The sequence below is a fragment of the Anolis sagrei genome, chromosome 4 (genome assembly GCF_037176765.1).
Source record: "Anolis sagrei isolate rAnoSag1 chromosome 4, rAnoSag1.mat, whole genome shotgun sequence".
Taxonomy (NCBI): domain Eukaryota; kingdom Metazoa; phylum Chordata; class Lepidosauria; order Squamata; family Dactyloidae; genus Anolis; species Anolis sagrei.
The window spans coordinates 89,746,698-90,035,055 of record NC_090024.1 but is presented as its reverse complement, the minus strand read 5'-3'; the positions used below and the strand labels follow the sequence as shown (position 1 = coordinate 90,035,055).

At 41.1% G+C, this 288,358-nt stretch overlaps 2 protein-coding genes across 3 annotated transcripts; one reads left to right on the top strand and one right to left on the bottom strand.

Annotated features, from left to right (window-relative positions):
• The first annotated feature begins 47,997 nt into the window (after positions 1-47,997).
• PHLPP1 (PH domain and leucine rich repeat protein phosphatase 1) lies at positions 47,998-258,256 on the top strand. The gene is made up of 17 exons (XM_060774717.2): positions 47,998-49,373; positions 147,966-148,162; positions 149,896-150,021; positions 175,442-175,608; positions 194,186-194,332; positions 197,738-197,968; positions 201,458-201,660; positions 203,309-203,369; positions 208,657-208,752; positions 214,224-214,379; positions 227,232-227,432; positions 230,404-230,566; positions 232,834-232,964; positions 240,880-240,984; positions 247,142-247,336; positions 252,399-252,627; positions 255,858-258,256. The coding sequence occupies exons 1-17, from the start codon at positions 48,191-48,193 to the stop codon at positions 257,019-257,021; spliced, it is 4,755 nt and encodes a 1,584-aa protein (XP_060630700.2). The 5' UTR covers positions 47,998-48,190; the 3' UTR covers positions 257,022-258,256.
• A 3,924-nt stretch (positions 258,257-262,180) lies between these two features.
• LOC132774527 (MARVEL domain-containing protein 3-like) lies at positions 262,181-286,697 on the bottom strand. Of its 2 annotated transcripts, none has more exons than XM_067467526.1 (4): positions 286,620-286,697; positions 282,275-282,408; positions 278,259-278,413; positions 262,181-264,670 (listed from the first exon to the last, which is right to left on the bottom strand). In XM_067467526.1, exons 2-4 carry the CDS (start codon positions 282,385-282,387, stop codon positions 263,979-263,981), a joined length of 960 nt encoding a protein of 319 aa, XP_067323627.1. In that variant the 5' UTR covers positions 282,388-282,408; positions 286,620-286,697; the 3' UTR covers positions 262,181-263,978. The 2 variants fall into 2 exon arrangements, with proteins under 2 accessions (XP_067323627.1, XP_060630699.2); XM_060774716.2 differs by having other exon boundaries at positions 282,275-282,404; positions 286,620-286,684.
• Positions 286,698-288,358: the final 1,661 nt, after the last annotated feature.

The following is a 288,358-nucleotide window of genomic DNA, read 5'->3' as shown; positions in this document are numbered from 1 at the left end:
GGTTAAGATAAGCTTTTGATGGTATGTGCTTTAAACTTCTTAACTGGTGGGGGTTTCACCTATAGCTGTCTCACCTGGCATACCCAAGAACTCCATGTGACTTTGACAGTGTTCTCTGAGTAATGAAAAGCTATTTCAGCCAGCACATAGATTATAGAGAGCCATATATTCTATTACTAGCACGAACCACACACTGTAATTTACTTGGAGCCCTTAACATTTTCAGCATCTAATGAGAGGCACTGCATAAAGTGTTTCCAACACGAACAAACCATCCTGGGGTTATTCTGTAATGGAGGACTCTTTGTCAATATAACAGTGACAGGCTTGTTATTTCCTGGTTGAGTATTTGCAAAGTAAAGAAAATGTGCCCTATATACTGTGTCTCATTTTATTTTCCAAAAATGATTCATATTCCCAATCTTCCATATCATTTCTTACATTTGGGAACCTAAAAGTATTGTGGCCAGTTAATCCAGGAGATATGTATGACCCATTGTAGTTGTCTTTGGACCTTAAGTAGTGGGATGTAGGAGAATGTTGTTCTTGTACTAAGAGAAATTTGCTGTCCTACTGAATCTGGAGATAGGAGATTGGTCTATCACTATATTTCCCCAAGTAGGTATTTGTACTTTAATCAATATAAATAGAATAGTTAGTTTGTGGGATTAGCATAACTCAAAAACCATTGGACGAATTGACACGAAATTTGGACACAATACAGCTATCAGGCCAACGAGTGACCATCACTCATAAAAACACTGAAAAACACAATGGAAGGGACTTTAAAAGCCAAAAAAAGCAAAAAGATGCTACAGCACATGCACACAAACAACTCCACCAGCAAACAAAACACGCAATACCATATCCATGCTCTCTTCCAGACTACAGCTCCCAGCATCCCCTAGACCAGGCCCTTTAGGAGAGGAGGATGATCCAAGTGCACTGCTTTCAAGATGCAAGCTTTCTTCTCCTTGGATTTTTTTGAGATCATCCCAATCCCTGCATGTTTCCAATTTCCTATTCCCAGACTTTAGATTGCTTAAAGGTTCAACAATGTTCTTTATTAATGAAAACAAACAGGTACTTTCAAGCTTTCTTAACAGTCTATTGGCTCTTGCAATCTTGTTCACTGGGAACAGGCACTATCTTCTTAACTGTAATTAACTAATGGGGAAATCCTTAACTTCTAATCTGGGCAGTCTGTACTTGCCTCTGTTGGCGTGGGGCCCCTGCACCCGGTACCAACTGCGTCTGGCTTCCGCGAGCGACCCTTACCAAGCAGAGCTTTGTAGACTTCCAGGGGAAAAGAAGGAGTTCAGGTTTCAGTGATGGCTGGTTGAAGTCCTTCCGCAAAGGAGCTGTAAGGCTGTATGATCCTCAGCCAAGCTGTGGGGCCTTTTCTCCCCGGCCAAGCTGTAGGCTGTATATCTCCCCGGCCAAGCTGTAGAAGACGAAGCTTTCTACAGAAGCTCTTGGTATTATGTCCTGCATGGAAAGCTTCTCTGTGTGGACTGAACTAAAAAAGGATCCTATTCCCTCCAAAAAACCAAAAAGGAGGCAGGACCAGGAAACCTAACTATAATTGACAGGTGGCTTGCCCTATGATTGCAGCCAAAAGAAGCCACCTATCTGCAGAGTCCCTGAAACTTAGGACTACAACAAACATTCAGTGCAAGGCAAACAAAATTGGAGCTCCTGGTACAGCTGTACCTGCACAGGTAGGTTGGTAGGTAGATTGATCAGAAGGACTGCTGGGAGTTGCAGTCCAAGAATAGGTATAGAAGAAAGAAAGGGGAGAAGGAGGAAGGCAAGGAAAAGGGGGGAAGGAAGGGAAGAGGAAGAGAAGGAAGGAAGGAAGGAAGGAAGGAAGGAAGGAAGGAAGGAAGGAAGGAAGGAAGGAAGGAAGGAGAGAAGGAAAGAAAATAGGGAAGGAAGGCAGGAAAGCAGGAAGGAAGAGGGAAAGGAGGAGAGAAATAGAGAGGGAAGGGTGGCCACAGCAACGCGTGATGGTTACAGCTAGTGAAACTATAGGATAGGGTTACTGGAATTTTAGTAGGTCTAACCTGAATTAGGATTCTATTCCTCATTAGAGACTTTGAAAATTAAGAACTCTGTGTATTGTTATTAATAAGTGTTCAGAACTAACAGCAGCAGAAACAACAAAATGTACCTTCTCTTCTGCAGATTTCACTAGAGCAAAACGCCATGGCAAAACATTCTGGAATTTGCCCAGACAAGGAGAGGTTGCTATTCTTTCTTTTCTAAAGTACACAGGGGAGTAAGGAAGAAGGTACAGTTTGCTCTTTCCCGATAGCTGCCAAGACATTGTGCCATTACAGCAAAAGCTCAAAATCACAGTCGATAGTACTTAACTTAGCCAAGTTGTGTGGATAGCTGAAGCATCAAATTCCTCACATGTACCTCCATATCACAGACAATAAAATACACAGTATTTGGGATACAGATTAAGACTTGAATCTGGACTAAGACAAAGGACCTCATCACATGTATGAGGTCCCCCGCATTGATTCACTAGACTCCATGGCAAATTGACGGAGTGGTGGGGCAACCCAGGTGCCCGGTACCCCACCTCACCAACAGCAACAATTCCCTATTACACGTGGGGAAGCGTTGCCTTGAAGATTTCCCTTGCGCTGGCTGAACGGTTTCAAATGGAACACTGGAAGCCTCCTGTGTTCTCTGTGCAGCATCGTAGGAAGCTTGTGCCCCAGTTGAGCTACAGAGCCCCACAGAAGTGAGCCTACGCCATCTGATAGGCTCCGTGGGGCTCCATGGCTCAACTGGGGCAGAAGCGTCCTAAAATACTGAAAATCAGTTGTGTGATGAAGTCGAAAGATCAAGAGGTGTCATTAAAATTAGATTTGCTAGTTTTTCCAGGCTCTTGTGTTTCTGGGCCTTAACCTCTCCCTGGTTATGTCACTAAGCATTATGTATTACTAACCGTAATTGCCCACAACTAGTCATTTAAACACATACACCCCATACTTTCGTTTTTGGAAATTAAGACATAAATATTAGCTGAAGGGGCTGTTTCTATATAAAGATGAAATTAGGGGTTTATTCTTTCTCAACTATTTAGGAAAATAGGATCAGGATTACTTACTATCTCATCACATGGGGCAATTTGACCGTCATACTCCGCTTGCTGTCACTTTCAGCACGGAGCCCATTACACATGGACTTCTGGCCAGGCTCCATGCTGAAAGAGGAAAGGAAGCAGTGTACGCTGCCATAGCAGCAACATGGGAGCCTTCCTGTGTTGCCTTACTAGCACATAAGGGGAAGCTGGGCAGCGACGCTTTCCCTCATGAGATGAGAGGTAAGACAAGTCGTGCAATGCAGGGTGTGGGTCAATGGCGTCTCCATGCCCCTCCTGCCAGGAACCCATGGATCCACCACGATGCGTGGCGAATCCATAGGCCTTTGTGATAAGGTCCTAAATCTAGCCTACTTGTTTCTAGCCAGAAAGTGGATATAGAACTGAGTGGGGGGGGGGGGGGTGATCAACTGTTCTATACTAACTGGGCTGAAAATATGTATACTGCCTTTTCTTCTTGTCTAGTGCTGAGTCCACCAAAACTGGAAAATTTCAACCCCATCTCCTGTGTGGAGATGACTCGTGAAAGTTGGAGACCCTGCCCTGATATTTGGTAACCTTACTTGATCTTGCTGCTTCCATGAGAACAAACAGTCCTATCTCCAGAAGCCCCACCTACTCACCCTCCCACCCACCCACCCAAAATCCTGTTTTGGAGATCCTAAATGCCCTCTTGTATGGGGACTTCAAAAGGAAGTAGTAGACCAAAATGGCCCAGTGTCACCAATGTTGTATACTCAAATATACCACAGGGTCTGGGTCATCGCTGACAATTCAATACATACTCTCCTAGATTTAAGTAACACTGAACTCAATAGGATTGCATTTTTAGTATATATTCATAGGGCTGGATTATAGGTTATTGATACCCAGTGGGCACTATGTATAAGTAACTTAAGCTGCAAATATGTGCCCATTTACTTGGGAGAAAGCCAATTGAACCTACTAAGTTTACATGTGTGTTAGAATTCATAGGATTGTCCAGCCCACTATTAAATTAAACATAATTGGCAAGCATAAGCCTTCTCTTCTGAGAATTTCACTAGAGCAAAACACCATGGCGGAACATTCTGGAATTTGCCCAGACAAGGAGGGATGGCTATTCTTCCTTTTCTAAAGTACACAGGGGAGTAAGGAAGAAGGTACAGTTTGCTCTTTTCCCATAGCTGCCAAGGCATTATGCCATTACAGCACTCGAAATCACAGTCCATAGTACTTAACCCAGCCAAGTTGTGTGGATAGCTGAAGCATCAAATTCCTCACATGTACCTCCATATCACTGAGAATAAAATACAACAAGTTACTAACTCGCCATTTGTTGCCTTTTTCAAAATAACAAAATATATTCTCTGAGATGACTATCTGATTCTTAATGGTAAGGCCAACTCTTCCAACCACCTCCAAGCACAGGAGCATCAATGGTCAACCAAGAACTGAACCAGGGTGAATTCCCTGAATTTTACTTCTGTTCCCTACAGTTACTGAATTATATGAGAAAGAACTGAGTGGCTTTGCGGGGAAAGGAATTTGGATCTCCACCAAATTCTTTTGTGATTACTCAAGAGTTTAACTCCAGATTGCTACTATCTGGGAGAAATTAAGCCTACATTCCTAGGTGACTCAACAGATCCATCAATCATTCTTACAGTTCTATATGGCTTTTCCATAGTTAACTATTGCATAGTTAAAGCAATGGTACTCCCCGTAGTAACCTATGGGTGCAAGAGCTGGACCATAAGGAGGCTGAGAGAAGGAAGACAGACACTTTTGAACTGTGGTGTTGGAAGAAAATCCCACAATAATTGTTTTGAACTGGGTTATCTGAGTCCACACTGCCATATAATCCAGTTCAAAGCATATGTGGGATTTTATTCAGCTTTGTGGAAAGGGTTTGCATTACTACTGGAATTATGCTGCTAGATATGACTCTTCATTAGTATTTTCATAAGATGGGGCAAGAAATGAGAAATGAACTAAGTTTTTTTGGCAAATTCACAAGGAATTCTTCACGCAGGAAATGGACATGTTAGGATCTGCATTTTAGCCTGTGCTAGTTTCACAGCTATGAATTGTATTGTTCTGTGCTTAAAAAAAAACACAGCCACAAACCATTTACAACCTCATGAAAGGCAACTGCAGCATAGTCTAGAAGAAATGGCTTGCTTCTAATGTGAGGAGAGCCTTATAATTCCCATCCAGCTGCAATGATGAAAGATCCTGGGAAGGATAGTTTAAACATCTGTAGACTCGTATTTGAACTGTTTGAAGTATTCTAACTTTGTAAATATTTGAAGTGATTTCAACCAATTTGTATGTTAATCCTATTTGAATATTTATATACTGGAGATTTTAAATTGTATTATTAATTGTTGTGAGCTGCTTTGTATTTCAGCTACAGAGATAAAAGTGGGATACACAGATAAAAGTGGGATACACAGATAAAACTGGAATACAAATATACAGCATCATCATGATTATCGTCATCATCACGGAAACACTATTGGCCATAAAAAGGAGGAAGCAAGGGTGAGAAAAAGCAAAATGTGGCTGCACTTTTAAGATAAGCTTTTTTTTTAAAATTTTAGCTCATTGCAGCTTCTGCAAAAAAAAAAAAAAGAACTAAAGTGGGCATGAGTATACATCCATGAAAGCTTATCTATACACATAACAAAAATGAAAATATGTATGTGTGTGTGGCTGGGGTGTCCGCTTACACAGGCAAGCTCCTGCCTCCACAAACAGCTATAGCTTCCACTGCTCAGGAGACACCAATGACCCTCCCTCCAATGACATTGCAGGTTATAGTGAGTGCCATGTACAAGAGCCCTTCCAATGTCCTTCACAACAACAACAACAACAACAACAACAACAACAACAACAACAGCAACAACAACAAACTTTTTGAACACAATACGCCAGACATCACGATTGTGGAAAAGAAAAAAGTCTGGATTATTGATGTCACCATACCAGATGACAGTCCCATTGAGGAAAAACAACAGGAAAAACTCAGCCGCTATCAAGACCTCAAAATCGAATTGCAAAGGCTCTGGCATAAACCAGTACAGGTGGTCCCAATGGTCATTGGCGCACTGGGTGCCATGCCAAAAGATCTCAGCCAGCATTTGGAAACAATAAACATCAACAAAATCGCGATCTGTCAACTGCAAAAGGCCACCTTATTTGGATCTGCGCGCATCATTTGAAAATATATCACACAGTCCTAGACCCTTGGGAAGTGCTTGACTTGTGATTTTGTGAGCATATAGATCTCGTTTGCTGTGACATAGTGTGCTTTTTGTTTCAGTAAAATAACAACAGCAACAACAACAACAACAACATCACACAGTCCTAGACCCTTGGGAAGTGCTTGACTTGTGATTTTGTGAGCATATAGATCTCGTTTGCTGTGACATAGTGTGCTTTTTGTTTCAGTAAAATAACAACAGCAACAACAACAACAACAACAACTTTATTTTTATACCCCGCCTCCATCTCTCCTAAAGGACTCAGGACGGCTCACAGATTGACAAGCCCAAGGATTACACATAAAACAGACATGGTAAAAATAATCAATAACAACAAATAATAAAAACATTTAAATCAACTAACATCATAATAACAAAACACCATGCTCCCACCACCCAAGTGAAGGTTTTCATACAGGGACCATTTTATCCTAGATTTTAAGTGTTTCCTCCACTACAGACAGCCCAGTGTTTCTTTCTCTCTCCATTGGCGTGGAATTTGCATGACCCCACCCACTGCCTCTCCCATAACCCTTTCCTGTTCTTTTCGATGGCACACACCAAACAGAGGAATTGATCAGCAACTGAACATACTAGAGAGGTTTGGGGAGAATTCATCATGATTTATAGGAGTTATAAATCATCTGCAATCTAAGAAGACTCAACTCCACCATCGATGGACCTGGAACTAACTTGGCACACAGAACCCCCATGACCAACATAAAACACTAGAGGTCTTTGGAGGGATTTATAGGAGTTGTCGTTCACCTACATCCAGAGTGCACTATAAACTCAAACAATGATGGATCAAGACCAAACTTGGCATGCATATCCGATATGCCCACATGTGAATGATGGTGGCTTTTGAGGGGAATTGACCTAGACATTTTGGAGTGGTAGGTACTGGGATTTATAGTTCACCTGAAATCAATGAGCACTCTGAACTCCACCAACTATAGAATTGGACCAAACTTGGCACACAGAGCCTGCACAACCAGCAAAAAGTACTGGAGAAAATTTCACCTTGAGAAAATTTCACCTTGAGAAAATTTCACCTTGATTTGGAGGAGTTGTAGTTCACCTACATCCAGAGAACTGATGGGATTTTTTGGGGTTAACCTGGCATGATGTAAGTTCACCCATAACCTTATGCATTTTGTACAATTAAAAAACTGACTTTTTCAAATAATCCAGACAACACCAGCTATCCAAACTAGTGGTAAAATAATAGTAAATTAGTCTTGCTGCTACATTCCTTTATTCCCGCCCACCCTCCTTGCATGACAACCAATGGTGTAACTCGAGAAGATGGTTCCAATCTCTGCTCAAACATGAAAACCCACTGGTGATATTGTGCAGGTCATACTCTTTCGGCCTCAGACGAAGGCAAAGGCAAGCCTCTCTAAACAATTTTTGCCAAGAAACCCCAATATAAAGTTGCCTTGGGGGCCACTATAAGTCAGAAGCAACTTGAAGGCATACAATAACAACAACATCAAAACGATTTAATCTTAAAAGGGGACTCGGTGTAGTACAGTGGTTTGAGTGTTGGATTGTAACTCTGGAGATGAGGGTTTAAATTCCTGTTCAGATGTGGAAACCCACTGAATGACCCTGTTGAAAAGTGGCCATAAAAAGTCACTGACCATACTGAGGATTCTGGGAGTCACAGTCCAAATCATAAACGGTTCTGGCCCAACTTACCTGTCTGAATGCATCTTCTCTTATGAACCTGCTAGGACCTTCAGATCGTCCGGGGAGGCCCTGCTCTCAATCCTGAATGCGTCACAAACACGTTTGGTGGAGACGAGAGACAGGGCCTTCTCAGTAGTGGCCCCTCAGCTATGGAACGCCCTTCCTGGGGACATTAGATCGGCCCCCTCCCTCTTAACATTTTGGAAAAAAGTCAAGACTTGGTTGTTTGAACAAGGGTTTGAAAATGCGAGGTAAAAGACATATGAATTGGAACAACTGGATGACAAGATGGGACAATGTTTTTTTATTAAGAGATGCAAATGATCTATGTTTTAATATTCTTGTTATGGTATTATATTATGTGTTAATGTTTTTAAAAGTTTCATGATGATTTGGGGCATCAAATCGCTGCCATTGTAAACCGTCCTGAGTCACCTGAGGGCTGAGAAGGGCGATATACAAATACAATAAATACATAAATAAATAAGTTTTCCAAGTTCTCCTAGAGAACCAACTAAAGATATCTTACAGCTAAAGATAAAGGAGAAGGTGGCAATTTCTTCAGTTCTGTTTACAAAGGCCAACTTGAATAAAACTTGAAACTTCAATTCTATAGTATTATAGTATTCTGTGTGCTCCAAGCTAGCTTAGGGGGCACAGGATGGGAAGGACAACCTGCTGGCTGAAGCACCTGCTTCATCCTACCTCCTGGTAGCACTGGCCCTGACTGAGTGTATTTACATCCATTTTCTCTGACTCAGAGAAAGCTCTGGCATCAGCTGCCTTGCTCTGTTCACCTTACAATGAATAAATAGTTTTCAATGATGCAAATGAGCCAACTCCAAGACACAGAAAGAAATCACAGGAAAATAATAATGGTGACATCCCCTGCTGTTTGGAGGCATCTCTCCTTCTCTAAAGTCGGCTGCATAAATATTGATCTTGCCTCATTTGTGCCCTAGATTCATTTGCTGAGGCATTAATAAATATGCTTGAGAATGAAATCAATCTGGTTTCCCCTCAAGCAAATATATTCAGTTCTGAATGCACAACAAACGCTTGATGGTCTTGGCACTCGATTGTGCAACAAAAATGTGTTATTTGTAGCTACCCAATATTTAACCAAACATTTGCATTATTTCCGCTGCAAACAGTGCAAACCATATTCAGATCATGTTTCAACCAATTCTTTTCTGACCAGAGAACGGTGGAAAGATCAATATATTTTTAAGTTACTTGACATGCTCATTCATCCAGTTTTCTAGGTGGAGGTATAGCTAATAAGTAGAATGATTCATGTGCCTCAAGAAATAAATACTAGGTGTTTGTGTGTGTGTGTGTGTGTGGGGGGGGGGGGTTATAAGAAGATCTGTTGAGATGTTAAAGTACAGAGCTGTTTCCACTACACAGTGGACGCTGAACCTCATTTGCCTTCTGATGTGATGGGACAAAATTACAGCTGCATTGTTGCTGTTGTTGGTTGCCTTCAAGTTGACTTCAACTTATGGTGACCAAATAAATGAGAGACCTCCACATAAATTGCCCTGCTCAGGTCCATTGCTTCCCTGATTGAGGGCACTTTCACAAATAATCCTGAATATCAAGTCAGATAATCCACAATATCTGCTTTTGATGGCTAGAGGTTGGGCACAGCCGTGGATAGTGAGACCCAGAAGGCTGCCATTGGTGGAAATTTGAAGATTGCCAGCTCCCAAGCCAATCAAGCCAGCATCAGCAACAAGCTGCCCTTGAGGATCTTTGCTGCTTGGCGAGCTGGATGAAAGCCTGATCTAGAATAAAATGCTCACTAAGTTGGAAGAATAAGCCACCAAAATACTCATTAATCAATTGATTAAGATATCAGCTTGCGATCAGTCATCAAAGTAAGCTGAGATACATGTACAGCAAGAAACAGGCATTTTATACATTTTACGGCATTCAAGTTTCCCATGCTGCTCAGCTGTACCAACTTTGCCGTGATTGGCTCAACCTGTTTTGCAAGGGAGGGGGCTATCTTGAAAGGTGAGACAGTGCACTTCATCGACCAATCAGAGAGCATTCCCGCTTCAGGGAACTCTCCAATCACTGATGGAGGCTGTTGCACACCAGACCAGGAAAAACCCTCTGATTTTAAACACCACACAGTTGAATAGGAAAACAATCCCTTTATTGAATATAATTAAAAAGCAGTAAAGTAAAAAAGCACTTTAAAGAAATAGGTAAATCCAATTAGATAGGAAGATAAGCCGGAACAAAGTAGTCCAGGGTAATAGTCCATCAAAGTCCATGAAAAACAAAGGCAAAAAACTTCTCTAATAAAATCGAAGAAACCAGAAAACATGAATCCAAGGCATGAATATAAAAACATAGAATCCAAGAACCAAAACCATGAAACAAAGACACTTAAGCAAAGCTTCCAAGAACGAAGGACGAGAACTTGACTTGATTCCAAACAATGCTTAATCGGACAAATATCTGGTACTTGGGACTTTTATCTCCTCGTTAAGGTATGTCTCAAGCACTCAAAAATTGGTTTTGCTTTAGCTTCAAGTCTCTTATCTTTCTCTCTCTGAGCCTGACAGAATGCCAAAGCCACTGCTCTTCTGTTTTGACTGATTTCCTCCTGTCTATCTATTTGCTCATTAATTTCTGCAGCTGGACCAACTGCCGAGTTGTTTTCTAGCTCCAAATCATGGGAATTTTCTGGTAGCAATTCAGGGAGCACACCATCATCTCCACACCCTTCAGGGACATTCTCATGAGAAACTACACTTTGAACAGGGATCTCCTGGTCATTCTCTGCATCAATATCATTGACCAGACCATTGCCATCTTGAAACTCATTGTCATCACTCCCCACATCTAAAGCACCCTGATCCTTAAACAAAATCACAGGCTGAGCTCCAACAGAGGGGGCATGTTGGTCCAGGACAATAGTGCTGAAGTGAATATATGAGACAACATGAGTCCCTTACTTAAGCAAAATAAAAAACATGATGCAGCCATCATGTTTTGATTGACATGATGTTGTTGTTGTAGTAACTGCAATATGTTTTTATTTGATTGATTTTAATGCTGTTATTTTATCTGTGATTTTGGCCTTGTACCCATGTAAGCCGCCCCGAGTCCCCTTGGGGAGCTGGTGGCGGGGTATTAAAAGTTTATTATTATTATTATTATTATTATTATTATTATTATTATTATTGATATATGAAGTCCCTGTCTCAGAGAGTCCAATGTCTCCAGGAAACAGTTGATGGCTTTTTGAATCCAAACAAATACTGTTCTCCGTGAGTGGATTAGTATGCAAATTGCTGGGAAGGGCATGTCATTGTCTGAGAGCTTTGCTCGGTCCCCGGGCATACTAGATGGCCAAAGTCTTTATGATTGAATCATTTGTCCAGGTGCTCAGACAAAGGACATATTGAAGTTCTTCCTGATCTTTGCCTGACCCAAAATTTATGCGTTCCTTGAGACACTCAAATGGATCCTTCTAATGTAAATCAGGCACAAGATTCCCACAGCTGAAGATTCCCACAGCATGGAAAACGGGTGAAAGTTCACTCCAGTGGCAAACATCTTTCTAATGGATTTTTAAAAATGATACATAAAGCATAACATGGAGCCCCCGGTGGTGCAGAGGGTTAAAGCACTGAGCTGCTGAACTTGCTAACTGAAAGACTGCAGGTTCGAATCTGGGGAGTGGCGTGAGCTCCCGGTGTTAGGCCCAGCTCCTGCCAACCTAGCAGTTCAAAAACATGCAAATGTGAGTAGATCAAAAGGTAGTGCACTGGCAGGAAGGTAACAGCACTCCATGCAATCATGCTGACCACTTGACCTTGGAGGTGTCTATGGACGACGCTGACTCTTCGGCTTAGAAATGGAGATGAGCACCAACCCCCAAACATACACATAGGAGATCAGGGATAACCAGGGACCCAGTTTGGGGCCCCTTTGGGTATTCACAAAGAAGGGAGACATGTATACAATGAACAAAGGGATTTCATTTTTTAAAAGGGGTAGGCATGCAGATTGGGGGGGGGGGGGTCAGGGGACTCTGGGGACAAAAGCAGGATGGTCACAGGGTTCAGGGAAGGGAGCAATAAAAGTGGTCACCTCAGAAATTAATATTTAAATTTGCGGATATGGAGGGATGGAGAGTTCTCTGTATCCGCGACCTGGAGAAATGTAGTTTTTCAAGGTCCCTGGGTCAAGTTGGTTCAAGAAGAGGCCAGAGAGTGTACCCTGAGTGGAGAAAGTGGTGGGAAAGAGATGTAGCGAGCATAGGGGACTGAAATGGTCAGGGCTACCCTATAATGGGGGGAACCAACCGTCTCCTCTCCTCCATTTTCCCATGTTCACATATCGATATGGTAACAGGACGCTCCCAGAATACACATGCCCATCTGGAAATGTATGTCACTTTGAAAGACCATGCAGATCAAGAATAGGTCTCTATGGTCACATACGGACTCGCCATCAAGACTCTATCCTTGAAAAACAACAAAACCCGGTCATGAGCAATAGCCTATGCTGATTTCATGTATAAATATGGTAACAGGACACAAGTTTTTCACCTTCCCAGGCATCAAAGTATCCAATCAAGTGCCAGTTGGTTTATTGTTCATGTTCCTTAACTATAGCACCACAAGAATAATGCTTTGCATCTTCACAGTGTTGAGCATCTTATGTATATCAGCAGTAAATAATAAATAATAAAATTTATTATTTTTTAATAAATTTATTAAGACACAAGACTCTATTTATTAGGTTATTAAAAAATAACCAATGATGAAGAAGTCAAAGAATGTATGTGCAAGGTATTGGATAAGAATGCACTTAATTTAGCAAACCTGGCTGCAAGAACTTATAAAAAACAGTCCCAACCGGACAAGGAGCCTTTGACTCCAGGGGAAGGAACAATATCTTCCGAGCCAATCTTTCCATATATCAGATTTTGCAAATCTTCCAGCAAAAAGAGGGGAATGGGCCATAAACGCTTTTGGAATTCTTCCAGTGAGTTGTGTATGGTCAGGGCTGCCTGAACTCTACAGGAATGCATACCTGTAGGGAAGAGAGGGAGCTTTTCAGATTCAACTGTGGGATGTATTATGTGCGTGTGTGAAGAGTCTCAAAGGCATAAGGATCTTACTCATAGGGCAGATGATTGTAAATAGCCCTGGGTGGGGGACAAAGACTGGGAAGGAGACAGGCACAAAGGCTGGGAAAAGCCTGGGAAAGTTATCTTTTTGGATACAGCTCCTCAAATTCCCAAGGGCTCTTCCACACTGCCATATCACCCAGAAGATCAAGGCAGAAAATCCCACAATATCTACTTTGAACTGGGTACCAAGTACCATGCATATCTCCCTCGGGATGGCATCATTCACTGACCTTCATCAATTATCCTCACTACCTCTGAGGATGCTTGCCATAGATGCAGGCGAAACACCAGGAGAAAATGCCTCTAGAACAGTGGTTCTCAACCTGGGGGTCGGGACCCCTGCGGGGGTCGCCAGGGAGTGTCAGAGGGGTTGCCAAAGAGAGTATTTTCTGTTGGTCATGGGGGTTCTGTGTGGGAAGTTTGGTACAATTCAATTGTTGGTGGGGTTCAGAATGCTCTTTGAGTGTAGGTGAACTATAAATCCCAGCAACTACAACTCCCAAATGTCAAGGTCTATTTCCCCCAAACTCCATCTGTGTTCGTATTTGGGCATATTGAGTATTCATGTCAAGTTTGGTCCAGATCCATCATTGTTTGAGTCCACAGTGCTCTCTGGATGTAGGTGAACTACAACTCCAAACTCAAGGTCAATGCCCACCAAACCCTTCCCGTGTTTTCTGTTGGCCATGGTAGTTTTGCGTGCCAAGTTTGGTTTAATTCCGTTGTTGCTGGAGTTCAAAATGCTCTTTGATTGCAGCAACTACAACTCCCAACTCTAAAGGTCTATTTTCCCCAAACTCCACCAGTGTTCACATTTGGACATATTGAGTATAAGTGTCAAGTTTGGTCCATAGCCATCATTATTTGAGTCCACAATACTCTTTGGATGTAGGTGAACTATGACTCCCAAACTCAAGGTCAATGCCCACCAAACCCTTCCCATGTTTTCTGTTGGCCATGGTAGTTTTGTGTGCCAAGTTTGGTTCAATTCTGTCGTTGCTGGAGTTCAGAATGCTCTTTGATTGCAGGTGAACTATAAATCCCAGCAACTACAACTCCTAAATGACAAAATCAATCAATCTCTCCCCCAACCCCCCCACTATTCAAATTTGGGCATATCGGGTATTTGTACCAAATTTAGTCCAGTGAATGGAAATACAACCTGCTTATCAGATAATTGCAATACAATTAATAACAGGAGCAAAATTACAGTTATGAAGTAGCAAAATAATGTGATGGTTGGGGGTCACCACAACATGAGGAAATGTATTAAGGGGATGCGGCATTAGGAAGGTTGAGAAAGACTGCTCTAGAACATGACCATATAGCCCGAAAAAACCTACAACAATCCAGTGATTCTGGCCATGAAAGCCTTCGACAATACATTTATGTGGGATTTATTCAGCTGTGTGGGGGCTAAACCAGGATGGTTAGTTGGTGATTCTGCAGGTTACAGCATGTATCCTGCATTGGTTGTTTGAGCCCCCCTGGCACGAGGCTAAGAGAGGTTGAGTCCCCCTGAAATGATCAAGCACACCTAGACCACCAAGACTTCTATATCAGAATTTTCCATCAGAATTGTATCAAATGAGTAAACAACACCTCCCCCCCCCCCCCAAGATAAACAAATGATAGACAGATATGGCAGCTATTTTAGCTGAGCCTTCTTGGGCATAATAAAGGTTGTGTGCAATCTATCCTGTATTTGGGAGTAAGCTCCATGGCAGCTTGTATGAGTCTTTTACATAAGGATGGCAGAATGCTGATAGATAGGAGAATCTGTCCTCTCTCTGGTGTGTCCTGGAGTCTGAAGATAAGTTGTCTTGCTAAGTGGCCATAAGAAACATCCATGCTCTTTAATTGTTTCAATCAACCAAGGATGAGGTTATTTCTTGGAGCAGGAGAATGAGGAAGGGAGCATGCAGTAACCATGCGTATTTTATGTGCTAGTAAAGAATTTGGAGAAGAAAGGCCTATGTCAGCAGTGTGACTCAGATTTATCCCTGAGTGAATATAATCCATAAAATATGTCTTTGTTGTCATTTTTGTTTGTACTCTGTATATGCTTTGTAGCCAACTTCTCTCAATAATTTAGGGCTTTGGGACATTGATGGCTCAAATCTGAATTAGAAGGAATGCCAAGAGTCATTTGGTCCAGTTCCCTCCCAGTGCAGACTCCAACTTGTATTTAAAAATCTCCAAGAAAGAAGACTCTACTTCTCTCCTTGACAGTTGTCTGATTGACCTTGTTATGCATAATTTAGGCAGAATAGCTTTGTTATCTTAATATGACATGGCTATAAGTTTAATCCATCTAAAATTGAAATTTATTTTCCGTTCTGTAGTCATAATGAAAACCTGATCAATCAACATGGAAGCGGTTTTTAGCTGAGACAAATTCTGAACCGTCCCTGTATGAGAGAACAAAAAAAAATGTTTGAAAAAGTTTGCATGGTGCAGAAATCCCAATATTGTGATATTTTTTATTCCATTGCTGAGTAGATTGCAGTTGTTCTTTTGTTTTTGATTATGGTATTGCGATGAAGATTAATATGTGTAGTCACAAACAGCTGCAGAAGCTTTCCCCCTCAGATCAAGAAGCAAACTCACACCTTTGTCTTTGCACAGACTTTGTCCAATGTGTACACACACACACACACACAGAATTGAAACTAGACCGGCCACGTTGTCCGGATGCCCGACCATCAACTCCCAAAGCAGTTGCTCTACTCCGAACACAAGAACAGAAAACGGAAGTTTGGTGGACAGGAAAAGAGTTTTAAAGATGGGCTCAAAGCCAACTGTGGCATAGCCACTGAGAACTGGGAAGCCCTGGCCCTTGAGTGCTCCAGCTGGAGGTCAGCTGTGACCAGCATTGCTGTAGAATTTGAAAAGGCACAAATGGAGGTCAAAATAGAGAAACGTGCCAAGAGGAAGGCACGTCAAGCCATCTCTGACTGGGACTGCCTTCCACCTGGAAACTAATGTCCTCACTGAGGGAGAACATGCAGATTGAGAATTGGGCTCCACAATCACCGACATACCCACCGCCAGTACACCGATCTTGGAGGACAATCCTACCCGGATGACGAGGGATCTCCTAAGTAAGTAAGTAATATACAGAGCCAATTTACAGTGGCTGAAGACTGGAATACTTCTCCAGCCTTCTTTTTCTGATACTTACAAATAACTGGAGACTTCTTACTTGCAGCAGACTGGTTTTGTAGTCCAATTCTTTATACTCTAACCTTCAGTCTTCTCAAGACACAGGCCTCTCAGAACTCCAACCTTCCAACACCTCAGCATGGAGTAGCTCGTTTTGCTTCTTTATTACCCCAGCAGTTACTTCACCCAGGCTGTAATTACACAATGCTAGCCAGGTGGTTTTATTTTTACTGCTTGCTTCCCTGATCCTTACACTGGACTCCCCTGTCCTTTCTGGAATAAGTTCAGAACACGATAGGCTTCCTTCTCCTTTCTGGAATAAATACCAAACATCCTATTTAATTGCATTTTTAAGGGTTATCATACATTGGAAATGACTTGAAGGCATGCAACAACAACAACAACAACAACAACAACAACAACAAGGAAACCTTTACACAGTCACCATAAGTTGACAGTCAACTTGAAGGTGCACACACACACACACAACAACAAACCAGGGACGAGCTTGCAGCACTGCCTAGTTTGGAAGAAGTCAGCAATGCCATCAGCCAACAGAAGAATAACAAAGCCAGTGGACCAGATAGGATCCCTGCTGAAATCTTTAAAGAGGGAGGACCTGAGCTGACACACCAACTCCACCAGCTCATAGAAAAAGTGTGGGTGACCGAGAAAATCCCAGCAGATTTCAAGGACGCCACCATCATCACCCTCTTCAAAAAAGGGGAAAGAACAGACTGCGGAAACTATCGAGGTATCTCCCTTCTAACCTCCGCTGGGAAAATCCTCGCAAGAATCCTTGCAAACCGCCTTCTGCCCCTCTCAGAAGACACCCTCCCAGAATCCCAGAACGGCTTCCGCCCCTCCAGAGAAACCTTGGACATGATCTTCACTGCAAGACAGCTCCAAGAAAAATGCAGGGAACAAAACCAACCTCTGTATATGGCATTCATCGACCTTGCAAAGGCATTCGACACAGTGAATCGCAGCGCTCTCTGGACCATTCTCCACAAAATCGGGTGCCCAAACAAATTTGTGAACATCCTGCGGCTCCTCCACGATGACATGATGGCAACAGTCTTGGACAGCAGTGGCTCCCAAAGTGACCCATTTAAGGTGGAATCAGGTGTCAAACAGGGATGTGTTATTGCCCCAACTCTATTCTCCATCTTCATCGCAATGATACTTCACCTTGTTGATGGGAAGCTTCCCACCGGAGTGGAAATAATCTATCGGACAGATGGCAAGCTATTCAACCTCAGCAGACTGAAAGCCAAAACCAAGGTTACAACAACAGCTGTTATAGAACTCCAGTATGCTGATGACAATGTCGTCTGTGCGCATTCAGAAGAAGATCTACAAGCCACTCTAAACACCTTCGCAGAAGCATATGAGAAGCTCGGCCTGTCACTGAACATTGAGAAAACCAAGGTGCTGTTCCAGCAGTCGCCAGCCAATCCCTCTCCAATGCCAGTAATACAGCTTAATGGTGTCACATTAGAAAATGTTGACCATTTCCGCTACCTTGGCAGCCAGCTCTCCACCAAAGTCAACATCGACGCCGAAATACAACACCGCCTGAGCTCTGCAAGTGCAGCATTTTCCAGAATGAAGCAGAGAGTGTTTGAGGACCGGGACATCCGTAGGGATACCAAGGTGCTTGTTTATAAAGCTACTGTCCTCCCAACCCTGCTATATGCCTGTGAGACGTGGACTGTCTACAGACGTCACATGCAGCTCCTGGAACGTTTCCATCAGCGCTGCCTCCGGAAAATCCTGCAAATCTCCTGGGAAGACAAGCGGACAAACGTCAGTGTGCTGGAAGAAGCAAAGACCACCAGCATTGAAGCGATGGTCCTCCAACATCAACTCCGCTGGGCTGGCCACGTTGTCCGGATGCCTGACCACCGTCTCCCAAAGCAGTTGCTCTACTCCGAACTTAAGAACGGAAAACGGAACGTTGGTGGACAGGAAAAGAGATTTAAAGATGGGCTCAAAGCCAACCTTAAAAACTCTGGCATAGACACTGAGAACTGGGAAGCCCTGGCCCTTGAGCGCTCCAGCTGGAGGACAGCTGTGACCAGCAGTGCTGCAGAATTTGAGGAGGCACGAGTGGAGGGTGAAAGAGAGAAACGTGCCAGGAGGAAGGCGCGTCAAGCCAACCCCGACCGGGACCGCCTTCCACCTGGAAACCAATGCCCTCACTGCGGAAGAAGATGCAGAGCAAGAATAGGGCTCCACAGCCACATACGGACCCACAAGGAAATCCATAATGGAAGACCATCTTACTCGTCCAACGAGGGATTGCCTAAGTAAGTAAGCACACACACACACACACACAAGGCCTGTTTAATGCCAGGACACTTACATCTGAGAAGATATGCCAAGACTACAAATGTGATTGTAAGTATGAATATTGTTTTGAAAAAATAAAGATTTCAGGCATATCCGCTTTTGGTGAAAAGCCAACACAAGGATGGAGAGAGATTGCTTGGGAATAGCCTGAAACATGAGCGTGAGAGAGAAGAGAGAGAGAAAGAACACTACCCTTTCATTTATCTCTATTAAGTACACTTTCGTGCTGATGAAGTCATAAAGGATGATTTTCTCCTCCAGAATAACATAAGCCTCGGCCTGATTAAAATTATAGTTATCTTGAAAAATCCATCCACTCAGTCAGACATTTCCATGCATCAACTAAAGGTCACTGTAATTCCCTCTGGGGACAGGCATTTACATTCAGAAGAAAAATGTATTTTAAAGAACTAGAATATTTTCCAGGGACTTTCATAACAGGAAACATTGACTAACACCATTGGGTCCTAACTTCATTCAACCTAATAACTTTTTCCATAAAATCCACATATTATTTAGAGTAAAGTGTTCAGTCCTCAATATTCCGACCCAGAAATAAGTTCCATACTTATGTGTGTTGCACTGGGCACCCTAAGCTTCCCAGTCCATATGACAAACAAAGACTATCCTGTTATCTGTATTCTCTGTGCCCCAAGGCCGTAAGGGTGTTGTCCACAATTTGGAAAAATTACTGCACTTCCCAACATTGATTTTGTTAGAACATCTAGAGTCTTAAGTACAATCCTTTTGGAATAATATTTTCTGTAACCAGCTTTTTATTTCACTGGATTAGCAAGTTCCTGTATAGCAACCTAGGGAAGGGGGGGGGGGGATATTCACATTGTGCAATTATAATTTTATTATTGTATTTTAATTGCCATGGTTCCATGGTTCCTATGGGAATGGCAATATAGGGAGGGATATTTAGAATCTTCAGCCAGAGCTTCATCAAACTACGAATACCAGAATTATTATTGTTTTATATAAAGCCATTATCCAAACCATTTATGGCAGCGTTTCTCAACCTGGGGGTTGGGACTCCTGGAGGGGTCATGAGGGGGTGTCAGAGGGGTAGCCAGACCATAAAAACACAGTATTTTCTTAGTCATGGGGCCTCTCTATGGGAAGTTTGGCCAAATTCTATCGTTGGTGGGGTTCAAAATGCTCTTTGATTGTAGGTGAACTATAAATCCCAGCAACCACAATTCCCAAATATCAAGGTCTATTTTCCCCAAGCTCCACCAGTGTTTTTATTTGGCCATATTGAGTATTCAGGCCAAGTTTGGTCCAGATACATCTTTATTTGAGTATACAGTGCTCTCTGGATGTAAGTGAACTACAACTCCAAAACTCAAGGCCAATGCCCAACAAACCCTACTAGTATTTTCTGTTGGTCATGGGAGTTCTGTGTGCCAAGTTTGGTTCAATGCTATCATTGGTGGAGTTCAGAATGCTCTTTGATTGTAGGTGAACAATAAATCCCAGCAACTACCACTCCCAAATTACAAAATCAATCCCTTCCCAACTCCACCACTGTTCAAATGTGGGCGTATCGGGTATTTGTGCCAAAGTTGGTCAAGTGAATGAAAATACATCTTGCACATCAGATATTTGCATTATGATTCACAACAGTAGCAAAATTACAGCTATGAAGTAGCAACGAAAATAATGTTATGGTTGAGGGTCACCACAACATGAGGAACTGTATTAAGGGGTTGCGGCATTAGGAAGGTTGAGAACCACTGATTTATGGTTTCATAGATTCAAACTAGCTTTTTGAATGATCCACATGATAGGTTCATGAAAGACTATTTCTCCTTCGATTAGGTTGCCTCAGTTTTAAGATCTTCAGAGAAGGACTTTCTTTTTGGTTCCATCACCATCCCATTTGGTGAGGACTTGAGACAAATACTTCTGAAGACTCATTAATGATGCACTGTAAACATCACAAACACAATAATAAATTAGACTTGCATATTCAACCATTTAACCTAAAGCAGCAGCCAAGCAAAGCCAAACATTTGAAAGACTGACTGACAACCAGTTTAATTCACACAAATTAGTTTTGATGTTTTATTTCCTTCTGTGATATTTTCCAATTTCTTTGCCACTTTACAAAGGAGACACATTTGCCAAGGGTTGAAATGTTAAGTCTTCACTTCCTCAGGCAAACTGTCATTGACTTTAAAAGAGAAAAAAATGTCTGTCTCTTGTCCAACGTGTTTATTAGCTGAGCAATGGGTACGGTGCAATCCCAACTCTCATTAGACCGCAAATGAAAATGGAGCAAACAAAGCGATCTCCAGGGAAGGTTTGTCCTTTTGATTAAGTAGTCCAATAATTCAACATATCTCTTGTAATGGATAGCAATCATTGCTGTGTCGTGAGTATCATGAGTTTTGTAAGTACCAATAAAGATTTCTGCAAGTGGAAGAACACAGAGATCTTTAATTTTTCCTATGTTTTGAAGACCAACATTTGTGTGGTTTGTTTTTTAAATCCATTTAGCTTATGCACATAGAATGTACAAGAAAATATTGCAGTGCTTCTGTTCAAAATTCCAGACACAAAATGCACATAGATCACCTTTATCTAAGAAACCAACCTGGACATGCCACAGATATATAAACCTCACTTGCCTAGTTTCCAACAGACCTCACAACCCCTGAGGATGCCTGCCATAGATGTGGGCAAAACGTCAGAAGAGAATGTTTCTGGAACATGGCCATACAGCCCTGAAAACTCACAGCAATCCAAAACTAATAAAGCCACCCTATGGATTCCATATGTTTACGTATTATAGAGATCAATAGATGAACAGACAGACAGACAGATAGACACAAACATACACATTTGAACCTGAGAACCAGTTTGGAGTAGTGGTTTGAGCATTGGACTACCACTCTTAACTAAGAGGCACACTAATTTCAGCACCATTAACAGAAAAAAGCATTATGTATTTATATAAATGTTTAAAATCACCTGTAATTCTAAGTTGCACCCTATTTTTAGAAATGTTTCTATTGGGAAAAAGTGTTTCTTAGAATCAAAGAAATGCAGCTTTTCTTTCATCCATTAAGGTAAAGTAAAGGCTTCCCCTGACATTAAGTCTAGTCGTATCCGACTCTGGGGGTTGGTGCTCATCTCCATTTCTAAGCCGAAGAGCCAGCATTGTCCATAGGCACCTCCAAGGTCATGTGGCCAGCATGACTGCATGGAGTGGAGCACCAGTACCATCCCGCAGAAGCAGTACCTATTGATTTACTCACATTTGCATGTTTGCAAACTGCTAGGTTGGCAGAAGCTGGGCCTAACAGTGGGAGCTCACCCTGCTTCCCAGATTCAAACCGCCGACCTTTCGGTCAGCAAGTTCAGCAGCTCAGCAGTTTAACCTGCTGTACCACCAAGGGGCTTCATCCATTAAGCATCCTTAAATATGAAGATTCTTACAAGCATAATGTTTACTTGAAAGTGTGCTTCATGTGCAGTTTACAGTGCGTTGGATCGATTGTTGTCTGCCTCCTAGGAAGGCTCAGCGACAATTGCTGTTGTGATATTTCTTAATGTTTGATCACTGAATACACTTGAGGAAGTTCAACTCTATAAAAGTCTTGAAAGTCCATTTTGGCCAGATAGTTTTGCAGGGGGCTCAGTCTACTCCCAGCCTAGTTGTAGGGAGATGCCAGCTTTCAGCCTGCCATTCGTGTGTCCATTGCTGTCTCATCATGGCATGGAGGTAATCCTGAGCTGTCAAAGTTAATACTGGCTGAGCCCAGCAGATTCTGCCAAACTGGAAAGATCTTGAGTACAACCTGAGCAGGAGATTGCTCTCTAAGCATCAGCCAAGGTCGGCTCAGCACCAGAAGGTCATTCAAAAGGCAATGTACAGGCAGTTCCCGAGTTACAAACATCTGAATTACAAACAACTCCTTGTTAAGAACAGGGGTGAGACAACAGGAAGTGAAAGAAATCTACCCCTAGAAAGGGAAAACTACTCCTGAAAGAGTTGTCATAGGGACAAAGTGTCTCCACTGAAGCTTTCCCACCAATCCTTGTTTCCAAAACAAGCCACATTTTTCAAAATCCAATTATTACTGTGACATAAAGTGCAGTGAAATTTTCTAAACAGGGGCTCAGACAGCTAACCAAATATCACAAGGGTGTTAACCCTTCTCTATGCTCTCTATATGGAGCCCCCGATGGCCCAATGGGTTAAATCACTGAGCTGCTGAACTTGCTGACTGAAAGGTCGGCTGTTTGAATCCCGGAAGCGGGGTGACCTCCTACAGTTATCCCCAGCCTCTGCCAACCTAGCAGTTCGAAAACATGCAGATTTGAGTCGATCAATAGGTACCTCTCCGGCCCATAGGCAATGGCACTCTATGGAGCCATGCCGGCCACATGACCTTGGAGGCATCTACGGAAAATGCTGACTCTTTGGCTTAGTACTAGAAATGAGCACCAGCTCCAAGAGTCGGACACAACTAGACTTAATGTCAGGGGAAAACCTTTAACTTTACCAATGCTCTCCAAAACTAAAAGGTAAAGATAGGGAGATAGATAGATAGATAGATAGATAGATAGATAGATAGATAGATAGATAGCTTTCCCACCAATCCTTAAATATATATATATATATATATATATATATATATATGGTAGGTAAGGTAGTCCCCTGACATTAAGTCCAGTCATGTCTGACTCTGGGGATTGGTGCTCATCTCCATTTCTAAGCCGAAGAGCCAGCGTTGTCCGTAGACACCTCCAAGGTCATGTGGCCGGCATGACTGCATGGAGCGCTGTTACCTTCCCACCGGAGCGGTACCTATTTATCTACTCACATTTGCATGTTTTCGAACTGCTAGGTTGGCAGAAGCTAGGGCTGACATCGGAAGCTCACGCCGCTCCCCGGAATCGAACCTGCGACCTTTCGATCAACAAGCTCAGCAGCTCAGTGCTTTAACCCACTGCGCCACCGGGGGCTCCTTATATATATATATATATATATATGGCTGGAGTTACACTTTTAAAATGTACCTGTACCTACTTACATAGAAATTTAATTTAAGAACAAACCTACAAAACCTATCTTTGGTTGTTGTAAGTTTTTCGGGCTGTATGGCTATACAGCCTGAAAAACTTACAACAACCCAGTGATTCTGGCCATGAAAGTCTTCGACAATACATAGAACCTATCTTGTTTGTAACTTGGGGATTGCCTGTACTTAAATGCACGCTGTATTGGTGGAGGGTCTACCTTCACTATGAAATCACGGACATTCAAGTATAGGTTATGTGTGTGTGGCTGCAGGGGATGAAACAGTGATAAGAGAGACAGCAAGAAAACACAGTTGTACACCTGGAAATACAACAATAAAAACAGTGGTTTTGGTACAAAATCCATCATTATTACACCCATATTACAAGAGAGAAAGAGTAATAGCCCCTATTATTCAATATCCAAGTATGGCAGGTTTTTGCAGGTATATGGATAGAGAAATTAATCTCATTTTGTATTGGTGTAGTTTATTAGAGAGAATGGGGCAAAAATAATTAATGCTATCATCTGAAAAGTAGAAAGAGTGACATATTCCAGACACCAGACTTATTTAGTGGGAACGACGGAGAAGTAAAGCTAGTTATAGCATTCTGGGAGAACAGGTCTACTTATCTTGGTGGACCTGCTTTGCCAGGCTGTCACATCCACCAGAAACAGTACATCCTGTTCTTTTAAACTATCAGTGCCTTTTTTCCATGCAGAAAATGTGCAGATTATTGTCGTTATCTATATATCTATACATACTGTATATAGTGCCGTCACCATACATACTGCTTTACAAGAAAAAGAACATGGAAAAAGTTCCATGCTCTCAAGCTTACACCTTACAGATCCACTCTAGTAATTCAAACATTTATCTAAGATACCTGATATAGCTACGTAACAATGTAAAATAAACAATTAAGGCTCTTCTAGGAACCCAAATTCTGATTAAATGTGCCCATTTATCTCCCCTTATCCCGTAGTCAGGTATATTTACCACCAGGTAGAGAGAAAGGTTTGTGGAGGGATCTTCTGTTTCACTTACTGTTTGCTGATTTAATAAGAATTAACGATAATCAATAATCAATAATAATTAATAGGGATGAACAAGGGAAGGGGTGCTGCTTGCTGCTCTTCTCACTTTTATGAGAATCTACTGGTGCACTTACATGCAATAATACCAATTCCAAAATGTAGTAGCCCATTACACAAGTAGTAATACTTTTTCTAAAATCACACCAGGATGGCAAAAGAATCCCAGAACTAGACAGATAGATAGGTCTGTTTATTGATTAGTCCACTGACCATATCAATAATAGAAGACAAAAAACAAGAATACACAGATTAGATTCTAATCAGGTCATGTGTGCATTCATCTGTTTCATGTCCTGGCTTTCGGTGGGGGCCCCATCTATTTCGACTGAGCCTCCCAAAATCGGGAAGTCAGATATTTGCTTTCCATTTTTGGCGCCCTTTATTGCGGGGGGGGGGGGGGGACTTTAACCGTCGGCCCAAAGTGCAGTAATTGGGCCTATGTGCCCGGACCTGGCAGGGTCTGCAGCCAAGCGCCGAGTTAGAAGCACTCCTTACTCGGTGCTGGCCTGCAGGTCCTGAAAGGCCTGGGTGCATAGGCCCAAAGCCTTCACCCGTAGACCCAAAGTGCTGGGGTACATGCAGCCAAGCACTGAGTAAGGAGCACTCCTTACTCAGCGCTTGGTGTCATATGTTCTGCAGTTGATGGTGGTTGGTGATGGAAGGGTTGATGTGAGTATTAGTTTTAGAAGGTTTGGTAATCTGTAAGTAGGAGTTCATGAGTGAAAGCAATTAGGGGTGGAGGTGTGCAGGAGATGGTTTGCAGCGGGGTGTTACTGGATTTAAGGAGCTAACCTTGAGACTGATCTTTTGGAGAAAAGTATCTATTGTATTTTGGTGGTGGATGCTGCTGGTTGTTCCCCCAGGTCTGTTGGATTTTTCGGTATCCTGACCTGTCTCCTGTAATCTTGGAACCCTGGAACCTTGAACCTTTGGACTGGCTTTTAACTACGGTATAGACTCTTGATCCCTGGACTTTGTTTATTGAACTCTTGGCATTTGACCACTGGACTGGGCCCTTTTGACTATGGAGTTGTTTTTGCTATCAGTTTTTGTTTATTTCTGTGGCTGGGTGCTATCTTTATGTTTAATGTTTTGGTCTATTAAAACAGCCAGCAAGTAAGTGCTGTTTTAATTAAACTGTTTGATAAAACTGGGAGTTTGGTTCATCTCTACCTAAATAAGGTAGAGCCCTGGCAACATGACACTTTGCTGCAGGCCCTGGTGCTTTGGGCGTACACACGCAGCAATCGATTCGAAAAGCAGGCTTGGAGCTGGTACCCGCTCCCGCCTGCCTTTCAGATTAAGTTGATTTTTGTTTGAGGAAGGCCTTCCCGTTTTGTGCCATCCAAATAGACAAAGCAAAATGGAAACACGAATCAAATTGATGAGACCAATTTTGGGCCCATGACTATTAATCACTATCTTAAAACTCCCCTAATTGTTAAATAAAATAAAATAAAACACAATAAAACAATATGAAACAAAAATATGTTTGATAAAATGGGATTAAATTACAAGGTGAAAACTGGGAGAGTAGAGTGATGAGTGTGAAATAATCAGTTGGAGAATCTAGATAGAACTATTTTTAATGAAGGCGGATCATCATTGGTAATGCATGCCATTATATTTCTGCCATGCAAGTACTTAAAACAAAAACACAGAAAATAGAATGCATTGCATTAAAATAAAAGTGATGAAAAACAACTGAAGCGGGAAGCAATGTATATTTTAATTCTAAATAAAGTGTATATTAAGTAAATGAAAAAATACAGTTACAATATCAAGCAGAGGAGAAAATTGTTTACGACCTTATGAAGTGAATGCAAAGGTGCCTATACTGTTTCCTACTGCATCCATTCCTTGTCTACACTAGCTTCAAAGCAAATCTGTGGAGATGCATTAGAACAGGGGTTCTCAAACTTTAGTCCTGCAAAGGTTTGGATGACTGTTCCCACGGTTCCTGACCACCGGCCAAATGCACTGAGGCTTTGGGGAGATGAAATCCAAAACAATTTGAGAGTCAGCTTTTGAGAACTTGGAAGAGACAGGGTCAACAAATAATGCTCTGCAAAGAACATGTGAAAACGTATATCTCCCATGCTTGAGGTGAAGAGAAGCAGGTGCAGGATACAGTCAGGAGGAGGACAAATTATTTTTCTTATCCATTGTCATTCCATTACCTTGAAATGTGAAGACTCTCATAAGCACAATACACACTTAGAAGTGCCCTTCAGTGTAGCTTATTCCCAGATAAGTGTGCGTGGGCTAGATTACATGTCTCCTTTGTTACTCATGGGAGGCCTCGACTACAATAGGTATTTTAATGTGTGTATGTGTGTGCATGCTTGTGCATCTAGTACACTTCTGATTAATCATTCCTGAGGTAAAGGTAAGGTAAAGGTTTTCCCCTGACATTAAGTTAGTCATGTCCGACTCTGGGGGTAGTGCTCATCTCCATTTCTAAGCCGAAGAGCTGGTGTTGTCCGTAGACACCTCCAAGGTCATGTGGCCAGCATGACTGCATGGAGCGCCGTTACCTTCTTGCCAGAGCGGTACCTATTGATCTACTCACATTTGCATGTTTTTGAACTGTTTGGTTGACATTCCAGATTCGAACCTGCAACCTTTCGGTCAGCAAGTTTAGCAGCTCAGCGGTTTAACCCACTGTGCCACCGGTGGCTCCCAAAAATAATTCCTGAAGAGCTCAACTAAATTGGAGTGATGGTCATCCAATTTGCCTGATTTGAGGGGAGGAGACTCAACCCACCCTTAGTATAGTGTTGGAGGGCTCAAAACTCCATCTCCTTGTTCATGGGTCAACACAAAAGAGATATCTTCTATGTATGGCTGTTATACCTATAGCCTTTTTCTAACTGCCATTAGTATTGCATTTGCAGCCTCTGGCGTAATTACACAAGTCTTGGCCTCTGGCAGAAAAATAACTGTTCATCAGTGATAATCTCTCCAATGTTAGTGGATACAGGTCAACTGGATATCCCCAAGTGAAAGGATCAAGGCAATTTATGCAAGTTAAAAGTGTGCGTAGTTGTGTTGCCAACATGCAGTGGATCTGAGGATGTGTGCCAATGACTACACCGCTCCAATGTGTTTTATATTTAGCTGCATCCTGATTATCTAGGCAATAGTGCACCTGAACAATGTTTTATATTTAGTTTCATCTCAAATGCATTTGCAAAATTGCCTCATGGGATATAATCCAAGCCGATGTGTTTCCTTACAAAATTTGCTTACTGAAGATAGTTGTCAGGCTCAGTTGCTTTACTGAATGAGCACACAATGAATCTTGGTAAAGACAGATGAGGAGAATGAAGTGCTGAGAATCTAGACAGTAATACGATTGAACAAGGATTGCTGCGTTGCAACTCTGTGCGAATTATTTTTTCCAACGCTAAAATACAAATGAGCATTTTGACATAAACAATTCTTAAATGCAAGTATGCACTGAAATTTGGATTGGGTTATGCACATTTCAATAAAAGTTGTGATATTCAATAAAGAGATGTCACTAAAATGGTACATAAATGTACTGATTACACCACATCATCATTGTGGTAGAGGCTCCTTCTTTGGAAGCTTTTAAACAGAGGCTGGATGGCCATCTGTTGGGGGTGCTCTGAATGCAATTTTCCTGCTTCTTGGCAGGAGGTTGGACTGGATGGCCCATGAGATGTCTTCCAACTCTATAATTCTATGTGTCAAAAATGTCTGTATGTCCCCAAAATCACTGCCTAGAATTGCTATTTGTTGGTAAGTGATGAGGAATGTGGGAACACAGTGGAATCAGAAGGTTCCTCCATCAATGTGTTGGTGCATTAGTTCTAAAGACTGTACTACACGGAAACATACTAGCATGAAGCCAATCACTATCACACATCTCTGCAAATGGTAATGCATGTCTTGTGCAATGTCTTGCTAACTCTGCCTTCCTGCCCTAGTCAGTACACGTATGCCTTTCAATCTTGTGCAATTACGTCAAAGCAATATTTTAAAAGAAAAGAAAACAAAACAAAAAAGGAATTAAAGCAACTTCACCTTGTTTGGGAATAGCAAGGAAGAGAGGAGGTGAATCACAATCCCCAAAGCCAAGTGACTATTCGAATATTGGAAGGGCAGCCGGATAACGCCTTGTACCATTGGTAGTATTGGAATAGCAGTGATTTTGGAGGCCATTGACAAGCTTTCCCTGTTAATGAGAAAAAAAACTCTTAACATTTCAAATGCAAAGTAGAGCGATGGTGTTGCCTGTGGATACCAGACAAAGATACTACCAGCCTTGTGTGATAAAGCCCTAGATCACAGGTCCTCAAACTTTTAAAGCTGAGGGCCGGAGGTTTAGCACAGCTGGTAAATCATCAGCAATTATAAGAGCTATCAACCAAAAGGTTGAAAGTTCAAAACCCCGGGTTGGCATGAGCTGCCAACTGTCAGCCTATCTCATTGTTTACCTAAGCAATTCAAAAACAGCTTTAGCTGTGATTAGAGAAATTAGGTACCGCTAAAAGTGGGGGAGGTGTTTTACGATGCCATAAAGAAAGAAGATGAGAAAATGCTGGGCAACCAAAAGGAAGGAGGAAGTCCTGATGGCTTTTCGTCATAGAAGATTGAGCAACAGCATGCCCTGGATTTGAGCCCAACCTTCCATGGCACCAAAAACAGCTGAAACAAACCACCTCTTTCTGTACTGTCTGTCTGTGTATTGTCTATACAAAGCGGCATTGAATGTTTGCCATGTATGTATACTGTGATCCGCTCTGAGACCCCTTTGGGGTGAGAAGGGCGGAATATAAATAAAGTGTTATTATTATTATATGAGGGCTGATTCACAATCCCTCTGACTTCGGGGGGGGGGGAGGGGGAGGCAGCCTATAATTTGAAAAAAATGAATTCATATCCACACTGCACATTTCTAATTTTTAGTGCAAAAGATATATGGAAGAACAATGCAATATTTAAAATTTTAACCAACATATACTTACCTGTATTTCAATGGCAAGTGTGGGCCTGCTTTTGGATGATGAGATAGTCAAGTTAATTTGGATTATTGTAGTTGTGTGCCTTCAAGTTGTTTCAAATTTAGGGCAATCATAAATCTAAAGTTTAGGGCAAGGGGGAGGTAAATTACTTTTGGAAGGCTGCAAGGCTTGCTTTGAGAACCCCTGCCCTAAACCATATGTCTGAATTCAAAGGAGCTACGGTATAAAGAAATAGAGCCTTACTTCACAAAGAAGCTCAGCACCTTGGACTGCGCAAATAAAGTGCAAAGTAAGGATCAGAGAAGCGACATGAGAGCCTCTGAGAAAACGTGACATGACATATTTTGTGGTGAGAGTCCCATGTAGATTGTCCTATTTTGACTCATTCTGATCTTGGTATTGGCTCTAAGTATCTTTGGGTTAGTTGGCTGCTATAGATGGCTTTCTGAATCTATTGCAAATACTCTTCGCAAACTTTATTATATACTTCTATAACCTGATGTTTCTAAGCAAGGATAGAGAAGATTCGGCATCTACCCTCTAAATCCAAGAAAACCCCAACATGGTCATCTTGGGATCATTGTAAATGGGAAACAATGGGAAGGCACACAATAACAACAAGGCAATATGTACCTCCTATCATGTATTTTACATCTCTCCTGCCACCAGAAAATCTGCATATATCAATTTTGTATTTTGAATCATGCTCTAGGGATCTGCTAGGAAGTGTGATTCTCCTCTACAGCAAGATTCATAGTAAAAGTGAAGGTTTTCCCCCGGCGTTAAGTCCAATCCTGTCCGACTCTGGGGGTTGGTGCTCATCTCCATTTCTAAGCTGAAGAGCTGGCGTTGTCCGTAGACACCTTCAACGTCATGTGGCCAGAATGACTGCATGGCGTGCCGTTACCTTTCCACCGGAGTAGTACCTATTGATCTACTCACATTTGCATGTTTTCGAACTGCTAGGTTGGCAGAAGCTGGGGCTAACAGTGGGAGCTCACCCCGCTCCCTGAATCCGAACCTGCGACCTTTCAGTAAGCATGTTCAACAGCTCGGCAGATTAACCCACTGAGGGCAAGATTCATACTTTGGAGTTTTAAAGGATTCTTAATACTCAAAGTCATTTCCCATTTTGAAGGGAAATGTGGAAATATAATACTTGCTTTTAAAGAAGGTTGAGCAGAAGGAAATGTATTATGAGGAGCGGCTTAAGGAGCTGGGCATGTTTAGCCTGAAGAAGAGAAGGCTGAGAGGAGATATGATAGCCATGTATAAATATGTGAGAGGAAGCCACAGGGAGGAGGGAGCAAGCTTGTTTTCTGCTTCCTTGGAGACTAGGACGCGGAACAATGGCTTCAAACTACAAGAGAAGAGATTCCATCTGAACATGAGGAAGAACTTCCTGACTGTGAGAGCCGTTCAGCAGTGGAACTCTCTGCCCCGGAGTGTGGTGGGGGCTCCTTCTTTGGAAGCTTTTAAACAGGGGCTGGATGGCCATCTGTCAGGGGTGATTTGAATGCAATATTCCTGCTTCTTGGCAGGGGGTTGGACTGGATGGCCCATGAGGTCTCTTCCAACTCTTTGATTCTATGATTCTATGATTCTATTACAACCTCCTTATTCACAGATTCAATATACACAGTTTCACTTACCTACACTCCAAAAAATAGCCCTTCCATCCAGAAGTGTTTGTGGGCAAGGTCCTCCAGTGTAAATCTATGGTATACCTCTGGCCTACATACAAGCAAAATCTAGCATTCACTACTATCCATGGTTTCCGATATCCATGGGGGTCCTGTAAAGTATCCGCCACAGATTTGGGGATTGTACAATATAGATCAGCTGTTGAGCTTACGTGGAGTTGGATTGTAGTACAATGGAAAGGATTTCTCACCTCTAAATATATTATTTCTTGCCTCCCACCTAAATTTTGCTTTGAGAAACTTGCAGTAAGAAGAGGTGGATTTTTGTGTAAAAAGATGGTAACACCGTTGATTTCTGAACAAATCCCTGGGCTCAGAACTCTTTCTACTTCAGTCCGATGCATTTTGCACCAAGCTCTGGTGGGTTGATCTGGGGTTTTAGTATAAAACAACAAAGAAAATCCTGCAAGCCTGGTGTCTGCCTACCCCTTCTTTAACATTGACAGAAGTCTGGTGTATGTTACCCAGAAAACAGCTTGACAGGTGACTGCATGAACCAAGAAAGTTCTCAGGAGGAGATTTACAGTAGCTGAAAAAGCAATGGGTCAGAGCTTAATTCTTCAAAGAGGTAAGGTTATCACCCAAGTGACTAGATGTAGATGGATACTCCCAGATTAGAAGAGAAGAGAGACTCATTTTACAGTAACCTGCCAGAGTCAAGGTGTGTCACAATTCTGCAGATACACAATCCTTTCAGAAGGCAAGAAAGAGTCTTTTTTCTATCTTAAACTGGGTGGATAAAGAAATGTCTATGCAGGCATCTTCTAAAGAGCTAGTCTTGTAATTCTTTTGCAGTAAACTCAACACCTTAAAAAAGTCAGAGCTGGCAAATATAATTTTTTGGATTATATTTCCCAAAATTATCTAGTGACCGTGTTGGCTGATGGGATGCTGTAGTTCAACAAATAGCTTGCCCTTGATCAGTGAAAGAATAAGAAATGAACTCCATTTATTAAGAATTTAAATAAGCACCACCTTTAGTGGACCAAAGTTTTGTTTTGTCAGAAATAAAAAGTAGTGATGTTACAGCTATATATATCTTACTTCACAGAGCTTCTGGTGGCGCAGTGGGTTAAACCAGTGAGCTGTTGACCAAAAGGTCACAGGTTCAAATCTGGGGAGTGGGGTGAGCTCCCGCTGTTAGTCCCAGCTTCCGCCAACCTAGCAGTTTGAAAACATAGGGGCAGACCTTTACTTTTACCTATTTTACTGCACTGATGGGTTTAGAAATAGTTTGTTGTGTTTTAATGATGATGATGATGATGATGATGATGATGATGATAAATCACACAGTCCTGGAAGTGTCCAAGGTGTGATCGAATACAAAAGCCAGCATAGTGATCTTTTTTGCTGTGTACTAATCTTGTTGTGTATATAATAACAATAATGGGTTGATGTGAGTTTTCCAGGCTGTATGGCCATGTTCCAGAAGCATTCTCTCCTGACGTTTCGCCCATATCTATGCCTACCATAGATGTGGGCGAAAGTCAGAAGAAAATTGTTTTGGAACATGGCCATGCAGCCCAGAAAACTCACAGCAACCCAGTGATTCTGCCCATGAAAGCCTTCGACAATACAACAACAACAATTTTATTTTTTACTCTCCTCTCCTCATGGCTTGAGGCGGGTTACAGCATAATTAAAACACAAACAATGTAAAAATTCTATAAATATATGTATTATGTATTTCTATAAGATACATATTTCTATAAAATAATAAAATGGCACAATTAATAGATGAATGAATTAATAAAAATTATAGGCACATTTAAATTGATTTTTTTTAAAAAAACATATATAGTGCCAAAAGAAGACAATCCGGCACTAAAAGATCAATCAATGCAAGAGATTGTTCATATGTCACTTAGGATGGGATTTGAACTGCGAAACAATATAATGGTAACAACGTAATGAGCTTTGTCCAATATGTTGCAATCTAAGGCTGCTCTGGCCTTTTGGTAAAGGGTCCCAATCATTCCTATTGTTGGAGGAATGACCAGCTAATGGCCCCAAATGGCCTGTGGGTGTTTTCTCAATAGCTAGGAAAGAACAGAATCTTCTTCCAATGTTCTGAATGATGGAAACCCATCAAAAGGTGGGGCAAATAGCATATCTCACATAAATCCCCAAGGCAAGTTGGGTAGTGATTTTGGAAATGAGAAGCAACACAGGAATACACCAAAACCAAAAATCAAAACCAGATTCTGAGGGCTGGGCCACTATTCTTTGGGGCATTTGAGGTGGGACAGCATTGGTTATATTAGCTGAGGGATTCAAGTAGTCTAACATATTCATTAAAACAGAATAGTGTGCAAATATCATCATTAAAAAGAAACATAACATGCATTTCAGTTGTTATTTGTTTTTAGGTGAAGTTATGGTGACCTATGGATGAAGGATTGTCTAGTCACCCTATCACTCACAACCCTCAGATCTTGCAAACTCAAGGCCATGACTTTCTTGATTTAATCAATCCATCTTTTCATACTGCCTTCCACATTACTAACCATTACACTATGTAACAAAATTTGGGGGGAAACTGTTCTTGGTTTGAAAGTGTTATTTCTGTTTAATTGTGTGGTATATACTTTGAAAATAGTTGTTATACTCCAAAAACTTTGTTTTTTGTGACTGCCACAAACTAAGTTGAATTGGTTGAGACTATAGCAAAATGTGCTGCAGGATTTTCCCCATGTTTTATGACAGAACCAATTAAGAAATGACATTTCATGCTACACAGTATTATCATTTTTTCCAGTGGGTTATGTCATTTCATGATATATCCAAAGCATGAGAGCTTCAGCTGAGCCATTTTTGCTTCTAGTGAGGCCCCTTCCATATAGCTGAATAAAATCTCACATTATTTGCTTTGAACTGGGTATTCCAGATATTTCAGTTCAAAGCAGATATTGTGGGTTATTCCCCCTCGATATTCTGGGTTATTTTACTGACTTACTTAGGCGATCCCTCATTGTCCATGTAAGATTGTCCTCCAAGGTTGGTGTACTGGTGGAGGGTCCATAGGTGACTGTGGAGCCCTATTCTTGACCAGCATGTTCTCCCGCAGTGAGGGCATCGGTTTCCAGGTGGAAGGCAGTCCCGGTCGGGGTTGACTTGATGCGCCTTCCTCTTGGCACATTTCTCTCTTTCACCCTCCATTCATGCCTATTCTAGTTCTACAGCACTGCTTATCACAGCTGACATCCAGCTAGAGCGCTCAAGGGCCAGGGCTTCCCAATTCTCGATGTCTATGCCAGAGTTTTTAAGGTTGGCTTTCAGCCCATCTTTAAATCTCTTTTCCTGTCCACCATCATTTTGTTTTCCATTCTTGAGTTTGGAGTAGAGCAACTGCTTTGGGAGATAGTGGTTGGGCATTTGGACAACATGTCTGGTCCAGCAGAGTTGATGGCGGAGGACCATTGCTTCAATGCTGGTGGTCTTTGCTTCTTCCAGCACGCTGACATTTGTCTGCCTGTCTTCCCAAGAGATTTGCAGGATCTTTTGGAGGCAGCGCTGATGAAATCGTTTCAGGAGTTGCATGTGATGTCTGTAGATAGCCAACGTTTTGCAGGCATATAGCAGGGTTGGGAGGATATAAACAAGCACCTTGGTATCCCTATGGATGTCCCGGTCCTCAAACACTCCCTGCTTCATTTGGAAAAATGCTGCACTCGCAGAACTCAGGCAGTGTTGTATTTCAGTGTCAATGTTGCCTTTTGTGGAGAGGTGGCTGCCAAGGTATTGGATAGGTTTGCTCTTGAGTAAGTGTTGCGATTTCTCACTTCTTGTACAAACTACAAACACACATGAATCTCTATTAATCATGTAGGCATTGTTGTCATAGATGCATGGTTGTCATAGATGTTAGTGTACTATATCACTGCTTGTACTTTTCCCAGCACTCTGCAGCAGTATTATTAGTCTTGGCTAGAACAGAGACACTGGATTAATTGGATAAACCAATGTATTAACTCACCAGTTAGCAACTGATTGAATGGATCTGCTCTGGATGAGACTAGCCCACTTTGAGGCCCCTTCCACACAGCTAAATAAACTCCAACATTATCTGCTTTGAACTGGAATATGTGGCTGTGTGGACTCAGATAAACCAGTTCAAAGCAGATATTGTGGGATTTTCTGCTTTGATATTCTGGGTTATATGGCTGTGTGGAAGGGCCTTGAGTCTCCTTGTGGAGAGAAAAAGTGGGGTGTAAATAAACATAAGAATAATAACCCACTGGACTCCAGCCGGATTTTGCCAGCTTTGTTTTGGTCCGTTGTAGTACACCAGCAGTACTTGCGTTCAAGACATCAAAGGATCCTTTCCTTTAGGCGATCCCTCGTTGTCCGAGTAGTAATGTCTTCCAAGATCAGTGTACTGGCGGTGGGTCCGTAGGTGACTGTGGAGCCCTATTTTTGATCTGCATTTTCTCCGGCAGTGAAGGCATCGGTTTCCAGACAAAAGGCGGTCCCGGTCGAGGTTGGATTGACATGCTTTCCTCTTGCTGTTTCTCCCTTTCACCATTTGTGCCGCTTCAAATTCTTAAGCACTGCTGGTCACAGCTGACCTCCAGCTAGAGTGCTCAAGGGCCAGGGCTTCCCAGTCTCTGTGTCTATGCCACAGTTTTTAAGTTTGGCTTTGAGCCCATCTTTAAATCTCTTTTCCTGCCCACCAACATTCAATTTTCCATTCTTGAGTTCAGAGTAGAGTAACTAGAATTATTAGGGCCAACTGTGATGACATAGTTATACACTGTAACCAATCACTTATATTTTAATCCATTGATCACTGCATTTAAAATTACTGTGTCACCAAATTATTTTTGTTCACTAATCCAGCCATCATCAGCAAATGAATTATTGCATACCCTCAAATTGTTTTGATTTGGTAGAGACTGTGCCAATTGACGCCCATTTTTCTGCTGCTTTTGAAATACGTCAGTTTCAGCAGCACACTGACCATTTAAAGCAGTTTCAAGCCAGTATTGAAGAAAATGGTTTGAGTAGATGACTACATAAGAAATCCTGGAACTAGCTTAACGACCCGATAGTGATTGCACAAACCACAGAGAGCATATTAAGGGCTTTATTTCGTGTGCTTTTGTGGGAGTTTGAAGCTAGCTAGCTTCGAACTGTATTAAACATTCAGTGCAGATGGGGCCCCAGTTTCTCTCCCTTCTGCCCACTTCCCCCCTTTACTGTCCCTCCATCTTTTCTAATGAGTGAAGCAGTAGACAGGTCTTTTCTACACCTAGATGAAATCTCAGTAGGTCTACTATGGGCCCATCTTAAAGTTTGATGTTTAAATCAGAGATAATCAGAAAACCATCTCTCTTCTATAGTCCAGGTCGAGGAAATGTTGCTGCCTGAGGCAAAGGATCTGGCCGTTTAACGTCAATTCAGTAACACACCCACCGGAGGTGCTGATTTGGCACAGACAGCCCCAATTAATCTTCTCTTGTCTCACTTTTCATCTGCTTTTAAAATATTCCAGTTTCTCTCACTTTCTCTCCTTTATTATTTGTTTAAAGTCAAAATGTATTTTGTACTTTTTGTGGTGAGAGAAAAACAGAGAAGGCAATATCTTGCCTTTCCCAGTAGGTTTAGGCAGCAGCACACTGCTGCAACCTCTCTTAGGTCCCATCGACACTGCCATACAATTGGCATTATCTGCTTTGAACTAGATCATATGAGTTTGTTGTTGTTCATTCGTTCAGTCGTTTCCAACTCTTCGTAACCTCATGGACCAGCCAACGCCAGAGCTCCCTGTTGGCCGTCACCACCCCCAGCTCCTTCAAAGTAAATCCAGTCACTTTAAGGACGCCATCCATCCTTCTTGCCCTTGGTCGGCCCCTCTTCCCTTTTCCTTCCATTTTCTCCAGCATCATACTCTTCTCTAAGCTTTCCTTTCTTCTCATGATGTGGCCAAAGTACTTCATCTTTGCCTCTACTATCCTTCCCTCCAACGAGCAGTCGGGCTTTATTTCCTGAAGTATGGACTGGTTGGATCTTCTGGCTGTCCAAGGCACTCTCAGAACTTTCCTCCGACACCACAGTTCAAAAGCATCTATCTTCCTTCGCTCAGCCTTCCCTATGGTCCAGCTCTCACATCCATAGGTGACTATGGGGAATCCCATTGCTTTAACTATGCGGATCTTTGTTGCCAGTGTGATGTCTCTATCCTTCAATATTTTACCGAGATTGGTCATTGCTCTCCTCCCAAGTAAACTCCCGTATGAGTTTACACTGCCATATATTCCAGCTCAATAATCTTGATTTTATATGGCAGTGTAGACAGGGCCAATTCCCCCCCCCCCCGCCCCCCGCATCGACACTGCCATATAATCCGGTTTCTGAATCCAGATTATCTGCTTTGAACTGAATTATATCAGTCTACAGTGCTATATAATCCAGCTCAAAGCAGATAATCTGGATTCAGAAACTGTATTATGTGGCAGTGTAGAATTAAAGCAAAGTACTATTGCTTGGGGAGCCCCCAGTGGCGCAGTGAGTTAAACCGCTGAGCTGCTGAACTTGCTTACTGAAAGGTTGCCAGTTCGAATCTGGAGAGCAGCGTGAGCTCCCGCTGTTCGCCCCAGCTTCAGCCAACCTAGCAGTTCAAAAACATGCAAATGTGAGAAGATCAATAGGTACCGCTCCAGCGGGAAGGTAATGGTGCTCCATGCAGTCATGACAGCCACATGACCTTGGAGGTGTCTATGGACAACACTGGCTCTTCGGCTTAGAAATGGAGATGAGCACAAATCCCCAGAGTCAGACACAACTGGACTTAATGTCAGGGGAAAACCTTTATCTTTACCTACTATTGCTTGGAAAGGTTTATTTAGATGTCAAGGTATTGGGAAAAGGGTATTCTCTCCTGTCCATTAAATATTTAAAAATATAATTTCGGTATCTGATGAAAAAGGGCTGGTAAAGATACTAAAGGAAGGCAAATAGAGTAAATTGAAGAACAGGTGTAAGTGAATTTCAGTATCTCCTTCTCTGCAATGCTAGAAATTTGGCGGAGGAAGGAAAAGCTGTTTCTAGGGCAGAATTTTTATTAGGGAGGAAAGACGTTATCTTGAGCACATACATAATACTATCCTTACACCCCTAAATGTCTCTCAGCTCCCAGAATCCCCACTCAGTGGCTTGGGGGATTTTAATACCACAAAGGAACTCCGTAGCTGCATTTTGCCGAATGTGAAAACATATTTGGAAGGCCTTGTTGGAGGAAAAATTCTTCTATGGCTCCTGTAATGACAGCGTCTCACACTTGTGGCCAATATATCTCCCTTTAGGACAGAATGTAGATATTTTTGCCAAAATGTTTTTTTTTTCCTGCAGCCTTTGCAAAATGAGAAAGTCTGTACGAGGGGAAAAGGCAGGCTACAGGCAAAAACCGCAGTTATTAATCAACGAGTGAGGAGGTTTTGGAAAGGGGCTGTAACACTATGTTACACATTTTTTGCTCCTGGATTAAAAATGCCATTTCCAAATTGGTTCTATCATAAAAAATATGGAACAAGTTTATTAAACTGTAAAAACTTGGTTTCTGTGGTACATCCTGCAGCACATTTTCCCCTAGTTTGTCAATGAATATCTAATTCAGAGTCTCAACCAATTCAACATAGTTTTGTGTCAGCCACAAAAACCGTTTCTGGAATATAACAACTACTTTCAAAACAAGTACCGCACAATTAAACGGGAAATGACACTTTCAAACCTTTTTTCAAATTTTGTAAGATAAGGTGAAGGCAAAGATTTTCCCCTGACATTAAGTCCACTCATGTCCGAAAGGTCGCAGGTTCCAATCCGCGGAGCGGCGTGAGCTCCCGCTGTCAGCCCCAGCTTCTGCCAACCTAGCAGTTTGAAAACATGCAAATATGAGTAGATCAATAGGTACCACTCCAGCGGGAAGGTAAGGGCGCTCCATGCAGGCATGCCGGCCACATGACCTTGGAGGTGTCTATGGATAATGCCGGTTCTTTGGCTTAGCAATGGAGATGAGTACCAACTCCCAGAGTCGGACACGACTAGACCTAAAAACCTTTACCATTACCTAATAATCGCATTTGCTGAGATAATGTGACTGCAAGGGGCAGGAGCATTTGTGGATGCGTGACAAGGGTTTTTATCACACTGGGTGCATCTACACTGTAGAATTAATGCAGTTCAACACCACTTTAACTGTCATAGCACAACACTATGAAATCCTGAGAGATGTGGTTCAGGGAAGCACAAGCACTCTTTGGCGAAGAAAGTGAAAGAACTTATACAAAGTCAACTTCCATAGCACTGAACCACGCCAGTTAAAGCGAAGCCACACTGCATTAATTCAGTGTAGATGCATCAATCCACTAAGAGAAGAGTGACTGGGCAGAGGAAGGGCTGAAGCCGCTTCTGTATCTCACCCCGTTCTTCCATGCAGTATATCTTCCCATTATGCATTTACATTGGGAAGTCTATTGTCTCTGATGGGAGTGGGTTGGATGGCCACATTAGAATGCCTTTGCCCCCCTCTCCGTTCGTCTGATAATTGAACAAGACAGCTAGAAATTCCAGTACAATATGCTGCCTCCTTCCTCTGTGTAACGCTGGGAGATGGGAAAGGTTGCCAGAAAAATGTTCTCAGCTAAGAGTACAAACAGCACACTATAAATCACTTTTAAGCAGAAAGGGGGAGGAAAGAAGCAATGTTTGCAAATTAAGGTCAATTTATTAACCTGTTTTAAATAGAAAAATATTGTGATAGAAATATATCCTTATTTTAAACTGAAATGTTAATAATAATTGAGGCAAAGCGGGAATGGCGGAGGCATAATGTTATTTGTATTGTCGAAGCCTTGGCAGACCGTGCAAAAAGAATCTGTGAACCCCACCTCCTCCAAGATGAACTGAACTACCTCAACTGGGCTCTACAGGCCAATGGATACTCCACCTCAGACATCAGAAGAGCTGCAAGACCAAGAACAAACCACGAGAGTAAAGATGAAGATCCACCCAGAGGAAAAGTGTTCCTGCCATACATCAAGGGAACCACTGACCACATAGGGAAGCTGATGAGGAAACACAACATACAAACAATCTACAAACCCACCAAGAAAATCCAACAAATGCTACGTTCAGCAATGGACAAGAGGGATCCTCTCACCTCTGCAGGAGTCTACCGTATACCATGCAGCTGTGGACAAGTCTACATAGGGACCACCAAACGCAGCGCCCAGACACGCATCAAGGAACATGAAAGGCACTGCAGACTACTTCAACCAGAGAAATCAGCCATAGCAGAGCACCTGATGAACCAACCTGGACACAGCATTTTATTTGAGAACACAAAAATGCTGGACCACTCTCACAACCACCATGTCAGACTACACAGAGAAGCCATTGAAATCCACAAACATGTGGACAATTTCAACAGAAAGGAAGAAACCATGAAAATGAACAAAGTCTGGCTACCAGTATTAAAAAATTCTAAAATTAAAACAGCAGAGAGAAAAACAGGCAGGGACATCTAATCACCTTTCAAGAAGAGTTTGCTCCAGGCACAGCCAGCCCATTGTATGCTAATCAAGGTGGTCAGTTGAAAGATTCACACCCAGCCCAACTTACAAAAGCCTTTTGTCTCACCCTGGTCATTCCACAGATATATAAACCCCCTTTTTTCCCAGCTCCAGCAGACCTCACCCTCTGAGGAAGCTTGCCATAGATGCAGGCGAAACGTCAGGAGAAATGCCTCTAGAACATGGCCATATAGCCCGAAAAAACCCACAAGAACTGAGTGCATAATGTTATTTATTTATTGTGTCAGAAGCAAACCAAGGATACAGTTGTAATGTATTTAAAAACACAAGCAAAGTTTGAAAACTTGGCATTATGCTAAATGTCCTTTGGCCAGTAGCTGGCCACTTGGAGTGCCTCTGTGAGAAGGTCCTCCATTGTGCATGTGGAAAGTCTCAGGCTGCATAGGTGGTCTGTGGTTCGCTCTTTTCCACACTCGCATGTCGTGGACTCAATTTTGAAGCCCCATTTCTTAAGGTTGGCTCTGCATCTCGTGGTGCCAGAGGGCAGTCTGTTCAGCGCCTTCCAAGTCACCCAGGATGGACTCTCTCATTTGGTATCATCCATTGATTGAGGCTCTGGGTTTTAGCCTGCCACTTTTGGACTCTCGCTTGCTGAGGTGTTCCAGTGAGTGTCTCTGTAGATCAGGGGTCCTTAAACTTTTTAAACAGAGGGCCAGGTCACAGTCCGTCAAACTGTTGGAGGGCCGGATTATAATTTGAAAAAAAAAATGAATGAATTCCTATGCACACTGCACATATCTTATTTGTAGTGCAAAAACACTTAAAACAATACAATATTTAAAATGAAGAACAATTTTAATAAATATAAACTTATTAGTATTTCAATGAGAAGTGTGGGCCTGCTTTTGGCTGATGAGATAAGATTGTTGTTGTCGTTTTGTGCTTTTAAGTCATTTCAGACTTATGTTGACCCTGAGCAAAGGTCGGGTAAATGACCTTGGAGGGCCGCATCTGGCCCCCGGGCCTTAGTTTGAGGACCCCTGCTGTAGATCTTAGAAAACTATTTCTTGGTTTATGTGGTTTATAGAGCAGTGGTTCACAATCTTTGGGCCTCCAGGTATTTTGGACTTCAACTCCAAGAAATCTCAGCCAGCTTACTACACTTCTGTGTGTCCAGGAGGGAGTCTCTCATTCGGGATCAGCCATGGCATAATGTTAAGGCATAGAGACTGCATGGAGTGGTGGTGTTGATGTGGGAAAACGATTCACTATCCACAAAGAAATCCACACACACCAAGTTCCTAGAACTAATTCTTCCAGGACGGTTGTGTGTGGACTGTGCTGCTTGTGAATCTTCAGGAATGCTCTCCTGCTCCACGTGCATGGCTTTTGTGCATCGAATCAGAGGAGTGCCATCTTTTTCTGCTCTCTTTTTAGGCAGCAAAATGCCTTGGGTCACCTTGGGTCCTTTGGACAGGGTCAGAAAACGCCATGGCATAAGAAAAGGAATCACATTCTCAAAAGTGTTCACAATATGTCTGTCTATTCTGTGTGACTTCATGTGCAGCATCCAAAATCCTGCCTGGCTGTACTGAAGATCTGTAGGCTTTGATTTGAAAATAATAATAATACAATAATAATGCTATGTAATAAAATTAGAAAAAAATATGTTCCTGGTTTGAAAGTATTATTTCCTGTTTAATTCTGCGGTACTTACTTTGAAAGTAGTTGTTCTACTCCAGAAACTTTGTTTTTGTGGCTGCCACCAACAATGTTGAATTGGTTAAGACTGTGAGATATTCATTGCAAAACTATAGCAAAACGTGCTGCAGGATGCCCTGCAGAAACAAAGTTTTTGCAGTTTAATAAATGTTTATAAACCAGGAACATAAACCGTGTTACATAGTGTAATCATAAATATGCAGCATGCCAAGTCCTGCCTGAATGTACCAAAGATTTATAGGCATTGGTTTAATAGGCTTTCGATTTGTAGGCTTTGGTTTGGTTTAATAATGATAATAATATAATATAATATAATATAATATAATATAATATAATATAATATAATATAATAATATAATAATGCTATTATTATTATTATTATTTTACTGACACAAAAGCACAGTTTGTCACAGCAAACGAGATCTATATACTGGATTTCATATCAAAAAATCACAAGTTGAACACTTCCCAAGCGTCTAGGACTGTGCGATGTATTTTCGAATGATGCACACAGATCTATGATGCCCTGCCATTGTTTTTAATTGCGTCATTGTGTGTTGTTAATGTTATTGCTCTGTTTTTTGAGTTATTTTGTTGCTGTTGTTTTTACTGTTGTTGTTATTGTTTTTACTGTTGTATTTGGGCTCGGCCTCATGTAAGCCACACCGAGTTCTTCGGGAGATGGTAGCGGGGTACAAATAAAGGTTTATTATTATTATTATTAGGAATATTTTAAACAGAGGCTGTATGGCCATCTGTTAGGGGTGCTTTGATTGTGCTTTTCCTGCATACCAGAGGGTTGGACTAGATGGCCGATGTGGTTTCTCCCAACTCTATGATTCTGTAATAATTATTTTATTTTATTATAAGGGTTTTCTTTTACTTTTGATTATAATACATGTACTTGTGTATCCTGACCAGTGCTTTCGGGCTTCGGGGCACAGAGGGAGGAAAAGCTAACAAGCTGTTTTCCAGAAATTATATTAGGGTGTACAATTTTTTTGCTAGTCATCGTAAGTTGAATCAAATTCATTAAATTCATTTCTACGAGGTGATATCCGACACTTGGGCATGGCTTGCGCTAAAAATTTAAGAATCTAAACTTACCCAATGCTTTTACATTTGAATTTTGCAAACCTCAGAAGCCTTCCGAAGTCAGTTTCATTTTCAGTGCAAGGAAGCAACGCAAAGCCAAAAAGGCTGCCTTTCCTCTTTACATTAATGGTCTCCCCGCCATTGGGAGAGGGAAGCAGCAGGGAGAAAGCAGAGTTTGCTGGGAAAGAGACTGAGAAAGCACAGAACTCTGGAAAATGTAGTTTGGGATGGAGCCTTATGCCAGAGAATTCAAAAGGCCCTGCCCTAAACTACATTTCCCAGAATTCTGCTCAGCACCAGAAAGCCCCAATCAGGAGAGGGGAGAGATTTGTCCCTCCACAGCAGCAGCCAGCCAGTTTGAATGTATGGTTGAATTTGCAAAGAGGACTGACTGATACTTCTAGAAAGTAAATCTCTGTGCTGGGCTGGGAAGAAATCCCTAAATGAAAGTTCTATTGGTTCATATGAGAGACATTCAATGAGATAGCTGTTGGGACTTAAAAAATATTATTTTTTGTCAAAAATTAAAAAAATTCCCTAAAATCAGATGTATGAATATTTCCGAAAGTTGGGGGGAATGATCCCTGTTACCTTCTGTCATTGTGTAGAAAATTCAAGATCACTTTTGTAATTTTTTTTGTAATTGTTTAGACAAACTTTGAAAGTTCCCCAAAATCAGTGGATGAGTGAAACGTTCTGAAACTTGATGGGCCAAGAGTCGTATACCCCGCCCCGAGTCCCCTTTGGGGAGATGGTGGCAGAGTATAAATAAAATTATTATTATTATTATTATTATTATTATTATTATTATTATTATTATGTGTTCTGCTATTGTTGCATGTTTCACCCTGATCGCTGTAAAAACAAGGGAGAAAGTTTCCCCACTTGTGCAATTACTATAACGAAAAAGTAACGGAATTGCATTACAGTAACGGACCCGCGTTACAGTAATGAAATTTTCACATGATCACGCACCCCTACTAAGGCCACCTCTCTTCAGATCCACTGGGGAGGTTTGATTCTTACGGCCTGGCATGCATTTCCGTGTAAGAGTACAGTCAGTATCCTCAATTGCATGCCTTGTAGATTCAGCGACGTGAGCGAATTCAGCCCCGTCCCTATTGCGGCCTATTGGGCGCCTTTCCCTGCAAGAGTCGAGGAAGCGTCAGGGCGCGCGGGAAGAAGCCCTGGGCGGCGGGGGCGGGGCCTCTCCGGACAAGAGTCAAGGGCACGCGCGGCACCGTCAGGGGGCGTGGCGCTCTGAAAAAAGGGGCGGGGAAACCGAGCCGCCACGAAAAAGAGCGCTTTCTCTCACAGGAAGCAAAGCCTGACGGGAAATGCAGTTCGCGTTTGCCTCTGCCCTCATTCCAAAGCCAAGCCAGGGCACTACATTTCCCAGCATGCCTTTTTGTTCCGCTTTGGTCACGTTTTGTTTATCCCTCAGCCCATTTCACGAGGAGATGGCGTCACCGCGCCTTATGAATATGGGGATTTTTTAAAAAAGACAATGTCAATATGCCATAAGGGGGGGGAGGAGGCTTGGTGGGTGGGGCCTTGGAAGGGAAGGCGAAGAAGCGGCGGCGTTCTAAAGAGGAGCAAACAATCTCATGAATATTCATAAGTAGGGAGGGGGAAAGAGGAGAGGTTTGGCTTGGTGGGCGGGACCTTGGAAGGGATGGCGAAGAGGCGACGGCGTCGTTCTGAAGAGGAGGAGGAGCAAGCCAATCCTGTTTATGAATATTCATAAGGCGGGAGGGGAAGAGGAGGCTTGGAAGGGAAGGCGAAGAGGCGGTGGTGTTCTAAAGAGGAGGAGGAGGAGCAAGCATATCCTGATCATGAATATTCATAAGGGGGAGGGGAAAGGGAAGAGGAGAAACGGCTTGTTGAGCGAGGCCTTGGAAGAGAAGGCGGAGGCGTTCTAAAGAGGAGGAGCAAGCAAATCCTGTGTTATGAATATTCATAAGACGGGAGGGGGGAAGAGTAGAGCCTTGGCTTGGTGGGTGGGGCTTTGGAAGGGAAGGCGAAGAGGAGGCAGAGTAGATCTGAAGAGGAGGAGGAGCAAGCAAATCCTGTTCATAAGGAGGAAGAGTGTGGAGGCTTGGTGGGTGGGGCCTTGGAAGGGAAGGCGAAGCGGCGTTCTAAAGCGGAGGAGGAGCAAGCCAATCCTGTTTTATGAATATTCATAAGGCGGGAGGAGGGGGGAAGAGAGGAGAGTAGAGGCTTGGTGGGTGGGGCCTTGAAAGGGAAAGCGAAGAGGCGGTGGCGTTTTGAGGAGGAGGAGGAGCAAGCAAATCCTGTTTATTATTATTATTATTATTATTATTAACTTTATTTGTACCCCGCTAGCATCTCCCGAAGGACTCGATGCGGCTTACAAAGCCCAAGGCCTCAAAACATAACATAACAATACACAACCTAAAGCAAATCAAAAACAGTTAAAGCAATATAAACAACAAGCAATAAAACAATACACCAAGACACAATAAAACTGGGCCGGGCCAGAGTAAAGGGTACAGATTAAAAGTGCTGATGTGACAGGTGATATGTAAGGATTATAGGGTAAGTGCAGTGTGCTAGCAATCTTAATTTCTACTACAGTGCTTCTGGGACTTGTCGTTGGAGTTTTCCTATTCTGGAAAGGCACATCGGAACAGTCAGGTCTTCAAGTTCTTCCTAAAGACTGCCAACGTAGGGGCCTGTCTAAGATCTTTGGGGAGGGTGTTCCAGAGTCGGGGGGCCACCACAGAAAAGGCCCTGTCTTGCATCCCCACCTGACGCGCCTGCGACGCAGGCGGAATCGCGAGCAAGGCCTTTCCGGATGAACGAAGTGAGCACGTGGGTTCATAAACGGAGATGTGGTCACGCAGGTAGGATGGTCCCAAACCGTTTAGGGCTTTGTAGGTAAGCACCTGCACCTTAAAATGCGCTCGGAAAATAAACAGCAGCCAATGGAGCTCCTTGAACAGGAGGGTTGACCTCTGTCTGTAGGGAGCACCAGTTAACATCCTGGCCGCTGCCCGTTGGACCAGTTGAAATTTCCGAGCCGTTTTCAAGGGCAGCCCCATGTAGAGCGCATTACAGTAGTCCAATCTAGAGGTGACTAAGGCATGGACCACATTGGCCAGATCAGCCTTTGCGAGGTACGGTCGCAGTTGACGCACAAGTCTCAATTGTGCAAAAGCCCTCCCGGACACCGCCGACGCCTGAGCCAGGCTTCAGCCCCCCCCCCCCGAAATTCTCATGATGGTCCACAAAAAGGCCTTACTGGTGCATTATTTAAACTGTTATGTTTATTCATATCATGATCTGATCACTATACTCAATATATCCCACATGCATGGGGGTATTGGGGTAATGATACAAAAGATTTGCTAGGGTAGACCCTCTTTCACTCAGACTCAGCCCCCCCCCCCAAACAAACGCCCCCCCCCCAATGGAAATCCTGGCTACGGGCCTGGCCTGAGCCTCAAGCGTAAGCGATGAATCCAAGAGGACTCCCAAACTGCGGACCTGTGGCTTCAGGGGGAGTGCATATTCATAAGGTGGGTGGGGGGGAGAGTAGAGGCTTGGTGTGTGGAGACTTGGAAGGGAAGGCGAAGAGGAGGCGGTGGCGTTCTCAAGCGGAGGAGGAGCAAGCAAATCCTGTTTATGAATATTCATAAGGCAGAAGGAGGGGGGAAGAGAGGAGAGTTGAGGTTTGGTGGGTGGGGCCTTGGAAGCGAAGCGAAGAGGCGATGACGTTCTGAAGCTGAGGAGCAAGCTCCTCCTATTTATGAATATTCATAAGGAGGGAGGAGGAAGAGAGGAGAGTAGAGGCTTGGTGGGTGGGGCCTTGGAAGCGAAGCGAAGAGGCGATGACGTTCTGAAGCGGAGGAGGAGCAAGCAAATCCTGTTTTTATGAATATTCATAAGGCAAGGCGAGAGGAGGGGGGAAGAGAGGAGAGTAGAGGCTTGGTGGGTGGGGCCTTGAAAAGGAAAGGCGAAGAGGGTTTTATGAATATTCATAAGGCGGGAGGAGGGAGGGGGAAGAGAGGAGAGGCTTGGCTTAGTGGGTGGGGCCTTGGAAGGGAAGGCGAAGCGGAGGAGGAGGCGGAGGCGCGCGCTTGCCTGCCTCTCCCGCCCAGTCCAGTCAGCGGCTAATGGCGCGCGCGGCGAGGCTGAGCCGGATGGAACGCGGAGGAGACAGCGGCGGAATGTTCGCCATGGCGACCTAATCCCTCCCCTTCGCCTCCTTTCTTCGGAACGTTCGCTAACCCATCCTAATGGAACCTGCGCAGCAGCAGCAGCAACAACCAGAAGGAGACGGGAGCGCCATGGGCCTTGAAGGAGCCCAACAGAGGCGACGCAAGCGCGGGGGAGCGGCCGCCGTTGCCGCCGCCAAGGGGACGCCGGGGACGACTCCTTCTTCTGCCTCCTCGGCTTCCCTGGCTTCGTCCAACGGGGCCAACTCGCTCCTGGTGAGGCGAGGCCGCCTCAAGAGGAACCTCTCCTCCGCCGCCTCGCCCTCGCTGCTTCCTCCTCCTCCGGCTGCTCCTCCGGCCTCGCGCAGCCTGGACCGGAAGGCGCTTCTCCTTCTCCCGAAGCCCCCGCGGCAGGTCCAGCCTCTGCAGGCGCCGGAGCGGGACTGGGTGCGGCGGGACCTCCGCCGGGGCTGCGTCCATGTCTACTACTCCAACCACCACCATCACCACCACCACCACCACTGCTACCTGCTGCCGGTGCTGTGCACCTTGGAGACCACCGCGGGGCAAGTGGCAGCCAGGCTGCAGCAGCAGCAGCAGAGGAGGGCAGGAGGAGGGGCTCTCCGCGTCTTGGGCCAAGAAGAGGGCCAAGGAGAAGCCGAGGAGGCCCATCTCGAAGGAGAAGACGAAGAGGAGGAGGAGGGGAAGGCCTCCATCTACCTGTCGGGCCCGCCGATCTCCTGCCCGTCCCTCGCCGGCGGCTCCGACTCGGAGGGCTTCAGCCCTAGCGCCGAGGGAGAAGAAGGAGGAGGAGGAGAAGAAGAAGGCTTTTCCTCCTCCTCTTCTTCCTCTTCCTCCTCCTCGGCGTCTTCCTTGGAGGACTTGGAGGCCGAGGAGCCCAGGAGGAGGAGGAGGAGGCGGAAGAAGAAGGAGGCCATGGAGGAGGAAGGAGAGGAAGAAGAAGATGAAGAAGGCGCCCCCTCTGCTGCTCCTGCTACTACGACGACGACGACTACTAAGGCCGCGGCTTCCTCGCCTTCAGCAGCAACGCCTCCTCTTCTTCCTCCTCCTCCGTCCCCGCCGCCGCCCCCCCTGGGCCTCTACGTCCAGCTCCACGGGGAGACCGCGAGGCGCCTTTCCCCCGCCGAGAAGCCCCTGCGCCTCCAAAGCGACTACCTCGCGCAGCTGGGCTTCCGCGACCCCTGGCGCGCGCAGGAGGAGGGCATGGACTCCGAGACCGGCTGCCTCATCCGCTTCTACGCAGGTAGCTCGCCGGCTAAGTGGGTGGGTAGGTGGGTGAGTGGGTGGGGGATCTGGCTGGCCCTCTGCCGGGAGGGATTGGGTAGTGCCTGCTCGCCTCCCTTTGAATCTCCCTGCCTTCGTGCTGTGTGTGGCTTCTCAGGCCCCTTCTGCACTGCCATATACAGTCCAGGTGATCTGCTTTGAACTGGATTCTATGGCACTGTAGATGTGCATTATCTGCTTTGGTAATCTGGGTTCTATGGCAGTCTAGATGTCCATTATCTTTGGTAGACTGGGTTCTATGTCAGTCCAGATGTGCATTATCTTTGGTAATCTGGGTTCTGTGTCAGTCTAGATGTGGATTATCTGCTTTGGTAATCTGGGTTCTATGTCAGTCTAGATGTGCATTATCATTGTTGGTAGTCTGGGTTCTATGTCAGTCTAGATGCACATTATCTTTGGTAGACTGGGTTCTATGCCAGTCTAGAAGTGGATTATCTTAGGTAGACTGGGTTCTGTGTCATTCTAGATGTGGACTATCTGCTTTGGTAGTCTGGGTTCTATGTCAGTCTAGATGTGGGTTATCTTCTTTGGTAATCTGGGTTCTATGTCAGTCTAGATGTGCATTATCTACATTGATAGTCTGGGTTCTGTGTCAGTCTAGATGTGGATTATCTGCTTAGGTAATCTGGGTTCTATGGCAGTCTAGATGTGCATTATCTTTGGTAGACTGGGTTCTGTGTCAGTCTAGATGTGGATTATCTGTTTTGGTAATCTGGGTTCTGTGTCAGTCTAGATGGGCATTATCTTTGGTAGACTGGGTTCTATGTCAGTCTAGATGTGGATTATCTGCTTTGGTAATCTGGGTTCTATGTCAGTCTAGATGTGCATTATCTTCATTGGTAGTCTGGGTTCTCTGTCAGTCTAGATGTGGTAATCTGGGTTCTCTGTCAGTCTAGATGTGCATTATCTTCGTTGGCAGTCTGGGTTCTATGTCAGTCTAGATGTGGACTATCTGCTTTGGTAATCTGGGTTCTATGTCAGTCTTGATGTGGATTATCTTCTTTGGTAATCTAGATTCTATGGCAGTCTTGATGTGGACTTTATGGCAGTGTAGACTATCTGGATTATATGGAAGTATTGAATAGTATTAGTAATGATGATAATAATATTTTTATTATGTGTCAGTAAAATAATAATAATGTATTGCCGAAGGCTTTCATGGCCGGAATCACTGAGTTTTCCTGGCTGTATGGCCTATTATATCAGACATAAAGGTAAAGGTTTTCCCCTGACATTAAGTCCAGTCGTGTCCAACTCTGGGGGGTGGTGCTCATTTCCATTTCTAAACCGAAGAGCCGGCCCTATCCATAGACACTTCCAAGGTCATGCGGCTGGCATGACTGCATGGAGCACCAGTACCTTTCCGCAGAAGTGGTATCGATCTCCTCACATTTGCATGTTTTTGAACTGCTAGGTTGGCAGAAGCTGGTGCGAACAGCGGGGAGCACCCCCTGCTCCCCGGATTTGAACCGCCAACCTTTTTGTCAGCAATTTCAGCAGCTCAGCGGTTTAACCTACTGCGCCACCGGGAGCTCCCATGGCAGTGTAGATGTGGATTATCTGCTTTGAAAAATCTGGATTATATGGCAGTGCAGAATAATAATAATAATAATGCTTAATGTATTGTCGAGGGCTTTCATGGCCGGAATCACTGGGTTGCTGCGAGTTTTCCGGGCTGTATGGCTTATATTATATCAGACATAAAACAAACATAAAACATAAAAACAGAAGTTTCGATTTCCCAGAGTCAACAGAGTCTCTCAGGGCCTTGGATTTAACTCCCACATATTAGAATCATAGAGTTAGAGAAGACAACATGGGCCATCTAGGCCAACCCGCTGCCAGGAGGAAAAGCACAATCAAAGTATCTTTAATAGATGGCAATCCAGTGTCTGGTATAAATGGTTTGTCCAGCTGCCCTTAGAATCATAGAGTTGGAAGAGACCACATGGGCCATCTAGTCCAACCCTCTGCCATTCAGGAAAAGCACAATCAAAGTATCCCTGAGAGATTGCCATCCAGCCTCTGGTACAATGGGTTGTCCAGCTCCCCTCAGAATAATAAAATAATAGAGTTGGAAGAGACCACGTGGGCCATCTAGTCCAACCCTCTGCCATTCAGGAAAAGCACAATCAAAGTATCCCTGAGAGATTGCCATCCAGCCTCTGGTACAATGGGTTGTCCAGCTCCCCGCAGAATAATAAAATAATAGAGTTGGAAGAGACCACGTGGGCCATCTAGTCCAACCCCCTGTCATGCAGGAAAAGCACAATCAAAGTATCCCTGACAGATAACCATCCAGCTTCTGTTTAAAAGCTTCCAAAGAAGGAGCTTCCACACACTCTGAGGCAGAGAGTTCCACTGCTGAACAGCCCTTGCAGTCAGGAAGTTATTTTTTCTAATGTTCAGGTGGAATTTTCGTTGATTTGAACCCATTTCTCTGAGTCCTAGGTCCCTTCTACAGAGCTGAATAAAATCCCACATTATCTACTTTTAATTGGAGTAAATGGCAGTGTGGACTCAGATAACTGAGATTTTCTGCCTTGATATTCTGGGTTATATGGCTATGTGAAAGGCCCTTTAGTTTCCAGGGGAGCAAAAAACAACCCTACTCACTTTTCCTTGTGGCATCCATTCACATATTATACAGGGTTATCATTCTCTTCTTCAGGCAAAACAGACTCATTTCTTTAAGACGCTCCTCATAGGGATTCATGGTCTCCAGACCTTTGATAGTTTTTAGTTGCCCTCTTCTGGACCCCTTTCAGCTTGTCAATATTTCTTTTGAACCATGGTGCCCAGATTTGGATATAGTATTCCTGGTGAGGTCACAGTTAGGAATTGTGGAGTTGAAGTCCAGAACACCTGGAGGGCCAAAGTTGGCCCATGCCTGACCTACCGTATAAAAGTATTGCTATTATTATCATTCACTTTCTTTATATCCTGCCTTTCAAGGCACCCAGCAATCCCACACTGTAGCCAAATTTACAAAGCGCAATACAAAAGTTAAAAAACAAATAAATAGTTAAAAAACAAATAAATGCAAGCTCAGGGCCAAGTTATTTCATATATCCCCATATATGAAATAACTAAAATATTTAGTAGCAAAGATTTTTTTATTGTTTCAGCATCTTATTTAGATACTTAGTTTCTGTTAGTGCTCATACTTATACACACTTCATTTTCATGTAACATTTCTTTTTTCTGCATCTTCTCTTTTTATTCTTCCTTTTCTGTGATGACATTTGTTATTGTTAACACCCTTCAACCCCACCCCGCTATTGCCCTTCCCTCTGACCACATACTTGCCCTATATCTTGAACCAAGCACACAATTTCCTTAACTTCTGTACAATATTTGCATTGGCTTCGCCTCTTTCTGTGCATTCTATACATGTCTTCCATTTATTTTTAATTTCTTTTGTTTTACCCTCTTTCTGATAGCTCAAGGTACGCAACTTTGCTTCATGCCCAAAATTATTACAAATTTTTAATATAAAATGACATTAAGACTGTGTGGGAGTCCCTGGTGGTGCAGTGGGTTAAACCTCTGAGTTGCTGAACTTGTTGACCAAAAGGTCACAGGTTCAAATCTGGGGAGTGGTGTGAGCTTCCGCTGTCAGCCCCAGCTTCTGCCAACCTAGCAGTTTGATAACATGCAAATGTGAGTAGATCAATAGGTACTGCTCCAGTGGGAAGGTAATGGCGCTCCATGCAGTCATGCCGGCCACATGTAAAGGTGTCTACCGACAACACCGGCTCTTCGGCTTAGAAATGATGAGCACCAACCCCCAGAGTCAGACACGACTGAACTTAATGTCAGGGGAAAACCTTTACGTTTACCTATATCTGTATGTGACATATAAATATTTTCTTTTTTTCGTTCAGACTTGGGTCCCATCTCTAAGATACCTCCTTATATACAGATACTCAAATACAGGTTTTCCAAAATCTGGGTTTGGGGGGTGGGGAGACATCTGAAATCCCAAACACTTCTGGTCCCAAGCATTTCTGATAAGGAGAACTCAATCTGTATTAATTTTCCTGGTCTGATTGGATGAGGAATAGGACTGTATGTATGGGTGAGCATTAAGGAAGGCATTTCATTTCATTTCAGAAAATTCTTTCCAGTTTTCCTTGAAACCTGTTGGCTAATTTAGTGAAACTCATACCCTCCATCCTTCTAAGAAATGTGTGATGGTTATGTTTTGGGAATTCAAGTAATGCAAAGGAATTGGTGCTGGGCATCCCCTTTTCTCATTCAGGTGTTTCAGGAGGGAATCCTCCCCCTTCCATACAATTCTGATGTCTGGATTGAAGTGAAAATAACACACGAACAAACCCAGCAAATACAGAGGTGCAAATATGTATGTTACTAGAATTAACCCACGTAGCTTCTTTGTTCTTGGCCCATGCCTAACATTGGATGTGCCAATGTTGTCTCCGTTGTGTGTCCGAAAGCTAGAACTGGGTGTCCATTTGTACCACAGAAATGATTACTTTAAAATACTTTGCTGGATGTGGAGGTTGTCAGCCTATGGAAATATGTGGGGCTTAGTTTTGTGCGTTTACATGTGTTTTAATTGTAATCTTGGGCATGTCCCTTGTAAGCCACCCCGAGTCCCCTAGTGGAGATGGTTGGTGGGGTATAAAAATAAAGTTATTATTATTATTATTATTATTATTAAATATGCTTAGGAGTGGACTGTTCTTATTTTGGAATATCCCATCCCATTGACTGGACAGGTAGATCTCAGTTATGATTAATGGCAAAAGTTGTTGTTATTATTATTATTAAATATGCTTGGGAACGGACTGTTCTTATTTTGGGATATCCCATCCCATTGACTGGACAGGTAGATCTCCGTGGTGATTAATGGCAAAAGAAGGGTGCTTTGGAGATGTTGTTTTGTTTGGAAAAGACACAGAAAGCTCTTATTCAACAAATGTCTGTTCCTTGGTCCATGTGTGACCATGAAGTAGTAGTTTTTCAGGTGGATATGTATATTTGTCAGAAATATTGGAAAAATTAACTGAGTATTTTTGATTACAAAAGTGTGAGTCAATCACTGAAAGAGTTTGTAGGCCGAAGCCTGTTAGAGTCAGTGGGCCAAAGCTAGTGTCATCCTGAGGAGAGTGAATAGGCCGAATCCTGTTAAGAGTTGGTGGGCCAAAAGCTAGTATTGTCCTGAGGAGTATGAGGTAAACCTCAGTGTGAGAGAAGCCTCGTGCGAGAAAGCTCCAGTGTGAAGGCTGCTATGTGTAAAGCTACTATGTATTTGTTTATTTGTGTTATGGAAATAGTGCAACCATATAATTTTACTACAAAGAAAAGCCTCCCATGAAAGGGATAACATTGGTCTCTGTGTTTTTGTTCTTTTTATCCCTCAGGGCTACTGGTGCTGGGTCACGCTGCTGCTGATAAGTTACTCTGCTGTACATTTATGAGGAGGGTCTTTTGTTAATAAGCCCACTTACCCAACAATATTTTCTTCTGAAGAAAACATTTTAGTCCTGTGTATGGAAAGGACAGGATTATCCTTCCTTAACAAAAAAAAAATGCTTGTTACTTGTTTGACATCATACCTTGCCTGCCAAGACCAGAAACACATGAGTATAGATATTGTCTTTTGCATGAAATTGCTGAGTCTTTCTGTATCATGGTTGTCTTGGATGATTTTAAACTGCAGAGGCTAAGAGAGCTGGCTAAATAAGCAAGGCCCAAGAAAGTCCCTGCATTCAAAAGATCTCGAAGAGAAATGCGCTCTATGTAGCTTGCGTTCTTAGTGGTGGGTCTGAGCCGATCTATTGAAATGGTGAGACAGTTTTCTACAATGAAGTATGCTTCTGTAATGAAACAGGTATCCTCTGTTGAATGGGATGGATCTGTATTGTAATTGCTGGCAAAATACTATCCCTAATTCCAGTCTTGCAGATGATGCTCATGTTCTCTTCCTGAGTCTGCTATAACCACTGTATAGATATCTTTTACACTTCGGAAATGTGGCAACAGGAACCGGGTCCAGATTGACCATTGTATGAGGAGAGGAGGAGGAGGGGGAGTGTACTTCAACATAAGGTTCGATACATTAGAGATTAAACTGCATGCACTGTGTTTCCTCTTGGGCGAGGAGCCTGGGCTTGTAGTGCTTGTTCAGTACAAGATGTGAAAGGCAAAACCTACACAACCATGTGAGCTGAGCTTTCACTGACAAATGCAATCCACCGATTTTTCACGTTATGTTTTAAGCGTTTTTGGATTTCTTTGAGCAACTCTGAGCAATAGGTGCCATACATGAAGTCGAGTACAGTTATTTCTGGCGTTATTACCTGGCAGGTGCCTAATGTTTTATCTTGATAGGTTGGTGAAAGCCTGTGTGGTTTCGTGGTTAGAGTGTTGGATTAGGACACTGGGAGACATAGGGTTTGAACCCCTGCTCAGCCATGGAGGCTCACTGGGTGTCATTGGACAAATCACATTCTTTCACTCTCAGAGAGTAGCAAGGAAATACCTCTCTGAACTAATTTGCCAAGAAAATCCTTAAGATCGCTGTAAATTGGAAACTACCTGATCACTGGAATCATTGTAGATAATTTCACCTAGCAAAAAAGATTTCTCCTCATCTGCTTGCATTTGCAATTTTTTTTCCAGTTATGCTGTTGCACATTCATACTGCAAATGTGTGAAATACTTGTCTGGTACACAAAATCCTTGGTCTATTAGAGGATTATCTAATGAGGTGGATGGCAGGGTGCAGGAATAGAGAATTGCTGGGCAAACACATAAATATGTCATTGAAGTTGAGTGTGTTTAAAGGTCCTGTACATAGAGCCCATTGCATACATTTCTGGATCTCTGGATCATACTGATGTAGAATGGGACTTCTTGACTTTCTTAATAGCACTTCAGAAGTGGACATTATATTCGCTGTACTTTCCAGAATTCACTTTATACCAGTTGATCAAAAACTGATTGGTAACCCTTTCGGTACTAATGTTGGAAAGTGGTTCCTGGTCAAGTGGCCCCTGTTCAAAAAAAAAAGTTGGGAAGCACTGGTCTATGGTATTATTTCTCCAGAGGTACCATAGTGTTGCACTGGAGGACCTAGCAAGTTTCTAGAGGGAATAACTCAAGGAATTACTAGCTCCTCCAAAATAACTGTATGAGATTCGGATTCAGATGCCAAGTTTTTTTTAATGGTGTTTGTTCATAGCCATGTTTGCCTGGGACCTATCCTCTATGGGCGCCTTTACTGTATAATTCTGGAAGCTTACGAGGCAATTTTGGAAATTATGATTGTGAATTCTTTTTCTAAGCAAACTGTGAATATCCATACTTGTGCTATATTTCCTTGATACTGCTCCCCCCCCCAAATACTTTCCGGGGGGGGGGGTATGGGAAGCAATGTTGCCATGTTTTTGTCCGCCCTGAGCCATTTTAGGCTCAACTTCTGCTCACTTTCTGTTTGAGAAAGGTTTCCCTGGATCTAAAATGGCAAGGAGAGCAAAACGTTGATGACCCATGCCCAATAGAAGACATTTGGAAAACAAAAACCTTTTTCAGTTTTTTTTCCAGAATTTCTTCGGTGGTTGTTATGCCCCTGAACTTGGCTTTTCCTGATTTATTCTGAACTTATTCAGAATACATTTCTCTCAGTGGCTTGGAGATATATTTATGTATTATTTGTTTATCTATTTTTATTCCTTGCAAAGTTTGGCTTCTAAATACCTGCAGACACAATTTTAAAGTTATGCCTGGGACAATCGATTGGATTTAAGTGACAATTCACTGGCTGTTTGGTGTGGGTGGATAAGCTTACTGGAGTACAAACTGAAGAGGTCTCTAATAGTTGCAGTATTGTGGAGAAAGGAGAATTTCAGCTGGTGATCCTTGTCAAGCAAACATGTAACAAGCAACACCTGCTGAAATTTCCTCTTCTATGCAATCATTAAAGGAACAGGAACAATCTTTTTGGTTTGGAAACCCTAAAGGATAAGCACTCTATAGAGCTAGCATGATGAAATGTGTATAGAAGCCTTAATCGTTGTTTATGTGTATGTTCTTTGAACTTTCCTATTGACTTATAGTAACCCCTTGCATTACATAGACTTTTCTTAGGCAAAGAACACTGAGCAGTGGTTTTGCTAGTCTCTTCCTTTGAAATATAGTTCACAGTAGGCAGTACAAGTTGAGTATCACTTACCTGAAATGCTTGGGACTGGAAGTGTTTTGAATTTCAAGTTTTGGGGAATTTTAGAGTACTTGAAGGTCGGCGGTTCGAACCTTTGAGATGGGGTGAGCTCCCATCTGTCAGCTCCAGCTTCCCATGTGGGGACATGAGAGAAGCCTCTCACAGGATGGTAAAAAATACGGATGTTCTCTCGGCAACCTTTTTGTACATGGCCAATTCTCTCACACCAGAAGCAACTTGCAGTTTCTCAAGTTGCTTCTGACACACACACACACACACAAAATGTTGGAGATAGCATACTAGTCTCAACATTAGCAGTCCTAGTGCAAAAAGCAGTTAAGGACTCGGACAGTTGTAAGACAAAGCCTAGAATCAAGCTTTCAAAAACATTTCATGTTGATGACACATATTTTAGGCTTCTAGAGATACATGATTTTGCAACACAGTAATTGTTTTACTAGCAAGCTGGAGGTTAAATCAACCCCTAATAAGAGAAACTGATACATACACAAATTGTAATAATGCAACGTAAGGAACATAACATATTGCATGAAAATATTTTGTGTATATATTTACAATATGTATGATTTATTGCTTTTTTCACATACTCATAAATTTCTCTTAACATTTGCATGACACACCTACACGCTGCAGCCGACACACTGATGTTTCACAACACACAGTTAGGAAAGCTCTAACCTGGAACATAGACGTCAGACTACAAGCTCTGCACATCTATGTGAGCATAAGCTGCACACAATGAGGAGTTATTTCTCAGTAAAGAGACATATTATGTATGATTCTGCTAAACCAGTGGTTCCCAACCTGTGGTCCATTGACCACCAGTGGTCTCCAAGAACGAAAATACTGTCCGCGGCCTCACCATTACTACACCATTGCCTGAAAACCATGCAGGAATGAGAACCACTGGTTTCGCAAAACACTCTTATCGTGCCGAGGCAACAGGGATGTTGGCAGGGGAGAGGCTGACTACTGACAAAAGATTACTATTACCACATCAGCTCTAGATTATTAAATATGTGTGAGCAAATGGTGACTACTGGATGGCATATATTCTGTATCAGAAACTAGAGCTGATGTGGTCTATCCAATGCAATTTTCTGAATCAACACCCCAAATAACCTAACTGAATCTAAACTTGACCAAAAACTGATTTGTAACCCTTTTGGTACTAATATTGGAAAGTGGTCCCTGGTCAAAAAAAGGTTGGGAACCACTGTACTAAACCCATTTAGTTACCTTGGGCAAGTCACACTCTCTTAGCCTCAGAGGAAGGCAAAGGCAACGCATGCCCGAACAAATTTGGGGGAGAAACCCCCAACCGTGTGATAAATTTACTTTAGGCCCATTTTTTTTGTCGTGTCGGGAGCGACCTGAGAAACTGCAAGCCGCTCCTGTTGTGAGAGAATTGGCCATCTGCAAGGACGTTGCCCAGGGGATGCCTGGATGATTTGATGTTTTATCATCCTTGTGGGAGGCTTCTCTCATGTCCCCGCATGAGGAACTGGAGCTGATAGAGGGAGCTCATCCGCCTCTCCCCGGATTCGAACCTGCGACCTGTCGGTCTTCAGTTCTGCCAGCACAGGGCTTTAACCCACTGCGTCACCGGGGGCTCCACATGGCCATCATTCATTGGAAATGACTTGAAGGTGCGCAACAGATTAATTTCTTGTGGGAAATTCTTTATTCTTGCTTCATGGGCGTCAACCGTAAATGAGTACTTTTTAAAAGAGGAAATGCCAATATAGAAGAATGTTTGCCTTCTCATTTACTGGGATCTTTCTGTAAACCAGACACCTACAAGTTACCAAAAATGGTATAAACACTGTGTGTACCTCTGTTTTGCTTTTGAGCTTTACCCTTGTTTTCAATGTATGGAGTGAACTGTTATTCTTCTGGAAGTAGAGTGGAGCTGCTTGTTAATTTGATGACTTGTTCAGTCTCTTTTATCATGCCTGTTGGCAGCCAGGGACTCAGCAAAGCTGAGCAATCCACTATGAAATCTCTTGTAAGTTACAAGTTGCAACTATCAGCTGCATAATGCACATCATAACTTATACTTGAGAGATTTGAACTTTCAAGACATGGAATGATTGACTTGCATTTTAGCATTAACTTTTATTCAAGATGGACAGTTCAGATTTCTCTCTCTCCCCCAAGTTTCTTTATTTTTGAGGGTTATTTGACTGAATTTGCAGTGGTTAATACAGCATTTGCCAGTGTGGCACAGTGGTTTGACTACTGTACTAGGACTCTGGGAGATAAGGACTCAATTCCCTGCTTAGTCATTTAAACCCACTGGGTATCATTGGGCAAGTCGCACTCTCTTAGCATCAGAGGAAGACAGTGGCAACCCTTTTGAAGAAAGGTTTAGAAAACCTTAAAATAGAGTCACTATGAGCACCTTGTAGACACAGTAACCATAACAAAATGTCATAGTTTGCTGATAGGTGATTCAAGGCATTGGCAAAGTGCAAGAGAAAAGGCAGGGTATATAAATCAGTGGTTCCCAACCTTTTTTTGACCAGGGACCACTCTCCAACATTAGTACCAAAAGGGTTATAAATCAGTGTTCGGTCAATTTAAGATTTGGTTTTGTTATTTGGGGTGCTGATTCAGAAAATTGCCTTGGATAGACCACATTGGCTCTAGTTTCTGATACAGAACATATGCCATCCAGTAGCTGCCATCGGCTCGCCCACAGAAAACCATATTTAATAATCTAGAGCTGATGTAGTAGTAATCTTTCATGGGTAGTCAGCCTTTCTCCTCCCGACATCTCAGTTGCCTCGGCACTATAAGAGGGTTTTATGAGACCAGTCGCTCTTGTTGCCATGTGGTTTCGAGACAACAGTGTAGTAATAATGAGGCTGTGGACCATATTTTCATTTTTGGATACCACTGGTGGTCCACGGACCACAGGTTTGGAACCACTGGTATAAATAAACATAATGATAATAAACATAATAATATTTCCTCCCAGATGTTGGGACTGACGTTCCCATCAGCATCATGCAGCGTAGCACATGCTGAAGATTGTAGGGAATTGCAGTCTAGCAACATTTGGAGGACTGCACTTTCCCCAACCTTTGCTCTAGTCATTGTGAATGAACGGTGATATGAAGAAAAGTGTGTGTTTTACATCATTGGTAGGTTTCATTTCTGAATTCATTTTTCTATTCAGCTTAATCTTCATACAAATAAACTTGGCCATCAAAATAGCAGCTGTGGGAGGAACAGGGAAGTCCAAATTAAGGATAAGCACATAGAACGGCATTGAAATATTCCCCAAGTATCATCTCGTTGATACTCTGTTGTTCTCAGGTATTTGGACTTGAGCAGAGTAGATCTTCCTAGAAGATAAATCTTACCTTTTGTTGCATAAGGAACACCTCTAGCTCAATATATAACAGCTGGCAATCTGCCTAATTTTAAATAGTTTTCAGCACATGGGAAAGTCTACATTTTGAGGTTATAACTCCCAGAATCCACCAGTCAATAAGACCACAGGGCATGCTTGCTGGGGGGATTTTGAGAACAGCCTTTGTCTCACTCAAAAGTTTTTTTTTCAAGCTCTGATGATCTTTGACCTATATTCAAAAGCCCTCTGCAAAAGATCGATTAAGTCTGCTACCAAGAGCAGTTGGCCCTTCCCCTGTGGACTGATAAGTAGGAGAAAGGTGCTTGGGCAAGGCAGGCAAAAGATTACCTGCCCACTTTTGCCTGATAATCCTCCATCAGCACCACCATGAAAACACAGATTGTTCCTGTGGTTCTCTATGGCTGGGCCAGGGAATTTCAATTCGTCTGCTGTGTTTTAGTACCAGATGACTGAGATGGCTAAATTCTGCTGTTCCTTCTTCATTATTGAACCATTAATGCTGGTGGGATACCAAGCAGCCATTAGGAATAACCTCATGACCTTCCATGTTGGGTGCAAGATGCCACCAGTTGCTTTTTGCATTTGGGATAGAGGATGTCAGCATGACTATTCATTTCAGGTCTGCTTGGTGATGTTCAGTGAGCACTTGGCTGTGTTACAAGCACTTTTGATCTTGATTCAGCCATTCTGTTTGACACCCATCACCATATTCAGACAACAGGTACTCTGTTCCTGCATCTTCTTTTCTGTTTGTGGAGTGAAAGTACTACATTCTGAACATGTGACTTGCATGAACATGAGAATCTTATTTGGGGCTCTGAAGCAGTATTCATCCAGCTAGTGGAATTAACAGAAGGCAACTAATCTGATGCTTTGATACTTAACACACAGTCCTCCATCCACTCTTGTGGTTTCAATTATAACTTGCCATCCACTCTTGTGGTTTCAATTATAACTTGCCACCCCAATCTCTCTTACTTTTGCTCTCTTTTAAGGGTGTGGAGCTTGGGTGGAGGCTTGTTGGGCTAGATGGGTTGTTTGGTCGTGCTCTAGGCTAGAAGTGCTCCTTGGTACAATAACATGTTTGGGATCTGTAATTCCTTTTGTATAGAAGTGTTTCTGTCCACAATAAAAGTTGCCTTTGCTATTAATCTGTGTTGTAAAATGGCTTCACTTTCCTTCTTTAAAGACACTCCTGGAACTGTCCTTCCTCAAAGCAATTTAAGACCCAGAGATGAGCAGATAGTCGCAAATGAATCGAGGACCGTTTTATGAATCCACAGTGCTTGTTTTGTTCTCGCACACCTTCAAGTGGTTTCCAGTTTTGGGGACCCTGAGGCAAACCTATCACTGTTGTGGTTTTTTGTTTTTTTTTTGCAAGATTTATAAAGGCACGGTTGCCTTTATATTTCTCGGAGACTTGAGAATGTGACTTTCCCAAAGTCACCCAGTGGGTTTGCATGACTGAGTGGGATTCAAAAACCTAGTCTCCAAAATAATAGTCCAATGCTGAAACCAAGCCACTAGCTCTCATTTTGCTTGTTTGGCTATTTGGAAGAGTGGTTTATCTTTTCTGCTAAGTGGTAGGGAGATTCTTAACAAATCTGAATTTCTGATCAAGTGTGGCTACAATCCCCTGCCATGCATTGCTGTGGCCCAGTCTGTGTATATGTGCTTTGTGTGTGTATATGTGTGTGTATATATATTTGTGTATATATGTGTGGTTTTGCACATGTGTTGTAATGTGTGTTTTTTTAATTTTTGGCTTTATAAGTCTCTTCTGTTGTGTTTTCCAGTGTTTTCATGTGTGATGGTCACTTGTTGGCCTAATACATGTACTGTGTCGAAATTTGGTGTCAATTCGTCCAGTGGTTTTTGGGTTATGTTAATCCCACAAATGAACATTACATTTTTATTTATATAGACTTGGCAACCCAATAAAGACAATCACTTTATGTAGTGGCTTTGCCGTGTGAAAATCATTGGAGAAAAGGTTGTACTCCAGAAAAACCTGCTGATTTCTTCACATGATGTTACCATTAAGTGCCGAACCATAGCAGCCTGTGGTTTTATTTTTTCAGACCAGCAGCATTCCCAATGTGGTATCTACCAGTGTTATCTCTTTCTTTGTTTTCATTTGGACATGACTTGGAGGTCTCTCATCCATACCCTTGTTATTGGTCAAGATAGCAACAATTGGAGCATGATCACTTTTAACTGTAGGGGTCCAATGGGTTCCTAAAATGGAAAGTTTACTCAGTTTCTAAGACTCTCCCTCACCATGTCTTTTGTTTTATTGTTAAGGTGAGCCAGCTTGAGTTTATTGTTTTGATTAGTAGTATAAGAAGTCTCTTTTCACTTAGTCAGAGCCTTTGGGCCATTTACTCCAATTCTGAAAGCTCTGATGGTTTTCTGGTGTTTGATGCAGAATTCATTCCTTCATAGCCTCTCAATATCTCTGTCCAATGTCCAAGCAGGCATGTCCCTGCTGAGCTTCCAAAATTAGGCAAGAATTGTGCTTTTTTGGTGGGGGGAAACCTGTGTCATTGAGTCTGCAAGTATTTAACCTTTCCTCCCTTAATCTCTGTATATCAACTTCAAAGGGAGCTCCATGGAAGTGGCCAGGACCTCCTTCCTAGGAGGTGTGTTTAGGATTGCAGCCATAAATGAAGGCAGTGCTCTTAGACCTGTATAGAAAATGGACTGAGTTCTGTTCTCTCGAGCCAATTTTATTCAATTTCACTGCACTTGGGTTGTTAGTTGTATTTGTTGAGAGCCGAGTGGCTGCCTTTGCTGCCGATTCGTTTCCCTTTCATCCTTGGACACTGTTGCTTGAAAATTTGTAACAAGTCCTCTCTTGGTGATGGTGGTATTGATATACCTCAGAGCTCTCTGTGCAATTAAAATATCCATCTGTTCCACTTAGAACATTAGACGCTTCATACAATCTGTCAGTGATGTACAGCCACATGAAAGCCTTCGGAACAGTGTAGAAGGGAACTCAAAGCTCTGATCAAAACATTTCCCACTAGCCTTGTGCTTGCTTTTGTTTACTGAATGGTGTTATCTTCTTGGCTTAAAAAGGCTGAGCGGAAACACTTCCTTACATTTCCTCTCATGTTGGACAGGAAATATGGACAGAGTTAAGTCTTGCCAACAACATTGCATCATTACCTGAATACACATTTTTCTAAACCATTTGGATGTAACCTTTTTGGATTGAAAACTCTTATTTTGGATTTAAAAGTCAATATTTATCATTGTATGTTTTCTACTTTGATCATTCTGGGTTACAGAGGCCAAAGTCGCACTCTTCGATATAGTTATGTGTTTTGCCATCTTTCCCTGTCACTCTTTAATATCTCAATGTCCTATGAGTTGCTCCAGGACCTATTTGTTGGTTTGTTGTTGTTGGTTTTTTTTGTCGTGTCAGGAGCGCCTTGAGAAACTGCAAGTTGCTTCTGGTGTGAGAGAATTGGCTGTCTGCAAGGACGTTGCCCAGAGGATGCTCAGATGTTTTGATGTTTTATTATCCTTGTGGGAGGTTTCTCTCATGTCCCTGCATGATAGAGGGAGCTCATCCGTGCTCTCCCGGGATTTGAACCTGCAACCTGTTGGTCTTCAGTCCTGCGCCACCGGGGGCTCCTTATTTGTTGGTGATTTTTGAAGGATATGATGTATCCATCCTAGTTTAGATCACAAACCTCAGCTTGAGGTCCCAAATACACTAACCATTACATACAGTTCAAAGCTACTGTAACTTCAAACTGCAGCAGTCGGACACTGAACTCCTACAAAAGTGTGAGAAAAAACCTTCAATGAACAGTGCTCTGTAGTTTCTGATTACTATTTACGCCTCAGACTGGTTTCTGGATTTCCTATCTAATCACCTGCACAATGAAACTGTTTTCTTCAATACTGGGTTGAAGCTGCATTAATTGGTCAGTGTAGATGACACTTGAGCCTTTAATCTAGTGTGCTCTAAATGTTTTTGGAGGACAACTCATGTTGTCTGTGACTTATGGGTTATGCTAGCTTAGACTCATGAAAATTGTAGATGCAAACATCTGGACACCAGCTTGAAGAAGGCTGGCCTATTACTGTGAACAAACCAAAGATTGTGGTGTATTATAACAAAAATATAAGCAGGATGAAATTGTTGCTTTAGATCTTGGTTTGTTGGCTGCCTGCTAGTATGTAGGAAGGAAAGTGGGATTTGAATGGAGGAGGATGTGAGTCCAAGGTTTGCTACAGAATCAAGTAAAATTTGCAATGTGCAGTTGTAAGCTGCCCCCTTGCATTCGACTAGGACTAGATTTGCCTCTTCAGGTCAACAAGGTTTGTGCTTCTTATTCAACATGAGATCAGGTACAGAGAACCTAATAGTAGATTACATTCCAGGTTGGGGACATAGGAGTTGAACTCCCATCAGTCCTTCCTTTGAGTATTGCATGGACTGATTCTATGTGTGCATCCCATGCAGAATAATAGTTTGGCTTTTGAATTAACATCTACACATCTTTCCTTTTTGGAGATTGGCAGGAAGTGTATGATTGTCAGGAAATTAAATCGAAAACACTTGTCTGAGATGCATAGACCATTAAGAAGAACACATTGTATCCATTCCATGCGTACTCCTGGTTTCAGGCACTCCATGTTTGCACAAGCCTGAGAACTGCTCACACTTATTTCTTGTGGGTCTTAAGCGTTACTTAGTGTCTCGACAATGCCCAGCGATAAATGTTGACCTTTGCAATAATTCCTCTATGGGTGTGCAGTTGCAATGAAGTTGAGACCGTAGGGTTGAGAACATAATGTCTGTAATTTTCAAATGGTAGGCTAGGATATATTGTGTGTGAAAACACTAAGTAATGTTAAGTATAAGAGGTTTTTTTTGAGGTAGCCTATTGCATGTTTTGCCCTGATTAGCTGCTTTGAAACACATTGTTCCATTATAAAAAAGCTTATTGGATTTTTTAAAAAAGTAAATGGTCCTTGGTCAGCATAACAAGCAGCTAAAATAATACCTTGCCCTTTCTTTGTGGATAGCAAGGCTACGTCTTCTTTCCCACCTTTCAAGATGGGAAAGGGAATACAAGAAAAGATATGGCATGAACTGTGTTCTTATGGGCACCACTGTGTCTTCTGTGGTAGTCTTAATCTACCTTGTAACCTGTGAGAAAGCCAACAAAAGACAGGCTGGATCAGACAAAAATTGTTCTGGTCCAGAAAGCAGTTCCCATTTTGGCCAACCAGATGCCCCATGTGGAAGCCCTAAGAAGAGCATGACTTTTATTACCTTTCTTCTGTTTCTCTGCTCATATATACTGCCTGTTATGCTGGAAGCATCTTACCCACAATACTAATCATTGATAGCCTTATCCACCATGACTTTGACTATTTTTGAAGCTGTTGGCAGCCATAATTACATTTTATGGTAGCTAATTCTATGGTTTAACTGTGTCCTGTTTGGAGAAGTGCTCTCTTTAATCTGCCATGACTTTCCCACCATTACATTGAATGGCAGCTGAGGGAGCTTACCTGCTTTCTTTGTGCCACATACCATTACATCCTCCATTGTTGGATTGGCTTTACTATGGATGATGGGTAGCAATTTGCTTGGGAACGTAGTTGTGTCCACTTTTGGTACGAAGCTTTACCTATATGGTGTGGTCCAAATATGTTCTATAGTGTAGTGGATTCCTGTGGCTACACAGGCATAAATAAATATACAGAGTAAATATATAGGTTTTATTAATAATAAAACACATGTGGTAGTAAATATGTAAACATGTTGATGTTCCCAAGAGGAACTTGAAGGTTTTGCAACCTATGTCAGTCCATCTTGCTTACAAGTTTAACCATGCCACACAGACCCATGTTTGGTTGCAACCTGATGGCACTGTACCCAAGGCTGTAGCTAGGTGAGAAAGCCCAGTGTATTTCTGGCTGCCGAGCATTATGGAGCTTCCATCCAACAGCTCTTCTTCTTGAATAAAGTGTGGCAGAGAGATTCCAAATTTTCAGTATCTGGTAATCATTGGAAGATGTTACTTCTCTCGAATGGAACAGGTGCTGTGCAACCTGCTCTTATGAGCAGGAAGTGACTAACACTGATACTGTGTTCATTTTGAAATCGCAAGCGGATGTTTGGTAGGTGGAATAAGTATTCCAACGTTACCACTTCCTTCCCATTCTGTGATATGTGGAAATGCTAGAAAGTGTTTGTGTTGTGCAAGTATTCCCATACATTCAACGCACATCCCAATTTTTCCTAATGGGAAATTCTTGGGCCAAATGAGTGCACTTCCAGGTGAACTTGAAGTTAGCCTAATATTTGAACATTGGACTCCTTTTGCTTCTCATTTATTTAGTAGATTGCTTACAAGTGTTCCAAGGCCTTGTCTATATGATATTTTCAATTATTTTGTGGGGTAGTTGATACAGTTTTTACTTATTGCTTTGCAGAATGGTAAAAAAATCCCGCAATAAAATCATTTTCTAAAATCATGGCTGAGATGTTCTGCTAGCTGTGTCCAGAGGAAGGCAACTAAAATGATCAAGAGTCTGAAGAACAAGCCCTATGAGGAGCGGCTTTAAGAGCTGGGCATGTTTAGCCTGCAGAATAAATATGTGAGGGGAAGTCATAGGGAGGAGAGAGCAAGCTTGTTTTCTGCTGCCCTGGTACTAGGATGCAGAACAATGACTTCAAACTACAGAAAAGGAGATTCCATCTGAACTCTCCTCTCTGCAGTGTGGCGGAGGCTCCTTCTTTGGAGACTTTTAAGCAGAGGCTGGATGGCCATCTGTAGAGGGTGCTTTGAATGCAATATTCCTGCTTCTTGGCAGGGGGTTGGACTGAATGGCCCACGAGGTCTCTTCCCATTCTATGATTCTATTTGTTTTCTGTGGGTTTCTTATTTGTCCATTTTGTTGTTTTGTATCTTCCAGTCATTTCTGACCATAGGATGATGCAATCACATGGATTTTTTTGGGCAAAATGTATTCAGAGGAGGCATCTAAAAGAGTTTAACTTGCCCAAGGTCACCAACTGAGTTTCCATGACTGATTGAGGATTTGAAACAGTTTTCCAGAATCTAGTTGAACGCTCAACCCACAGCACCACTTTGGGTCCACAAAATTTATACTTCACTCTACCTTGGATATTATATACTACCATCAGTATTTTGTGTTGGTCTTGCTTTCTGTGCTAAGCTATTTGTATATGCCTCCTTGGGCGGCTTTGGTTTGTAAATTAAGTGGTCCTCAGTAAGATACGTGTCTTAAATTCAAGGCCTGTGGGCTGAATCTAGCCCGCTGCATCATTTTATGTGGCCCATGAGTTCCAGTTGCATTTCAGAGCTTGTAGCATTTGAATGGTTGTGCTTGTATTTTATTTTTTGTTGGTTGCTATTTTCAGAACATGATCAGTGGATGAAGACTGTGTGTGATATAGTGTCTCAGGTTATTTAACAATATGTTAAGGAATAGTTGCATTTATACAGCCTTAGAATTACAAATGGCTCTTTGAAGGCAACTGTAAGGATTGTGGCGCTCTGTGAAAATGAGTTTGACACCCCTGCATTAAGGCGTATTGGAATTTATTTTCCTTACTAATTCTGGTCACTAATAATTTGGTTTGAGCCCACAGAATGAGGCCAACCATCAGTTTAGGTTACAGGCATGTTTTGTGTAATTAACTCTTTAAGTAATTCATGCCAGGATTCAAGCTGGCTTCAGAACAGCATGCCAGTGGAATGCAAACTGGTTTTATCTGCTCCAAAGAACCTGTGTAGTCTCAGGACAAGATAATGAGAGAAAGAAGAGTAGAAGGCCGTTCCCTTTGTAATATAGGTTCCAGGGTCAGGCAAGCTCTTTGGAAAATCTTTTGGCAGGGAAAAGTGGTGCAAGGCCAAATCAACCTAGTTCTCACAATGATAATGTCTGGCTTGAGCCAGATTAGACTAAATGCTCCTCCCTACCAAAAACAACAGCAAAAATGAAAAACTGTTGTGCATGGTAGAGAGGAAAAAACCCAGATAGAATTTCTTGTCCTTGATAATTCAACATTTTAGTATTCTATAACATGAATACTAGGAGCCCCCGGTGGCACAGTGGGTGAAACCCTTGTGCCGGCAGGACTGAAGACCGACAGGTCGGAGGTTCGAATCTAAGGATAGCACAGATGAGCTACCTCTGTCAGCTCCAGCTCCCCATGCAGGGACATGAGGGAAACCTCCCACAAGGATGGTGAACATCAAAACATATGGGCATCTCCTGGGCAATGTCCTTGCAGACGGCCAACTCTCTCAAACCAGAAGCAACTTGCAGTTTCTTAAGTCACTCTTGACACAAACAAACAAAGAAAAAACCACGAATACTATGGAATATGGAACCAACACATTGCTAGGACGGTTAAATCATGCAAGCCCTTGCACTCTGCCTTGGCAAATGGATGTGTTCACTCATGTTCTCCCAAAGTTTACTTCTGTAATGAGAACTGACCCATAGTAGTATCATTCCATGTTCAGTGCCTTGCTTGGGATATTTTTTTCTATGGAATACCATTTCTACTTGTTCTTGCATCATGCTTGAAATGTTTGCTCCCAGTTGAGTAAGGTGGATGCCTGGTTTAGATGGGGATGAACATAGCTGGTGTTCTGTTTCCAAGCAGGACTTCTTTTTGGTTTTTTAATAAATATTTGTTAGCCTATTCAATGCATGAACTTTTCATTCACCAAAGTTAAACTGTACATTTATGTAAGGACCAGGGAATTCTTCACATATAAACGTGTATGTATACACACTTGGATATATTTCTCGGCCTCAGCTTACCTGGAGAAGACAGTTCCTCAAAAACAGAATTGCCAGACCAAATGATTGCTCACCAAACCGATTGTAGAGAATGCACGCTACGGTACTTGAGTCTGTTCTGGTTTTTTTCCACCTTGAAGGGAAGTGAAAACAGGTCTCCCTTTGACTCTATCCATTGTTAACATCGCAAACAAATCTTACCTAATAAGAGGAAGTCTGATGTTTAGTAAACAGTATTAAGGCTGCAGTGTGAGGTGCATCTAAACTGAGGCTCTCATTATGCATACTTTGCTGCTGCTGGGATGATTACTTGTGGTTTTCTGGCCACTTAGTGTGTCTTTAAAAGCTCTTCATTATGCAATTTGGCATAATGAATGCATTATCTGAGACTGCATCACTCAGTTAATTGTTCTGTGCAAAATGGAAGGAGTGGGGTTGCTCTGCATGGTAGACTCAAGTGGTCTGTTTACCTTCCCAATTGCCCCTTGCAGAAAATGGGGGTTTTTCTTAACCAGGCCGAAGCTAGATGTCTGTAGACTTCTGAACGAAGGACTTCTTGGTCTAGCAAATGTGTCCCTGAATGTTCCTTTATTGCAATAGCATTGCCTGTCAGTGTAGCAATGCATCATCTGTGCATTGACAATGCTCCTGCCTTCTTACTGCAACGTAGCTGTCATGCAACCCCGATTACATAAAGTTCAAAGGTGTCATGTTCCTCATGGAGGACTGCTAGGGAAATAAAGCTTGAGCTAAAAGGACTGCGATTCATCCATTTTAGTAGCATGCGATCAACATAAATGGCATATTTGTTCTCATCCAGATTGCAAGAGATGATGGTTAGCTGAACATCTTGCTCTGTTCTACAATATGCCTTTTTTGAATTTCATGATTGTTTTTAAAGCTTTGCTATCTTAAAGGGGAAAGGAGGGAGCTGGGAGAATGTTTCTAAATATTGAAATAGATTTCTAATGGAAGACACAATTTAGGCAAACATCTAAAATGTTTTATAGAAGGAGAAGGGTCAAAACAGAATATGGTAGTTAATACATATAGGATCTTATTATGGACAAAATTTTTAATTGTAAAATAAGCAAAGACCAAAAAATGGATACAGATTATAAATTCAAGAAAATTCCAACATAATGCATGGAAAGTGGCAGAAACATGAATGTCTTCTTTAGGGAACCAGTGGGGACTTCTAATACTGATAACTTTACAGAGGGTTTAAGCAGTTGATTCCTAGTAGGAAAAACCTGGGACACAAAACATTGCCACCATAAGTATAATTTTATTAATTTAATCTGAAGAAGAAAATATACTTTGAAAATTATCAGTGTTCTCCAGAAAAAACTACTGAAATCTCTCAGCAGACTTCAACTATTGTCAGAAGTCCTGATTGGCACTCATCATGGTTGAGGCAAATCCAACCTCAAATCAGGCCGTGGTTCTCAGCTTGTGGGTATCCAGGTGTTTTGGCCTACAACTCCCAGAAATCCCTGCCAGTGTACTAGCTGTTAGGATTTCTGGGAGTTGAAGACAAAAACATCTGGGGACTTGTAGGTTAAGAACCATTGGCTTAAAGTCATTGGATGAGGTGATGTTGCTTCAGCTGTCTTGACTATATTTAAAACTGCCCTGGATGGGATCTAAAGCACGATCCATTGCTTCATAAAACACTTGTGAGGTTGAATGAACGTATCTCTGATTTTTCCCCAACCCTGGCATCTCTATGCTTCTTCTGAGCATCAATCCATATTTTGAACAAATGATTGAAATTCATCTTGTAGCAAGGTGAGTTATCCTGAGTGAAATTTCTTGCATTGTTAGGGAGTCCCGTTTTCATGGGCTTACTCCGAGGGCTCTGAACGATTGATGTTTCAGGCTTGTGGTAAAACGAGGATGCGTCTTGCACTTAAAAGTGGATTAGCATTCATCTCCAGACTTAGTTCTGGGTTTGAAATGAGAGATTAGGGTGATAAAGAGCGACTGTTGTAATGTCTTTGCTTTTATATATCAAATCAGGAGAGGCCATTGGGAGTGTCTTACACATTACGGTTTTTCTTCATTGCTCTTATGACAACACTTGGCTAGATATATGGGCACCAGAAGGCCTCGGCTTCTGTAGCAAAGCTTCAGGCTTGTGTAGCTGTGATGAATGAATCAAAACCTCGACCATAAAAAAACACATCAAAGTACACATTTCTCTCCATCTTGTATGCGCCTGGACATCAGTGAATTTCTCTTGCCAAAGTGCATAACTCTTGTTGCTCACTTACCTCTTATTCTGTAAAGCTCCACATAGCTGTGTTGGTGAGGTAAATATACAATTATGCTAGATATCACTTCTTAAACTGTGAGTCCTGACACCAAATGGGGTCCCCTTATCTTAGTGCTGAAGTTGTGAAAAATTTGGCCACAATAAAAAGTTTCTGAATGCATTCATTTACATAAATCTATTCGTAACAACATGCAATATTTACAGTGGACTGCAGAAAATGTTTCAGTTGTACTTCATAAAAAAGGGAAAAATCATCTTATTTAGCAAGCCTGTGAATACTGATTTATTATCATTAAATGTTTGATTTTATACCTGTTTATATATCTTTATATCCAGGGTCACATAAAAATTTCTGGGGCAGAAAGGGATTGACGAGTGAAAAAATGTTTGAGAAGCCCAGGGCTAGAGCAGTCACAAGACCAAATGCCTTAATGTTCAAGACCATTTTTGATGTCTTCCATCTGTTCAGTTTCTGAAATCAAGATGCACATATATGTATGCACATAAAATTAAGATATATGTATGTACACACATATATTACACATATATGCACATATATTACAGAGTGTCTGAAAACTGTATCCACCATTTCAGTTCTATATAGAATTTTATATCCAACATTTCTGTTAGGGAAATACCTATATTTGTTTAGCCGTAATATTAATTTTAGCAGATAGGAAGTCTGCACGAACTGTAACAGGATTCTTTGCTTTCCCACTTTGTGCATGTTTTTTGATTTTCAAAAATATTTCGCCAAAAGAGAGAATGCATTGTAAGGTATTTCCAGTGTTTACATTTTAGGCACAAGGGGGTGGAATATTTGTCTCTCTTCTCTATCCCACCCCCGCTTTCTGTCCTTTACATCTCTATTTATTTTAATTGGACTTAAAGCTAACCTGCTAATCCGACAATAGGAAAGCTAGCTTTGCAGTAAGCTGTAGGTCAAGGCCTTGCACAAACATTTCTTCTAACACCTCTAAATGCTGGCTTGTTTTGGACAGGGTTAGTTTTAGAAACTAACTGGGTTCTTTTCTTGCCAATCTTTCATCAGCAACACAAGTTTAGTTCAATATTCTGAGTTTGGTGCTGAGTGAAAGGAGACTATGCCAGTACCCAAATTATGCCTCTCCACATTCAAAAAGGAAATCCCTTGTGGGTGTGTAGTAGGCACTGTGCTACCAGGAAGTACTTACCATTTTAGATGGTATTCAGGGGATAAGGTTTGCATTTATTATATAACTGCCATGATTGTAACTACTTTGAAGGACTTACTGGTATGTCAGTGGCAAAAAATTAGCTTAACTGCTTTAAAGGAGGGATTAGATTGATTAATGAAAGGTAACAGTTTCTATTAACAAAAAAGGCTATTGCTTGCTTTGTCAGACCCACTTGCATTGGCCAAAGAAGGCTGCAGTTTATGAAAACTAACACTATAATCTTATTCTTTGTGTGCCACAGAACTCTTTGGGATCTGCCTTTAAAGAAGGTGCAGGAACGACATGTTTACGGAGGCTGGGCATTATTTGCTATACAGGCAATTCCGGGATTGCAGACAAGATAGATTCTTAAGTTGAATTTGTATAAAACAGGCACATTTTTAAGTGTAATTCCTGCCAAAAATATTCATTTTTAGTTTTGGATGGCATAGGGAAGGGTTGAAACCCCTGTAATGTTTGTTGCCTGTGTCCTTGTTCAGAAGATGTCATCTCACCTTCTTGGTGATAATTGGGGTTTGAAAATTTTTGGGTTGTTGTAGAAACAAGCATTGGTGAGAAAGCTTCAGTGGAGACACCTTTTCCCCATGGCAACTCTTCCAGGAGTGAATTTTCCTTCCGAGGGGTTTGATTCTCTCATTTTCTGTTGTCTCAGCCCCGTTCTTAACTATGAGTCATATGTAAGTTGGATGTCTGTAAATTGGCGGATACCTGTATTAGAAGTGTACCTTGCTACAACATGTCTCTTTCAAAGAATGAGCAAAGATAGATAAATAGGATTTCATGTTCAGAACTATTATACATTGGAAGATCAGCTTCTGGGGGAGAATTTTGTTTTTGGTGCTCTGCTTGTGAGGCTCCTGGAGACAGTTGAACTCATTCAGTGTATTTCAAAAGTATGTTCTTATGCATTCCTTTAAAGAGGCCAGGTGTTTCTAATAAAACTGGGAAATACAGAAATATATGGAGGGATGTTGCTCTTTTATTACACTCAGTGACAAAATTTTTAAAATGTTCATGTCCCTGGTTTGAAAGTGTTATTTCCTGTTTAATTGTGCAGTACTTACTTTGAAAGTAGTTGTTTCATTCTAGAAACTTTGTTTTTGTGGCTCCCACAAACTATGTTGAATTGGTTGAGACTCTGTGAGATAGTCATTGACAAACTATAGCAGAATGTGCTCCGGGATGCCCCACAAAAACATTTTTTTTTTGCAGTTTAATACATTTTCCATGGTTTTATGATAGAACCAATTAAGAAATGACATTTATAATCCAGGAACAAAAATCATGTTACATAGTGTTAAGAACGTAGTCCTGCTAGGTCAGACCAGAGTTCTATCTGGCCCAGTATTCAGTTTCCACAATGGCCAGCCCACTACTCTGATGGGAAAGCCCACCAACGAAGGAGTCTTGATTCTTTTGTGCTTTCTTGTGCTGGAACATCACAATGAACTGACACATAAAGTTGTACTTTTGGAACAAATTTTCATGAAATGTAAATCTGTATTAATGTTCTTTAAAGAAACAGCATGGTGTAGCATGAGTGTTGGGCTCCCATTCTAGATCTCAGAGTTTGAAGCTCTGCTTGGCCATGGAAACCCACTGGATGACTTTGGACAAGTCACTCTCTGTGCCTCAGAGAAAGACAAAAACAATCCCACCTTAATAATTATTGCCAAGAAAACCCTGCAATAGATTCACCTTAGGATCACCATAAGTTGGAACTGACTTGAAGTCACACAGCAACAAATGTTCTGTAGAGAACCAGTGTGGTGTTGTGCCTTGAACGCCTCTGTAAACCAGAGTTTGATTTGCCGTTTAGCTATGGAAAACCACTGGGTGATGTTGGGCAAGCCAGGCATTCTTAGCCCATGATAGATTCACCTTAAAGTCACCATAAGTTGGACTTCAAGGCACATAACTACAGCAGCAAGTGGTTTTCAGGTTATTACTGCATGATGCTTTATGATACCTCTTCTTTTGTGATGCCTCTTCCTTGTTTCTTGACAGTATTCCATTGTTCCAGCGGTTTTTAATGGACTTTGTTCATTCCTCCAGTTTTCTGATGTTAAATCTATCTCTATCTATCTGTAAATATGAGAGGAAGTGGCAGACTATACCCCACCTTCCCTCCCCGACAAGTAGGTGGGACAAGCAATTGTGTCAACAGAGCCTGGGGAGATACTTTTGTCAGTAGGCAGTCTACAGCTATATAACTTTTACAAGTAAATGGGTGGTTTGGAAAGACAGCTAGCTGAAGCCCTTTGAGCGCTGGCTGAGAAGTTGGAGCTAATGAATTGGCAAACACTGAATGTTACTGTTTAATTGCATGGCATTTGGGGAGGGACGAGGGAAGGAGGGAGAGATTCCCAGCCATGCATGGCAAGGCAACAATGTGCCTATCCTTTTTCTTTCTTTTTTTGCATGCGTAGCTGTGCCATACACTAAATTACTTGAAGAGAGATTGCTGTATCAGGCTTACTGTCATCCAGTGAGCCTAAAAGCTTTTGAACTCTGAACTGTAGAGTAGGCATGATGTGGAGGCAAGCTGGGCCAGCTATGTGATTAGAAACCTCCTTGAACTTTGCTATTACTTTGCTGTTCCAGCCTTGTACAGTAGAGGAATTGGTGCCATATTCCAGTAATAAAGATTAGATTGCTCACAGAATAGTGTAATAACAGATATATTAGCATGCATTGCACTATTTAGTCATCCTGTCTATGTATACAGCAGAGTCAGTTAAAGTGGTAACTTATGTACCCAACATGATCTTAGGTGTGTCCAGAAGTGAACATTGCTACTCTTCTAAACATGGTTAAGATTTTGTTCTGTGGCCCCTATCCACATGGAGGCTTCTGTAATATTGCTATAAGTAAAGGGATATTGATGAAACCCTACTTCTGTCAACTTTCTTCATTAGCTGGGCTGGAAGGCTGATGGAAACTGGAGTCTAGGGATAGCTAGAAGTCTGAGGGTTCCTTTGTACATGGTGTCCACTCTATGTGGACAGCAGAGGCAGTTTCAATTGACTCCTGTGTGTCAGTTGTTCTGGATGAGTGTTGTGTTGGAAATGGATGTACTTGCTTTCAGAACAGAAAGCTATATGTGATACCTTCCATACAAAAGAGGATGTAAGAGGTATACTACCGTGGGAATGGTCGAAAAACTAAATGCTTTGTTTGATCCCATGTGGTTGGTTTGTGTGCATGTGGCTTCCCACACAAGCCTATCTGAACTCCAAGATCTTGAATTGAGTGCTTCTCCTGATCCCACACACAGGTATGCAATTGGCTCTTCATATCCATGGGCTCAAAAGTATTCGGAAACCAAATTCCAAAAAAAAGCACACTTGGATTTTGCTGCATGCCAAGCACTATTTTCTGTGTAGGTGTACTTGGTTGTAGCCTCCGGCTTTTCTTAGATCTTCAAATTCTTTTCCACACTCATTTGAATTTGCCATTTTTTATAAGGGATACCATTGTATAGAATGGACATCCATGGATTTTGGCATTCATTGAGGGTGGGGGTGGGGCGAATGTACAGTAATTAAATCCCAGCAGATACTGAGGGTTCTCTATATTTGACAGGAAAACAGGATTATACTTTCCTCTTTACTGGTCCTTGATGCTGGAACTCAATTTCTATAGCATGTAGGCTGGCTTCCTGCTTACCGTCCTTCTGTGGACTTGCCCTATTTGAGTGAACATTTAAGAACTTCATGTAAGAGCTTTCTTTTTTAGCCTGTTGTGTTACTTTGGGTCTATGCCTTCAGTGTTTTAAAATGTTTTCATATTGGTAATTTTATGCTATTTTGAGCTTGATTTCTGTATGTTTTAGTTACTTGCAGTTTATGTCTTCTTCTTTTTGTCCTCAAGTTGACATAAGTCCCAAACTTGGGGTTCAAAACAGGATATAAATAAAATGATTGATTGGTTAACTGACAGGCAATCTGAGAATGCTATTAATTCAGCAGTGTTGTGGAGGACTTCTGCGTAATTTACGCACACTCTGGAAAATCATTACTGAGATGGTTTGATTTTTCTGTTGACCCAGTTGAATCCATTGCCATCACTCTGTCAAAGTCTACTCTCATTGCTGAGAACTGTCACATCCCCCCCCCCCTCTCTTTGGAAAGTGGGTATTTCCATTTTTAATCTGTTGTCTGTTTTCTCACTTTGGGGTGTATGTGTAGATCTAGGTTCTCACTTTGGGATGTATGTGTTGAGGAAAGGAAGGAAGGAAGGCTGGTCATGTGTCTGTACCCAAGTGGTCTATGGCTGTTTTAGAGTTACCGAGAAAAGATCATAGAGCTGAGAATTGTGTGTGGATGATTTGGCAGTGGGAGCACGTTCACAGCCTCATAGCAAGGACATGTCATGAAGTTTACAATACAGCAGCAAAGAATTACAAGGCTGCTGTATAACATCCTTCAGATCTACCTTGAGTTTTTAAAAGTTTTGCAGGAATGAGAGAATGGCATCGTAGTCTCAAGGGAACTGGACAGGGTGTTGGGAGAAGTCACTGGGTATGCTTGTTCGGCACAGACACTTGGAAAAGGCCATTTTTCATTTGTATGCTGCCTAATTATATTATCAAATAAAAGGCTGAATCCATTAAATAGCCCGGCCTTTGTGAAGCCTCTGAATTGCTTTTAATTTAGCGGCTGCACAGAAGCTGAATTCGGGGCATTCATAGGCCTGTACTATCTCCTTGACTGGCTGCCAGGTCTATTCATGTTGTTCTGAGTGCAGGAAGTTCTCACATTCATTCAGGAGTGGACAAGGGGAGGGGGGAGTGAGTGAGTGAAAACCTTTAAAAAACTGTGGGGGCAGAGGAAAAAGAGTGGGGTTTTAAGGAAAATTTTAAATGATTTCCTTTTTGGGCCTGTTTACCAACTGCACACTCAGTAAGTAAATACTGAGAATAGTTTTAGGCACTGTGGTTCATGGTGGGTGAGAAAAGGATTCTGTGGAAATGTCAAGGTTGTCTTTTAGTTGTCTTTGGCTTTTAGTCCGAAAGGAGTAGGGGTTGTCACATCCATGAGAAAGATGGTGGCTTTGTCCATCCTATACTGTCTGTAAATATTATGCACTCTTTTAACTTCTCATTTGTCTGTCTTCCTTTCTGAACTGGTTCTTGAGTGTGCTCCATATCCATTTTGATCCATTTGGATTTAATAGAACTCAAGTTGATACTGAAAAAACAATCTCAGAGTAGACCACATTTACATTGTATGGCAGGAGTGTCAAACTCATTTTCATTGAAGGCCATATTAGCTTTATGGTTGCCTTCAAAGGGCCGTCAAATCCATGGATGGGGAATTCATGGATGTGGATGGCCAGCTATAATTTTTGTACATTCTGGCCAGTGCTCTTTAGTTTTTATTCAGTTTGGATACCCAAATTCTATTGAACAAAAACTCTAATCACTTTTGCTTATCTGCCATGAGAACTGTGGGTAGTGAGAATTGGAACCCAATAATACTTTTAAATTGTGTGGTAATACTTTTAATGTAAGCCGCTTTGAGTCTCCTTCAGGAGAGATAAAGTGTACTACTACTACTACTACTACTACTAATAATAATAATAATAATAATAATAAAGAAAAGGAGGCAAATAAATAACATTTTGCTAGATTTTCAAAATTTTATATTAGAGATATGAAATTGGAATTATTAAGTCACAAATACATGTACAAATGTTTCAGAGATTGTTGGGTAGTTTGTCTTCTCAGTATAATCAGCTGTCCATGTCTACGGATTCATCAATCCACACCCTGAAAATACTCCAAAAAGGGAAAATTTGAATGTGCCATTTTATATATAGGACACTATTTTACCATTGTATATGATGGGAGTTGAGTATCCATAGATATTGGTTTCTCTGAGGGCTTCTGGAACCAAACCCAAGAAGATGCCCACTGTACATTAACTCATTCTCTGTCACAGAAAACTCAGCAGAACCAAATCAGCCCTGAAAAATCAAGTGAGAATGTTCTGAATTTTCAACCTGACTGCTGTTAAATTTGGCTTCTGTTGACCAGTCAATTGAAGGTTAGTTAGCTGAGCCACCAATTAGAAGGCACAGTTGTGACCAGAATAGCCTTGCATTTTATCACCAAGGTGCAGCGAGATCTAAGCCTTAACTCTTTTGATGTTTTATTGTGTCTAGAACCAAAATAGAACCTACTAGCCAAAATATGCCTTCCGTGACCCGATTTGTTTGATAGCTTTAATGTCTCTGAAACCATCCTGTTTCTCCCACTCCTCCTTCCCCCACCTCCAGGACTGGCAGATCTCTAGCTTTTCTCTTTGAGGGGGAGAATGTCTCCACACCTTTTGGAGTACATGGTATGTTTTATCCCTTCTAAATATTTCTGTATGTTCTAGCACTTCTGAGAGGTGGAGTTGAATGAAACCTTCAGAAGACCTAGTGATGGTCTTTTATGGTCATTTTGTCTATAATTTCTTAGGTGGGAAATCTGTGTTATCTGTCTAACCCTATATAGTTGGCCCTATGTACCCACAGATTCAACCTTCAATGGCTTGAAAACATTCCAATAATAAATATTCTAAAGAAAAAGAGAGAGCAAACTTGATTTTATGTGGGGCACACCATTTTACTACGCCGTTGTATATAATGGAATTTTAACATTCATAAATGTTGGTGTTCATGGGGATGCTATTAAAAACCTCAGTGGATGCTAACAGTCCCCTGTATTATCAGGGATGGGTGAAGCACAGCGATCTCTGATGCAATAGCTCTAGGTTTCATAGAGATTGAAGAGTTCTGGAAGTTGCTGTCCAATCCAACAAGCGTCTGGGAGGCTGCATGTTGCCTACTTCTGACTTCTGTATTTTGAACTGTAATGAAAACATTTTTCAGTTAATTCTCATAGGAATGTTCAAGGGCCACATAGTTCTCTCTGCTGGTATGCAGGCTTTTGAGTCAGAATGCAAAAGAATTAAGTAGCCTTGTGATCTCAAGATGTTTTAGACTACAAACTCCATAAATATAACTTGTTCTAGGCCTTTGGGAGTTGTAGACTCAAATATCTGGAGGGCACTTGATGCTTATCCCAGCCTCTAGTAGGGTTACCTGGGATTCAGGAAACCTCTGTTATTATTTTTAAAAAACCACAATTTTTTATTTTTAAAAGTTTCTAGTCAGAGGAATAAAATACCTTTAAGATCAGAGGAGAAATAGATTCTTGCTCTTTTGTGCAGCTTTATCTTGAGTGAGGTTTGTTATGTAAATGTTTTCGTGCTCAGTGTATCTTATAATTACAATTATATGTGCTTATTACCTTATAAAAATCTGCATCATTAGAACTGAAATGATTCTGTAACCAAAAGGAAGGCAATGTTGCATAATCTTGTTTCTTCTAGTTGTGTTGAGAGAGGTGACAGGCTTTTGGTCAAGGCACTAGGTCATATTCCCTACACACTGGAAGAGTTTGCTGAGCTTTCCTTTTGCTTCAAAGGCTTCACCAGGCTTTGCACGCACACATATTCACTGACTCACACTTTCAGGCCTAGAGGCATAGTATAAATATGAGCAATAAATAAGCCTGTGCATTAGGGCTTGAAACTTGCTCCCTCCCTACTCCTAAAAAAGGTGAAAACTCTGCTTACTGGGATACTGCATTCTGTGCCTACTGCTAAAGTGTTGTGGTGCATGGGGTATGGGCTGCATAGCCTCTACAGCAATAAATACAATAACAACAAATCATCTGCATAAAATGGATTAGGCTTCACTACATGATTTATTACAGTTACACAATAAATTGCAGGAATTTGTTTTTTTCTTGAATGAGTTTTTCTTTAAGGATTCTGTCTTTGTAACATTTAATGTGTGTCCCCTGGGGTTGTATATGTAGATGGCAAAGGGATTAAGTGCCTAGGAAACTGATGTTGACTGGACCAGCATGGGCTCTCCCTTGGATGTGGTAGAGGAAACACAAGCTTGAGTTGGGAGAGGGTAGGGGAACTGGCTGTATAGCTTAGCTGTGTCTGTATTCCCCTTTCTAAGAAACACTCTGTGCCTGTAATCTGTTCTGTCTGATCTCTGCCTAGACTATTTTTGCATCGCCAACAGCAGATGCAGGGGGAAGCAGGAGTGGGATGTGACTGTTCTTAGGATATGGAAATGCCTCATATACACAACAGTGCTAATGTGACAGATTGCCCTACTTTGTACCACTGTTGGATAATACAATACGGCCCCTGCATCCATGGAGGATACCATTCGTGAACTTGTTGTAGAAACAATAAAGTGGGAGTACTAACAAATGCTTTTGAAATTAAGAGTGCCCACTAGAGGTTACTATAGGGTCACCTGGAGGAGTTAGAAAGTTCTTAGAAAATACATATTTTGTCTCATGCAGGAGGTGAAACTGCTTATTGTACTGTAGGTGGCTGTTGGCACAAGAGATTGAGATGAGCATCCCTGGGTACATCAGGATGCAGGGGAACATCAGTTACTTCCATCTTCTGTTGGCTTTCATCTGCTCACTAGTGAAATGTGTAACTGGTTCTGCCACTGGGTAAAGGAGTGCCACTGCCTGCAAGAACTTCCTCCCAATTGGGTTTCAGCAGAGCTGTTTCTATCTATTGAGGGGCAGTGCTTTGTTGTCACAGAGCAGCAAGATTCAATGGTTTGCTCTTTCAGCTTCTTCATGTGAAATTGAGAGCAGACAACCATCTTGCCTTAGGCAGCAAAATTCCATGGGGGTGCCTCATTAAAGTACAGTGGATCCTCCGGATTGGCAGGATCCAAATTTGCAATTTCCAGTGGTGACAATATGAACACAAACATGCTGAAGTGTGTGTGTACACATAGCCGCCATTTAATAATATGGGGCATGGGAGTCCACATTTATTTGCATCCGTGGGTCCACTGTGTGTGAACTGCTGAAGAACTGTCCACATGGCCTCTTTAGACAACTTAGTATAGGAATATTGGAAGATGCCTTATATTGAGTCACATCACTGGACCACTGTGGCTGGATCTCTGTCATTTCAGGCAGATTCTTTCCTAGTCCTATCTGGAGATACTTAGTTATTCATGGTTGTCTTCTATCAAAAACTGACCCGGTGTGACCCTGTATGGCTTCTGGAAACAAATGAGATTTGTGTGGTCAAATAAGTGTGAAGTATTTTCTGGAAGAGAAAGGTGACCTTTTGTGCCCATTTGCACACAACACTCTTTGCTTTTTAGTAGGCACTGGTACCCACTCCAAAATCAGCTGTGAAATCCTGTTTTCCCACTCCACCATTAACTGAAAGGGGGAAGGGAAGCAGATTTGAGGAGTATAAATCTATAGGTTTTGCAGAACTGTAATCTAGTATGCCATGATCCCTTTGAGCTGTCTCACACCTCTGCAGAGCTTGAAGCAGAAGGTCCAACACATACATGATCAAGAGTGCATCTTATTTCCTCTCATGCCTGAACTCGGTTGATTCACAAATTGCATAAATATCTTACTCAAGTTTTCATGTTGTGATAATAACAGGTTGAGTACGTGGACTTGGCTAATCAAAAGCCATTGGGTTTGATATGAGAAAGGCTTAGAGAAGAGGGATTGGCGGCCTTTCCCAATAGTCTTATGAGGGTGGAGGAACTCTTCTTTGATACAGAGTGACTACAGCTTGGAAGAAGGAGGAAGCAGCATGACTAAAGATCAGTCTGATGACATGATCTCCTCTTCTCTAACAATGACAGTTTGAGAGGACCTTTTGAATGGCTGCTTCCAGAATTCCTTGTCATGGGGAGCTTTGCTGTCTCTCTAATTCTTGTCCTTCTCCCACCAGCAAGCAAAGACATTTTTATTTAGGTGGTTGTAGTGCTGGATTGGGGCTCTTGAGAAACCTGTTTTTGAATCTCCACTTGGTCATGGAAACCCAGTGGGTAAGCCATCCTCTCTTAGGAAATGGCAAACTTCTCCTGGGCAAGAAAACCTTGTGATAGGCCCACCTTAGATTTCAAGAGACACAACAACAAACTTGTCAACTGTTGGAGGAGAAGGTTTCAATAATTGTGGTTGGCTCTTTCATTTAGTACTATGTGTGTTTAAAAACTAATTTAAATGTTATGCTTTCATCATATTTTTCTCTTGGTTCTACATCTTAGTACTGTTTAGCTACATTGAGTATCTTTTCTGTCTGATGAAATCAGTAATATGAAAATTTCATCCAGGAGGTAAAACTGGGTTCATTTCCCTGTGTGTGTGGTATTGCTGGTAAGGCAGCAATCAGGTGACAGTTATGCATGTGTCAACCAGTCTGCATTATAAAGTAATCTCAGGAAGTGGTGAGTTCCCAGTTTACTCTGAATTTACACAGCACGTCTTACACCACAAACTACACCTGTCAGTTATGGCCTTGATGCTTTATTGTGTAGATCCATCTTAGACTTCCATCTAGAACTAGTGGAGAGCTTTCGAGACTCCTGGTCCTGGGAATCAGGTGGCTACCTGATGTTGTTGGACTGTGTCGCAGTAGCCCTTGTCAGAGTAGCCAGTGGTGAGGAATGTTAGGCTTTGCATGATTTCCGCTCATGCCTATACATTCTCACCTTATAATAGAATATATACGCTTTAGGATTACATTACAGTCCAGTCGTCACATTCATTGGGGTTAGTGGCACAGGACTCCCATGAAAGTGAAGAAACACAGGTAAAGAAATTGCTTTTTTAAAAACATGGACATCATTGAAATATTAAAATGTAATTCATCTATCAATGTAGAATGAAAAGCAATTGTTGGCTTGAGGCAGATAGTTCACTCTTTAGTGCTTACTGCCCCGTAATAATTTCTTGCTTTACATGTTAGCAAGTGTGGTGATTAAAAAAAAAACCCACAACAAAACAACAGTCTTGCTTTTCTATAAAAAGCTAATTAGACTCTTGCTTACAGCAATTTTTGCGTGAAGGCCGTGGTATAACTTTTATGTGGTTTCAGAATAGAGGCTGGTCAGTGAGACTTTCCTAACAGATTTTTTTTACATGAAAAAGCTCTAAGGGTTATTAATAAAAAGCCAAGGCTAACAATATCAGCTGTTTCACAACTCACGAGGGGATTTAAGAAGGACCAGTGGGAGGGGAAATGTAGATGCAAGGAGAGATTAGAAATGTAATAAACCCCGTTGCCAGGCAGCCCAGGAAATTAGATCTGGCATTCCTTGAAAACAAGAATAAATTGGGTGTTTGATTTTTTGGAGTGGTGGAAGGAACACAGGAAGGCAGGCATTGAATACTGCTTTTAAGCGCCCCCACTTCCTACTTTAATAGGAAAACGCGGCCTGAGACGACTGAAGAATAACTCTCAGAGCATGTAGGAAAAGTTGCATAAATATAATGGAAATGTCTATTGGCTAGGCGGTTGGTTTTTTCATCTTTTAAAATAGATTTAGCATATTCTTAGTGTCCTATTTCTGTTCTCTGCTCACCCCACCCCATGCTATTCTGCTTGTACTGAGTCTAGTGAAAAAGGCATTCGTTTGCTGTGAAGGCCATAAAAATCATGTGCTTGCAGATGACTGATACACACATTTGGCTGTCTGTACGGCATGTGTAAATATAGTGGCCACTTTCAAAGTCATAATGCAAATGTGGCAATGGCAAACCCAGAGATACTTTACTTGATGGTTGCTTTGGAATTATTGGCTTTTCAGATATTTTTAATTAGTCTCATCTATCACCAGAAACCACACCAGGAATTAATATATTGGTCTGCCATTTTGCACGAGTTAAATTTCCATAATGAAACTATGTTGTTTTCATGAACACTTATCCATAGAGGAATGGTGAATGTTTGATGTTTTTGTTGATGTTGGACTGCATCTTCTATCATCCTTCATTAATTATATTGACTAGGGCTGATAGAAGTTGCAAGATAGTTACTGGGTGGGTTGCATATTTACTGCCCATGCTGTATTAGAGTCTCTTCTTTTCAAAAGCAAGTGCAGTAGATATGATAGCAAGCCTTGTTTCTATCAGTGCCTTCCAAGCATTTGGTAGTGAATTCTGTGTAACTATTCAGAGATGCTCCTATTCGAAGAGTGGCCGACCAAGGGCAAGATGGATGTATGGCATCCTTGAAGTGACTGGATTGACCTTGAAGGAGCTGGGGATGTTGACGGCCGACAGGGAGCTCTGGCGTGGGCTGGTCCATGAGGTCACAAAGAGTCGGAAACGACTGAACGAATGAACAACAACATTCAAAGATGCCATGTATGGGATAGTCATTCTCTACCCCTCCCACTCCTAGGGCAATAAACTCTTGAGGAGATTTACTTGTATATTTATCTCATCTCATTTTTCCAATTTCTCAAATCCATCCTCTTAATAACCCTATAATGGAGTCTAGACTGGGAGATGGCATCTCAGCCCACGACATTTAGTGCACAGCTTCTCAGACTGTGGGTCCTGCCCCCAAATTGGGTTTTTTTAGCTCAATGTTAGGGTTCTGATTCCCCAAATGTCACCTAATGGCTGTTTAAGACAATTACTCGAATCTGTTGTGGAGTATTTACAGAGGGCTTCAGCTGTAAAAAGGAAAATCTGTCTGTTTAGCAAGCCTTGCAAATGCTGATTTGTTATCAGTAAATGTTTGATTTTTATACCTATTTTATATACTTGAGGTAACATAAACATTTCCCAGACCAAAAAGAGGCCCCAAGTGAAAAGGTTTGAGAAGCTAGCATGCTTCATATCTGAGTCGGAATTTGGATCCAGTCCAACATTTTGACTATTGTATCATGTTGGAGCTCAGGTGCTCGATGGTGGACAGCATCTTGTTATTGCTAGCTGTTGCGTGCCATCATGTTTTTCCTGACCTGTAGCAACTCTGAAGCGCAGGGCTATCACAGGGTTTTTATGGCAAGATTTATTCAGAAAAGATTGTGTGACTTGACTCAGGTCACCCTGTTGGGTTTCGTGGTTGAGTGTGGATTCAAACCCAGGTCTCCAGAGCCATAAGCCACTACACCATGGATCTCTGCACAGCATCTGCTTGATCCTAAATTATTGACATAACTAATGGTCCCACATGATTGAAACACCCACAAGCCTGAGAAGTAAAAGAGCTGTCACTCCTATTGTGGCTGTCAGATGAGATCCTGTCTTCATTAATAAAAACAGGCAAATGAAACCAAACCCTAAAGCCACATACACAAAACTTCCTCTTGGGCCAGGATGCCGGCATCCTTGATTTCAAAGAATATTTAGGTTAGTCAGCCGGCTTCCTTGATGGTTCAGGTAGCTGTTCGGTTAACAGTGGGTCAGATGTCACATCATAGCAGGTTTTTATAGAACATTTACTAGAAGGCCCTTGCTCATACTTCTGATTGCAGGAGGTGGAGCAGGTTAGATTGACTGCCTGTTACTGGATAGGCAATTCTGCCAGCAATCATTTCCCCCATAATTGCTTTTTAAAAAATTGAACTAAATTAAGTGTTGGTAAACCCTCTCTAATGTAAACCTCAATATTTTTTTCAAACTCCCTGTGAATGGCAGGTTTGGCTTGGACTGAGGAGGTCACTATGCTGGCTATTTATTAAAGACGAGTAAGGTGACATGGAAACCCTGTCTTTAGTTTTTCCCAAATAGTTATAATAACAGGAGACATGCAATTCAATGTAAGCAATAATTTTGCAAGCAGGGCTGCTGATGACAGCATGTCTTGGGGATTCTCCCATTTTTTGGGTCACCACAATTTGAAACCAAATGGCAAGGTATATTTGGGGAGGCACTACAGAGTAAAAGATAGGTTTTTCGTAGTGTCATTTCAGGTGGGTTTTATTTATGGAAACTGGGCTTCTTGTGTTGTTTCCTGAAGCCCAGTTAGATATCCTCCCCTTTCCTAAAGAGTATTTTTTTTTTGTTCTCTGTTTTTCTTTCTTTGATTAACTTTGGCTAAATGGACTAGTGAACCACATGGTGAATACTCATGTCTTATATTATTGCATTAGAAGTAAGGACAAACTGGTAACTTTGTATTCATCTTTAAAGATTTGAAAGTGATAGGAGATGCGTCCCCCCCTTCATATTAATGAGAAATTCACTGTATTAAGGATTTATTAGAAATTACTCTTAGCTGGCTTCAGAAACTTTGCCTTTACTTTTCTTTTTTGTCTCTTCCCTCATCCCTATTAAAATTCTATAAGAAAAAAACTGAAAGAGAATGGTTTCAGTTTGATGTTATACAAAGTAAAGTTCACAGAGTTGTCCAGTTCTATGGGTATATCCACACTGTGCAATCATAGTACTTTGCTACTGTCATCCTAAATATTTACAGGATTTGTAGTTTGGCCAAGTTCATAGGGCACTTATTGATATAGTTCATGAAGTAGACTCTGTAGTAGAGACTCTTAAATATCTGTTTATTGCCCTCAAGTCAGCTTCTGATGCCTTTATGAATGAAAGACCTCTTGGAGCAGTGGTTCTCAACCTTTGGGTTCCTAGTTGTTTTGGCCTACAACTCCCAGAAATCCCAGCCAGTTTACCAGCTGTTAGGATTTCTGGGAGTTGAAAGCCAAAACATCTGGGGACCCCCAGGTTGAGAACCACTGTCTTAGAGCCTGGGTCAGCTGCCCTTGTCAGGTCTTGAAGACTCGAGTCATGGCTTTCTCTTTGATTCTCTCCACATGGAAGGCAATCTTCCTCTTTTCCTACAGTCCTCTGGTCTTTTCTTGTGTGTCATGGATTCTCTTGGCGAATATGACAGTCTTACTTTAGTTTTCTTGATCTCTATGGAGAGTTCAGGCTTGCCAAGCGACATACCAATGGACTGTGAGCCATGAGGCCATTCCAGGGTATTCTTTTCTGGGTGGAATTATAGTTATGTAGTTACCTCTAATGACTTACTGCAGGGCATAACAAGAGTGCAATGAAATTAACATTTTAGAAGTAATTTAGAAGAGCACCTGAAATTTCATTTTGGGGCGTTACCTGTAATTGTACAGTGTTTTGTCGTTACATTGAGCAGAATGCATCTCTTTTGGTGCCATTCTTTCATCAATGCTAAGATTTTTTAAAACCACATGAGTACAAATAGCAATTAGCTAAAAAAGTAACTTCTGCATTAATTTTATACAAAACGCAATGTAGGATTCAGAAATAAAACCAATCTTGTTTTATTTACATGCATGTAGTCATAATATCAGGAGTGCAGATTAAAAGTGAGTTGCATGATTGTTTTAAAATCACAGCATTCAGTTGTTGAGTAGGGTGTGGCCTAAAGCAGGTTTAACTTCCTTGACCCCCACCCATAATTAAAGGAGGAAGGCATTCAAGGGGAGGGGAAATGAAGTCTTAAGGCTTGCATTTGCCTCCCTTTGCATATGTTCACCTTCCCTTTCCAAAGTTCACTTATCAGTCATTGCCTTCCTCAGAATTGCATCTTCCAAATCTTGTTGGACATAAGCTCACATCAGACATTGGTCAAGGATGCAGCAAGCTGAAGTCAAAGACATCTCCAGGGCAGCAGTTTCAGGAAAGCTGAACTACAGCATGGTGTTTTCTGTGTAATCTAATTCAGTTGTAATGAGGATTACCTTTGTAGTCCTCTTGAAGCCCTTGTTTTAGAACTTGCTCACAAAGGCAATCTTGACCCCTGGCTTATATAGATAGTCTTATTTGTAATGAGTGCAACCAGAAGTGTGCAGCTAACAATGTATCATGAACTGTTGAATGTTACAGGCCATGATTATTACTGATTTGTTTACTAATGTGTGCATTAGTGGATGCTAACGTAGATTTGAGATGATGTCCTACACCACCGTCCATTTGTTGTTGGTGCTGCTGTGGTGTGCCTTGGTAAAACATTTCCAGCTTACCATGACCTCTAAGCCAGTGGTTCTCAACCTGTGGATCCCCAGGTGTTTTGGCCTACAACTCCCAGAAATCCCAGCCAGTTTACCAGCTGTTAGGATTTCTGGGAGTTGAGGGCCAAAATACCTGGGGACCCACAGGTAGAGAGCCACTGCTCTAAACAAACTTACGATGGGGTTTTGAGGGTCTAAGTGTGTGTTCCTCACTCAAGATCCCCAAATGGGTTTTCGTGGCTGAGAGGAAATTGAACCCTAGTCTCCACTGTCATAATCCCAATGCCCAAACCATCGCCCTATGCTGACCCTGTGCATTTTTCAAGCACTGATTCACTGTGCTCACTGTGTGTTTCTGATGCAAACCAAATGTGACACCATGCTTAAAGGGAGGCCCTAAGGAGTATGCGAACTGACCATTTTTTGTCCATCTAGGTTTTGCTATGGCATTACATTTCCGTTAGTGAATGGCCCTGACCTCTCACCATCCCCCATATGTATTAACAGCATTTGTCCATATGACTTTCAGCAGAAAAATGCTCTGTGAGGAAAGGGTTAAGCTCTTTTTCTCTCTCCCCATTCCCCACTGTGGCCTGGAGCCTTAGTCATTGCATAGGATAGGAAAAGAAATTCAAGAGCCACCCATAGCATGGAGGCTGTCAGTTTGACACTCAAACCATTTGTACATTCTGACATCCCAAAGTGAGTCCTTTTCCCAGGTGGCCTTGAAACCGTGGGTCCTTATTCCTTCCAGCTGTTTGCATCACTGCACACCTGTTTATATTCCTTTTTAAAAAAAACGAAAAGAAGCCTGGCTGTCAACTGACAGGTTTTCTTTTCACCGTAACCTCTGACATCTTCCTGTATTTTCCCTTGTGGAGGCATTTGCTGTTCTCTCTACTTCCTAACACATGGTGTGACGTTTGAAGGACAGGGTTGCCAGATGGGAGTTTGTTTCTGTTTCTCCCTCTGCTGTCTTTCCCTGTATTACAGGTGAACTATGCTGAAAGTGAACAAACCCATTTGTGTCTGGGCACTGCGCCATTCTGCCATGTGGATAGACTAGGGAAAAACAGGCATAGCAGGCCCACACCTGACAGAAATGAGAATCTAGTGCTGGATTTTTAATGACATGGATTAGCAACGCAGCTCAGGACTTCTGTGAGCATTTGTGTCTGAAAGTAAGGGAAGATGGTTCCATGGTATCTCCTGCCCTTTGTTTCACGCCAAAAGTATATTGAAGGCCACACTGTCTGCTTCCTTGGATTAAGGTCCCAGGCTTGATTATTTATTTATTTATTTATTTACACTATTTATATTCCTCCCTTCTCACCCTGCAGGGGACTCAGGGCGGATTACAATGTACATTTACATGGTAAACATTCAATGCCATAGACACACAACATATATAGACAGACACACAGAGGCTATTTAACATTCCAGCTGTTTCATGAGGGTATTCTGGCCACCAGGAGGGGAGCGGTCGCTTCATGGTCCATTTGGGACACTGATGAAGTATTTCCTCATTATTTGCATGCTTGCTGAAGATCTTTATGGCATCATAAATTAGCCCCCCTGCATAAGCGGTACCTAAATTTCCTACTTGACAGATGCAACTCTCTTTCGGGCTGAAAAAGTCGACAGCAAGCTACACAAATTGGTCGGAAGCTCACTCTGACCTGGGCTGACTTTGAACTTATGACCTTTTGGTCAGTAGTGATCTTAATGTAGCTGACTCCCAGCCAGCTGTGCCACAGTCCCGGTGCTATCTTTGGTAACCATCCTAGGCAATTGTTATTAGCTAGCTAGTGACTAGCAAGTATTTCTAGGTCCAGTCTAGCTTGTCATGGGAGATGGAGAAATCGCACACTTATCATCTGAATAAGCTTGTGAGAATGAGCTGCCATGTTAAATGTGTTAAGTGTCATTGGATGCATGGAAAGTTTTCATAGTGGGAGGGTTGTAAACATATTTTGTTCAGCCTTAACGACTAGCATTGACGGAGGAGAAGTTTTGGAATGGCTGTGCATCACTCATAGGCTCACTTGAATTTGTTTAGGATGTTTTCTGATAACAAAAAAGCAAGTTGGATATTAGCGATCTCTTAAGAGGGAGGAAGAAGCTGCCTTGCAGTTTGAGCTTCTAAAAGGGAACCCTCCAGACTTCAGTCCCTTATAAGGATTTTGAGAGATAATGATAAGAGATTCTGATAGACTATCTGGAGAGGCTCTGGTAGATAGTAGTAACACCTTTTCTAGGGGGTTTCTGCCAGATGAACTAAACTCACTGTAATTCAAAGCCTTAGTGCCCCTCAAGTGCAAGATAAACAGGGAAGATACACAACAAAATGGCAACAGATCATTAAGGTCTCATTGGTTAGTTACTACCCTACTGTTTGTGACCCTCAAGTGTGTGTATGTCTCGGTAGTGGAAGGAAATAACAATCCTAGTTGAGTTTTATATCTACTCACTTCCATAATGGCAAAAGCGGCGTTGTTCAATTGGAAACAGCTTTTGAGCTTTTGAAGGTTCCTTCCAAAGAGAAGCTGTAAAACACTCAGTGGTATCTGTATTTACTCGGATACCACTGCGCCTAATCTTAATGTGTTTACCTTTAGATTGTGTGCATGTTTTTGGTAGTTTGGATGCATTTACTCTAGAAGAAAAGTATTCTGATAATGCAAGCTTTCTCCAGACTTCTGGCTGTGTTGGATTACACCTCCCACCATCCTCAACCAGAATGGGGATAGCTGTGTGGTATCTACACTCAGATTACAGTCCAACTTCCTCATTAATGGGTTAAATTTCTGCTGAATTTATTGCGAGTTTGATAAACATGGCCTCTAGATCAGTGGTTCCCAACCTTCCTAATACCATGGCCTTCATGTGATGGTGACCCCCAAACATAAAATTATTTTGTTGCTACTTCATAATGGTAATTTTGCTACTATTATGGAACTGTAATATAAATATCTGATATTCAGGATGTATTTTAATTGTTACTTTTCTTTCTCCCTGGGATTCAGCCATGGAGGGGCCACTTCACCCCTCTCTAAGCCCTGCCCTCCCTCCAGGCTCTCCTCCATAGCCCCCACCCCACCTTCTCACTTCCACCTCCTTCCCCTTCTCTCTTGCCTCCAAAGCAAACCTAATCTTTGTTGCTCCTGTCTCTTAGAACTAAAATGGAGTGGTCGAAGGGAGCGGGTCTTCTGGGAAGCGAAGGGGGGGGGGAGTTAGCGGTTTCTCAGTTCCTAAGACCATTGGAAATATATGTTTTTCAATGGTCTTAAGTGACCCCTGTGAAAGGGTCAGGGTCGCAACCCACAGGTTGAGAACCACTGCTCTAGAGAAATTTCTACTTTTTCTATATTAAAAAATGTCATCCAGATTTAAACTTTTACCTTCACACTGACTTTTTGCTGTATTGATTCTCAGTCAGAGGTGATTTGTGATAGATCCAGAAATGGGAAATGACTTGAAGGGAGATATTACAAAGAGGTTTCTGATCTGCATTATGTCTGAAATGCTTTGTAAATATTCTGCTTTCATATTATCAAAGGAACCTCTCCAGACTTCTCTGTTGACATGAAGAATCTTATGTACGAGACTCTGCCCTCCCATTTATCCAGCTCCGGCTTGCCCAATATTCTCTGAAATCTCTGCTCCCTCGCTCCCTCTCTCTTTTTGAAAAAGGACAGTTATCTCCAAATTATGCTAAATCCACCCTGTGAAGTGTTTAGTAGTAACCAAGGCTGCAAATTATGTAAATATGATAAGCTTTGTAATTGCTGCAATTAGGAGAAATTTAGGCTTGTCACAGACATTTCAACCGCATGGAAGCTAGTATTATATTTTAAGAGAGTTGGGAGGAAAGGCGGTAGGTTAAAAAAGACGCCTCCTGATAAATATGACTGTTAATTGCTTTGGGTCGTTGGTGTTTGCTCGCTTTTCTGCTCTCGCGTGCAGAATGTTTTAAATTTTACATAGCAGTGTGTAAATTTGAATTGGCTTTGAGCTGTGGAAGCTGTGGATTTGGGATGTTGCTGCCTGGTGATGTCAAAGCGAATTCGCGAAAGGAAAGTATTGGTGATGACTTGTCATGACAGCTTATATATTACTTGTAGGATCTGAGGCAATACTTCTTGTGTGCCAGTTGCTGGGGAAAAGAGATGGGAGATTGCTACTTCAATCATGTCCTGGTTGTGGGCTTCCCCTTTGGCTCTCTGGTTTCTCACTGTGGCACTAAAATGCTGAACCATTTTGTCCAGAGAACGGCGGTGATTGTGGTCCCTTGATGTTATTGGACTCTTACCGTCCTCAATATTTGCAGGGAGACAAAATCCGCATCCCTTGCCCTAGACTCAACCTGTGGGTCCCCAGGTGTTTTGGCCTACAACTCCCAGAAATTCCAGCAAGTCTGCTAGCTGTTAGGATTTCTGGGAGTTGAAGGCCAAAACATCTGGGGACCTACAGGTTGAGAACCACTGCCCTAGTCTATTGGTTGGACCCAACTCACCTCATCTTATATTCCTATGGATCTGTTGTTGAAAAGGCCTCTTTCCTCCTCCAGCTGGCTGCTGAAGTACCATTCTGGCACTTGTAAATGGTCCCTTAGCATGTTTCCTTGCGGCTGAGTAAGTGCATGATGTAACCAGGGGTAATTCTGTCCTTTGGATCTGCATTTGTGGTATGTGGCTTAAACGCAGTCATTATTTAAAGTCAGCTTGCAAATGCTCTTTAAGACTTGCACACACTGTGTTGTTAACGAGCCAGCTTTTGAAATTGTAGCATTAACCAAGGGATGGAGAGTAATCCAGTCTTCTGCATCGCCCTTCCTTCTATTTATTTAACACATGTACTAATTGAAAGCAGACCACCAAAAATGTGTGTAGGAATCGAGCATGGCTTGGTTAGTGGAATTGTAGCTTCCTAGGGTAACTGTTTTGTCTTTGACTGTCTTCTAAACAAACACAGATTAAAAAAAAAGGGACATTATTTATTTATTTACTGCTTTTATATCCTGCCCTTGTCTCCCTGAAGAAGACTCAGGGCAGCTCACAAGAAAGCCACAATTTGATGGCACATATACACACATAGGATAAAAACAAACATATTCATTACAAACCAAATAATTATAACATCTAAATCTTAAAAACCAATTAAATTAAAACTACGCGATCCAAAGGCCGATAAGTTTCCGGTCTCAATTCAAAGTACAGATCATTACCTATAAAGCCCTAAACGGTTCGTGCCCTTTGTGAACGCATCCCCCTCTATGAACCTGCGTGAGCATTAAGATCTGCCAGGGAGGCTCTCCTCTTTCTTGGTCCCACCTCCATCACAAGCGCGGTTGGTAGGGACGAGAGAGAGGGCCTTCTTGGTGGTCGCCCCCAAGCTTTGGAATGCCCTCCCCAGGGGGATTAGGCAGGCCCCCACAATATCTTCCTATCGTGTTTAAAGAAGCTTTTGAGAATGTCTAGCCCCAATGGTCCACAATTAATGACACAGCACTACACTTTCAGCCCATTCCCTTGTTCCTTAGCTACAACTTGCACTATCCCATTCCCTTGTCTTGTTTACACTCTGGCTATGTCTTATGATAGTTGTCACCACAGGTTAAAGGGCATTGTTCTGAATTTTAAACTGTTGTTTTTATATGCTATATACTTTACTTTATTGTATTCTATTGTGTGTTTATTTTATGCTCTGTTTTAGGCATTTTCTGATGGAAGTGGGGTCTAAGAACAAAGTTATATATTCTAGGAGCCATTCTGGTCATAAATTGCACTATTTCATAATCACTTATTGCACTGAGAGTTACTGCCCAAAGGCTTGATCCTGCATCCATGTCTGAAGGTCAGGAAGGAAGAAGTTGATCTAATTTCACTGGAGAGGGAGTTCCATAGCCAAGGGGCCACCACTGAGAACACCCTGTATCTTGTCTCCACCAGTTATGCCTGCGAAGGGGATGGAAGTGAGAACAGGGCCTTCCCGGATGATCTTAACCTTTATGATATTAAAAGGTATTTGCTTATTTCCCACCAAACTCTCAGTGGATTTCATGTTTGTTTTATCAGGAAGCTGAAAAGGCTGATTTTGTTGTTGCTAAATTTTTGACCATTTTTCAGGTAAGGAGTAGTTTTGCATTGTTTTTGGTGTGAAAAAAACTACCCCAAAATAATTTTTTAAAAGATGTCTGCCCACTAGTGGCATTTCTCCATTCCTGCTCTTGGGAGAGTAGTAGAAACATAGGGGTCTGTTTTCCATTGATAGAAGGATGGCAACATCTGAACCAGGCTCCACAAGTCAAGCCCCTCAGCCTCAGAGGAAGAGAAAATGACAAGCCTCTTCAGAACAAGTCTTGCCAAGAAACCGTCATGATAGGTTCACCTTAGAGGGCCAGTATAAGTTGGAAATGGCTTGAAGACACACAGCAATAATAGAGGGAACACACATGGACCAAATAGGCATGTTTGACGGCACATAGTGTCAGTGACAATGACTTGAACAACTATTTTCATGTTGTGTGTCCTATTTTTGAATGCCACTTTTGACTGATTTTGGATGGCAGTCTAAAATGATTTTATATTTCTTAATAGAGCATTTAGAAACAGAGTATGACTTATTTATATGAAGAGCTGATTGCTTTTCCTGCGTCTTATTTTGAAGGGATTGCTTTTTGTTGCAATTTACATGCTTTCTAGAAAGCCATCTTGAGCCACAGCATTATAAAATAAGTGAGAGGGATGACAAGTTCTGAGGTATACTTGAACAAATTCTTAGTTGTTTTTATCAGGGCTCCCAAATATCAGGCAAGTTAGCAGTTGTTTACTTTACTCGTGTCTGTTTTGCAGGGATTGCTCTTTGCAGGGATTGCTCTTGTCAGTAGATCTTATGAATTTGGCCCATACTGAATGGGATCACTTGTCTTTCTCACCTTATTTAGGCGATCCCTCACTGTCTGAGTAGGATAGTCTTCCAATATCAGTGTACTGGTGGTGAGTCCGTAGGTGGAGCCCTATTCTTGACCTGCATGTTCTCCTGCAGTGAAGGCATTGGTTTCTAGGTGGAAGGCAGTCCTGGGTGAGGTTGGCTTGACACGCCTTCCTCTTGGCACGTTTCTCTCTTTTGCCCTCCATTCGTGCCTCTTCAAATTCTACAGCACTACTGGTCACAGCTGAACTCCAGCTTGAGTGCTCAAGGGCCAGGGCTTCCCAGTTCTCAGTGTCTATGCCTGTGTTTTTAAGGTTGGCTTTGAGCCCATCTTTAAATCTCTTTTCCTGTCCTCCAACATTCTGTTTTCCGTTCTTGAGTTCAGAGTAGAGCAACTTCTTTGGGAGACGGTGGTCGGGCATCCGACCTAAAGATAACCAGTTGTAGTGGGACTGGGAGCCAGTTTTGTGTCCCTGAGGCTGCATAGACTCCTAAACCTTCTCCAAAAGGTTGCAGGGGTTGTAGGCTTTAGAAATAGTAATGGAAGCTCTCATGTGTCCTTATACCAATGATTTAGCAGCTGCCTATTTTAGGATTATTTTCCTATACAGGATAGTGGACCATTGTTATCTGCTGGAGTTTGGATCCAAAAACTGGATCTTGTTAAGTCCCAACTCATCGGGTTTTATCACAATATTGGTGCATGGAATTAGGGACTGTTATATTTATGATAATTACATGTATATGTGTGTGTGTGTGTGTACTTTTAAATTCTTCCTTTAAGGAGCTAAGGATTGCACACATGATACTCACCTCTGGTTTTTCCTCATGACAATCCTCTGAGGTTGGTTTGGGCTTAGAAATGAAGACTGGTGTGAGTTCATCACTGATTCATAGCTGGATGATGGGTTGTATCCAGGTCGGAGCTAAAACCCTAGCCCAGGCTTCTCTAGCTTGATGCTGTATTCTCTATGAATGATGGGAGCTGTTGTCCGACACTTTTAGAGGACATCTGGTTGAAGGGAACTGCTCACCTTTATGCTTCATTACATATAAGCATTATTTATGCAAGGAATAGACCTGACTTGTTTCCCACAGTAGTGCCCCCTTTGAGTGAGGATTGGGATTGTTCCCATGTTGAAATTGCTTATTTCTAGTATCACTCGACATGGGTTTGCCTGTCCTTTCACAGCCTGAGTTTTTTCTAGCCTGTTTCTCATGGCATCCTAATTTTTGTCAGCGCTGCTTGCTGTGCTCTTAGATAAATGCCTCATTGTAATACTGATCACAACAACTAGCTATTGTGCTCCACTCTTTTGGGATGAATGTCTTCTGTGTTCTCCCAGCGTAGGGGTAAAAAGGGGACGCTCCAGTCCTCAAGAGCAAGCCATTTTCTGCCTGTCTTCCCAGTTCGTCTTTCATCTTAATTCTACCCCACTCCACCCCCAACACCCAGGATGTTTTATCTGCTAGGCTTCCAATAAATACTTGTGTATCTAGTGCACTGCTTTCCCTCATTTTGTGTGACAAACTGTAAATGAAACTTTTTTGGGGGGAGTAAAGAAATTGGAGACTGTGATGCCTTGGCAGACGGGGTGTTTGCTCTGTCAGGAAAACGAGTCATCGTCACTCAAAACCTACCTACCTAAGCATTTGGACTCAAAGATTGTGTGAAAGCAGTCCTAACCCTGCCAACAAACATGCCAAAAGTTTGTTTAGCCAGTAGGCAGAATGGAAATAGAAAAAACTTAAGTATAGCCAGCAGTGATATTAGACAGAAACACCACTGCATTTTTTTACTTTGAGATGTATTGTTTATAGCAAGTAATGGTAAATAATTATAGGCAATCCTCAAGTTATGAACCAGATAAGTTCTGTAAGTTTGTTCTTAAGTTGAATTTGTTTGTAAGTTGGAACAGGTACATTTTAAAAGTATAAGTCCAGACACGCACACACACATGCACACACATACGCAAATATACATATAAGCATATGAGAGCATGCATATCTATCTGTCTTTGGATAGCATTGAGAAGGATTAACATCCCTGTGGAATTTGTTTTGCACTTCACTTTCTGTGCATGTGGTAATTGGATTTTGAAAACTTTGGTTTGTTGTGGAAACAAGGATTGGTGAGAAAGCTTCAGTGGAGACACCTTTCCCCCATGATAACTCAGGAGTGAATTTCCCTTCGTAAGGGCATATTTCTTGCACTACCTGTTGTACAACCTCTGTTCTTAACTATGAGCCATTTGTAAGTCAGATGTTTGTAACTCGGGGACTACTTGTACTTATTATGTTTTTTGGTATATGTCCCATCTTTGTCTCCAAACAAGGATTCTAGGCAGTTTACAACAATATTAAAATGGTTGTAGCTTTAAACGTAAGTGTATACACGGCAATGTGAAAACACAATTGATTTAAAAGCATTAATGATAAAACACAGCACTCTCCTGCCCAAAACCCCTTCTCAGCAGCCAGTCAATTGCTAAAAGCTTATCTTAACAAAAAGGCCTTTGGCTGCTGAATGGGTATGATTTGATTTGTACCAATCATAACCAATCAACTTCAGAATAGGATGTAATCCCTCCTCAGTTATCCCTAGGAGGTTTGTAGATGCCATTTTTAATATCAATGAAATTAGTTTCTCCATATAAATAGAGGCAAGGTAGGATCAACAATGAACATGTTCCATACAAGAACTCAATTAACAACCAAAAAGTTCAAATAATTAGAAGTGTATGAAGAGGCCAATCTCTTAAGCGATTGTAGTAATCCAGTATGTATTTTTTACTCTCCAAACTGATACCCACAACAGAAGATTACTGTCAGGAATAAGGGATATTGAGAAGTGGGCTTCTCTATTTGGTTCTGGTACTGAACACAGCATGCTTTTCTTGGAATGTGTTTTAGTTCAAAGTGTATGCTTCTTTGCAACTGGTTTTTTTAATTTTCAGTTTGCAACCTCCCCCCAAAATAAAAACGGTGTTGGAAGTCTCTGCCTTTTGCCTTATCATTTTGTCATTAAGATTCATAAATATGGTAATCCCTTTGCATCTGTTTGTGCTGTCCATCTCCATATGTACAGTGTTCTCTGTTCAATACAACCAGCCCCGTGTGTTTGCAGAGTAGAGTTTTATTTATAAGAAGCGGCCTTTGGAAGAAGGTCTGTGCATTTTCGCTTCCTTCCCTTGAAATGGACTGAAAATACACTCTGGAGGGTTGGAATTTTTTGGAAAACATGTGCGAGATGCTGGAGAAGGAGATTTTGAGGAGGAAGGGAAGATAAATGAAAATCACATTTTCTTCATATATTCCTTGAGAGCCTCTTCCATGAATAAAAGGGCTCCATCTGAAGGGTACCTTTGGATCCACCCAGAGCTTGGAAATTGAGAAGGAAATCAAGAAAGAAACTTTACTAACATTTTATCATTTCTAGTATTTTATTTTAGAATTTTCTAAAAATAGAAAAAGGCAAACAATATCTCAAAAGACCTTTTCAGAATGTAGATAGCAGTGAGTAAACACTACTTATCTCTTTGTCTGTCTCTCTCTTCTACCTGCCATGGAGACGTTTCAGGTCGTGGTTAATTTATAGGAGTAACGTCCTGTGTCTGCTGTCCAAAAAGATCCTTTGAAGCTCTGGATCCAGCCTATTGGCTGAAAAGTTCTATGGAAATCACACAAGCTTATGTATTGGTTTAAAGATGTTTCGACACAGTCCCTCCACATTTGTGGTTTGAACTTTAGCAGATTTGATTATTGACAGATGTGATTTAAAATGTTCTCTCTAGATTCTCCTGTGTGACCCTGTGGCTGACTTTCTCCATCCATACTGGAGGAATTTCTAGAGAAAATATATCCCTTGGAGTTTCTAGGTCTTCCAGTGTGATTCTTTGGTTAGTTTCCAGCAGAAATTGAACATAGCATCATGCTGAAAGACCTAGACATTTCTAGAGAGGCATTATCTCAGGAAACAAAAATATCAATTCCTTTATTTTCCACTTTCATAGGGTTCTGTATCACTTATAGTAGCAATTATGGAAGGCTGGCAGTACTGCCTTTCTGAAGTCATCCAATATGATATAGAGCAGGCATGGGCAAAATTTTTTTAGGGGCTGCTTTTTGTGTGTGTGTGGGGGGGGGGGAGGGGCTTGTGGTCCTGGCTGCAAGGGCTGGGCCAGGAGGGAGTGCGGGCAGGGCCGGAAGGGGCAAGTCTGGGGATGGAAAGGTTGGGGTGGGAGAGGAGGGGTCGAGGAGGGAGAGGGGTTGGGGTAGGAGGAGGAGGAGGAGATACACGGCGCTTGCAAGGGCATTCTTGACAGCACTGGGTTCCTCCACCCGCTTCTTTTCTGAGTCCGGGGAAGGCAGGTTGCCTTCCCAAGGCTCAAAGGAGGAGGAGAAACACAGCTGGCAAGAGCTCTTTCTCCAGTGCCATGTTTCTCCCCTACTTTTCCTCTGAGTCCGAGGAGGATGGACCTCTGCCTTCTCAAGTCTCAGAAGAGGAGAAACACAGCACTGGAGAGAACTCTCGCTGTGCCATGCCCCCCTCCCCCACTTCTCCTCTGAGTCCAGGGAAAATGGGCCCTGCCTTTCCAAGGCTCAGAGGAGGAGAAACACGGCACTGGTGAGTGCGCTCCAGAGAGTCCTCGCCAGCACCATCTTTCAGCCTGGGGACACGTTGGGCAACTGCGTCCACATGCTCAGAGAAAGGCCGAGGCAGACAGGGGCCTGAGGGACGAAGCCAAAGGGCTGCATCTGGTCGGTGAGCCTGGGTTTGCTCATGCCTGGTGTAGAGTCTATCCAGAAAGCAATTCAAAAAGTCCTTGTAAAATACTTAAGAGGAGCACTTATAGTAGCCATAATGATTTGTGTACAGCAGATCCATGTAAATGTCTAAAACAGACACTAGGTGACGGTCAGAGCACTTCACCTGTTACCAATTTTTTCCTAAGAAAACCCCATTTGGGGACGAGACTCACAGTTTAAGAAGCAGTGCTCTATATGTTGAGATGTTGATAGACTGCTCCTACTTCATGTACCATTATAGACTGGGCTAGCTAGCACTAATAGGAATTGCAGTGCACCAACATCTGAAGGGCCCCATCTGGACTTAGTTCTAGACAGGACAGGCAATTGGCTTGTGAGACAATTCAATGCATGAGTTATCGTTGCTCCATCCCAACTGGTAAATGCTCTGCGGGGTTGGATTAACTGCTCATCGTAACAACAGTGGAAGGCAGACTGAAGTTAGGCAGTTCCAGCATGGATATCTAATCTCTGCCTGCCCAAAGGAGAATTGCTACAGCAACTATAAAGAGAATATTATTTCCACAAGTTAATGTTTAAAAAAGAGAGCAAAAGGTGGAAAAAGAAGGATTGAACCTCTATAATCTGTGACTTCTCAAGTAGTCCACCTTGCTTTTCTTTTCTTGCTGTGGTCTACAGGCTTTTTTTTTTTTTTTAAAAAAAGGAAGCCAAACCTCATTGATGAAAGAAGCACAAACTAGGTAGGTTTAGCTTTGAATCCAGGTTCAGAAAGCATCCGAAAGAATAAGACTACAAAGCACAATCTGGAGCCTTTAAGGCATTGACCTGACTATCTAGTCAGCCATAAAATAGGCCAGAGATGGCACAGTTCATCACCTTTGCGGAAAGCAAATGTGAAAATATTTTCAGGTTGACCTTAAAGGCATTCTTTGTATGGATGCAGTATGAAACCTCTGCATATGTATATTTTCATGACTGAAAGCCATGCAGCATTGAATGTGTTGCAGAATGAATTAGATAGCTTCATCTCTCTTAGATATGCAAACACACTTAGGATAATAAAACATGCCAGACAAGACTTTAACACTTCTCTAGAAAACAGGACAGTGAGACAGTTTGAGTAGATTTTATCCTGTTCTTGGTTAGTAGTAAGTCCTTGCAGAAACTGTGAATTGAAAGAAAACAAGGGAAAGGGGGCATAGTCTTGTGTAGTAAAACCGTATGGGAACAGGCAAAGTGCTGTGGTGCAGCTAGTTAGTAGCCAGTTCCATTAAATCACTTCTGACTGAGAGGTCATGAGTTCGAAGTCAGCCCAGGTTGGAGTGAGCTTCTCACCATTAATAGTTTAGCTTGCTGACGACCTTTGCAGCCCAAAAGACAGTTGCACCTGTCAAGTAGGAAATTTAGGTACCGCTTTATGCGGGGAGGGTAATTTAACTAATTTATGAAACCATAAAACCTTACTTCAGCATGCATAAGAATGAGGAAGTACTCCATAAAGGACTCCGTGTCACAAGTGGATGGTGAAGCGGCAGCTCCCCCTGTGGCCAGAATTGAGCATACTCTCATGAAGCTGGAAAGCTGGAATGTTAAATTGCTTCTGTGTCTATATATTATTATTATTATTATTATTATTATTATTATTATTATTATTATTAACTTTATTTGTACCCCGCTAGCATCTCCCGAAGGACTCGATGCGGCTTACACGGGCCGAAGCCTCAAATACAATACAATAGAAAACATAACACAACAATAAATAAACAAAGCAAATCAAACAGTTAAGCAAAATAACCACAATGACAATACATCAAGACACTATTAAAACTGGTTCGGCCAGTGCAATGGGGTACAGGGTTAAAAGTGCTGAGATGGCAGGAGGAACGTAAGATTAAAAGTGCGGTGTGCAGCAACAATAGTTGTGCTAAAGTGCATCTAGGACTTGGGATGGGGATTCCTAATCTGCGAAGGCACATCGGAACAGCCAAGTTTTTAGGTTCCTTCTGAAAACTGCTAGAGTAGGGGCCTGACGAAGCTCTTTTGGGAGGGCATTCCAAAGTCGGGGGGCCGCCACAGAGAAGGCCCTGTCCCGTGTCCCCACCAAGTGCGCTTGCGACGTAGGTGGGATCACGAGCAGGGCCTCCCCAGATGACCGGAGTGACCGTGTGGGTTCGTAGATGGAGATATATGTCGTATTTCTAATAGCATTGAATGTTTGCCAAGTATATGCGCATTGTAATCGGCTCTGAGTCCCCTGCAGAGTGAGAAGGGCGGAATATAAATACTGTAAATAAATAAATAAATAAACATAATTTGTATTGTCGAAGGCTTTCATGGCCGGAATCACTGGGTTGTTGTAGGTTTTTTTGGGCTATTTGGCTATGTTCTAGAGGCATTCTCTCCTGACGTTTCACCTGCATCTATCGCAAGCATCCTCAGACCTCACAACCTCTGAGGATGCTTGCCATAGATGCAGGTGAGACGTCAGGACAGAATGCCTCTAGAACATGGTCAAATAGCCCGAAAAAACCTACAACAACCCAAACTTAATATGTATCCTGCCCCATCTCCCCAAGCAGCTTACAACACAATACCATTGCAAACCATAAACAATAGTTATTAAGATAAACAACAAAATTACCTTAAATCAACAAAAAGCGACACAAAATAATACAGAAACAAAACAACATATTAAATTGACACAACAACCATAATTCATAAATGAAAATAAACAGTGGACCTTTAGTGCCCATTAGCCTCTGGCTAATTTCCAAGGATTCTTGGAAATTGCAGTACAACAACAGAAAAAGAACAGACCCATTTATATAGAAAACCCAATTTCTTGGTATAGTAGCAGAAGAAATGGGAGATATCTCTTTATTTCAGACTTGGGAGAGAAACTTTAGTTTCCTGGTCAAAGTTGGATGGGTTTAGTAAACATTTTAATTTTAAATGAATAAATAAAAATAAACCTACTTTTTATTTTATTTTATTTTTTTACTATGGGCACAGCAAAATTATAATAAAAAACAGAATCTTTTTTATATTATAAGGCATATAGTACTGGTGTTGTAAATTTGCTTTTTCTAAGTTAATCTTTTCAGTTGATGGAGAGAGTATATATTTAACTCCAGAAATTTCTGCTGTTGACTTAATTAATGGTGTGTATGTAATCTTATGCTGAACTTGTGCATTTGGGTAGGGTGTTTTCTCATATGTGTAGCCTTTAGAAAGTTTTAAAAGTTAATATTTTTGGTGTAGCCTAGAGAAAGCCAGTCACTTTGTGTATAGACTCCTTTTTATGCTGTTCAAGTTAATTGCAATTCATCACCACTCTCTCCGCCTTAGAGAAAGGCAGTTTCAGGTCTCTTCTGTATAAACCTTTCTGGGAGAATCTTATGCGATGGCATAACACCAATATATATAACAATTCCTGTTATGGTGGAGGACCTGGTTTTGAAAGGGTAATTTAAGGCATATCTCTTTACAAAAGACCTGGTCTTGGTACAACTGAAGATTGCATATTTGTTTGTCAATATGGATCCACATGTCCTTTGGATTCTCATTATGGGCAATGTCTGGATGACCACTTCAATTTACCCCACACCATTAGGGAACATGCTGTGGTAAAACTCAAAACTCAAACTCATCTAAACTTTCGAATTAATGCTGTTTGATGTCACTTGAACTCTCATGGCTCAGTACTATAGAATCATGGGAGTTGTAGTTTTAGAAGGTCTTCCGCCTTCTCTGTCCAAGAGTGCTGGTACATACCTCATCAAGCTACAACTTCCAGCTTTCCATCGCATCAAGACATGTCAGTTTGAGTGGTGTCAAACTATTATTTCTACAGTGTAGGTTCATCCATTGTATCCTCTCCCAGCTCTGATGGAAAACCTAGAGGTGATGTGGAATTGATCAACAAAGATTGATTCGCTTCAGTGTCTGCTTGAATTTGGTTTATCAGTTGTTGGGGTGACTTCAAAGTTCAAGAAGAACTAACGTCCTATCTTGCTTGTCTACAGACAAGCCAGAGAAACATTGTAAGAAAAAAGCTTATTATCTGGCTGGTTGGAAGAGAGATCCAAGTGTTTGTTTCTTCTGGGTTTGGATGTCACCGGAAACCTATGTCAAATAATTGTGGTTGCTGAGCTGCAAGAACAATAAGCCAGCGTGGAAAAGTCGGTGGTTTTTGAACACAGTTAAGCTTAAATTCAGAAGAATTCTTATTTACTAGGCCAATGCGCTTTGTCCAAAAATCTCATTGCTTGAGGGCGCTGTTGTGTGATGGAATGAGTAAAATAGATGTGATTGGAAGTGCCATTACTTCTTGACATTTTAAAGAATTGATTGAAAGCCTTGTACAGCCTTGTACAGACATGATGATAATTTATTATGATGGCGCATGTTGCATCATTTTGTTGTCGCTGAATAAAAAGAGTGGATAACTGCTTCATGAATATAATTTTGTTTATTTACATCAGATTTTTTTTTAAAAAACGCCTTTTTAATCATGGCACATTTTACATTCTTTCTCTTTTTTATTTTACTGGATTTATTTGTGTGAGGAAGCAGGTGGGAGAGAGCTAAATATATTCTCAGGCTTTCCACTGAAACCAACAGGCTATAAAAGTTGAATTGTGTGTCCAGCCTATGAGTTCAAACAAAATATAAATTTTGTGCAGACACTTTAAATGCTGTACTTGACATGAATGCAGGGCTCTGTCAAACACATTGAGTTTAAGGAGGCTTCTTTCCTCTATGAAGAAAAAATAAGAAAATATCTGCCTTTTGTGGTCAGAGGTTCACCACTCTAAAACAGTAGATACATGATGGTTTGGTTTAAATGGACTTAGGTTCTGAAGACCAATGATTGGGGAAGGGACGCATGATAGGCATGAGTTTAGAGATTACTTTTGTAAAAACATGTTGGCTAATGGGGTATTCTGGGAGTTGTTATTTGAAAAAAGGAATTTTCCTAAATTCTGGGAGATAACGTTCTGTGCCTCATCTGATTCATTCCCCAAACATCCATTGTAAGCATTCTGTTTTATGTTTTTACATTCTTTGAGTTCTTATATGTATTCAGTTCTCAAAGCTGTGAATAGCTATGCCTGTATGTATCAGCCAAACAAAGATTTTCTTTCCTAAAGATATGTGCTGACCTACCCAGTTATTACCAGCTCTTTGTTAGATGAAGTCAGAGCCTAATTTTTGGTGGCATTGCATCTGTGCAAAGCTTAGATCTCAATAACTTCAGCATTCTTTTTTAAAACGAAGAGCGCCGTTGTGACATACTGAAGGCCAGGTGTACTATATTTGTGTATTTTTGATGACCCATCTAGGTGTGGTACTCTTGTAAAACCACGTACTCTGGTTACTTTGATCAATGAGAGCATGCCCTAAATGCCCTGAAGGCACCAGATCCTGTTGGATTGTGGAAACTAAGCAAAGTATAATATGCAATTTATAAAGTCAATGGAATGAAAAAGAAAAAAGGGTCTGACCAAGGGCAAGATGGATGGATTTTATCCTTGAAGTGACTGGCTTGACCTTGAAGGAGCTGGGGGTGGCCACAGCTGACAGGGAGCTCTGGCATGGGCTAGTCTATGAGGTCACGAAGAGTCAGAAGTGACTGAATGAATAAACAACAACAAATAAAGACAGTAATTTCTCCCATATGACTTAATCCCTATATACATTAATTTAGTTTATTCCACCCACCCCACTGAAAAATAGTAATCAGCATAATAAAAGATTCAAATGGATTTCCCACTTCAACGACACACAGTGAAAATATTGTTATAATCATGCTAATATATAATTTCAAACAGTTTCTTTATTCTACCTTACTATCATCATTTTTTAAAATCAATTCTCCATTTTTAATGAATGGTATAGATGTTCCTATTCTTATTTTTGTTTTTATGAGTAGTTCATTGCTGCAGCACCAATGACAATCTTTATATCCTTTTTTTTTGGCCTGGTATATCTTTTTGTTGTTGTTGTCCGTATATAACAGTCCATCTTCTTTTGTTTCTTCTTAAAGTTCCTCGGTATCTCCCAGCTCTTTCTTGTATTTTTTTTACCAAAAATTATTTGACTTTCCTGGTTGACTAAAGTCAGCTATAGTTTTTGAGATATAGAACATATGGCATTCACCAGTAACAATCTGCTCACCCATAGAAAACCATAATAACCATATCTATGAAACTAGAGCTGATGTGGTCTATCCAATGCAATTTTCTGAATTAATGCCCCAAATAACTCCAGGAGCAGGCCTAAAAACCAAGACACTAAGAAAAAAATATTTCTCTTTTTCTGCTAGGCTGTGTAATTGGTGGTGCCCCACATCACATAGCTGTAGGCTATATTTCAGAGTAAGGCAATGGCAAACCATCTCTGAGTAATGTTTGCCTAATATTTGTCTAAGAAAACCCAGTGAAATAAATGGAATTGCCATAAGCCAGCAGGCTACTTGTTGGAACATGTACACAAATGTATACGCAATCCAATATTTAGTAAGGCACCTGAATTTACAAAAAGAGAAATCATTTATTTCTCTTGCTAATTTTAAATCATACCATCACTTTCAAGAAAAAGACGTATAACTGCTTTGAAGGAGAATACTTATAAATTGAGGATGTCCTATGGGACAAGAAAACACTTCTTCACTTGTTTGGGTGTACTGTGCATGGCAGACAAGCTGAATTTCATGTTTTAGGGTCTCTTGGGCTTTGTGTGTGTGAAGTGTCTTCAGACGTGACTGACAATCCGTGGGAAAACGTTGGTAATTGGTAGCTTTCCATTTTCCCTCGCTGATTAAAGATTGCTAACTGATACTTTTATTAATCACTAAATTATTGTCTGGATGATAGCTGGGGACTTTGATCGTCCGCCAGTGGTGCGCAGTGCGTTCCACCAATAAACAATTAATTACAGTGCAGCGGTCCACCAGCAATGATGTAATCGCTGCTATACAAAGAGCCTTTAATGTGAACTGTGGCGAGAGAAATTGGGAAGGGAAGCTTTTGACACAAGGTTTTATAAGATTTTGAAAGGCTGCATGGACGGCCCATCCCTCTCCCCCCTGCTTCTCTTGCACTTGGTTCCCCTCCTTGTTTGCGAGGTACTGTTGCAAGTCAAATGCTCCCCTCAAATCTACAGTTATATCACAGGATTTAAGTGGAGTCTTGATCCCTGAGCCATAATCAACTCATTGTCTATATGCTCCCACCCCGTCCCAAGGAGAAGCAGTCTGATTTAGTCATCTTCTAATTCAGGGTTTCCCAGGCATTTTTGTGTGAAGCTTTGCCACTCAAGGAAGAATAACGATTGACCAATTGACTCTTCCGAATTGTCTGCCTGCTCATGTTTGGAAAGAGTCTTGAGTCTTTGGGCTTTGTTGTTCTGCTGTAGCTTGAGTTAAACTGTGTGGAAAACATAGAGATGGATTTATTTCAGGTAAATAGTAAATGTTAGCACTACTTTGAATGTTTCAGAATTCCCAGCACATTATTAATAGTTTTCATCAGCAACAACAATAAATGCCATACTTTCATCTCTTCAGAGTGGCTCACAACATCCTTTAAAACTTGCAGTATTAAAGCATAGAATTGTTAAAAACAGATCAGTTAAAAATCCCTCTTCTATTTAAACAGAAGCCTATAAAAGTTTCTGTTCACTTTTTTTCAGTTCTTCTCACTGCCAAAGAGGATCTGCACTTGATGACCGAAAAATCCTATGGTGGGTGGGTGAAATGCAAGCTCCAGAATGCACAAGCACATGGTCTTAAACTGTTTTAACCTTTCAAGTTGTTTAACATGTTTTCACACTGTTTAAATGATTTTTGTCACTTTACATTTTAAATTGCCTAAAAACTGTTCCATCTGATTTTACTTTTATGCCACCCTCAGATCCCTTGATATTCGATGGGAATAAAATAATTGTGTTTAGCGCCAGTTGGAAGAGAGGTAATTGTAAGAATGCCTGGAAAATTTACAGCTGAGCAGGCTTGTTGCATCAAAGGGTTCATAAGTTAAATTTTGTTTTATATTCAAAAGAATAGTCAGACAGTAAAGATGTATCATAATTCGCAAACAGCCATTATACTGAAACATTATAATATCACTTTTGATCTTTGTATTTAAGCATAAGGCCAAAACGGGAACTTTAGTAGTTCAAAAATTACGCTTTTGTTAAAAATCACTTAATAAAGAGCTCAACTTTTCCAAAGGTGAATATCCTGTCACCTGAAAAGGATGGAGCAAAATATTATTTTGATCCTTCCTTGGTGGTCTCTCTGCTTAGAGCAGGGGTCCTCAAACTTTTTAAACAGACGGCCAGGTCACAGTCCCTCAAACCATTGGAGGGCCGGATTATAATTTGAAAAAAATATATGAATGAATTCCTATGCACACTACACATATCTTATTTGTAGTGCAAAAAACAATTAAAAACAATATAATAATTAAAATGAAGAACAATGTTAACCAATATAAACTTATTATTATTTCAATGGGAAGTGTGGGCCTGCTTTTGGATGATGAGATAGGATTGCTATTGTTGTTATATGCTTTCAAGTAGTTTCAGACTTAAGTTGACTCTGAGCGAGGGCTGGATAAATGACCTTGGAGGGCCGTATCCGGCCCCCGGGCCTTAGTTTGAGGACCCCTGGCTTAGAGAGTGAAAGCTGCTGGGTTTCAACATCCTGCTCATTGCTATCCATTTATAAGATTTCCTTTAAAACAATTAAACATTTATATGTAGTCCTTTTAGGTTCATTTGCACAATTAAATATGTCATAAAGAGAAATAATAAAAAGCAAGGGGACATACTGTGATCTCTCAGGATCCTGATAAATTTATACGTGCATAGAGTATCCTTTGGATAACTTGATTTACAATCCATTAAGTTTAAATCTTCCCCCAGGAAGTTACTAGCACCCAATGAGATTTTGATGTTTTATGTGTAATTACCAAACCTCTGCAAACAGAGTAGTTTTGAGCCCCACTGAAGCTTTCAGATTGTTGTGAATAGTTGCATTGCAGCATGTAGTCTACATTACAGTAGCGTAGTGTGGAGTGTGTTTGGAGCTATGACTGGAGAAGAAGGCTTGGGTCCCCACTCAACCATGGAAACCCAGTGGGTGACCTTGAACACAGTCTCTCGGGAAGGCAAGGGCAATACCTTCTAGATCAGTGAGTCCCCAAGTGTTTTGGCCTACAACTCCTAGAAATCCCAGCCAGTTTATCAGCTGTTAGGATTTCTGGAAGGTGAAGGCCAAAACATCAGGGGACCCACAGGTTGAGAACCACTGCCTTAGGGGTTGTCACGAGCCAGAAATGACTTGAAGGCACACAACAAGAAAAAGTATACATGTTAAGAAGGTGTGTATGGCTATACCAAGGCCCTCCTTATGTGGGGATGCACCTCTAGGATCAATTGTAACCAATAACATGGCATTCTTGGCCACTAACATTGCCCAGCTTGTCATGTATAGTGTAACTCTGGTGGGTCCCAGAGCACCACAGTGTTTCTGTTCTCAACTAAAGTAGTCCCATTGAATTAATTGCTTTTATAAGTTCTATTGATTTGTCTCTCTGTCTGAGTTGGGACTAGCAATTAGATTAAGCCTTGGTCCTTTGGGGAAGAGAAACGCTTTCTTCATCCCTCTCGAGTCACAGCTTGCCTTCAGATGAGCTGGGTTTGTGTTCTGGAGTACGTCCAGCATATTTGCTTTGAACCCTGGTCATTATCCATCTCAGACTTGCCCCCAGAGACTGATTCAATTTTTCCACAGGGATGAATTGGGGAAAGCAATCAATAGAGCAAGGTGATAGTTGGTGATATTTTACCTTATGTCTCAGTGACAAATAAAAAATGCCATTTTCCTTCTTTATTCTTACAATCCCATAAATGAACTAATGAACTTTCTGGCCTTGCTTACACAAGTGTTTGCCTTGGCTGTTGCTGGTTCTCCTCCTCCTCATTAATGTATTTACTCCGCCCGTCTCTTAGAAGGCTGAATCTTTTTCTCCTTGCTAAGCACTCTTCCAAAGAAAGGTTTTGAGGAAGGAAAGAGAAACAGTCCCCTGGGCATCGTTTACAAGCTGATCAGTAGCTACCAAGGCTTTTTAAAGCTGTTTAATTTTTAATATCTGTTGTTATATCTGCTGATCAATCATTTGGGTAGTTAAAAAAAGAACCACTTAAAACAAAATCATAGATCGGCAAAGATAATGAAAAGGAACTTTTTATTTCCAAAGCCAAGAGTGGTGTGTTACTTGGCTGGTTAACCTCTTTTGAAATACAGGATTCCGATTTACAGAGATGTGACATAAGGAAGGGTAGGGGTGGCTTGGATATGATTGTGGCCTTCATATTTGTCTTTAATGGCACTGCATACTCCTCCTGTTATAAGTGGGGAACATCAGAGAATGAAGAAATAATATGGTAATTCAGCTGTAAGGGGTGCTTTAACCAGGTGCTTCAATCATTTCTAGCCAGGTGGTTGTATGGGGTGCTTTAGCTTTTTCTAACCAGGTGGCTTCTAAACATCTTGGACTACAATGTCCACCATTACTGGCAATAATTGCTAGTGGCCGTGCTGGCTGGAGTAGCCCCTGTTGGCGCAGTGGGTTAAACCGCTGAGCTGCTAAACTTGTTGACTGAAAGGTCGATGGTTCAAATCTGGGGAGCAGGGGCGAGCTCTCGCTGTCAGCCCCAGCTTCTGTCAACCTAGCAGATGGAAAACATGAAAATGTGGGTAGATCAATAGGTACCCGCTCTGGTGGGAAGGTAACGGTGCTCCATGCAGTCATGCTGGCCACATGACCTTGGAGATGTCTATGAACAATGCTGGCTCTTCGGCATAGAAATGGAGATGAGCACCAACCCCCAGAGTCAGACACGACTGGACTTAATGTCAGGGGAAAACCTTTACTTTTACTATGCTGGTTGAAGTGATGGAAATTGTGGCTCAACACATCTGAAGATTACTGTCAGGTTAGAAAATAATAATCATAAAGCTGGGTGGACATTTGTCCAACCCAGTACAATGCAGCTATATATAACCAAAGTACTACTGTGAGGTGAGCATCTGATTCCATTGAAAATCTTCCAAAGAAGGAGAGTCCAACACCTTCCAAGCCAGTTTAGTCTACCGTTGAACAGCTTTTATGATAGGAAGAGCTCCCTAAGACATGCTAGTAGTTTGTGCGTATTTTGAGTTGGCTGTATAACCTGAATAAAATACATATTGGCCTCTTATGCCATCCCCCATCTATTGTCATTGTTTTATGATGAGTAATGGAAAACCACACAATAACTCAACATGGAAAGGGCAAAGTACTTCTTATTCAAATCAAGGTTGCTAAATTTATTACCGCTTTGTTTTTCTTTAGAAATTCAAGTAAGCTTCCCTTGCAGTGAGTAATTCTGAAACATACCCTACTCCCACAAGATTATACTATTAAATATTTTCACCTGTGAAATTGTCTTGACTAACAGCCAAGCAAGTCACGTTCTGCATTTTGCTGAAGTCTCTGTCAGACTTTCCGTCTTAGACTAATGGTCCATCTCTGGGGGAGAATTGAGCTGTTTAAAATGTAAGCCTATGTCTAGAAGAGAGTGTCGTCTGTTGCCCACTAAATTGATTTTGTACCTTTTTACCCACCTGTCCCCACTGGTTGATCATTCTTATATCACTTTGCAGATAACAAAATCATATTCAAAGGTATGTGTCCTTTTGTAAAAGTGATCTTCATGCTTCATGTAGACAAGGGTGTCGTGGCAGTGAACATGGATACCTTAAAAATGGCATTTACAGCGTGTGGTTATTGCTTCTTGCCTAAATTATTATGTTACAGAAAGGAGACAGCTATTATTTTATTTTTATATTTAATAATAAATGTGGAAAGCTAACTTTATTTTTAAAAGTTTAACTCTTGCCGATTAGATTATTGGCAGATTTGATCAATATGCACTTTCTAGGAAGCTCAGTGTCCTCCAGTGTGACTTTATTTTCAACTTCCAGTGAATGTTGACCATAGCTGGAGGACTTAGAGATTCCTAGAGAGTAAACTTCCCTAGGCATGTGGAGGTACTCCAATGCAAGGTTAAAACTTTTTTAAAAAATGTGATTTTTCGAGTTTCATGGCACCTCTGAAAGTAGAGACGCTACCGTGCTTGTTTTCATACTGGCAAAAGCTCTTGGAAATAAAGACTCTTTGGAGGGATTGTTCAGAATTATCAACTGATTGATGTGTATGAATATATCCTAATATAATATAAACTAGTACATCTTGATTTTGCCGGTTTATATAAGGGACACTATTTTACTACATCCTTGCATATAATGGGACTTGAGCAACCATAGAATGTAGTCCCAGGACAAAACTCTAGTGAATACCAAGGACCCACTGTATATCAGAGTCTATCTGGTGGGGTAAGAATATTCCAGTTTGTATGAGTAGGTGCACTTTTGCTTCTGAGATCTCCTCCTTGTACCAACTAAACTTGCATTACAAATTTTGACTATGTTATCAACACATTGGCAAGTGGAAGACAGAGGAGTTACAGAGACTATATTTATTGCCTGGAGGTAGAAGAGAGAATAATCACATCCTAATTCTAAACAAATGTTTGGAAATAAAGAAAGGGATGTGAAGAACCCTGATGTGTCCAAAGATGATCTGTGTTCAGTCTTCCTTGAACAACAGTCTCCCATAGCTGCATTGTAAGCAGCTTTGTTGTCGGGAGTTTACTCTTGCCTTTATGTCCTGCCTTTCTTTCCACTCTGCTCAAAGCCTCCCTGCTTTATGCTCACAACTACCCTGTTAGGTAGGTTACACCAAGAGAGGAGTTCCTGGCCCAGGGTTGCATAGGGCAATTGATGCTCTTGTCTTCCTTGTGGTAAAGTCTGCCAGAAAAGGAAGAAGAGATGAAAAGGAGTAAATTGTGCTAGCAAGAGAGGTTAAGTGGCTTTTTCAATCATGAAAAAAGGACAAGATATAAAGTTTCTCAGAAAGATCGGGTATTTTGAATTGGCCAAAATTGTGTTTTTCCCTGGCTTCTTTGTGCTTTTGGAGTCCTTTGCCTCTTTTATCCAAAATAATTGCACCGTGAGATCCAATCCTAGTTTTTGACCATTTCCTATTGGAAGACACACAAAGAAAGTGTGCATGCCTGCTAATAAATTTCTTAATTGTTATTTTCATGTTATGTTTTAATGGGATGATTTTAACGTTTTGTTTATCCATTGATGTATGTATATATGCGGCATTGAATTGTTGCCTTTGTAAGGCCACCTTGAGTCCCTTTTGGGGTTGAGAAAGGCGAGATACAAGTATGGTGAATAAAATAAAATAAAATAAATTACAGACAATGAGATTGTAAAGTTTGTTGCTTAAACTACCAGCCTTAAGAAGCAAAGTGGAAATGTGGTTTTGACAAGTTATTGAATATCTCTGTCTGTATTCTTCCATCCCTGCCCTGTTCCACCAGCATCTATGTTGTATGCATCATTTTTAGGAAGTAATTAGGATTTCAGTGTTCTCTGCAACATAGTAATGAGATGGAGTTATCGGTAATAAACCACAAGCAAGGGGAACAGTTGATCTCTCTCTCTCTCTCTCTCTGTGTATGTGTTAATGATTAAGTCTAGGATTGAAAGAAATCCCATTGCTGAGCCAATGAGTTCTTCATTTAGGGTTACAACTTCATACTTGCTTGTCTTTCTTTAGACCTTGTAAAATTCCAAGTGTTGTGACTGCAAGCCCAGTTTAAATAGATCTGACAATCATCCAGCCAATATAGCCAGTGTCCATTCTTGGCAGTGGTATTATTCCAGGGGTTGTAGTCCAGAAATGAAAATCCTTTGGTAGGTTATAGCATCATTAGAACCAGTTTGATGTGGTGATTTGTGTGTTTTATAAGGACATTTTGAGATGAGGGTTTGAATCGCCACTCAACCATGGAAACCCTCTGGTCTATTGGGGGGGGGGGGTTGGCCTAAGAGGAAGGCAAAGGCAACCCCCCTCCAAAGAAATCTTACCAAGAAAAACCCATCATAGGTTCACCTTGCAGTTGCCATAAGTTGGAAACAACTTCAAGGCACACAACAGATATGAAGTGGAGCTGTTACTGGTGTAGCTTCTTGGTTCCTCCTTGAATAAGAGTTTGCTAATGGGGCTGAAAACATAAAATGCTGAAAATGGAGAAGCTTAATGCCTATCTTTTGAACTCTCATGCTAACAACAAATCTGTATGTTCATAGAACAGTTGGATTGGTAGTGTGGAATTTCCATATAGTTTCTTTTGTAATGTATGGAGCTGCTATCAGTGGTCACCTGATCAAGATTCATAATTTCATTAAAGGGGATCATCTGAAAAAGGGGGGAGAAGGCTGAGAAGTGTAATATCTGCTACCTGTGTCTTGTCATGCAAGCTGATGGTAGAAATGCTCCTTCTTCATGCATTTTCCTTCACAGAATCAATTATTAACATGTGAATTTTTGTATCACAAAATGAGGATAGGGTTTGTGGTACAGATTGATTTGTGGGGCTGGGATGCTAGATAGGTAAATGGAAGATGTGAATGTAAGACTTGCAAACCATAACATTTAAATGGAAACTTAATCTCATGGATAATATTCCATAGTGCTTGGAGCAGCTTTTCCAACCTCCCTCTTTATTTTTTTTTTTTAGTACAACCCTCTCTCCCCCCCCCCCCCCCATGTAGTTGAATACAATAGTGAATGTAGTCCCAAGAAAATTTGTGAAAAGCTAAGGTACCATTGATGTTGGCCCAAGGTGACCAGGGTCAAATCTCTATCATTCTTGCTGAGCCTGATCTAGAGTGCAGATGTGAGACAAAAAAAAGAAAAGAAAAAAGATGAGTTGAACCAAACGTTGGTCACCATTCTTGGAATATTTCTGGGGAAAAATGTTTGTTTGTTTTTTTTTTAAAAAAAAATGAAAACTCATAAATGAAAACAGGTTTTTTGCACACATTACCTGCTAGCTACATATAGGACACATTGGTCACCTTTAGGCCCTGTGGAAAATCCTTACTGTACCAGACAAAGACTTAACTAGTTGACTTTTCTGTTTCTCAAAGTGGTCAACCCACTTGGCCTGGAAAGATCACAAGAAGGAAATGGCCAAACATTGCTCGTGAGCTTTTCAAAACAACTGGCTGGATGCTCTTGGAAACAGAACATTGTCCAAAGTGGACCCTTATTACAGTGATTGTGTTTTTGGGGTTTAACCATTGTATATGTGCCTGTTATACTTTCACCACTGTCTGTTTACCGATATAAAGATCTTTAGACTGTTCAGACAGGTGTGGAATGAAAACAGGAAAAAGACAAGGTAAAGGAGGATCTAACCACTTGTCTTAATTAATGGAGGAAACTTAAATCAATAACATGAGATGAAAATATGCTTAAGACAAACTGGCTGCTCAGTGTGCCTCAGGAAGGGGAAATCGATATTTGTTCCTCCGTTCCATCTGTCTCATTTATTAGTCTGTGTGAGGCTAGGTGCGCAACTGCTCCACAGCACATTTCTCCGTAGGTGTTTCTGCTTTTAAACAGGCCTACGTATGAATTGCAATTGTCATTCTTGCTGTTCTGCTAGTTGTGAATCATTTTCTGCTTTGCTAATGACAGAATACCAATGTTCTTTTATTATTTTATTTCTAGAGTTCTGTGGTGTACTATAATCAGATGAGTCACTCTCAAAACATTACCTAACCCTTTTTGCTGGTGATTTAGCTTCACATTTCTACTGCATTTATTATTGTTTGTTCTGAAAGAAATGTCATTGTTGTAACTTACGCAGCAACCCTTTGATATGGTTGGCAATTATGTATTTGAAAATATTTACATTGCTAAGGTTTCACGTCAGTATGCTCCGTAAGATTGTTATGTACATTTTTTTGAGAAACCGGATTTTTCATATCTCATCCAGAGCTTGAAAGCATTCTGTTTTGGGACTAAATCTCCCAGAATCCCCAAAAGAGTGGAAGCTGTATTCCAGGAAGGTAACTTGTTCAAGTTCTGCGTTAAAAAGCTGTCCTTCCTCTGACTGTAAGGCTGAATGCAAATGGCAGTCTTTAGAGATTGGAAAATTTGTATTTGAAGAGATTGGAAAATTTGTATTAGAAAAGACTTGCTCCTCACGAGGACATTTCCATGCCTCCTTGTTCTGCTGTCACCTCAGAAGAAACAGGTTCTTTCAGCTTGTAACAATTACAAAACTCTTGTTGCCTATGAAAACTTAGCAGGTCTGACAACGCCTCTCAAACTGCGTCTAAACTTCTGGAGGAAAGACAACTGAAGTCTGTCTCCAGTCTCAATGCATTTTGTCTGATAAATAGCTTTTCTTGTCTCGGTGAAGACATATCTGTTGTTTCTTCTCTCCAAAAATCAACATGGATTAGTTTTGGACAGAGCTGTTGCTTCCAGGTAGAGAGGAAATGTTGGAAGCAAGTATAGACTGATTATCTTTTATCTGGAATTCCAAAATCAGAAACACTCCAAAATTGTCCACATAAGTGATTGAGATAGTGACACTTTTGCTTTCTCCTGGTTCATTGTAATACAAACGTTTCTATTTAAAAATTGTCTGAAATTAGCTCCAGGCTCTATGTGTATAAGATCTATATGAAACATCAATGAATATCTTGTTTAGGCTTGCAGGGCTGTCAGCAAGACAGGAACATAAGGCAATAGCTTATACATGTTGAATGTCCCTTAACTGGAAATCCAAAATATATCTGAAATCTAAAATTGTCCCCATAGATAATGACATAGTGATACCTTTGCTTTCTGATGACTGAGTGCAACTAACATCATTTCCTGCACAAAGTTATTAAAAATATTGTTCAGCATTACTTTCAGGCTATGTTTATAAGTGCAAATGGAACATAAATGAATTTCTTGTTTAGACTTCATTCCAGTTCTCAAGATATTGCATTACATAGTGTTGTTGTTCATTCGTTCAGTCGTTTCCGACTCTTTGTGACTTCATGGACCAGTCCACATCAGAGCTCCCTGTCGGTCGTCACCACCCCCAGCTCCTTCAAGGTCAATCCAGTCACTTCAAGGATAGCATCCATCCATCCATCTTACCCTTGGTCGGCCCCTCTTCCTTTTTCCTTCCATTTTCCCCAGCATCATACTCTTATCTAAGCTTTCCTTTCTTCTCATGATGTGGCCAAAGTACTTCATCTTGGCCTCTACTATCATTCCCTCCAGTGAGCAGTCAGGCTTTAGTTCCTGAAGTATGGACTGGTTGGATCTTCTGGCGGTCCAAGGCACTCTCAGAACTTTCCTCCAGCACCACATTTCAGAAGCATCTATCTTCCTTTGCTCAGCCTTCCTTATGGTCCAGCTCTTACATCCGTAGGTGACTACTGGAAATACCATTGCTTTAACTATGCGGATCTTTGCTGCCAGTGTGATGTCTCACTGGCATTACATAGTATGAATGTGGAAATCTGTGTATTTTTATATATACCCAAACACTTTCTGATTAGAGATACCTATACTGTAACAACAACAACAACAACAACAACAACAACAACAACAACTTAATTTTTATATCCCGCCACTATCTCCCTGAAGGGACTTGGGGCAGCTTACAAGGGATAAGCCTAAAAATACAGATTAAAACATACACAATAAAATAAAATAAAAACAAACTAAAATCGACAATAAGCATCAGAAAAACATTACAATCACAGTACACATTTTAAAAACAGTATCATGGCTGAATGAAAGTGAAATGTTGAGTTTGATATCGTCTCTTCTCCCCCCCCCCCCTCCCGTTTATTATGTGTGAACCAAGTATGTGTCATATTCCTGATGAGTATCAAATAAATAATGAACACTCTTCAATGCGAGCTGAGTAAAAATTGAGCATTGTCACATTTGCTACCTTAATTTTGAAATGATAGTGTCAGAAGAGATTACAGTGGTTTAATTCTGGCTTATTTTCAACTGCCTACCATTGAAGCAATAAGCAAGAGTCTGCTGCTGATACTCTGAAATTGTAGTATGGATATAATGAGTGATACATATGAAAGCAAGTTTTTGTTGAAGGAAGACAAATTTGGCAAGGTTAAAATGTTCCTCTGCAAATATTTTCCAAAACAGCTGAAAATAAAAGTTATTTAGCAGATGGCCACCTTGAAGTGTTACTTCTCTTAACTTGATGGATTTTAAAATTATCTATTACTGTGATTCTTAACATTTTATGGATTATAGGCAGCTTTGAGAATCTAATGAAAGATATCAGTCCTTTCTCCAGAAAAATACATATAAGTGTACGCAAATTCAATTTTGCATGCCATTTATTCTATTGCCTTGAAAATTAATTCCCTTTGCAGATACTAGTTTGCAGTGAATGCTTGGCAAGATTAAATTGTACACACATAGCAAAGCAGCATGGAAAGATGGACAAATCAGGTGTTTTATAATATGTGAGAAGAAGGGAAGTGTCCTTCATCCCAAGGAAAGTTAAGAATGCCTGTATATTTCCCTAAAAATATCTTTTGGGAAATTTACTCCCATAGTTTTGAAATGGCCCCATTCCACATTCCACTTTGATGATTTTATCTGTTTTGGATTTAAATCTTAAGTTTCTCTAACGGCCAGAATAGACATATAGAGAATGAAACATCAGAAGATCCACCAAAGCACAGAAAACCTCCTTGCACAAGGTGTCAACCTTGGAAAAAGGTCTACCATGTGTTGTGGAAGGGGCAGATATTGGAGAGTGTCCAACATAATCCATAGAGGGAAATGGGGGCACTTATGTCCCCAAGTGCTTAGTAGCCTGTGTTTATTTTTTAACTCCAGTGCATTTTGACCTGTATATATAGTATGATCCTCATATTCAGAGGGGATACATTCTTGACCTGTGGATAATAGCAAACCTTATTGAAGTGAACAACTTCCACCAGAAGCTAGAGTTTCATTGGACATCCTAGCAAATACCCTTTCTGGGAATTGTTTAGTTCCTCCAAGGTATGCAGAAGAATACCATAGAACAGTGTGTTTTGGACTTCAACTCCCAGAAATCCCAGCTAACTTACCAGCTGCTAGGAATTGTGGGAGTTGAAATCCAAAATAGCTGGAGGAGCAGAGTTTGAAAAAACAGTCAGAATCACCTGGAGTGTCAAGTAGTCCAAGGTCAAGCCGATTAGTTCACAGTAATGACAGATGTTAAGGAAACAAGCAGAAGAGAGATCAAATAACAGTCCTGGATCATACCAATTACTGAATTTCTGAAGGATAATTCACGAAACAGTCCTGATTTCCAAAAGCATCCACGAATCTCATGAGCACAAGGCTTGGTTTTGAAAGTTGCATACAGTAATTAGGAATCCCACTGCAAAACCCTTAAATGCTGCTTTCACAGCTGATCCCCCTTGTTGGCCTTCTCCACAATTCTGGCTGAACTTTCTATGTTCCTCAAAAGAAAACCCATTTAACTCTTCCTCAGTCTGCTCTTCAGAAGCATCTTGAGTTTGGCCAACAGGATAGGTACTTGTTACTTCTGGGTGTGGCTGAGGGAGTTGTTGTTCTATACTAGGTTCAGACAAACCCTCATCATGCTATCCATGACACGAAGGGCCTCAAACATTTCTATAGAAGACATGTTTTTCAAATGCAGGTAGATGGAACCAGGGGTACCAGGCCCATAGGTATGGAGTCGTAGTATATATTTCAATGGCATTGTTCAAGTGAGAATGATGATGATGGTGATGATGATTATGGATATTCAAAAAAATGAAAATGCATTATGATTATTATATGTAATTATGTTGTCCTTTTGATTTTTAATTTTATATTTCTTTTTGTTGTGGTTTTTTAAAATGACACAAAATACTAGCCTCTTGGAGATGTATCTCTCCCAATTTTCCCGTGGAGCTTGTGATGGATCATGGCCCCTCTAGTCTTTAATTGCAGTGTTTTGGACTAAAAGTGCCCACTTGAAACTACCAGGGAATGAACCTGGGACCTCTTGCATACAAAGCAAAAGATTAATAAACACAATAAAATGGGGGAAAGGATGTTAACACATCCCTCTGGTGTCTTTTACAGAGTCAACATCTCCCTAGCAAATTAGTATGTACCATATTTGACTAGGGGAAAATAATGCAGAGGTACCCTTTCTTCAATGCTGCAAGAGAGAAACAATTTAGGTTGGGGGACGGGTTGATCATACTGTTTTTGCAAATACATAAAAGATCTTAGTGAAATGCAGTTCCCTAGTGATTTATTTTATTTTATTTTATGTTGGCCCCTGGTGGGTTCAGTTACCAGTCTAAGTTTTTAGAATTCGCTGTCCTTTCACATAGCATTCCACACAAGAATAAAAAACAAACCAGGAAATGAAAACAAAGAAGAAGAAAAAACCCACCCCGGGGGAAAATGATTCATAATCAGAATAATCATCTGCTCTATTTCTGTGAAAGAATAAAATTAGGATTCAGTGCAATTCATTTTACATAGTATGGATGTTAGATCTTACAGTTTATGCATATTATATTTACTAGAGATTGAAAGATTATTAGAAGACTTGGGGGGGGGGCAAGAAAGAGGCTTTTCAAGTGACTGAAAAGTCTACTTGGATCCCCAAATATTCCCACATCCTATCATGTCTCCCTCTCAGTCCTTGAATACACTCACCCCCTCAACTCAGATCCATTTATTTTCAGTTGCCAGCCGTATATGAACAAAGAGAACTTGATAGCCATTCCACGATGACAACATCTACATCATTGGGAGCTAGCTATCAGAACAGAGGTAGTGAAGATGATCTTCAACTCTTGTCTGCCCCAAACCCCTTCTGACATCAGGTGAGAGGATCCAAGCCAGAATTGTGAATGGCTATGGTGTCCATGATGCTCCTCACCCAGTGTCACTTAGAGATAGAGCAAGGATCATCAAAGGCTATAGTTCCTATAACCCTTGCTTAGAAACTCCTCCTTTCCTGAAGTTGCCCAGAGATGGGTAGACTGATGGACATTGAGCTGAGTCTGGATGGCAGAAGGCTCTGGTACTCATAATCCTTGGTGGCTTCTCCTTGTGATGTAATGTAGAAGATGGAGAGAAGAGGAGAACTTGAGCAAGGACTGTCAGAGGCTGTAGTAACTTTGAGCTTCATATCCAATGGAACAGGTGGCCATAGTTTGAGGGTGGTGATTAATCAAACTTTGTCAAAAGCACAATATTTGTTTGGCTTTCCCTCCTTATGGCTGGCCACTACATGATTGATGGGACAGGAAAAAGGTGGAGAGGGACTTTTTCTCCACTGAGAGAGCTTTTCAAGAAGTTCACAATTGAAGATCATATTGCAAGCAGAGGAAAGACAATAAAGTATTTGATCTTCTCAGTGGGAACAAATAGCTTAGAACAGCACATCTATAATATTTACTACTGCCTTCTGTGTTTTTGGATATCTAGTTTGTTGTTATGTCTTTCCGGAATTTCAGATGGTGCTTTCGAAGGAAGACATAAATAATTTTCTGTGTTTATACATAAAATAAGAAGAGACCAAACGTCTTCTGAATTATCCATATGTTTGCTTTCTTCCACATATTTTATTTCTATGAGAGTGCTGTTGTCCAAATTCTGTTCAGCCAGTTGTGCTGGGAGTCCATTGATAGTTTCCCATACCTGAGCATTTCAGCCCTGGCTTGTGGCAAGGAGAAATATAATCAAATCTTTATTTTTATGTTGTTGATGCTGTTAAGAAATAGTATAGTCAATACTAGTAATTCTTGCAGATGTGTAATCTGATTTGTCATATAAGAAAGGGAAGAGTATGTTGGCTCCCCCTAATATTTCAGTTCTGGGAATTCTAGCCACATTATGTTTAAGGGACATACATTCCATTATCACATGCTATTTTTACAAGAGTGTTTAATTTACACACACACACAAATACATGTTCGCACATTCAGAGAATATTTGTTATCATATATGTGACTAGCCATCCCCTGCCACGCGTTGCTGTGGCCCAGTCTGGTGATGAGAAAGTGTTGGTTTTTAATATATGTAATGACTTTTTACTTGAGGGTAAACAATATTTCTTACTGTTCCTTTGTCAGTGTTGGATGTGGAGATTGTTTGATTCGCCTACTCTGAAATATGCAACATAAAATTGTCCTTCTTTCGGGGTCCCTTTTAAATCTATGATACTATATCTCTCTGTGTGTGTGAACCATATATATCTATCTATATCTATGACTGGATGGCTCTTTGTCAGGAGAGCTTTGATTATGTTTTCTTCCCCTGGTGAAGGGAGTTGGACTGGATGGCCTTAAATGTTTTCTGTTGGTCATGGGGGTTCTGTGTAGGAAGTTTGCCCCAATTCTGTCCTTAGTTGGGTTTAGAATGCTCATTGGTTGTAGGTGAACTATAAATCCCAGTAGCTACAACTCCCAAATGTCAAGGTCTATTTTCCCCAAACTCCATCTGTGTTAATATTTGGGCATATGGAGTATTCATGCCAAGTTTGGTCTAGATCCATCATTGTTTGAGTCCACAGTGCTCTCTGGATGTAGGTGAACTACAACTCCCAAATTCAAGGTCAGTGCCCACCAAACCCTTCTAGTGTTTTCTGTTGGTCACGGGAGACCTGTGTACCATGTTTGGTTCAGTTCTATCATTGGTGGAATTCAGAATGTCCTTTGATTGTAGGTGAACTATAAATCCCAGCAACTACAACTCCCAAATGACAAAATCAATTTTTTTTTAGTGATGGTCACTCTTTGGGTTAGTAGGTGTCTAGTGTCCAAATTTGATGTCAATTCGTCCAGTGGTTTTTGAGTTCTGTTAATCCCACAAACAAACATTACATTTTTATTTATATAGACTGTAAGAGGATAATTTGATCTCCTTGGTGTTGTTTTCACATTTATTTTCATCAATCATTGAGCAAACCTTTTTATAAAAAAAAAGCAATGAACTAAAGGTCAAAAACTTAATCTTAATCAACCATGGCATAATTAGAATGACTCCTGCCTGTATAATATCAAAATGGTGAGTTCAACAAAAAAAAAAAGGGGGGGGGGAATTCAAAATAAATGGAATGAAAATAGAAAAGTCAAAGGAGGGAAGAAAATACTTTCATAAAACGGACACAAACAGATATATATATAGAGAGGAAACTCTTTTGTCATAAAACTATACAGATGAATTGCTCCAGTGATCTTTTCATTTCAGTAATTTGGAGAAAGGGTGATTCATTCTGCAAATCTGTTCTGCTTCTGCAATTGTTCTCTTCCCTTTCTTCCCTTATATGTTAATGCAGTCCACTAAGCCATCCACCCAATTTTCTCCATCTATTTTTAAAAAGAAAGGCACTTTTCCTTTCCATAATATAGCAATATAATGAGTTTTTGGTATCCGCAGCGTTTTGGTTCCAAAACTTCCAGTGGATAACAAAATCCATGGATGTTCAGATGTCATTATATACAACACTAGGGTTCACAGTCCCTCAGATTGTTTGGGGCGGACGGGGGTGGACTATAGTTTGCATATATCTTATTTGTGGTACAAAAAACATGAAAGAATAATATAATATTTAAAATGAATAACAATTTTAACTTTCCATTGTTTCAATAGGAAGTGTGGATCTTATTTTGGCTGATGAGATAGTCATGTTCATTAGGATTGTTATTGTTTCAGGCTTACAGCCATCCTAAGTATTAACATTTAGCGCAGGGGCCGCATCCAGGCCATGGGTCTTAGTTTGAGGACTGCTGGGTTAGATGAACAGAGTTTTATTGCCATGTTTCAGCTATGTGTCTTCATTACACAATGTAAGTAACAGAGCTTTAGCTAGGAAATGGCGATACTCTTACTGATTCTGCTATAGAAGTGATGTCCAAAGACACACAATACTGTGCTTTCTTAACTGAAGCGCAGTTCAATTCTGTGCATGTTTCTCGAGAAATAAGACCAGCAAAAGCAACTTTCCAGGCTGCAAACCAGAACTCAGTATTCTCCAAGAGTTTTGGGAGTTGAAAATCAAAACTCAGGACTTAAAGTCTCAGAAAGGTATACTGATTCCTCTATTGCATATTCAGATGGGCAGGGGATGCTGAGGTTGTGAGATTTGCCTAATATTATTCAGCACAGCAAGCTAAACCTCTGTGCTGCAGAAAAATCCTTCTGATCGGAAGGTCAGCAGTTCAGGCCTGGACGAGGTGAGCACCCACCATTAGCTCACCTGTCCACCTAGCAGGTCGAAAGCAGAAATGCAAGTAGATAAAATAGCGGGGAGGTAATAAAGGCTCCCTTAAAGGACATCCATTAGAGGAAAGCTGGCAGAAAATTGACAGTGGTAATAATGATAATGTTGGGTAGCTGGCAGAAAATTGACAATGGTAATAATGATAATGTTATGGAAAATGGACTATGGACAGGCTTCCGATTGTGTTGTGCTCGCTGAATTTTTTTCTACATAAGTTTAGACAGCCAATATTATTGCACTTTTCATTACTGTACTTTTTATTTTAAAACTAATTTTGAAATCACTTTACTGTGTTTTTATATGTATTACATTATGTATTATTTATATGTAATGGCATCGAATTGTGCCAGATGTAAGCCGCCCTGAGTCCTCCCCCGCCCCGGGGTTGAGAACAGCGGGGTACAAATGTTTGAAATATATAAATAGGTAAATAAATAAAGCTCAGCATGGAAAATGGAGTGACAGCACCCCCTATAGTCAAAGTTGAGCACAGCCTCCAAGATGCCAGAAATAAGATGGGAAAAACTGCTTTTACTTCTAATTGTGTTGTTTGCCCTTCTTAATTGTATAATCAGCATTGAATGTTTCCCGTATGTGTGTTCTGTAAGTTGCTGTGAGTCTCCTTCGGGGTGAGAAGGGCTGGGTATAAATACTGTAAATAAAATAAATAAAATAATATAATGTATACTTGAGCATATATAGGATTGACATCTCTAGTGCTGCAAGCCAGTACACGGACCAGTTCAGTGAAACCAACCAACCAGGAGCCTTATAGGTTGCAGCTGTCCCATGCAAGTGTCTTACTATCCACAGAGTTCTGCAGAAATGTTTTTCTTAAGATATACGATCTGGGGGACCAGCAGTTCTCTCTCCAGCCATGTACTATATTTGTGTCTATTGGCTACAATGGTTCCTTTCTTTCCTGGAAGTTCCCCAGGGACCGGCAGCTGAAGCTCTGTGAATCCGCACCCGGCCACAGACTGCTGGGTGCATCTACACAGTGGAATTGATGCTGTTTGGCACCACTTTAACTGCCATGCCCCTATGCTGTGGAATCATGGAAGTTGTAGCTTTACAATGTGTTTAGCCTTCTCTGCCAAAGAGTGCTGGTGCCTCGCTAAACTGCGACCTTACATTTCCATTGCATTGTGCCGTGGCAGTTAAAGGGGGTGTCAAACTGCATTAATTCTGCAGTGTAGATGCACCCATTGTTCTACATGATGATTTTGCCCTCTTGCTCTGTAATGAATGCATGTGCTTTGACAATTAAAAGCACGTACTGATCGGTGACATTTGAAGCAGCCATGTGGTGCAAGAGAAATATTTCCTTTTTTTAAAGAATTCATCTTTTTCTACAGATATGAGTCAAATTAACAAAGCATGCAGGGAAAGATGAGCTATTTGAGAAAAAAAACGAAAAGAAAACCGTGCTCGTAACTTCATCGCTAATGTGACTAATCAATTTGGACAAGTAACTATGAACCTCTGAATGGCTTATTAAGAGCCGCTTGAGTAACTCGGTTGGTTAGAAACAACAACCTTTGTGCTGGCATGACAGTCTCCCTTTTAAAAAATGTGAACAAGTGGCTACGTTTGCTTCAAAAGCAGGCTATTTTTGTGCTAGAACAGTTGGACTGAGAGCCTGCAGGCGAGGCATTAAAAAAAGCCTTTGCTCCAGCTGAAGGCTGTAAAATATTATTTGGAGCATCGGCCACGGAGATATAGGACACAGATGAGGATAGCAGTGAAGGGACTGGGGGAGGGCGAATTTGTGGGAGCGGGGAAAGAAGTGAATGGATTGAAACAGAAATCGGAGTTGTATGTTTTAGGGAAGAGATAAGCTTAGATGCATCAGGCCTGTCTTACAGATTAAAAGAGGATGTTTCCAAAAGTCTCTTCCATCCATGCGGTATCTGTAACATAAACCCATCATTATGACTATTAATATCCTGTTATCTTGTCACCTGGTCTTCCTTTGGTCCTCTTAATATGAAAAAGGAGATCTGAATGCCAAACAGTTTGGCACCTCTTTCAATTCTGTGTCTGGCTACCCAGCTGAAAACACCATCCCTCTTTTCAACCGGCTTTTTCTCGTCTCTGTTCTTTATTTTGAAACGGGTAACCTTATACGCTTCATAGCATGCTGACAGCTAAGAGTATGAGCCGAAAGTCTCCAGTTTGCATTTCAGCTCTTTGGCCTGTTAGTCTTCATTCGCCATCTCTGCACTCTGGAATTAATACGAACCTTCTTTGCATGGTGGTAGTTGTGGGCTATTGGCTGAGAATGTATTTTGAAGGTTTTTTTTTTTTACATGTCATGAGTGACTTGAGAAACTGCAAGTCGCTTCTGGTGTGAGAGAATGAGCCATCTGCAAGGACGTTGCCCAGGGGATGCCTGGATGTTTTAACATCTTGTGGGAGGCTTCTTTCATGTCCCACCAGAAAAACACCGGAATCAAGACATTAAATAAAGAACATCACTCAGAAACAGGAGAACTCCAGTCAGAAACAGGAGATCCCCAGACAGCAAACAACCAGGTGACAGCGAACACCTCCCAAACAAAGGGTACCCCCAGGCAGAAACAGCCAAGCTACCTCTATACAGATACCATCACTGATTGACTGGGAAGCTGGAGCTGAAAGACGGGAGCTTACTCCACTCCCAGGATTTGAATAGCTAAACTTTCGGTCAGCAGTCCTGCCGGCACAAGGGTTTAACCCATTGTGCATCCGGGGGCTCCTATTTTGAAGGCGCATCTATACTATAGAAGTAATGCAGTTTGGCACCACTTTAACTGATACGTTCAATGCTATGGAATTTTGGCCATTGTAGCTTTCACACAGTCTTTAACCTTCTCTGCCAAAGACAGTGCAGATACCTCACCAAACTACAGCTCCCAGATTTCCATAGTATTGAACCATGGCAGTTAAAGTGGGGTCAAATTGCTTTAATTCTGCCATGTTTTGATTAAGACAGAGTGGTTTATTATGCAGATATTGGAAGGGAACATTCCTTGCTTTTGCATGATTTACCTTGACATTTTGAAAAGCTGGTGGGTGGGTTTAGAAATCTGTTTTGGTAAAAACCCACAACACTTTCATTACTTCTTTCATTATTTTCCGGGTCAGTGGTTCATGTGATCACCAGCAAAGAGTACTTGGAAATCTGATTTGGTAGGACTGGATTAGAGGAAAATGAGACGGCCAGTCAAGCAATTAGTCAGTAATAGTTTTTGTAGCCTGTCGGTTGTAATGAAAGTAGTAATTCTGATCATCATTGCCTTTTTCTGGAGTTAATTTGCCCAAATACCACTAGATTTTTTTTTTCATATCAGGAGCAACTTGAGAAACTGCAAGTCGCTTCTGGTGTGAGAGAATGGGCCGTCTGCAAAGACGTAGCCAGGGGACACCTGAGTGTTTTACCATCCTTGTTGGAGGCTTCTCTCATGTCCCTGCATGAGAAGCTGGAACTGACAGATGGGAGCTCACCCAGCTCCCCAGATTCGAACTGCCAAATTTTCGGTCAGCAGTCCTGCTGGCGCAAAGGTTTAACCCATTGCGCCACTGGGGACTTCTATACTACTAGACGAAACATTGCCTTGGTCATCAAGAGTGGTAATAAATTAAAAGAAAAGCTGTTTGGAAGAGCTGAGACTGGTAATTGGAAAAGGCTATGAAGACATACAACTTCTGGTGTTGATCAATGATTGCTTACTGCCAAAATTTTAATTACTTCTATTCCTTAATTTTTCAAAATTGTTGTTAGTTGACGTTAGGCATGTTGTTAGTCACCCTTCATGGCTACCTTTTGTTTGTGGAGAGGTTGAATTTAAAAAATGGCATAAATGAACTAATGCGCCTTTAGCCACATTGATCTTGAAATACCTCCTCTCTTGTTATAGATTCATTGTTCACATGGAGCTCTGCCTTAATAAATCTCCTTCGTTCCTATGCAGTTCCTTGCCATTTGAAGTCTGTCACCAGGCAACCTTCCTAATTACCCTTGGGATCTTTGTATGCTCTTTTTTTAAAAAAAGAAGGAAGAAAAAGAAAACATGCTGATGGTGAAAACCCGACGGAGGATTTTAATGTATTTGTCTCCTGCATTGAAACACTTCTACAATTCCAGTGCTCCCTCCCTCACAACTCTGTACTCAGAACAGGGCATTTTTAATGTTTGGATATGCAAATAGATTCCTCTGATTGTTTGCTTGCATTTTGGCCTCTTTCTGTTTAGTACCCTCCCCTTCCCATGGGGCTAAAGAGTTTTGCCAAATTGCATTTGTCAGGAAGTGACTATTGTCTTCAAAGAGAATAGTAGAGAAATAGCAACTTGATTCTTTTCTTTTTTTGGTAACTTTGAGATTGGCAAGGCAGAAGCGATCCTAAATTTTGTGTCTTCTGTCAAAGCTTGTTTGTTTGTTTTTGTTTGTTTGAGTTGACTGTATTTTGTTCAGGTACTCAAATACTTGAAGGGATGTGAACTGGTGTGCTCTGCTTTCCCCTCCTGGGTTTTCCAGGCTTACTTACTTAGGCGATCCCTCGTTGTCAAGGTATGATGGCCTTTCAAGTGTAGTGTCTTGGCAGTGGATACATAGGTGACTGTGGAGCCCTATGCTTGACCCGCATGTCCTTCCACAGTGAGGACATCAGTTTCCAGGTGGAGGGTGGTCCCGGTCAGGGTTGGCTTGATGCCCTTCCTCTTGGCATGTTTCTCCATTTGTGTCTCTTCAAATTCCACAGCACTGTGGTCACAGTTGACCTCCAGTTAGAGCACTTGCTCAAGGGCCAAGGCTTCCCAGTTCTCGGTGTCTATGCCGGTTTTTAAGGTTAGTTTTAAGCCCATCTTTAAATCTCTTTTCCTGTCCACCAACACTACATTTCCCCTTCTTGAGTTGGGAGTATAATTACTGCTTTGGGAGATGGTGATCGAGCATTCAGATAATATAGCCAGTCCAGTGGAGTTGATGCCGTAGGAGCATCGCTTGAGTGCTGGTGATTTTCGCTTTTTCCAGTACGCTGACATTTGTCCACCGGTCTTCCCAAGAGATTTGCCAGATTTTTCAGAGGCAACGCTGATTAAATTGTTCCAGGAGTTGAGTGTCATGTCTGTAGACAGTCCACGTTTCGCAGGCATATAGCAGGGTTGGGAAGACAATAGCTTCGTAAACAAGCACCTTGGTATCCCTATGGCTGTCCCGATACTCAAACACACTCTGCTTCATTCGGAAAAATGCTGCACTCGCAGAGCTCAGGCAGTATTTTAGTTCAGTGTCAATGTTGACTTTAGTGGAGAGGTGGCTGCCAAGGTAGTAGAAATGGCTATGTGAACTGAGAGTGAATCCTGGAACACCTTCAGCATTTCCCTACTGGCATTCATGGCATTCAGAGTTTATTTTTTCAAGTGACACTTAGATTATGCCTTCGTTTATCAAGAAAAAGAAGTCTGTTTACACTACATTGAGGTTATAGCACCGTGATTCTATTTTACCTGCCATGGTTCCTTACTAGGAACACTGGAATTTGTCATTTATTGAGACAGTAGTGTTTTGCTAGAGAATTCTAAATAACTCTTCTTAAATCGCAAATCCCAGATGTTGCCAAGAAGTTAAATGGAATAATAACCTATTATTAAGCAATGTGAATGTTTAAGAATCCAGATGACCATTTTCTCCAAGCACAGGGCAGTGAGGGGCATACATACCTAGTCCCCATAGTAAGGCATTCTTCTTTCTTTCATCCCATCACCTTCCCTTTTCCCCTTTCATTATGCATATTCATACTATGCTGAGTTAGTGTTGGATTGCAGGATGGAAGGAGGGAGAATAGAGAGAAGGCAGGAAAAACAAAAGGGAAAGAAGGAAGGGAAGGAGGAAGGAAAAAGAGAAGGAAGGATAAAGGAAAGAGAGGACGGAAAGACAAAAGGGAAACAATGAAGGAAGGGAAGGAGAAAGGGAAGGAGAAAGGAAAGAGAGGAAGGAAGGACAAAAGGGTGAAAAGGAAGAGTGGATGGAAGGAAGGAAGGGAAGGAGGAAAAGAGAGAAAGGAAGGAAGGATGAAAAGGTGGAAGGGAGGAAAGGAAAGAGAGGATGAAGGAATGACAAAAGGGTGGAAGGGAAGGAGAAAGGGAGGGAAGGGAAGGGAGAAGGAAAGACAGAAGGACGGAAGGATAGGGTGGTGAGAGAGAAGAGGGCCTGGGAAAAGAGCCCAAGGGGCCATATCCGGCTCCCAGGCCTGGGTTTGCCCATACCTGAGATAGAGGTTTGTCATGTGTAATTTGGTCATTTCATTGCATTGAGGTTTAGATACACACACAGTCATAATACTGTATATACTACAATATAAGCTGTATGTGTAGATTGGATTCTGTATGCCACAACTTTGCATAAAGCCTTCAACAAAGTTTTGCTTTGATTGTGTAGAATGTTTGTTGATTTTTGACTTGAATTCTGTTGGTAGAGTCTCTATTAATCTGCGCATGCCCACTTTTCTCCACCATTGGTTGTTTGTTGTTTGTTTATGTTTTATGATGTCTTCGTTTTTATTTGTTTTATTGTTTTAATATAGTTGATAGTTATATGTTTTTAATCATGTTACTTTGCAACCTTGTTTATCCATGGAGGCTTGATCTCCGTGTAAGCCACCCCGAGTCCCTTCGGGGAGATTGAGGCGGAATATAAGAATAAAGTTACTATAGAGTAGACCCATTGAATCAGTGGGATTTACATAAATGTTGTCTCTTTGAATCATTCCAACAGTTGATTTCAATGAGTCTATTCTGGAAGGGTTTACGAACACAATTCAGGCCTTAAGAGTTTACCAAAGTACAAGTTGGGTTTAGGAAATTGGGTCTCATTAGAAAAGCATCAGTGATGTAATGGTAGCAGTCTCTTCATAACCGTGTATCATAAAGTTTAATCTAGAATTATTAGCTCTTTCCTTCTACTATTTTTATGTAGTACCATAGCCTAAACTAAACACTGGCAATCTGCAGAGAATTAATTCCTTTAAATGTTTATGTATTTTGAGCATAGCCTTAACCTCTCCCTTCCCTTTCTTGCATGGGTGGAGATAAAGAAATACGAAACATAAATAGATTGTGTCTCTGCGGGATTGTGTGTGTATGTTAGAGAGAAACGGAGACAGAGAGAGTGTGTTTTCTAGCCTTGAGGGGGGAAGCACACTCAGGAGGTTTCTCTTTGTCCAGATGTGCTGGGTTATTTTTGAAACAGGGAATTTCCTTTGAAAGAGATTTCATTATGAACAGCAAACAAAATCATGATATTGAAGAGTGCACCTGCTTGAGATCGACATTTGGAGCTCAGGAGACAGAGGAAGTGTTGCTTCCTCTTTGCCTTCTCCCTGCACTTCTTTTTCAGAAGTGAATTTGGACAGAAACACATGTGTTTGAGCAAACATGTTTAATATCACAGCAGGACTTTCAGATGCTGTCGCACTGTGTTGCCAAGGCTTAGCAAAAGACATGTTGTTCTTAGCATGGCAAGTGCCAGCATGACAAGTTCAGAGCTATTTGATGGGGCAAATGAAAGTTGCCTTCTTCTTCCTTCCAAATTGTGCTTTCTTAGCAGTGCAGGCAGTTTTTTGAAGCATGCAACAGGGGGCCTGAAACTGGCCCAGCACCACATTGGCAGAAATGGAGACCAGTCCTATTTGACCTGCCTTGGGTAAACTCTTAGAGCAGTGGTTCTCAACCAGTGGGTCCCCAGACGTTTTGGCCTTCAACTCCCAGAAATCCTAATAGCTGGTGAACTGGCTGGGATTTCTGGGAGTTGTAGGCCAAATCACCTGGGGACCCACAGGTTGAGAACCACCTTTTTAGAGGTTTGTAAACATTTGTAAACAAGGTTACTGCATTTGTAAACAACTAACCTGGTTACTGTAAGGCAGCGTTTTTCAACCTGGGGGTCGGGACCCCTGGGGAGGTCACGAGGGAGTGTCAGAGGGGGTCACTAAAGACCATCAGAAGACACAATATTTTCTGTTAGTCATGTGGGAAGTTTGGCCCAATTCTATTGTTAGTAGGGTTCAGAATGCTCCTTTGATTGTAGATGAACTATAAATCCCAGCAACGACAACACCCAAATATCAAAGTTCTGTTTTCCCCAAACTCCACCAGGGTTCACATTTGGGCGTATCCAAATGTGAACAGCTTGGTCCATATCCATCATTGTTTGAGTCCACAGTGCTCTCTGAAGTAGGTGAACTCACGGTCAATGTCCACCAAACCCTTCCAGTATTTTCTCTTGGTCATGGGAGTTCTGTTGGTCATGGGAGAGGATCACCTGGGAACAAATCCCACTGGAGTACTGCAGCACACCCAAATACCTGGAAAGTACCCTGGGCTGTGCTCTGACCTACAAGAAGCACTGCTTGAATATGAAGCATAAAGTGGGTGCTAGAAATAATATAATATAAGAGCTGACTGGCACAACCTGGGGATCACAACCAGATACTGCGAAGATAATAGTGAAGATATCTGCCCTTACACTTTGCTACTCTGCTGCTGAATATGCATGCTCAGTGTGGAACACATATCACCATGCTAAAACAGTGGATGTGGCTCTTAATGAGACATGCTGCTTTATCACAGGATTTCTAGGCCCTACACCACTGGAGAAATTATACTGTTTTGCCAGTATTGCACCACTGACATCTGCCGAGAAGTAGCATCCAATAATGGAAGGACCAAGCAGTAACAGCTCCAGCCCATCCCCTGTACGGCTATCAGCCAGCATGCCAACGCCTTAAATCAAGGTCCCCCACCCAAAACTTTGGACTTAGGGTCACCCCTAACTTGAAGGCACACAACAGCAACAACCACAATCCAAATTAACTTGATTATTATATTGTATTGTTCTTTCGTATTTTTTTGCACTACAAATAAAATATTTTTAAAACTATAGTCTGGTTCCCCAACAGTCTGAGGGACCATGAACTGGCCCACTGTTTAAAAGTTTTGGGGACTCCTGGTCTAGAAATCATAGAGTTGGAAGAGACCTCGTGGGCCATCCAGTCCAACAACCTGCCAAGAAGCAGGGAAATTGCATTCAAAGCACCCCCGACAGATGGCCATCCGGCCTCTGTTTAAAAGCCTCCAAAGAAATTCACTCCCTCTTCCCTATGACTTCCTCTCACATATTTATACATGGCTATCATGTCTCCTCTCAGCTTTCTCTTCTGAAGGCTAAACATGCCCAGCTCTTTAAGCCACTCCTCAGAGGGCTTGTTCTCCAGACCCTTGTTCACCCCCCTCTGGACACATTTCAGCTTGTCAGTATCTCTCTTCAATTGTGGTGCCCAGAATTGAACATAATATTCCAGGTGTGGTCTGACCAAGGCTGAACAGAGGGGTAGCATGACTTCCCTGGATCTAGACTAGACCTCCTATTGATGCAGGGCAAAATCCCATTGGCTTTTTTTGCCGCTGCATCACATTGTTGGCTCATGTTTAACTTGTTGTCTACAAGGACTCCAAGATCATTTTCACATTTACTGCTCTCAAGCCACGTGTCCTCATTTTGTATCTTTGCATTTCATTTTTTTCTGCCTACATTCCCAGAGAGATATTCTCTCAGGTATAAACACAACAATTTATTTATTTGCTGTTTTTCACTTTCACAGAGGACCTCTGCTCTTAACCCCATCGCATGTGAGAGGCTGACTGTATATGCAATCCTACAAATGTGTGAAGAAACACGCTTCAGGAAAACAGTCACTATAAATTCAAAAACGTGTTTTGTGTATGTGGAACAACTTCCCAAAGAGGCGGAATGAGGACAGGAACACAAAGCCATCATTGCACTGGGACACTTGTATTCTGCCTTGGGCACAGCTGTCAGATTACAGTTAACTAAAAAAACTGGAAAGGGAGGGGAATCTCACTCTTTTAAAAAGGCACCATGTTTCACAGGGAGAGTCTTATCTCTGTAATTCTCTAAGCACCTAGGAATCCGAAACATCCTTTCAAACAGACTAGCTCATTTATTTCAAAAATTCTGTAACTAATACAGTTGTGATGGCAGGCATGTCAGTGGAATCCTATCAGTTTGGGGCCCTTATCTGTGCTGTGAATTCCTTTTGTTCTTCCCTGTCAGAGGTTCCCAGTGGATTGTTTCTTTAACTGGTGATTTCTTACACAAATTAGGATCAGCTCTCCAAAAGCTAAGGTGCTAGACACAAACAGCTTCAGGCAAAAAGTCCACTCCACAATGGAACCGTTTACATAATTTGTGCTTGTTGTGTTAATTTTAGAACACGCTCGGCAGATTTGTTAGCACTGGGAGAGCCGTAGCAAAATACATTCACTATATTTCCAATTCCACGCTGCACAGAAGTGTTTAAGTAATGCCTATGTTATTAATACATCCAGAAGAGTGAGTCATCCGAACAAATCCAAGAACTCCCTGCCTAGTTTTGCATCTTTCGAAATGCTTTAAAGAATCAGGACTTCCAGGTCAGAGACGGAGTGTGTGTGTGTGTGTTTGCCTCATCAATATTCAAGGAGTAAAACGTGTTTGCTAAAATAGCAGCCTCTGCCTTCAACTCAGGAAGAAATCCCAGGCCCTCTCAGCTCTCTGCCTCGTGCTGGGTCATCCATCGGCCGCGGAGCAGTTTCCAGAACTGAAATCGTCCTCCTCTAGAGATAAAACCCCTGCCATTGTTTCCATCCATTATCACATCTCTTTTATCTCACGCCAGCTCCAGAGCCTGCCAGGGATTGCTGCCCTTTCTCCACCTTACTTTAACCTCTGTTGAGCAGCATGAATATAGAAGTCATGCAAAAGAAATAGCAGTTTGGGGTAGTCTTTAGAATAGAATGAACATGCAAAATGGGCCCTCAACCAAGGATGGGTGGTCCTCCCTATGCCACACCCATCATCCTTTGCCACTGGCACTGATGGGCTAATGCAACCTGCAGTCCAAGATCATCAGGAAGGCCAGTTGTCCCTCCTTCATTCAACTACTAGTCATCATAAACATGACATATACCAAAAATGTACCTAACCCAACTCTGTATTCTCATACTGTGTCATGAGGAAGTACAGCACCAAGATATTAGTATATATAGGAAGCTATTTAGAAACTAATAAAAATAATAATTTTCTGCACTTCAGTCATGCAGTGTTCCATCACTGGTACCCAAATCTCCATCGTAATTTATTCTGTGAACATTCTGACAAAAATTACTAGCCTGTCAGACTTTTTACTAGCCCTTCTGCTCTAGCCAGCACAGAAATGTCAAGCTGCCAGACTCTTTGCAGGATAGCTGGAAAAATAGCTTGCTGTCTACCGCATGGGAAGTGGAATGAGAATTGAGTGATGTTGCCACACTGTCTGGAAGCTGGCTTGCTTTTTCACTAGCTCTTACAGCGGTGGTTCTCAGCCTTGCTAATGCCGTGATCCCTTAATACAGTTCCTCATGTTATGGTGACCCCCAACCATAACACTATTTTCATTACTACTTCACAACTTAATTTGCTCCTGTTATGAATCGTAATGTTAATATCTGATATGCAAGATGTATTTTCATTCATTGCACCAAATTTGGCACAAATACCCAATATGCCCAAATTTGAATACTGGTGGGGTTTGGGGGGGGGGGGGGGTTGTGTCATTTGGGATTTGTAGTTGCTGGGATTTATAGTTAACCTACAATCAAAGAGAATTCTGAACTCCACCAACGATGGAATTGATCCAAACTTGGTACACAGAACTCCCATGACCAACAGAAAATACTGGGTTTGGTGGGCAATGACCCTGAATTTTGGAGTTGTAGTTCATCTACATCCAGAGAGCATTGTGGACTCAAACAATAATGGATCTGGAGCAAACTTGGCATGAATATTAAATATGCCCAAATGTGGACACTGGTGAAGTTTGTGGAAAAATTGCCTTGGCATTTGGGAGTTGTAGTTGCTGGGACTTACAGTTCATCTACAATCAAAGAGCATTCTGAACCCCACTTGACACCCCCTCGTGTGTTCCCCCGGGGTCCTGACCCCCAGGTTGAGAAGCGCTCCTCTAGGTCCACCATCATGACTGGAAGAAGGTGACTATAGAGTTGCACTGGAGGACCAAAAGATTCCTGGGCGAAACATTCGTAATCATGTCCATGAACATTCAGATCCACAGAAGTCAAAATTACAACTGTGGAGGGACAACTATATAATAGGCGTTTTCATTCCACAGAACTGTGGGGCGACTGTGGCAACCATATCTCATAGCAGGTACCCAAAATAGCTCACAGTGGCTTTTTGCACCGCTCCTGGTCCTTCTGTGTTGTAAAGCTAGAGGTCCAACCAGGTTCTTCTTCTTGGCCTTGCCCTCGTTCCCGCAGAGATGAACACAGTATATGCACAATTACTCTTTTGGAGTACAGTCCCTAGCATTCCAAGAAAGATAGGTTTAATGTATTGTCGAAGGCTTTAGGTTTTCCAAGCTCAGGAGATTGGAGAATGGTTGAACACAGAATGGCAATATCCAAGTTACATTCCTAAAAGTGATTTAGAATTTATTTCACTGCACCACACCACCATTCCTGTCTCATGATGGCTTCATTATTTCATTGGAAGATGGGTTATGTGACAAGTCCTATTTGGGACATTCCCCCCTCCCCCCAAATCTCTAACCCTAGACACACAAGATGTTGCAGGGAGACCTACAGAAAGAGAACCAGTCTGGGCTTTCTAACCCAAGGTGATCTAAATCCTTTTGTGGGAAGGGGAGGATCAGCTTTAAGTATTACAATTAGTGTATTTCCTGAACAAACACAAATGCTAATTGGTTGCCATAGCAATTAAAGCATAGCCATTTGCAGCTAAATAGCGTTTTCATCAGGCCTTCTGGAAATGTCCCTTAGCAGGGGGAGGACCTAGTTTGCAAATCAGTGTGTACATTCATGGAAGTCTTTGGATTACACAACTTCGCAGGGGACAAGTAACTCCTAATAAAAGCCATCTTTTAAAACTGAAGCGTTTGTGTGTCTATGTAATTTCACATGGTGTGTGAAGCTGTTTTTAGGTGGACTTATTTCAGCAAATCTCTGAATGCTTCTTAACCGTGTGAGTTTTGTTGTTATGATAGGCTTAGCAAAGGTTTGCAAGTGATGATAAAATGTTAGGGTTGCTTGCAATTCTTTTTTTTTAAAAAATTTGGAAACTATAGTACTGCCCCACTATACATAGAGCTTATATTGGCAGTTTAATTTATCCGTGGTTTCAATTATTCACCTAGGGCCTTCAGTAAAAACTATATCCTTTTCTGAGTATTTCTATCATTTATCTCATTGAAAACAATCAAACTCACGATTATTCCATCTTTGAACCTATTCTCTTTGGAAATGGGAGTTATCCCCCTGATGGTGCAGCAGGTTAAACCACTGAGCTGCTGAACTTGCTGACTGAAAGGTTGCTGGTTTGAGTCTGGGGAGCAGGGTGAGCTCCCACTGTTAGGCTCAGCTTCTGCCAACCTAGCAGTTTGAAAACATGCAAATGTGAGTAGATCAGTAGGTACCACCTTGGTGGGAAGTAACAGCACTCCATGCAGTCATGTTTGCCATATAACCTAGGAGGTGTCTACAGACAATGCCAGCTCTTCGGCTTAGAAATGGAGATGAGCACCAGCCCCCAGAGTCGGACATGACTAGACTAGGTGAGTGATGAATTCAAGAGGACTCCCAAACTGCGGACCTGTGACTTCAGGGGGAGTGTAACCCCGTCCAGCACAGGTTGCCACTCAACTTTTTATGGGAGTTATAGAATCTTACAAAACACAGTTCTAGTTCTCTACTTCTCCAGTTTTCAATCAGCTGCTAGGGTAATTGCCTATGGAATCCTGGGATTTGTAGTTTGGCAATGAAATGGGAATCAAAGCACTAATTGTGCAATGTGAACAGATCATTTCTCACTCTGCCATCATTGTTCTCTATGTTTCTCACTTGGAAATAATTTTACTAGTTTTAAGCTTGATCATCTATTACAGAATTACACAACTCTCCAAATGTTGCTGAACTGCAGCTCCCAGCATTCCTCATCAGCTGGGTAGGGTTGCTGGGAGTCACACACAAAGAGAAACGAAAATACATGATTCATATGAAATGCATGCCTTTTGATAATCTTTGCACAGTGTTAGTAAGGAGTTTGCCCTTTTAGGAAACCTGGGATTTGAGTCAGCTTGTGGCTTCCTTAAGAATCTTGGAAGCTCTGCAAGCCAGGCTCCAGTTTGCATGACTTAACAAAAATAAATGTGCCTTCTCAGCATCTGGTGGTTTTTGAGGGAGAAGGCTGAGATGTCACAGGAAACAATCACACTGAAAACGTTTGTGTGAACCACTGCAAGCTGAGACATTCTTTCCAGATGGGTAAAATTGTTTTTTTGACCAATAGCTGATGAGCTCCCTCTTCCTTGTGTGCAGTGAACACTTATGTATGTAATTTGGAGGCCTACTGTGCACCTAGAGAAATGGTAGAATTTCCTTTTTGGAAGCTGTTTTAAAAATGTCTGGGAAGGCAAGATACCATTTTAGCACTGTGATCCTATTTTAGCTGCCTCCTAGAGATCTTTCAGATTTACAGTTGAGGAAGGACTACTGGTGAATTAAGTGTTGGACTATGACTCTGGAGACCAGAGTTTGAATCCCCACTCAGCCATGAAAATCCATTTGGTGACTCTGGGCACGGCACAAACTCTCTGCCTTAAAAACCCCTGTGATAGCATCGCCTTGGGGTTATCATAATAAGTCAGATATGACATAAAGGAACACAACAACGAATTTAGCAATGCTCATTCAAGAGCTCTAACACTTCACAAAACTACAAACCTCTGGATTCTGTAGGATGAAGCTATGGCAGTAAAAATGGAAATGTAGAACAGCCAACCCATCACATTTGCTGGGGTTAGGGGCACAGGCCCCTGTGAAAGTGAAAAAGAAATGCATTTCTATTTCCTTACCTGAGAAAATTCCAGGTTCTTCCAGAATGACTCTTTGGTCAATTTCTACTTGAAGCTGATCATAAAATTGCACTGGACGTCTGAATGATTCCTAGGGAAATCTCTAGGTCCTCCAGCATGGCTGGAGAATATTGACTATAGATTGACACTGGTCATTCCATACAAAGCATTTTAAATTACATTCAGGAATAGTCTTAACTCACAAAAGTCAAAACAACAAATGTGGAGGGATGACTGTTCTAGCTTTGTGTTGCATGAAAGGGCTTGTTCATAACAGTTTCTGTCTATATTCACTTTCACTGTTTCTCTTTCGCTGCGTTTGTTTTCCAAGTTTGTTTTCAGCTTTCCACATTGTGTTTTTGTAACACATTTGTTACTCCTTTTGTTGTTTGAGTATAGTTGTATGCTTACTCATTTGTATCAATCCGTATTTGGTATCCGTTTAGATTATCAGTGCCATGGGCATTCCGTTCACTGTTTCCTTTCCGCATCCATAGTTTTGCTATTACATTGATTTATATTATATATCTTGCAAGTGCCTGCTATTTCAGCATTTGTTTCTGACTGCTGCCTCTCTGTGTTATTTGGGCAGCTGGTAGAATAAGTTCACACTCTTCCAAAGCCAAGTGTAAAAATAAATCGAATCAAATACATTTAATGTAATGGAAATGATAAAAACTTTTAAAAATATAATGAGGAAAAGCAGCATTTTAACAAACAACTTGAAATAAACATGGGCTTTGGCTGAAAAATAAATGTTTTAAAGGATCCCCACCTCAATAATGGCAGGAAACTCCCATAGGCACTGAAGGAAACTTGGAGTGATTGTTTGGCCCATAGATTGTTATGTAGATCAGTAGTTCCCAACTTTTTTTTTTAACCAGGAACCACTTTGACCAGGGACCACTCTTCAACATTAGTACCAAAAGGGTTACGAATGAATTTTTGGTCAACTTTCAATTGGTTTGGTTATTTGGGGTGCTAATTAAGCAAATTGCATTGGATAGACCACATCAGCTCTAGTTTCTGATACAGAACATATGCCATTCAGTAGTCGCCATCTGCTCACCCCCAAAAAATCATATTTAATAATCTAGAGCTGATGTGGTCTATCCAATGCAATTTTCTGTATCAGCACCCCAAATAACTCCAGGAACAGGCCTAAAAACAAAGACACCAAGGCGCCCTCGCTTCCAGGCGTCATATGGAATGGCTCCTGTCTATCTCTAACACCGGCATTGAGCTGAATATACTTCTGTTGCTCTGAATTCTACATAGTCATTCTCTAAGTTGCATTCAAACAATACGTATCTTAAAATGTGTGTCTATGTGTGTGTGTGTGTGTGTGTGTGTGTGAGTAGATGTAGATGTGGTCTGGAAGTGAGCTGAGGGAATGTAATTTTATTTTGAAGCTTTCCTATGGGGAACTTGAGGCTCTTCTCTGTGTTTCCTCAAAAGAAAAGATCTGAGAAGACCAAGTGACAGGCATAGTTCTCATTATGTATATGTCGGAGAAGAATTGCAGTGCAAAGCTTGAATATGTTACTTTTGTGGACAACCTGGCTGGGGGATTCTGTGCTTTGCAGTCCACAAGAGCAACTTTTTCAGAACGTTGTACTTCACTTAGGACAGTGGTTCTCAAACTGTAGTTCTCCAGATGTTTTGGCCTTCAACTCTCAGAAATCCTAACAGCTGGTAAACCGGCTGGGGTTTCTGGGAGTTGTAGGCCAAAACACCTGGGGACCCACAGATTGAGAACCATTGACTTGGGACATCAGTAAGGAACAGTTGTGTGAATGATGCCACATAAATCTTGACTGTGGACACATACAACTCCTTGGCAGAGATTTCTTAGAAATAATGAATATTTCTATATTCTTTTTCATAGGAAGTGCTTGAGCCTCCGTTTTTCTTTAACTTTTGTAGAAGAGGGACAAAAAGTGAGCCACTGGGCTGTAGCTATCCTTTCGACCATGAGATTTCTTGTGATGTATTAAGATTTTCGCCCAGGTTTTCAAGGCTTTATCTTATTTCTAGTTTTTGAAGGAGTTTATATTTATGAGTATACAGCTCATTTTTCTCAACTTGGGGAATCAGCTGAAAAAATATGTATAATAAATCTTCTATGGTCATGTTCCTCTTGCTGTTTTTTAATCTCTGTGTTGAGATAATTTGTAACGCCTCAACTCATATTCAGCCCATCACCCATATATTGTGTTCTGCCCAAGTGCTTGACCAGCTCCTGGTTTTGCAGTTCCCAGCCAGGAGCAAAAACTGGCAGTAAATGGAGCCTTAAACAGGCCAATTTGTACATGGCTCATAAGACAGGTTCTGGTTGGTGGGTCACAAACTGTACTGGGATTGTTAAAATGATAAATGTTCAAGTAGCTTTATAGTGTGCTTCTCTTTTCCATTAGGATCCATAATAGCTATGATCAATTTGGGCATAAGCTGCATTAAGCTTCTTACTTGGAGCTTATATCACCCTTTTCTGTTTGATCTTCATGCTCTTTTAAGTGTAATCTTAATAATAGGCATCAACTGTTTTTACCCATTCTAACATCCTGGGATTGTACGTGTGAGTTCTAATTCTTGCCATCAGCAAGTTGTTGTATGTTGTCTTTCTTAGCCAGAAAGAACATTTGCCCCTTCTTCATACTAAAAGAAAGAAAAAAGTACTGCTAATATAGATATATTTGGGAGCAGGTAAAAGGGTGTGAAACAGAGCATATCAGAGTTGGATTGTTCTATGTATTGATTCAGGCTCTGTTGCCAGATGATGATGAGAATATGTACTATTGAATCCAGGATTATGTGTACTCAGCACTAAAATAGTGTAGGAATTATGTATAAATAGTTAAAAACAATAAGACCGGCAGTACTGTGGAGTCCGTAACTGGATTACTCTCCTTTCTTGTGCTCTGCCCTTCATTTATTCAATATTTTAGACCACTATTCTTTTGTAAGGATTGCTACACTATTGTGTTGCTGATTTATGTGATCTCCAGGCAGTGGTCTTTCTGTTTGTCATAATGTAGTAAAGGAACACATAATGTAGTAAAGGAACACATCTAATACCTGTGACAGTCTCGGTGGCACAATGGGTTAAACTCTTGTGCAGGCTGAACTGTTACCTGAAGGTTGGTTCAATTTGGCAAGACAGGGTGAGCTCCCATCTGTCAGCTCCAGCTTCCCATGCGGGGACATGAGAGAAGCCTCCCACAGGATGGTAACACATTTCAGGTGTCCCCTGGGCAACGTCTCTGCAGATGGCCAATTCTCTCACACCAAAAGCAACTTGCAGTTTCCCACGTCGCTTCTGACATGAAAAAAAATCTTATACTTGTGAAATCAATCTGAAAAGTTGCACAAAAATTAATGAACTTTAGAAATTCACGCAGTTTACAATTCTGTGCTTTTTGTTGTGTGCCTTCAAGTCACTTCTGACCTATGCTAGCATGTGGATAATGGTTCTTAAGTGTGTGCAGTTTTGATTTTTGAACATTGTACTGGAATTGAAATGACCATAGTACTCAGACTTTGCATCTTCATAGTCTTGTATACCATTGAAACCAATTTTTTTGAGAGAGAAACTGGATGGTTTCAAAAGTTGGTAAAAGGTAATGGTAAATATTTCCCTTTGATATTAAGTCCAGTCGTGTCCAACTCTGGGGGTGGTGATCATCTCCATTTCTAAGCCGAAGAGCTAGTGTTGTTCGTAGACGCCTTCAAGGCCATGTGGCCAGCATGACTGCGTGGAACACTGTTACCTTCTTGCCAAAGTGGTACCTATTGATCTACTCACACTTGCATATTATCAAACTGCTGTTGGCAGAAGCTGGAGCTAACAGTGGGAGCTCACCCAGCTCCCCGGATTTGAACTGCTGACCTTCTGGTCAGTAAGTTCAGCAGCTCAGTGGTTTAACCCATTGTGCCACCGGGGGCTCCTAATTCTCTTGTCTAGATCTGGGTAAATTCCATGCACACATGTATGGGAAAATGACTAAGCTGCTTTGGTTAGGACAGGAGCATGCTTTTTTAATACACTCACACACAATAAAGGATATATTCAATATTCAAACCAGAATAGATGACAGAATCTGGAACTCTTGATTTCAAGGGTGAATGTATTTATTTTTTGTATGTATTTGTTTATATTCTGCTTTCCCCAGAGAAGACCAACTTCTCTTGTATATCCATATTCCCCTCTCTTTCAGTATCATGTGCTGAGGAAAATAGATACTGCGATTTATTTTGAGATTATATTTTGAATTACTGATGTATTTGTGTAAAATGTTTGGTTTATGATTTGGATTGCAGTGTGGTTGTTGGTGGGGCCTCTATACTGTAGGTGAAAACAAAATAACCCTAGGTGAAACATTTTATCATAGCTTGAGTTCTGGTTTGCTTCTAAACAGAAGTACCATATGGAAAGGAGCCTGCTAGTAACTATAGTCCAGAAGTAGGTACTTGGAAAGGGACTAGAGTGTCCCATTGGTTCCCCAGCTGATTTTGGAGCTCTGCACCTTCTGTATGTGTGTATGACCTTTCCTTTGTGTACAACATTACAGTTTAAGCTTCAAAGTTACCTGATAATTTAAGCCTAAACTCTGTTTGTTGAGAGGATTGGGGTACACTAGGAAATGTTTTCTTTCCTAATGTTAGTTTATGATCATTTGGCAGGAAATCCAAATGAGAGTATGCTTTGCAACATTATGATAGTATAACAAAAACTGAGTAACTGGCAACTGTCTTCTCTCTTGATCATTATTTAAATCTACCTGCGGTGGCTTCTTTTTTTATGAGATCTTGTTCTGTCTTTTTAGTTTTGGCATTGTGAAGTACTTCTGTGTCAGCAACATATCACTACAGATTAAATTTCTGATAGTAGTCCTTGCTTTGTCTGCAAGCAAAAAGGCGTTGTAGTTGTCCCCCATTTCCCCCTTTTGTCAATAAGGGCTCTGGTTTTGGAGAGACACTCACAGTATCAAGTATGTCTGACTCAAAAGTGAACTCTGTTTTGTTACCAGTTAAGATGCTTGTGTTCTTCATTTTCTTTGTTTGAGGGAACCAGTAATTGTTATTTCCCTTGTGAGGGGGCCTGTTGTAATACGTTTGTCAATAGGTTATTGATCACTTACTAGTGTGAACAATACGTCTTACTTTTATTTATTTGAGGAAGTCTATACTGCCTCCCAGCTCACAAGAGCGCCTGAGGCAACGAACAGATAAAAGCAGTTAAAATGAAATTAGACCTCCTTAATCTGTAGACTCGATATCCATGGTTTCACTTACTTAAGATGAAGGTAAAGGTTTCCCCTTGGCATTAAGTGTAGTTGTGTCGGACTCTGGGGAGTAGTGCTCATCTCCATTTCTAAACCAAAGAGCCAGCGTTACCCGTAGACACCACCTAGGTCATGTGGACAGCATGACTGCATGGAGCGATTACCTTTTCACTGAAGTGGGACCTATTTATCTACTCGTATTTGCATGTTTTTGAACTGCTAGGTTGGCAGAAGCTGGGCCTAACAGCAGGACCTCACCCTGCTCACCAAATTCGAACCGCCAGTCTTTTGGTCAGCAAGGTCATCATCTCAGCGGTTTAACCCGCTGTGCCACCAGGCTCACTTCCTTAGGCTTCAAAAAATATTATACTCCTCCCCACAAGTGTTTGTGGACCTCTCTAGATCCGCCAGTTCGATTCTTTGGTATGTCTTCTGACTCAAATATACAGTTGACCCACTGTATCCATGGATTAAAAAAAGAAAGATCCAAAAATGAAGCATACTTTTACCATTTTATGTAAAGGAAGCTATTGTACTGTGCGATTGCATATAATGGGACTTAGACATCCATGGATTGGTCCTGGAACCAAATCCCACCAATAGCCCACTGTATTCAAAAGGTAGAATTTGCTTTTATCTCTGGTTTAAGTTATCCACAAGGGATGTTGAAACATACTCCCAAAAGTAGGAGGTTGTACTAGTGTTGTGCAAAGATAAAACTATTTTCAAAAAGTACTAAAATGCTCTTTAAAAATGTTTTAAAACCACATAAAAACAATCATAAAATACTATTTGAAAACATTTTCAAACACTGGGGCCATAAAATGCTTCTCTTCCTGTCTTTGTGCTTTTTGGAAGATCCTGAATCTCAGGGTGGACCAACGTGGTAGATCCTAAATTGAAGGTGTCATCTCACGTTAGCATTAAGGCACTTAAGGGTGAAAATTACTTACTGAGCAAAATGTGCAATTACTTGCTTTGTTTCATTTGTCAACAGTGTCCTTACTTGATTTTCCCTGTTGTTATAATTAGGTATAATGTATAGTATTCTCTTGTTGCTCCTGCTTCTTGTCCTTTCGCTTGAGGAAGTTGTTTAGAAGTGATTTCAAAGATTCATTTCTTACCAATGGACTAAGGATTTGCCATTTTTTTCTTTGCTTCTTTCTTTTGGGTAGAACTTAGATATATTTCTGATTTCGGCTATAACTCCTAAAACTCTTCAGCTGCTGGGGAATTTGGGGAATGTTCATCTAAGAGAGCAATGTTTATAAGCTCCAGGTCTGAACTATGTAGTATGTGAAAAATGTTTTTGCTGTAATTTAAGTGAGTTCAATTCTATCAGATTCAGTTTCTTCTGATGCTTCCCTGTGATGTTAAAGTAGCTGATGTTTTGTTGTTAACTTCAGTGACTTTTACTTCTTTTCTAAGGAGTACCCGCACAGGAACATAAGTTAAGACAGAGGAACTATGGCTTTCCTGGTGTTGGCATTTCCCTCTAGTTTTCGTCCGCTCTGGCCAGCCTAGCTCTTATTAATGTTGAGGATGGTACTAGTTCATCACCACCTGGAGGACTCCAGGTTCCTGCTTGGAGTACTGTAAACAACAAATCCACAATGATCTAAGCCTTTTACCCACTGAAGCCAGTTTATTTATTTAATATTTATTTACAGTACTTATATTCCGCCCTTCTCCTTCCAAAGGGGACTCAAGGACACATGTGCACACATACACTGCAAACATTCAATGCTGTTTTTTAGACATACAAGACATACAGACAGATAGAGGTCATTCAACAGTTTTTCCAACTTCGGATCCTGGAGGTTGCTGGATTCCTGCCACAGGGGGAGCTGTCGCTTCATCCACTATGACACCGAGCCTTTTTGATCATAGTATTTCCTCCTTGCCCTTTGATTTCCAGCATTTTTATGGTGTCACAAATTAACCACTCAGCTTTAAGCGGTCCCTAATTACTCTACTCATAGCACAGCTGTTTTCAAACTGCTTAGGTGAACAGTAAGCTGGGCTATTAACAGTCAGGAGCTCTACCGCAACTTGGGCTTTGAACTTGCCACCTTCTGGTTGGCAGTGATTTATTGCTGCTAGTGATTAATCAGCTGTCCTATAGCCTAGCCCAGTTGTGTGAAGGCACAGAATAACACCACAGATTTTATTGTGTCTGTAAAGTTGGGTGGCTAGAATCTATACCAATTGAATACTGGGTTCTAGGAGAGAGAATCACAACCCAGAGAACCCTGCTCTGCCTTGCAAAGTTTGAGATTACCCCTGTGCTTCAGGTATAACCCTAGTCTTTGCAAAATCCCAAGGAGTCAGAAAGAAATTGTCCCTGGACTTGCTGTTCCTCTCACTTATTTTTTATGCACAGATATTATTATTATTATTGGCATTTTTAAGAATAATTTCTAGAGATAGATTTTGTCAAAAGCAAATTGCAGCCTGGCAATTTCCTTGTATATTCAAAGCCTTGGTAGCCTTTTGAATCCGTGCTCCAAAATACAGTATTTTAAAGAGCAGTTTGAAAAAAGAGTAAAACATCCTTACTGATAAAGCTGCTTTCTGTTTCCATTTCAGGAAAGCCCCACAGCATTGGCAACTCTGAACGGATTCAGCTCTCAGGAATGTACAATGTTAGAAAAGGGAAAATGCATTTGCCGGTCAACAGATGGACAAGACGCCAAGTTATCCTTTGTGGAACGTGCCTAATTGTATCATCGGTGAAAGAAAGCCAGACTGGCAAGATGCATGTGCTCCCCTTAATTGGTGGAAAGGTAAGTCAAAATGTAATTTCTCTGTAATTATGAAAAGGTGCCTGATGTTCCTACGGAATAAAAAAAGGCTTGTGCCATATACAGGCTGTCCTCAAGTTACGAACAAGAGAGGTTCTGTAGGTGTGTTCTTAAGGTGAATTTGTATGTAAGATGGAACAGGTACAGTTTGTAAGCATAACTCCAAATGGATGGATGGATATATAGATAGATAAATAAATATGCAAGCCTTGGATAGCATATGAAAGGGTTAACACCCCTGTAGTATTTGTTTTGCTTTCTGTGCCCCTGTTCAGAAGATTTCATCCCACTTTCTGTCCCTGTGGCAATTGAATTTTGAAAAATTTGCCTTGTTGTTGAAACAAGGATTGGTGATAAAACTTCACTGAAGACACCTTTTCCCCATGATAACTCCTCCAGGAGTGAGTTTCCCTTCTGATGGATAGATTTCTCTCACTTTCTGTTGTCTCATTCCTGTTCTTAACTATGAGGCATTTGTAAGTCAGATGTTTGTAACTTGTGGTCTGCTGTATATATATACACACACAGGTACATATATGTATATACACATACATATTCATGCACATGCATGACACATGTACAAATCAGAGTTGTTTCCTGAGCATCTGAACCTGTCGATAAAGAGTTGTGACACAGGTGGAGAATCTCCCTCCCCAGTAGTCTGATTCATCCAAGGAAAAGGTGTATAGTGCCTCGGAATGATATAAAAGTGATATTCCTTTGGTTTAAAGTGATATTTCTTTTGGTTTAAAGTGAGCTACTACAAACTGTGATTATGCTTTCAGGAGTATCCTACTAATAGTGTTACATTGAGAGTCTATTAATGTTAACATCAGTGGTTCCCAAACTTTGGTCCTTCAAGTATTTTGTACTTCAGCTACCACAATTCTTAACAGCTAGTAAACTGGATGGGATTTCTGGGAATTGAAGTCCAAAACACTTGGAGGACCAAAGGCTAGGAACCATTGGTTTACATGGAGGTATGTTCATGTAAGTGTAGCTTGGATTATAGCCTGATTTGTTTAGATTTACATTTTTATAGTTCTGTTTATCTTGCGTGTTGTATATACTCATATATAAGTTGCCCTCTTATATAAGTTGAGGGCCCATTTGGGGGGACAGAATAACTGATTCCGATATGATCTTTGGATAAGTTGAGGATTATTCTACTGAGGGAAGAAAGCACCAATAACTCATCGTTGGGCCAGTTATTGGAGCTTTCTTCCCCTGGCATTGCTGCGATTCTCCTGTCAAGGTATTCAAAACAATCAGAAGTGGTGCTATGATGGACAGAGTAGAGAGGTTGCTACTTCTTGTAAGTTTTCCCAGGATGGAATAATCAGAGAAGAAGATTATATGAGTTAAGGTACAGTCTTCACATGAACCAGTGGATAAGTCAACCCAGGTTTCTGGATTGATTTTCTTACTGCAATTTCTAGATTTATACATGAGTATATAGAGTAATTGGATACAATTATTTTACCTTGCTTTGATTTATGCAAAACAATCACTCTGGGAACCCTATAGTTTCAAACTCTATTAAAAATTATGCACATTTGGTTTTGTTACTCTGGCAGTCTTTTATCTTTTTTGATCCTCTTTTAAAAATCAGGGTTGTAGTTAATCAGTACTTCAGAGGCTCGTTGTCTGTTTTAGAAATTATAGTAACATGCCCCTCTGTTCTCTTTCCCCCGCTCCCAAATTCCCAAATACAGGTTGAAGAAGTTAAAAAGCACCAGCACTGTTTAGCATTTAGCTCCTCTGGACCTCAAAGCCAGAGTTATTACATCTGTTTCGACACATTCACTGAATATTTGCGGTGGCTTCGGCAAGCTTCAAAGGTAAGAGGAGCTTTAGCCTCTTCACTGTCTTTCAGTTGCAAAGAGCCTCAATACTCCTGTACAGAACAACCAATTTTAATGATCAAATGAATGCGAAGTAGGCAATTCTGAGTTTATGTTGAACAATGCTTTTATACTTACATTAAAGTTTTACTTCACCATCTGTTTCCAGCTAGGCAGAGATGTATAGATACAACTATGACTTTAGCTCAGGCATGGGCAAACTCAGACCTGTGGGCTGGTTGCGGCCCCTTGGGGTCTTGCCTCTGGCCTCGACCCCAACCCTGACAGTCACACGCAGATGTGCAGAACTCTCCCAAGAGATCTGCTCACCCATGTGTCAAGCCCTCCTTTTCATGGAAGGACATGGTGGGCCATCGTGTCCTCTTGCAAAGAGGAACACTCCGAGGGATACATTGCTACAGCAACTACCACTCTGGCCCTCCCCTCCACCCGTGCTAACCGTGCCCTGCTCCCCCAAAACCGCTCTCGTCCCCCCCCCATACCGGCCCTTGAGCCCCCCTCCAAATTCTTGCATGCTCCCTTCCCAGCCCTCCCAGGCCCGGTCTGTAGCCCCCTTTCTGAAGAGCTTGCCCGTGGCTGCTGTAGCTCAATTAGTCACTCAGTTTTTGTCTCTGATTCTAAACTCCACCTATGCCTCCAATAAAAAATGTATGATTTTGGAGAGAGAGTGGGTGGGAAATCACCCCAAAATTGTCCCCAAAGTCTCCCAATATGCTCAAACATGCAATCCAATCTGTCTTAGAATGATTTCATCTCTTAGACGTCTCCTTCCTGCTCTACTTTTCCTTCAGAATGGTGATATAAAGTGATACAAAAACTTTGCTTCTGCATCCCATTTGGAAAAAGTAACAAAGGGAAAGGAAGATTTTTTTTGGTAGGGATAGTACAGTTTGCATGGGATCAAGACTGGCTCCTGGTCCATGTGCAATTGCCTACTCTTCATCTGAAGAGTGTTGTAAATTTGCTCTCAGGAATAGTCATGTATTTGTTATTGTGGTTTTGCATTCAGTTATACAGCATTTCCTCTGTATAATTGTCTGCTTGTGGGTGTGTCCACAAGCAAACAATTATACTAGGGCAGTGGTTTCCAACCTGTGGTCCGTGGACCACCAGTGATCCGCAAAAACTAAAACACGGTCCGCATCCTCACCCTTACTATATTGTTGCAACGAGAATGACTGGTCTTGCGAAACCCTCTTACGGTGCTGAGGCTTATTAAATATGATTTTCTGTGAGCGAGCAGATGGTAACTAGTGGATGGCATATGTTCTGTATCAGAAACTAGAGCTGATGTGGTCTATCTAATGCATTTTTCTGAATTAGCACCTCAAATAACCAAACCAAATCTAAAGTTGACCCAAAACCGATTTGTAACCCTTTTGGTACTAATGTTGGAGAGTGGTCCCTTGTCAAGTGATCCCTGGTCAAAATATGGTAGGGAACCACTGTACTAGGGGATGGGAAATGTATGGTCCTTAGTTATTGATGTTATTATGTTCCCACGATAGACAATGGTGAAAGATTATTGAAATGGAAGGCCATGTTCCTTTGCACTCCCTCTCTCTTTAGCTTATGCATGGAACTCAAAATGACTTGCAATAATTTTAAATAGAAGTTTGGCTTAAACCATTGAACAGAAATTGTATGTATCTTAAAATGGACGACAAGAACAATTGAACAAGAATTGTGTTTTAAAAGTTGTTATTGTTGCTTGTGTCCCTTCAATTCATTTTTGACAAATGGTGGTTTTCTGGGGTTTGCTTTCCCCTTCCTCTGGGGCTGAGAGAGTGTGAGCTGCCCAAGGTCACTCAATGGGTTTTCATGACCCTGCTCCGCAGTTAGTCTGTGGCAAAACATAGGATAAAATAAATAATACAAGATAAATACCTTCGACACACGTCTGCCATTGGATTAAAAGTTAAAGTCATGCCTAAATGGAAGGCTTTTGGCCTGCTGCTAAAGAGAGCTGGTGCTGGTGGGGTCTAATAGGCCCTCCCCAGCTTGTTCTCCACCCTTTTCTTTATATGACTTGAATTAGGATGTCTTCTTTACTCACCCTTATAACTACGCTTCAGTTGGAGTAAACTATAAAAGTTAGCTGTGCCTCCCAGGGTAGGAAAATGCCTAACCTTGTTTTTATGTGATAATAAAAACAGTTAAGTGTGTGCACCAGAATATCTCCTTGTCCTCGCACATGTACCCTCCACGGTGATCGTTACCTTCTGTAACTTGACTCTTATGTGTGTCCACTCTCCCCGTTTTCTTTCCCTTTTTGTTTGTTTCATATCCCTCCCCCCGCCCCCCTGCAAAAACCAAAGAAGAGTTTGGTGTAGTGCCAAGTTCCTCAGCCATCCATGAGATTCCCCTTTGCTTCTCTTCTGCCCTCAACGTTGCACTCGATTGTATTGTGCAGTATGAATGAACCTGTGCATTTGTTATGGCTGGCCTCTTTCTGGGAAATCACTTTGCTTATGATGTCCAATGCCTTGTCTCAGAAATTATGGCAGGTCTAAATGTGGGAAAGTGGCAGAAAACAATAAAGTTTAAGAGCATGAAAGGATGACTGAAGTGTTTTGTTTTTTCCTTTTTAATTACTGATTGCATAAGATTGCTTTGTGCCATTCTGTGCTTTCCCTTTTTCTTCTTTGTTCAGCTATATTGGGGAAGTTGCAAGAATAAGCACATCTTTTAATGTAATTATAGTGACATCTTTTTGATTGTGGATGCAGAAACATAAAACTGCAAACGCTAATCCAAAAATAAGACAAATTAAACAATTCAAATTATTTGATGGTTCAGAAATACAAACATTTTCTATAATTAATGGAAGATATACATTTATTTTAGGAACAGGTTTGTGTAGTATATCTGCCCAGTTCCCTTATCACCTAACACAGTGGTTCTCAACCTGTGGGTCCCCAGATGTTTTGGCCTTCAACTCCCAAAAATCGTAACAGCGGGTAAACTGGCTGGGATTTCTGGGAGTTGTAGGCCAAAACACCTGGCCACCTACAGGTTGAAAATCCCTTAATAGAATTCTCTATTCTAGCTAATTTGAAGAAATAGAGGGTGAATTCCTCTAATAATAACTTGTTACAGTGTACATCTTTCTCCCTATCATTACTATATAGGAAAGTCCCTGTTTTGCTTGGGGAGCATATTCCCAGACTTTACCTGGATACAGAAAACTATGAATAATAGTTTGAAATGAAAAATCTTCAATTTTTTATTTTATTGAAATGAAAATCTTCCAACTCAGGAATGTCAGAGAGTTGTGTATGAAGTCCTAGGAAATGACTTAAGAGGCTAAGTTTTGTTAGAAGTGGATAAATGAAACCATAGATATGTTAGAATTCAACCTCACACTGCCCAAATCTCAAGTTCTCAACAAGGAGCGGTAAGTTTGTTTAGTATAGACCAGTGGTTCTCAATCTGTGGGTCCCCAGGTGTTTTGGCCTACAACTCCCAGAAATCCCAGCCAGTTTACCAGCTGTTAGGATTTCTGGGAGTTGAAGGCCAAAACATCTGGGGACCCCAGGTTGAGAACCACTGGTATAGACTAAGGGTTTCCCTGCCCCCATGTCTCCTGTTGGAATGTATCTATTTTATGTAATTTTGATGATGTTTGTTGTTTATGCTTTGCTTCTGTTTTGCTGTAATATGTTGTCCAGGCTTGGCCCCATGTAAGCCGCTCCGAGTCCCCACTGGGGAGATGGTGGTGGGATATAAATAAAGTTTATTATTATTTATTATCTATTTTTGTTCTCTCTCTCTCTCTCTCTCTCTCTCTCTCTCTCTCTTTCTCTCTGTTTCTACTCTAGTTCAGATTGGTTGTGCAGAATAGAGACTTTTCTACTGCAAATCTTTTTGAATCTGACTTCTGTTTCTTACAGCGGAGTATGTGCTGTGTGCTTTGAGATCTCTCTCTGCTTGTGTGTCAGGAGAGATGTAGTGATTGGTATTTTCCCCCTCTCTGAAACTTCAGAAAATATGGGTGTTAGATTAGCTCAGACCCAATTATTTACTATTGAGAAATGCAGTTCTTATTTGTATTATAAATAAAAATGTAATGTTAGTTTGTGGGATTAACATAACCCCAGAACAACTGGACGAATTGACACCAAATTTGGACACAATACACCTATCAGGCCAACAAGTGACCATCACTCATAAAACACTAAAAAAACAAAGCAGAAGAGACTTAAAAGCAAAAAAATAAAAAATACATTACAATGCATGCACAAAACCACACAGATATATATACACAAACACACATATATACACAAGTATATACACACACACACACACACACACACACATATATATACACACACAAAACACATATACACAGACTGGACCACAGCAGTGCGTGGCAGGACGCATTTGTGATTTTTAAGACAACTCATCTTTGTCTGCCTAAGCTCTTAATTGTTTACAGCCACATCACATGGCACTTCATGCTTTGCTTGCTAATGAACTGATTCTGAACTTTAAGTATCCTATTTGATTTTGGATGCTCTGCTATTTGAGGGTAGTTTTCCATAACATTGTACCAGTTCTGAGGACATAGGAGTGGTATTGCATCGAGGAAATGGCCTGATTCTATAGGATTGGTTGCTTTAGAGATTCATGTGAATACATATGGAGCCATCCTTTGAGGTTAAGTATTATTATTATTGTTGTTATTGTTTGTACCCTACTGTTTCTCTCCACAAGGAGACTCAACGCGGCTTACATTCAAAACATTTCAATACAATTTAAAATCTAAAAATATACAAATATACAAATAAAATCCATAAAAACATAGGCAAAACTAAAAAAAAAACAAGCTAAGTGGCAGTAAGTTACCTAAAGATGATGGGGTGAAAGCTCACTCAGTGATCCCTTGGTTAATATTCTTCTCAACCATTTCAGTAGCCTCCACCAAAATACACCAAGAAGTGACTTTCCCAATAACTTGATCCTAGTGACTGATGGATGAGGATGATGCCTTGATTTATCTACTGAATTGTTACTTTAAAGTGATTTTTCTACACAGTAGAAGGTCATGTTTTCTCATCATTACTTGGTACCATGAGCCAAATGATTGTATGCTTCTGGCCTCAGCCTTGAGGTCGGGGAAGGATATTTATATTTTTAAACCGGGTGTCCCAGTGCCTTTCTAGACTACAAACAAAAGGATTTCATAGGATGCACCCAGTTGAAGTGGGATCCTATAATTGTATAGTGTGACAGAGTGCCAGAATTTACCCAGAATAGAACGATTTAATAGTATAGTGAGAGCTAACATCCCTTCATGATGGTGTTTTAAAACAGAAAATCATTACCTAGGCAGCCTACCTTGCCTACTATCACATGTCGCCTGCACGTCTGTGTAATGTATGCCTCTGTTAAATTCCGAACTCTTTTATCCAGGGCAACTGATGAGTGATCTTTTACGTAGTGCCTTAGAGCTGAGATAACCAAGAGTGCAGGCTGATTCATAAATTACCCGGGGCTACGTGAGACCTATCTATGGACTTTTCTTGCATTGTTTCACTGAACTAGAATGCTCATGGATGGCATGATTACATGATGTCATAGTTCCTGCTTAGCTGAACGACTCTTAAAAGGTGAAGTTGTCTATAGCAATATCTCTGCATAATAATGATCCCAAAGTGAAATGACAAGTAAGCACATGGACATAACTAATTCTTAGACACTTTTTGAACCAGTCCTCAGACTCCACAATAATACTATGATACAACTTTAAATTACCATATATACTCAAGCATAAACCAACCTGAATATAAGCCAAGGCACCTAATTTTACCACAAAAAACTCAAGTATAAGCCGAGGGCAGGAAATGCAGCAACTACTGGTAAATTTCAAAATAAAAATAGATACCAGTAAAATTATATCAATTCAAGCATCAGTAGGTTAAATGTTTTTGAATCTATATAAATAGAAATGTAATGTTCGTTTGTGGGTTTAACAGAACTAAAAAACCACTGAATGAATTGACACCACATTTGTACACTACACCCATAACAGACCAACAAGTGACCATCACACATAAAAACACTGAAAAACACAGCAGAAGGGACTTTAAAAGCCCCAAAACAACAAAAAAATTACAATGCATGTGGTATATACACACACGCACGCACGCACAAACACACACACACACATATACACACACAAAACACATATACACAGACTGGGCCACAGCACCGCGTGGCAGGGGAAGGCTAGTATTTAAACTGTAATTTAAGATAAGACTGTCTAACTCTAATTAAACTATTATTCTAACTTTCTTCAATGTAAACGTGCTTACATAGCTTTCCAATAATAATAGAGTAAAATAATAAATGTAACAAATATAATAGTGTAAAATAATGGAAATATAATAATAATAATAATAATAATAGAGTAAAATAAAAATGTAATAATAACAACATCAGCAGCAGAGTAAAATAATAAATAATTTTGACTCGAGTATAAACCGAGGGGGCTTTTTCAGCCTCAAAAAGGGCTGAAAAACTAAGCTTATACTCGAGTATATACAGTATATGGTTCTATTCTAACATGAACATGGGATTTGCAGTTTAGGGAGAGGCATTTTGTAATTTCTGCTAGATTACTAGTGCTTCAGCAAAGTACAAATCCGAGGAATCCTTAGGATGAAGTTAAAGTGAGATCCTAGCACTATAATTGTGTAGTGTGCCCCACCCTTAGTTGAAAGAAAAATACAGTTGTGAACTCCTTACTACTGAAAGTAGTACTTTTTTGCTTTCCCCCATGTTTCTTCCTTCAGCAGGGTACATGATGGAAGTGTTAGATAGATTGGAAACTGAAGGGCACTTAAGCACTTTGTTTCTGGCTTCTGACTGTCATTGATCCAAAATTCATTTCTTTTATCAGGATGCGGAAAGGTGTTATTCTTACATAAGCTATGCTACCAGCAACCTCTCCACTGTTTTCTTTGCTTCGAGTAGGTTTGGGGGGAGATAGAGTTACTTGTGTTAAAAGGTTAGGATGACCCTGATCTGTCATTTCTGCCAGTATATTAAGCATACCAACAACTCCTCTGATAAGGAGAGAAAGCATTCACCTTCATGCTCGAGAATATTAATGCATCTGAGAAAAATCCACCCAAGGGTAAAATCTTTCACACTTGGGCAGGGACATAGCATGAACACGATCATAGATTAAGAAGAATCATTCATCTAGTTTTGCTAATTCTAATACAGTTTTTGAGGAAGGAGTGTCACTAAGGCAGTAACAGATAGGACTTTACATGAGGAATTCCTTTAACTTCTATCCACACGATTCTGGATTGAAAAGTTGTATTGTCAAACTGTCTACTAGTTCTCTGACTTTAGATCTGAGATACTTAAATGTGTAGGATGTTAGGATGGCTAAGCTACAGCCTTGAGATGGAATGACAGTTCCTTATGCACCGATTCTCTTTTCATTTACCTTTCCCAAAACTTACCAAGGCTCAAAATTCATGAAATGCCTAGTTACTGATACAGCATTTTGTTTAGTTGTACTTTGATAAGATTCAAATTCTTGGTGCAACTTTGCAAAAGTACATTTGATAATAGGACCTTCCCCCCACCATTTCTGTTCTTGTTGCCTATTGATACAGCAGAATTCCAAAATCCTCCAAAATCCAAAATGTCCATGTGATGGTGAGATTGGAAACCTTTTGCTTTCTGATGGTTCGATGTAGACAAATTTCATTTCACATACAATAATATAAAAACTACTGTGTATAAAGTTACCCTCAGACTATATGTATAAGGTGTATGCAAAACATAAATGAGTTGTTGTTGTCTGTTGATGTATTTTTATGATGTTTTTCCTTTTCTGGTTTTAATTGTTTTAATTATATTGTTTATTTGTTATATGGATTGTTGTAGGTTTTTCGGGCTATATGGCTATGTTCTAGAAGCAGTCTCTTCTGATGTTTCACCTGCATTTATGGTAGGCATCCTCAGAGATTGTGAGGTCCATAGATGCGGGCAAAACATCAGGAGAGAATGCTTCTAGAACATGGCCATATACCCCCAGAAACCTACAACAACCCAGTGAATCCAGCTATGAAAAACTTCGACAATATTTGTTATATGTTTTTAATTGTGTTTTACCTTGTAATTCTTGTTTATGCTGGGCTTAGTCCCCATGTAAGCTGTCCCAAGTTCCTTCGGGGAGATAGTAGAAGGATATAAGAATAGAGTTGTTGTTGTTGTTGTTGTTATTTCATGTTTATGCTTGGGTCCCATCTTCAAAATATGTTATTTCTGGTCCCAAGCATTTTGGAAAAGAAATACACATTCTGTAGTAGTGTTATTTTATTTTCCAACTTGGGGCATGCATCGCATTCCAGACATACTTTGAAATTTTGTTGAATCTTGGATCTGAATTATTCTGTGATAATATCTCCATTCTTCATTGTTAAAGTCATGTCTTTGGGTAGTTTCCTGCCAAGGTTGAGATCCTGTAGTATTAATTATAGGTTTTGCCAGGTGGGCTTTAAGTCAAATGAGATTGAGATCATCCGAGGAGGCCCTGTTCTCGATCCCACCTCCTTTGCAGGTGTGGTTGGTGGGAACAAGAGACAGAACCTTCTCAGTGGTAGCCCCTTGCCTATGGAACTCTCTCCCCAGTGAAATTAGAGCAGCCCCCCTCCCTCCTGACTTTCAGAAAGAAAGTAAAAATGTGGTTATGGGACCAAACCTTTGGATAGAAGCTTAGTGCAATATGAGAATATGGAATAGTGATATGACAAACGGAACAGCCTTGGATTATGATTTTGGACAGCGTGCTTTTAATAATTGGTTTTCATATTGATATGTTTTAACTTTTTGGTTTTAAAGTACTTGTTTATTGTTTGTATGTTAACTGTGAACTTAGACAAGCCCCTACATTACAACACTTTAGGAGAGAGTGAAAAACTTGGTTTTTCCAGCAGACATTTGATAATGTCTAGACCAGGGGTCCTCAAACAGAGGGCCAGGTCACAGTCCCTCAAACTGTTGGAGGGCCGGATTATAATTCGAAAAAAACATGAATGAATTCTTATGCACACTGCACATATCTTATTTGTAGTGCAAAAAACCCCCACTTAAAAACAATACAATAATTAAAATGAAGAACAATTTTAACAAATATAAACTTATTAGTATTTCAATGTGGACCTGCTTTTGGCTGATAAGATAGAATTGTTGTAGTTTTGTACTTTCAAGTCATTTCAATCTTAGGTTGACCCTGAGCGAGGGCCGGGTGAATGATCTTGGAGGGCCGTATCCGGCCCTTGGGCCTTAGTTTGAGGACTCCTGGTTTAGACAGTAATGAGAAGTGATTGCCAGTCACTTAGCACTTTATATCTACATTCTCTGCATTCAGCTGTGCTTCTATATTGATTACATGGATCTTTTAAATGATTCTATTTTAATAGAGGTTGTTTTATCCAATTTATATTCCTGCTTTATGTAATGTACTATTGTTTTCATATTGATGTATTTTATTTTATGTATTACGTATTTTATGTATGGCATCTTTGTGTACTATTTTTTAAGCCACCCCGAGTCCCCATGGGAGATGGTGGCAGAGTCTAAATAAAGTATTATTATTATTATTATTATTATTATTATTATTAGCATATCCTTGAAGTGACTGGCTTGACCTTGAAGGAGCTGGGGGTGGAGATGGCCAACAGGGAGCTCTGGTGTGGGCTAGTCCATGAGGTCACAAAGAGTCGGAAACGGCTGAACAAATAAACAACTAATAATTATTATTATTATTATTATTATTATTATTATTATTTATGGCATTAAATAACTTCCTATCTGTAAGGCTGCTCTGAATACCCTTTGGGGTGAGAAGGGCAAGATATAAATGGAGTAAATTAAATAAATGATAACACTATGTAACGGAATTTGAAAAAAAATGTTCTGGTTTGAGTGTTATTTACTTTGAAAATAGTTGTCCTCCAGAAACTTTGTTTCTGTGCTGCCACATGTATATTGAATTAATTGAGACTTGATGGGATATTCATTGAAAAACTACCGCGAAATGTGCTGCAAGATATCCCACAAAAACAAAGTTTTTGCAGATTAATAACTTTTTTATATGTTTTTATGATAGAACCAATTAGGAAATGATATATATAATCCAGGAACAAAAATAATGTTACATAGTTTAATTGATAGCTCAAAGTATTTGAGTTCATAAATATGATAAAGTTGTATTCCTTCATTTAATTTAAGTCACCTGTTTTGGTTTCTTGTCTGAAAAAATGATGGTGGCAAAGCTGGTAGTTGTTGATGTTTTTACTACAGTTTCCTTGACTATTCAGGGAGAAAAGGGGATGCTTTAAAACTGGGATGCTTTAAAAGAGTCATTGTAAGGTTGGCTTGTACAAAACTGTCAACTTCTGATGTCTGAGGAATTAATTTGACGGTACAAGGTCATGCATATGTTCCTGTCAACTTGTAATTTTCTGCTTGGTTTGCTTTCATGTATGTAGCTTAAAGTAATGCTGACAAGCCAGCTACCCTCATTTAAAAATTCCAAGTTGACGCTGCAGTTAAAATATCTTAATTTAGCCTGCACAGTTTAATGTAGTCAAGTATGTTGTTTTCTCAAATCTAGGCTAAATAATAGCCTGAAATTTCAACTGTTGTTCTTGGATTAGGAAGATTTGGGGTTTAATTTCCATATGCCCAGGAACTTGCTAGTTGACCCAGTTCAACAAGTATTGGCCCAGTTTAGAAATCAGGCTAAACTGCAGCTTATTTTGCAAGTCTCAGGCTTGTATCTTCTCTCTTTCTCCATCATGGCTAGTCAGAGGCGCTTTCTCTTTTCTAGGAAGCATCTATTCTAGTTTAGATTAGCTGCAGTTTGTCATTTCATTCAACATGACAAACTGTGGTTAATGTCAGCTATGGTTTGTTTGAACAAATCTAGCTCTGAACCATCTATTATGCATCTGACTTGTTTAAACACACAGCAGCTGATACTCAACATAAGTTATGATTCGAAGGGCGGTTAATTATATTAGAAAACATCCAGACATTTCAAAATACAGAATAAAATAGGCCAACACCTGAGGTTCTTTCATAGAAGAGTAAGATACTGATGCACAATATGCCATTTATTTGATTTTTAACAACAAAAAGCAATGAAGAAGAGTAGAACTAGATAATTTGCTCCTACAATTTAGATGCAGTAGTAAATTACCTGCAACTAATAGTTGTTCATTATCTTGAAAAACCTGAGTTAAAGCCGATCAGTTTCCCCTTTTTGCATTGATGGGGTTGCCTTTGGGGAAGACAAAGGCATGAGGAAGAAGGTGGCAGTCATTATACAATTCAGCAATAATAATAATAATTTATTTATTTATTTATTTTATTTATTTGATGCATTTATTAACCGCCATTCTCAGCCCTTTAGGGCGACTCATGGCGGTGTACAACACATATAAAAAGGCAATTTACAAAGAGGCAATTACAACAACATATTAACAATACAACAATTACAAAATTACACTAAAAATCCGCTTCGTCTCATAGTGGAATCATAACCAATCTCATATTCCTTGTTCCTTTCCAGTCGTCTTTACCACATTTTTATAGCACTTAATTAAATGCCTTCTCGAACAGCCATGTCTTAAGGCTTTTTCGGAAGGACATAAGGGAGGGCGCCTGTCTGATGTCTGCAGGGAGAGTGTTCCACAGCCGGGGGGCCACCACCGAGAAGGCCCTCTCCCTCGTCCCCGCCAGACGTGCCTGTGAGGCAGGCGGGATCGAGAGAAGGGCCTCCCCAGACGATCTCAAGGTCCTCGTGGGCTCGTAGGCCAAGTTGCGGTCCGAAAGGTATTTTGGGCCGGAGCCGTTTAGGGCTTTGTAGGCCAAAACCAGCACCTTAAATTGGGTCCGGTAGCAAATCGGCAGCCAGTGGAGCTGGGACAACAAGGGCGTTGTGTGCTCCCTGCCTCCCGCTCCAGTTAGTAACATGGCTGCCGCGCGCTGAACCAGCTGAAGCTTCCGGGCCATCTTCAAGGGCAGCCCCATGTAGAGAGCGTTGCAGTAGTCAAGGCGGGATGTGACCAGAGCGTGTACCACCGTGGCCAAGTCAGACTTCCCGAGATACGGGCGCAGCTGGCGCACGAGCCTGAGCTGTGCAAATGCTCCCCTGGTCACCGCTGAAACCTGGGGATCCAGGCTCAACGATGAGTCCAGGGTCACACCCAAGCTGCGAACCTGCGCCTTCAAGGGGAGTGCGACCCCATCCAGCACAGGCTGTAACCCTATACCCCGTTCGGCCTTGCGACTGACCAGGAGTACCTCTGTCTTGTCTGGATTTAATTTCAGTTTGTTCGCCCTCATCCAGACCGTTACAGCGGCCAGGCACCGGTTCAGGACCTTGACAGCCTCCTTAGTAGCAGGTGGGAAGGAGTGACAGAGTTGGACATCATCTGCGTACAGATGACACCGCACCCCGAAACTCCGGATGATCTCACCCAGCGGCTTCATGTAGATATTAAACAGCATGGGGGACAGTATGGAACCCTGTGGAACCCCACAAGTCAAAGGTTGTGGTGTAGAACAGGAGTCCCCCAATAACACCTTCTGGGTGCGGCCCTCCAGGAATGACTGGAGCCACTGCAAAGCAGTGCCCCCAAGGCCCATTTCCGCAAGGCGCCCCAGAAGGATACCGTGGTTGACGGTATCGAAGGCCGCTGAGAGGTCCAGGAGCACCAACAGGGACACACTCCCCCTGTCTAGCTCCCGGCGCAGATCATCCACTAAGGCGACCAAGACCGTCTCGGTACCATGTCCCGGTCTGAAACCAGACTGTGCCGGATCCAGATAATCCGTGTCTCTCAAGAATACCTGGAGTTGTGAGGCCACCACGCTTTCCATGACTTTGCTCAAAAAGGGGAGATTGGAAACAGGCCGAAAGTTGTCCAATTTAGTGGGGTCCAGTGATGGTTTCTTCAACAGCGGCTTTATAATAGCCTGTTTTAGGCTCGCTGGAATCTTGCCTTCCCGAAGGGAGGCATTCACCACCACTGTTACCCACTCAGCCAATCCCCCTCTGGCCTCCCTCAGAAGCCAGGATGGGCAGGGGTCTAGGATGGACGTGGTGGGCCTCATTCCTCCAAGTATCTTGTCCACATCCTCGGGTTTCACAAACTGAAAAGAATCCATCAAAATAGGACAAGCAGGTGCTCTTGTTACATCCTCAGAGACTGCATTTAACGCGGCGTCCAGCCCAGAACGGATCAAGGCGACTTTGTCTGCAAAGAACCGAGCAAATGCTTCACAGCGCGTGACCGAATTGTCAGCGGGGTATAAATAAAGGGTATAAATAATCCTTTATTTATACCTCGCTACCATCTCCCGCAGGACTCGGTGCGGCTTACAAGAGGCTGGGCCCAAATACATCAATAAAACACAACAACAATACAACAATAAATAACTCATAAACAAAGCAAAACAATAACAATAATATCATGACGCAATAATATCAGCAAGTCAAATGCATATGCTCAGGATTGGAGTTGAAGCACTACCGTTAAAATAACACACACACAACTCTCTTTAAAGACTGCTCAACCAATTTTTCTAAGTATAGAGTTGTCCCAGTACTCTTCTTACACTTGAACCTGTTGCACAAAACATTTGCTTTGTCTGTATGATGTTAAAGGCAAAGGCTTATCCTTGACATTACGTCTAGTTGTGTCTGACTCTGGGGGGTGGTGCTCATCTCGATTTTTAAGCTGAAGAGCTGACATTGTCCATAGACGCCTCCAAGGCCATGTGGCTGGTATGACTGCATGGAGTGCCATTACCATCCCACCGCAGCAGTACCTTTTGATCTATTCACATTTGCATATTTTCGCACTGTTAGGTTGGCAGAAGCTGGGGCTTACAACAGGAGCTCACCCCCGTTTTCCGGATTCAAACCGGTGACCTTTCGGTCAGCAAGTTCAGCAGCTCAGTGCTTTAACCTGCTGTGCCATCAGGGGCTCCTGTCTGTGTGATCCCTCCCGTATATCCATTTTTGCAGAAAGAAACCTGCCTAAACCAATTAAGTTTGCGAGCAACACGTGTGTTCAAAGGGACTGTTTAGGGAATTTTTTACACAATGGATATTACACCCATTCAGAATAGGAGATGACACACTCCCCACCTCTTGGGACATTGCTCTGAAAAGAAAGATGTGCTGCTCAAGGAAGTGAGAGAAATCTACCCCTCAAATGGAAAATCCACTCCTGTAAGAGTTATTATCACGGGGAAAAGGTATCTCTACTGAAGCTTTATTCTCAATCCTGGTTTCCACAACAAGGCAAATTTTTCAAAATCCAATTATCATAGGGACAGAAAGTGAAGTTAAATCTTCTAAACAGGGGCAGAGAGAGCAAAAAGAAACTTATACAGGGGTGCTAACCCTTCCCTATGCTGTCCAAAACATGCATGCATGCATGCATATATATATATATATATAGAGAGAGAGAGAGAGAGAGAGAGAGAGAATGAAAGAGAATGAGAGAGGGGGGAGGGGGCTAGAGTTACAAATGTACCTGTTCTGACTTGGAGACCCTGGTGGCGCAACAGGTTAAAACTCTGAGCTGCTGAACTTGCTGGCCAAAAGGTTGGCGGTTCGAATCTGGGTAGTGGGGTGAGCTCCCATTGTTAGCCCCAGCTTCTGCCAACCTAGCAGTTCAAAACATGGAAATGTGAGTAGATCAATAGGTACTGCTTCTGCAGGAAGGTAACAGACCTCCATGCAGTCATGCTGTCCACATTACCTAGGAGATGTCTACGATCAGCGCTGGCTCTTCAGCTTACAATTGGAGAAGAGCACCACCCCTAAGAGTTGGGCATAACTAGACTTAATGTCAAGGGGAAACCTTTACCTTTACCTCTGACTTACATAGAAATACAACTTAAGGAAAAAACCTACATAACCTATCTTGTTTGTAACTTGGAGACTGCTTGTAGTGTAAATGCAATGTTGAAGTATTTCATATTCTCCATCTTGTTTTTGAGGATGAACATAAATGGCTTTGAAAATCACAATATCTCTCAAGGTTCCACGCTTGGAATGCAAGCTATTGCCCGTATTCCTTTTTTCATCCTTCAGCTATCAGACTTGGCATGTGCTGCCCCCACACCCTGAATTGCTCTTGACTTAAAATAGTGCCAGTAAATTCAGCGTAGTGTTAGAAATGTCTCTGTCTTGAGACCGGCACAGTTGGCAGGTTTCCACCCATTTCCTAGCAATATGCATCTAAATTTAACATACTGTTAAAAATGTCACCTTCTTAGGGCCTGCCTGCCTGCCTGCTTGTTGGCAGTATTGTACACTCTTTGAAATGTTTCAGCCCTTCCAGCAGGAGTTTTTCTTCCACAAATTTAGCACATGCCCCAGTTTTTACTACACTGCTTCAGGTTTGGATTTATTGCAGGTTTAAAATTTTAGTGGAAAAGTTCACAAATTGTATCACCAGGTACGGGGCTGTCCGAAATAGCTGCCCCCGCCTTCCAAGAATGTGCATAGTTTCCAAGGTTAGTCAATTTATTTTGGCACCTGAGGCCTCAAAACCCAGTTAATACCTGTCCTCGTCCCTAACAGTAAAATATAATAATAACAAAGCAGATAACTTTACAACTTACTGCCCTTTCATGTCACTCCCAATCTGCAGCTTGAGGCATCTGCTTCACTAATTATAAGGCAAACCTCATAAGCTATTAAAAAATAGGCCCGTGTTGTTTAGTTGAAGGAGTTGTTACATATTTTTAAGTCTCTTTATCAAATAAAAGCTGGTTCTCTGATTAGAAGACACATTAAAAACAATAGATACACAAATCTGGATCACGATTGCTGTTATTGATAAAGAAATTTTTTGCCCTCTTATATACAGTTAAAGCCAGGCATGGGCAAACTTTCTAACTGGGAGAAAGGGAGTTCTCCCCAAGTGCCCTCCCTGCCCTTTCCTCCCCTTTTTCTTCTCTTTTGGAGGAAGAAAGTGAAGGAAAGACAGGAAAGATTTGGATCCCAAAAGGGTTAGCTTTAGTCAGGATGAGATGGTGGATGGGAGAGAAAAAGTGTATCCATGAAACCCTGTATTTCCTACTCCTGATATAGAATCCTAGAGCTGGAAGAGACCTCCAAGAGCCAGTCCAACCCCCTGCCATGCAGGAAGACACAATCAAAGCACTCCCGATATCCTCTGCAGGAAAACCTCCAGAGAAGGAGATTCCACCACACTCCCAGGCAGCCTATGCCACTCTCCAGGAAGTTCTTCCTAATCTTTTCAGTTGAATCTCTTTCCCTGCCATTTGAACCCATTGATCTCATGTACCTTGGTCTCTAGAGCAGAAGAAACTCAACCCCCCCCCCCATGGGACACTCTTTAATATCTTAAAACATAGTTCTTATGTTCCCTTTCTACCTTCTCTTCTCCCAGCTAAACATCCCCAAGGAGGAAAGGAAGAAGGAAAAAGAGAAGGGTGGAAGGAAGGAAGGGAATGGAGGGAGGGAGGAAAGACAAATGGGAAAGAAGGAAATAAAGAAGGAGAAAAAGAGAGAGGGAAAGGTGGAGGAAAGAGGGAAGAATGAAAGAGTAGAAGGGAAGGCAGGAGGGAGAAAGAGAGACCTAAGGAAGGAAGGGAAGAATGGAAGGAGGAAGGAAAAAGAGAAGGAAGGAAGGACAGGATGAAAACCTGAGAAAAGAGCCCAAGGGGGTGCATCTGGTCCCTTGACCTGGGTTTGCCAATACCTGGTTAAAGCAATGGTAATCCCAGTAGTAAACTATAGATTTGAGAGCTGGACTGTAAGGAAAACTGAGTGAAGGAAGGTAGACACTTTTGAACTGTGGTGTTGGAGGAAAATTCTTAGAGTTTCTTGGACTGCAAGAAGACATACATATTTCAGGAAATAATGCCTGGCTGCTCAATGGGGGAAGGGCATTAGAAGCAAAGATGAAGTACTTTGTCCACATTATAAGAAGACAGGAAAGCTTAGAGAAGACAGTGATGCTGGGGAAAATGGAAGGAAAAGGAAGAGGGGCCGACCAAGGGCAAGATGGATGGATGGTATCCTTGAAGTGACTGGCTTGACTTTGAAGGAATTGGGGGTGGCCGACTGGGAGCTCTGGTGTAGGCTGGTCCAGGAGGTCATGAAGAATCGGAAGCGACTGAACGAATAAACAACAAAAATACAGTTTGAGCACTCCTTATCTGGAATTCTGAAATTCGAAATATCCCAAAACCTGAAATTGTCCACATGGGTGACTGAAGTAGTGACACCTTTGCTTTCTAATGCTTCAGTGTACATAAACTTTGTTTCATGTATCCAGTTATTTAAACTATTACGTAATTTACTTTCAGCATGTGTGCATAATTTTGATAAGAAATATGAGTAAATTTAATGTTTAGACCTAGATCCCATCTTCATTCAAATTTAAGCACATTTATTCAGTTAGTTAATAAGGCCATCTTTAATTGGTCACAGAGGTAGGTTTTTAAAAGGCATAGTTGGAAAACACTGGTTCTATAAAACTCAGGTTTTTATTTCTGTTTTTATTACCTTTATATCTCATCTTTCCCTTGAAAATGGTACTTAAGATGGCTTATGATAAAAATGCAGGCAAAATGCTAATTAAAATGTAAATACACCAAAAAAGTTGTACATCATCTTTTATCGTCTCGATGGCCAGCAATGAAAATGCTCTCCCATTTCAACTGGTAATGAGGACTGTCTATTCTTGCCCATATTAAAAACTTTAGAATAGGCTGATTAGTTCAGTCCTTTGATAGTTGTCTTTTGAATAGGGCATGAATAATGTATCATCTTTCTGTAGAGAATCAAGCAATATCTAGTTCTGAGGGTGCCAAAATAGGGAGACTACTTCAAAGAGTAGTAAATTAACATTCGGCTTATACCATGTGCAGTTACATATGGTGATGGAACATACATCCATCACACAGATACATGTGTGTGTGTAGGTAGATAGATCGACACACATATATACATATGGTACTCGAATACATACATTCATACGTGATGGTTTCATGTGCAACAATCCATACCTAATTGACATACCATTTCCAGTGTGAAAATTTACTCTTTCTTTGCAAGGTATAATTGGGAAGCAATCCTGGTTCAAAGCCTTGAATCCACAAAACCTTTTTTAGGCCAACTAAAAAGCACAAAATACACCGTGCAAGCTCCAAATTCAAGGTCTTCGACTCCAACATAGCACTATATCTATATCTTTTGTTGTGGAGCTTCAAAAACTTGCATTATACAGGATTTTTCAAAAAGATGCACCCAATTTGAAATTGCCGTATATCTGCAACTATGACCCACCAATGAATGAAACTCTTACCACTTGAAAGAATGGAGCTTAGAATTACTCCCTCTAGAAGCCTCTTCCAGTGCACAAAAATCCCCTGGCCTCAGTCAATCGCTAGGACAGTCAACGAAATGTGTTATGTTGTAGGGCTGCCATCTTGCAGACGACGGAGGCTAAGGACTGTTTGTGTGCTAGAAGAGTCATCTAGCAGTAATCCTTTAGACCTCTACGCCTCACTTTCATTCATTTCAAATCAGGTCCCTCTATTGGAAAAAGACTGTATAATTTTTGCTTTGTAGTTGGCCCCTCAAAAGACATTGCTGTTTTGTCAATTTCATATTTTTACTGAGTGGCCAATGTGGCTGCCCTGAATATGTTCCTTGTGTGTTTCAATGTGTGTTATTTCAAATAGCAGAGTGATTAAGAAAATGACACCTAAGAGCAGTAGGACGATATTCCTTAAGCTCATTATCATTTAAGGCAGTGGTTCTCAACCTGTGGGCTCCCAGATGTTTTGGCCTTCAACTCCCAGAAATCCTAACAGCTAGTAGACTGGCTGGGATTTCTGGGTGTTGTAGGCCAAAACACCTGGGGACCCACAGTTTGAGCACCACTGATTTAAGGGTTTGTGACTGTAGTGGTGAGGATTTGGTTACGGCCCATGTTGTGCAAAGTGGTGGTTCTTTGATCTGGTTTGCTTGTTTGTAGCATGCATGATGGATACCCAGATTTAATGTCACGAGCAACTGCAAACTCACGAAGAGGCAGGCAGAATGAGAGCAGAGTTTGTAAAGCTGAAGGGCATTTTTTCACACAAGACACTAAAAGTGCTACAATGCAAATAAAAAATACCCCTGAGCTCAAAATTCTCATTCAACATAAACACATATCTTTTTTCCAGCATTTGTTTTCTTTGTTTCCCCCTTTCCCTCCTTTTAGTCCCATTTGGGACCCTGGTCTACCCACATTTGCACTGAAATGAGTTTGAATGATCTCTCTTTTTGTGTTGTGTGACAGTGCTGTTATCTTAGTGGTAACATTCCTTATTCTGCAGATCATTTCTCTTGCTTACATGCATCATTTTAAGGTCATATGATTTCTATTTTTCTTTTCACCAGTCATCTTTACTGTCCAAGTCTGCCTTAAAAAGCTATAGCTGTGAGAATGGGCCAAGCCTCAGGAAATCTGTGGTTGAAATCTTTCTTCACTCATTAATTCAGTAGCTCAGTTCTGATGGAACAATCCTAGTCAAATAAATAACAAACCAGATGTTTGTGTATTTCTTTCCATGTGTGTCTTCATCCTAAGCCTTGACTGGACCAGGATGCTGTGGGGCAGTGTTCCTCAACCTTCCTAATGTCACGATCCCTTAATACAGTTCCTCATGTTGTGTGACCCCCAACCATAACATTATTTTCATTGCTACTTCATAACTGTAATTTTGCTACTGTTATGAATCGTAATGTAAATATCTGATATGCAGGATGTATTTTCATTCACTGGACCAAATTTGGCACAAATACACAATACACCCAAATTTGAGTACTGCTGAGGTTGGGAGCGGGGATTGATTTTGTTATTTGGGAGTTGTAGTTGTTGGGATTTATAGTTCAGCTACCATCAAAGAGCATTCTGAACTCCACCAATGATGGAATTGACCCAGACTTGGCATATAGAACTCCCATGACCAACAGAAAATACTGGAAGGGCTTGGTGGGTATTGAACTTGAGTTTGGGAGTTGTAGTTCACCTACATCCAGAGAGCACTACGGACTCAAAACAATGATGGATCTGGACCAAACTTGACACGAATATTCAATGTGCCCAAATGTGAACACTGGTAGGGTTTGGGGAAAACAGACCTTGACATTTGGGAATTGTGGTTGCTAGGATTTATAGTTCACCTACAATCAAAGACCATTCTGAATCCCACCAACGATAGAATTGGGCCAAATTTCGCACACAATCCCCATGACCAACAGAAAATACTGGAAGGGTTTGGTGACTTTGAGTTTTGGAGTGTTAGTTCACCTACATCCAGAGAGCAGTTGGAGGACTTTTGGTGGGAGGATTTGCTCTCTGTTTCCAAAAAAGAAGAGGTCAGGCAGAGAGATCTTCAGCTTTATCTGGCAAAGGGGTTCCTAAGACCATCAGAAATGTCTTTTCTGATAGTCTTTGGTGACCCCTCTGAAACCTTCTCGCAACCCTCTCAGGGGTCCTGACTCCCAGGTGGAGAAACACTGCTGTAGGGTCAAGGCCCCATTCAGACTTGACTTTGAGTTAAGAGGAAACCCTCAATTGTACAGTTTCCAGATTCAGTTGTGAAGTTGAATAAAGACAAATCTGTGAGCTATAAAAGGGGGCACATATCTCACTCAGCCTAAGATTGTGTACCCTCCAGTCAATGATCATTTCCTCCTCCTCCAAAATTTTCTCTAAAAATATGAATCCGCAGACATCAGGCATGTAGGACTTGCTTTGTGTTTGCTGTGTTTTATGAGAATCCCGATTTCTGTCAGCTACATCTTGGTGCAAAAGACATAATCACTGAAATTAATAAATTTGGAGTCCTGGAGCTTTTGAGTGACAAACCAAAGCAAATTGAACTCGGGCTCCTTTCACACACAGAAATCTATTTGTGGCTTCCTCGGGCATTTTTTTCATTTCAGAAGAATAATGTATAGGCAATCATCCATGTATGTGTGTGTGTTGCATCTATGTAAGCGTTTCTCCACCTGGGAGTAGGGACCTCTACAGGGGGTTGCGAGGGGGTGCCATAGGGGTTGCCAAAAACCATCAGAAAATACTGTGTTTTCTGTTGGTCATAGCGGTTCTGTGTGGGAAGTTTGACTCAATTCTATCATTGGTGAGGTTCAAAATGTTCTTTGATTGTAGGTGAACTATAAATCTCAGCAACTACAACTCACAAATGACAAAAATCAACACACACACCCCCCATCCCCACCATTATTCAAATTCGGGTTTTGTGCCAAATTTGCTCCAGTGAATGAAAACATACCCTGCATATCAGGTGGATTGATTTGGAAGATGACGTGAAACGGTGAACTGTTTTAATGTATGTATAATTGTTTTTAATGTAGGTTAATTGTATATTGTGCTTGTTTTATTGTTTGGCACCGAATGGTGCCTGTTGGTAGACATCCTGAGTCCCTCTTCGGAGGTGGGACGGATGGGCTAGAAATGCTCCTAATAAATATTTACATAATGATTCATAACAGTAGCAAAATTACAGTTATGAAGTAGCAACAAAAATAATTTTATGGTTGGGGTCAACACAACGTGAGGAAATGTATTAAGGGGTCATGGCATTAGGAAGGTTGAGAAGCACTGATCTATGTCATCTTGTTGCTGGGCTTGATAAAAATAATGGAGAGTGTGAAATGCTTGCCAATTAGCACAAATCACGCAAAGACCTATCAATATGTCCATATCTGTTTTCTGCCTTATCTCCATTTTAAAATATAGGTGTTATATTGCTGCTTTTAACTTGACAGGAGTTAGTGTCATGTTTACCAAAATAATGTATGTGAAGTCTATGAAAGGCACTATATTAATAATCATGTTTATGACTCTGAGCCTGCTTCAGGCCTTTGGAATAAACTTTCCCTTTTTAAACGTTCAGAGCCCGGCCCTGCTTAAAATACAACATCTCAGCAAGAAGTCAGCTGGAGCTGTTAGTCTGCTTTCCTTGGGCACTCCCTGCAAAACCATGTCCGTTTGCCATTCCTTTTTATTTCTGTCCAATTTAGATGTTATGTTTGATTGTATTCTCATTTGAGGCTTTAGAAAGCCACAGCTGTAAAAAAAATGGCAAGTGGAATGGCTTTATTTGGTGTTGGAATAAATCGCTGGACGATGTGAAGCCACTTTCTCCCTTTTTTTTGCACTCAAAGTATGTTCTGCTGGTGTGCAGATTCGCAGACCTTCTTTTCAGGGCCATTATTTGCATTACTCACAGAAACTGGAATTCCAGTAGTAATAACCAGAGCCTGTTGAAGGATTGTAAGGTCATCTTACATTCATCTCCTTGTATACAAAGAAAGGATTCCTTTTGCCCTCTAGATTTCTCTTTCAAGACTAACCTTTCCTGAACTATCCCAGAATGTAGATTGGCAACCCTTTGCTGACCAGATGTTTTGTATTTCAGCACCCATGATGCCTTACTATTGGCCAAGCTATAAGCGTCTAATAAGAATTTTAGGCAAAAACATAATTCCCTCACTGTATTTCCCTGCACTTTTCATCTTGTTATGTCAGTAAACTTAGAAGTTTTTTTCAGCATACTCATAATACATGGATGAGACTTCCCACTTTCTTCGTGCATTATTTATAGCTGTTGCATTAACAACTAAATTGTTTGCAACTTAAATCACCACTTCTACCTGAACTGTGACAATATGTCTGTAGACTCTGTCAGATTTCTGCAGCAGTGTTAACAACAAATGGCAAATGCAGCAAAGTACAACTCCAAAGGTCTTGTGAGTCATCAGATCTACCTCCTTGCCCTCAGGATCAAAGGTTTAAATGTGAAGGAAAAGCACATGGTACAGTCTTTCTTGGAGAGTACAACTTCAGATGGCTGGAGGGAAGAAAGCATGCTTGATCATTGCCATTTGTAAGAAAGCAAAATCTGTTTTTGGAAAGCTAGCTTTCATATTTTCAGCTTTAAAGAATCTTCTTAAATCTTGTGTCCCATATTATCTTTAAAGTTTCCAAGGAAGATGCCTTTTTATGTTAAACTTCATTATGGTTAAGGTGGCATTATCTAAATTGGGTTTTGTTGTAGCACCTCTTAAGCCTCCCTGGTGTCTTCCTCCATTTTTTTTTACTGTTAAAAAGTTGAGATATGTACAATCAGTTCTTCTTTTCCCAACAGATACACATTTTTCTGTTCCTGGTTTGAAAGTGTTATTTCCTGTTTAATTGTGCGGTACTTACTTTCAAAGTAGTTGTTATACTCCAGAAACTTCGTTTTCGTGGCTACTGCAAACTATGTTGAATTGTTTGAGACTCTGTGAGATATTCATTGAAAAACTGTAGCAAAATGTGTTGCAGGATATCCTGCAAAGACAATTATTTTGCAGTTTAATAAATGTTTTCTATATTTTTATGATAGAACCAATTAGGAAATGACATTTGTAACCCAGGAACAAAAATCATGTTGCATAGTATTATTTATCTTCACATAGTTAGAACTAGTTCTTTGTAGGCTCCATCTAAAACAGTGGTTTCTAACCTTTTTTGACCAGGGACCATTTTGACAACATTAATATCAAAAGGGTTATGAATCAGTTTTTGATCAATTTTAGATTCAGTTTGGTTATGTTTGGCTGATTCAGAAATTGCATTGGATAGACCACATCTACTCTAGTTTCTGATACAAAACATATGCCATCCAGTAATCACCATCTGCTTGCCCACAGAAAGCCATATTTAATCATCTAGAGCCGCGGACCTTATTTTAGGTCTTGCGACCCACAGATTGGGAACCACTGATCTAAATAGTGTATTACTTTGCCATGATCACCTCTAGGTGCTGAGGGCACAAGGTAACAGTGGTTTTCCGGCATGATTAGTGTAGTTAGAAGCAGCACACAAATCTCTCAGCAGTTGTCCTTTGGTTATTCACAATACTTGATTTGTCACGCCTTAGGTCCTTTTCTGAGTAGAGCAGGGGGATAGGATACTGTTCTTTCCTGACCCTTCTGGCAATATATCGTCGCTTGAGCCTGACTCTCACTCCTTATATATGTATATATGTATGTAGGCATGTCACATTCCTCTGCAAAAGGGTCATAGAGTCTGACTAAGGGGGTGGGAGGAATTGAGATATGGATAAGCAGGAAAAGAACGTGTGATCCTTCATATGTATTTTGACTTTTAAAAAAATTAAATACTTCATCACCCTATATCTAAAGATCTCAGGATAGTGTACAAAATCAGATAACTTTACACAATGTAAGATTAATAGTATTCCAGTGTTAAAATAACACCAGGAAAATAGATCTGTTGAGCTTCTATAAGGTGTAGGGCTTAGAGGCAATTTTGGTTCTCCTAGAGTTTTTAGAATACACAGCATCCCAACCAATATGGCGGTTGTAATCCAAAAACACATTGAGGACCACAGTTGTCTAGTCTCAGACTTGGGGAATGAACAGAGGAAATGTTTGAACAGCTTAAGTTGGTTTGGGTGGATGACCAAAGGTTCCTTGAAGGAACGTATGTGAATTTAAGTGCAGTGGGATAAATACTGTGGAGTCAGCATGTGTGGTGTAGTGGTGTCCGAGTTGGAGTAGGACTCTGGGAGACCAGGGTTTGAATTCCTGCTCAGCCATGGAAACTCATTGAGTAACTTTGGGCAAGTCACATTTTTTTATGAACACATATTGCCAACAACAGCAACAACAAAAATCTATGATGGCTACCTTGAAGATGCATAACCAGAGTGATGCTATGGTAAACTTGAAAGTAAGAGAAAAAGTTTGTGCAGGTTCTGGAACCAGAAGAGAAAGCCAGTGAGATATGTAAGGAGTGTAGTTGCATGGTCTGACTGACAAGAATTTTTCTTCATCTGCTCTGTTTCTTGAAAACTCTAATGTTATACCTTTCATGGTTCATATATTGCTGAAGTGGTGAGGACTCTATGGCCATCTAGATATCAGACTCTTTTCAGCCCACACAAGACTAACATTCAAATGCTAGAGTCTAATAGTATTCAACTATTAAAATAACTCCAGGAAAATGCATCTGGAAGTTCATAAGTTTCCCATCCTTGCTCTAATGCATCGTATCATTTTTACTCTGGCTGTTTTTCAAACTAAAATTGAAAATAAGTGCCACAGGCCCATTTGTTCAAAGCTTTTAGTTGTTTGTTGTAAGCCTCTACAGCCTCACTTATGATACCATTTGATGAATAACTCAAGGGTCCTAATTTAAGCCAAAGGCCCAGTACAAATTCATTTTCTTGAATCAACATTATGATGTTTTTAAGCGTGTTTTTGTTTTTGTTTTTGCAGATTGCTTCGCAACGAATAAGCTCAGTGGATCTCTCATGTTGCAGCCTAGAGGATCTGCCTGCCAATCTTTTTTACAGCCAGGACCTAACGCATCTTAATTTGAAGCAGAATTTCCTAAGGCTGAACCCTAACTCATCAACATCCAGAGGACTTAACGAGCTACAAAGGTAAATTGGTTTTCAGCTGCTGTGACCACCACCCAAGAATATATTTGTTCTCACTTACTCCCCATCCCTCTTTTTAAAAATGGTTTCAGAGATTCCTTGAAAGCTTCTTTCTGTATTTCTATCAGAGCCTAGCTGGGTGTGCCTCTTGTCAGACTGTCATCTAATTTACACAGTGTGATTATATCATGGGAACTCAATTGACGCAAGTGTGTTCAATAGTGTGCTGCATTACACTGTGGGTGGAACTTCTTGCCAAAAGTGGCCAAAGATCAGAGAAAATGGGGCATTCCTCCACAGATAATTCTTGATGAAATCACTTTTGCTGATCAAAATGATAAATGTGAAGTGTCTCACAGAGACCTTTTGTTGGTCCATTTGCCTGCACAAATCTATCTTGGTCTTTTTGTTGCACGTTCTCTTTTTTGCAAGAGAAAAATAATCAACCCCCTCTTCTTGTTTGTAAGGTTTACTTTCCTGTCTGGGCTCTTTAAAAGGTATCCTTTCCTCATTGCAGCAGTGTGAATGGGGAGTTATTTGAAAATCAGAATGTGTCTAATTTAACTCTAATTTAATTCTAAAAGGCCTTTGTGGGCATTTATGTGCTACATTTAGTCCACAGACTATACAGTGTCTGCCAGTTCCTTAATGCAATAAGACAAGTGTGTACATAGTCATGTAAATCTGGATGTAATGTAGCAGGATGTGATTTTTGGAGAGTTATTTCGGGTAAAGGGGAATAAAAAATTACATGTGATAGGCCACTCACTTGAATGACTAAAGAAGGCAAAAGCATTACATAAGTGGAATGAGGAGAGGCAAGTTTTAATAATTGGTCTGCCCTAGAGAGGCCTACGTTACAAAGTGGCAGCTGGTCCCCCAGTCGCAGTATATGATTTGAATATACAAAAAAGCACATGGAATACATTTAGGTACATCTATCAGAGATAGATGTCTGTTTCCTGGATATCCATAGAGCTGGAAGAAATGCATTAAAATTAATGACATTAACTGTAACATGCTGTTGTACAGCATTTTTTAAAAAAAAAACATAACAATGTTGTTTTAACAAGCAAGAGAATGACTAATGAATTCATTATTTTTTTTAGTGTAATGACTAGCATTTATTCATTACCAGTAAACATTGCTTAGGCAGTCATTAGGGGATAGTATTGTGTTTTTTGAATTCATTTCCAGAAATAAAAAGTAGTACATTGGTGATATGCTATTAGCAGGTTGCTTTCTAAATAACAAGTACCATTAATGAGTTGTTTTTCAGAAGGAGAGAGGGGAAGAGCAATGAATTGCTTTTTTCTTTTTTTTAAAAAGGTTAATATTATTAACATTTTTAAATGTTCATAATCCAGATTTCCTACACAAGAAATTGCATTTTTGAGATGAAATTGCCCTTGAGTTAATCTCAGGCAGATTCGTTAAGGTTTATTCATTTATCGTGTCAGAAACAAGTTGGGGGTACAGTTAAAATGCATTTAAAAACACAAACGAAGTTTTAAAAAAGGAACTTGTGATTATGCTAAATGCCCTTTGACCAGAAGCTGGCCACTTAGAGTACCTCTGGTATTGCTGTGAAAAGGTTCTCCATTGTGCATGTGACAGAGCACAGACTGCATTATAATAGGTGGTCTGTGGTTTGCTCTTCTCCACACTTGCATGTTGTGGACTCCACTTTGTAGCCCCATTTCTTAAGGTTGGCTTCATCTTGTGGTGCCAGAATGCAGTCTGTTCAATGCCTTCTAGCTTGCCCACTCTTCTATGTGCCCAGGAGGGAGTTTCCTCATCCAGTGACATCCATTGATTGAGATGCTGAGTTTTAGCCTGCCACTTTTGGACTCTCACTTGCTGAAGTGTCCTGCGAGTATCTCTGTAGATCTTAGGAAGCTGTTTATTGATTTAAGTTATTGACATGCTGGCTGATATCCGAACAGAGGATAGGGCGAAGATGTCACTGCTTTGGTCCTTTCTTTACTGGCTGCTACTTCTTGGTGGATATCAGGTGATGTGGTATCAGCTAAACAGTGTAATTTCTCCAGTGATGTGGGGCGTAGAAATCCTGTGATAATGTGGTATGTCTCATTAAGAGCCACATTCACTGTGTTAGCATGGTCAGATGTGTTCCACACTGGGCATGTGTATTCAGCAGCAGAGTAGCAAAGTGCAAGGAGAGATGTCTTCACTGTGTCTGGTTGTGATCCCCAGGCTGTGCCAGTCAGCTTTCGTACAATATTATTTCTAGCACCCACTTCTTGCTTGATATTCAAGCAGTGCATCTTATGGGCACAGGGCACAGTCCAGAGTGACTCCCAGGTATTTTGATGTGCTGCAGTGCTCCAATGGGATTCCTTCCCAGGTAAGAGGTATAAACTTCTGTTTAAAATCATCATTGTTGTTGTTGTCATCATCATCATAATCCCAAATCTCTTGATTGAATGCTGAATGTCCTCTTGTGCCCAAATAAAGTTGGATGTCATTTGGAAAACAAAAAAACAGAAAATGGAAACTAAAAGATAGAGTGAATTGCTTGTGGGTGTATCTTCGAAAAAGAGTATACCTAGTACTTGGAATATTGAGCAAAAGCGCTTTTGTTTTGTCACAGGGACGGACTTGTTGTTGGAGACCCTTTGTGCCATTTACTTGCAAAAAGAAAGCAAATACAGGTGATGGTACTACAAGTGGTGACAGAATAGCATCTAAGGTAGCCTTCTTAGTACTGCACCCTTCACAAGCTCTTCCTGCTTTTTCAAATCCCTGCTGGCAGGATGACATTGTGGGCAGACAGTTCAACAGAGAATTCTCAGTATTGCTCCAAAGGATTCTCAGAAAAATCAGTTTTCACTATTGTTGCTCAGTAACGTTGTAATGTGTCACTTAGTGGTTATCAGGTGCCATGTAATGCTCTGACACTTTATCAGTTTTAAGGGGGGGGGATCCATTCCCATTGCAGAAGGATCTCTATATGTTCTCATTATAGTTGCCTAAACGGTCTGAGCAAAATTGCCCTGACAGCAGACATCCTCTGAGATTTTCTCCAGATATGAACAGGCAGCCTTTGTGAACATGGCTTCCCTATTTCCCTGTCCAAGGAGAGGAGCAGTCCTGTAATAACGGCAAAACTGGGCATTTTACAGCATTTCCCCTAATGCATGAGAAAGAGATACTTTTAGGCAGCTCACAGCAACTATTTGCTGGGAAGCAAGGCAAGCTCTGGAAGTCACCAGGCAATCCCTTCTCGTCCTGCAAGGAATAAAAACATATTGTTCCTGTGGTCTTCCTTGCATTCTCGGAGCCTTAGATCTGAATAGTAGTGGTTGTTGCACCAGGATGCTCTCTGTTTTCTGTTATGTGCTATCAAGTTGACTTTGACTTGGGACAGCCCTAGAAATAGGTCACTGTGTTGCCAGCCTTCCTGCATAGGCGCTCCAGACACAAGACTGTTGCTTCCTTTGATTGAGTCCATTCACTTCTTTTTCTCTTTTCCTACTGTCTTCTTCCTTACTAAGGATAATTATCTTGAATAATCTCTTCTCATGATATTTGCAATGAAGAAATTGCTGCCCTCACAAAAATTTAACCAGTTGCGCTCTCATTTCATTTTTTCATCCTAGGCCAACTTCTCGTAACAGTTCTGGGTTCTGCTCCGTTTCCTACATTTTTTGCATTTCAATCGTGTGTCATTATCAACATATTCTGCTCTCTTGCATGATCAATGTTCTCCAAGACCGCAATGCAGAATTGGTCAATTTCTTCCCTTTCTGCTTCTGTGTTTGGAGCATAAACTTGGATTGTGGTTATATTGATGGTTTTACTTATTAGAATCATAGAATCATAGAGTTGGAAGAGACCTCATGGACCATCCAGTCCAACCTCCTGCCAAGAAGCAGGAAAATTCATTCAAAGCACCTCCAACAGATGGTCATCCAGCCTCTGTTTAAAAGCTTTCAAAGTAGTAGCCTCCACCACACTCTGGGGCAGAGAGTTCCACTGCTGAACAGCTCTCACAGTCAGGAAGTTCTTCCTACTGTTCAGATGGAATCTCCTTTCTTGTAGTTTGAAGCCATTGTTCTGCATCCTAGTATCCAGGGCAGCAGAAAACAAGTTTGCTCCCTCCTCCCTATGACTTCCTCTCACATTTCTATATATGGCTATCATGTCTCCTCTCAGCCTTCTCTTCTTCAGGCAAAACATGCCTAGCTCTTTAAGCTGCTCCTCATAGGGCTTGTTCTCCAGACCCGTGATCATTTTAGTCGCCCTCCTCTGGACACATTCCAGCTTGTCAATATCTCTCTTCAATTGTGGTGCCCAGAATTGGACACAATATTCCAAATATTAGTCATTCGGACTTGCCATTATATTGCTTGTCTGCTTTTCTGCATCTCTCCTTACTTTTAATGCTACCCAATTTTTGCTTAGATTCCCATTTCCTTAATTAAACATTATGTAGTTACGTGATTGAAAAATGTCCCATTCCTGTTGACTTTAGCTCCCTCCCTCCCAAATATTGGAATGTTTATGTCTTCCATTTCTCATAAGCTTCTCCTGATACAAGCTTCCTATGTTTTGTGTCCCTATAATATGTGTTGCCCAGCATCACACTTTAATTTCATGGGAAACATATACAGAATCAGTGATAAGAATGTCCCCTTGAATGGGATCTGATTGTGCAGCACAACTTTACCACTGTGGGTGCAAATACTCTTGTTTGCATTGTATATACAGGGCTTGGTTTGTCTTCCGGTTGGGAAAAAAACTTGGGGTTGTAATGATTTTCAGACCTGTGAGGATGAGGGTGAGAAGGATGCTATACTTTATATTATTTAGTAAAGGTCAAAATATGACAGTCATTGCATTCTCTCTGTGTTCCAATGGATTTGGTTAGTCTTGGGCTAACAGATGGTGTGCCTCCTGCCGTAAGCATTCTGTATTACTTAACCAGCGTGTTTCTTAGCTCCAGCTTTCCATCCATTTCCAGCTTTGACCTTAAGGAGAGTTTCTGCTAGGCATGTAATAGTGGTACCGTATCACACCTTTTCCCCATGTGTGTGAGTATGTGTGGAGAATCCGTTTTCTAACTTAAATATAAATGCCCATGCTATGTAGGTTCATGTTATTTACATTAATAAAATGCTTCTTGTGTCTGCTCGTTCCCCTTTCTTATCTTTAGCCTCTTCTTGTCAAGAGTACAAAAGTTCTATTATCTGTTGAGCAAATGCTTGCAATTTGGATGTACTCCTAGTTTGATCTCTCATCTGTAGCCATTTGTCTGCTTTGAAAAGAAAGCAATTAGGCCTTTGTTGCTGTGCATGCAGTACATTATATTCTTTTGGCATTATCTCGAGGTAAGCATAACCTGCTGTAATAGGGAGAATAACCCTTATATATGCAGCAGAGTCGTTGCCTGTGTCATAAGAGACTGGTAGAAAACTCCTGGTGAAATATTGGATTGTGACTCCTGCCTACTCCAAGCACATAAGCTGCTTGAGGCACAATTTCAAAATGAGCAAGAATTCTAATGTGGTGTACACATCTTATTATTGAGCGTGATTGTGTGAATGCTTTGGTCGAAATTGTGGTTAGAATTAAGTATAGCTTTAGTCTTCAGCGAACACAGCACAACACAAACAACTATTTTTAGCAGAACTAAATAGTATATGTGGCACATTTACAGGGTGGACAATCAATGTATTACAGGTTAACTCTCTTAATTGTAGACCACGTGAACTTAAAAGAATTAGCTCTCTGAATTGTAGACCATGCAAGTTTAAAACAATTAGCTTTCTGTGACACTGTGCCTGTTTGTAGAGTGTCATGCAGTCAGGTTCCATAGCATTATATTATGGCAGTCGTATTTATGGAGACAATATGTATGATCCACAATCATTTTTTGTAGCCTTGGTGTTTATAAGTGACATCCTATTGCATCTGAATAATGGTATCAATAGTGACAATGGAAGTGAGTATATAGTTAATACGTTAAATGTGGAAATAACAAATTGCAAATGGAATAATATAGATAACATTGAAAAGGTTACAAAAACTAAGAGGATGTGGGAACCAGTTAGGAATTATTCAGAGAATGATGTGGAGTAGAAAAATTAAGACTGAGATTGATATTTCAAATGTAACTTCTGTAGTTTGCTGTATAAATTGCATGTACAAGGCGGGGAGGGTGGGAGTGGGATAAAACAATAAAACAACCAATAATAATAATAATAATAATAATAATAATAATAATAATGTCCTGCCACATGTACAATGGTGGACCTTCTTACAGCAACACCAGAGACACTCCAAGTGGCCAGCTACTAGTCAAAGGACATTTAATAGAATGCCAAGTTTGCAAACTTTGAGGGTTTTAAAAATACAATACAACTGTTTGGTTTACTCATGACACGATAAATAAAATAAATATCAAGAGTCCACCCACTTCCTCTTTATATCAGTGAATATATAGTACTATCTTCCTGGGCTTATAAATTCAGATGGTTCATAAATGCTGAAAGGCACTCATAGATATATGAGATTTTGTATTGGAAAGGTCTCAGCATGAAATTCCCCTTCTTAAATAGTGTTCAGTTGTAATGCAATGATTCATGGGCGCCGTCCACTGATCCCCTGTGCAAGTTGACATGTAATAGAATAGAAGGAGATTGGAATTCCATTAAAGCATCTTTTAATAGTGCCAAAAAAAGTCATTATGCAAAGAAAAACCTTCTAGTTAAAAGCCCCTTACTTTACTTTTAAGATTGGGTAAATTAGGAAATATATAATCAGACGTAGTGTGTAATGATAGATAAATACATTTTACATTAAGAAATTTTAGAACAGTGAGAAGATGTGGATAAAGGAGAATAAAAGGTTGTCCTTTCTCCTGGATGGACCCATTATGTAATCTGAAGATATTTATCTATTTATGGGAGTGGGGAGCTTTTTAATCCACTCTTTGAAATTAGATAATGCTTTGATAAAATTAGAAGACTAAATGGAGCGAATTGTGAATCCTTGATACAGTTAACACACTAGAAAGATTCCTCTCAAAGCTTTATAATATCTTGCAGTGAGTTGGAGCGAAAGATGAAAGGAGCTTAGTTTGGGCAATGGTAATCAAACGTTTTCCAGAATGAAACACAATATGATTTCTAATAACAATAATAGAGAAAATAATATAAAAACAGAACATAACTCTTCTCCAGTTTAATGGCTGTAACAGAACCATACCAGATTTATATAGGTGTTACTCTGGACCTCTGACAGATGATGGCCACACATGATACAGTTCTGCAAGAGCTCAGGACTTTTGGAATGAAGCTTTAGCTGTTATAGAGAAGAATATCTTGGATCTAGGATGTATACTTTTTTTTTTTACTATACTTCTAAAGTTTTGGGGATCCATTTGAGTTATAATGACTGGATTACAGTTGTTAGAAACATATGAAGAAAATTTGAATTAATTTGGTTTGAGTGAATTTGGATTGTATATATCTACACTGAAGTTAAGTCCACTTGATTTGCTTCCAGGCAAATGGGTTCAGCCTCATAGAAGGAAAAGAGAGCAATCAAACAGCTATTAATATCTACAGTAAATAAAATGCTTGTGTGGTACAGCAGATGGGACTTCGGGCTAGTCATAACTAGCCTAAAGTCCCATTGATTTCAGTGACCTAAATCCAATTATGTCTCTCAACTAGACAATGTCCGTTGATTTAGTGAAACTAAAGCATCGAGTTAACAAGTTTCTATTGAATCAGTGGGCATGCTCTCATTGGGACTAACAGCTGAGTTTAGGCCAATAGGCATATTATATATACAGCTAATTTAGATATAATTGATTACACTACGTAACACATTTTTTTGTTCCTGGGTTATATATGTCATTTCCTAATTGGTTCTATAATAAAAACACGGAAAACATTTATTAAACTGTAAAATAATTGTCGAAGGCTTTCATGGCTGGAATCCATGGGTTGTTGTAGGTTTTTCCGGGCTATATGGCCATGTTCTGGAGGCAATTTTTCACCTGACGTTTCGCCTGCATCCATGGCAAGCATCCTCAGAGGTAATGAGGGCTGTACAACAACCCATGTAAAATAATTGTCTTTGCGGAATATCCTGCAACACATTTTGCTATAGTTTTTCAATGAATATCTCATCAAGTCTCCACCAGTTCAACATAGTTTGGGGCAGCCACAAAAACAAAGTTTCTGGAGTATAAACAACTACTTTCAAAAAAGTACCACACAATTAAACAGAAAATAACACTTTCAAACCAAGAACACATTTTTTTTTTCAAATTTTGTTACATGCCATTCCTGTATAGGCCAGATCACTTCTGTTTGTATGGTTATAAAGATGTATGTCAGTGTGTGTATTTCTATATAATAACAGACAAGAATATTGCTAAATAACCCATCGGGGCAATATGTATGTGTCTTTAAAGTTACTAAGCAATGGTAGCACATTCGTCTTAGATTTTCTCATTTGCCCGACCTCAATAAATGGTTGTTGTGTTGTTGGTATAATTGTAATCCTTAATCTGACCTACCTTTCCCTTCACACTATTTCAGAAAATGCTAGTACCAATCAAAGCCCTTCTAAATTAGCGGTTTCCTGATATAATTTGTGACCTGTCATTCAACTTGGCCTTAAGAATAATTATTTGTTCTCACTATTCAAAAATCTTTGCCAACATTTCAGTGTCACGGTGTCTTTATTCAAGGGAAAAACAGAGTGTTTTTGATTTTAATTGCTTTGTTATGAGTATTTTCAAAGTGGCCAGTGTGAGTGGGAAGTAAGATTGATTAGCTTTATATTTAAATATAGGTGGTGTAGAAAGAGAAAAATGAACTCGGTATTACAGGAACCTTGATTCCACTTACAATTCAATATAACGAGAGGGGGGGGGGGGAGGAGAACTTTGATTCCACTTCTAATTCAATATAACTTTATATATATATATATAGAGAGAGAGAGAGAGAGAGAGAGAACGAACCTTGATTCCACTTCTAATTCAGTATAACTTTATATATATATATATAGAGAGAGAGAGAGAGAGAGAGAGAGAGAGAGAGAGAGAGAGAGAGAGAAGCAGACCATGCCTACCTAGCCTACAATCAGTTGTGAACCTTCTGATAAAATCTGTTTCAGCATACTATGTCAGAAATAGAGAAGGCATCAGTGTGACTTAACTTACACTTGTCAGCTCTGTTTCATTAAACTGTTACCTTTGCAATGATGGGCAGCTGTGGATCACTATTTTGATGCACTTCAATTCCCATTATTCTCACCATTATCTCTGTTAGCTAAAGTTGGCAGATATTTCAGTTGAGCAAAATTAAAGTGCCAAGGTTGCCCAGCCCTGTTAAAGATTCTCCAGATGGTCAGATCTTCTCATTCTTCCCATAATTTGCTTAATTACATTTTCATTATTCTGGGGCTATGTTGCCCTCACCCATAGACATGATTAAATGGTCTACTTTACTTCTGATGCTTCTGTCTGATGTGAGGGACCAACCATTATATTTCCCGAAATCTGCCAGTAATTGGCATTAAATTTCTGCTCATTGTGATAATTTATTTCATGAAAGCTAATCGCTTAGGGGCCACCATTTTGAATAGCACTGCTTTAGACCAGGCTCTCTTAAACTTTTCAATTCACATTCTCTTTTGGCCCTGTGAATTTTTTTACGTGACTCTGGGGTATATAGATAAATTAAATACATATTTAAAAAATCAAACATTTGCAAGACTTGCTAAACTGTCTGATTTTCCTTTTTATGAAGTACAGCTGAAGCCTTTTCTGAAGAGACCACTGTAAATGTCTAAAATATTTAAACACATCTTTTGCAAATGTTGACAATATTGAGCTCAGGGGACCTCATTGGTGGTTGGGACCCACAGTGTTTTAGATCACTGAGCTTTCATCCTGTAAGGCAGAAGTGATTGTTCCCATAGAAGACAATAGAGCAGTGGTTCCTAATCTTTTTTTGACCAGGGACCACTTGACCAAGGACCATTCTCCAACATCAGTTCCAAAAGGGTTATGAATCAGTTTTTAGTCAACTTTAGATTTGGTTTGGTTATTTGGGGTGCTGATTCAGAAAATTGCATTGGATAGACCACATCAGCTCTAGTTTCTGATGCAAAACATATGCCATCCCATCCAGTAGTCGCCATTTGCTCGCCCACAGAAAACCATACTTAATAAGCCTCTGCACTATAAGAGAGTTTCACAAGACCAGTTGCTCTCATTGCAACAGTGTAGTAAAGGTGAGGCCGCAGACCATATTTCAGTTCTTGTGGACCACTAGTGGTCCATAGACCACAGGTTGGGAACCACTACAATAGAGAAATTATGGATTTTAACATTTCTGTGGTTGAGCCAACAATTCCATGGATCTCATAGAGCCTGGGATCCATTGCTAAGACAGATAATGGATTGATAGTAGTTCCCAAACTTTTGTCCCACAATTTTTTTGGGTTCATCTTCCAGAATGCTTGTTGTTCAAGTCAGCTAGAGCTTCTGAGAGCTCAAAATACCTGGAGGACCAAAGTTTGGGAATAAGTGATAAAGAACACCTCTCCCCTGGTGCTTATATATATGTGGGAAAGAAAGTTAGGTGACAATTAAAGTAAACTGAAGATTTACCACTTTTGTAACCTTTTGGGGTCTTAGATAGGTGCATTTGGAATTTTGAGATGTGATTCTGGGTGTATTCACAAATGACTACCTTGAGAATGTGCTCTAGTGTTTTAATTGTATTCTTATGATGTATACGTTGTAAGCATTGTTGATGCCTATGTGAGGCCGCCCTGAGTCCCCCTTGTGGGGAGAAGGGCAGGATAAAACTGTACGAAATAAATAATAATAAATAATTATTCAAAGAGAGAAAATTCTGAATGTGGTAGATGTGACAAGACACAAAACACACATTTACCAGAAGGCAAACTCATAAGAGTTTGAGAACGGTACCTTAACTTTTATGAAAAAAGGAACCATCCTCTTCTCTGAGTAGAAGTGGCGAGACAAAAGCTTAATCCATAAATTGCTTTAAGAAACAAGTTGAAAGGGTGAGTTTGGTTGAAATTTCCAAAGCACTCTTTGAACCTACAGCTTTCCACACAAACACTGATTTCAGAAAAGCTACATGAGTGATGCTTAGCACCTACTCTGTTTATGTTCTAAAACTGCTTCTGGGAGTAGGTCAGGGACATACTTGAAAAAAAAACTGTATGGCTCTCGAGGCTGGCATTTTATTTTACAGCAGGTCAGACACCCCAAATGGGAAATGTTTGCAGAGACAGTGGTGCTCACAAACACTCAGTTTGAGACCTTTTTTTTAGACGTCCAAACTTCACTGGGCTGCATTCATGCCATTTTATTTTCAGAAGCACTGGCTTACTGCTGTGCTACTGTTGGAATTTACTACTTCTGTGCTACCCACATGTAGGAATGAATACATCCCTGTGTGTTTTAATATGCATATTGTAACAAAGAACTTTGTTACTGAACTGACCATTGCAGCAAACAATTGTATGAGAAAGATTAGGTGAGAACATGCTGTATTTTATCACCGGCCATTGCTTGTACACATCCTTCTCATGTGTCCAGTTCTGGCACTGATATGGTTTACCTGGAAATTGTTTTAATCTCTATTTCCCAACCAGGATTCAAGCCTTTATAAAGCAGGCAGTAAACCATAGTTTGCATATAGAGAGCAAGTAGTGCAGCCTTAAGCAGCTATGACAAAGCCCTCAAAAGAATAATAATAATGATGATAATAAACTTTATTTATACCCCACCACCATCTCCCCAAAGGGGACTCGGAGCTTACATTAGGCCAAGCCCAGTGATACATTACAGCAACATAAAATATAAACAACAAAATAACATCACAATAAAATAAATAAACCAATCAAGTAAAATAAACAGTACAAAATAACATAATGGAAAATAAAACACAGTGAGCGGACCAAATGCACAACATAAAATGATAAAACTCTGGGCCAAGGAAGGAACATACAGTCATATAGTTTGGTTTTGTGCAAACAAAACATGGATTTATTGGCACCATATTGTCATACTTTAGATCGGGGTTCCCAACCTGTGGTTCGTTGACTGCCAGTGGTCCCCAAAAACAAAATATGCTCCGCAGCCTCACTGTTACTACACCGTTGCAATGAGAGCAACTGGTCTTGTGAAACCCTCTTATAGTGCTGAGGCAACAGTGATGCCAGGAGGAGAGAGGCTGACTACCCACGAAAGTTACGACAACAAGCCTTCTGACTGCTGCTTCTCCTCCCTCCCCATGAGTGGAGCCATTCCATGTGCCTGGAAGCGGGGACACCTTGGTGTCTTCATTTTTAGCCCTGTTCCGTGGGTTATTTAGGGTGCTGATTCAGAAAATTGCATTGGATAGACCACATCAGTTCTAATTATTAAATATGGTTTTCTCTGGGTGAGCAGATGGCTGCTACTGGATGGAATATAGTCTGTATCGGAAACTAGAGTTGATGTAGTCTATCCAATGCAATTTTCTGAATCAGCACCCCAGATAACCAAACCGAATCTAAAGTTGACCAAAAACTTATTTGTAACCCTTTTGGTACTAATGTTGGAGAGTGGTCCCTGGTCAAAGTGGTCCCTGGCCAAGTGGTCCCCGGTCAAAAAGAAAACACATTGGGAACCTTCTTTAGATAGACTTAAAAATTCCCCTATATACTCATGTATAAGTCTAGTAATTTTAGTCTGACCTATACATGAATATATACAGCACTACATCTCAGTTTACTGTTTCTTTTTCTGTGTGATCGACCCACTTACTAAAACTGAACTGCTTTCCTTTGAACTGTTTGCCTAATTCTCTCTTACGGTGTAGGACAAAATTTGGGAGAGAAGATGTTAACTTTGTGGGAGCCATCTGAGTGCCTTTTCCCCTCTTGAGGCTGCAATGCTTGATGAATAGCATGGTGGTCTCTGTGGTTTCATGTAGGTGTATGTTGATTCCGTGCCCCCTAATCACGCCCATCACACAATGGGGGAGATTTAATGAAGGGAAAACAAAGCTGTCCAGTAAACTTTGTCAGGAAAAGAGCTTCCTCTCATCCATCTGGATCTGACACAGATCTTTTCACCAAGCCATTTAGTTGGTTGCCTGTGGGCACACCTCCCGGTCTCTGTTGTTAGGCAACCCGAACAATGTGGCTGCACATGCAGCCTGGGTAACTGGGTTGTCCTTTCTCTTCCCTGAGTAATTGCGTCACGTTTTGCCCTCTTTTTCTGGGAATCAAGATGTTCTGCATTTTAGATGCTAGAGAAAGAATTCAAGGAAATTTCCCTTGGCATTTCAAGGAAAGGCTTTTGTTTTTTTAATAGATAGATAGAATGGAATTTGGGTTTGAAAAAGCAGTTGTTGTTATGCTGTTGATCTGTTTCTACCCTAGCACTATCATGGGGTTTTCTTGGCCAGTTTTGGTCAGAGGGGATTTGCCTATGCCTTCCTTAGAGGCTGAGAGTAAGTGGCTTGCCCAAAGCCATCCAGTGAGTTTCCATAACTGAACAGGGATTTACCTTGTTCTCCAAACTCCAATTCTCAAGCTGGCTCTTTTTTTCTGGGACAGGGAGTTTGAAGTTAGATGCAAAGGCATTGCTTCTTGACAAGGGCTACTAATTGAAGATTTAACAGTGAGGCATTGCTCAAGCTTGCGAAAGCCCCTAATGATGATAATTTTCTGCCTAATAGTAAAATTGTGACAAATGAACAGAGCCACAGTATGCAGCATATGTTTTCTGTTCAAAGATCTTCTGCCTGTGTCCCACCCCCATCAGATTCCTAAGCAGCGAAGTTGATTTGCTTGAAGCAACAGAAGAAGTCAGGGTGCACATTAAAGGATTTGTGGGGCTGCAGAGCATAAGTCCTGGATTGCAGAGTTTGCCAAGCAATTATGGCTTTCTCTAAAGGTGTCAAGAAATGGAACATATTCCTAGTCCTCATGACTGCAGAAGGAAACTTGAGGAAAGTTATCAGTGGTTCCCAACCTTTTTTTGACCAGAGACCACTTGGCCAGGGCCCACTTTGACCAGAGACCACTCTCCAACATTAGTACCAAAAGGGATTACGAATTGGTTTTTGGTCAAATTTAGATTTGGTTTTGTTATTTGGGGTGCTGATTCAGAAAATTGCACTAGATTGACCACATCAGCTCTAGTTTCTGACACAACATATGCCATCCAGTAGTCGCCATCTGCTAGCTCATAGAAAACCATATTTAATAATCTAGAACTAATGTGGTAGTAGTAATCTTTTGTGGGTAGTCAGCCTCTCCCCTCCCGACATCCTCATTGCCTCGGCACTATAAGAGGATTTCACGAGACCAGTTGCTCTCGTTGCCGCGTGGTTTCGAGGCGACAGTGTAGTAATAGTGAGGCCGTGGACCATATTTTTGTTCTTGCAGACCATTGCTGGTCCACAGACCACAGGTTGTGAACCACTGCTGTATATATTCATGTATAAGTTAAAAGCAAATTTTGATCCCTATGTATAAGTCAAGGGTCATTCCACAGAGAAGGGAAAGCATCCCTCAAGGGGTCCAGACACCCCTTGCTGCCACTGTCATTTTCCCACTCAGGTATTTTAAAAAGCAGGGAGAGAACTGGACAAATGCTCAGTTTGATTATGTTCTTATTTTAATTGTGTTTTGTTTGATGGATTGTTTGTTTATTGTCTAATGAATATTTGGACCCATGTAAGCTGCCCCGAATCCCTTTGGGAAGATGGGGGCAGTGTATAAAAATAAAGTTATTATTATTTTTAGAAGGGAACTGATCCTTTTTAAAGGTTTTCCTGGGTTGGACTACACTCTCACTTTTCCATCGTTGAGCAAGAATTGAGATAAAGATTGGCTCCTTTTGTGAATAAGAATTAATGTACAGAATTTACATTGACCTGTGGATTAACCCCCCTGATGGTGGTGGGGTATAAATAAAGTTGTTGTTGTTGTTGTTGTTATTATTATTATTAGCCAGGTTTTGGGGATTGATTTCTCAGCTAAATTTTCTAGACTTATACATAAGCATATACAGGAAGCAGTGTTTAGCAAAATCATGGGATAATTAAAGGAAGTCTTGTTTTAATTTCCATTTAGCAACACTTTTTTCTTCATGTAGTAGAAAAGAAGAGCATTTGTTGCCTCCTAGCCATGAATTTAATCACTGAACATGAAAATAATAGGTTTAAATTACTAGAAGCTGTTCAACAGCCACCTTCCTATTTGCTTATGGGAAGAATCAGCCCTACATTTGTAGAACTGGCTCCTTTTTTTGAGATTATTGATGATGTGTCACAGAAAACTACTGTATATATTAGAGTATAAGCCGATCCAAATGTAAGCCAAGGCATCCCACAAAAAACTGGGAAAACGGACTGACTCGAGTATAAGACGAGGGTGGGAAATGCAGCCGCTACTGGTAAATTTCAGAATAAAAATAGATACCAATAAAAATTACATTAATTGAGGCATCAGTAGGTTAAATGTTTTTGAATATTTACATAAAACTTCAATTTAAGATAAAACTGTGCAACTCTGATTAAACCATTATCCTAACCTTCTTCAATGTAAATGTGCTTATGTAGCCTTCCAATTATAATAGAGTAAAATAATAAATGTAATAAAAATAATAATAGAGTAGAATAATGAATGTAATAATAATAGAGTAAAACAATAATTGTATTAACAATAGAGTAAATAATGAATGTAATAATAATAGAGTAAAATAATAAATGTAATAATAATGATGATATATAGAGAAAAATAATAAATGTAATAGAATAATAATAATAATAACAACAACAGAGTAAAATAATAAATAACCTTGATGAGTATAAGCCAAGGGGGGCTTTTCAGCTTTAAAAAAGACCAAAAAACTTGTCTAATACTCGAGTATATACGGTAGTTGCATAGTCTCCATGAAGACTCAAAACTTTGTTTTTGCTGCTTTTTGCAAGTGTAGCTATCGTTCTGGGAAAATATATGTATGTGTGCAGGGAAATAAGTTTTTTTTTAAAAAAGCGAAGTAGTGAGATGTGTTTGCAAGTAAGGACAGCTTAATGAAAGCTCCAGAAATTGTTTTCTTAAATCAATCGACCTTGCCCTTTCTAGTGGCAAAGATGGCAGTGTTTACTAGGCTTAAATGTATAGGAAAAGTGGAAGATGAAACTTGGAATATATTTTTTAAACGGTTTACTAGAAAAGAAATGAGGGAAATAAGAAACCCAATGCTGAGCAACATACTGAAAGTATGGAATAAATATAAGGGGAGGTTAATAAAGGAGGGATCAATTATAACCCCAATAGTGATGGAAAAGAAGTTCCCAATTTTTTTAAAAAAAGTAATGGATAAAAAGGTAAGGGAAATAAACTTAGATAGGATAGGGGATTGGATGAAGGTGAAAATGAAGAGGGAAATGATGTTGGAAGAGTTTAAAGAAATAAAATTGTCATGGTTTCATTGTATACAATTAGAACAATGGTTAATAAACTGGAAAAAAAACAATAGAAGTGGAAGCCAACTCAATCAATTCGAACAAATAATACAGAAGGGAAGGACTGTAGAAGAACACGAAAACTTGAGAGGTATAATTAGCAAAATTTATAAGATACTAATTGAAATGAAGGATGAAAAAACAAAAAAGTGCACCCTTAAAGAGATTTGGGAAGAGGATTTAGGGATAAAAATAAGTGAAATAGAGTGGCAACAATTATGGGGACAAAGACATTTAAAAAATTTATCGATACGAGTTAAAGAAAACTATTACAAGTTAATATGGAAGTGGTACTTGACACCGGTAAGAATAGCATATATGAATAAAAATAACTCAATAAATTGTTGGAGAGGGTGTCAAGAACCAGGAACATATATACACATGTGGTGGCAATGTAAATATGTAAATAATTTTTGGGAGAAAGTATTTAGAGAAATAGAAACTATAATGAACATAAAAATAGATAAAAGTCCTAGTATAGCCTTACTATCATTATATAACAATAAGCAATTGAAAAAGGAGGATAAAGAAGCGATAACAAACTTATTAACTATAGCAAAACTGCTTATAGCAAGGAATTGGAAAAAAGAAATGAATATACAAATAGAGGAGTGGTATAAAGAAGCATGGAAAATACCAATAAATGATAAATTGACATGTATATTAAAGGTTAAAAAAGGTATATGGAAACAAAGCGATTTTGATCCTGTATGGGGAAGATTTGTGCTAAATGGATTAAAAAATAAGGAAGGAAAATTACCGTCACAAGAAGAAATGAAATTTTGGACAGATGAAATGTAAGAATGGTGGCTTGAGACGGGTGGAGGGGAGCACTGTGGTGAAAAAAAAAAGGAAAAAAAGAGAAAAGGGGGGGGGGGAAATGTCAGAGCAAAACAACAAAACAACATGTTAAAGAGGTTGATGTACAAAATGTAATAGTATGTAATAAATGTGATAAATCAATAAAAATTATTTTAAAAAATGTACAGAACGTAGATTATAGTATCAGGAGAAGCTCTGGGCAAGTCGTATTGGCTACCCTAGGAAAGCAGCTTTTCAGATGTGTCTGACGGGAATAACAGACAGGACCTTCTCAGTGGTGGCCCCAATGCTATGGAACACCCTCCCTACGGATCGGTCCCCTCCCTCTTAACAATTTGTGAAAAAGACAAGACCTGGCTCTTTGAGCAAGCTCTTGCAAATGCAGCATAACAGGTGAATATGGAACTACAAAACAACTAGACAATGTGATTGGAAAATGATTTTAGTAAGGAGACACTGATTATTTATGTTTTTTATTGGTTTTATATGGTTTTTATATATATGCTAAATGTTTATAATTGTAATTTTATGTCTTTTGGGGCATTGACTGCAAACCGCCCTGAGTTGCCTTCGGGCTGAGAAAGGCGTTATACAAATACGGTAAATAAATAAATATATGGAGTGGACGATGACCCTTGAGTCTGCTAGATATTTTGACCTACAACTTCCATCTGCATCCGAGTATCTTTCTTTGATGCATTTAGAGAAGAACTGAACAAGCCCCTGTTGCTTTTGGTTTTTTAAAAAATCAGCCATCATTTCTCAGGTAAAAGGAAAAAAATAACAAAAATTAACAAATAGTTCCATCACTACTTTCTTCAGTTGCTAAACTACTACTGCTCTTTTTCCATTTATTTATCCTCCAATAGTGCTTGTTCGTCACAATTACAAATCAAATAATTTAATTTAAAACCATGTATTTACATATTTTACATGCAATATTTGAGTTGTGAAGTCAGTTGAAAGTGTCATTGGATTTTTCTTGATGATAGCAAGTAAGGATATGCTTTGAAACGAAAGCCACTTGAGATCTTTTTGCTCATGGTTATATATATATATTTGAAGGGTTGGGGAGAATTAATGTCTGTCACAATTTTGAGCATCCACATTCCAGCCGTGTTTTGACATTCCATGTAAGATGTAATTCATTTGATACCTAGTTTATTATATATTTGTTCCTCTCTTTTTCTCTCTCTCCATGATAGGTTCAGCAAGCTGAGAAGCCTTAACCTTTCTAACAATCACTTAGGAGAGTTCCCCTTGGCAGTTTGCAGCATTCCAACCTTGACTGAGCTCAACGTGTCCTGCAATGCACTCAAAAATATTCCAGTAGCCGTCGGTGATATGAACAAGTAAGTACACACTGAAAGATGGCAAGGGCAACATGAACTCTGGATGCACCAGATTCTTTCAGTAGGTTAAACCAAAAACATAGGTCATGGGGAAAGCATGTCTTCAATGCCTGCAGAATGACTCCCTCCATTTCACTTCTTATAAGTTCTTCCTCTTGAGAGTAAGTCAAAAGGTTTCTGTCTGGAGACATGGTTGAGGCAGAGTGGAAACTGCAGTACACATTGGTTGGTGTCAGCTGGGAGAGAGCAACTTTGACCACAGTTTGACCGTTTGCTTGGTGTGTCAGTAAAATCACTCATAAAAGTTACATATATTGTAAAGGAGGAGAATTGGAGTTTTCATGGTGGTGAAAGAAAATTCGTTCTGCCATCCATCCATATCTGTCGCCCCAGCATCTTTAATATGGTGAATTACACCCCTTGCAAGGGAGATCAACACACTTTTGCATTTTCCACAAGCAAATTTGTCGCTCAGCAGCAACATTTCTGGATTGAAAACCTTAATATGATAGGGAGGCATGTCTCCTTAAGTTTGTGTAAGGGACTTGTGCCAGAGATTCACAGTAAGCTCGCTGTTGGTCATAGAAAGTAGAGACACTTTTAATTCAGATTGAGAGCTAAAAGGAGTGTGTGTTTTAGATTTCCCTGTAGAAGGAAAGTTATTTTCTGAAACATGATGTGCCTTAATAACATTTGGCACTCTTTGAGAATTCATTTCTTGCTTATTTTTTCAGTCAGAGATATAGCAATGCCTTCTGTCAAATAGACTGAGTTGGCATCAAGAGAAGCGAGATGCAACTAAGCCGCCTGTGTCTGCACACTTCCCTATCATCAGTGACACACAGGCTGCTTTCTGTCAAATAGTTGGGTCCTTTTGCAGAACTTTTATTTTGTTTGCATTTCTCTTGTGCTCCTTCTTCAGACCTTGCTCTTGGTCTGTGTTCTGATAGTAGATTTCTTGTATAGCCAGCACTGACACCATTCAGAATGAAAATTCCTTGATATAAGAGTATCTCTATTTCAGCAATAGACAGCTGATTTCCTGTTTAATCTATGCTAACACAACTGGTATTGAAGCCAGTTGTGATATTCTGATGCATGCAGGTCCATCCTGATTTGTTGGGTTGCTTGTAGTAATATAAGCAGACCCTTGCCCTTCCCAAAAAAATCTAACAAGGGACTGGTCAGTTGGTGTAGGAGGTAGTCAGTGCATCCTTATTCATGTGTTGCAGCTTGCCTAAAAAGAGTCCCTGGTGGTGCAATGGGTTAAATCTTTGTGCTGAACTGAAGACCAACAGGTCGCAGGTTCAAATCCGGGGAGAGCACGGATGAGCTCCCTCTGTCAGCTCCAGCTCCCCATGTGGGGACATGAAAGAAGCATCCCACAAGGATGGTTAAACACCTGGGCTTCCCCTGGGCAACATCCTTGCCGATGGCCAATTCTCCCACACGAGAAGCAGCTTGCAGTCTCTCAAATCACTCCTGACATAGAAAAAAAAAAAGCTTGTCTAAAGGAGCCAGTTATGAGGCCTTTGTTGAATCTCTCTATGTTGTATAACACCTTGCAACAAAATTTGAAAAAAAAATCTGTTCCTGGTTTGAAAGTGCTATTTCCTGTTTAATTATATGGTACTTATTTTGAAAGTAGTTGTTATGCTCCAGAAACATTTTTGTGTCTGCTACAAACTATGTTGAATTTGTCGAGGCTCTATGAGATATTCATTGAAAAAATATAGCAAAATGTGCTGCAGGATGTCCTGCAAATACAAAGTTTTTGCAGTTTAATAAAAAAAATTCCATGTTTCTATGACAGAACCAATTAGGAAATTACATTTATTACTCAGGAACAAAAATGGTGTTATATAGTGTAATTATTTTGGACCAAATGGTAGACTCCACTTCCAGGGGTTTCTCAATCGTGTCGTGTCAGGAGTGACTTGAGAAACTGCAAGTCGCTTCTGGTGTGAGAGAATTGGCCATCTGCAAGGACGTTGCCCAGGGGACGCCCGGATGATTTGATGTTTTTATAATCCTTGTGGGAGGCTTCCCTCATGTCCCACATGAAGAGCTGGAGTTGATAGAGGGAGCTCATCCACCTCTTCCCGGATTCGAACCTGCGACCTGTCGGTCTTCAGTCCTGCCGGCACAGGGGTTTAACCCACTGCGCCACCGGGGGCTCCACATGGGTTGCTTGTAGTAATATAAGCAGACACTTGCTCTTCTGGATTTCTGGATGAAATTGATTATCTAGAAACAGGTATCAGGCCTGGCTATGGGACGTCCCTTGTCCGGTTCACTCCGTAAATCATCCACCAAGGCAATAAAAGCAGCCCTTGTTTGCTTTGGTGGATGACTTGCATAAAGAATTGGACAGGGTGACTGCCTCCCTGTTAGGTTTGCCTGAATCCCTCTGTGGCTTTTGATACAATTGAGCATAGTAAACTTCTGGGCCGCCTTGCTTGGATGGGACTTGAAGGTACTGTTTTATAGTGGCCCCGTTGCTTCACTGAATTGCAAACCCAGAAGGTGGTACTTGGCCATTGTGGGCTCCCTTGGGGTTCTGTTTTGTCCTCCATTCAATTTAACATATATATGAAACCACTGGGAGTGTTTGGATGGGAATGATATCCACCTCCACTCTTCCTTTCCACTTCTCTCCAAGGAGGATGCCCCAGTTCAAAATCAGTATATATCTCATCAGTAATAGATGGGATGAGGGCAAACAAAACAAAATTTAATTCAGACAATTCAGAAGGACTGTTAATGACTCAGAAGGCAGATCAAGGAATATGGGAGCATGTATTACATGATTGTTACACTTCCCCTGAAAATACAGGTTTGCAGTTTGAATATACTCCCAGACTCAGGTTTGGTCATATCTCCCTATACAAACCTACCAGAATCCTAAGATCTATAGGGGAAGGCCTTATCTTGGTTCCATCACCATTACAGGATCATTTGGTGAAGACCCAAGACACAGATGAACTGATGTTAGACTTGAAATGGGTCTGTTTTGACTTCTATTACCCTTGGAGACTGACCCATTCCTTAACTGGAAGGTCTCAGAAGTCCATGGCATTAACTGGAAGGTCCCAGGAATCCATGGCATTAGAATTAACAGTTTCATCCAGTCTTGTGGCATGTCTAGAACCTTGTAGAATAGAGAAGGAATTTGAGTTTTCTTAGCTCCAGAAAGGCTTTCAAACAAGGTAACTGAGAACTTTTCCAATGGTTAATCATATGTGCTCATGTTAACCTTACCTAATTTGTGGGTCTCTAGCTATGACAGGTTTTTGAATATCTGTAGTAGAGTCTTAACTTAATCATTTGCTTCAAAGATGGGTTTATGAACAAGGTAATATATTTTTTTATTTATATTCTTCTTCTGTCCTTCTCTTCCAACAGTTTGCAGACCTTCTTACTGGATGGGAACTTCCTCCAGAGCCTTCCTGTTGAATTGGAAAGGATGCACCAGCTTAGCTATCTTGGTCTTTCTTTCAATGAATTCACTGACATTCCTGAAATATTGGAGAAGCTGCCTGCCATGGATAAACTTTGCATGTCTGGAAACTGCATGGAGACACTCAACCTGCAGACATTGAGAAGGATGCCACACATTAAACACATAGACCTAAGGTAGGTTACAAACAGTGAGAGAATGAAGACGTCATTGTGAAGGAGCTGTTTTAGAAGAAAGCAATAGGATATGTTGGCCACTTTTTTAATTTTTACCATTAGAACTCATGATCTATCAGCACATTTTTCATGTTAGCAATAAAAATTTCAGATTTGTATGCTATAATCGGAGTTTTTTTAAAACTATAAAATGTCAAAATTATTAATATTAATTCAACATTATTAAATATAAAACATGAATCGCCACCATAATCTTCTCTGAGAACTGACCAGAATCCAATGAAAATTTACCTGTTTCTTCTGAGAAGATGAGTAGGAGGCTGTTCTGGGCAAGTTCTTAAAATACAGTAGAGTCTCGCTTATTCGATATAATCGGGCCGGCAGGCCATTGGATAAATGAAAATGTTGGATAATACGGAGGCTTTTGAAGTTCATATCTCTATCCTGGCAGAGATCAGTGGGGAGCGAGTTCTCCTTCTGTTTGGTTTTCCAGACACAAGAAGAAAACTCACTCACCACTGATGGAAAAAAGAGCAAGAAACAAGGAATTGTAATGAAAAGGTAGATAGTACACTTACGCAAATTCTCAAGACAACTGCCCACCTTCATTCCTTCTTTTCTTCCCCCCCCCCCCCCCATATTTCCTACAAACTCGTGCATAGCCATGTCCCCTCCTTCCAACTTGGACTGAACTATTACTGGGGGCGGGGAGGAAGGCAGAACCATTGGATCTGCAGAGCAGAAGGGGACTCAGGGTGGGTCACAGTACCCATACACGGCAAACATTCATTCCGCTTTTGTATAGATAATACACAGACAGATAGAACAGAAGGAGGTGTCATGGAAGGTTGGGCTCGAGTCAAGGGGGTGCTGTTGCTCTATCCTCCATGATGAAGAGCCGTCAAGGCTTCCTCTTTCCTTTTGGTCACCCAGCATCTTCTTTCTTTATGGCGTCATAAAACACCTCCCCCACTTTTAGCGGTATGTAATTTCTCTAATCACAGCTAAAGTTGTTTTCGAATTGCTTAGGTAAACAATGAGCTAGGCTGACAGTTGGCAGCTCACGCCAACCCGGGGATTTGAACTTGCAACCTTTTGGTTGATAGCTCTTATAATTTCTGATGATTTACCAGCTGTGCTAAACCTCCGGCCCTAGAAGAAAGGAGGAAACTAAAACCATAGCCTCTAAAGGGGAAATGCTGAAGGAAAAGGGCATGGGGAGTGTTGGATAAGAACGTCAGATAACACGGAAGGCCGGATAAGCTAAGTTTGGATAAGCGAGAATCTACTGTAGTGTGCAGTGGCTCCGGAGAGGGACTTTTAACATTTAAAATATGATTGAGGCCAAAACCATCTTTCTTGGGTGTCAGGACCTCTGGTGAGTTGTTGGGTGAAGGACCACACTGACTTCCCACAGCGGCCCACCTGCATTAAGCTTTGTAGTTAACTCTTTAACCTACCTTTAGTTTTGCACGTAGATTTTGTGAAGAAGGCATGTGGTACATTTTAGGTGAAGGGAGTACATTATTTTTAATGCTGTACATTTGCTGTTCAGTGCTTCCAGTGCTTTCATTGCACCCCAAAGCCTTGTTTTGGTGGTGTGATTTAATTGATCTTGTCAGCTCCAGCATTGAGAATAAAATAGAAATCTTCAGAGTACAATGAAATTGTCCAAGTGGCTGCTTTTTATAGATCAACTTAATTTCTGCATTATATCAAAGGCTGAGCAAGTCAAGGTCTCTTTGCCCACTTTTGCTGATGATATTATAGGCATGTATGACTTCTCCCCACTTGTATCTTGAAAGCTAAGTCATCTTCTCAGAACATAGATGGAGTACCAAGTCTTAATTGCACTACCTTTTCAAAAGTATGCATGCTTAAATATTTGAAGAGTTTCATGCTATTGATTTTCTTTAGTAACTTATTATCCAAAGTTTCTACAATTTAAGGAATGTGTAGCTCTGTTTTAGCTTTAGCCTTTAAAATTCCAAGTTCAATAAATATGAAAAAAAGAAACAAAATCGGCAAAGCCAGCTAAATTTTGTCAGTGATCAGAAATTTGGAAATATATTAGTGAATATTTACAGTCACGTATGATGTACATAGACCAAAGTCCAGCTGTGTTTTTCCCCTCCAATGATGGAGTCAGTTTCCTTTCTTGAGGAATGGAAACTCAACTGGAGTTATTTCAGCAGAGGAAGGAGATGACCTTTCTTGGTGGAGAGAGGTGTCTGGCTACATGCAGTTGGGCTTCTTGCCGAATTTGCCCCCCAAAGAAGTGGTTCCTTTTGGGACACATCATGGTCCCTCAGTACCTTTGCCTTCATTCGTGGAGGTGGTCGTTACGTAAAACATAAACCATGGAACACAAACTCATATAATTTGCAGGCCTACTGAATGTCCTATGAGAGGTGCACAGTTAGTGAGAGATGACAATTGTAGGCGTAGTTTGGCTTTTCATGGGCAATCATATCTTGACTTTAATGGCTAGTGAGTACAGGGTATTACATCATTCTAAAAAAGTAAGTGTGCATTGCATGGGACCCTCAAGTATGTTAGCATAACACTATGTAACAAAATTTGGAAAAAAATGTATTCCTGGCTTAAAAAGTGTTATTCCTGTTTAATTGGGCAGTACTTACTTTGAAAATAGTAGTTATACTCCATAACTTGTTTTTGTGGCTGCTGCAAACTATCTTAAATTGGTTGAGACTCAAGATACTCATTGAAAAACTATAGCAAAATATTCTGCAGGATGTCCTTCACCAAAATATGCATTGGCTGGTTTTATCAAAGAGCCAATACTTCTGCTTGCCAGCCTTTTAATAATCTAAATCAGGGGTCCTCAAACTTTTTAAAGAGAGGGCCAGGTCACAGTCCCTCAAACTGTTGGAGGGCCGAATTATAATTTGAAAAAAACATGAATGAATTCCGATGCACACTGCACATATCTTACTTGTAATGCAAAAACAATTAAAACAATACAATAATTAAAATGAAGAATAATTTTAACAAATATAAACTTATTAGTATTTCAGTGGGAAGTGTGGACCTGCTTTTGGCTGATGAGATAGGATTGTTATTGTGTGTTTTCAAGTAATTTCAGACTTAGGTTGATCCTGAGTGAGGTCTGGGTAAATGTCCTTGGAGGGCTGCATCTGGCCCTCGGGCCTTAGTTTGAGGATCCCTGATCTAAATGAATGTCTGTATGGAGCCCCCCGTGGCACAGTGAGTTAAACCCTTGTGCCAGCAGGTTTGAATACAGGAACAGGTTGAGCTCCTGTCTGTCAGCTCCAGCTTCTCATACAGGGATATGAGAGAAGCCTCCCAAAGGATGGTAAAACATCCGGGCATCCCCTAGGTAACATCCTTGCAGACGGCCAGTTATCTAACACCAGAAACGACTTGAAGTTTCTCAAGTTGCTCTTAACACAAAAAAGTCAGTATATCTTACCTTAATTTTCTTTTTTCCCCACTCTTTTACCCCAGGTTAAATGTAATCAAAAGGCTGGTGGCAGACAAAGCTGACTTCCTACATCACGTGACCCAGCTTGACCTTCGGGACAATAAACTAGGCGAGCTAGATGCCACCATCTTCAATAATGTTGAAATACTGCACTGTGAAAGAAACCAGCTGGTAACTCTCAAAATCAGCGGATACCTGCTGAAAGCTCTTTATGCCACTGCAAATGGTACGTTATCAACTTTGAAACCTGCAAAATTGTTCTTCCCTGCAACATTCATCTGTCTCTTTTATTGCGGAAGGGACACTGTTAGACACTAATCTGCTACTGTTTACCCTGGCAATGAAAGTGGTTGTGAACTGGCTAGAACTTGTAAGCAGCAACTTCAATGCTGGGTTGGCTCATAAGTGGTTAGCCTCACTGTGTGTATACAGATAATTCCTTGTATTGTTATATAGTTTTTCAATTGCTGTAGCTGAATGTAGCAGGAAAACTTGTGGACCATTTCTGTGATTAGACTGAGCAACTTGTATAAATTAAGCAAATGAAGTGGGTTTGTGTACGGCCTTATTTTGTTCAACACTGCCTCTACTGGGCATGGGAAAGATTTGTGTTGGGCTTTTTAGTCTCTGTTTTTGGCTGGAAATCCTAATAAATGGACTGATAGATAACAGGATTGAGAGGTTTAAATAAATCACAGGCAGACTTTCAACTATTTTTCCTTCTGTTTTCATCCTCAAGGCAATTGGTGCCACAGCTGGTACAGGTGCATGTTCTAGGTTCATGAACCATATCATGATGCATTGCCTGGCCTCTCACCTCCTTTTTTTAACCCTCCTGTTATATAAGACTCTCATTCTAAAGCTCCATGTGTACAACTTTATAATTGAACTTTGGCATGAATTGCAGTACGAGGCAGCATAACCAGGGTTTGAATTGTTTTATTGTTTCAAGGTGAAAGCATGAATGCCACAGCTCTAGAATATAACTGGGGGTTATGCTTTCTTGGTTCACTGCATGAAAACTTTAAGGCTAATGTCATGGGTTGAAGGCTTACTGCGAGGTCACGTGAGTCCTTGGGTAGACTGCTTGTGTAGAATCGAAAGTCAATAAAACAGCATTACTTGAGATGTTTTAAGAAATGCCTTAGGTGATCAGATGAAGCATTATTGATTTATCAAAGGGTTAGTTCTTTTCAAGGAGATAAACTTGTTCTGGGCTATATCACTACAGCAGTCTGTAGGCAGGGGCTGATACAATTTAACAGTGTGTTCACAACTTGCACATGTATACACACAAATACAGGTACTGACATACATGTAGAAAATCAGGTGTTGAGAGAGAAGAAGTTGTTTTTTCTGTCATTTGAGGGAATTATAGAAAGGAGAAAACATTCCTTCACATCAGAGCTAAGTTTCCTTTATATAGTGTAGTGTACCCAGCAGGTTAAACCGCTGAGCTACTGAACTTGCTGACAGAAAGGTTGGCAGTTTGAATCTGGGGAGCAGGGTGATGTCCCACTGTTAGCCCCAGCTTCTACCAGTCTAGCAGTTCGAAAACATGCAGATGTGAGTAGATCAATAGGTACCACTTCTGTGGGAAGTTAACAGCGCTCCATGCATTCATGCTGGCTGCTACATTACCTTGGAGGTGTCTATGGACAACGCTGGCTCTTTGGCTTAGAAATAGAGATGAGCACCAACCCCCCAGCGTTGGACACAACTAGACTTAATGTCAGGGGAAACTTTTACCTTTACTTACATATTGAAGTTCTTTCAGTACTGCAAAGGACACAGCTGATTCAATGCTCAGGCCATAGCAAATAAGTGGTTTATTATTATTATTTTAAAAGAATATTATCTGTGTTCTTTTCCAGAACTTGTTCACCTTGATGTGTATCCAGTTCCAAATTATCTGACCTACATGGATGTTTCTAGGTGAGCATAACATCTATTACAGTGCTATATCACCTCCTCTCTTGGAGCTAAGTCTTGAGTAACTATAGTGTCAAGTGCGGCTGGTGGGAACGAGAGAGAGGGCCTTCTCGGTGGTGGCCTCTTCTCTGGAACTCGCTACCCAAAGAGATCAGATTGGCCCCTACCCTTTTCACTTTCCGCAAGGAGTTAAAAACCTGGGTGTTCTGCTACGCATTTGAGTAGGCAGTTTCACCAGATAATTGGATCATTCTTGCCATAACTTTTTGCACTTTCGTTGGCCCTTCCATCTATAATCTTGTTATTTTAAATGCCTATGGACATTATCCTTCCAGCTGTGACCTTAATTTGATTTGAAGCGTACCTTGCACCTTCCCTGGGCTCTGTCTAGGAACAATTGTACATTCCCTGATCCCACCGCACTTGGCACTTATTTCTTCAGCCATGATACTGCTTTTAAAATGTGTAATGTGATTGTATGATTCTTTTTCCCCCTTGATGTTGTAGCTGATTTTAACGTGTCTTATTTTATTGTGTGTGTTTTAATCTGCATTCCTGGGCTTGTCCCCTTGTAATGCTCTCCGAGTACCTTCGGGGAGATGGTGCTGGGGTATAAGAATAAAGTTGTTGTTGTTGTTGTTGTTGTTGTTGTTGTTGTTATTCACTGTGAAAGACCATGCAGATCCAGAATAGGTCTCTACAGTCACCTCCAAGACTCTTCCCTCATACTTGGTCACGAGTGATCACCTATATAGATACACACATACATCTAATGTTCAAGGCCAAAAAAATCAGAAATTGCCATGTATATGTGCATAACTACAAAAATACATTGATTATGTGGCATAGTTCCACTTAAAACCTTGACTGTTATGTCTGTTCTATATAAGTACCTGAGCTGCAAATACATTAAAAAACCAGAGACACACCTAACTGCCTGACACCATATCAAATGCATTTCTTGCATTTATACTTAACACTTTTGCTCCACATAAGTCACCTCCCTCCCAGCTACCTTAAAAAGCTTTCTCTTTCTCTCAAAAAAAGGCTGAAAAGGAAAATGGAAGGGAAGTGACAACATTTCTGGTCATATAAGATGTACTGATGTCCCCCTTGGAGGGGCTGCAGGTTGTAAATTGATCACAGAGCAGCAGACTCTGCTTTAGAGTGTGCCATAAAAATTAAATGTGGGCTTATGGCTAGAGTAGAAGTGAGCAAAGCCACCCTCTAGAAGGAAGTGCTTATCTTGTTTACAGATTCTCCTTGAATCGCAGGGCTTCATCTACTGTGAAGAAGGAAAGCTCCTTACACATGATAATGTCTAACCTCGGGGTTGTAAAAGCAGGTCTTTAGCAAGATAAGGAGGAAGCAGAAGGCACAGAGGCACTTGTACCTCTTTCTTTTTTCTGCCCTGGTCACTTCTTCCCTCCATCTTTCCCTTGTAACATCCACAAGAGATATTTGCAAGCATCACTATAAAAAGACCCCAAAGCAACTATTTTGGAAGACATTCCATTTCCATGTATGTTTTTATGTATCTGATCGGAGCGGGCAGATGTTATCGATGCCTCCTGGACTTGTGCACCAAGATTAAAAGACGGGATTCTAAATGGCGGAGGTCATTTGTACTCTGGAGCGGTGGTGCTTTAAAAAAAGGATCAAGCTTTAGTTTGCCATTATAAAAAAAACAAGCAACTGTTATGTCTAAATGAGCACTGAAGAGACAAGGGTGTTGCCTGAGGGTGTTGCCAGGAACTTGAAGCATACAAGCGCATGAGTCAGTAGAATCGCATGCCAGAATCTCATCAGTACGTTTGCATGGATAAGTAATAGCAATTTATTGGGGGGGGGGGGAGCAGTGTTTCCCTATTTCTACAAGCCATAGTAATGAGGGATGTTTGATTTTACAATATCCCCGAGACTCTTTTAGTGACTTCTTTTCATAATATGCATATTGAAAAGGTCTATGATGCATGCATTTTCCCCCCAGAGGAACATTTTAGAGTAACATGGTATCTTTTCCCCCCAAGCCCTTTAATGAAAAATATATTTGAATATAATTAATACAAATACTCTTTGCCTCTCTGTAAACACTTCCAGCTGAAAACCTCTTTAGGTATAAGTAGGGCCCTTTAAAACTTCTTTTAAATTTTTGATATTCTGCTGGAAAACTGTATTCAAAACTGTAAATTTTTGATATTCTTCTGGAAAACTGTATAAACCTGCATCTGTCTATATAATAATAATAATAATAATAATAATAATAATAATTGTCAGACTTCCGAATCCAGACTGACAAAGTTTTGGAACACAATACACCAGACATCACGATTGTGGAAAAGAAAACAGTCTGGATTATTGATGTCGCCATACCAGGTGACAGCCGCAATAAGGAAAAACAGCAGTAAAAACTCAGCCATTATCAAGACCTCAAAAACGAACTGCAAAGGCTCTGGCATAAACCAGCACAGGTGGTCCCAGTGGTCATCGGCACACTGGGTGCCGTGCCAAAAGATCTCAGCCAGCATTTGTCAATTGCAAAAGGCCACCTTACTTGGATCTGCGCGCATCATTCGAAAATACATCACACAGTCCTAGACGCTTGGGAAGTGTTCGACTTGTGATTTTGTGAAAGGAAATCCAGCGTATAGATCTCTTTTGCTGTCACATACTGTGCTTTTGTGTCAGTAAAATAATAATAATAATAATAATAATACTAATAATAATAATAATAAATCTTTATTTATACCCACCATCTCCCCCAACGGGGACTTGGGGCGACTCACATGATGCCAAGCCCAAACAACAAATTACAGTAAAATAAAATACAAATTACAATAAAATAAACAACATCGCAGTATAATACAAAACATATGAATACAATAAGCAATATACACAAAGCATAAGAAAGCAATAAACAAACATAATGACAGTGAGCAGGCCACATGTACAATAAAATAGTTTAAAAACTCAGGGTGAGATAAAAGGAGCAGATTATTTGCATGGGAGAACTCATAGAGAAACAGTGTAATAAACATACCTTCGTACAGGGGGGGGGGGTTAACTCCTAGGACAAAAACATTGAGGGGAGCAATAGCTAAACCTTGTGTGGCTACTCTCCAAAAGTGCAGCGGCAGAGCCAGGTCTTGAGATTCTTTTTAAAGTTTTCTAAGGTAGGGGCTTTCCTAATCTCACCGGGAAATGAGTTCCAGAGTCGGGGAGCCACGGAGGAGAAGGCTCTCTCCCTATCCTGCAATAAAAACTGTACATACAAGAGTCTAGGTTAAGCAAAGAGATAATATGTTTGGCATATGTTCTGAAACCTTCAGAAGAGCCTTTATTAGTGAACCATACTGCTCTTTAACTGCTTTGAATCTTTCTTGTTTAAACCACTGTTTAAAATAAATTGATGATAATCTAAAACAGTGGTTCTCAACCTTCCTAATGTCGCAACCCCTTAATACAGTTCCTTATGTTGTGGTGACCCCCAACCATAAATTATTTCCGTTGCTACTTCATAACTGTCATTTTGCTACTATTAGGAATTGTAATGTAAATATCTGATAAGCAGGATGTATTTTCATTCACTGGACCAAATTTGACACAAATACCCGATATGCCCAAATTTGAATACTGGTGGGATTGGGCTGGGGATTTTTTTTTTCATTTGGGAGTTGTGAACTTCACCAATGATTGAATTGAATCAAACTTCCTGCACAGAACTCCCATGACCTACAGAAAATACTGGAAGGGTAGTTTTGGAGTTGTAGTTCACCTACATCCCGAGAGCACTGTGGACTCAAACAATAATGGATTTGGATCAAACTTGGCATGCATACTCAATATGCCCAAATTTGAACACTGGTGGAGTTTGGGGAAAATAGACCATGACATTTGGAAGTTGTAGTTGCTGGGATGTATAGTTCACCTACAATCAAAGAGCATTCTGAACTCCACCAACGATAGAATTGGGTCAAACTTCCCACATACAAACCCCACGACCATCAGAAAATACTGTGTTTTCTGATGGTTTTTGGCGACTCTTCCGACACCCCTTCACAACCGCTCCAGGTCCCGACCCCCAGGTTGAGAGACTTTTGAAATTCATGACCTTCTTGCTTAACAATTCCTTCCTCTTTTTTTGGGGGGGGGGGTATATTATTATTATTATTATTATTATTATTATTATTATTTCTTTACTGTATGGTGCATCTTTCTATTTTGTAAGGGGCCTTGATCCTAGTTCTGGGGAGAAAGGTGCAATGTAAAATAAAGAAGTTGCTATAGGGCAGAGCTCTAGGCCTAAGCCTTGTGTAAACATTGCTCAGATAGAATACAACAATGCTAGGAAACCTTTATCAGTTAGCTGACTTCCTTATAACCCAATGAAATAATCCCCAAGCATTTGCTGGCATTTCCATATACTATATTGTCATCCAAGGTGTATGGTCCTTCAAATCTTCCTCACTCTGATTGAATTATATCTTTAATGTTCCCATGGGCTTGTCTCTTGAGAAAATGGTGTGTTGGAAAGTGTTTATGCAAATTGATTTAATTATTTTTAAAAGCCCATATTTTTTCTTTTTTATGCCACTCATGTTTTAAAAAGGGGGGAGAGAAAGAAATAGGGGAAAGATCCTTTCATGTAATCTATTAACTTATTAATTAATACTCAAAGGTGATATGAGCAAATCCACCATCGTTAAATTATAATGGAGCTAGGTACATACATGGAAACAATCTGCATGTAGTTCTCATTGCTTTGGTCATTTTGTGGTGCAAGGATGTGTCTCTCTGTTGAAGATACTGAATTCCAGTTCCCAAAAGCCTCAACTGGCCTGACGTTTTTTTATCATGTCAGAAGTTACTTGAGAAACTGCAAGTCGTTTCTAGTGTGAGAGAATTAGCTGTCTGCAGAGACATTGCCCAGGGGATGCCCGGATGTGTTACCATCCTGTCGGAGGCTTCTCTCATGTCCCCACATGGGAAGCTGGAGCTGACAGATGGGAGCTCACCCCATCTCACAGATTCAAACCACCGACCTTCAGGTCAGGAGTTCAGCCAGCACAAGGGTTTAACCCATTGCGCCGCCGCGGCTGGACTGATTGGTGGTAAGGGATTGAGAATTCATCACTTGAGCAATTGATCAGCAATTGGCTTAAATAACAAAATACTGACTTTGTTATGAAGTTTGATTTCTACATCCCTCGTTCAGTGTATATAAGCGCAGTTTGTTTTCATGACTTGATATTTTTGTGTGTCTTCATTCATTTTTCTGACTCTTTTATAGAAACCATCTTGAGAGCGTTCCTGAGTGGGTTTGTGACAGCAGAAAGTTGGAAGTGCTGGATCTTGGCCACAATCAAATACGGGAACTACCTGCTCGGTGAGTCCTACAAATACATTTACACAACCCGGAATGGGATGCAGAAATTGGACATAACTGCTAAGTCAGTGTTTAGCTTGCTTCAGTGATATATTATGGTGTGTTGCTTTGTGTGTCTTCCATTTGATGGGTTTTTTTTAGACTCCAGGGGTGGTCATTGTGTCATAAATGTCAGTGCAGCTTTTCTTCTTTATGTTCACTCAAAAGTTAAAACACGCAGTCTCCCTGATTTCCAGACAGAAATGTTTTAAAGCAGCTGTTGAAAATTTTGAAACTCTGTTCCACAAATATTGAAATAATTTTTTTGTCACTTGCTAAAAAAATTAAAAACAATTGCAGGGTGTTCTAAAAAGCCCAAAGAGTATGAATGAAGAAACAGATCTGTGACTAGATGCTAAAAACAGAATCTCTGCCAAAAAAAATTTTTTTAAGCTTACTTATGTGATGGATGGTTGCAGAGTAAAAGGTTGCAGGAAAGCCAGTTGATCATCTCATGATAGATTGTGTTCCAAGGTGCGTAGCCTACAAGCATATTGTAAATGTAGACCTGGTTTGGACAAGTTTATATTTGAGTTTCAGAGATAACAAATGATTCTGATCTGTTTGTAGAAAGAGCCAGATCTGTGTGGCTTATTGGGAGAAGGCAGAATAAAATGCATTAGGATAAACTTATCAGTCCAGGTGTGACATTGATTTATTGTTTCATAATGTATCACCCGGATGAAATTTCACAAGCATTGTGTGCTGAATATTAATGGCAGGCCAATAATTAGAATCAGATCTTCGTAATCAAGTTGCAGTAGGATCCTATTCTTTACATTCTAGAAACTTGCTCTTTCCAGATGTGTTGGGCCAAAGCATTCATCCCAACACATCTGGAGGGTAAAGAACAAGAGATCAATATGTGGACATCTTGAACCCCTTCCCTATCTGTTTCTTTCTTTGTTTATTTATTTATGGGAGCCAAGATTACTGTTGTGGCTATGGTAGAATTTGTGGGAACAGAAAAGATTTGGGCAGCTTAAAAGTAAAGTCTGAACCTACTGGGAGTTTCTTGTTTTGTTTTGTTTTGCTGTTTTTTCCTGACCTAGCAACTTCCTCAGGTTTGCTTAATTTACTTGTGTTATTGTTCCACACACGAGCATGCAAGATTTCAGTAGGCATTGATCACATGCTATTTGTATTAAGACCAGAAATAATCTATGAATTTGTCAGAGTCTTTCATGGCTTAAATCACTGTGTTGTTGTAGGTTTTTCCAGCTATATGGCCATGTTCTAGAAGCATTTTCTCCTGTTGTTTCGCCTGCATCTATGGCAGGCATCCTCAGAGATTGTGAACATCATACTTTTAGGTTTGTGTGCCCTGTGTCAGAAGCCTTCAAACAATTAAATTTGTTGGTAACAATGCTGGTGGGTGTCAAAGACGACTTGAGTTCTGTTCCAGCCAGCATCTGGAGATGGATAGAATTAGAATGAGTGCCTTCTGGTTATACATTCAAAAGGAAAGTGTATGAGGTCCTCTTTTATTGCAAATTTGGGGCATTTCCCACCAAAGTGGGAGAGAAACAAACCTTGCAGCCACACCCACTCAAGCTGTCTTGCAGAAGCAACATGAGGTTATTGACTTGCGTCCTCAGACAGCAACTGCGAATTCTGGCAGTTGTGGAGATTATCTGACGACATCCACAAGGGAAAAAACTCAGCCTTTTATTGATTACTTTGGCATGATTTCCCTGATGATCCAAACTTTGTGACCTGATTATCATGGGTGGCTCCAGTTTGTGTGGGGTGGGGGAAGCGTAAGGGAAGCAACAACCGAGAAAGCCGCCCATAAATCTTCCAGAGGTTTTGTGTGTGCGTTTTCCAGTCTGCAAAGGGGTGGCGAAGGCTTCCTCTGCAGTGCTGAGTAATTTGCGAGTCCTTGATGGAGAGCAGGGTCAGCCGTGGGCCATAGGCTCCTCTTGATTAAACCGTACAGACACAGCAAGCGCAAGGCAGGTGGTAGATGAGAATAATCTTCCTTCTTCAGGAAGAGCTTCCCCCACTCTGAAAACCCCGCTACGCAGCATCACCAAAATGTTGCTGCTTGTGTCATCCTTTCAAAGGAGTGTGACATCTTAAAGGCAGGCCTAATTCTCAGGGTTTCTACTTCCTGATCTGGAATTGTTTTGGGTTTGCAAGAGCCATGTTTTCACCTCTTAAAGCAAAGGTAGTTTTCTCTTCATTCCCCTCCTCCTCCGAATGGTCGACCACCCGTAGCATAGAAAAGCTCAAGACAGTAAAGCGGATTAGATAAATTTCATTCCCTGAAGAAGTGGAAGGAGGTTTTATGCCAGTCTGGTATTAGAAGGGGAGGGTTAGGAGCAAGAGAAGAAGAATATGAAAAGAGAATATCAGATTCTGAGTCAGCATATGATGGATGGACAGGATTTCTTGAGCCCTGGAGGCAAAAGAAGATAGGAGAGGGTAATATTTTTCATCTCTTTGGGTGTTCACTAATGTGGCGAGATGAAATGTTTATGGCCAATATTTTTATGCAGTTCCTCCTCCCTTAGTAGGCTTTCCGTGTGCAAAGAGATTTTAACTTTAGAGCTTTGAAGCAGAGAGGTTGTGCAGGCATGCTGGGGGCTGTGCTTGAGAACTGTCTCACCTCTTACCGGTAACACTTTACTTTCACTTTAATCAGTGGTGCAGTGGGTTAAACCGCTGAGCATTTGAACTTGCTGATCTCTCGGTCAGCAGTTTGAATCTGGGGAGAAGGGTGAGCTCCCTCTGTTAGCCCCAGCTTCTGCCAACCTAGCAGTTGGAAAACATGCAAATGTGAGTAGATCAATGAGTACTGCTCCGGCGGGAAGGTAACGGCGCTCCATGCAGTCATGCAGGCCACATGATCTTGGAGGTGTCTGTGGACAAGGCCGGCTCTTTGAAATGAGCACCAACCCCCAGAATTGGACATGACTGGATTTAATGTCAGGGAAAAACCTTTACCTTCACTTTATTTCATACATTCATACATTTCTATCACACCCTTCTCCCCACAAGGGGAATCAGAGCGGCCTCACATAGGCATCAATGATGCTTACAACATATACATCAAAGAATACAATAAAACAGTAAAACAGTAAAATCATCTTAAAATATCAAACACATCAGCCAATACATTCATTTACCAGATAATATTACAATGCTAGTAAAACAAAAATCAAACCAGGAAATCCAGTGTTGCAACCCTAAATCCTTTCCTATTGTCATTATCATCTAATCAAACGCCTGACTCCAGTTGTCTCCAGTTGTCCAGCCAGGTCTCCAGTTGTCTTCTCAAGGACAGGAGGGAGGAGGCCAACCTGATGTCCTTAGGGAGGGAATTCCACAGACGGGGGGCCACTGCCGAGAAGGCCCTGTCTCTCGTCCCCCCAACCGCATTTGTGAGAGTGGTGGGATCGAGAGCAGGGCCTCTCCTGATGATCTTAAGCTTCGTGATGGTTCATAGCAGGAGATACGTTTGGACAAGTAATCTGGGCCAGAACTTTAATCACTGGGATTTACAGTTTAGGGAAGGGCACTTAGCATTCTCACTCAGAAAATTCTATTGCTCAACAAAACAGAAAACTAAAAGCCCCAGGATTTTGTAGGATGTACCTATGGCAGTTAAAGTTGAAACGACAGTGTTAGCATTTTGCAGAAAGGCATCTAGGTTTTATTGCCGAGTATAGTCCATAGTCCAGTCAAGATCCCTGATAAATCTACTCTTAAGATTTGCAATCAGGCTATTACACTATTATATATCTGAGGAAAATGTTTTCACTGGAAATCTGAAGAAACAACAGCCTGGTTTCAATAGGATGCTAAAATTTCCCTTGGGCTTCCATATGTATTTATTTTCTCTTTTCTTGCTAGCTAGGCGATTGAAAATGTTTCATTCCTGGTTCAATCTAACTACATTTTTTTCTCAACTCTTAATAATTTGAAGTTTGGTTCATTAAATCAATACGACATCAAACAGGGGTTTGTGATCTTGACATGGAGTGCTGTCTAAGATGCAATGTTGGTCCCTAAGAATCGTAGAGTTGGAATTAATGACTTAGATGAAGAATTAGAAGGCATGATCATTAAGTTTGCTGACAACACCAAATTGGGAGGGATAGCCAATACTCCAGAAGACAAGAGCAGTATTCAAAATAATTCCAACAGATTAGAGAGATGGGCCAAACTAACAAAATGAAGTTCAACGGAGACAAATGCAAGATACTCCACTTAGACAGAAAAAAATGAAATGCAAAGATACAGAATGGGGCACGCCTGGCTCAACAGGAGCACATGTGAAAAAGATCTTGGTGTCCTTATGTACAACAAATTAACATGAGCCAATAATGTCATGTGACAGCTAAAAAAGCCAATGGGATTTTGGCCTGATTAAATAGTCTAGTGTCTAGATCCAGGGAAGCCATGCTACCCCTCTGTTCTGCCTTGGCCAGACCACACCTGGAATAGTGTCTAATTCTGGGCACCACAATTTAAGGGAGATGTTGACAAGTTGGAATGTGTCCAGAGGAGGGTGACTAAAATAATCAAGGGTCTGGAGAACAAGCCCTATGAGGAGCGGCTTAAAGAGCTGAGCATGTTTAAACTTAAGAAGAGAAGACTGAGAGGAAACATGATGCCCATGTATCAAGATGTGAGGGGAAGTCATAGGGAGGAGGGAGCAGGTTTGTTTTCTGCTGCCCAGGTGACTAGGACACAGAACAATGGTTTCAAACTACAGGAAAGGAGATTCCACCTGAACATTAGAAAGAACTTCCTGACTGTGAGAGCTGTTCAGCGGTGGAACTCTCTGCCTAGGAGTGTGGTGGAGGCTCCTTCTTTGGAGGCTTTTAATCAGAGGCTGGATGGCCATCTGTCAGGGGTGCTTTGAATGTGATATTCCTGCTTCTTGGAAGGGGGTTGAACTAGATGGCCTACAAGGTCTCTTCCAACTTTATGATTCTATGATTCTATAAGACTGTATGGGCCATCTAGTCCAACCCTTAGCCATGTAGGAAAAGCACACTCAAATCACCCCTGACAGATGGCCATCAAGCCTCTGTTCAGAACTTCCAAGGAAGGAGCTTCCACCACTCTCTAAGGCAGAGAGTTCCACTGTTGAACACCTCTAGAAAGTTGTTTCTTATTTTCAGGTGTAATCTCCTTTCCTGTAATTTCCTGTAATTTGAACTCATTTCTCTGAGTCCTAGAACACCGAAGTTCGCTCTTGTGTAGAGAGATCATTTTGAGTAGAATCTTTTAAAATATGTGACATTCAGCAACAATATGTTACAATATATTGAAACCCTGTATCATTTGTTTTGGTGAATGGAAGCCTTCCCACAGTGAAGCAACAGGTTGCATAATCTAAATACTCATTTTCCCCTTGCAGTATTATTCATGACAAATTTGTGTGAGTTGGTTCCTTAATGTTTGTATGTTTTTTACAGGTTATTTTGCAATATCAGCTTGAGGAAGTTGCTTGCAGGACACAATCAATTAGCACGGCTCCCAGAGAGGATTGAACGAACACACGTGGAAGTCCTGGATGTACAACACAACTTGCTTACGGAGCTGCCATCGAATTTGCTGCTGAAAGCTGACAGGTAACTGGAACGAAATCCACAAAAGTATGCTGATATTTGACGAATGTTTTTCTTCAGTGAGAATTTGGACCATGATAGTTGAAGTGCATTTTTAAAGCCCTGGATTAGATTAAGACCTAAATTAAATTAGATGGCCTAAACTCTTAATGCCACAGAAGTTGGGTTTGTGCCAGGGGCCTGGGATGTGTAGTCCTCAAGACAGTAAATACATACAATGTGAAAAGTAACAAACAATGTGGCAAAAGCTAATACATCTATGGCAAGAAAATAACAAAATCTATCTAAAGATGGAGTGTCAAAAAACATTTCATTTCCTATCAACATTGCCCTAAATCACCAAGATCTTTAGAGAAGGTCAGAATGGAGTTTGTTTACTTAATATAGTTTTCATTTTGGTTTTGTTCATGTGTATAGGCAGTTACCAAGTTATGAACAAGATAGTTCTGTAGGTTTGTTTTTAAGTTGAATTTGTTTGTAAGTTGGAACAAGTGTAACTCCAGCCATATATGTACGTGTGTGTGTTAACACCTTTGTGGTATTCGTTTTGCTATCTGTTGAGAAGATTTCACTTCATTTTCTGACCCTGTGAAAATTGGATTTTGAAAAATGTAGCCTGTTGTAGAAACAACGATTGGTGATAAATCTATCCCTGAATTTTCCTTCTGAGGAATAGATTTCTCTCACTTCCTGTTGTCTCATCCCCATTCTTAACTTTGAGTCATTTGTAAGTCAGATGTTTGTAACTTAGGAACTTTACTATTACATAGCAATTTTTCAACTCATGTTTTTTGACGCCAAATATTTACACCATGGATTTATATAGAATTTGATAGTATTTTGTTATATGCCATATATGTGTTGTTACCTTGGACTATGTTGTATGTTATATGGGTGACAATCCATTTAAATCTGCATATATTTGTGAAGCTTGTTTCCAAAAGGTACCAAATCCATCTAAACAAACTTTACAGGATATGCATTCTTTTGCTATAAAATACAATTTTCCAATCCTTTTACCAAGGTGATTTGATACATTTTGATAGTTCTGATCTGTGTGTAATGTTCTGCTCCTAGCCAACAACTTATGGCCAATACTGGTAGCCAAATTTTGTTCATTTTCAGGAGTTTCTTCTTTTCTGTTGAAATTGTCCACGTGCTTGTAGATTTCGATGGCATCTCTATGTACTCAGGCAAACTCGTTTTCTGTATTTATTTATTTGTTTAATTTATTTTCCATATTTGTATACCGCCTTTCCAAGCCCGGAGGCAAATTTGATCCCTTTTGAAGGAAAAAAAACTTTGGCATTTTGATTTCTCTGTTTTTCATGTATGATATAAATACTATTTTGATTGGTTATTTGCCTTGTTTATGTTATGGCCTTTTATGACATTTGCATTTGTAGCTGCGGCCATTATCTTTTGTTGTCAGTTGCCCTGTAATTGTTTTTAGACTATAGTATCTATAGCCAGTAACGAGTTACAGTTCAACACCTTCAAAAGGCTTATATTCCTCATTAGTGTAAAAGGTAAAGGTTTCCCCTTGACATTAAGTCTAGTCATGTCCAACTGTGGGAGGTGGTGCTCATCTCCATTTCTAAGCCCAAGAGCCAGCATCGTCCATAGACACCTCCAAGGTCATATGGCCGGCATGACTGCATGGAGTGCCATTACCTTCCTACCAGAGTGATATCTATTGATCTACTTACATTTGCAAGTTTTCAAACTGCCAGGTTGGCAGAAGTTGGGGCTAACAACAGGAGCTCCCCCCGCTCCCCAGATTTGAACTGCTAACCCTTCAGTCAGCAAGTTCATCAGCTTGGCAGTTTAACCCTTTGCGCCACCTTGGCTCCTATAATAAGTGACTAGTAGTGAAAAAAGGTCACAATAAAATAAATAAAACCCCTCCTTCAGCAGGAGAGAGAGAGAAGAATTCAGTTCTCAAGGATTCATATAAACATCCTTATCTGAAGAATGATGTCGCTGAGAGTTCATGACAGCTTTTTATACTTTGAACTTCTTTCTGCCTTTGTCTGTCTGTGTCCAAGAACCTTCATGGCTGCAGGAATAGGCGGTATAAAAGCACTGAATTCGAACTATGTCCTCACCAGTGTTCTGGTATTGATCCCAATGCATTAATAAAATGAATTCTGGGTTTTAAAGTGTCCTCTGCAGCTACAGTTTTTGCTTGGCTTACTACTACTTTTGTTTGGACCAGTATACAATTGCTTTGGTTTCCATGCAAGATTGTTGTTTTTTTTAATTTATTCACGTTAAAATTGTCTTTTACAATTTACCCAAAACACCTAGAACAGGTATCCTAGAATCCTTCCAGACAGGCCCTGTATCTCAGCAGGTTTTCTGCTTTGAACTGGATAGTATGAGTGCCAGATAATCTGGGATAAACCGAAAACCTGGGATCAGATCCTGGGATATAGTGCCTGTCTGGAAGGACCCCTTGCCAAAATGTTATAAATGTGCATCTATATTAGTACAGATTAAATGGAATGTATTTATGTTTTGAGTTGCTTTTTAAGTTGATAAGTTTAGGGATTTGACAGGTGGAGGTAAATGGGAAGATTAGTAATTGCCTTTTTGTGTCTTGGCTCCACAGTGGCCATCAATACTGGCATGTTTCTTAACCACTGAGTGTTGGGATCTGGTGATCCTTGGATATTTGGATTTTGCTAAATCGTTCTGTTGACCCACTTTCCTGAGCATTGTCTACACTGATGGGATGTGGTTCTTCAGGGTCTTTCCTAGTCCCTATCAAATATGATGAGAATTAAACCTGGAGGCTCTTGACCCCAGAGTATGGCCTCTACCACGGAATTGTATCTTTGTCCTAGGAATTCAAAGTGATTTCCATCTAGTATTTAGTGGAGAACTTTCAGAGCACACTCTGAGGTTGAAATATACTTGTGGAACTCTGATGTTTCTGTTTCCATGTAAGTGTGCCAATCTGTGACACTAAAGAGAACAGCGTGATTGGCATGTAAACCACGTCCTTCATTTTCACCCTGGAAACCTTAGATTGGGAAGACTAATTTTCCTTTTTCCTTCATAGTCTAAGGCAGTGGTTCCCAGCCTGTGGGTCCCCAGATGTTTTTGTCTACAACTTCCAGAAATCCCAGCCAGTTTACCAGCTGTTAGCATTTCTGGGAGTTGAAGGCCAAAACATCTGGGAACCCACAGGTTGAGAACCACTGATCTAAGGGAGAGTGTGGTGTTTCTGCCATGTCCTTTGTGACTGTCTAATATAGATGCATCACTACAAAAAACCAATTTGATAGAAACTGGATTGGAATCGTAGATACTTGCTGATTTTGCCACTGATGTTTTGCCACGTGCTCCTTCTTTCTACTTGTTCTTTTCTTCCAGTTTTCCTTTTCAGTGCTTTTTAGATTTTTTCCATATTCACCTTTTTTGTATCACATCTACTCTGCCTCCATTATATTTAGTACATTTGTTAAGACAGCTTATAAGATATTCACAGACTGCCTGAGTGGCGTGGCACATTAACAATGCAAATACGAGTTTGGCCTTCTTGATCAACTTAATAAGTGATTTGCCTTTTTTTTTTCCACTCGGTTATCGCTTCCAGTCTTAAACTTCTGGAGTCCCAGAATGACCAGCCATCTTAGACCACTTAAAGTTGCCTAGCCTTTCCGTTGATGAGCCATCTGTTAGGAGAACAGATGTTCTGTCTTATTCATTCAAACAGAAGTAATTCCCCTTTGTTTTTGTAACGTTTAAAGAGGACAACTCCCTTCCAATTGAAATATATTGTTTTAGTCCATTTTTGTATTTTTCAAAATAAACTCTTTCAGTTAAGGTAAACTGGAATGTCAAATCCTGTAGTTTTCCATTCACCAGCCTTTCATTTTCTTAGAATGGATTCGATTTGGATTTATAGTTTGCTGTTTCACCAATTACGAGTTGTAAATGGGTATGTTCAGAATACCAGAAATTGCTCTCTCCAGAGCAAAGGTTTTAATTTTTTTCTGTTCTTTTCATTTTATTTTTGAAGAGTATCTTGAATATTTCCTTTGATATGATGTTGCTGGTTTTGGCCATAAAGTTAGGCAAGGTTTATAGAGGCGTTTTATGAGTCCAAGAAAAAAAAAGTACTTTTCCCTTTAAAAAAACAAACAAAACAAACTGGGTACCTTGGAGGACTCTTTATTTCTATTTTATATACTATCCATCCTCTGTCATGCATTGCTGTAGCCCAGTCTGTGTATATGTGTTTTGTGTGTGTATGTGTGCGTATATATGTGTGTTTATGTGTGTTTGCGTGATTTTGCACATGCGTTGTAATGTAATTTTTGTTTTTTGGCTTTTTAAGCCTCTCCTGCTGTGTTTTCAGTGTTTTATGAGTGATGGTCACTCGTTGGTCTAATAGGTGTCTTGTGTCCAAATTTGGTGTCAATTCGTCCAGTGGTTTTTGAGTTATTTTAATCCCACAAATGAACATTACATTTTTATTTATATATAATTGTTTTCCACATTTATAATGACACCCTATAAACACTAGGTAACATGAATTCGTTCCTAGGTTACAAATGTCATTTCTTAATTGGTTCTGTTATAAACGTGGAAAATGTTTATTAAACTGCAAAAACTTTGTTCTTATGGGACATTCTGCAGCACATTTTGCTATAGTTTTTTAATGAATATCTCATAGAGTCTCAACCAATTCAGCCCCCCCCCCCCCCCAATTCTCATGGTGGTTCGCAAAAAGGCCTTACTGGTGCATTATTTAAACTGTTATGTTTATTCATATCATGATCTGATCACCATACTCAATATATCCCATATCCATGGGGGTATTGGGATAACGATACAAAAGGTTTGCTAGGGTAGACCCTCTTTCACTCAGACTCAGCCCCCCCCCCCCCCCCCCGTCAACAGAGTTTGTGACAGCCACCAAAATGAAGTTTCTGGAGTATAACAATTACTTTCAAAGAAAGTACCGCACAATTAAACAGGAAATAACACTTTCAAATCAGGAACAGATTTTTTACATAGTGTTATGACCCCCCAAACCTGCCCTTGACTTACACGTGTTTGACTTATACGCGAGTATGTGCAGTGCCAATAATACACTATATAAAAGCGGATATGAAGCATGTGCTAAAGATTACTGTAGACATCTCTCTGTGTGTGGGTTTTTTTTGTTTTTAAGGCTTTCCAAAATCCAAAAGTTAAAAAGGCAAAAATCAAAACAAGCAGCGCTACAGATTTGAAGCGACAAACATAGAGAAGCATGAAAATTTCATGAGGCAAGAACAGAGGGAGATATTGTAATTAAGCCACCTTGAGTCTCATCTGCACCGTGACAGGCTCTAAGTCAACCGAAAGCTATAAATATTGGCCTGATTAAACTCCGACCCCCTCCTACACAGACCCAGTAAAAGTAGGCTGGCAGAGGGAAAGTTAAGATTAAAAAGTAACTGATAAATAAATCTCCTCTGTAGATAGATGGTGCGAGAGAGGGAAGGCAAACTCCCCCATGAACAAGCAAAAAAGCGAGTATTCCTAAATCAGGGCAAGTGAAGGGAGGGCCAAGGTTTGATTCTTTTAGATCAAGCATATCTGGATTTTTAAAAACTGTACCCAACAGATTCCCCTGCCATGTGGAAGAGGGGTAGAGACTCCAAAGAGTGATCAATATTCTCAAATTCTCGGCACATATATATGTGTGTATGTGTGTCTGTGATGTTTCTGTTTTATTTTCATTGGGCATAAAGCTTGCAGTTTCCAGGGTGAGGCAATGCACAGACTAGTCTTAACAACTTGCCTGACAGCCACTGGTGAGAAAGAATACTATTTCAGTGGAGAAATGGGTTGCCAGAAGTGCAGACCAACTTCATTTCCACAGTGGATGCCTCTTTTGAAGATGGCTCAGAAACCTGATCAAGGCTATATGGAGTTGGCACACTTCCATCTTTCACAGGCTTCAGGTTCAATTTTTCATACTCAACATAAATTGTCAAAATGTTGATTCAAGTTGGAACTATGATAGGATCAACTGCATGAGAACATGCTCATCAGAACTCCCCTGCTGATTTGGATGTCATTATTTAGATCCACCTCTAGGTGAAATGAAGTGGGTGGCTAATGGCAAGAGACATCCTCAGTAGTGATAATATAGCTACCATTGGTGTTCTAATGTGATAGCATTCTGGTCCCAAAGCAAACATTTTTCTCTGTTCCTAATGTAGTAAATTTCCAGCCTAATCATTGTAATTTTTTGTGTTTGTTCCTATGCCACTTTTCTTGTTTTCCATGGTTCATCTGTATTTATATGTGCTTTTCAGTGTGCCTTTACGTTTTTGTAAACTATCCTAAAATTTGGTTATTAGCAAGAGATAGCGCTGTGGCACAGTAGGTTAAACTACTGAGCTCCTGAACTTGCTAACTGAAAGGTCATAGGTTTGGATCCAGGGAGCAGGGTGAGCTCCTGCTGTTAGCCCCAGCTTCTGCCAACCTAGCAGTTCGAAAACATGCAAATGTGAGTAGATCAATAGGTACTGCTCCAGTGGGAAGGTAATGGCGTTCCATGCAGTCATGCTGGCCATATGTCTACGGACAATGGCGGCTCTTCCGCTTAGAAATGGAGATGAGCACCAACCCCTAGAGTCAGACACAACTAGACTTCATGACAGAGGAAAACCTTTACCTTTACCTTTACCTTTACTAGTGCTGTGAAAATGGAGAATTCCTGTGAGTACTAAGGGATAGAAGATGGATAGTGGTCTCTTTTGTCTCTGTTCAAGTGTCCTCATTACTCCCCCGTTCTTGCAGTTGTTTCTTTTAGAAAATAACTGGATTCTTTTCATTCCTCCGCTTCTGTGTCTTGCTAAACCCCCTCCTTTTCTCCATAAGCTGCTTGTTTCTTAAGTCAAGGGATCAAATACTGGGTACATCGATAAAAGCTAATGTAGTAGGCAAGAATTTTTGGTTTCAAAAGTTGCTGGGTATTCTGTGGCCTGGTGCAAGCAAGCTATTTTCTGATCCTTTTGCCATTTCTGCCAGGTGCAAACATTTGAGCCTTGTTTCTTCACAAATTAGCTGTGAAGCTGTGGTGTTACCGCTCTCTTTTGGGCTGAAGATAATGTAATGAATGCCTCCCTGTGTGATTCATTCATTGCTGGTTATGAATAAAGGAAATGTGTAAACCTAGGCTATCTTATGGATCGGTCTTGTGTCTTCTCTGAATTTACTTGGCTTGGTATTAGCCCCTCATTTCAAGTTGGTATCTGCTTACCTTTGTGTGGTTTGACATGAGAGATGGGTTTTTTTTTTTCCGTGTCAGGAGCAACTTCAGAAACTGCAAGTCGCTTCTGGTGTGAGTGAATTGGCCGTCTGCAAGGATGTTGCTCAGGGGATGCCCGGATGGTTTACCATCCTGTGGGAGGCTCCTCTCGTGTCCTTGCATGAAAAGCTGGAGCTGACAGAGAGGAGCTCACTCAGCTCCCTGGATTCAAACTCTTTTGGTCAGAGATACAAGAGACACTGGGAGAGTTTACCTTATGGCACACCAGATATTGACTGAGTTTTGACCCAGTATTAAGTCAGTTTTGTACTTGGGATGGAGCTGCTGCCATGCAGAGTCTCCCAAATCTAAATGACTATGTGTGAAGACCTGGTTTTCTTCTACACGCTAGCATCCTCTGAAGTACTCAGAAGTTATGTATGAGTCATAACAGGTCTTCCACATAAATCTTAATAAGAGCCTTAAAAAGTTACATTTTGGTCAGCTTCTCCCAGAATCCTCTTGGGGAGTGGCCATGATAGCTAGAAAATCTTGGGAACTTTCAGCCATTTCCCCATGTTTTGATCTTCATCAAGCACATTTGGTGCTTTGGATAACATTGCTCATATCAAAAGCGATTTTTGGCCACTTTAGTATTAAATATGGAAAAGCATATTGGGGAAGGAAAGGGCCTTTAGTCTGTTCTCCTTGCTTTCCAATCAGGGCTGTTCATGTCTCTGCTCTTGCATTTCATTTTGTGAATGGACCTACTGTATATCCTTTCTTTAATTAGATTGGTGAAGTCAAGTGCTTTCCCAACCTCTTTTCAAAACCTTGTAAACTACAGGCCCTCCTCTCCTTTTCACACACACACACACACACACACAAAATACTTTACAAAGGCACACACATCTCTTGTTAAATAATGAATGGTCCTGACGATTAAGCCATGCTTTTCTGTGACTGGCTTCTCTGGAATGTGTAGCGCTAACCTAGTTTCAGTTCTCTTGAGCTCCTGGAGGTTTTTATTTTTAATGGAAAGGCTTGCGTGTGTGCACGCAAACACACACACACATACACAGAGAACCCCTCCGAATCGGTCCATGTGACTGCTCAGTCATGTGTTTGTCCTTTTATTCATGCAAGGCAAGTTTCTACAAAAGGGGGGGGGGGGGAGAGAAAAGAACGGAACTTATTTATTATCAAAACCTTTTAGTATTTAGTGTAAACGTCTGTGTAGCCAATCTGAACTTCTAATACTTCCCCACCACATTTTTTTCTAGTTGCACATAGGGTTGACTACAGAGATTTTAAACAATAACTAAAACACTACTCCCAGTGGGTTGCTGTACGTTTTCCGGGTTCTAGAACATGGCCATACAACTTGGAAAACCTACAACAACCCAGTGATTCCGGCCATGAAAGCCTTCGACAATCTATTGAACTACTTCCAGTGTCAGTTGTTTCTGAGTTGCTTAGTTATTCTTGTTTTTGTACAAGCAATCTGGTTTCATTTCCATCAAAAGGCTTCCAGATAGTTGCTGCTGTCATCTCCCCTTGACATGTCTGTGACAGAGCAACAGAAGCCAGTGTGGCCTTCCACATTTTCGTCAATGGATTCAAGCTTCAGCCTCTAATGTGGATCCCACTCATGAACCACAATGTTCTGGCCGCTCTCTCTCTAACACACATCTTTTCTCTCTCTGAAAAGACTCTCAGCCCTCCACATTGGCTGGTGTTAGAGGTGCAATATCCAATGAAAAGGTTGACAAACCACGAATTAGAAAGCAGTTTTTGTTTACATGAGAACACCTTTGTAGGAGTCTCTAGGTCAGGGGTCCTCAAACTAAGGCCCGGGGGCCAGATACGGCCCTCCAAGGTCATTTACCTGGCCCTCGCTCAGGATGAACCTAAATCTGAAACGACTTGAAAGCACACAACAACAACAACAATCCTAACTCATCAGCCAAAAGCAGGTCCACACTTCCCATTGAAATACTGATAAATTTATATTTGTTAAAACTGTTCTTAATTTTAATTATTGCATTATTTTTTAGTGTTTTTTGCACTAGAAATAAGATATGTGCAGTGTGCATAGGAACTCATTTATTTATTTTTTCAAATTATAATTCAGCCTTCCAACAGTTTGAGGGACTGTGACCTGGCCCTCTGTTTAAAAAGTTTGAGGACCCCTGCTCTAGGTCATCCAGAGCACCTCCATCTTTTGATGGCAGCTAACCAAACATTATACTGGAGAACCCAGAGAAGTTTTCTGTCTAGTAATCTCTAGGCCTTCCAGTGTAACTTTATGGGTTTTTTTTTCATGTCAGGAGTAACTTGAGAAACTGCAAGTTGCTTCTGGTGTAAGAAAATTGGCTGTCTGCAAGGACATTGCCCAGAGGACACCTGGATGTTTTACCATCCTTGTGGGAGGCTTCTCTCATGTCCCCTCATGGGAAGTTGAAACTGACAGAGGGAGCTCATCTGCGCTCTCCTCAGATTCAAACATGCAACCTGTCAGTCTTCAGTCCTGCCGGTACAAGGGTTTAACCCAGTGCACCACTGGGGACTCTATGGTGGAAGTCAACAAGAGAGTGATGTTGGAAAACCTAGAGATTCCTAGAGAGAACATATTACTTAAATCTGCAAATAGTCAAATCTGTCAAATCTGAAAATATGGAGGGCTGGCAGTAGTGCCAGATGAAAGCAAACAGTGGAAGTGGAATATGCTACTTTGTAGTGTGGTGGAATCTTCTCTGGAGATTGTTAAACAGAGATTGATTCCTGCATTGCAGGAGGGTTGGACTGGATGGTCCTTGTGGTCTCTACCAACTTTGTGATTCTGCGGTGTTGCGTCTATGATGCTCCCTATTAAGCCAATGTGCAAGACTGCCCATTGTAGACCAGAAATTGATGACCAAAAGAGCTAAGTAACACAAAAAGAGACAAATATCCTTAGATGCACTGTGGGTTATTTAGCAGCAAGTATCTTTATGTTCTTGTACTCTGAGGGCTGGTTCTTAATGTTCCACTAGAACAGAGGAAATCCAACTTCTAATCTTCACTCAGCCATGAAGCTCACTGGGTGACTTTCGGTGAGTCACTATCTCGTACCATGCTTATTGCAAGGATAAAGTTGGGGAGTGGGAGAGAGAAATTATATAGGAGCAAAATGTGTGTCTGTATATTTTAAAGTCATTATGCTACGCATAATTTCACAATGGTTGTATTTTGTGAAGCCTTTGGGCAGATTCCAGGTTTCTGCTAAGGAAGCAGTAGATTTTTTGTGGAGAAAAGGTTGGACAAGATCCTATGTGCAAACCATAGAAATGGGACCAGATTAACCAGCAGAGACATTCTGGAGATTTTAGTGTTTTTGTAAGAACAACAAAGATTGTAGGATCTCTCTTGGAAAACTTATTGTGACATACCCACGAGTGGTTAATAAGGGGAAAGTGCTTTGGCTTGTAGTTTGGTGTTGAGCTCAGTTTCAGATGCTGAGTTTGACCTACTGAGCCCTATCTGAAAGCTAGCTTTCGCATGCAAAAGACATACCACAACTTGAGTTCATCAGTGCAGTCCTTATGGCATGTTACAACATCTTGTGAGATCAAGTTGTTGTGTACATCTGTCACATGTCTTTTTCTGTGCCCACTGTGGAATTACCTGCCAAGGGAAGTTAGGCTGGTTCAATCTATTCTAAGCCTCTATTGAGCAATTAAAACAGTGTCCTCCATTCACTGTGCGTTGTCTTGGGTGCAGTGAAATGCTGCATGGTGATATTTAAATGCTTTTTTAAAGTGTAGAATGGTGGATATGGAGAGTGAATGCAATGGAAGGAGAAATGTTCTCGTATCCCTGCCTCTCATCTAGATATTGTTGCGTGCAGTAATTCTTGTGCCCAAATATTTGCAAACTTTTGTGTCCAGTTATACGAACTATAGACCTATAATTCATATAATTGGACCTACCATGAGATATTATTAACATTTTAAGAAAAATGAAATATTTAGATATCATGAATCACAGGGTAGAAATAGGAGGATGGAGTTCTGTAGCCTTGGCTATGGAAATGCTTGTTTGTCTTTAGCTGTTCAAGAAGAAGCACATATACAAAAATTGGTTATTGCTGTGTCTCTATGACTTAGATAAAATCGTAGAATTCCTTTGCTGCCTTTTTTTATATCTTATAATCTACTCTGATTTGTGGTTACCGTGGCATGCGATTTTCTTGGCATGGTTGATTCAGGCGAGGTTTGCCATTGCCTTCCTCTGAGGCTGAGAGAGAGTGACTTGCCCATGGTCACCATGGGATTCCACGGCGAAGCAGGGATTTAAAGCCTTGTCCCCTATTTTTTTTTAAAAAAAATTAATTGTTTGACACAAACAATTTAATATATAATCAGAAAATATACATTCAAAAATAATGAAACGTGTCTAGATCTGTATGCAAATGGCAATTTGTGCTGAATAAGTATAACATACTTTACCATTCACCCAAATTTAAGACATTTTCAAAGCAAAATCCATGCAAACTATTCCTGACTAGAATTATTGGTTACAATGTTTTAGGAAAAACTGTTTCCCTCTGGATAATAGCAATAGTGTCACCAGATACTTCTCCCCCGCCCCCGCCCCCTCCATATCACATGCAAAAAATCCTAATGTATTTTTTTTAAAAAAAGTCCTTGCAAGACAGGAAATATATCTGCATGATCAAGAGAATTTCAGAATATGTCTAAACACATCATGATATCACATTAATAATAATAAAAAATAACCCCATAAGAATGGGAGCAGACAATGAAGTATTTTCTTATGATTTAAGCTTTCTATTTTACATATACAGGTATGGATAACTATAAAAACCCAATTTGCATAAATTGAAAGATGTTTAAAATCATAATCAAACATTTCATTAACATTATGCCAACATGTTTAACCTTTTCAGGAATCACTTATTTCTAATTTTGTAGCTTTCCAGCTTGTCCATATAGCAATACGTATTTCTTAAAAAAAATATTTTTCCTTTCTCTCTTCTTCCTCCCCCCTTTTCCCCCTTTCCCTTCCTTTCCCTGACAACCATACATAATCCCTTTTCTAAATATCAACATAACGTTCGCATCTCAAGAGTTCTGCCATAATACATATACTATGGAAAAGAAAGTCACATCAACCCTTGTCTCCTGAAGTCCTTGTCTACCACTCAGACCACAACACCATGTTGACTTCCAGGGCTTGGTGTCTATATTTTGTATATTTCTAATTAGGAAAGCATAGCTGTACTCACCATTTGCTTCTTTGGGTTTTTCTTGGGTGCATATATGTTTAGAAATAGACAATAAGCTATTTGTTTATAACATCAGTAGTACAAGGCATGTGGAGTCCTCACAAATGGCTTTTGTTTCTCCAGCAAAGTGGCACGTCAAGTGCTTCTTCATATAGTTGTAGTTCCCACTTGGTACTCTTGGAATGTCTGTCTGTTGTCATTTCTGTGATGGCTTCTTTGGCTCTTTTCCCCAACCCCACTTTCCTTTTTGTTTAGCCAATGGATCAGGGCTACAAATTTTAACCTCGAATGTGTTGTCTTGCAGCTTGAGGTACCTGAACGCTTCTGCCAACAAACTGGAAATGCTACCTCCAGCCACTCTTTCGGAAGAGACCTGCAGTATTTTACAAGAACTGTATTTGACCAACAATCACCTCACGGATAAATGCGTGCCGTTGTTAACGGGTCATCCGCACCTGAAGATCCTGCACATGGCATACAATCGGCTGCAGAGCTTCCCTGCAAGGTAGAGTAACATGCTGTGCTGGCTGTTTCCAGATGTTAGACTATAAGCTACAGGTTGAGTGTCCCATATCCAGGATTCTGAAATCCAAAATACTCCAAAATTGTCCACATGGGTGGCTGAGATAGGGAAACCTTTGCTTTCTGATTCAGTGTGCACAAAACTATTAAAATATTGAATATAAATTTACTTTCAGGGTATATGTATAAGCTAAATGTGAAACATAAATGAATTCTGTGTTTACGTTTGAGTCCCATCTCCAAGATAAAAGGGAAGAGTAGGGATAAAATAAACATAACATAACAACAACAAGAACGCACCAACAACAATGACCAGAAAAGAAGGGAATTAAATATTGGGATCTTTTACACAAGTGGATTTATGTTTGGGGTGAAAGGCATACTTTCTCTACTCAGATATATTTTATCTGTAGCTTTTAAAAAGGAGAGGATGGGAACAATGTGAGACGTTTTTCTATCATGCATACAAACTTGGTCGGACTAGCTTCAACAGCCATAGAGGCTATAATCAATAGATCAAGGATTTTCAAGGTTACGAAGTCTTATAGAAGGTAGACTGGGAGAAAAGCATGTGTATACTGTACACACAAAGGCAGACTGAGTTTCTGAGGATGCTCAGCATTTACTCGGTCAGCATTTCAAAGGAGGAAAGGAGAGACAGAATATTAGCAACAGGGCATGTTTAAAAAAAAATGACCACAAGGAAAGAGGAAGGTTAGGGATAATTTTGCCCGTAGCAGTTTCTGCCGAATCCCGAAGCCCAAGGGTCATGATTGTCAGGTGGAAGGAGACAGGTTACATCTGCCTGCTGGCTTAATTGGTACCCATGTGGCTGAGTTAGGGCAGAGTTTAGCAGAAATGTTTGTCTCTGTTGGGAGTTATGGGTAGATTGCATTTATTGTATCAAAGAAGGACTACCGGAAAAATATGTGGCTGGTTGTTTTGCACTTCCACGAGGAATTCATTCCTCCACATTCTGCCCCTTTCCTCTTTCCCACCAATTCAGTTCCTTCTGTCACTGTACATGCCCTAGGCAAATCTCCCTGTTCTGCCAATTTCCTCATCTTCAGTCCTCCCAATATTTTTTAGCATCATTTTTAGCCTCAAGTCGGCATAGCAAGTTTTTAGTCTCTCAGCCGAGCTGACCTTCAGCTTCACAGCTGTTGCACGGTTCTCAAGGCCTCTATGACTGATGAGTTTTCCCTCGGTATTTAGGGTGTTTGTGTTTATCCACTAGCCTTAGTGGTGGATCTAGATGTGTTCAAACACAGTTTTCAGACCACCCCCCCCCCCCCAAGAAAAGTCAGCAATGCCTGGGATGTGGTGCCTGGGGGATTCCATGAGTTGTAGCCTCATGGAATCCTAAACCTAACCCCACACATTTGGATGAAACCCGCTTGATTTAGACTCTCGGATTAACTTAGTTATGTATTACACACATAACTAAATTAAGTAAAAGAGGGTCTATTGTGCCCCACAATTTGTCTGCCTGCCATTCCCTACTCACTGATTTACCAGATCACTAACATTGGCATTTACACCACCATCTCTAGCTAGGAAACCACACACTCTGCTGTCTGATGTCTTAAAAGGAAGAAGCATTATGATTTAACATTCCAGCAATAGTGTTTGTTGTACAAGTAAGGAGGGAGAAACAAGGCTGTTGCATATGCTAGACACAGATGTTGCTATGCCTTGCATTCAGTGCAGCTATATTATATACTGTATATACTTGAGTATAAGCCCCCCTTGGCTTATACTTGGGTGAGGGTCCTGGCAGGAAGGCATGGGTCTGAAAGAAGGGCTTTTTTCAGCCCCATCCCTTCCTGCCAGGACCCTCACCTCTCTATACAGCAACCCAGCTCTCCTTCCTCTCCTCATCTCTCAGCACCAGTCTTTCCCACTTTTCCTTATTCATATACAAACAGCACCCCCCCCAATATATAATTAATATAAACTATGGTGATTACTGGAAGGCTACGTAAGCACATTTACATTGAAAAAGGTTAGAATGATGATTTAATCAGAGTTGGATCGTTTTATCTTAAATTACAGTTTTATGTAAATATTCATAAACATTCAGCCTACTGATGCCTCAATTAATGTAATTGAATCTTGGCTTATACTCAAAGCAATATGTTTTCCCAGTCTTTTTGTGGTAAAAATAGGCTTGCATTTGGGTCGGCTTATACTTGAGTATATACGGTATGTTTTTAAATGCCTCAAAGAGCTTACATGTAGGCAGTGGAGCAAACTAGTTGTCTGTTCTTCCAGAGGGCAGCAGGGATAGAACCAGTGGGTGGATATTGTAAAAAGGTAGGTTTTGACTAGACATTTGGGAGAAACATGTTAATAGTAAGAACTGTTCTGCAGTGGAACATAATACCTCAGCATGTGGTGGGGAATGTATTAGCAGAAGCTTGGTTTGAGTTATCAAGGATGCGATGCTTGAATCCTACATCAAACAGCCAATGTTGAGCAGACCTTTCACTAGCTAGCCTGCAGGGTCCCTTCAAACTCTGGACTTCAACCCAATGTTTATCATCTTGTAGTGTTAATATAACACTTCCTTTCTCATTTTGTCCTTTGAAATAATTAGTAAACTTATTTTACAAGCAGGAAATATGGATCTAAGACTTCTACAGAATCTCAATCAGCAAAAAAACCAAGAACATGGGTGAACAAGAGGCAGTCCTGTATCAAATTTAACTACCAGTAGGCCTCCTGTCACCTTCTGAAATTGTCAATTCAGATGGCTGTGCTGTTTGTGCAAACTACATGTTTATCAAGAGATAAATACATTTTTGAAAGAAACCAGTTTTAAATTTATATAAATCATTGTGTGTGTGTGTGTGAGAGAGAGAGAGAGAGAGAGAGAGTGAAAGAGAGAGAGAGAGAATGTTTTTGATCACTGCTTAAAATCAAACTCTGCTCTTTCTTTCCTTTTCCTGTAGCAAAATGGCCAAACTTGAAGAGTTGGAAGAAATTGACGTGAGTGGAAATAAGCTGAAATCCATTCCCACCACCATCATGAACTGTCGGCGAATGCATACTGTGATTGCACACTCCAATTGCATTGAAGTCTTCCCGGAAGTCATGCAGCTTGGCGAAATCAAAGTACGAGCTTCGTATTTGAATAATTTACCCTAAGAGCTCCTTTCTGGATGTTTGGAAGTAGTCCGTAGCAGAAATGTAGCATATTCAAAATGCTCAGATACCAAAGTGTGATGTCTCATGTAATCAGTGAAGTGAGGTGCAGATAGATGAGCTTGCATTACGCCCAGTCCTTAGAGAGGAAGGATTCCATGAATATTCCATGTTGTCTGTGTCCAGATGTGCAGGGTGTTGTCCTGAAGAGACATTTTTGCACATACACACTCACCTTCTCCTGCCCCAATCGCAAGTCCTTGTTCATCAATAGTTTTTTTTGGGGGGGGGGGGGGTGGAATGCCAATTGTACAAAAATAGACCAAAACCCTCCATCTATTTCTGGATCTCTTTCCCCACCTCCAGTTTAAAAAAAACCTCAGACAATGGAAACCAGCAGTGAATCATTTTGTGGTCATTTTGAAAGTTTTTTTTTTTGGGGGGGGGGGGGCTTTATTTTGAGCCTATTTAGAAACCCTGTAGCACCTGGTGGGACCGTAGGAATTGGCGCCATATCCATCACAGTTGCCAGGCCCTGGTTTAAACTCTGACTTTTCTTCTATGTTTGTCCTACCCTACATCCATCCCAACAAAGACTCTGCTGCTATTTCCAAGAGAGACTCCATTGATAGATGAATATCTTCAGCAATGTTCCATTTCATTGCCGTCTATTGGCTTTTTTCCTTGTGATTTCTTACACTTTGTTCCGTTTTCAGTGCAGACATTGCTGTTGAATTGGCTTTTGAATGCACTTTTAAGTTGCCAGCCTGCTCTTTGCAAGGTTCTTGTAGTGAGTAATAGTTCAGGGGTGCCAGTTCTGTCTAAATTAGGACAAATCCATCCCCTCAAATGGCTCCTATTTTTTTTACTCACGACATTACTTTTAATTAAAACTCACTTAACACTGACGTGCTCCATTAGGTTATGGAGAATAATTAGCTTGGTAAGACCAACGAAGAAGAAAATCATTACTTGTTGTTCAACAAACATAAAGAACATGTTTTCACATTTTTTTATTGTGAGAAAAATCACAAAAGGATGGTTTTGTGTACAAGAAAGTGACTAACAAAATGAAGTTTAACAAGGACAAATGCAAGACACTCCACTTAGGCAGAAAAAAATGAAATGCAGAAATACAGAATGGAATACGCTTGGCTCGATAGCAATATGTATGAAAAAGATCTTTGAGTCCTTGTGGACAGGAAGCTGAACGTGAGCCAACAGTGCAATGTGCCAGTTTTAAAAAGCCAATGGGATTTTGGCCTGCATAAATAGAGAGTATAGTGTCTAGATCTAGGGAAATCATGCCACCCCTCTACTCTGCCTTGGTCAGACCACACCTGGAATCGCACTGCGTCCAGGGAGATGTTCTGGAATGTGTCCAAAGGAAGGCGACTCAAAGGATCCAAAGGTCTGGAAAACAAGCCCTATGAGGAGCAGCTTAAAGAGCTGGGAATGTTTAACTTGCAGAAGAGAAAGCTGAGAGGAGACTTGGTGCCCATGTATCAAGATGTGAGGGGAAATCATAGGGAGGAGGGAACAAGCTTGTTTTCTGCTGCACTGGGGACTAGAACACAGAACAATGGCCTCAAACTACAGGAAAGGAGATTCCACCTGAACATGAGGAAGACCTTCCTAACTGTGAGAGCTGTTCAGCAGTGGAACTCTCTGGAGGCTCCTTCTTTGGAAGCTTTGAAGCAAAGGCTGGATGGTCATCTGTCGGGATGCTTTGAATGAGATTTTCCTGTTTCTTGGCAGGGGGCTGGACTGGGTGGTCCATGAGGTCACTTCCAACTGTATGGTGTTTTTGCACTATAGCAGTATAGGACCCCTTACATTAAGGATGTTTGAGCTAAGCATTATGATTGTAAATATATATGTCAGTTATATTAACACAAATTGCTGTGGTACCCTCCGTATTGGGAAAAAAAGGAAGTACAGAGAAAATTAGATGTCGGGGAGAAATACGTCCTCACTGATGTATTACATTTCTCTCTGTAAGAATATCCCACAGCATGGAAGTATTTTGTCCTGAGTACTTCAACATTGAATTTGAAGTGTTATCATCCAGGTCCTGATTTACAACCCCACACTTTTGTTCATGAGGAGCAAGCCTTTCTGATTTGTATCAGGTTCTATTTAACCAAAAATGTGCAGGACCATCAGATATGAGGAAGTTGTTTTATGAACACCCTTCTCTGTTTTCTTCCTCCCTCCCTCTGTTTCCCTTCGTTCAGTGTGTGGACCTGAGCTGTAATGAGCTGTCTGAAGTCACGTTACCTGAGAACTTGCCTCCGAAGCTGCAGGAACTAGATCTAACTGGAAACCCCAGACTTGTCCTGGACCACAAAACCCTGGAGCTATTGAAGTAAGGAACTGTCAGTTTTATTACTCTGAAGGGAACACAGAGCACTTAGGAAGCAAACGCACCCAGTATCTAAACATCAGGTGCATAAGCAGTTCAAAAAGAAAAACACGTGGTGCTTTTTTCTTTATTGCTATACTCCCTACATGACTGGCTGAGTTGGGAGCGGTGAAACATACCTACCTTTACACTTCCAAAATGTCTGAGTTTCTAACTAAACCTCCTCCCTTCCACTTTCAGAATATACGGGTAAGTTTCCAGTCCCAATTCAAGGTATAGGTTATCACATATAAAGCTCTAAATGGTTTGGGACCTCCCTATCTTCGTGACCTCATCTTCCCCTACGAACCTTTGCAATCTCTTAAGACCTTCTGGAGAGGCTCTCCTCTCGCTTCCACCACCGTCTCAGGCGCAGTTGGTGGGGACAAGAGAAAGGGCCTTCTCGGTTGTCGCCCCTCAGCTTTGGAATACCCTCCCCAGGGAGATCAGGTTATCTCCCCCTCTGTCCACTTTCAGCAAAGAGTTAAAGAAATGGATGTTCTGCTGTGCTTTTGAGTAGATAATTCTGTAGATAGCTGGCCCCAGCTAGGGCCCTAGGGCAAACTTCGATCCTCCAGGTGTTTTGGACTTCAACTTCCACAATTCCTTTTTTTTCCAGTTTATTTTAGTTATTTATTTTATTATTTATTTGGACCATTTCTACCCCGCCCTTCTCACCCCCCAGGGGGGATTCAGGGCGGGTAACACAGGCAATAATTCAATGCCAACAGTATCAAAACAACAATACAAAACAGCAATATAAAATCCATTACATAACAATTAAACAGTGCTATTAATTAAAATTACATAATCACATAGAACAAATCACATAATCACAGCTCATAAAGCCATTTCCAATTTTCAAACAATCCTATTGTCTGAGTTCAGTGCCTAAAGTGCTGCTGTGCCCACTAGCCAAAGGCCTGGCTCCAAAACCACATCTTTAGTTTTTTCCTAATAGTAAGGAGGGAGGACGCCGATCTAATCTCGCTGGGGAGCGAATTCCAAAAGTGGGGGGTCACCACCGAGAAGGCCATGTCGCTCGTCCCCACCAGACGCGTTTGAGACACTGGTGGGACTGAGAGCAGGGCCTTCCCAGTAGATCTTAAATTACGAGGTGGAACATAGAGAGAGATACGTTCGGATAAGTAAGCTGGGCCGGAGCCATATAGGGTTTTAGAGGCTAAGACCTTCACTTTGAATTGTGCTCGGAGGTGGACCGGCAGCCAGTGGAGCTGACGCAGCAGGGGGGTGGTATACTCCCTGTATGGTGCTCCGGTGAGTAATCTCGCTGCCGCCCGTTGGACTAATGGAAATCTCAGAACAGTCTTCAAAGGCAACCCCACGTAGAGTGTGTTGCAGTAATCTATTTGGGATGTAACCAGAGTGTGGACCACCGTGGCCAAGTCAGACTTCCCAAGGTACCGGTGCAACTGGCGCACAAGCTTAGTTATGGTACATAACAGAAAAACAAATCATAACAGATATAGTCAGGTAACAATATTTTTGATGAATTCATGCCTATCTACCTTAGTCAATCAACCAGTTAATTCTGACACTGAGTACATATTATTATCAGTTACTTAACTTAAAACATATAGACTTGCTATTTCTACACATTATCCACTATTTTCAGTCTAAGCTTTCTACTCAATTTTTTCCATAACATTCAGACAACAAACATGACATATTATACACGACAGACCATACACTTACCAAAAACCCCTATCCCACACAAAATAAAACCTCTTCTCCACACCCTTCACCATGACTTCCAACGCTGAAGCACTACGAAGCCTTTAAGCTCATTTATCTATCCTTTTTCATAGTTAACCTAAATTCATAATGGAGCTCTTCTATATTACTGACTCTCTATTCAGATATGTCATGGCCAACTTCCATTTTTTCTTTAAAAAATCCTCGTTACTTTTGTTCCTCCTATTATTGATTAGTTAGGCCATTAGCATATATTCTCACATTCTTTCCCTCCAATCCTTTTTGGTTAAACCTTTTCCCGCTTTCCAGTCTTTGGCTATGGTTAATCTTGCCACTGCAAAGCTATATTGGTTTATTTCTTGGTCCTTTTGATTATTGTTTTCTCTATGTAAACCTAGCAGAGACACAACCCTGGGCTTTTAAAAATCTTATTATGTAGCATTTTATTTGTCTCCTTACTTACCTTATCCCAAAATGCCTGAATGGTCACACAGGTCCATCACATATGGAGAAATGTCCCTTTCTGTTTCCTGCACCTCCAGCAAATACCTTGTTGTGATTTGTCTATTTTAGCCAATGTTGCAAGGGTGATATAGCACTAATAGCCGATAAGCTCTTAGGAATTGTGGGAGTTGAAGTCCAAAACACCTGGAGGGCCGAAGTTTTCCTATGCTTGTCCTAAGGAACTTTACAGCTTTCTGTACTGTTGAAAATTTTTGTGACTTTCAGTTAGATAGGCACAGGTGCCTCATTGCTTATCACTTTTGACCCTCTGAAATGCAGTCTAACATTGCACCTGATCATGACAAAGTGCTTCTTCGCTGAAATGTATTAATAGTATGCATGACCACATCAAAGATTAGTGCTGCTTTGAGGTTGTTTTTAATTCTTGCACAATAATCCCTGTGTCACAACCAGATAGCTCTGAAGTTTTCTTCCTGCTTCACCTCCTGCAGTGAACCCTTTGAACCTGGGAATTGAACATTGGCCTTGCGTGGCTCTTGCAACCTGCAGTGAAACTCCCAACAAGTTTACATCTACCCTTATCCCTTTTGTTAAAAGGCGTGCCAGGGAGCACTTTCCTCATTCTGTGTTACCTTTGAGCCACCTTGCGAACTAGTATAAACATGCCTTGTACGGATTACAGTTGCCACAATATTGCTGGCTAAAACAGAGCCTTCCTGCTGGATCATAAAGTTTCAGATCCATCACTTACGTTAAAAAGCCTGCCTGGGCCCTCTGCAGGTCTCCTCCTGTTCCTGCCGCCATTTACCAATGGTTTTCAGCATGCCCATACCAGCTACCCACCCATCACTTTTGTCTTGGTAGAGATTTTGGCCCAAGTAACACACTATTCTGGCACTGCGCTCAGGAATTTTTTTTTTAACAATTGTCACTCCCACAATCCTTTGGACATCCTGGCCAGTGGTCATGTTGGTGGGCGAATTCTAGAAGTTGCAGTTGCCAAGAGTAGCTTTGCCAAACTGTGTTCTTCCATGGCATTTTTTCACGTGGTTGTGTGATGTAGTCTAGAACCCAAGTCATGCCTTGGGAAGCTGACTTGGTTTTCAAGAGTTGCCTCCTCTTACATTCAGGGAAGCAAAATGTTATAGGCTGCGGCTTGAGAAGGACCCAACCCAGCTTCTCCTCCTGATACCAGGAGCACCAGGGCTTCCTTCCTAGTGGTGTTTCTTTCTTAATTCATTGACTTCTAATCTGTGGCCCACTTACTGGAGTACATACATAGGGATGGTGTTGTGATGCGTTACAAAAGCTACTCAGCAGCCCTAGCAGTAGGTGACTTAAGACACCAAAGAATTCGGGACAAAGCCCATTTAAATTAGCAGCTATTGCTAATTGTTTTTGTGGAATGTATTATTTAAGTGGGGTTGTTGTAATTTCTGTAAGTGCTATTTATGTTCATTGACACTGTAATTGTTATTATTATGGATATTGATGTAATTATGTGTTATGGCACTATTCGTGCTGTTTTGTAAGCTGCCCCAAGTCCCTTTTTGGGAGATGGTAGCAGGATATGAATAAAGTTTTATTATTATTTATTATAAAGCAATAAGATAATGAGGGTTTTAAAAGAAAGAGTAGTATACCCTTTCTTTGTACTCCTGCCAACTCCAGAACTCTTTGGTCGTCTTTTGTTATTCTGTATATATAACGGTCAGGTATGTATGTATGTTTGTACCACAAAAGCTAGATGAAGCCGCCTTCTGTGATGTCATTGGATAGGCTGTTACTAGGTGAAGTGGCCCTCTGTGGTGTCACTGGGAAAGAAAGGTGACATGTGTATGAGGGAAAGGGAGGAAGGAAAGGGTTAGAAAGAGAGTTGCCAGAGTGTTGCAGTGGAGACATTGTGAAGTTTGCTTTCTCAGAGCTGGAGAACGATGAAAGCAGGGGGGCAATTGTCCCAACAACACCCGTGCAATGACAGGTATATAACCTAGTCTTTGATAAAAAAAAAATAGGTGGTGGAGGTGTTTGAGATGGGTGGTTTTCTGTATTTTTCTCAAGGGTGGATTCAAGAAGAAGATTTGTGTAGAGTTCCGTCTTTCCCAAATGTAGGCCCTCAAGTGTTGCTAGGGGTCTCCCATCATCACCCCCATCATCATCACAGACGGACAGGTCGCAGGTTCGAATCTGGGGAGAGGGCAGATGAGCTCCCTCTATTAGCTCCAGCTCCTCATGCGGGGACATGAGAGAATCCTCCCACAAGATGGTAAAACATCAAAACATCCGGGCGTCCCCTGGGCAACGTCCTTGCAGACCGCCAATTCTCTCACACCAGAAGTGACTTGTAGTTTCTCAAGTCACTCTTGACATGACAAAAAAAGAATCCCCATCCAATATGCCAAGTGGTCAGGGATGATATAAATATGTTTTTAATTTCAATTTTTTACATGCAAAGTAAAATGACCTTGTTAGGCTCTTGGTTAGCTACCATAACACTCTAAGATTGCAACAAGAAGGAATAAGGAAATTTGAAAAGACGGAAAAAAGTAGTGAGGGGTGATAGTTGCAGTCTGACCACATCTAAAGATCAAACATTGGAAAAGACTGGTTGATCAATAGGCTGCCATTTCCTCTATCTATCGATCGATCGATTGATCGATCTATGCATGGATATTTGTACCCATCTTGTTCTTTTAAAGGTGTTTAGATAATCCTGTGAATTGCCAACGTGCCAGAGCTTAAAGGCAGTTGCTTGGATCTTTGCATGCCCTGGCAGTCTGTCAAAACGGGGCAGTTCCTTTTGAAAGCCACGCTCTGTTTCCTATTCTTTTGAGCGCCTGAACATCCAGACCAAAGGGTAAAGGCTTCTTGGGTAATAATAGTTTATTGGAAAGCACAGAAACAGTGGGGAGTGAGTTGCAATGAAAGCATGGAGACTTAAAAAAAGTACAGTTTCCAAGATCCCCAACTTGAAGAGCTCATTGTGTTGACTGGAGGAATTCTGGGTGAAAGAGTCCAAGCCCTAGTTACAGTATAATGAGGATAGTTTGTTGTTCATAGGTGACCAGTAAGTGTGGGGTTTTATAATAGAGTGAGGAACCAGGATGTGGAGGGGATTGGAGAGTTTATTGGAAGGCGTGTTGCTAGTGTTTCATTATTTAAAATGTTCACTAAACTATGTTAAACATGCAAACATCAGTGTGCTCAAATTAAAGTCTCTCCTGCTTTTTCTTAAAATATTCTCCACTTGGTCTAATGCTTCACTGCCATTTGAAATAGTCATATCCTATGTGATGGGCACAATGCTTTGAGATACCACATTTGTGACGCTCCCTCTGTAAAATAGCAGCAGGCAGCCTGTTTAAAATTAAAAGTTTTTTCATTAATCATCCATTTGGCATTTGAAATTTCTCTTTGTCTCAACTGTTCTGCTGCTGCCCTTTTTAGCACTGGTTTTATTGATTGATTTCTGTTTTAGGTGATTTGCTGTATTGATTTCAATTTGCTCAGCTTGGAACGATCACTTAGAGAAAAACAATCTCTTAAATACTATGAAAATAAATTATAGCCTTTTAAAAAATGCTCCTTTGAGCATGCTTCATCTTCATGATTCATCCTGGCTACCGTCCAGAGCGTATACGCACCCACATTTCTAAGGGAATTTACTATTTTAGAAAACCGTGACTCCAAAATCTTTAAAATGTTAAAAATGTGCTGGATTGGGGATGGGGATGAGGATGGGGGGTATCTTGCAGGTATGGCAAAAGAATTGTTGGAAAAAAGAAATTTAAAGACAAGAGAGCAGCGATCCCTAGCCTCAGTGTATTTTGTCTTGATGACACATCTACACTAACCATTTAATGCAGTTTGAAAGCATAGTGGCTATACAATGCATGCAGCGAATGCGCACTTTGGACTTTAAACCTTGATAAGCAGTCAGGGAAAAATCCAAAATAATCTTAATGCTCTTAATCACCATCGGAACTCAGAACCAGTTCCAGTACTTGCAGTCTAATCAGCCACATAGTGGAACCACTTCCTTCTAAAGTTGGACCCAAATCACTGTTAGCAAAAATTTATTTGTTTACAACATTTCTACCCTGCCCTTCTCAACCCCCCGAGGGGGGACTCAGAGATTTGTAGTTTTCGAAGGGCCATTTTTGTGTAATTTCCAAAAACAGAAAGGGGAAGAGAGAGACACGAAAAGAACAGTGAAACGAATTCAGAGAGATGATATTTTCAGAAAGAGTTAAGTCCACAAAATGCTTGAGGGAGAGGGAACTGTGGCATCCTTTTCTCTCCCTGGAAGAAGAAGCCTCCTTCATTTTTTCTTGGAAAGTTCCTTCCTCCTTCAAAGAGGACCCTTAGATCTCACTAGCATAGGGTGGCCATTGAAACTTCCTCTTGGAGTGTTTCTGTGTCTCTCAGCCAATTAAAAAAAAAAACCTGGTGGTGCCCATGGTCTGATTGGCTGAAAATGGACACAACTGGCGACTACAATTCCAAGAACCCTCTCTTGCTGTTTGTCTTATTTTAAAAAGATGTTATGTTTAAAACTTAAAATCATTCTAAAAAATTAGTAGATTGATTAATTGTTTTGAAACTTGGCAGACCTGTAGTTGTAAATGGGGTCTACAACTGAGGTAGGTTTCATGCAGATAGGCCATAAAATGGTTGAGGATTGAGCCTTTAAAGTTTCCCATGGGCCGAATCTGCCGAATGAAACTGGAAACACCCCTCCCTTTTCGAGTAACTTTCTGGTAAACGGAATGAGGGGTCAGACAAAAACGGACCTGAAAACGGTATGCCTTTTGGCCTGAACGCACATGACTACTTCCTTCTATGCTGGTTTCACCTCAGATTAAAGGATTGGTGTAGATCAGGGGTCCTCAAACTTTTTAAACAGAGGGCCAGGACACCGTCCCTCAAACTGCTGGAGGGCCGTATTATAATTTGAAAAAAAAAACATGAATGAATACCTATGCACACTGCACATATCTTATTTGTAGTGCAAAAAACCACTTAAAACAATACAATAATTAAAATGAAGAACAATTTTAACAAATATAAACTTATTAGTATTTCAGTGGGAAGTGTGGGCCTGCTTTTGGCTGATGAGATCGGATTGTTGTTGCTGGGTGCTTTTCAAGTCATTTTAGACTGAGGTAGACCTTGAGTGAGGGCCAGGTAAATGACCTTGGAGGGCCGTATCCGGCCCCCAGGCCGTAGTTTGAGATGTTGTAGATGTTCCCTGGTGTAGATGTTCCCTGTGGGATGGTTGTTTCAGGATCTGTGTGAGCAAGGAAAAGGTTAAAAGCTGCTGTCAGCTGAACATCAAGGATTTCTGTACATTTTTTTTAAGCTAGTGAAGTAGTGGCGAAATGATCAAACTACTGCAGAAAGCATCTCTCTCTGTGTGTCATTTATATCTCTGTATTCCTTTTCATCTCTTTGTTTTTCATCGAGGCAACTAACTGATCAGTATTTTGTTTTAAAACAAGGATTTATTTTTTTTTTGCAAAAGTAAATAAGATTGTTTTCCTTTGTGTATAGGCACACATGCTTAATATAATCCACTGAAATAATTTTTAAGAACAGCAAGTAGGATCACATAAGCTCAGCACTTTAAAATGTTTTGAGGTGGTTTATATGTCCCGTGAAGCATTAATTTTTCTTGGATTTTTCTTTGTCATTTTAGCAACATTCGTTGTTTCAAGATTGACCAACCTTCGGCTGGTGACGCATCTGGAGCCCCAGCAGTATGGAGCCACGGCTATACCGAAGCATCAGGAGTTAAGAACAAGTAAGCCCTTCATATGGGAAGGAAGGTTATGGCAACTTCACATTGCCAACCTTAGCAATATTATAAAATCTTGCAGGGTTGTTTGGGGGGGGGGGGGTACTTTTCCTTGAGATAGATTAACCATGCAATCAGACTAGAATCATGTGCAGATTTGGGCTCAGGCTGTTGTATTCTGTGCTTGTGATTATGTTGCTTCTGTTGGACACCTTTCAACTTCAGATGGACACCATACATATAGCTCCCTAGTTCATTTCCAGGTGCAATTCAAAGTGCTGATCATACCCTATAAAATCCTATATGATTTAGGGCCAACCTTTCTGGAAAAGCAGAACTATACAAATTGACCAAAGTCTTAAAATCCATGGAGGAGGACAATATTTCCCAGTCAAATTATAGGTTACAGAACAAATCATGTTAGTTAACCTGTTTCCTTGGTGGGATCACCTTATTGGGTATAAGGTATTCTCTATGCATTCATGTACATAACTTTTTCAAATGAAGTTTTTAATGCCTTTCTTGGTAAAAAAAACAAACAAAAACAACCAATAGATATGGTACTGATTTTGGCAGCAGCGTGATAGAAAGAGTCAGCACATCTCCACCTTCCCTTCTTGCACCTAATTAAAGGCACAACACCTTCCTTGAGCCATTGAGTTGTCAGAGCAGTTAAATAAATGACAAAATGAGTGGAGGACTGACTATATAGATATAGATACACACACACATACACATATACATATCCACTAACACAGACAGCCTCCCACCACCACAAACAGGATATAGTTCCAAGTGCTGAGAAGCCTCCAAAGGCACTCCCTCAACTGACATTGCAGATTATAGCGAGCACCATGAACATGTAGCCCAAATGCTGCCAATGTCCTCCCCCCACACTACTGCCCACTACCCAAGGAATGCATTCATTCGGGGATAATTTCATCCTAGATTTGATGTGCTTCCTCCACCACAGGCAGGCACCCCAGGGTTCCTTGGGTGGAATTTGCATAACCCTGCCCACTGCCTCACCCTTAACCCTTTCCTACCTTTTCCTATGGCACGCAGCAAACACAGAGGAATTGATCAGCAACTGAACAGACTGGAGGGGTTTAGGGGACTGACTCAACAGGGTGGAAGTTGTAGTTCACCCTGCATCAAGGCAGAGCACTCTGACCCCCTTCCATAATGGACCTGGACCACATTTGGGATGCAGAACGTCCATGACCAGGTTTCAGGAGAATTGTCCTTGATTTACAGGAGTTGTAGTTCACTGACATCCAGAGAGCATTGTGAACCCAATCAATGATGGATCTGGACAAACCTTGGCACGCAGATCCAATATGGCCAATTGTGAATCATGGCAGGGTTTGGGGCTAATTGCCCTGAGAATCTGGGAGTGGTAGTTCACCCTTATCCAGAGAACACTGAACCCAGTTGATGATGGATCTGGACGAAACTTGACACGCAGAATCACCATGGCCAATGGTGAATACTGGCTGGGTTTGGGGCTGATTGCTTGGGAATCTGGGAGTTGTAGTTCACCCTTATCCAGAGAGCACTGAACCCAGCCAATATCAGATCTGGACCAAACTTGGCAACAGACCCAAAATGGCCAACTTTGAAAAATGGCATGGTTTGGGAAGGATTGACCCCCCCGATTCTGAGAATTGTAGTTCACCTACATCCTTATGCATTTTCTAATGAGAGCATTCATAAAAAAAATAAAAGAAATACTGGCTTTTTCTAATAAGTGGCATTATGTATTACCAAACTTCAAAAAACAAACAATGCCTTTCTCAAATAACCCAGTCACCACTGGGTCCCCAAACTAATATATATATCTCCACTCAGTGTATCAACAATAAAAGATATAAAACAAAAATACACAGACAAATAGACACTAATCACTTTCCTAAACTCCTCTAATAGTTAACTAAAATAAACTAAAACACAATTAAATAATAAATTTGATAAAATGGGATTAAATTACAAAACGAAAGCGGAGGGAAGTAGAGTGATCAGTGTAAAAGAATCAGTCGGAGAATGAATGTGTATGTGTGTGTGTGTGTGTGTCTGTGTGTGAATCCACTGTAAAACTAAATCCTAATTAAGTATTAAAACATTAAACAAAATGCACTTCTGTCTATAGTCTATTTCATTAGTACACATATAAAATATCATTTTCCACACTAAGTAGTTATGCTACAGAAAGTTAATAAAAGTTTCCCTCTTAATATCTATCCGTTAGTAATACAGTATTTAATATTAATTGCTTTTATTTAAGGAAAAAATCTTTGCCCATTCACCCAAACTCTTGTAATACTAAAATTTGATGTTTAAGCCTTGGAATTTACAATTTAACACATCCTTATTGATTATTCTGGCACCATTATATTAATGCCTTTTCTGTTACTAAAAGTAGTTGTCTCCATTATACAGCTATAATGTAGCCTCAACATAAAAAAGTTCATATGCTTTATGAAATCAAAAGTTCTTTTATACTTTTAATTTTAACCTTAAAGTAAAAGTAAAGTATATTTAATCATCATTCGTAAGACTCTGGTGAACAAAGAGACTAATCCTATTTCAAAATCATTTAGAATAATAATAATAATAATAATAATAATAATAATAATAATAATAATAATAGATTTATAACTCATCCTGTCTCCCTGAGGAGACTCAGTGCGGTTTACAGCAAAATAAACACAGTGGCAAATTTTCAATGCCAAAAACAACAAATAACAAATCAACCCAGTGGGTGACAACAGTCTCGATAAAAATTATGAAAAGGGCAACTTAAATGGACATAACTAAAATTAGATTAAACATATTAGAGCTAAGATTTATACAATTTCTAACAGGTGAAGGTAGGTGTCCAGCAACTGGGCAAGGATATATATAAAGGTATATTTGTCCCCCTCCTCTTTGTAAGCTAAACTGCATAGATGGGTTTCTAAAAGCTTTTTAAAGGAGAGGCGAGAGGGGACAATTTTTAGTTCTTTAGGGAGATGGTTCCAGAGATGGGGAGCAATCACAATTAGTAATTACATGTAATATAAATATATATAATTATAATATCATATTATTTTATTAGTATTATATTGTGTTACATTATAATATTATAAATATTATATGTATATACAATATACTATGTTACATTATATTATTAGCATAGCACAGGAGACAAGGTGGAACTGTCCCCTGCCCCCCCCCCCCCTCTTCACTTTGGACCAGAGCAGCAGTTGGTCTGTTGTATGTTTACAAGGTAATTTAGGATTTACTGTTTGATTGATAGTTGAAACAGGTCTATTTTTATAACTGCATCTCTGCTGTGGAACACTTTTTGATGCTGTTTTTAGTCATCAATTTTATTTCCATTGAGCACACCCAATGAAATATTGCTGTTGGGTCTGATTTCCTTTGTATGTTGAATGTGTGTTAGGTCTTTATATTTATTGTACACTAGCTGTCCCCTGCCATGCGTTGCTGTGGCCTAGTCTGGTGATCTGGAGAATAAAGTAATGAGAAAGTGTTGGTTTCTAATATATGTAATTCCTTTATGCTTGTGAGTAAACAGTATTTCTTGTTGGTTCTTTGTCAGTGTTGATGTGGAGAGTGTCTGGTTTGCCTACTCTGGAATATGCAACATATCATAGTCCTTCTTTAAGGGTCTCTTTCAAATCTATGATACTATATCTGTGTGTGTGTGAGAGAGAATCATATCTATCTATCTATATTTATGACTGGATGGCTCTTTGTCAGGAGGGCTCTGATTACATTTTCTTGCCCTGGTGAAGAGAGTTGGACTGGATGGCCTTAAGTATTTTCTGTTGGTCATGGGGGTTCTGTGTGGGAAGTTTGCCCCATTTCTGTCGTTTGTGGGTTTCAGAATGCTCTTTAATTGTAGTGAACTATAAATCCCAGTAACTACAAATCCCAAATGTCAAGGTCTATTTCCTCCAAACTCCATCTGTGGGCATATGGAATATTTGTGTCAAGTTTTGTCCAGATCCATCATTGTTTGAGTCCACAGTGCTCTCTGGATGTAGGTGAACTACAACTCCCAAACTCAAGGTCAATACCCACCAAACCATTCCAGTGTGTTCTGTTGGTCATGGAAGTCCTGTATGCCATGTGTGGTTCAATTCCATCAGTGGTAGAGTTCAGAATGCTCTGTGATTGTAGGTGAACTATAAATCCAAGCAACTACAACTCCCAAATGTCAAGGTCTATTTCCCTTAAACTCCATCTGTGTTCATATTTGGGCATATGGAATATTCGTGCCTAGTTTGGTCCAGATCCATCATTGTTGGTGTCCACAGTGCTCTCTGGATGTGGGTGAACTACAATTCCCAAAGTCAAGGTCAATATCCACCAAACCCTTCCAGTTTTTTTTGTTGGTCATGGGAGCCCTGTGTGCTAAGTTTGGCCCAATTTCATCATTGGTGGAGTTCAGAATGCTCTTTGATTGTAGGTAAACTATAAATCCCAGCTACAACAATTCCCAAATGACAAAATCAATTTTTTTGAGTGGAGGACATACATTGGGTTGTTAGGTGTCTTGTGTCCAAATTTGGTGTCAATTCCCCCAGTGGTTTTTGAGTTCTGATGGTATCACAAATGAACATTACATTTTTATTTATATAGATTGACTGGGAAGTCTGTCGGTTAGAAATTGTGATTTGCTAAATTAGTAAAATGTGAACGGAGGAGATGTGGTTGCAAGTGGGGTGTAATCAGTTGTATCTGTTTATGAAAAAAGATGAAAGCAGGGCTTGACATCTCAAGGAAATACATATTCCAAAACGCTAATTCATCTATTATTCTTTCCCCCCAATGGCTGAATAATTTCTATTACAAATTTACCCACTGTTTCATGATGATGTTTTCTGAAATCCACATCAACCACCAACTGAATTGTCCTCTGTTGATCTTTTAAAGACACACACACTCACTCATGCTTGTCACTATTGAATAGACCAGCAATGCCCCAGTAATAATCACACTGAATAACACTGACAGCTCTTGTGGAGGTCTAGAGGGTAAATGCAATTTAAGCTACAATGTCCTCTTTTCCATATCTCCTGTTCATTGCGGCATACTCAATAAGCCAGTGAATGAAGGGGCAAAACATAACTGGGCTGACATTAGGAGTGTAATTGCATTCAATTGAAGCACAGCCAGGATGAACTTCTACTCTTGCCTTCTGAATTGTAGGTGTTTTGTAATTAAACCAGATGTTAGCGCACATACGAATATTTTGTGTCCTCCTCATTTAACACCTGAACCCCAATGCATTCTGTGTAATGCAAAAAGGGGAAATTACCACTCAGCCTCTAGAACTGACTTTCCCCCAAGGTTCTGTGTGGCAGCTGTATAATTAGGTAGGATGGAAATTATGGTTTATTAGGTTGGAGAGAAAATAAGGGTAGATGCCATTTGATTTTGACATCTCTGGCACCAAATTAACTTGGACTTACCTTACCTGGAGAGGCCCTGCTCTCGGTCCCACCGGCCTCACAAGCGCGTCTGGTGGGGACGAGGGACAGGGCCTTCTCGGTGGTGGCCCCGTGACTCTGGAACTCTCTCCCACCAGAGGTCAGAACCGCCCCTTCTATCCTGACATTTAGGAAACAGGTTATGGAGACAGGCTTTCGATGAATGAGACAACACCCTAAGATTTGGATGGAAGATGATGTATAATCCATTTTAGTATGATGACTGACCACTGTAGTTTTAGATATATTTGTTGTTTTAATATGTTATTGTAATATGAACTATGATGTTTTACCAATTGTATGTGTTTTTATGGTTGGAAACCGGTCTGAGTCCCTCAAAGAGGTGAGAAGGTCGGTATATAAAACTTTGAAATAAATAAATAAATAAATAAATAAATAAATAAATAAATAAATAAATTGTGTTCTCACCCAATGGAATGTATCGATCACTACCTATTTTCTGAAAAACTGTAAAAAAAATCCTCCATCTCAGTTTTGGTTTATGCAATTCTTTGAGCCCCAGTGTATTTATATACTTCACAATTTTTGTGCATGATCCAGAAAATGTGGAGAGCAGTGGGGATGAAGCTTGGATACAATAGGATTAGAGAGGTCCTTATGGAAAATTGCAATGCAAAGAACTGTTGTTTTTTTCCTTGCAGGCTCTGCGTGGCAGCTCTTTCTGCAAACAATTTCTGTGAAAACAGGGAAGCCCTTTATGGAGTGTTTGATGGGGACCGCAACGTGGAAGTACCTTACCTTCTACAGTGTACTATGAGTGACATCTTAGCTGAGGAGCTGCAGAAAACCAAGAGCGAAGAGGAATACATGATCAACACTTTCATTGTCATGCAGAGGTTAGTTGTGTTTCTATTTTTAAAATCATGTACTGCATGTATACATCACTTAGTAAGTGTCCGTCTTATGACCCTGGACTTGCCCCATCAATTCTGTTTGAATCCGTTTGTTTTCTTTCTTCTCGTTGCTATTTTTTTCTTTGTAGTCTCTGTAAATGCACACATTTGGAGTTAGTCTTATTCCTCTTGAGGGCTAATTTGAGAGGTGGCAATCTCTACAATGTCAGCAATCTCTTCTCTGTGGTGACAGTACAGTTAGTTTCTGCTAGTCTTTAGGTCAGAGGTCTTCAAACTTTTTAAACTGAGGGTCAGGTCACACCCTCAAACTGTTGGAGGGTTGAATTATAATTTGAAAAAAGCATGAATGAATTCTTACGCACACGGCACATTTTTGTAGTGCACAAAACACTTAAAAGCAATACAATAATTAAAATGAAGAACAATTTTAACAAATATAAACTTATTAGTATTTAAATGGGAAGTGTGGGCCTGCTTTTGGCTGACGAGATAGGATTATTGTTGTTGTTGTGTGATTTCAAGTCATTTCAGACTTAGGTTGACCCTGAGCAGGGGCATATGACCTTGGAGGGTCATATCCGGCCCTTGGGCCTTAGTTTGAGGACCCCTGCTTTATGTTATGAACTGGTCTATATAAATAAGGCAGTGTTAGACATTGCTGGGATCCAGTGATTGTAGAAATATGAGTGACATGTGAATTAGAACCTGCTTACATTGCGTAACACTTGTAAACATATGAATATGCTTACATTATTATTGGCCCATGAGGTCTCTTCCAACTCTTTGATTCTATGATTCTATGATTCTATTATTATTATTATTATTATTATTATTATTATTATGGTTTATTATTATGGTGGTCCCAGTGGTGATCGGCACACTGGGTGCAGTGCCTAAAGACCTTGGCCTGCACTTAAACACAATTGGTGCTGACAAAATTACCATCTACCAGCTGCAGAAGACCACCCTACTTGGATCTGCACGCATTTTTCGCCGATACATCACACAGTCTTAGACACTTGGGAAGTGTCCAACGTGTGATCCAGTACAACAACCAGCAGAGTGATCTTGTCTGCTGTGGACTCACCTAATAATAATAATTGGAGTTCTAGTTCAAAAGGCTCTGTTCTCTCCAACCTTGGACCTTCCACAAATATATAAACCCCATTTTACAGTTTCCAACAAACCTCAAAACTTCTGAGGATGCCTGCTAAAGATGCAGGCGAAATGGCAGGAGAGAATGCTTCTAGAACATGGCCATATAGCCCAAAAAACCTACAATAACCCAGCTATTGGGATGTTTTTTATCAGTTATGTGCAGGTGGAGGGACATTTTGTCATGGCCCTGACCTAAAATCTGCATAGTTGAATCTTGATTTCTGTTAGGGGTGAATTATCCATTGGTTTCCTACTTCAGATAGTCAAAACACTAAATGAACCTTTCCACATTCTCTGCTGGGGAAGCCTTGAAAACTGTACCTCCCCATAGCTCCAGTAGTAGCACTGCCCTGTAGTTCATATTCCAGGAAAGATCCACAAATGTCTCTCAAGAAGACTTGGTTGGTGTTGCTCAACCTTGCAGAAGTGAACTTCAAGGCAACCCTGGAGTATTCCAGACTAGTTTCAGACCAGGGTGACTTCTCTTGACTTAGGATAGTGTTCAGATGCAGCATCTTTCCATAAATCGGAGGAGGGGGACGATACAACCATTCTAGCCTTGTCTCAGACATCTAGGATTACTATTTTCATCACCCTTCATTATGAGGATTGTTTATCTGGCAGTCATATGCTGGCAGGTGTACCAGTTTGAGGAAGGCTGGAAGGCCATGTGCTTTCTTTAATTTTCAGTGACCATAACTGAGCCACCAGAGAGAAGCTGGAAACAATTTTGCCAGTAATAATCATAATTTTACTGCTGCCTTTCCCTTGCACCTCCTGTTGTAGATCAAAATCACTTGACACCCATGTGTACACACTCAAATGCTATTTGTCACAGCCTACTTTCTCTATAAATTTTCCACAGTCTAATCTGAAGGGCTTTTAGAACATTACAAAGATAAATGTCATATACATGTTCCTATTTCTTCCTCACCAAAAAAAAAAAAAAATCTTCAGAAAGAATGAAAAATGGCCTTTCTATATATAGCTGTATTTTGTATGAGTAACTTTATTGACAATTGCCTAACTGCATTGCAGCTCATCGCACTATTATCCCAGACTGAATCGTTGAAGACAAATTGTTTAAATTTACGGCCTGAAGAGGCTTTGGGAGGAAAGGAAAGGAAAAAAAGGAAGAATAAATTCATGCACTTGTTTATTTAGGTTCGAAAAACACGAGATGGCTTGAAAAGACCTTATTATAAGGGACAAGTAGAAATTTAAAAATAGTCCCTGGTGGCTCAGTGGGTTAAACCGCTGAGCAGCTGAACTTGTTGATTGAAAGGTTGCAGGTTCGAATCTGGGAGCAGCATGAGCTCCCACTGCTACCCCCAGCTCCCAACCTAGCAGTTCAAAAACATGCAAATATGAGTAGATCAGTAGGTACCGCTTCAGCAGGAAAGTAACAACGCTCCATGCAGTCATGCCGGCCACATGACCATGGAGGTGTCTATCGACAATGCCGGCTCTTCGGCTTAGCAATGGAGATGTGCACCAACCCCCAGAGTTGGACATGACTGGACTTAATGTCAGAGGGAAACCTTTACTAGAAATTAAAAGGATATTAATAATGTATGTTTATGCTAGTTCACAAATGCCGGATCCAAGGATTCGTTCTGTTCCCTTCCTCTCTCCTTCTAGAAGAGTTTATCCTCTTTAGTTATTGTGAACAGGGATGCACAAAACTAGAACTATTTCCAAGCAGCACTGGAATGAAATACCCTCTTAGGATCCCTACCTCACACCAAAGTGAAAAGCGTGAGGCATTTTCTCCCGCTTCTTAATGTCATAGGGCTGCAGAAAGATTTGGGTTGCGTCCAGTTTTTCAGATAGCTTGGATGAGAAGCATTTCTAAATTTGCTTTACGTAGAAAATGTGTGTATGCTGCATCAGTGTTCATTCCTATGCCTTGGTTTTGGTACCCCAAAGCACAAATGGATTGAACTCTAATTCCCATCGTACCTATACAGTTCAATCCATCATTCAGCATACTTGTTGATACCAGCCTGAGAGAGGCTGTTTATTCTGACTGAGCGCAGATCTCTAGCATTTTAGGAAGAAATCCCTCCCTATCACATTATCTCTTATCTTTTTAAATGGAAATACCAGGAAGATTAGTTCATTGCACAACTTCACCCATGCAGCTGTGGTCCCTTCCACAATTTCATTATGGGCTCACTATTATTTTATTAATTTAATTATTTGTATCTCACCCTTTTCACCAAAGGGGACTCAGGGCAGCTCGCAACAAAGGCACAATTCAATGCTTTGAACACATATCAACATAAAAGCAACATATACATTTATTTATTTACTAGCTGTACCCGCCACACACTGCTGTGGCCAACCTTCCCTCCCTCTTTCTCTCCTCCTTTCTTTCTCTCCTTCCTTCCCTTTTTTTGTTTCAGTCTCTCCTTCCTTCCTTCCTTCTTTCTCTTCCTCTTCCCTTCCTCCTTTTCTTTCCTTCCTCTTTCTCCTCTTTCTTCATTCTCTACCTATTCTTCAACTGCAACTCCCAGCAGTCCTCCTGATCGATTTATCTACCTACCTGATCGATTTATCTGCATCTAATCTACCTGTCTTAACTATCTGGAGAATTTCTGGGAGTTGCAGTCCAGGAATAGCTAATTGGAAATATGCTCTCAAATCCAAGGAGAAGAAAGCTTGCATCTTAGAAGCAGTGCATTAGGATCATCCTCCTCTCCTAAAGGGCCTGGTCTAGGGGGTGCTGAGAATTGTAGTCCGAAAGAGAGTGTGGATATGCTATTGTGTGTTTTGTTTGCTGGGGGAGTCGTTTTTGCGCATGTGCTGTAGCATCTTTTTGCATTTTGGGCTTTTTAAGTCACTTCCACTGTGTTTTTGTGTTTTTATGAGTGATGGTCACTCATTGGCCTAATAGGTGTCTTGTGTCCAAATTTTGTGTCAATTCGTCCAGTGGTTTTTGAGTTATGTTAATCCCACATACAAACATTACATTTTTATTTATACAGATTTCATATCGAAAGTATTGCATAAATTAATATAAAACTGGTAAAAATAGAAGGAGCATAAGTGGCTAAACATCTTTTGACCAAAAACAGGCAACAGCAATGGCATTGTCTGTAGCCTCCTACAATTCTTATTATTATTTATTTATCACTTTGTACCCTGTCTCTTCTCAACCCCCGAAGGGGGACTCAGGATGGCTTACATTAGTAACGGTGCAAGACTTTCTCTGTACATGAGGCAGGGCATAGTGGACAAGCGTACAGATGTCGAATTGTCTGTTCTGCTCCACAGTCACATAAGGTGTGGGATTCTTTTAGGTAGTGCCATTTTGCCAGGTTGTCTTTTGACCTGCCCACTCCATATACATTAAAATCATATAATTAAAACATATCAATTAAAACAATTAGTTAAAATAACAGAATCCGAAAATATATGCCAGGAGCCGTTCCAATTGTCATCTGTATTGTTCATTATTGCACTTAGATATCAACTGTTGCACTGGGAGTCACTGTGCAAACACTTGGTCCCACAATCAAGTTTTAACCTTCTTCCTGATGATCTGGAGGGAGGGGGCTGGTCTAATTTCCCTGGGAAGGGAGTTCCATAGCCAAGGGACTATCACCAAGAAGGCCCTGTCTCTTGTCCCCACTAGTCACATCTGTGATAGGTGGGATTGAGAGCAGGGCCTCCTCAGTCAATCTTAATCGCCAAGATGGTTCATAGGAGGAGACACTAATGGGAATTCTGGCTCATTTGACAGTTTCGTAAAACACATGGCATACATATCCTCAAACTTAGAACTGCTGAATCTAAAAATATATATACTTGGGTTGAACTTGACTCTAGTTGTGTGTGGTTTTTGTGCTTCTCTCCCAATGGTGTTCTCTTGAAATTTCAGGAAACTTGGAACTGCTGGGCAGAAGCTTGGAGGCTCTGCTGTCCTTTGCCATATAAAACACGATCCAATCGATCCCGGTGGATGCTTCACCTTAACCTCTGCAAATGTGGGGAAGTGCCAATCTGTTCTCTGCAGGAACGGGAAACCACTGCCTTTATCCCGGTCTTACATGATCAACTGTGAAGAAGAACTAAGGAGGATCAAACAGCATAAGGCCATCATCACAGAGGTAAGAGCCTGAATTGTTTGAGGCATTAGGGATGTGGCAGGGAATGATGTGCCGATTGTTTTCCTTTCAACATTTGTGAGTCAAACCAAATTCCTGGCATTTGTCCCCTTTTCAGAAGATGACCTAGAGCAAAAACACACACACACAGCTGTCTCTAGATAAAGTGTTTGGTGGCTACCAGTTTGTACTCAGTTTGTATATGATGATCACAGTACATTGAATAAATATACTTGCCTAGAGTTACAGAAGACATACCCTGAATCTCCTACTCACTACTCCTACTCCTAAACAGGGCTGGAAAACTGTAACCCTCCAGATGGTGCAATCACAACAGAGTGATCCCTTCTCAAGATTAAAATAAACCACCTGTTTCATATATATCCAGTTTTTTTACCAGTTTTTCCAGTCCCTTTATGATTGGACCCATTAAATCAGTAGAAATATGAAATGACAACAGTTTATTTATTTATTTATTTACAATATTTATATTCCGCCCTTCTCACCCTGCAGGGCACTCAGGGTGGATCACAATGCACATATACATGGCAAACATTCAATGCCATAGACAGACACACAGAGACTATTTAACATTCCAGGTTCATGAGGGTATGCTCGAATTCCGGTCACTGGGAACGCTGTCGCTTCACCATCCACTTGTGACATCAATGGAGTACTTCCTCATTCTTTTGCACACTGCTGGAGATTTTTATGGCGTCGTAAATTAGTTAAATTAAGCCTCCATGCATAAAGCAGTACCTAAATTTCCTACTTGACAGATGCAACTGTCTTTCTGGCTGCAAAGGTCGACAGCAAGCTAGACAAATGGTCGGGAGCTTATTCCGACTTGGGCTGGCTTCAAACTCATGACCTTTCGGTCAGTAGTGATTTAAATGCAGCTGACTCCCAACCAGCTGCGCCACAGCCCGGTCCTTATGCATTTTCCATTAACCCAGTGGGGCTAATCCAGTTCAGACTAACATTTGGATTTTGGCCGTTATTGGTGTCACGTAAAGCTTAAGAAATAGGCAAGAAGTTACTAAAACTGAGATATGTGGTTTCCCTTCTTTCCACCTTCCACGTAGCTTTCTTCCTTATGCTTACCGCTCCAACAGACACAAACAAATAAGTAAAACAGTGTGTTAGAAACACATTGTCTTGCCTGGCTTGGATCATAACCCAACCAGAAACTGGGGATTTGAATATATACCTGGTATTGATTTCACTAAGACTTGGATTTTTCCCCGAGCTTTCCCCTTTGGATGTTAATCCTTCTTCCTTTGGGAAATGTCATGCTCAAAGAGGAAGTGTAGCAAGTAATTGGGGCATGTGAAGATATTCTTGCTACAGTGCAGCTGACTGAAAACAAACAAGATTCCACACACAGACTCTTTCTCTCAACTGTGCTTGTTATAGCTTTTCCAAGTGTAGATAAATAGTTTTGGCTTGGTCTGGCTGAAGACGAAAACACTGTAATCAAATGATCCTCCAGGTGTTTCCATGCAGTGTGTGTTTACATCTGTAGATTTGTTTCAAATGTTAAAGATATCCGGAGCAGAATACCAGTGAGGACTACCTAGCTATTGCTTCGATATTTTTAGTCTTTTCCTACCATGCCACTGGTGGGTCATGAGGAAGGATAAAGGGTCACCTTCTTCAAAAGCTTCCAACGGACTTGTATTACCTTGGCTGAGACAAGAATCTTTACTCTTTGTGCTCCATTGTGAGCATTAACAAGTTGGGATGTGCCTTTTATCTCAATTTCAGATGTTGTAGTTTGTCATGAGTGCTAAAAGACAGAACTAGAACTCCTATTATTATTATTATTATTATTATTATTATTATTATTTGAAACACAACAAAATGAGTCCACAGCAGACACTCTGCTGGCTGTTGCATTGGATTACACATCGGACACTTCCCAAGTGTGTAGGACTGTGTGATGTATCGGCGAATAATGTGTGCAGATCCCAGTAAGGTGGCCTTTTGCAGCTGGCAATCTTGTCAGCGCAGATTGTGTTTACATGCAGGCCAAGGTCTTTAGGCACTGCACCCAGTGTGCTGATCACCACTATTATTATTATTAGTAGTAGTAGTAGTAGTAGTAATAGTAGTAGTGGCAGTAGTATTATACTGTCACAAAAACACAGTGTGTTACAGCAAACGAGATATATATGCTGGATTTCGTATCAATTTATTATTATTATTATTATTGACACAAAAGCACAGTATGTCACAGCAAACGAGATCTATATGCTGGATTTCGTATCACAAATTCACAAGTCGAACACTTCCCAAGCATCTAGGACTGTATTATTATTATTATTATTATTATTATTATTATTATTATTATATTGTTATTATTATTTATTACCTGCCTCTCCTTACGATTGAGGGCAAGGCACAACCTAGTTAAAATGCATCCATAAAAGCACATATTAAATCATACACATATTAAAATATATGGAACAAAAAATACAACACAGTTAACACAGAATATGATTTTGAAATTCATAGATAATACTAACTGGGTAGGCCTGCTAGAAGAGATAGGTCTTCAATTGTCTCTTAAATTATGACAGTTGATTTAGCTGTAAAATCTCTTCCAACAAGTCATTCAGCAGTTTTGGGGGCCAATAAAAAGGTTTCCTGGGTGACGATTGCCAGTTGGGTTGTTGCTGGTTGGAGTAGCTGCCTCCCAGAAGACCTCAGTGTCTCCCAGCCAGCCTGCCTGTTGGCTAGATAGAAGATTCGTGGAGTTCATCTCCAGAAACATAACACCTCCAAGCTCTACAACAGTGGTTTCCAGCCTTTGATCCACTTGGACCTCAACTCCTAGAAATCCCACCCAGCTTAGCAGCTATTAGGAATTGTGAGAGCTGAAGTCCAAAACACCTGGAGAATCAAAGGCTGGAAACAACTACTCTAGAAGAACACTGTGTTCTTGTGCTGAACGCCTCATTTTTAGAATGTGCAGATTTGAAGATGAAGATTTATTGGCTCTCATCTAGAGATGGGACATCCTGTTAAAAACAAACAAACAAACAGTAAGTTGTGTATGTGTGTGTGTGTGGGGGGGGGGGGGATGTGAAAAAATAGTTTTTCCCTATTTTTTTCCCCAGGCCATCCAATCTCTACTCATATCTCCCTGCCCAACATATGCAGCTGCTTGTTTTTAACATTTAAGCACTCATAGGCATTCACCATAATAAATCATTCCTTCTTTCTTCCAGGATGGCAAAGTGAATGGTGTGACAGACTCGACAAGGATCTTGGGGTACACCTTTCTTCACCCAAGCGTGATTCCTCGCCCCCACGTCCAGTCCATTACATTGACGCCTCAGGATGAGTTCTTCATTCTGGGCAGCAAAGGCCTGTGGGACAGTCTCTCCATTGAGGAGGCTGTGGAAGCTGTCAGGAATGTGCCTGATGCCCTCGGAGCTGCCAAGAAACTCTGCACGCTGGCTCAGAGTTATGGGTGCAACGATAGCCTCAGTGCTGTGGTGGTTCAGCTCAACGTAACCGAGGACAGTTTCTGTTGTTGCGAGCTCAATGGCGTCCCCCCTCCCAGCCCAGGCATCTTTCCCCAGTCTGTCAACGTCGTCATTAAAGATAAGCCTTCTGATGGTCTAGGGATGCCTTCTTCCAGCAGTGGGGTGGCCTCTGAGATTAGCAGTGAGATTTCAACCTCTGAAATGAGCAGCGAAGTTGGATCCACGGCCTCCGACGAGCCACCCCAGGTGACCATGAACGAGAACAGCCCTGCCTACCCAAGCGAACAACGCTGCATGCTCCACCCAGTCTGCCTCTCCAACTCTTTCCAGAGGCAGCTCTCTAGTGCCACCTTCTCCAGCGCCTTTTCAGACAACGGCCTCGACAGCGACGACGAGGAGCCCATTGAAGGTGTCTTTTCCAACGGCAGCCGTGTGGAAGTAGAGGTAGACATCCACTGTGGCCGAGCAAAGGAGAAACAGCAACTCCTTACACAAACACCCACGGAGGCCAGCGACGAAGGCATTGTCATCAACACCAATGAGGACGAGGTGTGTCTCCTTCGGAAGGGTGACCTTTCGGCCACTGGGACCATTGGGCGGCGCCGAGGCAATGGTTCTGTGGCCCCTCAGGAGAGAAGCCACAACCTGATCGAGGTGGCAGCTGATGCACCGCTCAGAAAAACAGGGGGCTACTTTGCGGCCCCAGCACAGCCTGACCCGGATGATCAATTCATCATCCCACCAGAGCTTGAGGAAGAGGTCAAGGAGATCATGAAACAACATCACGAGCAGCAGCAGCAGCAACAACAGCAGCAACAGCAGCAGCAGCAGCAGCAACAACAACAACAGCAACGGCAATACCAAATGGACCAGCTGCCAGATTATTATGATACGCCACTATGACCAAGCTTCCCAAAACAAAGTGATGAGACACTGAGAACTTGGAGGCTCCTTAGGTTTGTATTACATTAGCGGACTGGGGCAGAAAGGACGCCTTTGTTCTACTTTCTCTTCCAGACCCTTCCCTTCTACTGAGAACTGCAGCTGCTTCATGTTTGTTAGCTGTAATAATCACATTTTTTTTTCTTTTCTAGTGATGCTTCACTGTTAGAAATAAAACTAGTTTAACTTCTCTCCCTTCCTTAACATATCAAATGTAAAAAAAAAAAAGGTGGAGAAAAAAATTAAAATTCAAAAGGTTTAATATATTGCAGAGAAAACTGATGAGTGATGTTGATGTAATATTTTTTAAAATTGTTCTTTTTGGGGGGTGGGGCATTCTGTTTGGAAAACAGGGCAGTATTGCCAGTGCTAAATGATTAAGTAATATTGTAATACTGTATTTCTTTGAGAGAAAAAAAAAGGCTTTTTTGGTCTTGAAAATGGATAGACATTTGTAGAATTATGGAGACTAACTCCTAGGAGTTGCTTTTACTCTTTCAGGTGACTTTACGTCACTGAGATTCACTAATTTTCTCTGAGAGAACAGCTGATTGGGAAATTCCTGTAAATAACTCAGTGTTGTATAGTGATGCTTCAGATGTTTTGTAGTCTCGGCAGGAGGACGCAACCTGACAAACTGACACTTTGTCCCCCACCCAACCTGGGTGCTTTCGCATGTCTTATCAGAGCGCCCTCCAGCAACCTGCACCGCAACCAAATCTGGAGGGCAGGGAACTCTTACAAACATGATGCTCTCCTGGCGGGTTAGCTGATTTGAAGTGCGCTGGGCTCCGGTTGACCCATTGTGTCTGTCCCACCATGTCCTGTTGCCATCTGGGTTGGCTGGGCCCAAATCACCACAGGTGTGTGTTTTGCTCACGTGTGACATTGCCCCCCATGTGATTGACTCTTCAGGCTACGATCCATATAAAATTAGCCAGAACAGCTGGACAGGCTGCCTAGGAATTAGATGGATAGTGGGCCACAAATGCCGGAGTTAACTCCTTTTTCTTTCTTTCCTTCTTCACCATTAACTTTTGCAGGCACATCTTTTGTGTGTTCCTCCCTGCTGCCACAACCAGCATGATTGTATAGAGTTCATTTACTGTAGATCATTTACATACGAAGAGTTATATTAAAGAAGAATGCACAAATGAACATGTCATAATTTTTGTTATAATAAATATAAAAAAATTTACAAATATTTGCAGCCTACTGTTATGCTTCTGTATGTGTGCATGCCTGCAGCACTGTCTGTGCTTAATTCTAGAAAAGTAAAATTCCTAAATCGTAGTCTTTTTGCTGTTGCTACAGAACTAATCCCCATGTAGGAATAAGAGAGCCATGGCATTATTATAGAAAGATTGGGTGAGGAAGATACTGTGTTAATACCAAGACAAGATACTGAAAATTGACATATTCATGGTTGAATCTCCCTTATCTAAAATATTTGGGACCAGAAATTTTTCTGTTCTCAGATTGTTTTGATTTTGGAATATGTGTATTTGTTTATATATAGTGAATGAGGGAAAGGGGGTTAGTTATACATCCAGCCTGTTGAGTTTTTCTCAGGAAGTTGTCACACCATCACAGCTGGAAATTTGAGCGCTTCAGGGCTGGATCTACACTGACGTATAATCTAGTTTTGGAATGCAGATGAATTGAATTGGACTGGATTATGTGGAAGTGTAGATCCAGCCTAAGTCTTCTTGCAGAGTGTTCTCAATAGTGCTGATGTTAATTGATAGGGAAAGAGGATTAGTTACACATCCAGCCCATTGAGGTTCTTCTCAAAAAGTAAATGTACAGCTATGTCCATTTTATAAGCCTTAAAATGAAGGTTTATAAAATATTTTTAACACAAAATGACATGAAGAGTCCACTTGGAATTCTTGCATTTACACTTTTAAATGGAAATGTTTGAAATAATAAATTACGTTTATTAAAGGACCATTTTAAAGTATATTTTATAATAGATGACTGACCAGGACAATGTATTGATGAAGGCTTTCATGACCAGAATCACTTGGTTGTTGTAGGTTTTTTGGGCTGTATGACCACCTCAGAGGTTGTGAGGTCTCACCTCAGACCTCAGAGGATGCCTGCCATAGATGCAGGCAAAACATCAGGAGAGAATGCTTCTAGAACAGTGGCTCTGAACCTGTGGGTCCCCAGATATTTTGGCCTTCAACTCCCAGAAATCTTAACAGCTGGTAAACTGGCTGGGATTTCTGGGAGTTGTAGGTCAAAACACCTGGGGACCCACAGCTTGAGAACCACTGTTCTAGAACATGGTCATACAGTCCAAAAAGCTATAACAACCCGTAAGGACAACTTTGATGATAACTGTAATTATACCAGGTTGTTATAGGTTTTTTTGGGCTGTATGGCCATGTTCTAGAAGCATTCTCTCCTGACGTTTCACCTGCATCTATGGCAGGCATCCTCTGAGGTTATGAGGTCCATAGATGCAGGTGAAATGTCAGGAGAGAATGCTTCTAGAACATGGTCATACAGTCCAAAAAACCAACAACCCATAAGGACGCTGTGTGTTTAAAAACCTGACATGCTAAAAAATCCATCCGAGTTTCATTTGTTGCTAATGAAGTCATTTTCAGTGTGACAAGATTTATCACTTGCAGTAAGAGAGCCAAATGAGGCTTCCTCGAACGTAGCCTTCTTAGTGCAGAAACTAATAGCGTTCCCTTGTGATACCACAAATGAGGAGTTCTGCTGTATTTGGATCTCTGCCACCATTTTCATTGTGTCATTTGGCTGTAAGCTTGCATTTTCGGCTGGGTTCATCGGATAGGCACAACAAGCTTGCATTCCCTTGGGTTTGCTGTGTAGGCACATCAGCTAAATAGGCAAACAGGAATTTCGCTGAGTCTCCAAGATTCATCCATCTCTGCTGGTTACTTTCTAAGTGTAAGAACTGGAAGTAAATCCATTTCATTGAGCAGATGTGCCTAACATATATGCTGACCGGTCCCCATTAATGCAATGGATGTGTTTAGCTGGAACTAAACGGTACCAATCTCACAAGCTCATCTTGTGGGCACAAGGGAGAGAGCCTTCTCTTCTGTGGCCCCCCAACTTTGGAACTCTTTACCTGGGGAGATCAGGAAAGCCCCTTCACTGGAAACATTTAAAAAGAACCTCAAAACCTGGCTTTTCCGCTGCGCCTTTGGCGAGTAGGTGCTCAGCATATTTTATATCCCCTCAACGTTTTTGGCTAATGGAGTTTGTGCCCTCCAAATAGGATGTTCTGCCCCACAACTCTGTGTTTTAAGAGTTCCATTTAAACTTCCTGCTCCTATTTTATCTTATCATAGTTTGTTAATTGTTTTTATTCGGAATATGTGGCCCGCCCATTGTCATCTCTATCGTGATTGTGTTTATTGGTATTTTATTTATTTTTTATTATTACTATTATTATTTTGTTATTATTTTAATGTCATTTAGATAATGTTGTTGTCTGATGTATATGCTTTGATTTTATTGCTGTATTATGTTGTAAGCCGCTCCGAGTCCCCATTGGGGAGATGGTGGCGGGGTAGAAACAAAGTTTATTATTATTATTATTATTATTATTATTATTATTAATAATAACTATAGTTATTACTCACCTATCCAGGCTGGAAGAACATTGGATAAGCAAAAATGAGGAGGGATTAAGGAAAAGCCTATTAAACATCAAATTACGATATGATTTTACAAATTAAGCACCAAACCATCATATTTTACAACAAATCAACAGAAGAAGCAGTTTAATACATGATAACATTATGTAGTAATTACTGTATTTACAAATTTAGCACCAAAGCATTGCAATGTATTGAAACTGCTGTGGATTTGGGCAGGAGGCAGACTGTGTTGGATAATACAGAACTTTGGATGAGCGAAGGTTGGATAAGCAAGACTCTACTGTAGTAGGGCTGGCATCTTCAGTGGGCCTAGAGGCATTTCTGATTGCCCACAGTTACTTCTCACGTATTAGTAGTTGACCCATAAAACACTTGTAAACAACTAGGAAATGCTTGGATCAAAAGATTTCCCCAGTTTGCTGATTAAAATTCATCAGTTTGGGGAAGATACAAAATGCATACTTACTTAGTTGTGTTACTCAGTGGGTGATTTTAGTCCAGCCCTCTCCCTACTACTCTCTACCTCATGGGAAGATGTATGAATACAGAAGAACCTGTAATTTTTGGAAGAGATGTGACAGAACGATGAATGTGGAAATACACCAGAGTTGTTAGCACAACTCGCGTAATGAAATGATAGGATGCACCTTACTCTTCAAGGAAGTCAACTACAATCCCTCTGCTGATTTTCATGCAGGCCAGATAAACTGCTTTCCTTACAGAGATGCACTGAATGGCTGGATACACTTTGATCCTACAGCACTGCTAATTCTGCCCAGGGCATTGACCACTTCAAGTCCTATGGCAAAGCAGGCTTTTATAAATAAACACTTCCAATAGCTAAACAGCTCTCTAGCTATTCATGGGCATGGTTTCCATTTCCTGCTGATGTAAAAACTTGGCATGTAATTGGGGAAAATTGGCCTCTTTGTGGCAACATTGTGCTTTAATTGTGCCATTTATTGCAAGTTCAGTGCTTTTAGTTACTGGTGGTGTTTTAAATTACACACAGTTAACAAAGCCTCTGTCAAGAAGTTACTTTCTACAGTCATTTTACACCTGTCAAGCATCTCCTTCTGCTCATTTCTGAGATTTGATAGCTACATTGGCACTGGGAAAATTGGGAAGAATGGCCAACCTTCCTAATGCTGCGACCCCTTAATATAGTTCCTCATGTTGTGGTGATCCCCAACCATAACATTATTTTTGTTGCTACTTCATAACTGTAATTTTGCTACGGTTATGAATCACAATGTAAATATCTGATATGCAGGATGTATTTTTATTCACTGGACCAAATTTGGCACAAATACCCAATACGTCCAAATTAGAATACTGATGGGGTTGAGGGGGATTGATTTTGTCATTTGGGAGTTGCAGTTGCTGGGATTTATAGTTAACCTATAATCAAAGAGCATTCCCAACTCTACCAACGATGCAATTGAACCAAACTTTGTACACAGAACTCCTGTGACCAACAGAAAATACTGGAAGGGTTTGATGGGCATTGATCTTGAGTCTGGGAGTTGTAGTTCACCAGAGAGCACTGTGAACTCAAACAATGATGGATCTGGACCAAACATGGCCTGAATACTCAATATGCCCAAATGTGACCACTGGTGGGGTTTGGGGAAAACAGACCTTGACATTTGGGAGTTGTAGTTGCTGGGATTTATTGTTCACCTACAATCAAAGAGCATTCTGAACACCACCAATGAGACAATTAGGCCAAACTTCCCACACAGAACCCCCATGACCAACAGAAAATATTGTGTTTTCTGATGGTCTTTGGTGACCCCTCTGAAACCCCCTCAGGGGTCTCGATCCCCAGGTTGAGAAACACTAGGCTAGGGAAACAGATTTTCATTCAACAAGGCTTTAAAGGTGCAAAGCCATTAAATGCTAATCACATTCACACTTGCCTCAAGCAGACAAGAGTTCTTTCTTCCACAGATATATAAACCTCACTTGCCTAGTTTCCAACAGACCTCACAGCCTCTGAGGATGCCTGCAATAGCTGTGGGCAGAATGTCAGAAGAGAATGCTTCCGGGACATGGCCATACAACCCAGAAAACTCACAGCAACCCAGATTTTCTCCTTGTTCTCTTCGTTGAGAGGCAGCCCCCCCTGGTGGTTGAGCAGGTTAAAGCACTGACCTGCTGAACTTGACCGAAAGGTTGGCAGTTCGAATCCAGGGAGTGAGGTGAGCTCTCACTGTTAGGCCCAGCTTCTGCCAACCATTGCATGTTTTTGAACCCTCTTAAAAGTGGGGTAGGGTGCTACAGTATAGCTCTACCAAAATTATGGAAGCGGTCACACCATGGTTAAAGCAATATAATTTCCTCTCCTATTTCGCATTCTTATTGGACTCTAGAACAGGCATAGACGAACTTCAGCGTTTCAGGTGCTTTGAACCACAACTTCCGCAATCCCTAACAGCCAATAAGCTGGCTGGTTTTTCTGGGAGTTGAAGTCAAACCACCTGGAGGGACAAAGTTTGCCCATACCTGCTCAAGAACCTGACCCATGCATTGTGTGAATTGATCCTCTTAGAAGCCTTTGTCCCCTTCCTTTTGTTCCATAGGTATCATGCTGCATCTTGTTTCAGTAGACCAGCAGTTAGTATCATGCACTGAGCAGAGTAGTAAGATCCCCACACCCATAAGTCAGTCCATATAGCCGGTGGATAGCAGGAGGGCTCTGACAACATTTTTGAGGGCCATCTCTAGCCATGTATAAATATGTGAGAGGAAGTTATAGGGAGGAGGGAACAAGCTTGTTTTCTGCTGCCCTGGAGACGGATGTGGAACAATGGCTTCAAACTACAGGAAAGGAGATTCCACCTGAACATTAGGAAGAACTTCCTGACTGTGAGAGCTGTTCAGCAGTGGAACTTTCTGCCCCGAAGTATGGTGGAGGCTCCTTCTTTGGAGGCTTTTAGACAGAGGCTGGATGGCCATCTGTCAGGAGTGCTTTGAATGTGATTTTCCTGCTTCTTGGCAGGGGGTTGGACTGGATGGCCAATGAGGTCTCTTCCAACTCTATGATTCTATAACAGGCATTACAAACCTTCATTCTGAACAGTCAAGTCAATTAAAATCTATACATATATTTTTACACAGAATAAGGAAATCTGATATTCTTTCTCAATTGCTTCCATTTTAAGAAATATTTTTCCATCTCCAGCCTGGCTAAGGTGGTTTGCTTTAAAATAGAAATGGAATAATCTAACATATTCCTTAGTTGTGTTCCCCTGAGTATCGGAACAGGCTACACAAGGGTAGCGAAGGTCCCCACGGAATGACTACTTCCTGGACTTTTATAGGCCTTGGGATGCTCACCTTCCCTGTAGGTTCTTTCAAGTTCGTACTGCATCTTGGCCTCCTGCCTCTTAAACTCCCGCACACTCCGAATGGTGAGAGCACAGACCACAGTGCTTGCAAAATACAAACAAGCGGCCAAAAGGCCAAAGAGAGCCACAGAGGCATCTCCACCCTGCACGCTGCAGTTCATGGAGGTATAGCCCCTTCTCCCATACAGTATCTCCCTCCGTCGGCATACATCTGTTGCGTTGACTTGTATGACTAAGTGAAGGTAGAGTCCAACAGCAGCAATGTACCCGAGGCAGGCAAGGATGTCGAAGACGAACTCTGCGCCCAGCAGTAGGACTGAGAGGCGGTAGATAGGCTTCCCTCCACCGATGAGGAAGAGAAGGGTGAGGCACATCATGGATAGGCTAAAGGCCACCCCTCCATACACGCAAGGAGCTCTCATCTGGCTGTACTGCATATCCAGGTCCCTTACTTCTTGGAGTTCGGTTCCTTCAAATGGACTATAGAGTGAGTCAAGGCTGAAAGAGCCCAAACCAGCCATTGCGGAGAAACCTGAAAGACTTGCTTGAGCTGCTCCTATGCAGACCAGCACTAAAATGTTGAGGATCACTTCCACAAACTGCAAGATACCTGCAGAAAAGAGGAGGGAAAGACAAGGCAAAATGAACATTTGCATGTCTACTCGCTTCTGACTTAGCTGTTTCCCATTTCTGAAAATGCTCCTGGAAATAAGTTACTCAAAATAGCATGGCACTGTCATGTAGGAAATGTATCTTGTAGTTCCGGGATTAGGGAAACATGGCCCTTGGGATGCTGTTGGACTGCAGTTCCCATCAGCCTTAGCCTGGGGGGATGGGAGGTGCAGTGTAGCATCTTCTGAAGGGCTAGATATTCATTATTTATAATAAATTTATTATTATTTATAATATTTCTACCCCACCCCAAAGGGGACTCAGAGTGGCTTACAGTTTGGCCACTGTAATAGAAACAGAATAGATATTTCCAATTGCTGTTGGGGGTATTTCTGAGATTAACAGAAGAGCAAATACTAATACTACTGCTAATAATAATAAATTTATTTTTATACCCCACCACCATCTCCCTGAAGGGATTCAGGGCAGCTTACAAGGCACATGCCCAAAACACAGATTGAAAAACACATAATAAAATGAAAAATAAATCGACAACAACATTTAAAAAAACATTATAATCACAATACACAATTTAAAATAGTATTATGTCTTTGGCCAGGCTCAATTTTACACTTTGGCCCAATCCATTGCATTAAAAAGTGTTCTTAGCTTAACTGCTTTTAGCTGAAGGTTACAACTGAGTGCTCTCTTGTTTTGGGTTTTTTTAATGGCCACACAGAAAAAGTTGACCGCTATTGAAGTTTTCCTCTCCCTGGCTTTGCCATGCTCACCAACAGTGAGCAGAATGCTTCAATGTAAGCAGACCACTAAAAGGATGTCTGAATATATGTTATGTCCTCCTCTGTAATTCATTCAATTAATAAAAGATGGTTGCTCCATGCAACCTCCAAGCTTAGACAGCATGCTTTTCAATACCTGATTCTGGTCCACAATCATCTTTTCAACAGGACTTGGTTATATTATGTGGAAAACAAGATGCTGGATTATCTTATTTCCCCCTCCCTCTTAACTTTGTCAAGAGGGATGTAGTCATCAAAATGTTCAACTGTGTTATTGAGATCAAGGTCAAGTATCCACTGAGTCATGAAAAATAGCAGTTTTCATTTTGGGGCAGTTGGTCTCACTCAAAGTGCCTCTACACTGTAGAATGAATGCAGTCGGACACCTCCTTTAAAGGTATTGTATAAGATCACATGCATTGTGATCTTATTCAGCAAGAATATCCCCGTAGGCAGCAAAATCAGGCAATTCCAACTGGATGGCCACCCATGAGTGTCTTCCTCCAGGGGCAAACCAAGAATATGCAACTTGGAAGTCCCTGAACAGACTCAGAAGTGGTGTTGGAAGATCAAAAGACAAGCTGGCAGAGAAGAATCCTCCATCCTGAATGACTGTGGAGCAGAACAAACAACTCTGCACCTGTATGCCTGTCCACAATGCCCTGCCTCATGCACAGAGAAAGAATTGTTTAAAGCAGGGCTCCTCAAACTTTTAAGGCAGGGGGCCGGTTCATTGTCACTCAGACTGTTGGCCAGACTATATTTTGAGAAAAACATGAAAGAACAATACAGCATTTAAAATGATGAACAATTTTAACCAACATAATTTTACCAGTATTTCAATGGGAATGGTGGGCCTGCTTTTGGCTGATCAGATAGTCAAGTTAATTCAGATTGTTGTTGTGTTGTTATTGTTGTTGTTGTGTGACTTTATTTATTTCAGATATTTGTACCCCGCCCTTCTCCACTCCCCCCGGGGGAGACGGGACTCAGGGCAGCTTCCAACCGGCAACAATTCAATGCCTCCAACATACACATAATAAAATCCAATAATTGCATACATTTAAAACATTAAATCACATTAATTAATTCAAATCTGTTTCTGTTAAACTCTTTTATGCAATGCTTTTGACATGAAATAAAAATATTTTTTTTGTCGTGTCAGGAGTGACTTGAGAAACTGCAAGTTGCTTCTGGTGTGAGAGAATTGGCCGTCTGCAAGGACGTTGCCCAGGGGACGCCCGGATGATTTGATATTTTTATCATCCTTGTGGGAGGCTTCTCTCATGTCCCCACACGAGGAGCTGGAGTTGATAGAGGGAGCTCATTCGCCACTCCCCATATTCGAACCTGTGACCTGTCGGTCTTCAGTCCTGCCGGCACAGGGGTTTAACCCACTGTGCCACCGGGGACTCCATTGTATAAGATCATTAGCCTTCTCTACCAAAGTGTACTGCTGTGTCATATAACAACAACACCAATGATGCCACAGCATTCAGTTATGTCAGTTAAAGTTAAAGTCAAACTGCATTAATTCTGCAGTGCCGATGCACCCTTGATCTCTCTCAGGTTTAATTCTGCCCCACAGGGTTGTTGTGAGCATATAGTGGGAAGGAAGGCTCTCATGGATACCACTTTTGAGTTCAATGGAGAAAGGCAAAACACTATGGACAGAGTGTGATTTCAGTGTTAAGGGAAGAATGAGTCAAGAAGTCCAAATTCTATAAAACGGAGAATTGTTTTCCTTTGCTATTCCCTTGAGGAAAGACAAGACAAGGGGCAATGGCTCTTTGAGCGCTTGGCACAGCTTATAGGCTTTAACACTGTCAAGAAAGCTTTGCAATTGGGTATTTGGGAAGCCGCTTACAATCTTCTCCCACAGGATTGCTATGTCTTGTGATGAAACAGCTGTAATGATCAGGCGGCCCCAAGGAGGACCTCTTGAAGTCATTTAAGTGTATCTTCCGGAAGTATTTTGGTGGAGATAATTAGCGCTGCCAAGGAGATTGAATCAGTGCCCCTTGGGAATCCAAACGAAGCCAACCCTCACGGCCCAAAAGTGAAGCTACTTTTCTCTCTGCCTTTCTTTCGCCAAACATTGATCTAACAGGCTTGAGCACATTTGACCTACATTATTTTGAATAACATTCAGAATAGTTATTTTTGGACCGCTGTGCCAAAAAAGAATAATTGAGTTCTATTGTCAGCTCACAGGAGAGGGGTAGGGAGAAGATCCTATAGATAGGTACCTTGAATGTTGCGCCCTGAGGAAAAAGCCAAGGCTTGATCAAAGGCCAGGAACCTCTACCATTCTCACTACAGTGAATCACTCCACTAAACAAGGAAAGCTCTTAGCTAATCTTTTGAATGTTGGAATCCGGCTTTCAATCCTTTCTGCAGCTTGAAAAAAAAGAAATTGGATGACTCTAGGCTAAATCAGCAGCCAGCATATAGTGCAGAAAAGAAAAAGAAGAGGGAAGGAAAACCCATGCTTATAAACTCGCCTTGTGGAAAGCAGGTCACACTTATTACTAGATGATTTTCTATGGGCAGGAAACCACAATGGCTAGTTCTTAAAAGTATTCAGAATTCTCTCTCTTATTTAACCAACTAGACCTTATATATGTTGTTGTTGTATTCATTCGTTCAGTTGTTTCCGACTCTTCGTGACCTCATGGACCAGCCCACGCCAGAGCTCCCTGTCGGCCACCACCACCCCCAGCTCCTTCAAGGTCAAGCCAGTCCCTTTGAGGTTCCCATCCATCCATCTTGCCCTTGGTCGGCCCCTCTTCCTTTTCCCTTCCATTTTCCCCAGCACAGTTGTCTTCTCTATGCTTTCCTTTCTTCTCATGATGTGGCCAAAGTACTTCATCTTGGCCTCTACTATCCTTCCCTCCAATGAGAAGTTGGGCTTTATTTCCTGAAGTATGGACTGGTTGGATCTTCTCGCAGTCCAAGGCACTCTCAGAACTTTCCTCCAACACCACAGTTCAAAAGCATCTATCTTCCTTCGTTCAGCCCTCCCTATGGTCCAGCTCTCACATCCATAGGTGACTATGGGGAATACCATTGCTTTAACTATGCGGATCTTCGTTGCCAGCGTGATGTTTCTACTCTTCACTATTTTATCGAGATTGGACATTGCTCTCCTCCCAAGAAGTAAGCGTCTCCTGATTTCCTGGCTGTAGTCTGCGTCTGGAGTAATCTTTGCACCTAGAACCTTATATATAGCAATAACAATTATTTACGAACTCTCAGGCAACTGTGCTAAGTATAAAACATCTTCAGTTAGCCACTAGGGGGCAGGTTACAACTAATTATAATCTACTGTACTAAGGGTGCATCTACAGTGTAGGATTAATGCAGTTTCACAACCCCCTCCCCCTAACTGCTGCAATGCTACCTTACCATCACCAATCTACAAATACCAGGATTCTATAGCATTGAGCCTTGATCATTAAAGTGGGGTCAAACTACTTTAATTTTGCAGTGCAAATGCACGCTATGTTTACAATTACAGACTGTGTTGACCAAACCTTAAGCCTAGCATTCTCACCCAGAAACTCTGGACTCATAGCTATGCCTCTCCCCTTCACAGTGTTTTCTTCTTCCGTGTACAAAAGCTGCAAAACCAGTCTTTTATTTACTGGCCGTTCCTAAGAAAGGACGGTAAAGTGCTTTTTTTAAAATTTGTGTTACTTCCTGCATCATCTACTCTCTTCTGCTTTGCAATCTCTAAATTGGAACGGTGGGAACCACATAATTTCCCTTTGCAATCAGCTTGGTTAGGTTTTGTTTTTTTAAGAGACCCAATGAGTCTGATTCTCAGAAGGTAGATTTTTGGGAACTATTTATCCCCTGTGTATCCTTGCAGTTCAATAATAAGCCCTCAAAATGCTGTATTTCATGGAATCAGGAAATGGGGAAGGTGTGATTTTGGCAAAAGCCAGGCTCAAATTAGTCCCACCGACTCTGAAGACACCATTGCCTGATCCTAGAACAGGTTTACAAGTCTAAAGAAAAGAGGTAGGCTACAAAAGCACTAACATGCCCAGATGATCAATAAAGACGGGTAGCTCCTTATTTCAATCCCAGTAACTTCAGAAGTTATTGAGGAACCTTTCCCACTCATATCAGCAAATCTCACGAGTGACCTGCTTCTGATTTACAGTAATTGGGGATGGTTCCCAACCCTTTTTTTTTTACCAGGGACCACTTTGACCAAGGACCACTCTCCAACATTAGTACCAAAAGGGTTACAAATCGATTTTTGGTCAACTTTACATTCGGTTTGGTTATTTGGATTGCTGATTCAGAATATTGCATTAGATACATCACATCAGCTCTATTTTCTGATACAGAACATATGCCACCCAGTAGTTGCCATCTGCTCAACCACAGAAAACCATATTTAATAAGCCTCCGCACTATAAGAGGGTTTTGCGAGATCACTCTCATTGCAACGGTGTAATAAGTGAGGCTGTGGACCATATTTTAGTTCTTGCGGACCACTGATGGTCCACAGACCACAGGTTGGGAGCCACTGTTTTATGAGTATCTTCCATATAGTAAGTGTCAACAAGGGAAAGAACCTTCTCACTTGCCTCACCACAACAATAAAATGTTTTATGGTCTTTACAACTTCTTTGAGTTGGTGGTGTGATTTAAAACTTTTCGTTGTAAAACTGTACTTCGTTGTTTAAACTGCATTTATATTCCACCATGGCAGCTGCAGGGATGAGGGGCAATTTTATAAAGTTTCCCAAAATAATAAATGAATAATTAACTTAAGGCTCCTCCCAACAACACAAAAGTGGCAGGAGATTGCAGGATATGTTGCTGTAGTCTAAGAGGGGCTTTAAAAAATTATTCAAAGGACATTCCAATTGTTCCTGGCAACAGCTAAAACATTTTATTCCCACTTTCGAAGGGATTTATTTTTAATTCCGAGATACAACACATAAAATAATACATTTCCTTCCCTCCTTTTAGAGTGATAGTACATTATTAAAATTGTTCAGTGTTCTCCATTTTTTTTTAAAAAAAAATCAGAAACCATTAGATTAACTTAGCAATTGATGCTCTGATTAAAAAAAAAACTTTGAAAGAGTGAAGATCCAAGAAATTTCTGCAAAAAGCCTTGCAAAGAATGAATGCAACAAAGATCTGACAAAAGCAGGAAAAACCCAAGTAGGTATTATTACAAGAACGAATGCTATAGACCAAGGGCCACATCAGTCTTGTTGTTTGCTTGTTTTATTTATTTTGAGCATTTATATTCATTCCTTCTCTCCTCCGAAGAGGGACTCAGGATGGCTTACAACAAACAGGCATTAGATGACAACACAATATATTAAAAAAATCATAATTACAATTAACACCATTGCCTTCAAAGGGCTGTTGAATCCAAGGGCTAACTATAGGTTTTTTACACCATGGTCAATACTCTTTATATTTTCTTCAATTTGTGTCCCCAAATGTTAATGAACAAAACTTCCATCTCTTTTAAAATTATCTGCCATTTATTTATTTATTTATTGTGTCAGGAGCAAGCCAAACAGTTGTATTGCATTTTTTAACAAACAAACAAAACACAAAGTTTGCAAGCTTGGTAGTTGATTAAATGTCCTTTGACCAGTATCTGGCCACTTGGAGTGCCTCTGGTGTTACTATAAGAAGGGCCTCCATTGTGCATGTGGCAGGGCTCAGGTTGCATTGCAGCAGGTAGTCTGTAGTTTGCTCTTTTCCACACTCGCATGTCGTGGATTCCACTTTGTAACCCCATTTCTTAAGGTTGGCTCTGCATCTCGTGGTGCCAGAGCGCAGTCTGTTCAGCGCCTTCCAAGTTGCCCAGTCTTCTGTGTGCCCAGGGGGGGAGTCTCTCATTTGGTATCAGCCATTGATTGAGGTTCTGGGTTTGAGCCTGCCACTTTTGGACTCTTGCTTGCTGAGGTGTTCCAGCGAGTGTCTCTGTAGATCTTAGAAAACTATTTCTTGATTTAAGTTGTTGACGTGCTGGCTGATACCCAAACAGGGGATGAGCTGGAGATATCACTGACTTGGTCCTTTCACTATTGGCTGCTACTTCCTGACATATGGACAGGAGACAATGGGAACTGAAACCCAACAGCACTTGTGGCTCTGAGGTTGACTCACAGAAATCCTAACAACTGGTAAACTGGCTGGGATTTCTGGGAGTTGTTAGGCCAAAATACCTGGGGACTCACAGGTTGAGAACCACTGCCCTAGGCTAATCTGGAAGAGCCATGAATCTCAAAGGATCAGCTGTTTTTGTTGCATAGACATTCAAAACACTGTCAACTGACACAAAGCAATATGGGGATGCAATACACTGATGCTGGCTTTCCTTAGGATTCTGGAAAACAATACAGGGCTTCAATTTTACTTGTAATTGTTCCACTACTAAGGAAGTTCAGCTGGGGGCTAAGCATGCCATTCATTCACAGAGTGATTTCTATCAGTAACCGAAACACTTCCCTGATTCAGAAGGGATCGACAATGATGCTGTGTGTTGAAGTGCGTGACTAGAAGAGCAAGGAATCTGGAGACCTTTAAAGGAAAATTCCATGGAATCTTTGTGCTGGAGCTCTGGTCCTGAGGAAGATGTCTCAAGGGGCAGTCACAAAACAAAAGGCTTATTTAATACTTGCGTATTCTTCGGCTCATGTGCAAATCTGAGGATGATATCTCCGGATAGGGTGCTTCTTTTCAGGTTCATGGTGATGGGTTCATGGTGATGTGCATGGATTGGCATTTCTTAAAGTCCAGATCAGGACAGATTTCAATCATTCAGGTCAGTACGAACATCAGCAAACCTCCCTATTTCACATACTCTTAAGTGAGGCCCCTTCTACGCAGCTGAATAAAATCTCACATTTTCTGCTTTGAACTGGGATATATGGTAGTGTGGACGCAAATAGCCCAATTCAAAGCAGATCTTGTGGGATTTTCTGCCTTGATATTCTGAGTTATAAGCTGTCTGGAAGGGCCCTGAAATTGATTTTTGTTTTGTTTTGTTTTTTAACAAAACAAACCATTATGAGAAAAAAATAAAGAAAGTTCTGGAATGTCTTCATCGTGGCCAGCGGTGAAGCACCACAGAAATGTCTCGTCTCCAGTGTAATCAATTGGGAGCCCCTCCCCCAGCACCAACTACTGCTTTGAGAACAGAGTGAGAGAGGGGCCTGGAAGACAGTCCCATCTTATCTCCTGTATCATCAGTTGGGAGCCCCTCCCTGCAGTACCAACTGCTTCTCTGGGATCAGAATGAAGAGAGGGGTGGTGGAAGACAGTCCCATTTTGTCTCCAGTGTTATCAGTTGGGAGCCCCTACCCCCAGCACCAACTGCTGCTCTGAGACCAGAGTGAAGAGAGGGGCCTGGAAGACAGTCCCACCTTGTCTCCAGTGTTATCAGTTGGGAGCCCCTACACCCAGCACCAACTGCTGCTCTGAGGTCATAGTGAAGAGAAGGGCCTGGAAGACAATCCCATCTTGTCTCCAGTATCATCAATTGGGAGCCCCTACCCCCAACACCAACTGCTGCTCTGAGACTATAGTGAAGAGAAGGGCCTGGAAGACAGTCCCATCTTGTCTCCAATATCATCAATTGGGAGCCCCTACCCCCAGCACCAACTGCTGCTCTGAGACCATAGTGAAGAGAGGGGCCTGGAAGACAGTCCCATCTTATCTCCTGTATCATCAGTTGGGAGCCCCTCCCTGCAGTACCAACTGCTTCTCTGGGATCAGAATGAAGAGAGGGGTGGTGGAAGACAGTCCCATTTTGTCTCCAGTGTTATCAGTTGGGAGCCCCTACACCCAGCACCAACTGCTGCTCTGAGGTCATAGTGAAGAGAAGGGCCTGGAAGACAATCCCATCTTGTCTCCAGTATCATCAATTGGGAGCCCCTACCCCCAACACCAACTGCTGCTCTGAGACTATAGTGAAGAGAAGGGCCTGGAAGACAGTCCCATCTTGTCTCCAATATCATCAATTGGGAGCCCCTACCCCCAGCACCAACTGCTGCTCTGAGACCATAGTGAAGAGAGGGGCCTGGAAGACAGTCCCATCTTGTCTCCAGTGTTATCAGTTGGGAGCCCCTACACCCAGCACCAACTGCTGCTCTGAGGTCATAGTGAAGAGAAGGGCCTGGAAGACAATCCCATCTTGTCTCCAGTATCATCAATTGGGAGCCCCTACCCCCAACACCAACTGCTGCTCTGAGACTATAGTGAAGAGAAGGGCCTGGAAGACAGTCCCATCTTGTCTCCAGTATCATCAATTGGGAGCCCCTACCCCCAGCACCAACTGCTGCTCTGAGACCATAGTGAAGAGAGGGGCCTGGAAGACAGTCCCATCTTGTCTCCAGTATCATCAATTGGGAGCCCCTACCCCCAGCACCAACTGCTGCTCTGAGACCATAGTGAAGAGAGGGACCTGGAAGACAGTCCCATCTTGTCTCCAGTGTCATCAGTTGGGAGCCCCTACCCCAAGCACCAACTGCTGTTCTGAGACCAGGGTGAAGAGAGGGGGCTGAAATACAGTTCCACCTTGTCTCCTGTATCATCCTGTATCATCAGTTGGGAACCCCTCCCCCAGCACCAACTACTGCCCTGAGACCAGAGTGAAGAGAGGGGGCCAGGAAGACAGTTCCACCTTGTCTCCTGCACTGTGCTAATAATATAATATAATGTATATACATATAATATTGATAATATTATAATGTACTACAATACTAAGAATAATACGATATAATTATATATTTTATATTACATCTAATATTACTAACAACATTACAGTACAATGGTATAGTACAATATAGTAGTATATAATATTAATATTGTGCTATGGTAATAATATAATATATTGTATTTACAAATTACTTGTAAGCCGCTGAGTCCCCTTCAGGGTGAGAAGGGCGGCATATAAATGTCATAAATAAATGACTGAATAAATAAATGTAGTCTAATCACAGCTACAGAGTCAGAATTTGTCCACCACCTTTGTCCTTAAAAAACTAGCTCCTTTTGCCCATGGTACAGATTGTTCTAGCTCTTAACAAAAGATGAGGACCTTCTTCTCAGTACAGCATGTCTTCTCTTTCAATTCATTTAAGATTTTGATTAAATATCTGAGAGCACAGTGGCGGGGGAGAGTAGTTCTCCAGACACACAAGAATTTCTACGGGTTTATTAATGCATAAGCACACCCCAGGGGAGCAAAAGAAATCACTTTATAGCTGTTCCCTAATTTTATTTGCTGATGGAATTCAATTTCGCTCCTTGCTAATTTGCAGATGGCAAGTGCCCTTGTTGAAGCAAACAGATGACACTAGAGGTAGAGAACATACATACTTGAGGTGAGAGCCGAAGTTAGATGTTTCCTGGAACAGTTGTTCCAGTCGTTTTCTCAGGGACCTTCCACATTGCCCTATATCCCAGAATATCAAGGCACATTATCTGAGTGTGGACTCAGATAACCCAGTTCAAAGCAGATATTGTGGGATTTTCTGCCTTGATATTCTGGCATATAGGGCTGTGTGGAAGGGCCCCATAATACAATGTGGATAAGGCAATCCTGTTATAGGTCTACTCAGATATAAGCCTCATTGAATTTTATTGGACTACTGCCATGTGAGAATAGGATAGGAAAGCACTAAAGGTTTAGAGCCAAAATTCTTGGGTTTTCATTTCTGAAAAATTAGAAATCAGTTAAACTTGTTGAAAGAAATTTGGAAATGTCTGGCCACCTGAAACTCCCCAATCAGACTGTCCCTAATCATGCTGGGTGTAGCATTCGAGGAAGTGTCATCTCACATCTCCTTTAGTCATGGTACTACTTCACAGTCTTCTCAGTAAGGACTTCATCACATTGAGGTCCAAAAAGTGGGTGACAGTGGGAGAATTTGCCAGGCACCGGGGAGAATCCGGCAGGCAGTGGGGAAAGCCATTGTCCCATGGTTTGCACCCTGCATTGCCCGAGGCACGAGTCTGCCACGGGGCTCCTGAAGCAGATGGGATTAACTGTAATGTCTTTTCTTCCTCCCCAACAGTGGAAAAGTTCCCTAGGCTCCTCCTCCAGAGAGGGCCCTGCTGAGGAACTCACTTTCCCAGCAGCTTGCATGGGGCGGGTACTGAAAAGTCTCTGAGTTTCTCTCAGAGTATGATGGGAGTTGAAGTTTCTCTCTCTCGGTGTTTCCCAGCCAATAAAAAGCCTAGTTGTGTCCATGTTCTGATTGGCTGAGGATGGACACAACTGACGATTACAACTCCCAGAATCCTCTCTTGCGGTTTGTCTTATTTTTAAAAATGTTATGGTTAAAACTTAAAATAATTCTAAAAAATCAGTACTGGTGAATTGTTTCGAAACTTGGCAGGCCTGCTGTTGTAAATGGGGTCTAACACTGAGGTAGGTTTCATGCAGTTAGGCCTTAACTGAGCTTTTAAAATTTCCCATTGTAGTCAATAGACTGAATCTTTGACAAATGAAAACGGAAACACCCCTCCCTATTTGAGTAACTTCCTGGTTAACAGAATGAGTGGCCAGCCAACAATGGACACCAAAACGGCATGCCTTTCAGTCGAATTGCACACCTCTAGTTCTCAGGACTTCATCCTAAAACGCCTCCAGGACAGCACATCACCAGAAGTAGCCCTGTGTCATGTGATGGGCTCCGTCCTAGAAGTATCCTAGGACAGAGCCAAAGCCCAATGTGATGAGGTTCTAAGACAACTATCAAAGACTTGACTTCAACAGTTGGTAATCAAGGGGTGAGAATAACACAATCCTCTAAAGGTTGCTGAACTGGAAACATATTCTATGATGAGGAATGCTGGCAGTTGTAGTACTATTAGTTTTTATGGAAGCTCTAGGGGAAATTGGTGAGAATCAGTTATTAGATCATTGAGGAGGAAATGTTGTAGTTTCCCAGAAAAGAATACAATGCCATCCTATATATTTTGATTCAAAATGAAGGTTTTGCTTTTACAAAAATTGATCCTAACTTGGGATGTATATCTCGCCAATATTTTAAAGTAATGTCTAACACTTGAGCTTTTTCCCACATCTACAAGATACACTGAAAAGCTCTTTTTCCTTTTCTGTCAGAGGACTGAAATATTCCTGTTTGTTCTTACCGCCCCCACCCTATAACACACACTCAAATCTGTGCTCATTCTATCAGTAACAGCCTGTTCAAGTAAACAATATTTAGACATGTGCTGGATTTAAACTATTAATGATTGGGTCGGGTGTAGGTCTAGCTTTTCAGATATAGAAAACAATACAAATTTACAAACATACTACTAGACCAAATCTGCACCTTTTTCTCTATTTTTTTTTCATGTTAGGAGCGACTTGAGAAACTACAAGGCACTTCTGGTGTGAGAGAATTTGCCGTTTGCAAGGACATTGCCCAGGGGACACCCGGATGCTTGGATTTTTTACCATCCTTATGGGAGACTTCTCTCATGTCCCCGCATGGGGAGCTGTAGCTGACAGAGGGAGGTCATCCTCAGATTCAAACATCTGACCTGTCAATCTTCAGTTCTGCCGACAAAAGGGTTTAACCCATTGGGCCACCGGAGGCTCTGCCTCCTCCCTATGACTTTCCCTCACATATTTACACATGGCCATCATGTCCCCTCTCAGCCTTCTCATTTGCAGGCTAAACATGCCCAGCTCTTTAAGCCGCTCCTCATAGGGCTTGTTCTCCAGACCCTTGATCATTTTAATCACCCTCCTCTGGACACATTCCAGCTTTCAACATCTCCCTTCAATTGTGGTGCCCAGAATTGGACACAGTGTGATTCCAGGTGTGGTCTGACCAAGGCAGAATAGAGAGGTAGCATGATTTCCTTGGATCTAGACACTCCTATTTATGCAGGCCAAAATCCCATTGGCTTTTTTAGCTGCCGTATGACATTGTTGGCTCATGTTTAACTTGTTGTCCACGAGGACTCCAAGATCTTTTTCACATGTACTGCCGGACATCCCCCATTCTGTATCTTTGTATTTCGTTTTTTTTCTGCCTAAGTGGAATATTTTGCATTTGTCCCTGTTGAACTTCATTTCAACAGAGATCTGGGGAGTTGCTGTCTTGGGAGCTGAAGGATTTTGGGAGTTGTATTCTAACAAAATAACATTTTCAAACTCCGGAAACCAAAGCATCACAGTCTCAAAGTTGTGTTATGTTATATGGTCGATTTACTCCTGTATAGGAATTGGCTCACAATGATACACATCTCAGGACACATTAAAAATCTATCACAGTTTTCAGTTGCCTTCCCCACCATTAGATAAGAGAGAGAAAAAGAAGATGTTCTATGTTCTTTTGAGAGAAAGAGGCCCAGTATTATGATTAACATCCTTTCATTGAGTATGCTGAAGTATTTAGCCATAATGAGTTCACCAAACAAAGGATTAAGTGGAAACTTGGATTCCTAGGGGACCGCTGATAGATGTGTGAAAACCCGCCACTATAAACCATTCGGCGACTACCGATATGCTGAGGGATTGTTATTCTGATGTTGTTATCTACCAGAAGTGTTCCCATTTGTTTATAAAATGGTTTTGGCTACAAGCTTTGAATTTAAATAACTTCACCTCTTTCTGTTCTTTGTTCTCCTGAAGAAGAGTTCATGGAAAACAGAAACTTTTTATTCTTCCCTCTTCCTGTTCCACTTCCAACAAAAGAATAGTCTCAGGTGAAGGATGCTGCTTTTCTTTCACAACCAAGTTAACAATGAAGTAGAGAAAAAGCATATTACCTCTTCTGGAGCACAGGTTTGAGCATTTCTCAGAAAAGGTCTCCTTGGGGTAAGGCTGGGGAGGGTAACGGGCATCTCCGTGAGTTGCTGCTGGGTAGTGCTGGTAAGGCTCTGTGAAAACACTGGAAGATCTTGAAGGTTCAGGTGTTGAAGACCTACAGGTGAAGCAAGATGGAAGTCATGAGGCAGAGCAAGCAGAAGACAGCATGGCGCAGTGGTTTAAACATTGGACTATGACTCTGAGGACCAGGGTTTGAATCCCCACTCAGCCATGGAGACTCACTGGATGACCTTGGACAAGTCCCACTCACGATGTAACACAATTCTTATTCCTGGGTTATAAATGTCATTTCCTAATTGGTTTATCATAAAAACATGGGAAACGTTTATTAAATTACAAAAACTTTGGGTTGCTGTGAGTTTTCCAGACTGTATGACCATGTTCCAGAAGCATTCTTTCCTGACATTTCACCCACATCTATGTCAGGCATCCTCAGAGGTTGTGAGGTCTGTTGGAAACTACGCAAGTGAGGTTTATATATCTGTGGAATGTCCCGCGTGGGAAAAACAATTCTTGTCTGCTTGAGGCAAGTGTGAATATTGCTATTGGCTACCATGATTAGTATTGAATGGCCTTGCAGCATCAAAGCCTGGCTGCTTCCTGCCTGGGGGAATCCATTTTTGGGAGGTGTCCGCTGGCCCTCATTGTTTTCTGTCTGAAATTCCCCTGGTTTTTTTTTTTTTTAGTATTGCTCTTTATTTACAGAGAAGCCTTTGAAATACCTTAGCATGTGGACAATTGCAACAGAAAACCATGATAATGAACAAAATTTGGTTATCAATATTTTAAAAACTCTAAAATCAGGACAGTAATTAAAGATCAACACTCAAAAAACAGGGCAATTCCAGACAGGAAACAATCAGGACCAGCTAACACCTCCCAACAAAGGATTCCACCAGGCAGGTAGCAGCCAGGCTTTGAAACTGCAATGCCAATGTTTCCAACAGAACTCTCAACCTCTGAGGATGCCTGACATAGATGTGGGCAAAACGTCAGGAGAGAATGCTTCTGGAATGTGGTCATACACCCTGGAAAACTCAGAGCAACCCAGTAATTCCAGCCATGAAAACTTTCGACAACAAATTACAAAAACTTTGTTTTTGCAAAATATCCTGCAGCACATGTCTTCCAATGAATATCTCATCAAGGCTCAACCAATTCAATACAGTTTGTGACAGTCTCAAAAACAAAGTTTCTAGAGTATAACAACTACTTCCAAAGTAGAAAGTACAGTACATTACAGTACCACATAATTAAACAGGAAGTAACACTTTCAAACCAGGAATACTTTTTTTCCAAATTTTGTTACATAGTGTAATAGCACTTCTTGAGGCCAAAATACTAAGAACTATGCACAACGAAAAGTTTTTGGCCTGTTCATATTCTTTGATATGCCAACTAGGAAAAGGACTGAACATTCAACTTAAATCCACCTTTATAATATTTATATATTTACGTCTATGTATCATATGTATCCATCATTGTTTCATTTACTCCTGCCCCCACTTAGTATGTCACATAACTACCTTTATCAGATTAGGCATCTTCATCACAGGTCGATGCTCTATTCACAATATCTTCAGCCTCTACTGACCCTGATTGCTAAATGGCAAACATGGAATCCAATAAAACTATCCAGAATATTAAATAACACATATTACATCAACCAATCTTGATCATTGTGGCTCAGATTTTTTTTTTAAAAGTAGGAAAAGTAGTTCGATGAGCGGCCAAGGTCGGCATAACTGATGGAGTATACTAACAGTTGCTAGGATGGAGAGACAGGAAAATAAACTATTGAGTGATCTCTCTTACTCCCAAGGCGACCATGTGTTGGCTTCTGGACATCTGATGACAACGTACTCTTAACGCAGTAGTTCTCAACCTGGGGGTCCCCAAATGTTTTGGCCTTCAACTCCCAGAAATCCTATCAGCTGGTAAACTGGCTGGTATTTCTGGGAGTTGTGAGCCAAAACACCTGGAGACCCACAGGTTGAGAACCACTGTCTTAATGTCTAATGAGAACTCAAGTTCAGTAGCACCTGTAAGTCCACAGAGGCCTTTGAAATATGGACTACAGACCCCATAATTCCTTATCATTGTCTATTAGCTCAGACTGCTGGAGGCCATAAGCCAAAAACACTAAAGGGCAACCCCCAACTAGCCATGCCTCACTGGGCTCCCTAGCACAGTGGTTCTCAACCTGTAAGTCACCAGATGTTTTGGCCTTCAACTCTCAGAAATCATGGCTGGGATTTCTGGAAGTTGTAGGCCAAAACACTTGGGGACCCCCAGGCTGAGAACCACTGTCCTAGAAAAAAAAATCTAGATTGCTTAGCAGTTGCTATTGCTACCACCCACACTTGTTAGCTTGCCAGATAGACAGCTACTGAACAAGTCCACAGCAATTTCTTCTCCTCTTGTCCTTCAACCCACTTTGTGTTGTTTTGCAGAAAACTAGTCAAAGGGCAGGTTTAGCAAGAGGTTAGCAATGATGAATGAGAGGAACTGGTCCAGAGGTGTCTTCACAACAAATCCTCCTCCATTCTCGCATCTTTTCCAGTTTTGTTTCATGTAAAGCACCCTCCAACGATTTCCTTCCTAATCAGCAATATTTATGTCAGCCCAAGGAATCTCTGAGTCTTCATTTATGGTGAATCCTCCTCCACCACCCACAAGGTTCTCACACTCCTTGCTGAATCTAAATGAGTATTTGTAGAAGTATAATATACTGGCAAAGCATAATAATTGCATTTTTTCTCCCTTAGAAAAATGGTATTCTCGGGCAGATTTAACATCTCTTTACTTAGGCAATCACTCATTCTCTGAGTATGATGGCCTTCCAAGTGTAGTGTCTTGGCAGTGGGTTCGTAAGTGACTGTGGAACACTATTCTTGATCCACATGTTCTTCCACAGTGAAGGCATCGGTTTCCAGGTGGAAAACAGTCCCGATCAGAGTTGACTTGACAATCCTTCCTCTTGGCATGTTTCTTCCTTTCAACCTTCATTTGTGCCTCTTCAAATTCCACAGCACTGTTGATCACAGCTGACCTTCAGTTAGAGTGCTTAAGGGCCTGGGCTCCCCAGTTCTCTGTGTCTATGTCACAGTTTTAAAGGTTTGCTTTAAGCCCATCTTTAAATCTCTTTTCCTGTCCACCAACATTCCATTTTCTGTTCTTGAGTTCGGAGTAGAGTAACTGCTTTGGGAGACAGTGGTCGGGCATTCTGACAACGTGGCCAGTCCAGCGGACTTGATGGTGGAGGACCATTGCTTCCATGCTGGTGGTCTTTGCTTCTTCCAGCACACATTTGTTCGCCTGTCTTCCCCAGAGATTTGCAGGATTTTTCGAAAACAACGCTGATGGAATTGTTCCAGGTGTTGCGTATGAAGTCTGTAAACAGTCCATGTTTCACAGGTGTATCGCGGGGTTGGGAGGACAATGGCTTTACAAACAAGCACTTGGTATCCCACTGGATGTCCCAATCCTCAAACACTCTCTGCTTCATTTGGAAAAATGCTGCACTCACAGAGCTCAATCGGTGTTATATTTCAGTGCCAATGTTGACTTTTGTGAAGAGGTGACTGCCAAGTTAGCAATTAGAAATTGTGGGAGTTGAAGTCCAAAACACCTGAAGGGCCGACGTTTGCCCATGCCTGCTTTACAGTATATAATCTTAGAATTAAAGCCTCAGCCACCCTGCCTGACAACAATGTCATCCTTTTTAATAAGCAGAAATACTGCAGTGACACACAATAGAAAAATCTCTCAGGGCTGTTAATCACGGGGACAGCAGGAGTCCCATTTCGCCTGGATATCATCCAAAAGCTCATGTGTGACAAAGAAAGTACATGTGTTTAAAAATGTGGAGGAAAAAAGTACATTCCATTATGGCTTCTTTTGCTTGCCACTTATGCCGTATACTACAAGGAGAAAGATAATAATGATGACTTACCTGTCATTTGCTGCATATGGTTTTCGACTTCTCTCATTGATGTATCTGTTCATCCCAGGGCTCTCCTTGTATCTGTAATCTTTATTTGGATGGGTCCGCTCTGAATAAGACATCTTCTCTCTTGCTGAAACTGCCTGTCAATGAAAAAAGCACAAACCTTCCAGTGCAAGTTATTTAATGATCAAGAGTTGCAAAAACAAGGTTACACCTATTATACCACAAGGAAGATAAAAATACATATTAACTAGAATCTTAATTATATGCATGAAACGGCGACTTTGTGGCTTGCAATGGAGAGACAGAAAATGTTCTGGCATACAATTTCCATCACCCTTAACCGGCATAACCACTGGCCAAAGGTTTCACAACTTTAGTGAGAAGGAAGCCTGAAAGATCCATTCAGAACTGAACAATAAAAACCAGAGAACAGTGGATGACGAAAAGCAGGTAAGGTAAAGGTTTTTCTCGACATTAAGTCCAGTTGTGTCCGACTCTTGGGGTTGGTGCTCATCTCCATTTCTAAGACAAAGAGCCAGCATTGTCCATAGACACCTCCAAGTTCATGTGGCCAGCATGACTGCATGGAGTGCCATTTTCTTCCTGCAGAAGCGGTATCTATTGATCTACTCACATTTGCATGTTTTTGAACTGCTAAGCTGCCAGAAGCTGGGACTAACAGAGGGAGCTCATGCCGCTCCCCAGATTTGAACCTGCAAACTTTCGGTCAGCAAGTTCAGCAGCTCATTGCTTTAACCCACTGTGCCACTGGGGGCTCCTTGACAAAAAGCAGAAGAAGCCCAAATTGAGGTGTTGCTGTTTGAAGCTTCTCCAAAAAAGTTTAAAGTTGGCAAATTATCACACAGAACAGGAGTCCCCAAAATAAGGTCCTCCAAGGGTCTTTACCTGGTCCCTGCACCAAGTTTTAGACTTAGGGTTGCCCTTAGAATCTCATCACATTAAACCAGTGGCGCAATGGTTCTCAACTTGTGGGTCCCCAGGTGTTTTGGCCTACAACTCCCAGAAATCCCAGCCAGTTTACCAGCTGTTAGGATTTCTGGGAGTTGAAGGCCAAAACATCTGGGGACCTACAGGTTGGGAAGCACTAGGTTAAACCCTTTTGCCGGCAGGACTGAAGACCGACAAGTCAGAGGTTCGAATCTGGGGAGAACGCGAGTGAACTCCTTCTGTCAGCTCCAACTCCCCATGCAGGGACATGAGAGAAGCTTCCCACAAGGATGGTAAAACATCAGAACATCCAGGAATCCCCTGGGCAACATCCTTGCAGACGGCCAATTCTCTCACACCAGAAGTGACTTGCAGTTTCTTAAGTCGCTCCTAACACACACAAAACAAAACCATGGTATGGAAAACCTGTCACCCCACAACTCGTATCACCCCTCATGTTATCCCACGGGAGGAAGTGTTGCCACCCAGCTTCCCCTCATAGTTTTCTATGCAATATGGGAACTCTCCTGTATTGCCACCGCTGCCTCCTGCAATGCTTGGACCTCTCCGCATGTACGGAGCCCCGCTGGGAGTAGATCAACACCATGTGATGGGATCTGGCAGGCTCCATGCCAGAAGAGAAATCCAAGTGTTGTAGGATGGGCAATTTTGCTTGTCTGATGAAATCCTAAGGCTGAAACAACTTGAAGGCAAACAAAAATACCAATCCTAATTAAACTTTACTATCTCATCAGCTAAAAGTGAATCTGTAATTGGTTAAGCAACCGAACCCAAAGGTACTTCTGCATCCTGGAAAGAAGTGACTAGTAGTGTGATCAAAGGTCTGGAGACCATGAATCCCTAGGAGGAGTGTCTTAAAGAGTTGGGTATGTTTACCCTGCAGAAGAGGAGGTTGAGAGGCAACATGACGCTCATGGATAAATATGTGATAGGATGTCACAAGGAAGAGGAAGCAGGCTTCTTTTCTGCTGCCCTGGAGACTAGGATTCAGAGCAATGGCTTCAAAGTACAAGAAAGGAGATTCCATCAGAACATTAGGAAGAACTTCCTGATTGTGAGAATCATAGAATCATAGAGTAGGAAGAGACCTCATGGGCCATCCAGTCCAACCCCCTGCCAAAGAAGCAGGAATATTGCATTCAAAGCAACCCTGACAGATGGCCATCCAGCTTCTGTTTAAAAGCTCCCAAAGAAGGAGCCTCCACCACACTCCGGGGCAGAGAGTTCCACTGTTGCACAGCTCTCACAGTCAGGAAGTTCTTCCTAATGTTCAGATGGAATCTCCTTTCTTGTAGTTTGAAGCCATTGTTCCGCGTCCTAGTCTCCAGGGCAGCAGAAAACAAGCTTTCTCCCTCCTCCCTATGATTTCCCCTCACATGTTTAGACAAGGACATCATGTCTCCTCTCAGCCTTCTCTTCTTCAGGCTGAACAAGCCCAGCTCTTTAAGCCACTCCTCATAGGGCTTGTTCTCCAGACCCCTGATCATTTTAGTTGCCCTCCTCTGGACACATTCCAGCTTGTCAATATCTCTCTTCAATTGTAGTGCCAGAATTGGACACAGTATTCCAAGGCAGAATAGAGGGGTAGCATGACTTCCCTGGATCTAAACACTTGTTGTCCACAAGGACCCCAAGGCCTTTTTCACACATACTGCTCCCGAACCACGTGTCCCCCATTCTGTATCTTTGCATTTCATTTTTTTTCTGCCTAAGTGGAGTATCTTGCATTTGTCACTGCTGAACTTCATTTTGTTAGTTTTGGCCCATCTTTCAAATCTGTCAAGATCATTTTGAATTCTGCTCCTGCCCTCTGGAGTATTGGTTCAGTTCTGGAACTCTCTGCCTCGGACTCCTTCCTTGGAGACTTTTAAACAGAGACTGGATGGCCATCTGTCAGGGGTGATTTGATTGTGCTTTCCTGCATGGTAGGGGGTTGGACTAGATGGCCCACGTGGTCTTTTCCAACTATGATTCTACCTATATAAATAAAAATGTAATGTTGGTTTGTGGGATTAACATAACTCAAAAACCACTGGATGAATTGACACCAAATTTGGACACAATACACCTATCAGGCCAACAAGTGACCATCACACATAAAAACACTGAAAAACACAGCAGAAGAGACTTAAAAAGCAAAAAAAAAAAACCCATTATAACGCATGTACAAAACCACACATATATGCAATCTATATAAATAAAAATGTAATGTTGGTTTGTGGGATTAACATAACGCAAAAAGCACTGGATGAATTGACACCAAATTTGGACACAACACACCTATCAGGCCAATTTTTATTTTTTTTTTTGTCGTGTCAGGAGTGACCTGAGAAACTGCAAGTCGCTTCTGGTGTGAGAGAATTAGCCGTCTGCAAGGACGTTGCCCAGGGGATGCCTGGATGATTTGATGTTTTTATCATCATTGTGGGAGGCTTCTCTCATGACCCTGCATGAGGAGCTGGAGCTGATAGAGGGAGCTCACCCGCCTCTCCCCGGATTCGAACCTGCGACCTATTGGTCTTCAGTCCTGCCGGCACAGGGGACAAAACACACCTATCAGGCCAATGAGTGACCATCACTCATAAAAACACTGGAAAAACACAGAAAAAGAGACTTTAAAAGCCAACAAAAATTAAAAATACATTACAACGCATGCACAAAACCACATATATATGCAATCTATATAAATAAAAATGTAACGTTGGTTTGTGGGATTAACATAACTCAAAAACCACTGGACGAATTGACACCAAAATTGAACACAATACACCTATCAGGCCAACAACTGAGCTTGTTTTCTGCTTCCTTGGAGACTTGGACGCAAAACAATGGCTTCAAACTACAAGAAGGGAGATTCCATCTGAACATGAGGAAGAACTTCCTGACTGTGAGAGCCGTTCAGCAGTGGAACTCTCTGCCCCGGGGTGTGGTGGAGACTCCTTCTTTGGAAGCTTTTAAACAGAGGCAAGATGGCCATCTGTCAGGGGTGATTTGAATGCAATATTCCTGCTTCTTGGCAGAATGGGGTTGGACTGGATGGCCCATGAGGTCTCTTCCAACTCTTTGATTCTATGATTCTATGATCACTCATAAAAACACTGAAAAACACAGCAGAAGAGACGTAAGAAGCCAAAAAATACATGACAACGCATGCGCAAAACCACACACATATATACGCAAACACACATATATACACATGTAAACAAATATATACACACACATATACAAACACAAAGCACATATACACAGACTGGGCCACAGCAACGTGTGGCAGGGGACAGCTAGTAAGTCTATATATTTCCTCCCTTCTGGGTCCCCCAACCAGCAATACTCCCCAAAACTATTTCCTCCCTAAAGCCCCCCATTTCCTTGCTGTCACCTGAGAATGAAGAAGAGTCTCAGGTCTCAGGAGCTCCCAGCCATGGCGCCAGGTGGGAAAGGCAGGGCCAAAGGAGGAGCCCAAACTCCTGCGTTCTCCTCCAAGAGGGCGAAGGCGCTTCCTTATCAGGAGAGAGGCTGAGGAGAAGGAAGGAATGCCAAAGGAGATGGGGAGGTCTCCCAGGTAGCAGCCTCCTCAGGGTCCCGCCCCACTCCGGCCTCCCCACCTTCTGGGAGAGAGTCGGGTTTCGCTCCAACCAGGAGGAGTGACCTGTTGAGCCTGCTGAAACCATCCCAGGGCGGGGCAAGAGCCAGAGAGGCTCCTCCAGGTGTCTGGACTTCAACTCCCAAGAGCCTCTGTCAGCTTGGCCTTTGATGGGGAATTCTGGGAGATAGAGTCCAAAGCACCACGGAGAACAACAACAAAGTGGAAATCGCTAGGTGGGTGTGTCATCTCCCACGGGCTGCTAAATTCAACCCGGAGCGACTCTCTCAGGGCCCTCCCACACAGCCAGATATCCCAGAATTTTACTTAGCTTGGGAATGTTTGTCTTCCAGAGGTGGTGTCTTGGCGGTGGGTCCGTAGGTGACTGTAGAGCCCTATTCTTGACCTGCATCTTCTCCCGCAGTGAGGGCATTGCTTTCCAGGTAGAAGGCGGTCCCCATCGGGGTTGGCTTGATGCGCCTTCCTCTTGGCACGTTTCTCTCTTTCGCCCTCCATTCGTGCCTCTTCAAATTCTACAGCACTGCTGGTCACAGCTGATCTCCAGCTGGAGCGCTCAAGGGCCAGGGCTTCCCAGTTCTCAGTGTCTATGACAGAGTTTTTAAGGTTGGCTTTGAGCCCACCTTTAAATCTCTTTTCCTGTCCTCCAACATTCTGTTCTCCATTCTTGAATTCGGTAGAGCAACCGCTTTGAGAAGCATTCAGACAACGTGGCTGATCCAGCGGAGTTTCATATGAGAGCAAAAAATGTGTGCTATCACCCCACTAAGTAAAGGTAAAGGTTTCCCCTTGACATCAAGTCTTGTTGTGTTCAACTCTGGGGGTTCGTGCTCATCTCCATTTCTAAGCTGAAGAGCCGGCATTGTCCATAGACACCTCCAAGATCATGTGGCCAGCATGACTGCATGGAGCGCTGTTACCAGAGCTGTACCTATTGCGTTATCCATAGATGCCTCCAAGGTCATGTGGCTGGCATGACTGCATGGAGTGCTGTTACCTTCCAGCCAGTGCGGTATCTATTGATCTACTCACATTTGCATGTTTTTGAACTGCTAGGCTGGCAGAAGTTGGGCTAACAGTAGGAGCTCATCCTGCTCCCTGGGTTTGAATCTGCTCCCTTTTGATCAGTAAGTTCAGCAGCTCAGCGGTTTAACCCACTGCACCACCAGGGACACCTAACTACTGTTTGGGTTTTTGGCCCTTACCTTTTCTTGTCCCAAAGAGAGCTGTTTTGTGGTATCTGTGAAACACCACTATCATTCATTCTCACTTTGGTGCCTGACATGAGACTGTTATTGAGGCCCCTTCTATACTACCATATAAAATCCAGATTATCTGCTTTGAACTGGATTATATGTCAGTGTACTCACATAATCCAGTTCAAAGCAGATTATGTGGATTATGTACTTCGATGATCTGGATTATATGGCAGTGAAGAAGAGACCTTAGGGCCCTTCCACACAGCCCTATATCCCAGAATATCAAGGTAGAAAATCCCACATTATCTGAGTTTGGAT

What these genes read in the sequence shown, in the direction of transcription:
- PHLPP1 (XM_060774717.2), top strand. Translation starts at nt 48,191, where the DNA reads ATGGAACCTGCGCAGCAGCAGCAGCAACAACCAGAAGGAGACGGGAGC. An exon ending in GGACTTAACGAGCTACAAAG is followed by an intron (nt 175,609 to 194,185) that starts GTAAATTGGTTT and finishes TCTCCATGATAG; the next exon opens with GTTCAGCAAGCTGAGAAGCC. An exon ending in ATTAAACACATAGACCTAAG is followed by an intron (nt 197,969 to 201,457) that starts GTAGGTTACAAA and finishes CTTTTACCCCAG; the next exon opens with GTTAAATGTAATCAAAAGGC.
- LOC132774527 (XM_067467526.1), bottom strand. Translation starts at nt 282,387, where the DNA reads ATGTCTTATTCAGAGCGGACCCATCCAAATAAAGATTACAGATACAAG. An exon ending in CCATATGCAGCAAATGACAG is followed by an intron (nt 278,414 to 282,274) that starts GTAAGTCATCAT and finishes CTTCACCTGTAG; the next exon opens with GTCTTCAACACCTGAACCTT. An exon ending in AAACCTGTGCTCCAGAAGAG is followed by an intron (nt 264,671 to 278,258) that starts GTAATATGCTTT and finishes TCTTTTCTGCAG; the next exon opens with GTATCTTGCAGTTTGTGGAA.